The following is a 288,358-nucleotide window of genomic DNA, read 5'->3' on the forward strand; positions in this document are numbered from 1 at the left end:
TACAGGCTGAAATTGTACCCCAATCTTCCTTTTTCGTAGTTAATAAACGTGGCAGTACCTGTACTAGTAAACCTGGTAGTGCTTTAGTTTTATCCCCAAGTCCTGCTCCTGCAGTTCGGGCCTTCTCTTCTGCTTCTAATACTGACCATTCTATCTTTTGGTCTCCTACCTCCCACTCTTTTTCCCTGAGTTTCTCATAAATGCCAGCAGGCATTAATACCTTTAATATTGTCATAATGTCGGGATAGGTATACTCTCCCATGAGTAACATGTCTTTAATTTCTCGGTGAAAACCCGCTGGATCTTTGTCATGACTAGGCCTGGGCAAAAATTTCGTTCCGTTCGCGGAAATTGCGATAATTTGACATTTTTGCGTTCCGCGGAGAGCGCGAAAATGTCAAAAATTCCGGTTTCCGCAGCTTGGCGATAATTTGTTTCTTGCTCGCGCTGTAAAATGATACATTCTCGCGCGCGCGCGATCGCCTTACCTGAATCCCTGCGTTCGCCGACAAGTTTTCTTGATCCGGTCGCGTTCTCCATGAGATGTTGTATTGTTTTTAGCCATTTGCGCTGTCTCGCGACAGTTCGCGCCCGCAGTGACGTCATGCGTCGCGCGATCACGTCTTTCTTCTCGCGATCATGCATCGCGAGAACAACTCAAAACAAGATGGCCGCGCCCGCAAGCAACCACATGGGTAAGTTGGCGACCCGCAACCATGCAGAAAATCTCGCGAACATGCCGGAAAAAAACTTCCGCATCTTCGCGATATTTCTGCTTGTTTGCGATAATTTTAAACATTCTCGCGATAATTTGCGAAGGTTAATTCCGCAAATTCCGCCCACCCCTAGTCATGACTAGGTACCACTTTCTTCATTTCTAACAATTCTATTTTCGATATGGGCGTGTATACAAATACGCGTTTAAACTCATTGTCCTCGCCCTTTATTGGGTGTACTTCTCGTAAAGGATTCTGTCTGTCCATGTAATACGTGGTTCTTTCCTTAATGGGTAGTGAAACATGTTCTGAACATACAAAAAGAATGTACTGCTTTCTTGATTCTAGTATTTCTTTAATTAATTTAGTACCTGGACCTCTCCATCTATTCATGAGTAATTCAGTCAATATATCAGGTAAGGGACCAGGGTCCGAATGCTGACTCTGATATAGTATAAGGAGTTGTTGAATCATATAAATCCCAGCTAAACGCTGTTCATCTGGGGTGAGATTCAAAAATGTGCGTGCTACTGTATCATCACTATATTTTCCGGGACTGTCAACCCAATGGACAGCTGACCTGGCTAATTCTTGTTCATCCATAGAATCGAGAAAATGATAACCCCTTCGTTCTCGGAGTAATTTGTCAGCTGCTTGGAACGAATGCTCGTTAGACCTTATATGGACTATGGGTGTTGGGAAACTCCTGTTATTGTCTGGATATATCGGACGTATCGGGTCAATAAGACATCTATTACTATTACAAGATCTTCCTCTACCTACATAGGCTATGGTGTCTGACTGTCCTGTGGGCAGTCCTGATCCTTCTTCTTCGTTTTGTTCGAACTGGTCTACCGCTAATCTTTCTTCGTGTAGGCGTTCGATTTCTTTTCGGATCTTTCGGCACATGGCTATTATACAATTCTGCTTATCATGTCTTCCTTCTGATATATTCTGACTCCATCTGGTAAGAATTTGCATTGCTTCCGGGTCTACCCCTGGTCGGTCTTGATTTCTGATCACACAATTTATGAGGAAACGTAACAGTTCCCCCTGTATCTCCACTTTCTGATATTCCATAGCTCTGTTAATACATTCAGAATCTCGCCCTGTTTGAACAAAATGGTATATATTATCTAGATGCGCAGTCATTCCTGGTAGCTTCCCTAAATACACCGCGGCTCGTCTGATGCGTAATGATGCCATGATCATTTCGTCCTCTTTGCCGGGCACAGGGTCATATCTACAATCTACAAGAAGTTCCTTAAGCGTACGGGCATTTATGAGTTTGGGGGTACGTGAATGTGCTGACTCTTGAAAAGTAAGTTTATTTATCCTGGGTGGCGTAGAAAAAATGTTGCTAGTACCTCCCGTAGCCCCATCTGGGGTGTCGGGCGTGAAAGGATTCGTTGAACGCGATACAGCAACTATAGGTGTGGACACAGCTATAGAAGTATCTGCAGGGGCAGATGTAGAAACAGATGTGCTTGCCGGAACTCGTTGCTGTAGAGATACAGATACTGGATCTTGGCGTTGAACCTCCCTGGCAGGCGGTCTATGTGGGGCGGAATTAGCATACTCGGGAGCTGCGTCATCTAAATATGAGGAAAGAAAAACATCTTCTGCGGTTCTAGGATGCCCCTTAGGATGTACCTTTATTGGAAATAATGGGGTTGGCAAGTCTTTCGGTATCTCTGGAGTAGCCTTAGGTAATCCTTCGGCCAGAAGGGGATACATACCATTCATAAGGGCATTTCTTTGTCTGTGTACTTGTTCTGATTTCACTCGGATACCTTCTTCAATTAATAGATTTTCTCGAACTTTATTTGAACTCTCTTTATTCTTCTCTTCCTGTCGGAGTGCTTTTTCTGTACGTCTATGAGATTCTTTACGCCATAACTCAACGGCATCTTTCTGTGACTGTCTGACTTTCCTTTTCCATAACTCTTCCTCGACTTTCATGATGCACTCTGCATCCCAGGTCCCCGCTGCGGGCCACCTCTGACTTTCTGGTAATTCCTTGGTGTAGTCTACCCATAAATCAAGAAATAATATAGCGTCTAAGCCATGTTTATGATACATGAAGTACCCTGGAGTGTCCCTAGGAGGAATAGGAACGGCTTCTTCGAGTACCCCTTTTCTTGTTGTGATCTGTCTTAATTTTGAAAAGAGCGGCATATTGAGAACTGATCTGATACTTGATTTAAAACAAACTTAATACAGTAAACACGATAATGAACAGTCATTCACACCACAATATGCAGAACGTACTTAAAACATTTAACATTTAACATTTACCTGAACAATCAATAATGATGACGATCTAAGGAAAACTTAAGTCACTAAACATAATACTCGACATTAACTGAATTATATACTTGATATACTGCTAAACAGTACAGATACACTGCTGAAACAGTGCAGACCGGATTTGTGTACCCAAACCCGTCTTGACCGGCACAAACTATGTGCACGTCAGAAAGCCTCCCCAGTAATGGTACTCACCGGGTAGCTCGGAAACGGAAGGCCTCGGAAACTGAACTGAACTTGAACCGGACTGGACTCGACTCGAACACTGCGGAGACTGGACTCGACTTGGGACTTCGGAAACTGGTGGGCCTCTGTATACCTCGGATCTTGCTCTCTCAGCTAGGCTCTGGTCGGGATACTTCGCACTTCTCACCGCCTCGTCTGGGTGTTGATCGCAGCCTCAGTCGCCCCCGCTTGACCGGAGGGAGATACAGGAAATCCTGCTGGTACGCGTTATTGTCCGTCCAGCTGTGGCAGCAGACCGGGCCTGCAACTCACTGCCGGCGCGTGAGAAGAGAAAGTGTCCCTGTTCGGGCGCCATTCATGTTGTTAATAATTTAATTACCGGGACTTAATTTGATACGGAAACATAATAAAAACAGCTCAGTAAATAAGAGGCAGAATCCGTGGTATTAGAGGTTCGGAATGGGCTTTATTCCAATGATCGATTATAATCGGTTGCTCCAAGTTCCGTCACCACGAAGGTTCAGGAAGTGAAGTACATACATTATTGACAAGAAATGACTTTTATAGAGCATACATTACAATGAAGCGAATGCGGTAGGCGTAACAATTGATAAGGAAAATGACGATTCACATGCGTAACCGAAAATGGGCGTAATGAGGAGTAAAAAGGAACATAATTGGTTATGATGTCATATATAGGTGGATCTATAAGATTATACTTGGCATAGATGCGTGCGCAGCAGCATGACGTGTGATTGACGTGCAACTAGGGGGTGAAGGGGACTTGACATTTAGCTCTACACGTGGAGACAAGAAGTCTGGAGGGTCAAGTCAACCTAATCCCAAATCATATCTAACATCCTATGTTTAAAGAACTATGTTATCCACAAAGGGAGGACTCTTGGACAAAATCTATTCTATACTGACTGTGTGTGCGTGCACAAGCGTCTAAGTGTCTAAGTGTCTATATGAGATGCAAGGGGCAGAAACCTTCCATGGTAACAGGGCTATGAATTACTTGCATGAGGACAGAGAGGCCGGGCCCTTTGCTCGGTAGCTGAAGGAAATGTTTACCTAAACTACTAGACAGGAATGCATCGGCTGAGGAGCGAAGCAGATAACTCGAAGGTGAAATACAGTTTTTGGCAGGCAGGCAAACCGGCCGAGGCAGGCACCGTTAGCCGCACAGGGAGTAGGACAAAGTTCATGGATACAGATGCGAGCTCAAACTGAAGCTGTCAGAGGCAGAGAGCAGAGAAAAGCTTGATGGCAGAATCGGGCCTACTCGCCTGAACTGCAAAATGGAGTAACTGAGCCATATAAAGTCGGTGGCCTTTTGTACTTAGGAATCGAATATCCAGCCCATTCATGGCGGATCTGACAGAGGACATGTTGACGGTGGACGCACATGTGTTTGCGTCTTCCGAACTAGAACTGGAGGGAACATACATGTACTTGTGATTCATACATGGAACCGTTGGGGTCCAAGATAGGGGACATAACTGATCAGAAAAAATCCATATTTCCACAATTTCATTAATTTTATTTTAAGACCGCTCCTGAATTGCTGCACGTTATCACCTTAATTACGTTTCTTTCTTTGTCCGACTTACTCTTCCAGGCAAGCAATTTTCCACAATTTTCCCCATATTTGAAGTGAGCTATTTTGCTCACTTCCCACCTACTCCTGACTCTGGAGTCCATTGCACCAGTTAGCTTGTCTTTTAAGTCTTGTAGCCTGTCCTGGAGTACTTTTTCTTCATTAATTCCTAACGTTTGATGTGAAAATTTCCCTTCTACATTCCTCAATTCAGACTCCACTTTATTGACATCCTTATTTTATGCCTTCCTAGTAAAGGATGATATAGTTGTGATTTTCCCCTTCAGAAAGGCTTTAAAGGAGTCCCACACTATACTCATTGGGGCAGTACCAATGTTAATTTGAAAGAATTCCTCCGTCTCTGTACGAAGTGCATTCACTGCCTCTTTATCTAACAAGATTGTGCGGTCTAATGTCCATGTCCTTGATTCAGTTAAGACAACTGGTTCAAGCTCTAGCGATATTGCAGAATGGATGGCAAGTGCACCCCATGTGCTTAATCTCTTGGTTCTCCCCTCTTATACTTCAATTTATTAAAAAGTAGTCAATACTCTATTTATGCTCATATGTTTTGTTGTGCAATGTATAACCTTGTCTTGACCTAGCCTATCTAAGACATTGTCTAGTACAATGTTGATATCTAGAGCCATTATAACAAGGGAGGTGAAATCCAGGAGAAACACAATTAGGGGCTCAGTGTTGTCTATGTTTGGACCATAGTGACCTACTAAAGTATAATTTGGATTGTATACCATTAGCTTGGTTATAATTCATCTTCCTGCTTTATCTGTGGTGCTATCTTTGATTGCTATATCTGGGTGTTTTTTTAAAATCAAAATAGCTACCCTCTCAGTACTAATATTCTGATTAGTGCAAAGCATTTGTTGGGCTCATTTCCTAGACTTAAACAGGTCCATACACTCCTCCCAGGTCAAATGCTTTTCTTGTAAAATAATGATATGGGCGGCACTGTCCCTTAGATATTGTAGCAATCTTTCTCACCTCCCTTTCACCCACAGCCCATTTATGTTCAATGTTCATATTTTATTGGGACTTCTCTACTACTGCCTTCCATATCCATGTAAAAAGGAAATTTGCTGTGATGCACAGCATAGACTGAGGTACCTGAGGACATTTTGATCTGTTAATTCCCCCACATGCTCCTCTACCTGTGCCCACCTCTCTAACCTTGCCCTCCAACCCACCATACCTCGGAGAACTCTCACTGATTTCCTCATGGCCTACTGCCCTTTGGATATGGCCCAACCCGGTTTGTTAAGTCATGCGCAAAATACAGAGCAAAAAAGAAACAACTATAGCTTAACAGCACAAGATTAAAAGGAACATTCACTGGAGGTTATTGTTTGACCCACTTCATTTAGGCTATTCCATCTGCCCTCCTAATTCTTTGGAGCAAGGATTCTTGCTGATAGCATCTATCAGATCATTGGCCTCCTTGTGTTCCATAAAGCCATACATTTTGTTGTTGTGCATGACTCTGAGGGTGGCAGGAAATTTTAATTGAGATCTGGCCCCTAATTTTCTAAGAGGATCTAGCCTCTTTCCCAACTTCCACTGTCTATTTTGGGTAGCCATTGAGATGTCTGATCCGATCTCAGAAGAAACTCCCAGGGGTGGCTCCTCCACCATGGCGGAGGAGCGTCGCCCCACTGCTTTCAGAAATATAAAATGGTAATAACTTTCAGTAATTACTATTTTATGTTTGGTTGCAGGCGGGCGTGTGGGTGGGTGGGGCTGCTCTGAGAGCAGGGTATGGGAGGAGTGGTGTGCCGGCCCACTCCTGAGTGCGCAAAGACTGTTTGGTCGGCCCCCTGTGGACGCCCAAATCAGACATGCGCACTCTGCCCTTCTCTATGCAGGCTTCAATGCAGCCTGCATAGAGAAAATGTCCTCCCCATAAACCCCTGGCTGGGCAGCGTTGTAATTGATTTAGGGGAGGCAGCCTGGCTTCCTGCTTCTGTTTGCTGTTCCTGCCGCAGGCAGGAGAGCAGGAGCAGAGAAGATGTGGGTCCCGGCCGGCGAACCAAGCCGGCCGCGACTGGAATCTCCATCCACTTTCAATACTTTTACTCTAGGGGCATTAGATAGAATTTGCTCCTTTATTGCATCTGTGTGGAAATGTATAAGAATCTTTCTGTTCTTGGTTCTATTGGCTTTTTTTCTCAAGAGGTCTCGATGCACCCTTTGGATGTCCCTGAAAATGTCCTGATCTGCGTCCTCTGTCTGAACCCCTGTTTTAATTAGCTTCACCACATATGTTTTCAAATCATCTTTTTGCACTCTTTCCTGGACGTTTAGTATTTTCAGATTATTCCTTCTTATATTGTTCTCAAAAGCCCCTGGTTTCTCCTGGCAGAACCCTTCACTTGCCCTCAAGAGGCAAATTTCATCTTAGTGTTTTTTTCACTGAATCTTTTTGTTCCTTCACCGTATCCTCAAGAATAGATGCTCAAAAATCTAGTTTCTTTTCCAGGTTATCACATGCCCCTTATATTTCTTTTTAGTTTGTATCGGAAACCTCACATCTTTTTCTGATTTCTGTGGTCAGGACAGATAACATGCGTTCTGCTGAGGTATTCGAGGGCCCCTCTGATATGGCCACAGCTTCTGCGAGACCTGCAAATAGGCTTGTGTATTTCCTTTAGGTATCTCATTGGTGGTTATCTGTGGCTCCCCCTCAACCAATATGTCCTGGTACACCATCTCATCTGCCTCTCTTCCTTCCATATCCTCTGAAAATTGATACTTATTGTGGTCAGCCATATTTATACTTCCTCCGTTTGCCATGGCTCCTGAACTAAGGTAGTTTCTTGGGTCTTAGCCCGCTTGCCACTGTTCTGGTATGACCACTTGTGCTGCTTTCTCAACCTCTCTTTGTCCCTCACTAAGGGTAAGTGTCCTAGGCAGAACTTTAAAGTAAGTTTGTAGAGAGGGGGTGATTTTAAATTTTTGCTGGTTAGTAATCAAGGGGCATATTATCAAGCACGGCGTCAACATTATCGCCGCTTTAGCGGCAGAAAACTGCCGCTAAAGCGGCGATAATGGGCTTGATAATATGCCGCAGAGAATTCCAATATAAGCCCATGTTGACACCAGAACATGGCCTTCTATGAGAATTCTCAAGGGCAAAAACGCTGTTTCTTGATAATATGCCCCCAAGTCTTTAGTCTTGGAAGATCTACCTTTCCCAAAGCAAGTTTTATCTGGAGTCACACTTTTATCAGCAACAGGTTCCGTGGCTGACTCCTCCTTATTTCCGTTCCCTCTACTATATGCAGCAGCAATTTTTTTTGCTGGTTGTGTACCTTTTTGTTTTTACAGTTTTATATAGCGTGAACTAGAGCCGAAGATTTAGGTATCAGAGAGCTTTACATGAGCATCAGTTTCGTTACAGATGGACACATTCATTCATTTTTGTTAGGAATGGGGAGAATAAGTGATTTGCCCAGAATCACAGGATGTTGAGCGTCATTGACGAGACTAGAACTCGGTTCCGTGGCTTCAAGGTCGACGACTCTAGCCATAAGGCTACATCCTTTCCCCACCTGCTTTTGACACTTTACATGCTAATTTGCGAGCACTCCTTAGCATGTACCTAACCCTCTTCCCAGAGACTCTCTCACTATCTCTGTGATCTGCCCTCTTAATTTCTGCCTCAGGCCCCCAAGCAGCACTCTGCCTCCTTACCCCTGAATCTTCCACTCTTCTCTGCCCGAGTATCGAGTCTGTGTCTGCTTCTGGCCCCAAAGTTCGACCGGCCTCTGCCTGTCTCTCTCCTGCGCTGCAAGTGTGCTCCGTGTTGCTTGAGCGTGCAATGCCGCTGCTTCTGCCTCCTTTCCCCCAGAAGGTGATCCTTGCTGGGGCTTTGCGCCCCCTTTGCAACTCAAGTGTGGCTCTATCCCAGTGCTCTGTATTCAACTCCTGGGCTGTCGCGTCCACTGTGATTGCGCTTTATACAGATGACATGACAGCAGACACCGTAGTGGGCCGGTCACCAAAAAACAGCCTTTGGTGTGTTATGTCAGACTATTCCTATGTGGCCAAACATGTTTCTCTCTTCCTCTCTTTAAAAAAGGACTTTAAGGCTAATAGTATCCACACGTGTCTCTGAAGCTACAGTGTTCCGCGACCTGCCACTAGCCCACCGCCATGTTGTCCCCCCGTTGAGGGTGTAGTTTTGATATATAGGCCATCAGAGTGGGGGTAAATCCCAATGTCCTTTCACTTGCAGTGCTGAATGGTTGCAGTATTTGGTCATGAGGTTCGCTGTCAACTAGGGAAGTCTACTAAACGCAGACATTTCTGAAATCTAGACACCCAGGCAAGTCCAGGATGTTGTAACTTGCATGGATCCCACTATGTTTTCTTACCCAGAAGGCCCTGCAAACCTCAAACTTTGACTAAAATCATGCATTTTCCTTACATTGCAGTGAGAGAAACTTCTGGTATCTGCAGAGATTCAGATAACAATCTGCCAGTGTTTCCACACTTCCTATAGAAACAATTCCACACGATGTGAGTCTCTTACAACGTGTGCATTCAAGCACACCAATTTCTAAATTTAGATTTGCTCCATGTCTTACAATGGAGAAAACTCTATTATAGAAAAATGCAGCCTTCATTAAATCTTTAGTTGAAACTGTGCATCGTCTTTGGGGGTGAGTAGTTGAAAGGACCTTTGTATACATTTATTAATTGATATTTGTTCAGCTTCCACAAGTGTTTACTGTCTGTTGTAAACGTACCCCATAATGTTTGACACGTTTAGCAGCGCGCATAAACGTAGGCAGCCTTCGGACCCTAAATCAATTTAAAAAAACAAACAAAAAAAACACTCAAATACCTGGTTCAACTTAGTCCACTGTTTAAAATTGTATTGGTTTTCCATCCTTCAGAATTATGTCATCCTTCGACCTGAGGTTGAACCGGTGCACTGATTAATGCTGCTGTAAAAACAGGTGGAGGCTGGAGTCGTGGTCAGCACTGTGGGAAAGCAGCTTCACGAGGTGGTAATTTATATAATGTATTTAAATAATCTGTGGTCTGCTGTTGGTGGGATAATGCTAGTCCAAAGGGCATGCAAACCTATTAAACCCAGTCACGGTCTGCAGAAGACACAGCCATTCGCAGACATCATTTATGTAGCGGTTGTCTCTCGGTGCTAGGTCACATTAGCTCATGGCGGCCTGCTCACCATTGTAAAACATGCTTACTCATGTACCTTAACTCGAAAGCATGCAGGCGCCAGCTTTAACTGTTATCTGGTCAACTTGTTTACAAAGAGGATTTCAAGTTTTCACAATCAGGTTTCTTGCAGAATTTTAAGAGTTAACGGGAGGAAACTATTTAACAATATTTCTTCATTGGTGCACTTTTTAAATGCTTTATGACAACTTTTGAGTATTCCTTTGCACTGTAAACTTGGGTGTTATTTTACACATTGTTCATTGATTAAAGCGAAGAAGGGAACTTGCCCAGGAAAGTAAAGAGGAGAAGTTTCTCGGATATTTCATGGAACCAGGACCTGTCTATTTGAACCTGTATCCCTCTGCGCATGTTTATGGTATATATTTATGGTAAATTGGCAACTCAATGAAAAAGTGCCCACTAGCTCTGAGAAACCTGTGGGGTTTTGTTAGGCGCTCTCGCTTGTTTCCTGACAGTGTTTTCTTCTGTTTTTTCTTTCGGTGTATTAAGCATCAACACTGTCATTTCAGTTTTTGCCAGTCTTTCCCACTCATATCAATGATGCTTTTGATTTGTTGTATCTCTTGGCAGTGGCGGCTGGTATGGCTCGTGGGTGGTGAGGCGGGCGGGTCGTGCATACTACAAAAACAATAAAAAAAATAAACGTACCTTTGCGCCAGGTCTCGCTTCTCTGCTCCTGCTCTCCTCGTGGAACTCGAGGAACAGGAAGCAGGCCCCACTGACCAATTACAATGCTGCGATGCAGTGTTGTGATTGGTAAGCACCCAGGCTCCCCTGACCAATCACAATGCTGCAGTGCAGTGTTGTGATTGGTTTTGAGTGTCCTGGATTGACTCTCAACCTGGGAATGGGGACCTGGGCTTGATCTCCACGCAGGCTGTAATGCAGCCTGCATGAAGAACGGGGAAAGTGCGCATGACTGGTTTGGGCAGCCTAAGAGGGCTGACCAAAAAGTCATTGAGCACTTAGGAGTGAGCAAACCACTTTCCCCCTGCCCTGCTCTGAGAGCAAAGCAGCACCACCCACACGCCAGCCAAGAAGCACAAAGCATAAAATGACAATAACATAAAGGTATTATCCTTTTATGTTTCCTCTTCACACTGCTTAAAAGCAGTGGAGCACCGCCGCCAATGCTCTTTGGTCCACTGAGCTCAAACTTTGTCAAAAAAAGAGAGTCGTTTTTCATGTTCAAGCATCAGCAGCAAGTTAACGTATGTCACCGCCTTCCCCTAGCCTTTTGTCTGTGTATAGGGTACATCAATTTTGTGTTTGGTTGTGGTGCCTCAGGAACGGCACAGCATCAGGGGGGCACGTGCAGACTGATTTATGTGTTCAGGAACATTAAGGATTAACAGGACATTTCTCTCAGCCGTGATCCCAATGGCATCGAGAGTTGGACACCTGGGATAGATTTGTTATCAGTTGCCGGAGTAAAAAGCAGCAAGATACTAAGATATGGCACATCGCTGCTCCCTCTCTGCGCTGATGCACTTAACATTTGTGGCTGCCAATTGCAAATGCAGCCAACCTTGCACCATAGTGCAAGAGTGCCAGCATTACAGGCAGCATCGTTTTTGTGCAAGAAGCGACACCTTCATGTCAATAAACCTTACTCTGATTTTTTCCTCTTTCTACGAATGCAGCACACATAGAAAGAGGAACAAAGAGGGAAAAAACATATTTCTCCTTGTTACGCCTCCCCTGAGAAGGCGTGGCATTTTGACTCCTTCCCAGGTTTACTAGTCTTAGTAAATCTGGGAATGCACCAAAAGCCAAAGGGGGATGAATGGGAACAACCACGCTCCACACATGGAACACCTTTCCAGTGCAGAGTAATGCAATGCAGCAACTTGAGCTGCCTTGCGTCACTTCGGATTCCCTAGGCTACGAAGAGCCATGCACGGTGGCTCTGCGTGCTCGGCAAATCTCACTTAAGGGCTTTCCACACTCTTGCGTCGTCTTGCGTGAGGCAAGGGAAGTGCAAGCCCTTAGTAAATCTGGGCCAAAGAGCCCATGCCGTTGCCACACTTACCCCTGGTGAGCAGTTCCTACTCCCATCTGTGGTGTCCAATTTCTTACTGGTCTGCTTACCTGTTTGTTGGCCACCTACATTTTGTTCCTCTATGGTTATCATTACACTCTCCTTCCACCCCTGCTGGAAAATTAGCAAATAGTGAATTCGTGGTGAAAAAGAATGAGTAACTACAATTCCTTCAAGAATTTCGTGCCGACCCTCTGAGGTTGTTGCAGTGAATTTCTGTTGTTCTCTTTGAATGAGCAGCTTGATTCGACTGCCTTGATGTCCTCATCTATTTTCGGTTCCTTTAAGCGTTTTGAAACATATTGGGTGCGTTGATGGTACACCCTGATGGGGGAGATGTTCTGCATCGGTTCTCGCCCATTGACTCTCGCTGTTTGCATCACAGTCTGACTGGGACCGCAAACCAGCCCTTTCAATTATGTCGGGCCGACCTCCGAGGCGGCGGGGAGGATGCTTGTGGGAAACACTGCTTCTGCGTGTTTGTTACAGGGGGGTGATTTTGCAGCATTGCTGCAAATCCGTCCCCCAGTAACAAAAACAGTCCCCACTGGGAAAACACTCGGTGCCCACTACGGCCAGTCCGACCCTGGTTCCCATTGATCCGGGTTGGTATTTGCATCAGCCCAGGAGCATATCTTTGATCAGTCATCTTAGTCTGTTTCTGCCTTACTTATACCTAAGCTCCTTTCTGGATATCAGATGAACGTTCTTGTGCTTATCTTCTTCTGTGCACATATTTTTTATTTTCTCCTTGGATTTCTCATCCCTACTGCAGAAGGCTTCTTTTCTGATGGTCACCAGAGAGCTTGGTACCATCAAGTTTGGCATTCAAGTGTTGCTCTTTTGTCTCCCCACATCATGTTGCAGAATGATTGAAGAATTGTGTTGAGTGCTCTGTTGAACAGACTTGTAGTTTAGTTCATCTTCTTGGAGTACTAAAACTTGACAACTGGAATCATTTGCACCCACATTGTGGTGATTCACTAGTGTTTGAAATTTAAGTGTATTGCAAATTGGGTGAACCCTAGGCTGAACAGTGGTCCAGTATCAGTTTAATGACCTTCAGCATTCCCTAAGTGGCAAGTATTTCATCCAGAGAATACATTACTGCCTTTGAACTGGTTGAAGATGGTGATTTGACCAATGGTTATATTTATTCATTATGAGTATCTATTTCCCAGATTGCAAATTATTAAAGACGTCAGCTGTCACTTTTTGCCGTACCCTTTCGGGGAGTGGTGACATCCGCAGTGGTGGTGGGCAAGTACTGTTGCTGACCACTTGACATTGTTCGCAAGTCGGTGATATCTCTTCTACTAATTTGACTAGGTTGGGGAACTGCACCCTCTCTTGTTGTGCTTGCTTGCTTGGTGACTAAGATGTCCCTGTGATCTTCCTATACCAAATATAAATTGTGTTTTCCTAGAGTGGCTGGAATCACAAGTCTTTTATCTCAGAGTATGCTAACACTCGTTTTGACTGACAGTTCATCTTTCACATGCCGGAAGATAGTCAGTTCTTGTTTGCCAGCCTCTGCCACTGCATCATTAAGGTGTTGAAATACATTTTGTTTGTCTCTCCTCTTCCCCTCCTTTAAAGTTGAGTCATACTGCATGCTTTCTCTGATGGTTTGGATAGAGCTGGAATGTGGTGTTTCCTGATTGATAACAAAATGTATTCCACTGCTGTAGATCCCCTGGTTCTTCCTTGCTGGCAATGTGTATCCAGACATGTAGTCAAATGGGTTTTTGGCTTCTCCTAGTTTTTGTATTATTGAGTAAAAGTACTTTTGCAGGCAAAGTCCCACTTTCTCAATGAGTGGCGATATCCAGGCTTTTGGGTTTCCAAAGAGTATTAATGCCTGACGATCTGTTATTTTGGTGAAAGGTTGGTCTATTCATTTAGACTTGATTATGTTCACCACTGACATGCTCTCTTTTTCCAGTTGAGAAAATGCCTTTGTCGCTTCTGTGAGACTCTGGCTGGCATATGACATTACGTGCCTGGGTCTGCTTCTCTCTTTTGTTGGGTCAGGGTGGCCCCCAGCCCTATGGGGCCGGTATCCATTGTGACTTCAGTACACAATGCAGGGTCAAAATAGTTCATGTGTGTGTCAGTGTCATTTTTTTATGGTTTCAAAAGCTGATTCAGACTTCTGCGTCCACTTGAATGGAAATCCTTGTTTCGTGACTTCATCATTACAGTCCTATGCAAGAGCCTTGGTCCAGCAATGCTAACCTCCTTGCAATCCCAAGAGTTAAAAATCAGGATGGGTGGTTGACAATATTGTTCAAGACTGCAAAAGTTTGAAACTCACTGCCTCCAAAGCTGTGCTCCATATTGCAATTCCTCCTGGTTCGAAAGCTTTGAAAATGTGACTTTTCACCAACAATGGTAATTTAGATTTTTAGAATTAGGGCCTCATTACGATGCAGTGCAGACCGACCGTCTGCGAGCCCTTTCCGAATGCTGAGGCTGGGAAGCATCCCCCTGCCGTATTACGATGCATCCGCTGCTACCGCGGCGTTTCAGCAACGGCAGAGCACATATCGCTGAATATGTCGCTGCAAATGTGTACAAAACTCACAGTAAACATGTGATATGTACACACATGTATAACATATGTGGGGATATGCCTTGCGCACCCTGTACCCCTTTGCTGGAGTGTTGCAGAAGGTCCCCAGTTCAGTCAATGGGGTTATATACCACTGAAGGACTTACCTGGATTCTGACAGCCACAGGATTGTTATCATTGCAGTTCACCCTTTGAGGTGAAGAGGGGACCTGGAGGAAAGGATCCACGGTGGAGACTGCTGGAGAAGTGCGGATTGGGGTGAGTGTGCACCCCAAATCCTTACTTTCGGACAAGTTGAGGCAGCCGGTTTGACTGCTACGGTCGGGTCGTCAGAAACCCACATCATAATCCGGACTGTGGTTTTAGATCCCTATACAGCTCTCTGGATGCAGTTGTCAGATTCTGCGGTCTTTAAGAGGTTGGTCAGAGCACACAACTCATGTATCATAATCCAGTGGTCAAACCTTCCGCTTCCGAAGAGACCTCCGACGGTCCAGCTGCCTCCAACAGGACCGGGGAAGCTGGTTAACTGGCATCATAATCAGCCCTTTATTTGACAATCCACTTCCAGGTAGACACTAGTACCAGAGCTCTATAAGTATATATTACTACACAATATATTATATATACAAAATGAGAGTTGATCAGTTGTTGGGAGGTGCAGCAAGGAATCTGAACATGTTTCACCTTCCAGAACATGAAGGAGAGCCGCTACAGAGCAATCTTTATTTGTCAGCATTATCTTGAATGTCCCCAGAAACTGCAGAGGTTTGCTCCCCATAGAAGTGTAGACTCTCCGGTCTAGACTCTCATTTTTGCTTTCTCTAGGGGAAGTCTGTGCTTCATTCATCAATATTTTGCAGCGCAAATGTATTTCAGTGATGCATTGCTGTTCAGCATTAATGCTGTGGCATAATTTCCCATGTTGAAAGTTAATAGGGGTTATTTCCCACTGGTAGGTTGCTCTTAGTTATCATGAATAGACATTTGTCATGTGACAGTAGCATAAGCATGAGGAGAATGCACTGGTTTGAGATTCTTGCTGCAAAGCTCTTTGTGACCTTGTGTGTCATCTTGATTAGTTGATGTTCTTGCCTCTTGCTGCCTTCATGTGAAGGTGAGCTCCGTCATTTCTTAATTTCCAGTTCTCTCTTTTCTTCATTTCTTTACACATCCACTCATAGTTCTTTTCTGAACCATAGGTGTCAGGGTCAAGAAAACGTTGGCCTGAAGTGCTTGCACAGGAACAGAGATGCTAGTTCCCAACTCCCGCTACAAGGCAACCAGAGTTCCAGTAATATTCACCTGGACTCCGCACTACCCTGCAGGGGGAAGGGGGGAGTGGATAAAATAATAAACCAAGAAGAGACTGGTCCTGAAACTCCGGCTCTTCACTATTCTTCTCCGCATCTTCTTAGCGTTATTGTCAGCTCTTGTAAGTGAGAACCTTAAACAAGAAGACGACACAATGACTTTCTTGCTCCCTTCTGCTTCTAAACTCTCTCTCTCTCTCTTCGTGTTAATACCTACCCTGAGTTTCAAGCTCTGTGCCCCTCTTCTGTATGTCTGTCTTGTTGTGTGGTGTAATTTCTTTCCATTCCTTTTCTGCGATTCTGGATGCTTCCTTCCCACTCTTTTCTCTACAAAACAACCTTCTATTAATTCTTTCTCATAATCTTTTTCTCTTTTTAAATATAATTTTAACTAGAAATTTATTATTTGGGGCTTACTTCTAGGGCTTACTTCTAGAGTGGTTATTTCTAGCTGTCCTCTTCTTCCATGTATTCTTCTTGTAGTGTCATTCTTTACTCTATACTGTTCTTGCGCTAAACTTGTATATCTCTTGCTTTTCCTTCTCTCTAGTTTCCTAGTTCAAGAGAACTGAGGTGAGTATATTTATTATATTGTTTATTTCTACTCTCTGTATTAACACGTCTGTTTATTTCCTCAGGGCGTCTTACGGATGACTTGGATAATCAGGTACGTCGTCTATGCATTCTCTTCTGTCATATACTTTTACATTCTGTCTCCCATGCCCCTCAGAAGTACTTAGCTTCGGTCTTCTTTGTTCGGTCACAGGATGGCGCCAAAGACCTCCGACTATCTGCTCGAGGACCACGAAGATGCTTCGGAAAATCTCACGAAGGTAGGAGTGAATTCTTCGTCTTTTCTGTCTCTGTGAAACTTCGGAATTCTCTTCCGTAATTCTCTCGGAATCGTGTAGGGTTCTGACTTTGGAAAACTATTTAGTTGCTCTGACGCTACTAACTAACTCTTCTGGTGCTCTCTCTATTTTTACTCAGGAACTCTAACTTCGAACTGCTCTCTCTCTGAATTACCTCAGTGAAGTGCGCATTCCTCTTGGAGCGCGCGCCTCACCTAACCTCGGAACACCTGTGGGGAGAAAGACTAGACTGCCGCTATGCTTCCAGCGCGGCCGCCATCTTGGAGTTCCTCTTTCTATTTAATTCTGTCCATGAATTGTTCTTTGCCCATTGGTTCAGTCTTGGGCGGCAGAAAGACTCCAACGTTGCCCCAATTATCGCCTCTTTGTCCTCCGGAGGCCTGACAGTACCCCCCAACAAAGGAGGTCCTCTCATTCCTGGTTTGGTTGGGAATCTTTGATGAAATGATTTCACCAATCTAGGAGCATGAACATCTGATTCTAGTTCCCAAGACCGCTCCTCAGGCCCATAGCCCCTCCAGTCTATCAAGTAGTATAGCTTTCCCTTTACCACTTTGGAATCCAGAATTTCTTTCACTTCATACTCTACCCCTGGTTCTAACTGAATGGGTTTTGGTGACAATTCACTGCGTAAGCCTGCTGATGCCTTTTTTAACAAAGAAACATGAAAAACAGGATGAATTTTCAACTTAGGAGGTAATTTTAACTGGTAGTTAACTGGTGAGGTTTTCTCTTCAATCAGATATGGTCCTATGAATCTGGGCTGAAATTTCCTGTTTCCTTTCAGTCTAAGGTTCTTTGTGCTTAACCAGACTCTATCTCCTTTTTCTAGGGAAGGACCCTCTCGTCTCTTTTTATCTGCATGTTGTTTGTATTTCTGTTTTGCCTGTTCTAAATTTTGTTTAGCAGTTTGATGGACTTGATCCAGATGGGACACCAAATCTTTTACTGCTGGAACTGAAATATCCGTTTGCCTAATAGTTGCATTTGGGTGTCTTCCATAATTTAAATAAAATGGGGAATAGCCTGTCGAGACATTTTTGGCGTTGTTATGTGCGAACTCTGCCGCCCATAACAACTCTAACCACTCTCCTTCTTGCTTCAGAAGGAACAACCTCAAATACTGATCTAACTCCTGATTCGCTCTCTCTGTTTGCCCGTCTGTCTCTGGATGATAGCTAGTTGAATACTTGGCTTCCATTCCCAAACCACCCACAAAGGCCTTCCAAAAATGAGATACAAATTGTCTTCCCCTATCTGAAATAATGACTTTAGGGACCCCATGTATTTTTACAATTTGTATACTAAAGTGGTGGGCTAACTGTTTGGCTGTAGGAATTCCCTTCAGGGCCATAAAGTGCGCCATCTTAGAAAATGCATCTACGAACACTAGAATAGTGTTATAACCTAAACTTGAAGGTAAATCCACTATTAAATCTAATGTAACCGTATGCCATGTATATGGTGGAGTGGGTAGAGGTTGCAACAACCCCTTGGGGGCCTGCCGTTCCGATTTTCCCTGTGCGCAGATCTCACAAGTTCTAACGTACTCCTCAATGTCTCTGGTCATATGTGGCCACCAATAATGTCTCTTGATTAACTCTTCTGTCTTTGTTTCTCCTTTGTGTCCTGCCAAAAGATTGTCGTGACATTCAGTCATCACCTGATTCCGTAACTCCGGAGTTGGCAAGTACAGAGCTTCCTTAAAATAAAGCAACTGTTGCTGAACTTTTCTTCCTTCGTCTTCCTCAACCCATTCCTGTATTTCCTCTGGGCTAATTTGTTTGAGGATCTGCTCCTTTAAATCAGAAGATATCGTAGCTCCAATAATTTTTTCACCCGGGATTATAGTTTGATCTTTGATTTGATTCTTCTGGTCATTTGTTCCCAATCTGGATAGAGCGTCAGCTTTCCCATTCTGGGCTCCTGTCCTATAGGTAATCACGAAATCGTAGTCCGCGAAGTACAATGACCAACGGAGTTGTCTTGGTGTTAGTGTTCGGGCAGACTTCAAAAACTTCAAATTTCTGTGGTCGGTGAAGACTGTCACTTGATGCTGAGCCCCCATGAGATAGTGTCGCCACTCTTTAAACGCATCCTTGATTGCCAGTAACTCTTTCTCTGTTATGGTGTAATTTATCTCTGCAGATGTTAGTTTTCGTGATCTGTAGGCGACTGGATGTAATTGACCTGTTACCTTATGCCATTGGGATAATACCCCTCCAACTGCCAGATCTGAAGCGTCCGTTTCCACGTAAAAAGGTTCAGTAGGGTCAGCGTGTAGGAGTATCGGTGCGGTAGTGAAGTCTTTTTTTAGGAGTTGAAAGGCCCTTTCTGTTTCTTCCGTCCATTCAAAACGCACTCCTTTTCTCAGTAGGTGCGTCAGGGGTAATATTTTTCGTGAAAATTCGCTTATAAATCTTCGATAGAAGTTCGCGAACCAGATGAAACTCTGGACTTCCTTGACACACTCCGGTGATTTCCAATCTACCACAGCCTTCACCTTCTGCTCGTCCATTTTCATTCCAGCCGGAGATAGAACAAAACCCAAAAATTCCACTTGGGAAACCCCGAATGCACATTTCTCCAATTTTACAAATAGTTTGTTTTCTCTAAGCTTCTGTAGCACTCCTCTTACTTGTTCTTGGTGTCGACTAGTGTCTGACGAGTAGATAAAAATATCGTTGATGTACACTATTGCACATTGATCAATATACTCACTAAGAACATCGTTGATGAAATGCTGGAAGGCAGCCGGGGCGTTGCACAGACCGTAAGGCATAACTTGATATTCAAACAGCCCAAATTGAGTCCTGAAGGCCGTCTTCCATTCATCCCCCTCGCGTATCCTCACAAGATGGTAGGCTCCTCTGAGATCTAGTTTTGTATAGATCCGCGCACCCTTCAGCTGATCCAATAAAACAGAAATTAGTGGTAGTGGGTTTCGGTTCTTTTTGGTGATCTTATTGATTGCACGATAGTCTATACAGGTTCTGAGATCTCCCTCCTGCTTCTTTGGCACAAAGAAAAGAGGCGAAGATACGGGTGACTGGGATGGACGGATGAATCCATTCGCCAGATATTTATCCAAGTATTCCTTCAAGTGATGATGTTCTTTTTCTGTCAAGGCGTATACCCGGCTGCAGGGGAGATTAGAACCTGGCTCCAAATCTATCTTACAATCATAAACCCGGTGGGGTGGCAATTGTTCTGCTTCTGTTTCGTTAAAAACTTCGGCAAAATCTTCATATTCCGATGGAATCTCCTGGGAGTCTATCGCACAGACAGACATTTCCGTCATCTCCGCTGCGCACAAGGCCTGAGCTGGATTACACTCTCTGGTTCCCTCTCTTTTTTCAAAACAATTTTTTCGACAATATTCTGAATCCATCACTATGGTTCTTGTGCTCCAGTTTGTTGTTGGATTGTGTTCCGTGAGCCATGGAAGGCCCAGGATAAGTTGAAACTGTGGTGCGTCAATTAGATTGAATTGAATGGCTTCTTCGTGTCCATCACAGTAGATCAATTGTACCTGTTCGGTATGACTCACAATTGGTCCAGATGAGAGATTCGTCCCGTCTACTGCCCGAACCGGTTCACTTTTGGGTTTCAAGATAGCTCGTAACCCCACCTTGGCAGCAAATTTTATATCACAAAAGTTTCCAGTGGCTCCGGAATCTATCATTACGGAAACTTCTGTCAACGTTTCTTGCCGGAACTTGAGTACCATGGATAAAATTAGATGTGGGGCTGACGACTGTAGAGTGTTAGCCACTTGATGTTCTTTTGGAGTTGACTTCTGATTAGCATCCACCGGTCCAACTCCCGCTACAGGTGGTGCTGCGAGTTTTCCTTCGGCTTAAAGGGGGTCTTCGGTTTTCTTGGACAACCCCTAACAAAATGCCCACTGGAGCCACAATACATACATAGATTTCCTGCCCTTCTTTTGTCTTTCTCTTCTTTGGATAAGAGACCTCTTATCGTTCCAATTTGCATGGGTTCCGAATTCATTTGTCCCTCCACAGCCTTGTTCCCTTCTGGCCTGACCCGGTCAAATCTTGGAGCTATTGGCCTGAAGTCCTTCCTTTTTTCTCCTCTTCTCTCTCCTTGACGAAAGTCTATTTCCAAGACCAGGTCCACTAATTCTGAGATTCCTGTGGGCCCATTTGGTATTTGTGCCAACACATCTTTAAGTTCGTCTCTTAAGCCTCTATAGAAAACTGCAGCTCTTTTACTTTCTGGCCAGTCTGTTTCCACGACTAATTTATTGAATTGGGCCAGATAAGCTACTAGATCTCTATTTCCCTGTCTCAGGTCCAATAATTCATTGTCTACTGCTTGAGATATTCTTCGTCTGTCGAAAATTCGAAGAAATTCTTGCTTGAAGTTTTCATAGTTTTGTAACAGAGGATCATCCCGGGAGACCAGAGGCATTGACCAGGACGCTGCATCTCCACTCAAGTACGATAAAACAAAGGCCACCCTAGACTGCGCATCAGGGAAAATGGACGGGTGGCACATGAAATGCAAAGAGCACTACGTGATGAATAGCTGTGCCTTTTGTGGGTCCCCACTAAAACGCTCAGGAGGAGCCAATGGTATCACTGGGGACAATGAATGGATGACTTGTGTAGTTATTCTATTTGGGTCTTCAGTAGATGGACCTGACGCGTTCCTCCCTGAGCCGAATGGTTGCTTGACTCGTTGAACTAACTCTGCAGTCTCTTTTCTCGAGTTCATCACCTCCTGCCTCAAGTTTTGGTTTTCCTCTCTTACTGCCACTAACTCCTTTTGAATGGTCTCTAACACTACCCCCAAAGTCTGTAAGTTTATTCCTTCTGCCATCTCTGTCCGGGTGCAAGTATACCACTTGGGCACTTCACTCTGTCAGGGTCAAGAAAACGTTGGCCTGAAGTGCTTGCACAGGAACAGAGATGCTAGTTCCCAACTCCCGCTACAAGGCAACCAGAGTTCCAGTAATATTCACCTGGACTCCGCACTACCCTGCAGGGGGAAGGGGGGAGTGGATAAAATAATAAACCAAGAAGAGACTGATCCTGAAACTCCGGCTCTTCACTCTTCTTCTCCACTTCTTCTTAGCGTTGTTGTCAGCTCTTGTAAGTGAGAACCTTAAACAAGAAGACGACACAATGACTTTCTTGCTCCCTTCTGCTTCTAAACTCTCTCTCTCTCTCTTCGTGTTAACACCTACCCTGGGTTTCAAGCTCTGTGCCCCTCTTCTGTATGTCTGTCTTGTTGTGTGGTGTAATTTCTTTCCATTCCTTTTCTGCGATTCTGGATGCTTCCTTCCCACTCTTTTCTCTACAAAACAACCTTCTATTCTTTCTCATAATCTTTTTCTCTTTTTAAATATAATTTTAACTAGAAATTTATTATTTGGGGCTTACTTCTAGAGTGGTTATTTCTAGCTGTCCTCTTCTTCCATGTATTCTTCTTGTAGTGTCATTCTTTACTCTATACTGTTCTTGCGCTAAACTTGTATATCTCTTGCTTTTCCTTCTCTCTAGTTTCCTAGTTCAAGAGAACTGAGGTGAGTATATTTATTATATTGTTTATTTCTACTCTCTGTATTAACACGTCTGTTTATTTCCTCAGGGCGTCTTATGGATGACTTGGATAATCAGGTACGTCGTCTATGCATTCTCTTCTGTCATATACTTTTACATTCTGTCTCCCATGCCCCTCAAAAGTACTTAGCTTCGGTCTTCTTTGTTCGGTCACAGGATGGCGCAAAAGACCTCCGACTATCTGCTCGAGGACCACGAAGATGCTTCGGAAAATCTCACGAAGGTAGGAGTGAATTCTTCGTCTTTTCTGTCTCTGTGAAACTTCGGAATTCTCTTCCGTAATTCTCTCGGAATCGTGTAGGGTTCTGACTTTGGAAAACTATTTAGTTGCTCTGACGCTACTAACTAACTCTTCTGGTGCTCTCTCTATTTGTACTCAGGAACTCTAACTTTGAACTGCTCTCTCTCTGAATTACCTCAGTGAAGTGCGCATTCCTCTTGGAGCGCGCGCCTCACCTAACCTCGGAACACCTGTGGGGAGAAAGACTAGACTGCCGCTATGCTTCCAGCGCGGCCGCCATCTTGGAGTTCCTCTTTCTATTTAATTCTGTCCATGAATTGTTCTTTGCCCATTGGTTCAGTCTTGGGTGGCAGAAAGACCCCAACGTTGCCCCCATTATCGCCTCTTTGTCCTCCGGAGGCCTGACAATAGGTCTTTGGAGAAAATATTGAGTTGCAAATATCAGGAGACAGAAATATCAGAAATAAAAAAAGATGATACATAAATATTGTGATGCAAGAATATTGTTGACAAGAATATTGTTAGATAACAGGTGGTCTGTGTGGAAGGTACCATCTTGATGACTCAGATGATATCTTTGGCTCCTGGATTCTTTAAGGTAAATAAGGTTTGTTTTTCATATTTTTTTCCTGCACACTTCAATAAAACCATAAAACTTATCTAGCCATTGAGCCTATTTGAGGCCCTTGGCCTTTCCTGGGTTTGTTGCAAGTTGATCTTAGAATCTTAGGAATGACACTGAGCCTTTGTTTGGTTGTTTTCAGTTAACATTTGTGTGTATGTTTTAGTAGATATTCCTCCAACTTATTGTGGAAAAACTACTGTGATACAAGAATACCATGTAAAAAATATAATCAACTCAAAAATATAATTGGACAGAATGTTGAATGTAAGACTAATATATATCATATTATATACTGTAGGTATATAATATGATATATATTGTTTTAATATTGTTGTATAATGTCATTTGCTTTAATGTAATTACGCAAACAATAAATTCTATTAATTACATGTATATTGGATATTGTATTATTTCATTGTGTTAGTATTAAAATAATATTTATACATTTTCTAAATATATTTTGTCAAGGTGAAAATTATATATTTTTTAATGTAATTTGTATTTTTTTTATTCCAAAGCAGATTGCTGGGTTTATAGGGGTTTCGGATGGGAAGTCATGAAATACAAATGATTGTTTTTAACTATTGATTAATTTGTTATGTTAGTTACATTATTAATTGCCAGTAAACTATGTAATTACATTTAAATAGCATGTAATTCATTTGATTTTTTAATTAATTGTGAATTGGTTGATCAGGGTATTTAATTATAACATCTTGTAAATTAATTTTAAATTGTATTAATTGTTTTCATTTTAATAGATTTTTATAATTAATTTCATATTAACAATGTTTCATTCTTTTACTTCATTTGAATTGTTTGTAGGTGTTTTTAAGGTACTAGGGAAGGAATTGTATTCATTTTAACCCCTTCGACGCGCATGACGGAACGGTTCCGTCATGCACGTCGGTTGGGCTGTGCTTATGACGGAACCGTTCCGTCATGGCCCCGCCCGCGCTCAGAACCTTCAGCGTGGCGCGGAAATCCGCGCCTCGCTGAAGGGGTTAAATAGTAATAATTGTTATTATTTGTTTTATTTGTATTTTGGGAATTTCAATATTGTTTTTCTTTAATTAATATTTGTTATTTCAAATATCTAATGATTGGATTCATTTTACATAAAATAAATGTTTATAATTTTTATTTGATTTATAATATATATAATTTGTATTTTTGGCATTTCAATATTATTTATCTTCAATTAATCTTTTTTTCACATATCTTAATATGTTTTCATTTTGTTTTAGACTGAACTTTTTTTTTAAAGTTTAGAAATTGGAATAGTAAACCCTACCCCTCCAAAGTGTAAAACGTTCCCTGCTTTTGCTTACTTAGGAAATTGAGTAGTAAACCTGACCCCTACAAAGTTCAACACTTTTGTACTGTTGCTCACATTGGGGTGGGAATCATATATCTCACCTCTCTAAAGTCTAACACTTTTCCTACTGCTGATAAGTTTGGAGTGGTAATAGTAAATATAATTCCTTCAAAGTTTAACACCTTAGCTGCTTTTGCTTAGGTTGCAGTGGAAATACTACATTTGACTATACTAAAGTCCAACACTTTCTGTAATGTTGCTCAGATTGGAGTTGGAATAGTGAATTTAACCCCTCCAAAGTCCACAACTTTCCCTGCTTTGCTTACGTTTGAGTGGAAATAGTAAAATCAAACCCTTCCAAAGTCCAAACCTTTCCTTACTGTGGCTCAGGTTGGAATGGAATAGTAATTACAACCACTCCAAAATCCAACTCTTTCTCTGCTTTTGCTTACATTGGAGTGTGAATATCAAATCAAAGCCCTCAGTTGTCCAGCACGGTCCCTACTTTTGCTCAGATTGGCGTAGTAATCATAAATCTCATCCTTCCAAAATCCAACACGTACCTTGCTATTGCTCAGATGGGAGTAAGATTGTAAATCTAACCCCTCCAAACTCCAACACTTCTCCTGCATTTTAGTTCACTAGAGTGGGGATAGTACATTTGACCCCTCCAATTGTTAGCACTTTCCCTACTTTATTTTTTTACATTGGAGTGGGAATAGTAAGTCTGACGGTCTCCAAAGTCAAAAACTTTTCCCTCCAGTTAAAGGACAAAGTTTGAGGTCTATGGTGAAATATTAAATGTCGTTGTGTATGAATCAACTCAGAATTTTCAGACTGTTGTGATGAAAGTCATGGACCATTTTTTTATACAAAGGGCCTTATTTCAAGTTTGGCGCACTGTCCGCTGTAGGACCGCCGAAGTTGTGGTGCTGCCGCCCACCAGATTAGCAGTTAAATTCTGGTCTGGAGGCAGTGCTGCGGAGGTCTAAGGCAGAGGTCTGTCAGGTTTATTGAAGAGCCTGACATGCAGACCGCCATTCTCAGAGCGCTGACTGCACCTTCCTGCTAGGCGAGGCATGTATGCAGGTATTTGGGGCACAGAACCAGCGGGCCACTACATGTGCCCCCCACATGCACCGTCAGGCCCATGAGCAGCAGGGGACCTAGTTAGGACCCCCTTTGTTTCTACTCCTCCACCCTATTCATGGTGGTATCACCGCCATGAAAAGGCAGTGGACAGGCAGCTCCTAATATGCATGGCAGTGGTACAGCAGCACCGCAGCATATTAATGCTCCTGACCATTGTTCGACTACCTCTGGATCCTTGATCCCTGGTGGTCGCAGTGATCCTGTGGCGGTCCTACTACCACACTCATAATACTGCAAGGGGGTCCGTAGTGTGGAGGTGGATGAACCGCTGAACTCGTAATAAGGCCCAACGTCTTTACAGTTCTATAAAAATAGGCCAACACATGTTTTGCGAATATTTATCATCTATTGTCGATTTATCAGGGACAAACTCAAAAATTAAAATTGACCATTAATTACCCAGTAAATATTCCAACTCATTAATAACATATCTTCTCAAAAAGAATATTTGAAATTCCGGTTCAATGTATTAAATATGTGCAGAATTAGCATTAAAAAACCTGATGCCTACGATGAAGGCCAATACTCAATTCACCTGAAGCATCTATGTTTTTGAAGTGAAAAAAATTACAATGATGCTGATAATGAAACCCAATGACACAGCATTAGTGAGGTGCATGTAGCTGACTTCATTTATTCAGGCACTTTTAGGATAATCCAACTTTCCTCTTCCCCTGCGATCCAAAGAGTAATATGAGTAGGACCTCTAGGGTTCAGCCCTTATTCACAAATATTTCTGTCGCCTCTCGTGCTCCCAAATGTGGAGTCCAATTTCCAAGTGATCTGCTGACCAGTTTTTTGGCCACTCGCTCATCTTCGGACACAATAACAATCCACTCTTATCATGTTTAAAAACGGAGAGGTGAGTTCTCAGTCACATAGAAGCCCTCGACCACCTTGGTTTTGCTCACCCTTCCCCCCCTTGCATTTCCTATAGTGCAGAGGCACCATCCCGGTCTTCCAGCTACCTGTACCGTAGTTCAAGCACCAGTCCCCCCTTGTGCCCTGATAAGTTTTCAGTGCATCGAGTGTTCTCTTTTTGAATTTTCTATTTACCACTGTAAATACGCTATGTTAGTATAGTTCACCACTGTAATCCGTTGTGATAGTATTGTTTTTCCTTTGTTTTCCACTGCTTTCTTTTTAATACGCCTGTGATTGTACACTCTGGGACATATTTACAAGACCCTTGTGCCTCTGGTGTGTCACTTTTATTGACACACCAGTGGTGCAGTGTGGTGCTCCATATTTACAGGGCCATGTGAAGCCACCCCACGTGGCTTTTCATGGCCATGTAAATACGGCCCCTTTTCACACAGCACTTCGTGTGAAAGTGGCGTGCCATGGGTGTTGCTGTGGGTGTTCCCACGCAACACACATGGATTCTGCTGTATTCCCAAATTTTCATTTCGTAAACCTGGGAATACTTCAGAATCCTACACCTTCCCAGGTGAGGCAAAGGGAGGTGAAACAATGAGAAATACTTATATTTCTCCCCGTTTTTCCTCTTTCTATGCATGCTGCATTCTGCAGCACACATAGAAAGAAGATAACACCTCATGTGATTGATTTTGCACAGGAAGGTGTCACTTCCTGCACAAGAACAATCTCTGCTAAACGGCAGACACCCTTGCACCACGGCTCAAGGGTGCCTGTGTTGGCGCATGGCAGCCAATTTTGTGCCAGCGCAGGGCAAAGCACAGGAATGCAACATATTGTTGTAATGTGATGTATCCCTGTGCTTTGAAAGTGACACCGTGCGGCACAGCCGAATGGCTTGTGATGCCCCGCTGCTTCACTTTCTTGTAAGTAAGGCCCTCTGTTTTCCCTGCATTTGTTGTTTCTCTGTTGTTTTCTGTATCCGGTTCACTCCAGTTTTGCTATGCTGTCTTTTCCCGCTACCCAAGCCCCCTGCCCTCCGGCCTCCCGGGCAGCCTTTCCCACCTCCCAAGGCTACTTCATGGAGGTGCAGCCCAGCCATTCTACCAGTGCACCAAATATGTGTGAAAGGCAAGCCTGTCGCGCCCGTTTGACCCTGGACCACTTCCAGTGCCAATAACTCTGGCCTGCTGTGCCCCACATGTACACCCCCGTAGAACTCTGTGCCCTGGATCCTGCACACAACACCAACTGCTGCCGTTCATCACCAAGCTCCAGGGCGGGACCATTCTCTTGCATCCACTGCCATTTCACTGCCACCTCATCACCGATCAACACTTTATCGAACAATGCTATCCAACCCCAGATACTGACACCCCACAGGATTAACTCAACTGCTTCCTGATCAACACCAGATCTCTCTGTAAACATGCCACCGAAATTTAGGGCACCATCTCCACCATTGTCATGACCTTCATCACGGTGACCTGGCTCACCCCCACATCTGCCCTAGACATCACCACGGCAGCTCCCAGCAGCTACAAGGTGAAACACAGAGACCGCACCAACAGACACAGTTGGGGCATTGCAATCATACACAAGGAATCAATCACCTGCACCATCGCCAACGACGACACCATGCCGACTATAGAACACATGAATTTACAGCTCTAAGCCAATCCTAAAACTACCATCAACGGCACACTCGAATACAGACCGCCAGGATCGCCGAATTTATCACTGTGCTCTCTGTCTAATTCGAACACTACGTCTTCCTGGATGACCTCAACTTCCACCTGGACGACCCCACTGACACCAACACCACTGACCTCTTGGAAAGACTAGACAACATCGGCCTCAAAGAAATTATCACTTGTCCCACACACCGAGCAGGACACAAGCTGGGTCCCATATTCACGTCCCCAATCAACACTGTGCTCCCTACCGCATCTGGACCAAGGTAAGACTGGAGCAACAGACAACCGCCCTTAGCACCGCTAAGCCCAACATCACCACCAACCTGGACTGGACAGTAGAGAATTTCAATGCATGGATAATCAGCGCTATCAACCAAGTCGCCCCCACCAAACCAGCCGAAACGCACAGTCCCACCAAGCGAGCCAGCTGGTACACGCCACAAATAAGTGTATCAAAACACAGGTGTAAACAACTGGAAAGAAGATGGCCACCCAGCAGGAATGGCACCGTCGAAGCCGTATCAAAATCAGCCCTCAATGACTACCACCACCAGCTCAAAGCCATAAAAAAGGAGGCCCTGATACACTGGATCGAAACCAGTGCCAACCAAGTATGTCTTCACCATTGTGAGAGTTCACAAGCCCATCAGCCACAGATCCCTCTCTCACAGGAACTCTGCGTCTCCCTCTCTGACCACTTTCACAACAAGATAGCGACCATCTACAGAAACTTTGATAAAAACCCTCCGACCTCTTCTGCAACCCATAAGCTTTAACCACCAACCACCAGCTCACTGCATGGGAACATCTTAGCACACCTGCAATGACCACCCTGAGGAACTCCATCCACTCTGAAGAACTCACCAACCCATGCCCCCATCGACTCTTTAACCTCAGAAGCAACGAGATTAGTCACCAGCTCACCACCATCCTCAATGCCTCCATAACTACAGCCACCATTCCCGACCCATGGAAACATGCAGAGGTTAGACCCCTTGTAGTAACGAGGTCCACGTATGTTGATGTAGTTCAAGATGTTTTATTGAAGTTAGTGACAAGATATGTAGATCAGCCCCACCAGGAGCAGCCAGCATCTCAACAGTGACTTCTCCTCACAGGCTCCCAACATTCCCAAACACATCATCACTGCAACATTCCACTGGCTGAGTAGATGGTGAAAATGGTTTAACATTCCCTTTACAGAATACTAGGATACTACTTATCCCCCTTTCTTATATAACAAAAGCAAATAAGATAAGAAACTGAAAAAGGAGAACCGAGAATGAGGAACAAGAAATAGAAATACAGAAACAGCATAAATGATGCAAAGAAGTGAGCAACAAGGAGGGAACAGAAAGAAAGGTGGGAGTAGACAAAGAGGAAGTGACAGATAAAAAAACAGATAAATATAACCCATCCTCCCTTCTATAAATAACAACAAAAAGAGAAGAAAGACCCAGCGAAAAAAACAACGAGAAAAATAAAAACATGGAAGCACCAATGACTACCCCTCAGACACACCTACTGGCCAGGCAGGCAAGCGAGAAAGCAAGGCATAGCACAACACAGGAAAACACTGGACTACAACCAGACACACACACATCTGAGAAGGAAGAGTAACCTCAAACGGAAGGAAGAACAAATACAAACGCACTACGATAAGAGAAAGGCAGAGGACAAAGAAAGACTGACAACAAGAATCAAGAATCCACAGATGACAAGAAGAAAAGACTTCACAAGAAGAACAGAAAAAGCGAGAAAACAGAGAAGAAGAGGAAAAAATACAATAAGATCACTCATATTTCCCCGTTATAAAAAAACATTGTAATATAATATAAACATAAAATTGCATTGCAAAATTGTCAATGTAAAATAATGAACGTTGGGCAGAATAACAGAAATGAGACTGAAACCCATGAAACACACCCTATGGAAGATGTACCCAACGTATGTGAGAATGGGAGGACTAAAATCCATGAACAACCCCTACTACGAGGAAAATGGGTCAGAAGATATATGAACAGGACTAAAATCCTTGAAAAGATAGCTCTTGTAAAGACGACACCATGTAGAGGTCATATAGTGTGGAGTGAAGTAATGGGTCTTAAACCCATACAAACAAGTGAAAGAACATGGGACTGAAACCCCTGAACAAAAGGATGGTTAACTAATGTAAAAAGGACTAACACCCAAGCATAAATGCTCTGAAAGAGGGTAGGAACCATAAGTAGCTCATGAAAGCAAATGTATTGTGAGCGCATCCGACGTACAGTAAGACATGGGACTGAAACCAATTTGTAGCGTGACACGTAAAGTGAGGACATGGGACTGAAACCCATTAGTAGAGTGACACGTACAGTGAGGACATGGGACTGAAAACCCATTTGTAGCGTTACACGTACATTGAAGACAAGGGACTAGGACCAAGTCGTAGCGTGACACGTAAAGTGAGGACATGGGACTAAAACCCATTATTAACATGAAAGGGAATAAACCCCTTAAGCCTACCCTAAAGTAAGTGTCACTGCCACCTACAAAAACACATGGGCACTCTAATGTATGAAACAAAATAATGTGTAACATCACAAAATATAAAAATTACTTCCGTAAGTATGCAAAAACATTACCAAATTTTAGTATAATTATACACTGAGTCCCACGCCGGTGAGCGACCACTCATCCGAGTTCAAAAGGAGGGAAAAAAACACTCTTGCGTAAGAGAACAAATTGTACACATGCCAAATCATAAAAACATGAAGATACTGTAAATAGTAAGCAAGATGCATAGGTGCACAAGTGAAAACATTTGCAGTAAACCAACTAGAAAAACTTTCACAAAGCATGTACTTATAAACTGCCCCAGACACTGTAGCACCAGACACAGTACATTGGAAATAGGAGCTTACAACCTCCGACTTGCTAACTTGAAATGCACAGGTAGTCCAAGAACATGGTGTGCCTGTCACCGGGATCGTGTAGGGAAACTTCACACTGAAGAAAAGTGTGTGTATAAGTAAACGTTGAGCTTCTCACTTGAATACAGATTAAGATTTGAGACGAGTAATGAAGCTACTAGTCGACTGTCACAAGCAGCTAAATGAAAATGTTCAAAATGTAAATGCTACGATGATCATGTTCCATTGACTATTCTTCAATCATGGAGTGAAGCTTCCACTCCAAGACACCCTTTTTCAGTCAGGTACATGCACAATAACAAGAGAAAAAAAAATACCTGTACTACACAAAACCATCTGCTGACAAGCAAGAAGAACATACAAACTTCACACAGCTGTAACTCTGCTCAGCAGAAAACAAACCGTCAATAAACTTTATTAACAGGAAATTAATGTCGTTGGCACATTAGGAAGACACGAGGAATCTCTGCACCCTCCAATCTAAAAATGGCGGCACGCTATCACGCAAGCACCGGGTGGCTCACGGTGTGTGCGTGCGCCCAATGTTGCTGCGCTGGGTGGCTGAATCGTATCAAGTGTTCCAAGGGCATGTTCGTCAGAGAAGAAGATTCCAAGAATGACGAGAAGGTAAATACGGGAGCAAAGAGCACAGCATGCGCTAGTTTTTCAAATTGCAGCATTACAGTTGAACTGCCAGTAGTTTAGGGTCGCAAAGTTGAAAATGGATATTATTTTAGGAAGATGAAATTAAGTCACCCCAAAGATAACAACTAGTGTAAACAAGGCTCTTTACCGCAATAGTCAGGCACATCTCGAGTAGCGAACAAGGGCCAAAGTAACTTGTGAAAGTTACGCAGATACAGAATGCAGGTGATGATCATACAAGATCATGGTGAAATCCCACAACAAAGTACTACTCACATGTGGATTGCCAGAACAAAACCCCAAAACACACCAGGAATGTGTGCCATTCTTTCTTGAGCTGTAGAAATACTTGTGAATGAAATACAAATAGGTGCAGCATAATATACAAATGAAATCCCTTGAAGGCTCAGATCTAGATAACATGTATGTGAAGAAGAGAACACAGCATGCTTGAGCTGGGGCTGTCCGATGTAATGGACACTGGTGGGGCTTGAGGGTGTGCTTTTTCCAGTTTACTTAGCTTCCTTTGTGGCATCTTTAGCTTCCGTGTGGCGTCTTGTGAGCCAGACTTGTTGCGTACTTTTCAGTGTGTTGTTTGATTTTGTACATCTTGATCCTTCTCCCCAATATGTTGACCAATAGCAGAAGTCATTTTAAGGTAGCTTGAGACTAACTTCAAAGTGTGAGAAAGACTCCAATTCATCGCCAATTAATTGTAGTAACGAGGTCCATGTAGGTTGATGTAGTTCAAGATGTTTTATTGAAGTTAGTTACAGGATATGTAGATCAGCCATACCAGGAACAGCCAGCATTCTGCTCAGCCCACTCTCAACTGTGACTTCTCCTCACAGGCTCCCAACATTCCCAAACGCATCATCACTGCAACATTCCACTGGCTGAGAAGATGGTGAAAATGGTATAACATTACCATGAACAGAATTCTAGGATACTACACCCCTCCTAACGAAACCTTCAGCAGACCCCAGAGAACTCCAGAACTACTATCCCATCTCCCTCCTCTCATCCCACCAAGGTCCTGGAGAAGGCCATCTACCTCCAACTCAACAATCATCTGGAAAGAAACAAACTGCTGGACCATCCCAATTAGGCTTCAGAGCCAACCACAGCACTGAGACATCCCTGATCGCTGAAACACATGACATCTGAGCCCTACTGCACAGAGGAGAATCCGCCGCCCTCGTCCTCCTGGATCTCTGCTGCTTTCAACGCCATCTCCCACCACGCACTCATAGATCGACTACGCCAGATTAGAATCTCTGACAATGTGCTCATATGGATGACATTCTTCCTCACGGTACTCACCCCGAGACTCTGCCTCCCTCCCGTCTCTGTGAAACCCAAGCACACGACCTGCGGGGTACCACAAGGCTCATCCCTCAGCTCCACCCTTTTCAACATTTATATGACATGACTCACAGACATCGTGAGATCCCACGACATCAACATCACCTCCTACGCCAACAACACTCAGCTCGTCCTCTCACTCTCGGCGATCCCCACCCCAATGAAAACCAACTTTCACAACTGCATGAAGAACATTGCGACATGGATGAAAGACAACTGCCTGAAACTCGACACGGACAAAGCTGAACTTCTGATCTTTGGCAGACACACCGCCCTCTGGAATGACTTCATGGTGGCAAGCGAAGCTCTGACCCACCCCCACACTGAAAGACCACTCCCACAACCTCTGCTTCATACTGAACAGCAAACTCTCCATGAAACATCAGGAACTCGCCATCGCTTCAGCCTGCCTCCATATGATCCGCATGCTTCGCAAAATATTCGGATGGCTCTCCATCAGCACAAGGAAAATGGTCACGCAGGACCGCCTCACAAGCCAACTCAATTACGTCAACGCACAGTATACCTGCACCTCCACCAAACTTATGCAGAGATTCCAAACAATCCAGAACACAGCAGGCAGACTAATCCTCAACCTGCCCAAGAGGACATACATCACCCAGCACTGAAGGACCTCCACTGTCTCCCCATCCAGAAGAGATGGCAGTTCAAGCTCCTGATCATAAATCTACAAAGCCCTCCACAACCAAGGACCAAACTACATGAACCATATCATGATCTTCCACCAACCCACCAGAAGCCTCCACGTCACACACTTCACCCTCGCTCAGACACCACGTATCCACTGTATCTTCTCAAGAGAATGCTTCTTCTCCCATCTCCCTACCAAAGCCTGGGACACCCTCCACTTTTGCACTTCAACCTCCCTAAACCACTTGAAGAAGGAACTCAAAGGCTGGCTCTTCAACTGACACCTGCAGCACAGCACCTGGATACCCCCTGGGGGGGATTAGCCATGATATACAAACATTAATTGATAGATAAAATGCTAGTAAGACCCAGGTGTGTATAGCTACTCTCCAGTTGATTATCATTCTATTCATTGAGTGCTGCCATCGTGAGATTTACTTTGCCTGCTTGGTCATCAAATGTGAAACACACCAACAACAAGTGTAATTGCCTAGTGCAATGAGAATCTTTCATTATGCGACTATCATTGCCTGATTTTTCAACCAGCTTCTACTTGGTCGTGTGATCACCTATCAATTTTAATTGTTATCTAATGAATTATTCATTCTTCATACAACCGGTTTCTTTCTTGAAAAATACTAATATTGTTTGGTAAACACCCCAGTGGTAACTGCGCCCCTATGACTAGTAATACCTTTCTAGCGACTCACTCTGAGGACACCACCTCTGCTACAATGGCTTCTTGTTCTTGTAATTATAGCATTTTGGCAGATGAGGGAACTTTTAAGAAATACAAAACTTTCTCAAGATTTGCAGTGACCTCTACAAAAGCACACCACATGGTAGTCTACATGATCACCAAAGTGTATATGTTGCGTTCATGTGTATAAGCAGGAGCTAGTGAGCTAGAGCTTACTGACTGTCTCACCCCTATTACTGAAAAAGCATTGTCAACGCCAATAGCTCTAGCTATAGCAAGCACACAACAGTGTTTTCTTATTTGTTTGTTGTAAACTTATGTAATATGTCAAATAAATTTGGCGCATTTATAGAAATAGAAACCTTTTTACAAAGTGGCCCAATACCCTAGACAAATCATCCCTGGCATTAAATTGTACTCCTTTTCAGGTGGCTGTACATTTGTGTTGAGGAAACACCCTCTCACTCACAGTGCAAGCCAGCGAGTGGATGAATTGATTTGACTTATTGGCCATTGTTGTATGCTGTGGGGATCAGTGGAAAAATGTGAAGCACATATGATGATGGAAGAAGTGGTTTCACTGAAAACTGCTGCACAGACAATCAGATCTACTTATTTTTATAATGAATTGCTTGGATAACATGAGGATGTTGTGATAGCTAGAGCTGCCTCTGGGCCAGGAAAACATGAGGATGGTGAGACAGCTAAAGCTGTCTCTGGGGCAGACCTAAAAAGATGGACTGCACCAAGGGCATTTCACAATACTCATTGAACAGATATTGTGGACTTTCACTCTGCATGCCCAGATTTGAAGGACCGAAGAGTATATAACCCTTGTAAGTTTCTGTAACTATTTGCACATTCTAACAAGCCGAAGAGGTAGTTCTACAATCAGAGTTTGCTAGTTGGTCTGCCATGTGTGTTAAAGAAGAATTTAAACAGTGATCACTAAAGGACCTATTGTAAAGGTAAATTTACACTTCTACATTTACTCACATAGAAATCTAATCCTAAACTTAGGTGTTAATGTACAATTTCTGAGACTAATCTTACACTGTAGACTTAAATGTCTTCTCCCTCTTGGTTCAGGGGGTGGAGAAATCTATTACTGAATTTACAAGTGTATGATTACTATCAGTAACTTTTCTCACATGGGTGGCAATCTCTACCACTGTGGCAAAGATCTCTGTGTAGGAAAAATTATTAAAGTTTATTCATCTTTAAAATAACGAATAAAAATATATTAATATAAAACCTAAACCTAAAAAAGTCAAAAATATGTATTAATAACATAGAGCTAATGAAATATGCTACAGCATATTATTAATTAAAATGAATGTGCTTTAAATAAATATTTGTTTGAACATATTTAAACCTTACAGCAATGCTACATAGAACTAAGGATAAATACTTGCTAGAAGTTGTACAAAATTGATGCAAGCTCAGATTTTGGAGTTCTTAGCCCATCATTCTACCATGGAGTACAATAACTTTTTTCCTGAACAGCCAGTCAGCAAATTCTGAGACACTAAAAATCAATGAGACATATTTCTGATATTATCTAGTAAAGAATCAAGGCCCAACACTAACATTTCAGTTCATATTGAACCACAAACAAAGAGGTAAAATAAGAGAAATACAGGATATTTTCTCTCTCCCAAATGTATTCTAAATTGCAGCAGGGCATGGGATGTACAGTATTGTTCTGCGTGATGCATATTTTAGTATCCCAATCATCACGAAACAAGGAACTATTCTCTGTTTTCAAATAATAAATTGGTACAAATATCTTCCTTTCATTTTGACATTTGTCCTATGTGGATCTACCCATTGTGTTCAGATTAAAACATCTTCCCTTACCCTGTTTGCTAAGGGTCGTAATATGAACATGAAAAGTAACTGTGACAGGGACATCTTTTCCCTCTTGCCCTTTGTAGGGCAAAGGATTTTGACAGAAGCTCATTTACTTGCACTCAATCCCATTCATATATATGAATTAAAGGCAGAAGATTTCAAACTTTTTTGCTCTGAGCCCCCTAAGCAAAATAATAACTTTATGGCAAGGATTAGGGGAGCGGGAGGGGCAGGGCTGAGAGCAGAGGGCGGTTTATGAGATAACTTTTTATGTAGCTCTTAATCCACTCTAATTGTGAGACTTAAAAAAGACCAAATACATTAAACCAAAACAGAAATTGATCAACAAACACTGTTCCCCATAACTGGGGTATTGTGATCCTCTGTATGGTATTCCATGCCTAGAATGGTGACTATGGCTAGGCAAAGTAGAATGTTGATGTTCAGTTGATGCGAAGACTATTGGAGAAGTTGCTGCCCTGATGGGTTGGGTCATAGATGCATCTTAAAATAAAGATGTTTGAAGACTACTCAATTGGGTTTGTGCTACAAATTCAATACTGGCTACCAATTGGTGAGGTGTGTCCTAACTGGGTGAATGAGAAGTGTGTGGGTGTTTGAAACACTCTAATTTGAGAGCAAATCAAAAAAGAGATAGAGGAGGAGAAATTGTTGAAGATTAAAGTAAATTTTGTCAGACACAAAGCAGTTAAAGAACAAAAGGTGAACATAGGCGATTGGGTTAAAATAAAAAAATCCAAGAAAAGGAGGGGTCTCCAAGTTCAGTCAACCACTTAAAGTAAAAAAATAAATAAGAATGCTTTACAAACTCAAGATCACAGAATTTGAATCCTGGAAAGAGGGGCAAAATGTAATTCTGGTGTAGGATTACCAGGGAGTTATGAGACTCTCATTAAGAACACACAGAAGTATTCACGAAAAAGTGGTCACAATGTAAAGAAACCTGCATATCGCCACGATTATGTTTAAGTTACAGTATGCTGTGGTGTTAGCATTTGTTATTTATTTTATTCCTGTATTTTGTGTAAAAAATATATATCTATGTATGGAAACATTTGTTTAGTGAAGGGGAGGTGTGTGGTATCCATGCCTGAAAAGTTGACTGTAGCTAGGCAAAGAAAATGTTGATGTTCAGTTGACGTGAAGACTGCTGGAGGAGCTGCTGCCCTGATGGGTGGGGTCACAGATGCATCTTAAAGAAAATGTTTGTAGACAACTTAATTGGATTTGTGCTATAATTCAACACCTTCACACTCCGGGGCTCCAATACAATAGTAGCTTCTGCGCTAATGTTAGATGTGGTCCAGAGTAGCAGACTGTCTTCTTTGCTGTTTCAGCCCTTACCCACCACACCTGGCCATCTCTCCAGTTTTGAAAAGATTCTCTGTCCCATTCATACAAAATAAACTCCTCCATTTTGCCACTCTATGTAGTTATAATGCTAACAAAGAATGTGAGCCCCAATGCCCATTTTGTAAGGTAAGACAATCATAATTGTGATGCACCCGGAGGCCCCAGTGCCACTGCACCTGTTGCACTAATGATGACTAATGCCTTGCAAAGTGGCCTGTCCCCCCTGCCCTTTTTTAAAAACATGGAACCCATTTTGCCCCACTCTTCTCCCAGTTATTTGTCTGAGGCCCAAATGAAGGTTTCTCCTCTGCTTCAATTTTTCCCTCCCTTGGGCCATTGCTCTGAGGCCCAAAGCAACTGTGGCAAAGCAAGGGTTCGCTGAGCTCTAATGCAAGCAGGAAAGGATAGTAAAACAGCCACAATCGGGTCGGGTTAGTCCCTTACACCTCCAGAGCCCTGGACCCACTGCACCAATGATACCTACAGGCTGTCTCCTATGCCCACTCCACTGGGACATAACTCCTGGGCCTAAACCCAAAGGAGGCTGTCTGCCCTCTGTGTTAAAATAAAAAGGATAAAGACCCCGATATCACCTCGCTTTTGCTAGGGACTTGCACAACAAGGTTGACATGACCCTTAATGCTACCAAGGAAAAACTTCATACTGAAAGTGAAGAGAGGGAGGTAGGTCTACCATGCTATGAAGGCTAAGGAGGAACAGAGAGCCAGAAATGAAGCAGGCCATCTCACAAGGGTGCCTGCTATCTGAAAGAAATCTAAATGTGTTCAATTGGTTAATCATCAAATAAAAGGTCGTCTTAGGAGCCAGTATGGACTTTAACTGGATAGAGTCACTTAAAGCTTCAGGGTAACAAAGACATATGCCTTCTGAAAAGTAATGCAAGGGTAATTTCAGCTGAGTTCCGTGTTGCATCTTTTTAATGATCACATACAAATGTTAGTACCAGGTCGGTCTGTTTACATATTTCTTAAATATATACTTTGACAGCACTTGTTTTTATCTTAAACATTAAATCATTTTGCTGCAGCCTGTAATACAATTTAAAAATAATGACAGGTATTCAAAGTGCTTTCTGTCACAGATTGGGACCTCAAAGCACTATAAATGCATAAGTCGCTATTCCTCACTCCACCAACCAGGATTTAATAGTGTGCCTCTATGATTAAACACACAGACATTTGCAGTGATTGCTTTAACCAACTGAGGTTTGAAGCAAATAAAATAGTTCATTTCTCACTGATTAGTTTAGTTTGCATTTCTTCTTTTATATCAGATGTGTGTATTATTTTACATGCAAGTTACATTAAGGTGAAAAAAGGAACAACATAGCTAGGGAATATGTTTATTTTAATACTATCTCTATTGGTTTTCACAACTTTAAGAAAAGTGCCACTGCCAATGTAAGTACAGGCATACAATACTCGCTCATTTAGCAAAGCTCCCACTCACATGCACCGTTCAGACACAGCCAAGTTCATAAGGATGCATATAAGTGTACTGCATGTTTAGGATGCCCAGTGGCATATAATCTGAACTATCTGTAGCATAACCTAGTAAATTGTGCACTAGAGTGTGGAAAGGTTTCCAGTATTGTCTGCATGAACGTCCTATATTTGGGTGACAGAAATGCTAAATCTAAGGCCCAATAGTGCATTCCATTTACCAACTGGCGCCGGGGGAGGCAGTTTCCGTCAACTGCCATGGAATGACCAAAGGGTTGGGATTGGGGTCCTACCATAAGTGTCACGGCCTAGCTCATCAAGTTACAGCACCTAAGGTTCAGTAAAGTAAAGCTGGCCACTTTCTCCAACCAAGGGCTTTACCCGAAAGCCTCTGTGTTTCTCTATGCACAGTGCAGCTCCCTTAGGCAGTGCCCAGCTCTCAACCTTTGCCTTCCACCCACAATGCGGAGGGCCATCTTGGGATTTATAGCGCAATGCAATGTCTCTGGATGCTACGCACAGGACTAAGGGCCTTATTACAAGCTGTATCAGCGGTGGCAGTCCGTGCATGGAGAGGTCGGTGGTCTGACCGCCGTATAATGAGTTGGGCCGATTGGCTTTGTGAAGACCACCACTGGACCGCCAAGACCGCCAAGAGACCATCAACTGCCGGGTTTGCGATCGGGTGAGGCAGGCACCATAGGGAGGTATAGGAGAGCAGCACGGCCGTCCGTATTACAAGTGGTCCATGGCTCTCCGACCGCCTGCTCCAAGGTGGCAGTGATGAAGGATTTAGGGTGTGTACTCACCCCTTTCTTCTTCTTCCAGGCAGATTCCAATGTGGGTCCCTTACTCCAGGGCCGACCTTCTCAGCAGGATCTTCACCCCAAGGATTATGACCCTGTGTGCGGTGATCTGTAGTTGAGTCTTTTTCATACTATGTACCCATTGCCAGGACTTCCCACATATGGACCGAACCCCGGTAATCGTTATATGGTATTGTTCAGCATATATCATGCATATGTGTGAATCCGACACATATTCGGTCGAAATGCACACCCAGGCATCAATACATTTGATAATAGTACTCACCACTGCTGCAAGATCCCCACCTCCACACCGCCAGCCCCATGGTCAACTTGTAATACGGCGGTCTTCAGACTGCCAGCGCCATGGGCTGCTTGCAACGGCAGACTGTGTTGGACCGCCAAACTTGTAACAAGACCCTAAGTCTAGAAACCTATTTCCAGACCTATTTTCAGCTCTTTTGCCATAGAAGCCAAGCAAACAGATCTCCATTGTGGGAAACAATTGTCTATTCAGTGTTCTCCCCAGCTCCACAGTCACCTGGAGCCAAAAGTGAGCTATCACAGGGCAATTCCACACCATGTGAACAAAATCTGCATCAACAAGAGCACATCTAGGGCAGCACAAGTCAGAAACTTGTAGCTTGGTGCTCAGCCTAGGAGGCATGAGATAAAATATGTGAGAGTAATTAAACTGCATGAATTTAAATTGTGTATTTTGTGGGATGGTGCATGTGCGCTCTAGGGTCTGCTCCCACTCCTTCCCCATGGAATGGGCTACCCAGCATAGTCTCCCCTCTAGTACGCAATGGTGGGCAGGGTGTCAGAGGTCATGTCAATCATCATTTTGTGGATCCAAGATATCAGACGACAGCCATGTCCGAAAGTTAGTAAAGTCTGCAACAGGTCATGTGTAAGAGGCACTGGGTCTAACATCCCCTTAAATTGACGGACTGCCAGCACCAGCGTCCAATGGCCTAGGAATTGGGTATGTAGTAAAATGCTTTCAACAGACAATGGCTCTAGTCTCTGGAAGAAGCCCTCTGAATAGCAGCCCCCTCTGCACTACTATCTCCACATCTGTCCATACCCTCATACAGTGTGCAGTGAAAAAAAAACCTTGATTGTCAGACTGCCCAGAGGTGTTGCTGGGGCATACAGGGAGACATACCACATTCGGGAGAGTGCCTCCTCAGCATCAGAGGCCAATCAGCTGCAGAATATGTTGTTCTTTTTATGCATGCCTTTGACCCTGCCACCACATTCACTGACCTTCACCCCCGTTGCACTCAGGAACACAGTTTCCACACATTTTGTATACACTTTAACTGCTATATGTTAACAAAGACAGGCTGTTAACACTCCAAATAAACAAGGTTGCGCTTTCAGACAATGTCCATTTAGAAGTACTTGCTGAGGCATTTGCGCCCTCCTAGGAAGACATCCATGCCCCCCCCCCCCAAGACTCACACCCCAACAGTTCAAAGACCTCTGATTTAAGGGACTGTCTCCTATTATCTCCTACAATATTCATTATTTTGAAGATGAGCCTAGAAGATTTCAGAAAGTTTTTCAACTGTGGGCACATTTCCCAAATGTTTAATTTAAGGAGACCATGGGGTTTGGCCCAACAAGCACCGCAAACTCCCCTCCCATACAACCATGCCTTGGGTCTAAAACTACCCACATTCCAATTCACTGAGTGTCTGTCAACTGATTGCAAGAAAAATAAAATATTAAATATCTCCTGAACTGATTCAAAAGCTACTATATGGCCAATCATCTTCCTAACTCAAGTCTGTTGATATACATAGAGCTGTGATTGTCTTCCACCAACTCTTCGCCAACCCTCCAGTCAGTCCCATTCACCATTAGCTTTCACAAAGTACCAGGGTTTCCCCTTCACCAGCACAGACAGCTGGGAAGAGAATAGTATCATTTATCTATTTTAGCTTTAGATTTTATACTGCCTGGATGAAATCTCAGAAAAAGAGGACAGTGGCACCCTTATATCACAGGGGTCCTCTCACTCTTGCCATTTATAGATTTGACTTCTGCCACTGAAAATGAGATTATGGACAATGAGTGCCCTAGGTCTGCCCAGCCTTAGGAATGTCAGACCAGAGCCTTGTGTGCTCCGTCTACAGAAAATGAGAATAGTTGACTATACTATTTTGCTGCAGTTTGTCCAATATGAGTGATCTAATCTCCACAACATGTCTGTCAGCCTAGTCGAGCATGCCTACTATAGGTAAACTGTTCCTGTGAGAACATCCCCCACATCCCATGCACCTTTATCCACATCTTCATGTTCATGATGTCTGTGTCTTTTTAACAATCTTCAGTTTGTCAGTTATTTTGCAGTAGTGTCTGGTATCAGGGCAGAGAGACTGGGCGGGAGAGATTGGGTGTTGACGGACAACGAGAAAAAAAAAGAAAAATGAAACCCACTTCTGTTGCATTCACCACATCGCCGACTCGGTGCTCTTCCACTGCACTGCACAAGCCCAGACTACCCTGCGGCCAATCCTGATGCTGCGCTCAAGCATGAGAGCAGCATCAGGATGGGCCTGACCACCATCGACTGGCGCTCCCAGTGTGACTGGGAGCATGTGTCTGCATGTCTCCAACCCGGCAATGAAGCTCACGTTGAAAACATGCAGTGCGCATGTCGGTTTGGCCTTCCTGAGACGGACGGCTAAACCGACATGCTCACTCACTCACACTCCCCCTCCGGCCTGTCATCGTTAACCACGCCCCAATACTCGTTTTAAAAATAAAACGATGAGAAATCCGTGTTATTATCATTTTATTTTTTGAGTTTTGCGGCTGTCGGCAGGGGAGGGAAACGCTCCTCCGCCATATCGGAGGAGCTGCGCTGGGATTTTGGATAAAATCAAGTGCACTTTTTATTCCTGCTGCTACCTTTACAGCTAGGTGAATCAAGGTAGTATCAGTGGCACCAAAGGGCTAGCCCGTAGCAGTAGCTGTTCCACCTTGTATTCCTTAATTGATCTTCATGTGTTCAGACCTCATCTCTAAAGAGGTAATGCAAGCACATGTGCACTAATGAGAAATGCTCTGATCATTGACATCTCCCAAGCAACTAATTGCAGATCTGTCAACACATTTTCCAAGCACTATTGCATTGATTCTAATCCTAAAGCAGACACTTTCTTGGGTCCCGTATGTTTCTTCTATTTGGTTGCATGTTATAAGATACATCAAGTTAATTTCTGTATAGTTACAATGCTTGACTTGGAAAGACAATGTTTGCAAAAATCGGCAGAGTTTATAGTGACCATTTTGTGGGGAATTGTATATTGTGCCAAGTTCTGTCTCGTTGCAGTATCTGCTACACCAACAGATTAATTAAGTGAGGCTCTTGGTCACAACTCAAATACACAACAAATGTACTGAGCTACAAAATATTAATGCTATGTATATTTTTAACATCATTTTAGCTAGCAAACATTCCCTTCACGCGGTTTTATTATGCCCACCTAAAAAGCATTGCTTATGCCACAGTAATGCGGTTTGATTTCCCAAGGTTAACCATTTTGTAATTCAAAGTGTAATAAATCCAAAAGCAAACACATTCCTATCAACACTGGCAAGGGTAAACAGCCATTGAAAGCTACTTACTGCCTAACCTTTCACGAAGGATATCGAGTGCATGTTTATCCAGTTATATAGCCTTTTTGCATGCAGTGCTTCATTACTCCTGTGGCTTTACAAGGTCGAACAAATGTTCCCCATATTCCTGAAAGAATTAACTTGGTGTAAGGCAATTTAGACATTAAGTGGAAGGTGTACTTTTTAAGCAAAATCGAAATGATAATCAACAACAACAAAGCTTAATTCGATTTCTTTTTAGAAAATCATAATCATAAAAGCACACAATATCACATATCATAGCACAAAATATTTCAAAGACATCGGGCCATATTATCAAGAACGGGCGATAACATTATCGCCGCTTTAGCCGCTAAAGCGGCGATACGGGGCTCGATAATATGCCCTATAGAATTCCAATAGAAGCCCAGGTTTGATGTCCTTCACACCAGAACCTGGGCTTCTATTGGAATTCTATAGGGCATATTATCAAGCCCCTTATCGAGTTTACTGCCGCTAAAGCGGCGATAATGTTATCGCCCGTTCTTGATAATATGGCCCATCTTGTGTAGAGTCTATTCATATAGCTTCAGATACAATCTCTTCCTAATTTCATATTCATTAATATAAAAAGGATAAGAAGTTCACAGCAAGATAGTTTTTCTACATTTGAGAACATTTTTTAAAAACCTTTGATAAAATCCATATTAGATATTCAAAATGTCCTGTTTTGGTAAATCTGCTGGTGAAATGTATGCCTGCATGTTTTTTTTAACTAGACATTCGAATTGAAGTGCATTTGGTACAGAAAACGGATACATTCTAAAACAGAAAACATTAACAGTGTACTCTCGAAGAGACACAACAATTTCAAACCCACTGAAGTGCAATTAAATCCTCATCCTCGAAAAAGTGCAACCACAAATATGACTGCTGAGTGAAGACACTCTTACTATAACGTTTTACACAAATAAATAAAACATATTGATTTATTTATGATTAGTGACCTTCAAGAGATGCTTTAGAGATTGTTGGACATTTCACAAAAGTCTGTTAACTGTGGTACCACAACTGATAGACGTGACAACACTGCAAAGGAAGCATGCAATAGAAATAATACGTTGAAACTGAGTAGGGTAAAGCACGTTTTTCTGCATTTAAAAGTGAGAAGTTAACATCACGTTTTAGCGGGAACCATGAGTTATGGCTTCTGTGTTCTGTTTCTCTGAATGACTTTGAATTAAAAAAAATCATGGTCATTTTGCGAGAACCTTTTAACTGCCGATTTAGCATTCATTTTAACATGCTTTGACCTTCTCTAAATGAAGTCCTTGGTGGTCTCCTTGTGTGTGACCCTCTATGGAAGGTTGAGTTCCAATGAAGATACTTCATTTTTCATAATGACAGAAGTCCTTGACTAGGTTAATTACTTCTCACTCTCTATAGATTATGGACCTAATGAGAAGCCCAGTGCACGAATCCCAACACTTTCCTTGAAGAACTAAAGATAAAAATGAGCACAAACCATCGTATTTATACGAACTAAGGGGCATATTATCAAGAATGGCGTTAAAATTATCACTGCTTTAGAGGCAGATAATGGGCTTGATAATATGCCCTTGAGAATTCCATAGAAGCCCATGTTCTGGTGTCAACATGGGCTTCTATTGGAATTCTCAAGGGCATATTATCAAGCCCATTATCGCCACTTTAGCTGCAGTTTTCTGCGGTGATAATTTTAACGCCGTTCTTGATAATATGCCCCCCACATTGGTGCACACTGAAATGGCTAATGAAGAGGAAAATATTGTAACATTGTTAAGTGATTGGCCAAATCAATCCCTCAAATCTCTATGTGAAAATTAGAATATTTACTGTAGGTATATTTAGGTAGAAAATGTATATTTCAAATTCTGATATTTTGAACTATTAGTACAATGGAAATTCTACCAATGGCAAAAGGCAACAAAATAACTTGATAATCACAAAAAATGTTTGTGTTACTCAAGTTACCAGTAATCTTCAAAACACTGACTCCTAATAGTGTGTGTTGCAGTCATTTTTCTCGCAGACGCCTTGTAACATCCTGTAATTGTTAATCAAAATATCTCTTGCCCCTCTTACTCATCACAGACATTATTCCATGAGGACACATATATCAGAGCAATTGAATTTGGCAACGTCTTAGAGGAACATAGCATCATTAATCCTTGCAAGCTTTATTATGACTAAACTCAAGACAAAAACACACTTCTCAATTTAGGGCCTTATTACGACTACAGCGGTCCTTGGGAGTGCTGTAGTCGTGGCCGCAGTCCCACCACCGCCACACCGCGGGATCACCTGCAGTAATATAAGTGTGGTGGTCGTACCGTCACTGAACTGATGCTACCGCCACGGATCAAGGATCTGGTGGCGTTCTGGCAGCGGGTTAAGGCCAAAATGTGCTGGTCATGCCACAACTGCACCGCTAAGCATATTTTTAGCTGTCTCACTGCCACCCTTTTCATGGTGCTCTCACTGCCATGAAAATGGTGGTGGCACGGCAACAAAGGAAGCCCTACAAGGCCCCCTTGTACCTCTGTGGACGCAGGTGCATGCAGGTGGGCACATGTAGTGCCCCTCTGTAGTTTTGCACCCCTAGTTCCTGCAAGGTAAGGAATGCACGACATGGTGCATTCTGTCCCGTGCAGGAATGTGCACTGGTAGTCCTGCGGCAGTGCTGTTTAAGGTTCACAATGAGCCTTTAAACAGCCACGCGGCGAGACCGCCATGCCGCCCATCCGCCAAACCACAAAATTACTTGTAATTTGGCGGGCGGGCAGCGGTGAGTTTCGGCGGTCGTGGATACCACACTGCCTCCAAAATGCTGCTATGTCTCCACAGGGGCAACTATAGACCGTAGCCAGGTGAGGTAGTTGGTGCTGCTTATAAGCCATTATATTTATAAAGTGTATTCACTTATTCAAAGTTACTGTGAAATGTTTCTTACCCCAGTGACCCTACTCAAACAATGAAAAGAGAGTATTATTCATGGGGATGGGGATAGTATTTGAAAGACATCAGCTTGCACTGTAGTAATAGATGTAAGAGCTCGTGTTACCTCTTCGTAACGCTCAGAAAAACGTGGCTTTACTCCAACTAGTCACCTGACCCACTCTAGTTGTTCTTACTACCTATCCCCAGTTCACCATTTCTGGTAGCAGTGAGCTATATTAGTCTACTTTATATAACAATAAATAACATTTACATTGCATAGATATTATCCAATACTCTAATCAAATATAGTAGCTGGCCATGTGCATCATAATGTTGTAACTATTGTTTCAGAAGAACATATCAGACACTGTAAGCCAAGGTGTAGTTTTCAATAAAATGTTTGTGGGAACAGCACCTCTGTCATGCACTCATTCGAAAACTCTGCCTTTCTGAGAGGTGCAACTATACCTTGAGCTCTGATATTTGCTTACCTTCACCGGTCTCTTTACTTTTTTCTGATCTTAGTATGAATGTCTGCAACACAGGTGCATTACCATCTTTGGAAAATGAATATTGACTATTTTTTGTGATTTATGCCCTGAAAAACTCCTATATGTTCAGGGATGATATGCACTGGCTCTTGTACACTGACCAGATTACAATTAAAAAGAATTTTGCAGCTGCTTTATGCTTGAATGCATTAAGAAAACATTGTGAAACATAAGCCCTTAGACCTTATATTGGCCATATTTGTATTACTAAGCTATTGTTCGAATTATGTGAATATGAGGGCATCCTAAAATGTTTTGCTACATTGTATTATTCATCGGACCTACCAATTTGGGTTTTTAGTTGTAGAGACCTTTTAGTCCTTTTGGGTCGACCCTGCGAGAGCAAGCGCTAACTCATTCATCTTGTTTGCGAGACACTGTTGTATACATAAAAGGGCTTGGAGCCTGCCCGTTGCTTACCATTTGCTGGCTTGCATGGCACTTTTCTTTCCAGCCCCATAAGTCATCAAGGCAGGCCTAGCTTAATTTATGTTCCTCTCTGTGGAGCAGGGACCAAGCACTGATTGATTCAACGTAATCAGTCCCCGTCTTCTGCTCTAGACTGAATTGAGGTACCCTTTTGTTCTCATTAACTTTTAGTGCCCTGCAAACAGAGGGTGCGTGACTGGCCAAACGTGTCCAGCAGGATAAAAAAAATGTTTTAACAATTTATTTTCTATAGTTAACTTTATTTTATTTTGCCATGTCTTTTTTTCTAGGTTTGCACTCATGTTTTTCTTTGTTTTTGCATGTTGACGCTGTTCTCAAAAGAAGAGGATTATTTTATTGCAAAGCGGCATTGTTGAAATGATGCTTAAACACATAATCGTGCAGTGCTCACCAATCCACCACACTCCAATCTGAGCCATTCCAATCCATGCCATCTCACCCCACACCAATCCACCCCACTCAATCCAATTTCCCCATACCAATACTATCCACCCCCACTTCAAACCAAACCACTCACCCCAACTCAATCCACTCCAATCCACCACACTACAATCCTCCCAACCCACCTCACTCCAATCTGCCGCACGCCAATTCGTCCCACTCCAATCCAAAACAATCTACCCACTCAATCCAAAACAATCTGCCTTACTCAAATTTTCTGCACTCCAATCGCCCCACTCCAACCCATAAAAATCTGCCCCACTCCAAAACAATCTGCCCACTCCAATCCAAAACTATCTGTCCCACTCCAATACAAACAATCTGCATCACTCCAATCAAAACAATCTGCCCCACTTCAATCTGCCCCACTTCAATCTGCCTCACTCCAACCTTCCCCACTCCAATCCAGAACAAACTGTCCCACTTCAGTCTGCCCCACCCCAATCCAAAACAATCTGCTCTACTCCAATCCAAAACAATCTGTCTCACTCCAATCTGCCCCACTCCAATCCAAAACAATCTGCCCCACTCAATCCAAATCATTCTGCCCTACTCCAATCTGCCCCACTCCAATCCAAAACAATCTGCTCCACTCCAAACTGCCCCAATCCAATTATCGTCACAATACTTTATTCCGGTTACAAACCATAAAAGTTCAAAACTAATTTCATCCGTATAAAACATTTTTAAAAAAACATGCACTGGCACACCATAAATACATAAAATCAACATGAAACACCATCATACAATCTAGATTATCAACCAATTTTTCTGACTCCATGTAAAAAACACAAGGGTAGACTAAACAATCTTAGTCCATGTGTGCATAGAGAACTGTGCATGTGGGAACGGACAAGCAGGCCCTAATCTTTCCCTATATATGCAAATGAGGCATGAATTGTGTCCACTCTACTAATTTTGGGTAATTATATTCTTGAGCTGTAGCGTCACAAGTTTCTCATGGTGGTCGGATAACAGAATCATTGAAAGCCCCCGATGCTATCAATGTGACGGGCCCTATATTTGCTTTAAGGATCAAGCCCCTGGTCCTCTCCATTACCACGAGATAGCGAGATACGTCAAAGACTAGACGCAGTTTTGTGTCGTATCTTAAGATACGAAGGGCCTCTACATGCTTTCTCACCCCAAGTATTTGACATACTGGGCGAATCCATTTTTTTCTCCAATTGGCATAGACATTACAGAGGAATACGACATGCTCTACAGATTCCTTGCTAACACCACAAGCGGGGCAGTCCCATCTACCCTGGGAGAGAGTAGAGGAAGATTCCCATAACGGAACTGCAGATATAGTTTCCTGGCTCCCGGCGGTTCGATCTCATCAAGGAACAATCCAAAACAATCTGCACCATTCAATCCAAAACAATCTGCAGTACTCCAAACTGCCCCTCTCCAATCCATACCAATCTGCCCTACTCCAATCCGCCCCACTCTAGTCTGCCCCACTCTAGTCTGCCCCACTCGAATCCAAAACAATTTGCCCCACTCTAATCCAAAACAATCTTCCCCACTTCAATCCACCTCACCCCAATCCAATCCACCCCACTCAAATCCAATCCACCTCACCCCAATCCAATCCACACCACCCCATTCCAATCCAATCCACTCCACTACAATTCAATCCCCTGAATCCAGGCAAATCCAGTCTACCCCACTCCAATCTACTCCACCCCTCCCCACCCAAACCAACCTAGTAAATCCATCCACCCCACCCCAATCCAGTTTACCCTAATCCAATCCACTTCAATCCAGTCCTCCCCAATCAATCCACCCCACTCAATCCAATCCACCTCACTCCAATACAATCCAGCCTACTGTAACCCAATCTACTCCCCTCCAATCCACCCTACCCCATTCCGGTCCAATCCACCCCACTCTACTCCAATCCACCCCACTCTACACCACTCCACCCACTCTACCCCAATCCAATCCGACCCACCCCACCCCAGTTCAGTCCACCCCATTCAATCCAATCCATCCAGCCGACCACACTCCAATCCACCGGACTTCACTCAATCCACCCCACCCATCTCCATTCCAGTGCACCCCACTACAATACAATCCACCCTACTCTAATCCACTCCAACCCAACCCACCCCACCCCACTCCAATCCACACCTCCAATCCAGTCCAATCCACCCCCTCCACTCCACTCTACTTCACCCCACTCTATCCACCCTTCTCCATTTCATCCCACTCCAGTCCACCCCATTCCAGTGCACCCTATTCCAATCCACCCCAATCCACTGTAGTCCAATCCACCCCACTCTACACCAATGCAATCCAATCCACCCCACTCTACTCCATTCCACCCCACTCTATCCCAATTCAATCCACCCCTCTAAAGTTCAGTCCACCCTACTCAATCAAATCCATCCAGCCCACCACACTTCAATCTACCCCACTCCAATCCACCCCACATCTCTCCAAGCCCATCCAGTCCACTCCAATCTACCCCACTCCACTCAATCCAACCCACTCTACCCCAATCTCATCCACCCTAATTTGCTCCAATCCACCCACTACCTCAATCCACTCCAACCCACTCAGCCCTCCTATTCCACCCCACCCCACTCCACTCTACTCCATTCAACACCACTCTACTCTATGCCACTCCACTGTACGACACAGCACTCTATGACACTATGGTCTACGACACCCTCTGCCACTGAACCACTGAACTCTAATCCCTTCTACCCAACTCTACGACCCATCTATTGCCCCTACACCACTCTACCACACTCTACTCCAACAAACCCAGTCTATGACACTCTACTTTCCCAACTCTACTCCAGGACACTTCGCACCATTAACTTTCAGCCTTGTACAACAGCAGCCACACTGGCTTTCAACATGTTAAAAACACATTGCCAAAGCCAATAGCTCTAGTATAGGGGAGACATATTGGCTTTGCCAATGCTTGTTTACATAGGAGATCATAGAACTTGAGGACTGATAAGAGTGCAGGGAATATGACACAGCTGTCAACTTTTGTACAGCTAGGAGAGAGCTGACATACATGTTTTAATTTGCTTATTACATTTATTCTAGCCTTTCGTTTAAAATCTGAACCATTCTCGTTTTCAACTGCTTCTGGAGGAAAGACCTGGGGAAAACATGGTATGTGCATAAGTGAATAAGGGATCTCTGATGATTATGGGGAATTCATGGCTGACTTGAACAAGGGCATCCTTTATAATATATCAGTCTCTTCGGATACAGGGCACGTTTTCCTTATTAATGCTCTCTTCGCCTTGTCAAATCTTAGGTACTTGGTATGACTATCACAGTCATTCAGTTTGCCGTCTTTTATGACATCATGACTTTACCAAAGTAAACTCATATTCTCCCCTTTTTGTCCCCATTTTTCACACCCCTCAGTGCGCTGCAGAACTCCCCTGAAGTCAGGTGCCGCTAACTGTTCCCCTCTTTCTGTGGATTTGTTTTCCACAGCATGAAAATCGACATTTTGTAAAAACAATTGATCTACAAGATGGCAGAAAAAAACGGATTCCCTTCGTCAGGAAATCACATGTTAAAGAACGAAATTGTGATTGTGGAAATTACGATTTTGAACTGGCAAAATATACAAACAAGGTAAAAAAAATTAATTACACCCATCACATCTTTCAAATGCTAATGTATCGAAAACTACTGACCAGGTTTATATCAAACACAAAAAGCACACTTTCTGAGTAAATTTCTACTTTCATGCCAAGTTTGGTGTTAATCCTTCGGCGGTTTTTGATGTTGCTGTTAGCAAAATGTTCCAGGGTTAGCTAAAATGCGAAAACACATCCATGTTGACGTCTCATATCTTGTTTTTCCCTCCAAGGACCCCACGAGAATTAGCATGAAAGACATTGGTAGCACATGCTAACAGAGTGTTATATTTGGCATAGCTTTGTTCGGGGGAACCAAAGTTACAGACATGTCAAAAATCCCTTTTCAAAAGAAGTGCTGTAGAACCGAATAGGGCACGTTACAACGCAAACTTTTACAACGCATGCCTTTACAACGCCGTTTGTACATCGCAACATCCATTACAACACATGATTTTACAACGCATGCCATCACAACGCATGTTTAGAAACTACACTTACAACGCATTCCATTACAACGCATACCATTACAACGCATACCATTACAACGCATAATACTTTTAGGGCAACAGTAGTGTAAGTGTTGGATACTGTAAGGGTAAAAATGACTAATCCAACTCCAGTGAGTGCAACAGTAGGGTAAGTGTTGGATAGTGTAGGGGTAAAAATTACTATTCCCACTCCAGTGAGTGCAACAGTAGGGTAAGTGTTAGATAGTGTAGAGGTAAAAATTACTATTCTCACTCCAGTGAGTGCAACAGTAGGGTAAGTGTTGGATAGTGTAGGGGTATAAATTACAATTCCCCATGACTTACCTTATAATGCGTTGTAATGGCATGCATTGTAGTGGCATGTGTCGTAATTGCATGCATTGTAGTGACATGCGTTGTAATGGCTGCGTTGTAATGGCATGCGATGTAAAGGATGTTGCGTTGTAATGAATGCGTTGTAAAGGTAGTGCATTGTAATGACTGCATTGTAATGGTTATTTCCCATAGAACCACAACTACACAGTGGCTAACTTTTGTCTGTTAGACGGCAGCGCCGGACGGGGACCCCAAAGCAGCTCTTGCAATTTTATCCAACCAGCCCCTGGGGAAGCACTGCCTGGACCCGGGAGACTGGAAACGCTTGCATGCTGCTTTTGTTGCTGGAGAGTGATATTGCAGCAACACTGCAAAACTGGCCCCCAGTAACAAAACTGGCCCCAACTGCTGCAAACCCGCCCACCACCCTTCCAGCCTCTTGTGAAAACTTTCAGTGGCCTAGCTAGACCTTTAGCCACCCATGGCAGCCCCTGTGTTTGCCCTCTTGTGATGGCCGCAGGTAAGAGCGGGGGGTGCTGGCGATCCCTCTTGACGGCCGCAGTTAGGGGGTTTGCTGGTGATCCCTGCGTTTGCCGCCGCTCCCGAAACTCGTGCTTCCAGGGGCGGACCACCCCACCCCCACCTTGCCTTGCCACTGAAAACACCCAATTCCTGGTACTGCCAGTCCGGCCCTGCTAGATAGGCTTACCCAGAAAGACACTGCTTTGGATCCAGCAATGGATGCACAGTGCCTCTGTGTAGAAATGCTAAATGGATGGCATTGGGTGCACCATAAAGAACTGCCGCAGATCTGTGACAAAATACAACAAGCATTGGCATAGCCAATAGGTCTCGCTTTGGGACCTTAAGTGTTTAGCCATGCAACAGTTGATGTTGTAGCACCAACGATATTGTGCTGCATAACTAAATACTTATAAGGTCCCAAAAGCGATACCTATTGGCTATGCCAATGCTTGTTTTGTAGTGCGCTCTATAGCTCCATTTCTAATACCATTTACAAGAGACCGAAGCCAGATCAGGCAGGCAGTTGCCGGAATCAGAGAATGGAAGTCTCACCACTAATGTGCCGCTGCCATGAGCGAAGTGCCCCAGACAGGCCCTACTGCTACTGGGAGTAGGGCAGGCGGGGTCTGGACAGCAGGGCATGCACTGCTCCTGTGGCACAGGACAAAGTCGTACGTAAGGAATGGCGTGGCTGCCGAATGGAGGTTTTCCCTGCTTGTTTAATCCTCCTTTTTGGTGCGTAGATGTGGAATACGAGTTTATTGATGCATTCCAGCATAGAACTCGCATTCAACCTGTGGTGAGGTCGCCTATTTATATGGGACGCAAACTTTACAAATCACTTTCATGGTAAACTTTGACGCTGGGCTTTTGGCTGCAGATGTTATTTAATTAAGCTGGCCAGTAACACAGCGCACTCGATAAACTAGATTTTCCCAAAGAGCCGTGTGGTGGACTTTGCTCATGCTATCAACCTAGGAAGGACGAAGCCTTGATCGGTCCCACCTACGCTTCTAGCAGCAAGTTTTTCAAAGGGCTTCTCAGTAAATATAGCTCTGTTGACCAGCTGTCAAAAATCATTAAAAACAAGCATTGGCCGGGTGCGAGAAGGGGAGTTGTGTGCGCGCACGGCCAGTCATCGCGATCACGATCGCTGTGAAAGCGAAAGTGATCGCGATGACACGCTAAAGGCGTTCCTGAGTGCTGCTGGCTGGCCTAGCTCATGGCGGCTGCGCGCGTGCACGCTCACGTGCACGCAAGCGCTAGGCCAGCCAGCAGCACTTTAAAAACTCACTTACAAAATGTCTCTCCGAGCCAGCGCATGTGCTGGGCTCAGCGAGACCTAAAAAGTAGGGAGTGGAGCGGAGGAACACCTAGCACACCAGTAAGAAGCACAGTGCACCGGGGAAGAATTTTTAAATGGAGGACATAGAGAGGAACTCTTAGCACACCAGTAAAAAGTAAGAAATATCCAAAAGTAATGATCTTCGGAAAGAATTAACTAAATGAGACAGTGACAGATAGATAGAGTGACTTTGAGTGACAGAAAGAGAGTGGCTAACAGTGACAGAGAGTGAGGAAGAGTGACAGAAAGTGACAGAGTGATGGAGCAAAAGTGACTGAGAGAGCGAATGAGAGATAGAGATCGAGTGACACAAATAGTCACTCAGAGACAGATAGAATGACAGAGGAAATACTGAGAGAAGGACTTCTAAATAGAGTGGGAATGAGAGAGTGATTGAATGGGATAGAGTGACAGGGGCATTGACTAAAAGTGACTGAGTCACTCTCTGAGAGTGAGAATGCACTCCCATTAAATAATCAGCAATGCATGTCTTGGTATTCTGCTTAAGACTTCTTGAATGCCAATTAGACCCTGGCTGGAGGTTTGGCATCCAGCCAGTTTTGGGATCCTTGCCTGCCCTTTGGTGATATAAGTGACTATATTGGATCCGCTGGGGAAGCAGAAGCACTGTAGTCGTATCTGAACGGTGTGCGTGCAACGTGTGTTTTTAGCCCACTCTGAATGTTGTTGTTTTTTTTTTTTACTTTCTCAATCAAACTTTCAAAGTGGGGTTATGTGTAAGAAAAATATAAAAATTGATGGCCTGGGAATGCATTAATTTCCCCCCTGTGTTTAGAGGGCATTGCTTGTATTTTCCTGCCCTAGACCACCATGTTCCGCACAGGGTATCTGGGCAGGGAAAAAACAGTGAGGGTGGGCGTGCCACCACTCTGCCATCCTCTAAATAAGACCCAGAGTTCTGGTTCAGGTATTGGGTTCTAGCATGTAACGGTATAAATGTGACCATGTAATAATCATTCAGTAGATTAATCTCTTACTGTGTTTGTACCTTGTGTTTGAAGGTAGGAGGAACCTTCCAGTTAGATGAAACCGAGGAATTTACAAGACTGCTGAGTTTGTAAATTGTGACATTGGACATTTTGAAGCGAGTCATTGCATGTATTTGTTGAGTTTCTTAAGCTTCAATTTCCAAGCCTTAGCATCACACGTCTTAATAACAATGTGGATCTGCAGCAAAGTGTTGAAATATCTTTGCACCAGGAGCTCTTTAAATTGCTTCTCACTGGAGATGGTGTTGGACATTTGCTGAAGATCAGTCATTTTATTCTTCTACATTTCCTGACGTTTGATTGATTCGTCTGGAGGTAGGAAAGTGAATTGCAAGTTTTGTTCCAGAGGAGTTGACTCTAGAGGTTGCAGCAAGGAATTCTGGGGGTGTTAGTTGAATTGAGACTCAGGTGGAAAAGCAACTGGAAGTAGTTGAAAGGCTGAGCATGCTGTTGACTGGGCTCCTCCTCCTTGTGCACTTCTACCTATTACAATGCAACCTGACGTTTCTGTTTTGTGCCTCCCATGACGGTCTACTACATCACACTCGAGTGCCTACTTTTCTCATCAAAACTGTTACAGTTCATATCACTTTACCTGTTGCTGCTAACTTGCAACATACTTTCTCTGGTCACAGACCGAAGCAGTCTTGGATTTTTGTGAAAATTAATTTCTGAACTGATGTATTTGCATGTGTTTGAGTGAAATAAATGTGCCTGTGCACGTTGTGGTATATCCCTTTAATTTCCAATGTTGTTTTCAATGAAGCTGAAGATGTAATTACCAAAAGTCTTACATTATCTCATATTCATTTATTAACTGTATTTTGGGAATTTATATTGCGTGAACATGACCCTGGTGTGCAGCTAAGGACTTTAAACAGTACATGTCTGCACGTGGCCTTAAATATAAAAACAAAGAGGGAGTCACAAACAAAGTTAAGGAAGCCGCGGCGTAGTATATTACTACAGGTATACAGAATCCAATCTGGTTATTGGCTGTTTGTGAAGTATCTAATGTTTTTTTTGGATATATAGTCATCAGGTCTTATTGCCCCAGTAATTTATTTTTTAGAGCGGTTTTACCCAAAGCTACCAAACCATACACAAACGGTACACTATTCTTGAAAAGGAAATCCTAGCAATTGTCACATTAATTCTAATGACATGTTTTGTAAGAACCTTGAGTGAAGCCAAAGAACAAGCACATTTGACAAAAAAGAGAGCCGATTCCAAAGTCAAGGAGCCCGTGGTTGGAAAGAACGAAAACGGTATGGCGCACATGAAGGACGGGGTGTAGACATTGGACAAACAAGCATTGGCAATGTTATTAGTTCTGGCATATGAATGCACTGTCTATCCAGACCTAAAAAGCCATGTAGGTTAATGGATGACTGCCCTCCTCCCATTTGTGGTGCTGCCAGAGAAAAACACCATAATTTATCTAGTCACCTAAGACACTTTAATAGTATTATGGCAGGTGTGTGCCCCTGAAAGTTCAACCTCAGGCAGCTGAATAAATAAACATATGATCACAGCTGTGTGGATTGCAGGCACTTTTTGTGGAAGCACAAACTTCTGTCCCAAAAAAACACAGATACTATTATACAGTACATAAACATGTATGAGTCGTGGTTACTGCAATGCATAAAACGCTGCAATATCTGTTATCAGGCACCCTGCATTATAGACTACCTGTGTATCTAGGTGGATTGATTCTTGACATTCCTGTACAGCATTTCTGTTGCAGGAGGGGGCAGACCTGAGTATGTGTCACCCCTACCTAAAATATTACCATAGAGAAATGTGTGTGCAGTTCTCAAAAAATGTACCTTGGTGTCCTGCAATACCTGTGGGGTGTTAGGCTGGACTTTGTGGGTATTTCTGATACTCAACATTGCATCCATAAAACTATGAAGTGAATTAGACCATTCACTGTGAAACACACCAAGTGCCTCAGCTCCAATTACTTGATATTCATGTGAATGCAGTAGGCGCAGTGAGCATATTATCTGTACCTGAATTCTTGTAGGAGCGCAAGTATAACTCACCTGCAAAGCTTGGACTTGCCACAGATCTCAGTCTACTAAAAAAGTGCACTGCAAATAAATATCCTCTCCTGTTTCCTCCTACTCCTATGTGGTGCACCTAAAATATTTATTCTCCCCACCTTTGCATACAAGGCTGTAATTTTGAGAAGAACTGGTGCATTTTGGAACCATTTTGATAGTTTGTACCCTAACTGGTTGCCACATGGTTCCACTTAAGGATAATTTGCAAGTGCAAAATGAAAAATTTGAGGCATTCACAATTTTCGATTTGTCTGTGCATATCATTCACAAATCACTATTTGGTCATCACAATTAGGAAATATTTCAAAATTACCAGTTTAGTGCTTTTACCGTTTTCTGTGCAATATTAGAGAGGTCATCAATTTTAGAGTTTAGTAAATTTAATGTGGAGTTTTTGCATTCTCTCACCAATTTGCAACTGATTTAAGAATAGCAAAAGGCTGGCACATCAGGAACTTAATTTCACGGGATTTTGTTCCCAGATTTTTGACTTAGATATTTATTGTAAAAGCACATTGCTGTAAACCATTATTGCCCTCTGTACAGTGTGATGCCCAGCCACTTTCTGCAAATAATGTCAACCAGGTCTGTGGCCTTTCTCGAAGTTTGGTTTGATGCACTGTCATTTTCTGAAACAGATTTGACTTTTAACTCTAATATCCGGAGAACATTGAAGGCATATTCAACTGTATTCCATTTTTAGGTCTTGCCTAGGCGACGCAGCTCATGCGCTGCACGCTCCTGGCGAGATCTATTGTCGTCGCTTTTCTTCCAAAGCGAGGGTGGAAGCTCCACCCACGCTTCTTACTGGCGTGCTAGCCAAATCCCTGCTTTCTATTGGGAGGGAAGCCTGTTTGGTTCCCTGCCTGTCTTCCTTCGGCATGCCTGCCCAGACAGGGCATGTGCAAAGACTTCTCTTTGCCGTGTCTCCACGTGGGCAGTTGCGATTTTTCAGCGCTGTGTAGATTGTGAACTTGGCTGAGCGGGCTCGCTCTCGGAATGCTGAACAGCAACTGCAACCTGCACCTATGAATAAAGGTACTGTGCCGGTAGAAGTGATTGCGATCTGCCTTTGTCCAAGAGGGCAGTGAGGGGGTACATTAGTTTTGCCTTTCCGGTCTCGGTGTGGCAGATTGGAGTATCCCCTTCCTCGGAGGCAAAGACGGCCGTGGTGTGCCAAACAACAGTACGGTAATTCCATTAAAGGGAGTGCCCACCATTATCTGAAGGCTCCAACCGCATTGAGAGTCATTACCTATTTGCTTGGGACACCTCATGTTGGGGATAAAAACACTTCCTTATGCACTAGCGCTGCTAGCTTATATTCCCTCATACCATTCCAAACATGATTTTGGTTTGCCTTACTTTGAACCCGAGAGGTTCCAACAGTTCTGCATTCTGCACTCTCGCAGCTAGGGAGATATGCTTACTGGACAGTTCTGGAAATTGTGTGTAGGCTAAGAGTGTATCACTTGTAGTAGGCGCGCTGGGGGCTCCTGTGACCTGCATTGTATGACAGTAACCAATCTTTCCCAGCCAGACTCACAAGAATTACCGTAACTCAACTAACAGGAGTGCAAGGGTTCTGTGTTTATTGTTTGTTACTGGTGTGCAGGGTGGGGGGATGGGACCCAGATAGCTGGATGGGCCAGCTGATCAGGATGTGGGGAGGGAGCACGCACAAGAAAGACGGGGAGGCGGGTGACTGAGGTTGCGAATGGAGCCGCAGCGGAGGGGGCGAGCACACATGCGTGAAGCCAAGGAGTCCAACGGGGTGGGAGCTTGAATACCTGCTTGTCTCATATTCTGAGCAGGAGCCTGAGAGGGCCTCTAGGGTCACAGAGAAGGGTGGGAGGAAAGCTTCTCAGCATTAGCAATGTTTCCGAAATGGAGTTAACTGTATTTATCTTGTAAATGCTTCTTTCACCTGCCCCACCTTCAGAGCACTAAGTCCGGGCTGTGACCTGCCACACCTGCCCCGTAGGTGTGTGGTATACAGGCTGACAGCAGCGTCTTCGTACCATATTCTGGGATTTTGCAGGGGTTTGTGGATGGGTGTGCAAAATTACAGAAACTCACATGTTCAATTCTTCAAAAAACTTCACAGTTTCATGAATTTTTCAAACTTTATCAGCAGTGAGGGTAAAAATTAAAAAAGCTTTGTAAAACTGTTTAAAACAAATGCTGATGATGTATTTCGCATAAGAGCTGTAGCTTCATGCAATCCTAGATTTTGATATTCCTTTTTATGACGGGCACAGGCCAATGAGCTTGGCGGGGGTCAGCAGGGGGTAAAAGACATTGGGGCATATTATCAAGACAGGCGATACAATTATCGCCGGTTTAGCGGCAGAAAACTGCCGCTAAAACGACGATAATGGGCTTGAAAATATGCTCTATGGAATTCCAATTGAAGCTCAGGTTAGATGTCCTTCACATCTAACATGGACTTCAATTGGAATTCCATAGAGCATATTATCAAGCTCATTATCGCCGTTTTAAAAACTGCAGCTAAAGCGGCGATAATTTTGTCGCCTGTCTTGATAATATGCCCCATTGTCATTTACAACACCATTTACAACGGCAATAGCTCTAAATTAAGCAAATGCAAGACCTATTGCATTTTCAATGCTTGTTCCACATTATCATCCAGGAGGAGAAGCAGCTATATATCTTCATTCAATACTGAGGAATCTACATCTGTCCCCTCCTACTAAGCTAGCCACCAATTTTAGTTGTCCACTTCTGGTGGCTCATTAGTCCAGGAAACAGGGCAAATATAATTTCCTTTTGACTCTGTTGTGGGACAGATGCGCTCTGAAGAGGTAAAGTATTAGTTCTTAGAGCCCTGTGTTGATGTCTACTTTTGTTGATCCATGTTTAATCATAGCCAGGTCTCTTTGCACTTGATACACAACACGATGAACCTGATAAAAAAGGATTAAAGCTATATGAACAAAATGCTGTAACTGGGGGAGGGGATGTAACCTTTCTTTTCAGATTTAAAGTATTTGGGAGAAAAGGGTTCAATGAGGAATTTGCATAGTTGCTTTAAGTCACAAGAGCTTTAAGCACAGTGAAGGGGTCAGCTGGGAGATGACTGTTAGTCAATTGTTTTGTTTATTAAAACACTACTATTAGCTGCAAGAAAGAGATGAATGGTTTTGATTTTATTACTAAATTACAGGGCTCATGTGAACAAATCTGGTATATGAGCAAGAAGCAGAGTCCAGAAAAGGGGAAGTGAATCTGGATACGTAAAGGGGACAAACAATGGCACATTTAGTAGGCTACGGGACATATGTACAAGCCCCTATCTCCACCACAACGTCACTTTTTCCGACGTTGTGGGGGCGATAAGGGCTTAGCCTTATTTACAAGGCAGAATTAATCCACCTAACGTGGCTTAACGCTGCTTTGTAAATAAGGCCCCCTTTCAAGCTATGGTTAGCGTGAAAGAGGTGGGCAGTGGGTGTTGCGGTGGGCGTTCCAATGCAACACCCATTGATTTTGATGCTGCTCCCTATGTACAAGGGTGGCATACATAGGAGGCAGCACCAAAATTAAGACCAGGAAAATCCTGGTCTTAAGTTGGCGAAACGAGGAGAAATGCATTATTTCTCCTCGTTTTTGCTTTTTCCATGTGTGCTGCCTTGTGCAGCACACATGGAAAAAGCAAACTGCCAAGGATTGTTTATATACAGGAAGGTTCCCCTTCCTGTACATAAACAATCTGCAAAATGCAATTTTGTGACTTTCATGTCTGCTGCATGAAGCAGCACACACAAGTGACAAAATGGCATTTTAGGATTGTTTATGTACAGGAAGGTTCCCCTTCCTGTACATAAACAATTTGTAAAGAAAATGCAATTTTGTGACTTTCATGTGTGCTGCATGAAGCAGCACACAGAAAAGTGACAAAATGGTATTTTAGGATTGTTTATGTGCAGGAAGGGACACCTTCCTAAAAATAAACAATCCTCCCCTGTATGCAGACACTCTTGCACTATGGTGCAAGGGTGCCTGTGTTAGCGTTACACTGCTAAGTGTAGCGCCAGCGCAGGGGGAAACACAAGGCTGCACCATATCCTTGTAAATATGGTGCAGCCTTGCGTTTCTGAAGTGGCGGAGTGAGGTGTTAAGCCATGACGGCTAATCTCTGCCACTTCCTCCTACATATGCCCCTAAGTTTCTTCAAGATTCCATGAGTAGGTTATACTTTTGTAGAGTGCCGGTACACAAGAATAGCAAATGACAGTGAGAGAAATCGGGAATGCTATGAAGAAGGCAAAGTTTCAGGTTACTATATGACAAGAACCTGATGGAAAAGCTTAGATATGTCGTCATACATATGGTCAATGCACAAACACCTATGTGAGTCAAATAGATTTTAATCATAACTTTACGGGAAGAAAGGTTGTAGATGCAGACACAATGTTGTGGCTTGGTGCCAAGCTGTCTAATAGGCATTCAGTGGTTCTGTTGGGTGTTCAGGGTGACGTTAAATATGTTTATGTCTACCACATACCTTATTAAATGCCACCTACTTGAAGTAGGTGTAAGGAAATTGTGTACTAGTGTCAGGTGGCCTATAGTTTCTCTACAAGAGAGGGGCGTGTGTTTCATACAGACTCCTCAGCTTTACATTCCTGCTGTAAAGCAGCCAGTCTAATGTGCACAGCAACATACCATACACATTATAAGTGATGTGTCAGTGGCCTCCTAAATTAAAAATTCTGGAAAGAATATATGTTAGCAATGTGAGTCTCATTTCCAATGTCCTGGTTTTTGCTAGCTGTGCCAGCACCACCCCTATAGGCCTGTACGGGCGCACTGTTTTTCGCATCAATCAATCAATCAGGGACTTGTAAAGCACTGCTACTCACTCGTGAGGGTCTCAAGGCACTAGGGGAGGGAGGGTGCTGGTCCGACTGGGTGTAGGATCATTTGAAGAGCCAGGTCTTGAGGTCCTTCCTGAATTGTGTCAGCGACACGGATTGCCTGAGGTGAAGTGGCAGGGTGTTCCTGATCTTGACGGCGAGGTAGGAAAACAACCTTCCCCCTGTTCTGGTCTTGTGGATCCTGGGGACGGAGGGGAGGGCGAGTTGGGAGGATCGGAGTTGTCTGGCGGGTATGTGGAATGTGAGGCGGTGGTTCAGGTGTGCTGGTCCCTGGTCGTTTAATGCTTTGTAGGCGTGAGTGAGGAGCTTGAAAGTGACTCTTTTGTTGACTGGGAGCCAGTGGAGTTGTTAGAGGTGTTGCGTGATGAGGCTGAGGCAGGGGTTTGTCGAGGACCAGTCTTGCTGTGGCATTTTGGATGTTCGGTAGTTTCTTAAGCTGTTTCTGGGTGACACCCTCATAGAGTGCGTAGTCGTAGTCGAGTCTGCTGGTGATGAGTGTGTGGGTGACCGTCTTTCCAGATTCTATGATGATCCAATATATTCTAAAGATTTGGAGCAGGCACTCACATTTTGCAATGTGACACAAAGCATTGTGTTGATTTGACCAGCATTGTAAAAATTAGGAGATGTGACAAAAAATGTGAATTGCAATGTCATTATCCACACAAAAAACAATTGTCGAATCATATTCTTCTTAAATACCAGATTTGCGCGTGTTTAGAAAAATGTAGCTTGAAGATGCATTTAAGCCATTTTGATTTTTGTGCAAGCTAATGTCAGGCTGCAAGACTAAACATTGACTTTTGGCTTTCGTACATTCCTGTGGCAACTGCACCCCTCTTACTCTTACAAGAAATTCAAATATATTTTCATCACAGCCATGAAACATCCATCAATAAAAATGAATGCACTAAATTAATAAATGCTTCTTCATTATTGTACATGTATTTTTACTCCATTTAAATGATGCTAGGTTTGCATGACTTTCGAGCTGCACTTGCTGTGTTGAAATTTGTGCCTAATCCATCTCTCATCTTGACTAGGGATTCTGTGTCGTTACATGAACGCTCAGCAAGACTCTGCGGAGTTCTGCGAATGGGTGGAAATCAGCACACCTCGCTGTTTGCGCTGATTTTTATCACTGGGAGCTTGTTCCATGCTGAAAGATCAATGTGAGCTGCACCAGAGGGTGCTGATGCTCAAGTTGGTTTTGCTGCCCTTCATGTAGATTTTCTACTCGAGAGGAAACATTCTCACAGCAAATGGTCATGACTGCCCACGATTGCCCACGTTGGGAAAATCTCACCAAATTCCCTCTTAGCATCCAAAAATCACACTACGGGACACCACTTCTCACTCACTAAAAGCTGCACATGAGAAGAATCTCCACCATGCGGCATTTGGCATGGTTTGGCAGTAACTCAGCAGTAGAAGCGTAACACGGAGTGGCCAAAATTCAGCCAATTGATGGGAGTGCAGAATATTTTTTCACCCACCTCAAATTTGGACTATGATCTTTTGATTAGACCGAAAAATAGTATTTCTGAAAATATTGACTTTGAAAGAAGACTGGATGGAGGAGGTGCATTGAAATTGATATTGGATAATCAACACGACCCAAAATAGAATCACACTTGGCACAGAGATCTACAAATTTTCAGGGGAAGCATGAGTTGCTTGAGTCAATGTTAATCGTATTTACATGTATGGGTGTGCTAAATCACTCAATTCACAACTTTGCAACTTTTTTTTGTAAATTTGCAATTAAAATTTTCGAAGCTTGCAAATTTACCAAGCATTAGCACAGTCAATAGGTTTTGCCTTTAAAAGTCAAATGCTGACCTATTGGCCATGGCAATGCTTGTTTCCATCGGCATTTCCACAAGCGGTGCACATGCTCACATGCCTGCTAGCATTTTACAGCTGCTGGGACTCCCAAACAACAAGGGATGGTCAAATAAGCCCTGGAGCAGGACAGGGGTGGCAGGGAGCACCAAAGTACAATGGTCAAACGTAGGGGACAGCTCAGCAGTGTGTATGTGTTAGAAATTGAAGAGGCACACTTTCTAGGATGCTCACAACAGTGAAAATACCATGAGCTGAGACCAAAGGTGATGTACAGCCCTTTAAGGCATTGCCTAAAGCTAGCTGAACCACAGGAGCCAATCGCTGAAAGGGCAAGGGCCCGTCCAAAAGCCCTTTTTTTATATGTACCTTTAAGTATGGGTATATTGTGAATGGTCTAGTGTGCACTGTATGTTTGCATGATGGAAATAGCTCTCTCTGGATAGCTCCACACCTCCATGGCTTCGCAGGCCAACCTTAATATGTGACTGACCGCACACTCCTAGTCGATGAGTTGGCTCATCCTACTTTCCCTAATACACCCCACGCCATCCCCTTACGCCCTACCTGGCGATTTTTGTTAGTACAGGAAGGTCCAGGCAGAGGTGACCTCCGATGGTCTTGAGCTCCAGGATATTCCTCCCACAAGAGATCTTGAAGCAGAAAATCATCATAGAGGAGGCTGGTTGGACATTTTACTATGATTCAACGAACTGGGTGAGGCCTCAGGAGATAGGGGCCCTGTAAATGGTTGTGAACCGCAGGAAATGCCGGGGCCTGCATTACGTCCATGTAGCTGTTGTCTGTGGGCCTCATTCTTACAGAAGTACCTGCACATTTAGAAAGTGCGAACAATTCCTCTGCAAGCGTATATGCCCCAAGCTACTTTCCTGACATTGAATTTTTGGGACATCCTTCCTTGTGTATTAAAGCACCAGAGTCTCTAGCATGCATTGATGCCCATTACATTTGATGCCCTGTGCAAGGTGGCCGACTGTTAGGAGCTCCCTCCCGGAACCTCCCAGGTTGGGAATCGCAATATGGCGTAAATCCTGGGAGAAGGCTCCCTTGACTAGACCCCACCCATTGGGTTAACTCGGAATTTATGTTGGGACCCCATGTGGCTGTTGCAACGCAATGAAACCAGCAACAAGTAAGGAACCCGGGAAGACTCCCCAGAACAGGGATCGCCGTCACAACAAATCCTGCTGGGTGCTTCTAGGATCCTGCCACTGCTTCTTTCTTGGAACTCCCTGTCCATGGCTGGAGGTGCGGGAACAGGAGATTGACCTGTCTTTGAGGACTTGCTGCCTCTACCAGATCTCCTGAGCCCAATTGGAGTGTGGGAAGGAGAGTATGAAATTATCATGCAGAGGTAGGGAGAGTCCTTCTGCCACCCTCCCCTGGTGCCCCCCTGCTCACCCTTGAGGAGGAGGGAATTCCGATCGTGTCTTACTGCAGTTGTTCATGGAAACAGTCTCCCCAGTCTCCTGGATGCCTGCTGCTTGCTGGACCGGGGGAGATTGAGGCGGCCATGTCTGTGTGGAAGATGCAGGTGAGCGGCTGTCGAGTGGAGTGTATTTATAGGGCAGAGCCGCTGTCACTGGGAGATTTGCGACCTGGAGTTTGTGCCAGAGAAGTGTCTATGCAGGAGCGAGCTGCGAGGTCACACGGATGCTGCCTGTCCAGTCACCAAAATGCCTGTGACCTGCCAGAGCAGGGGATGCAAGGATTGGGGTAGTCATGTTGGGGCTGAGTGGGAATGGATGGCTCCAGTGAAGGGGCTGGCCTCCAGCGTTGAAGCAGCAAGAGCATGGTAGCAACATGCATTGGCATAGCCAATAGGTCTCGCTTTTGGGACCTTCTAAGTATTTAGTTATGCAGCCCAATATTCTTGGTGCAACAACAACTGTTGCATGGCTAAACACTTAAAAGGTCCCAAAGGCGAGACCTATTGGCTATGCCAATGCTTGTTTTATTAGCTCATGCAATGAAACACCGCATGTTGCAGGGCTTCTCCGAGCAGTTTGGAAACTGACTAAGTCTGGATATGATTTCAAAGCTGATGAGTTAAGGTACATGTCACTCCACTGCCAGACAACACTTTGAGCGAAGTTAGTGGTGTAGTTATCCCTGGAACTCTGGCACGCTCCTGACATTGTCGCTGAGCTCTCTCGTGCGGTCCCGCAGAGTCCCGCACTTGCAGATCCTTGGACCGGCTCTGGCTCGGCTCTCCCACTAAATCTGTTCACTCCCCCAGCTCTATAGAGAAGTACAGGGGGAGCGGGGAGGTGCAGACGGTTTGCGTGAGAGTTGACAGGGTAATATCAGGGGGAAAATGTGTGAAAGACAAAGTTAGGCTGGAGGCAAAGGACTTCACAGAAACAAGGCAGTGATATCGAGGAGGGCAGGGAAAAGTAGACAGAATGAGAGCAGCAAGTTAGAGGACAGGAAAAGTCACTACAGAAGAGGAATGAGGGCATGAGATTGCACAGGGTAGGAAAGAGAGAGCTCGCCAAAGAACAGTAGAGAATGTGTGAAAGTAAAGAGAGACAACAGGAAAAGTTGGACAAATGGATTCCCAAAGGCAAACCAGTGAGGCGGGGAGGTGGAGTGGGCGAGAAAATTGAGGTAGGGTGAGTAAACGAAATGGTGGAAGATAAGTGTGACTGGGATGGCAAAGTTCATAGAGGCTGCCGTAGGGTGGTGGTTGTAGGGAGGGGGGGAGGGATTAGAACGGTGACACCACACAAGTGAAATATGGGGCATGGGCGTTAAAAGCGTAACTTGAGAAAACAGGGGATCCCAGAGACAAGTAAGGGAACGTGGGGTGGAAAGAACAAAAAGAAAGCGAGGCGGAGCAAATTTTAACAAAAACGTTTACTATATGAAAGTATCCTATTTCTCTTTTTGATGGGGAATTGAACTGAAAAAAATAAAGCAGGCCGATAAAATATCTTTAAAACGTTAGATCCAGAGGCGACGAGCACTCTACAATGTTGCACTTTAACCACTGTTAAATAAGCAGTGAACTGGAGTAAAACTGCAGTGTTGCGCACCAGCAAGCTAATGTGAAACCGAAGGTGAGAGGTCACACGTTGAAGAGAAGACTGGTGCGGCCTTCCTGACTGTGGAAGTTGATAACGTTCCCTCTCTGCGGGGAGCGCACACAACAGTGTTACACGCGTTCCTGTGAGAACAACAAGCATTCGGAAAAAGGGAAGCTCTCTCATCACTGCTTGAGGCGAAGCACCCAAAGCAAAGCGCAAATAAGACTGACCTCGTTAATGTTAATGAGAATGGAAACACAGAGCATTCAACAGATCATTAATACTTTTGCAAAATGTTATATATAAAATACTATTAGTATAATAAGCACTCAGAAATTAAAAAAAAGCCTTGAGGCTTAAAGTCCGCGAGCGATGCGAGTGGCAAAAGTGAAAGTGATCGCGCGTGAGGTTTGAAGTCCGCGAGCGATGCCAGCGGCTAAAGTGAAAGTGATCGCACGCGCACCATGGCGCGAGAGGAAAGCCAGATGGCGGCTCCACTTGTGCCTGTGCGCGTAACCGCACACTCCATGCCACCGAAAAAGCTGTGGTTGGACTTTTAAAAGCCCACTCACTAAATGTCTCGCCAGAGCAGCGCATACGCTGGCTCAGGCGAGACCCAAAAAGGACAATGCAGTGAGCAATCATGACACAGGCCCGCGTTAACCAGTACTCTGGTTTATTATAATATTGTTGGTATCATAATGCTACACTATATAAAATCATTATGCTATTTCTTTATTCTTTGTGATCACTTCCCACCTATGTTGGCAGATTATATCCAAGATGTTCGTTTAAATTGCACATCTCTTGTACACACCTCTGTAAAGTTCTCTTTCAGTGTTTAGACGCATGTATCTGTTTTTTGTCTGATATGTAATTCATGTACTCTGAAGTCCTTATGTAATGTAACTGGTGCTATTGTAAAGCTCTCTGACACCTTCGGGTAAAGTACTCACTACATAAAAACACATACAAAAATAACTTAGCAAAGTGGGTCAAGGGGCCCACTGTTGTCAGCTTGCACCGGCTCCCACACCCAGCTGGACCATAAGCGAGCTTTTTTATGTAAAGACCTTCAAGCGCACATGCGGGCTTCATAAGTCATATACATGCCAATGCTCTGATTACATTTGTAACTCTATATTAGAAGTGAAAATGTAGTATATTACGGCAATTCTCAATGTCTTTCTGTCATATGTCAGCATTTGTGGTAGCCCTATGCCAGGACTAAAGGGTGCACAGACATGCATGTGCTACAGCCACAAGCCCGTATCAAGTACACACCTTGCGCCAATGACAAAATGCAAGTGTTGGTGCAAATTGTATTCCCATCCTGTATTTTGTGCATGTGCAAATTCGGGTTGATAATTATTTAGCACATCTAAAAAATACCGGACTTATCTTCAGTTTAGTGCAGATCAGGGGAAAAGCTGTGTGTCTGGTTTTATTTCTACAAAAATATTTTGGGCATGCTTTGTCAGCTTAGTTTTTAAAATCTATTTATTGCAGGCAATGCTGAGAAATGCACCTTGCTGTATGACCTTGCATTTCTCAGTATGAGTTAATGTTTTTGTCTTGGCATGAAAGAAATGTATTTATTTTCCTCATGGCAAAAAGTGTTCCTTGATAACATAAATCAACAGAAAAGAGGAAATGTTAACCTTGAGAAGGTTTTTACAACATTTAGTTTGTGGGGCACGTTCCTTGCTCCACAGAGGAGTCAGACCATATTTTTAAATGTAATGGGAAATAACAGACTGTGTGCTTGTTTTGAGTTCACACTGCCTGTTGGGACGAGACTGTCCCGCGCATGGTAGAACCAGTGCTTGAAATGGAATAATAGAAGTGCAGGTACTCTGTACCAGAGTGCCTGCTTGTTTCTGAGAAGTGCTAGTACTCTTCAATCAAAAGTAGTACCTCTTTCTTGCCGGTAATCCCCCTCTCAAAATAAAAAAGTGCTGGTACTTAGTACCGGGCAGTACCAGCCCATTTAAAGCACTGGGTAGAACAAATGTAAACCCTGCCCTGAGAGACCCAGCTGTAAGTTATCCCACATCCTGATATTTTGGCCTTTCACATGGAGGAGGAGGAACTTTATTGTTTGATTAATATAAAATCATTACAACGGTAAACATGCATCAATAATAATAATAAAAACATGAATCGATATTTTCCTTCTTATTTAAGAATCTTCCCAGGAGCGGCCAATTAGTCCGTTTGCATCGTCACAGTGAATTGAAAGATAGAGTTCATCTATAAATAAAAAAAATATCTAAAAATCTATGTTTGTTGATATAATAAAATATTGACTTCATCTAGGCGATACAACTTCATTGGGAACAATAGTAGACAGTTAGGGGCCGTAGTTGGCCCTTCTGGTTTAACGTCTACTAAGGCCACAGAACAGGACCCTAGTCGTTAAGAGTTAGTGATTAATACCACTGGTGGCGCAGTTCCATTAATATGATAAAATCCCTACATGTAGTGATTTGAATGATCCTGGGGCGTGCAAGAGGGCAAGAAGTGATCCGTATGAAGACGGCCATGGTCAACTGCTGTTTAGTGGAGCAGAGGACTTAATCCTCCCTTTTGTGGTTGACCGTTATTTGCTTGCTGGCTCTCTCTGATTGTGAATCTTCTTAATGCTCTTGTCAAAAACTTTGTGAACCGGATGTTGAGCAGTGAATTATCCGGGTTCATTGATGCAAGGATAGCTTGTTGGCATGTGCGAATGCCAAGTTTAATCCATTCGCTCTTTAACAAGATCTTCTGGTCGTTGAGTAATGTGGGACAGAGACATGCCACATGCTCAATTGTTTCCTTGCTACTCCCGCACCCTCTGCACATTACATTGGTGTTTACGCGTTGCCAGCTCGGCAGATGGTGCAAGAATGGCCATTCTCACATTCTGAGGGCCATGAATCTTTTTTTCCACAGCACGGAGTAGGTGCTTGCCAGATATGGGGCCATAGTCCCTGGCTTGAACCATGATACAATTGTCCATGCATGCTTACGTTGGGCCAGTTGGGCTCTATCCGAGTGGAAGAACCAAAGGCGGACATTCCTTTTGATGTGGATTTTGAGTGCCTGCTGCGATGGATTCGAGCTCCAGATTTCTTCTGAATCCAGGAGTTTTATGGAGCCTCGCAGATAACGCCAGTATGATCTTCTAAGTTGACCGGCTGAGATTTCCTGCCACAGGAAGGCCTCCAGGCTTCCATTTCTGGAGGTACGCAACTTATTGCACAGCCTGATGAAAGCTCCAGCTCCTTTTTATTTATTTTTTTATTTAAATTTTTTAATTTGCCAGTACAAAGAAAAAAAAGAAAAAGAAAAATTACAATAAACATTACAAAATGGCACCCATCCCCCCACCCCACAAAGAAGAAGGAACTTGCGTATGGTTACGAGAAAAGAAAAGACACAGTAAACCAGAAGAAGTAGAGAAAAGAAAAAAGAAAATGAAAAAAAAAAACGAAAGAAGGAGAGAAGCGCATACATTATCCTGTCTGTGCAAGCCATAGGCTCATTTTTTCCCAAAGCTCTAATCCCTTCTTCCGTCCCTTTCTTCCTTTCTTTGCATATATGGCAATTTCTAGATAATATGTGGCAATAAAACGGGCTAGCCAGTGTGAGAACGATGGAGGCTCCGGATCTAGCCAGGAGGAAGCCACACAGAGCCTCCAGAAAATTAAACCATCTCTTTTCAGCTGGGAAGTCTCGGTCTGCGTTCCTAGCAGAATAATAGTAGGGTTCAATATGATGGGCTGAGTTGTAACTTCCCTTAAGAATTCCTGTATTCTGTTTAAAGTGATGAAGAGTTTTAAACATGTAGAGAAAATATGGATAGAGTTGACCCCGTATTCCGCACATCTTGGACAAAGGGTGCCTTGGCCAGACCTCCACTTAGCAATTTTACTAGGGGTGAGATATAAAAAGAAAACAGTTTTTAAATGTTGCACCTGTAGTTTGGCTGAGATTAGGATGTTCTGTGAAAGGGAGAGTGAGTTAAAAAAAGTGGTGTTAGAAGTGTCAGTTTTGCTGGACCATTTATCAGCTATGTTCTGTAGGTCGTCGGGGGTCTGTCTATTTAATATGTTGTATAATAAGCCAATTCGTGGCGCAACCGGCTTACGTAAGAAGTTAAGCATATATATTTCTCTGAAGCCAGAGGGCCCCCCTACCTTCCTAGACAAAAAGTCAGATACACAGTAATATTTAAAATCATCTTCATTTTTGAGTTTAAACTTAACCAGTAGCTCCGAAAAAGGGACCACCCCTTCACAGGTAACAAGGTCTCCTAATTTCAGTATGTCAGCCTTGTGCCAGTCCGAAAAATAAACCCTACCGAATATAGCAGGCAAGCTGCCATTATTCAGCGTGGGAGTGTAGAAGTTAAATCTACCCAATCCAAGAATTTTACGGATGCTGCGAAAGGTTTTAAAAGAGTTTAGTAGAGTCTTAAACCTCACCCTTTTGTAGTATCCGTAGGTGGTCTCCCGAAGTAGGCAGCCCCAGGACTGTTCACCCAGCAGAAGCTGAAAAGGCATGGGGAGCCCTATGGTCTGAAGGGGTGGAGCCTCTTTTAGCAGTTCTGTGCTATATTGTAAAACCGAAGCCCAGTAGTAAAGTGTGATATTGGGGAAGGACCTGCCCCCTCGCTCTTTTGGTAGACAAAGCTGCCTTAGTGCCCTCCTGGGTTGGGAGTAAGACCAGATGAACTGTGTGAAAATTTGTTGAAATTTTAGCAAATTGGCTTTACTGAACTCCAAGGGTATTGTGCGGAAGAAATACAAGAGTTTGGGAAAGTATGTCATTTTTATGACATTGCATCTGCCTACAAGGATTAAATGTAAGTTGTTAATTTGTTTCAGGGTCTTTTTTGTGTGTAGTGCCAGAGGGGCTAGGTTGTCTGTGACAATTTCATCCAAATTTGATGATATAGAAACTCCCAAGTATTTGGCTTTAGAGACAACTCGAAAGTCAGTCCATAAAACTTGTCTATTTGTTATTATTTGGGTTTTGTTTTGGTTCAGAGCATAGCCAGAAAGCCTCCCAAATTGTAGCGCCTCATTTTCTAGAGCCACTATGGTGTTTGAGGGATCAGGTGAGGTGATGGCCAGGTCATCGGCATAAGCCATGATCTTAGTACAGCTGCCTTGGAGGTTAACTGGGAGGATCTCATTATTTCTCTCTATTTGCTTGATGAAGGGGTCAAGATAAAGGGCAAACAGCAAAGGGGATCATGGACAGCCTTGCCTGGTGCCCCGGGAGATCTTAAACTGACTAGTTAGTTGCCCATTAACTGAGACACAAGCTGTTGGTTTAACGTAGAGGGCTTGTACTGCCTGCGTGATCTTTGGTCCAAATCCAATTCTCTTTATGACCGCCCACAGAAATTGCCAGGAGACCCGATCAAAGGCTTTCTCAGCGTCCAAGAGTGTAAGTGACATCGGGTCTCCGGTAACCTGTGCAGCGTCAAAAAGAGTAATGGCCCTTCTGACATGTTCGGTTGTTCCTTTTTTCGGGATAAACCCGTGCTGCCACTCTGAAACCAACGATTCAACTACAGAAGAGATTCTATTGGCTAGTACTTTGGAAAAGATTTTTGAGTCGCAGTTAATGAGCGTTATTGGTCGATATGAGCTCATCTCTGTTGGAGATTTGTCTTTCTTTGGGAAGATAGCTATTCTAGCCATGGACCAGGATGCTGGTGGTAAAGTTCCATTGAAAGTAGAGGTTATTACTTCTGTAAAGATTGTCTTAATCTGTGGAGCAAAGGACTTGTAAAATTCTACTGGAATACCGTCTGGCCCAGTGGCTTTCCCGTCAGGCAGACTGTTAAGGGACTCCAATATCTCATCCCATGTGGGAGTTATATCTTATCTATTCATGTCTTCTAAGGAAAGAGATCTGAGGTTGACCTCGCTAAGATAATTAGTGGTCTCAAGAGCGATTAGGTCGCTAGGGCCACAAATCTCTTCAGGATAAAGCTTGGAATAAAAATCCTGGAATCCATTTCGTATATGATCTGTGTTGTTAGTCTCAACCCCTGATGGGAGTTTGATTGTGCGAATCTTGTTGTAGGAGACCTGTTGCCTAGTCCTGACAGCCAGATGATGTCCAATGTTGTCACTACACTCATAATTTTTCTCCCGGGTGCTTGCCCATTTTGCGGCGGTCTTTTCCGCAAAGATTGCCCCAATTTCGGCTCTGGCCAGCATTACCTCCTTCTGGACTGTCTCGATGTTTTGACCGGTCTGAATGTGGTGAGTCAGCTTAGTTTCAGCCACCCTGAGCTTTCCTTGTAGATTATTTATCACGGCTTTCTCTTTTTTATTTTTGCATACTGAAAAACCCAGGGTTTCGCCCCTGACCCCCGCTTTTAATGCTTCCCAGACTGTCATAAGAGGGGCAGAGCCAACATTGAATTCCAGAAATTCCTCTAGCCATCCTTGCATGTTTGTTTTATATAGCCGATCCTGTAGTAGAGCTTTTTCAAAGCTCCAGGTGGAGACCGCTTTGACTTTCCCTAGGCCAGTAATATTGATGATAAGGGGATTATGATCGGACATAAAATGTGGGGCCTTTTCAATAGGTCAATTATTAATGATCGAGGATGAAAGGAAGAAATTATCTAGTCTAACAAGGGTGTGGTGCGGAGCAGAGTAAAAAGTATACCCTGGCAAGGAAGGGTTTAGGCTTGCCCAGCAGTCTCTAAGACCATGTACCTGTGCAAGGTCTATCAAGGCCCGATATACCAGCGGTTTTCTACCCTTGTATTTCCAGTGACTGACACTATCCCAGTTAGAGGGTAAATGCAAGTTCAGATCGCCACAGAGGACAATGGGGGTGGGCCAGTGTGCTAGCTCCCCGGAAACCAAATTTATAACTCCTGGGTCATCTAAATTGCTCCCGTAAATTGAGCAGAGGGTAAAAGGGGGGTTATTAGAGACATGGCACTCAGGAATCACCCATCTGCCTAAGGGATCAGCCGTGACCCTGGGTGAGAAGATAGAGAATTTTCTTTCTGCCAAAATACCCACCCCCTTATTTTTTTAACCCTGTGTGGTGGCCCCTAAGACTTGAAAGCCCAAGGAGTCTAATAAATATCTCTGAGAGCCCTCGATATGAGTTTCCTGTATACAATTAATGTCCCCCCAAAGAGCGAAGCCCAAGCGCCACGTTCTGTCTTTTTGAGCGATCGTTTAGCCCACAGATGTTGACAGAGACGATTCTTAGAGAGTTTAACTTAGCCATTTTTAAAGAAAAAAAAGAAGCCAAAGGTTAATAGTAACACTACAAGCTCCTGAAGTCTTATCTTATGCCATGGCAAGTGTGTCTTAAGTATGCATATGTATGTGTAGAAAAAATTGTGAAAAATTGGTGCTGGATTTATCTGTGCAAAACTTTTCTCTTGTAGTGCCGATCCCACCCCACCCCCCTGCCCCCCCTTCTTCGAGCAATCAGGCAGAGCCTGAATGATGAAAATCAGCTTGAGCCCCAACTGCTAGCCACGCCGGATTGATATATTCTATGACTCTAGTTTATAAGTTCAGCCGCGTGCCCCTTACTCTTAGCTGTGTTCAATAATAACGTAATAGAGTGAAGTGATGTAGTAACAGCTTAAAAAGAAAAGAAAAAAACCCACACAGTGGAGAATGAGGTGAGTAGCTAAATAGGGTCACAGAGAAAAGGAGAAAAAATGATGCCAAAGTCGAAAAAAAAAAAAGTTCGATTTGAGTCTTACTTAATTTGTAAGCCCTAATGAGCGAGTATCATTTGTTCTTGCCTTTCAATTCCTCCAGATACTCCCCTGCCTTAATCTTGGAGAGAAAAACCTTAGTACTCCCGTTTAGTATTACTTTGAGCCTTGAGGGGACCATGAGAAATACTTCTGCCCCCAGCTGTTGAAAAGGGGAGATTAGTTGACTCATACGCCATCTTCGTTCAACGGTCTGGTGGCAAAAGTCTGGTTTGGCAAAAAATGTTACACCATTTGCTCCCTTCTTGGAGTTAAAGCGGGCCTGGTCATATATCATCTGTCTAAGACAAAAGTTTCCAAAGTAAACAAGGAATACTCTAGGCTGCCCTCCTGACGTATTGGCACCGCTGTGGTGTTGCTTTTGATAAAAGGGGAATCGGTGTGCCCTCTGGACTTCATAGTCCCAATCCCAACCTGGATGACCTGGAAAGGAATCTTTTATTAGTTGAACTATGAAGCGCCTGGGGTCATCCCCCTCCTTCCCCTCCGGAATACCAAGTAAGCGGAGGTTGTTCCGGCGCTGGCGATTTTCCTGATCCTCCATTTTTGTCATCAGGTCCCTCATGCAGGCAGTGTTAGACTCTCCCTGCTCTTTGGTAGTCAGAGCGTCGGTTTCCAAGTGGTCAATTCATGTTTCTACCATAGAAACCCGCTCACTAATGTCTGCACAGGTTTTGTTCAGACGCCTTAACCCACCCTGAAATTTTTTGGCAGCATTCTTGGCGATTCGGTTGTCTGCCCGAACTTCTTCGTGGAACTCCTTAATGGAGGTCAAGATAGAAGCTACAGAGGGTTCAGCCATTTCAGCATGTAGGCTCTTGGAACTACCCCACTGAGTAGAGTTTAAATCATCTTCATCTAGGGGGTATGATACCTGAGAGTCGGAGTAATCCCATTTTAGATGACTGCGGCGCCTGTTTTTGCTGGTGGACTTTTTCTGTCGCTGTACTGTGCCTGTGTTTTGAAGTGAGGTCTCACTGTCCCCTTCGCTGGCTTCTCCGGAGACATCTTCGTCAGAAGAATTTGGAGTACTGTCTGATACAGAGTAGAAATCTTCCCCTCCTGCTCCAGGAATCCAGGGAGTCTGGGAACCAGGGGGCACCGACAGGTTTTGGATTACTTTGTGAGTCCCTACTCCGGAGTCGGGGTCAAAAATGAGCCGAGGGGCCTCTGAAGTATTCTTGCTGAGCATATTTTCGGGTTCCTATTCCTGTTGAGAGGGCTGTGACAAAGACATTTTATTGTCTATGGGTGGTAGTACTGGTGCCAGAACAGGGGAAGACCCATCCTGGATCCCTGTGGGCTCTCTTAGTTCGGCCAGGTTATTTTCTGATAAAGTGGATGGGGCAACAAGGTCCATTCCATTCCCTGTTTGGGATGTCCCAGCCTTTGCGAGATCTACTGGTGAGTGGGTAGTGAGAGAGGATAGAGGTTTCATGCTGGGGTTTGAGATGGTTTTTTTGACTCCCAGAAAGATTTTTGCAGGGGGGGAGAGAGATGTCAGCGTTTTTTATGTCTCGAGGCAGAACACCCCCCCCTGACTTACCCCCATGTTTTCCCTGCATTTTCTTGTCCCCACTGACCTCGTTTTTAGATTTTGGAGCTCCCTCAGTGGCTCCCTCAGTGGCGGCGGCGGCGGCATCTTGGGCAGCTTTTGTGTCTTTGAAGTCCAAAACAGTAACAGGAGTCTTTTGTTTGGAGCCTCTTCGGGCCCCACGCGTACTCATGATGATCCTACTGTGTTCCAGCAACTTCGCCTCGCAGGGATCTTTAAGAAAGGCAGTCCAAGGGTCTTGGAGATAACCCCGCTGAAGGCTACAAGGAGTGCCAGAAGAAAAGAGCGCAAAGTCGGGTGTTTAACAGCGTGCAGCGTGGCAAATGCTTTTCGCACCAGCTTCTTGCGTATAATGAAAACAGGCCAATTAGCCCTTAACCGGAGCGCAATCTCCAGTACAAGCCCCCCTTCCAAGAGGAGCAGTCCCAGTACTCGCGTTGCAGAGCAGTAAACGCGGCGCTCAGGCATCTCAGGTGGCGGCGCAGGGCAGCTGGCCGAGCGTTACGCGTCCGGCGTGAGCAGCCGAGCAGCGTGAGCTCAGGTCGATTCCATCTTGCTCCTCGGGTCTCCTGAAAGCTCCAGCTCCTACTGCTTGGTGGTCTTGAAGGCCAAACGCAAGACGTATTTGAGCAGGAGATAAAGATTTCAGAAGGCTCAACACTTGTTTGAATATTCTTGTTGATATTTTATTCACAAAGGTGTTGTCCTTCCCTTGCATGATCTCCTGGCTGTAGGTAAGGGAGTTGATAATTTTTGCCTTCATAACTGTTATGAGTGGATTCAGGCTGGGCCCAGACAGTTGCCTGGCAAGGGTCTTAAATGCCACCTGGATTTTCAAGGCTTTGGCTTCTACCTCATCTCTATGTTTGCAGAATGAGCCCCTTCTGTCTATGTGGACCCCCAGGTACTTATATGAGACAGCTCTATCAACACTTTTACCATTCTATAACCAACCACCGCCTCGGTATTTCCTTGACCCAAAAGTGATTGCCCTTGTCTTTGTTAAGTTCAATTCCAGTTTGTTTCCGGTGGTATAAATGGACAATCGATCAAGAAGTCTCTGCAATCTGACCCTGGTGTGGCTTAGCAGGACTAAACCATCTGCGTACAACAGATTACTAACTCTTACCCCGGCGAGCTTTGGTGGATGAGAATTAACTTCATCGAGTGACTCCGACATGTCGTAAATAAAGAGATTGAAAAGAAGGGGCGCCAACACACAACCTTGTTTCACTCCGTGTGATGTTTGTATTTTTCTTGAGGTATATGATCCATCCCCAAGTTTTATGCGGGTCCATGTGTTGGTGTGAAGCGCGATTATGGCTCGAAGAAGCATTGGTGGAATCCCCCATTTCTGCAACTTGAGCCATAATAGGCTTCAGGGTACATGGTCAAAGGCGGCCTTAAAGTCCACAAAGCAGCCATGCATTAGCGATCCTGATGAAGCCACTTTGTCCAACAGAACAGATATGGCAAGCAAATTTGTTATAGTGCCTGATTTTTGCACAAATCCTGTCTGGTTAAAAGGTATTAGATGATCTTTTATTGCCCAGGACACCAGGTCTTGAAGGAGTAGTTTGGCATAGTATTTTGATTCTACGTCCAGTAGAGTAATCATCCTATAATTTTTTGGGTCTGATCTCTTGCCTCCTTTATAAATTGGGTGTATGATGGCACCGCACCATGATTCTGGTAATACCATGTTGGGCCAGCAGTAGGAAAAAAGGGGTGCCAGTTGATGGGCCTAAAATTCTGTGTCTTGTTTAAACAAAGACTGGGGTAGGCCATTTGGCCCTGGGCTCCATCTGAGCAGCCCTCAGTTATAGTTTGAACAATTTTTTCCGTAGTAATTGCCAATGTTGTGAATGAATATTGGAATGGTTCTGCGGGTTGAAACAAGGCTTTAGTATTAGTTGCCAGTAGCGTCCTTGTGTTTGATTCGACTTTTTTCTTTGTTCATTGTACCTGACAGTACTTTCACATGGGATAATCTTGAGTGCGCACTGATTCCTGAGCCTTGTACTGACATAAGGCTCTGGGATCTGGAGCAGCCCACCAAGCGCACTTTCTGGTTAACATGGGCCTACGATCCATGTTCTGAGTCATGTATATTGAGCAGTGATGGAAATATATGGTTAAATAGCCCTTTATTCCTGTTCAGGTACTACCGTTGTGCCTGTAAGCCCCACTCGAGACAATTTCCATTTTAATGTAATGACTAAACCCTGCAGTGACATCTCTAGGTGCATGTCATAATCAATCAAGGGATTTCAATTAATTAAGGGATTTTTAATGTGCAGCAAATCACCCATGAGGGTCTTGCGGCACCGGATTTGCTAGCTGCTTCATGGTGATCTGTTCATTCGAACAGCCTGGCCTTGAGTCCTTTCCTGATTTGCTGGAGTGATGAGGCGGTCTTCAGGTGTGGGGGAGGTCGTTCCAAGCTTTGGCCGCCAGGTGTGAGAATGAGCACCCTCTGCTGTTGCTTAGGCAGATCCGTGGGATGTCAGTGAGGAAGGAGGAGGTGGATCGTAGGTGTCTGGTCGATTAGTGGAAGGTCATGCATTTGTTGATGTATGCTGATCCTTCATCGTGGGTCAACATCTTGAACTAGCATCTCTTTTGGATCGGGAGCCAGTGTAGGTTCTAGATGTGGGTTCGTCTTGGAAGGTTGAAGATTAGTCTACCCCCTGAGTTCTGTATTGTCTGTAGTCACTTCAGAAGGCGTGCTGTGATTCCCACGTAGAGTGTATTCCTGTAGTCTAGCCTGCTGGTGAAGATGGCCTGTGTGACATGTCTTCTGGTGTTGACTGGGAGCCACCTGAAGATATTGCGAAGCATGCGTAACATGTGGAAGCAGGCAGATGAGACTGTGTTGACCTGTTTTTTCATAGATAGCTTGCTGTCCAAGATGATGCAGAGGTTGCTGGTATGGTGTGTCAGGATGGGGGATGTGCCAAGTTGAGTAGGTCACCATGCGTCAATCTATGGAGAGGTGTTGTTCCTAAAGATGTGTATTTCTGACTTGTCCGTCTTGAGATTGAGACAGTTGTCCATCATCCAGTTGCGATGTTCATCATGCTTCTGTGAAAGTTAGCTCTGGTGGTGGAGGGGTCTTCTGACAGCGAGAGGATGAGCTGGGTTTCATCGGCATAGGAGATTATGTTGAGTGTTTGTGATCTGATTGTGTTGGCCATGCTGGTCATGTATGTGTTGAAGATGGTGAGGCTGAGAGAGGATCCTTGGGGGCCAACGCAGATGATTTTCTTGAGTTCCGAGGTGAACAATGGGAGGCTGATTCTGTGGGCTCTTCTGGTGAGGTATGAGGTGATCCATGTGAGGGTGTCTCCTTGGATCCTGATGTGGTGGAGTCAGTTGATGAAGATGTGATGGGAGACCAAGTCAAAGGCAGATGACAGGTCCAGCAGGACGAGGACTGCCATTTTGCTGTTGTCCAGGAGGGCCCTTACGTAATTGGTGGCAGTGATCAGGGCTGTCTCGGTGCTTTGGGTGGTTTGGAATATAGATTAAGAGGGGTCCAGGAGGTTGTTGTGTTCCAGGTGTTTGGTGAGTTGCTGGTTGATTGCCTTCTTGAGAACCTTTGCTGAAAAGAGGAGCAGGGACATGGCCTGGGATTTCTTCGGTTCTGCTGGGTAGACAGATGGTTCCTTCAGGAGGTCCCTCCTTTCAATGTGTTTCCAGTCCACAGGGAAAGAGGCCCAGGTGATGTTAGTGTTCAGGACTTTCTTAAGCACATCGCCAATGGTCTTGCTCCCGAGGTTGAAGACATGGGGGGGACAGTGGTTTGTGGGTGCTTCCAAGTGCACGGAGGTCATGATGGAGATTGTGACTTGAGGAGTGAGAGGGTTCAAATGGTGAGCAGGTGTTCGGGGTTTGGGTATTTGGGTTCGTGGGTGTGAGCAGGCTGATGCTGTTGGTGATGCAGGGTTGGGGTTTGAAGTTTTTGTAGATGGTTGGGATCTTGTTGTGGAAAAAGCCTGCTAGGTTGTTGCATAGTTCCTGAGAGGGGGTGATGTCATTCTCGGCAGCTGCGTGGTTGGAGAACTCCTTCTCATTGGTGAAGAACTCCTTGCTGCAGTTTGCACTGGCATCCAGTGGTCTGCTAGTGTGTTCTTCTTGGTTTCTTTCTAGGAGGCGGTGGTACTCTTTGAGTTCTGTCTTAAAAGTGCTATGATCTCCTTTCCCTTTGCTGGTGTACCACTTTCTTTATAGTTGCTTTCTTGCGAGAGTCCCTCGAGCTCAACCGTCCAGATATACAAATATATTTGGAGCTTAATATCTCCAAAACAGATGAACACTAAATCACAAAAGGAACACTTTCGGTGCCAAGATCTATCTTCTTGCCAAATTGGGTATAATTCAGCTCTGTTGTAGGTTTTTCTGATTAGAGCTGGCTTAAAATGTCTATGGAAAATGCATGGGGACCCCCTCCCCCTATTTACTCGGCTCCAGTGTTAGACCTGGCATCCTTGACGTGGGTATCTCCTAATGTTTTGCCTCCTGTTTTACTGAATTTGTTTTTGCTGGCAATAGGACTCTGCACGCATTAATACGGCTAACCAGTGCTAAAGTGCTTGTGCTCTCTTCTTATAAAATAATTACATTGTATTAAACCAACTGGCCTATTTATTTATTTGTAAGTCCCCATTAAAATGCTACTACATTTGCCCAGGGCCTGTAAATTAAATTTTGATCATGGGCCTGCAGCACTGATTGTTCCACCTACTTAAGTAGCATTTTAGACTTGTCTCAGGCCTGCCATTGCAACCTCTGCGATCAGTTTTATAACTGCCATTTCGATCTAGCAATATAAACATTTTGCCAGGCCAAACATTCATTTTTAATACACATAAGTTACCCCTAGTTGGGCCCTGATCAGCCCTGATGGGATGTAACAGTGCATCTAAGAAGTAGGACATGTAAGATTAAGTTTTACATGTCCTGGTAGTTAAAACCTCCTAAATTAATTTTTCACTACTGCAAGACCTACCTCTTCCATAGGATAAAATTGGAGTTACCTTAATATATTTCATAATCTGTAACTTCCACTTGGGAACAAGTTGACAGTTTAAGTTTGGTGTCTAAAGAAGTGTAATTAAAAGCCCTCTTTAATGGCAAAATCGGATTTCTAGTCACAATTCTGAAAATGCCACTTTTGGGTCATATGTCTTGGAGTAGCTGGCAGTTGGTCTTTGTGTAACGCTCTCAAACAGTGAGACAAAGAGAAGCTAGGTGTTGGCAGGATGGGCCACAGGATGTTAATGAAGGGAAGGAGCTGTCAACCAGCTCACTTGCACATCCCAGCACTCCTACAACGGGTTTGTCACTGGTGTTTTGTGACCCACAGAAGCTGGGGCCAGGACTGGGATGAAAAGAATGGCGAACAACTCCGGGAGTGGAAACATCTAGAAGCTTCCTCCACTTCAAAGTGGGCACCAGAAACACTTCTGAACTGTGGACTCTGTCAGGGTGAAGGACTGCTGGGCTGATGAAAGGACTGCCACTCCCCTGGCCTGCTACTCCAAAGGACTGCTGCTCTGCTGTGTTGACCTGCTGTCCTACTGCCCTCTTTCCTGAGTGAGAAGGACTGGAATTGCATCTCTAAACTCAGACCCCCGAGTGACTCCAAGGGCTAGTTGACTGGCTTTCTGATCAGATGCCTCAGGGACATAACAGACTTCAAACAACCATGAAACCAGCACCTGGACTCTGCCATCTGTGAATCCTGTCCTCCCAAGTGGTGCCACTCCAGTCCTGGACCCTTGGAAGTGTGCTATGCCAGCCATTTATGGATCCAGCAGAGCTGAAGCATCTCCTCCGTGGCGCAGCGCATCTACCGCAGGACTGGCACATCGCCTTTGCTGCTCAGCAGTTCACACTCAGAACCGGCACATCATTACTACTGTGCAGACTTCACTGATGCAAGGACAATCGCATCGCAGCCCATCAGATCCGAAGTATCTCCATGTAAGGACATCGCCTTGCCCAACGCACCCCTTGGAACCACTGCTGTGCAACACATCTCCATGCCAAGACATCACATTGCACTTCACAGTCCCTCCCCCCCAGAACCACTGCTGGCTGTAGGCTAAAGATGCAACATTTTGTACTATTTCACTTGTGGCCAGATAAATAACCATTTTCTATTTGTCCTGTCATCCTTAGGTTAGTCTTCCCCCAAATGTTTTTACAGCAATACCGATTCCTGAGGGAATAGTATGGGATAGGATTTCATATGACATATTTGGTCCCACTGATCTTTTAAAAATACCATATGTATTTAAAATGTCTTTGAATTATATCATCAAATTCAGTGCATCATCTGATGATTGGCATTTTGAAACTGTTAATAGTATGCTGACTAATTTAGAACAATCTGCTGCATTCTCTAAAAATGAAATGAATGATGATACATCTGATTTTGATACCATGTATTGTTCCCAACATTATGGTCATAATTTCTTGCACAAAACGAGTATCCCACATAATGTTTTTACTTACCCTCAATGGGAACCACATTTTTGATCGAAGAACTATCTCTCAGACCCCCTATAACAAACTTTTAGATTTAAAACAAGGAAATCGTAAACTGGTTGCTTACTTGGCACAATTTAATAAATTAATTGTGGAAACAAACTGGCCGGAAGCCAAGCGAGCAGGGTTGAAAGATGAGTTACAGGATGGCTTAGCGCAAATTCCGAAAATACCTACAGAGTTATCAGAATTGATTGGCCTGGTGTTGCAGATTGATCTGACAATTTGAAAGAAGAAATGAACGTCGAAAAGAAGTCAGACATATTCCGCCTTGATATGATCGGATCAAATCAGAAGCAGTTAACCCTATTAGTGCCCATTGAAAAGCCTTCAGTGCAAAGCCATTTCATGACTTTTTGGAGTGCTTTGCTTTAACCTGCTGTAGTTTGTGTAATTACGGTTATAATGCTGGTAAACTATATATTTTTGGTTTCAGTGCTTCTTGTTCGATCAATTTATATATAAAACATACATTTATAAAACAGCCTGAAGTCACATGGCACAATTCAAGATGGCCTACAGGTGACAGTGAAAATGATAAGTGTATATGACCGCGTTTGTAGGGTAATAAAAAAATTGTGTTTTCCAAATGCAGATACACAGAAATATTTACTATTCTGTTACCAGGTAAAAAGGCAGGTTTTGATTCTCTTTAACTTTTTTGTATTTTTATTGGCTATCTATCATACTATGAAATAGATATAAGGCACATACATTTTTAATGTGTATCTATTGTTGTGCAGAATCTAAAGTTATAAGCCTAGCATAATTGGTTCATAGTAGTAAAATTGATGATTTGGAGATGCCTGTTAGTAAAGACATGAAAATTCATATTTTTGCTGCTTTGGACAGCACTTTACGTACTACAAAATGGCCGACATGCTGTTTCGTCTGTTGTTGTTTTTCATATAATGGTCTCAATCTTGTTATTGGAGATGTGTTCAACATCTCAAAATGTACTTTCTGACTTTTATGCAAAGCAGTGATGCATATTTTGTGAATAGGAGGCATATGATTTCATGCATAGTCTTTTGAAGGTCACAGTCCTTGATCTTTGACCCCAAATGGTAGCTCCTGGAAGTGTGCAAAGCATGTATGTTTGTAACAGTGAAATTGTTTATGAGAGGTGAGGTATCATTGGAAAAGTCATTGTCTGTTCTCAAAGGTCAACTAGTCAAACTTTGTAACAGTTAAAAAAAAATGTGACCTTTGACCCCTAAATAATTTTTTTTTAGCCTCTTTTAGCTTTTATTATGTTACCCCTGGATTAATTTCAGCAAGTGTGGTATTATCGGACTTGTCAAGAAAAGCTAAAAAACAAATTGTTCAAATTGTTGGAGAGCTCATAATATTTGACCTTTGACCTCTATTTGCACTTATTGTAAGTCTTTCAAAGTGTTTATTCCATTATTGCTAGATACTATTTTGCAAGTATTGCAGTGTTTGAATTGTCATGATAAGGACTTACATTTTTCTTGGTTAAATTGGTATGGGGGGTCATGTGGTTTGACCATTGACCTCTATTTTCACTGCTCTAAGTGTCTCGTGGTCATTAATCCAATACTGTTAGATCATTTGTTTACAAGTGAGTCATTTTAGGAATTGTCATGACAAGTACTTAATTCCTATTTAGTTACTGTGTTGGAGGAGGTTATGCTTTTTGACCTTTGATACTTGTTTAGGTGTTTCAAGGTCGTTATCGCACTACCCTTGGATCATTTGTTACTAGTGTTGCATTAAAATTGTCTTGAAAACTACTTGCAATTAATTTGTGTTGGGGGATCATGTCTGTTGACCTTTAATTTCACTATTCTAAGTCTTTCAAGGTCAATAATCCATTACGGAGGGATCTTTTCTGCCCCTACGCCCCTCAACACCTCTACTTACCTCTGCTGTCATTGGTCTCCCTCCTGCAACCTCCGGAACGATTCCTGCAGCCGGTTTTTCAAAAGAAGAAACTCCATTGTGAAGCATTAGGTGTCCGACGCTGAAGTGGTACCCTGCACCCCGCACCGCTGTGCTGCTCGGGGTGTATGTTTGGTGCTGCTCCCCCCCTTGCTAACCCCCAAAGTTAGGCTCCTGAAACTGATATACTTACTTGCACGCAGTGTGGCTCCAGGCACCCCCAGTCTCCATTGAAACGCACTGGGGCGAACTCCAACTTTGACCTCTGCACCCGCTGGGAACCCACTTTACGACCCAAAATTACCACTGATAGGATTGTTTGTTGTTATAAGTTTACCATTTGTTTTTCGGTTTTGTTGAATGTCCACTCCAATTGCTCCTATCTTAGACACATGTGGAGCACTGCAAAATGGCAAAACATCTTATACAGTTTCCTGGTGTTCTTGAAACTCCCTTAGAGGCAGTAGTGGCTCGTTGAGGGAGTGCTGCGGGACGGTGGGGCGGGGGAGGGGCAGGGTGGGGGGTAGTAAACTCTGGCATACGGCGCAACGGAGTTAAGTAAATAAATAAATAAATAAAACAATTTACATTGCACGCGCTGTAACGCCAACTCGGCGATGCAGCGTGCGCAATGTACATTTTTTATTTATTTACTTAACTCCGTTGCACCGTATGCCAGAGTTTACTACCCCCACCCCGGCCCACCGCCCCGCAGCACTCCCTTGGCGAGCCACCACTGTTTAGAGGTATTTTACACACAGTGATAATAAATGACTGACATTAAGGTATCTGGATAAATACGTCAGACAGGCAGAATCTGTAACCCATTGACACATGTTGAAATCCTATGGTACTACTAGCCGGGGATGCATGTGGGGTCATAACTCATACTGGAGATAACAGTTAAGGTGATTGATTGCATCCATGTTTAGTGCTATGAATATATGATTGGAATATATTTTGTAAAATGCCAATAAAGATATGTTAAAAAAATAACATTCTTGGCAGAGCCAGGAGAGACAAAACAGGAGCGAGTTTGCCTTGAACCAACTGTACAAAGTGGTGCTGAAGCTCTGCTGGCAGAAAACACACCTCAGTGAGGGCATTAGCACAAGGCAAGCTGCAAAGCATGTACCTACAAACGTTCCCTCCTCTAAACATGTGTTGTTGATGCTTGTCGAAGTTCCTGGTCCACCTAGAAGGGGAAAAAGAGAGAGTGTGCCTACAATCTGACCCTTTACTAAACATTGCTATTACAGCCAAAAGAAACAATTGGAGAGTGAGGTTGCACTTAACCAACTGTACAAAGTGGTGCTGTGGGTCTCCTGCCACCAAAAACAGCTCAGTGAGGGCATTAGCGCAACGCAAGCTGCCATAAACCTACACGCTGTCCCTAGGCTAAACATGTGTAGTTGCCGGTTGTTGAAGACCCGGTCCACCTAGAGAGAAAAAAGAGAGAGAGTGTGCCTACAACCTGTCCCTGTACTAAACATTCATGTTATAGCGAGGAGATACAAAACGAGAGGCAGGTTGCCTTGAGCAAACTGTACAAAGTGGTGCTGTGGCTCTGCTGGCAGCAAAGACACCTCAGTGAGGGCATTAGCTCAAGGCAAGATGCTATAAACCTACATACTGTCCCTAGGCTAAACATGTGTAGTTGACGGTTGTTGAAGTTCCTGGTCCACCTAGGAGGTGAAAAAGAGAGAGTGTGCCTACAATATAACCCTTTACTAAACATTGTTAGTACAGCCAAGAGAAACAATTGGAGAGTGAGGTTGCCTTTATCCAACTGTACAAAGTGGTGCTGTGGGTCTCCTGCCACCCAAAACAGCTCAGTGAGGGCATTAGCTCAAGGCAAGCTGCCATAAACCTACAAGCTGTCCCTAGGCTAAACATGTGTAGTTGACGGTTGTTGAAGACCCGGTCCACCTAGAGGGAAAAAAGAGAGAGAGTGTGCCTACAACCTGTCCCTGTACTACACATTCATGTTAGAGCGAGGAGATTCAAAACGAGAGACAGTTTGCCTTGAACAAACTGTACAAAGTGGTGCAGTGGGTCTCCTGCCACCCAAAACAGCTCAGTGATGGCATAAGCTCAAGGCAAGCTGCCATAAACCTACAAGCTGTCCCTAGGCTAAACATGTGTAGATGACGGTTGTTGAAGTTCCTGGTCCACCTAGGAGGGAAAAAGAGTATGTCTATAACCTGACCCTGTGCTCCTCTTGTTGTAAGAATAAGAACTAAATCCGGATTCCTAGAACGTATACCAAGATGCTTCCGAGGAGGCCCACAGATTTGGTATACCTTCTAGTCACCGACTTACCTGAATGATGTTTCTTTGGTAAGATCCAACAGTCTTGTCAGCGTGACGTGATTGTTCATCTTCTTCACCTTCATCACGGACACCATGAAAGTGTTTCCACCGTATGAAGAAAAAACATTATTTAATGATTAAGCACTACTAGTCACACGTCTCCAATTCACACCCATTCATTTCTTTCATACTCACTCTCTTACCACGCAGAGTTGGATATTAAGTAGCGCTTTCAGAGGCAAAGCATCTCATTAGAAACTCTCATGGAGAACATGGTTGATATTAGTGAAACCATGTAATGCTAAACCAAGGGCAATCAAATCACTACCAAAAAAACATAGGTCACCCTCTCTCACCCCCACATCAAACGTGACTGACTTGCCACTGGTTTCTACCCACAGACAGACTTAGCCCAGAGGCAATGTGTGAAGCGTTTACGCAACACACACACAGCAGTAACACACTAGGCACACCACAAAAGAAACTCCACACAAGGTTATATAGAAAATAGCCTTTGTATTATCCAAAGCACATTAGAACCATATTCACACATATACACTGTGCCAACTGGCACTAGGTCATAATTTATAGGGGATTATATACATGACAGGGTCAATCAGGCCACTGTCAGAACCTTTAGAAACCACTAGTAACATATATAAAACTCAATCAGTAAAGACTGGTCAAATACTGTACTTAGCATTATCACATTCAACAAACCCATTATGTCTGCATCATATTAGGCATAAAACACATTACGCATAAATCACATTATCCATAAATCTCATAAGGATAAACACATTATGCACTAGGCATCAAAAGCATAAACCCTTTATGCATAAATCACAATCAGGAGGGCAACTTAGTGACACTCCCTAGGTGCATACATCACCTTCTTCTAGGGCCTTGCGCCCTGCTGGTACACACAGGTACCAATCCTGACCCCAGGCCAACTGGCCTTCCACTGGGGCTCAAATGCCCTCTGTCCAGAATGTCAGGGCGTAATTGTAGGGCCTCTCAAGTAGCCCTCTGGCTGCCAATGCAGCGGAAACACTGCGCAATGCGTTGGGGTCGTGGGCTGCAACTCACCCTTTCCTCATAATGAAGCAAAAAAAAATGTTCCCGTGTTGTAGCTGCCCACGCTCTCATGGTGCAGCTGTGAGAAGCGGCCTTGGCACCACTGTGCCTCCTGAGTCCCAACTGGGACTCTACAACAATTTTGCCCAACGTTGCAGCTGCCCGCAACCTTGCGGTGCAGCTGGGAAGATCGCCACCAAAAAGTGCCTTGGGAGCCCCACCTTCTCGGGGCTCCTCTCTTTCCAAAAATGCACCCTTTATCAAATGAGGCCTCCCATTGGCCAAGAAAGAAATCAGCCATCCATTGCAGCTGCCCGCGCTCAGGTGGTGCAGCTGTGACCCAAAGAGCTCAGCGCTGGCTCTCACAATGCCCAACTTGAGCCCCCACTCACTGGGGTCTTCGTCCTCGCGCCACTAGGGGGGAGGGCACCGACAATGTGCCTCGGCAGGCCTCCACTCACCGGGGGTCTACTTTGCTGGCTGAATCCATGAGACACCGTCCTGTGTGGGACACCGGTCTCGCTCCTGCATAAGGCTGGGCCCAGGCTGGCCAGCTCACAGGGCCCTCCAGCAGGGAGGCAGTCCCTTGTGGCAGTTCCTCCTGGGGCCCAGTAGCAGCAAGTCCCCAAGTAGCAAGGAAGCACGCTGACATGGGGCTCACAGCCCCAATATTTATAGTACATTTTCTTTGTCTGCCCTGGCACAGGGCTTGGGGAAATCCAGCCTCAACTGGTTCTGGGGGGTGTGGAGCACTTTCTTTACAGGGCTCCCACCCTCCTTTGTCACGTTGGGGCTCTGTCATCAGACACACCACAGGGGGGTGGAGCCAGCATTCACCTAGGAAGGCACAGACCTATTCAGGGTCAGGGGACTACTCCTCCCACTACCTCAAATGCAGATCTCCCATTCAGCCTAGCGCTGACTCACCCTGCCCTCCCTGGAGCCACACACACCTCACCAGCCCTTGTCACTCCAGAGCTAGACATGCAATCCACATCAGGCAGGCAGACACATAGCACACAGAAATGCCAACTTCTAAAATTGGCATTTCTAAAATAGTGATAATAAATCTGCGCACACCATTGCGCTGCATTTATTATTACTATTCCAACCACACCAAACTTGACCACGCTGCTCCTCTCATATCAGGAATTACCACTGATACACTTATCAGGGAACCCCAATGCACCCTACCCATAGGCCTAGCTAGGGCCTACCTTAGGGGTGACTGACATGCAATAAAAGGGGGGACACTGACATGGCACACACTTTAGGTGCCACGTCACAGCGGCAGTAACACTGCGTGCACAGGCCCTGCAGTGGCAGAGGCCTAAGACAGGTTTGAAAGGCTACTTTGGTTGGTGGATCAATCAGCGCTGCAAGCCCACCAGTAGCATTTAATTTACTGGCCCCAGGTATCTGAGATACCACTTTACAAGGGACTTACAGGTAAATTAAATATGCCAAACAGGTGTAGACCAATCTTAACATGTTTACCACAGAGAGCACACACTTTACAATGGATAGCAGTGCTAAAGTGCCCAGAGTCCTAGAACCACCAACACCATGTCAGAAAAAAGGCTAGGAGGAAATAAAAAAGTTCAGGGATGACCCTGCAAAAAGGGCCAAATCCAACAGTCACCTTTTGCGGTCATAAGCTGAGGTGGGTTGCATTTGAATAGTAGCAGTATAGACTGGTAGATGTCAATATCAAGGTTCCTTTCCACCAAGGGGCTTCAAGTGGAATCATAGACAACAAGAGTGGAGCGAGAGTTGTTTATATCAATTGGAAAACCAAAGTTAAATACAGGACTTTATTGACAGATACCCATCTAAAATTGTATGTGGCGTTTGACAACCCCAAGTCCCTTTAACGCTGAATAGTGGAGACCATGGATCAGGTGCACAGTAGTAGATGAATCATGAGATAGACTTTGACACATAGCGCCACTACCCCAATTCAGTAGATTGCACATTTATTTCCCTTGTATTCTGCGGTCTACCTTTGCCAAACTCTAGCCGTTCCTCCCACCCTAAAAACATGAGAATCATACCGAGCACCTGACCACCATTGGCAACAACCTTCCCTTACACCATAAATATTTTTTTTTTATTTAAAAACACTTTTTGTCCTGCCAGTCTTCACTGCTAATCGTCTATTTACATCCTTCCATCTTCCTCACCAAATATATTTTCAAATATATCCTCCACATTACCTTCTTGTGGGAGGTGAGGGGTTCAGTCTCCCCACCTGACTGTCCTATTATCTCTTTTTAATGTACATGTAAAAAAGCCTGTGCCAGGCTGACAGCAGTTTTGACCGAGCTGCTGTCAGCACAGAGAGTAATTCCCTACTAGGTCTGGGTTCATACAGAACTGTGGCTCAATGGGAAGACCGTCACACAAGCACTCACCACTAGCAGGCTGGACTACGGCAACACTCTCTATGCCAGATTCTCCAAACAACTCTTACACAGTCTCCAGACCATCCACGACACTGCTGCAATACTCATACTCGACCTTCCCCATCACACACACCTAAGGAAGCTTCAATGACTCCCCATTCACAAACGCAGTCAGTTCAAACTTCTCAAACACACATACAAAGCCCTACACAATGCAGGACCAGAATACCAGAATACCTGAACAGCCACATACACTTTCACCAACCCACCAGACACCTACGCTCTGCCTCACTCACACACATTCCCTGTATCTGCTAAAGCAAAACTGGAGGTCACTCAATCTCCTACATTGCACGCAAGACCTGGAACGACCTCCCGCAACACATCAGAGCCTCCTCCTCACTTCATAATTTCCGCAAGAAGCTGAAGATATGGCTCTTTGTATAAGCACTTTGGGGCCCACAAACCTACACACCTGCCCAAGCACCTGGGTACCCTCTCAGGGGATAAGTACATTATACAAATCAATATGACATACCATAACATGATACTTGAGTGTGTGCTGGGTTACATGTGCATTCCTGTGAACGGTACATAACATGAAGACATAGGCTTGTGGGTTTTATTTTGGAAGCCCATAGCCTGGAGAGGACTACAACCCTCAGATTGGAGATGAGTACTGCTGAAATTCTTGAGAGCAGGGATGGGGGACACATGCGCACACACACACACTGAAGAAAGAGGAGCAGGACATACTCTGTCCACATCAAGGGGCTGTTTGATTCAGGAAGAGATACCGGGCAGTGGTGTCTGGGCTTATTGTCATGGAGATGGTGGGACTAAGAAAGCTGGTATTACCAGGGAATATGGTAGAGAAGGCAGCTTAGTCCTTTGAACTTTTAGGGGGCATATTTCATTTAAGGCTGGCATCCAGGGGTGATCCCTGGTTACTCCATTGGCCTGTGTTGTGGGTCACTCAGAATTAGAGCCACGTCTCCTGTGGCAGATTGTCCTTTAGACAAAGGCAGTGCAGAGGTTGAAGCAATTCAAAGGAGTCAACTCCCCCAAAAAGAACTCCAAAGGTGAGACACAAAATCACATGTGTGTCTGTGTATAAAGTTGGGGGCCCGTGCCCCAAACTTGGTTTAACAGCACCACCTCATGAGGGAAAGGGAAGATCACCAAGACTTCTTGCTACTGAAATCAGGACCAAGGTGTGTCAGTCTCCCATACGGGTGAGGGGCCATCGCCCATGAACCAAGAATACGTGCGCTGTGCCTGGAACACCAGCAGCCGGCCTGCCAAGACCCGAGGATACTGTGAGGAAAAGGAGAGAGCCTGGAGGGAGCGATGCCCAGTTGGCACCCTGGCAAGTGGATCCAAGTCAACAGAGCGTGAGACACCTGTTGCAGTCAAGACTGGTATTGTGAGATAGTCTTCTGTTGTCTTGTGGAAGTCAGCAACCACACCATCGCTGGTGCAGTGAAGTAGCGGGCAGTCACCTGGTAACACTCATCTTGTTGAGGTCATTGTCTGCGTCTGTGACCCTGTGTGGTGGGCCATCGCCAATACAACTGAGATTTTGGCTGTTGTCCATTCAACTGAGACTATGGGCCATCACCTGTGTCTGTGACCTCTTGTATACGAGGAGGGGCAACAGGCTGTTGGGACAGTCACCCTTAGGATGTGGTCTGATTGGGACGGCCATCATTATCCGTGACCCATGTACACCAGGAAGGGGCCATGAGCACCATTAGGGCCATTGCCATGTCAGAGTAGTCCCCACGGCCAGCAGTGGTGTTCGGGAACAAGTCCAAAAGGCACTGATTCACTGACTTACAAGCAGAAATTGTGAAGGTGGTAGAGCCTTTGCACTTTGACGCCATTGCCATTTGCTTCCGCCCCAGGACACTGATCCAGCTGATGACGGGAAGGAAACAGTGAGAGCTGCTCAGTGTGGTGCATAGAGTAGAGAAGCGCCTTAGCTCCTGGAGTCGTCTGAAGACCGCGGTTGGTGTAAGATGGAAGCAGGGCCATAGTGAGAGACTTGTTAGAGCTCGCTGAAGATCTGGAAACATTCCAGGCCAAAGCCAGCCTTTGATGTACATCACTAGTGTGGGCAGAACCTGTGGTCACCTCCTACAATCTGCCAGAATATAGAAAGAAGGCATAGTGAGAATACCTCAAATGTTCAAACAAATAACCCTCATAAGCCAAGACTCCAGGTACCCTAAAATCCTAACACTCCAAATACATCAAAGGCACTATTACCACATCCCTGGACACCCACAACGCTCCCTAGATACCCTCATAATGTACCCACATAACCTTCTAATGCCACTCAAGAACCTGCTTTGCATGTGTACATCCTCAAAGCACCCAGAGACCCTCAAAAAGCACTCAATCACCCTCAAAATATCCACAGGAACTCTACCAACAACACCAAAAATCCTCAAAGCTACTCCGCCAAACAATTAATTTGCTTCAGCAAATAACATTCCAGAGCCTCTTACAATTCCCTCCAAACACCAACAATCACACCCAACAGCCCGGTAAAAACATTCCCAACACACTCCCTAAACAGCTAAATAGCGTACCAATCGCCCTGAAGACACTAAGATGTCAGTCACCTTCTCACACTCGATATACAGTGTACTACTTCCTCTTCAGAATCCAAACTGACACACAGCCACAGTTAGCTATACAAACACCCAGAGACACCCTCATACATCCAAAAGAACAAAGACCAATACCTCAGACATGACCAACATCACAGACACCTAATATCCATATGCATACCCACAGGGAGCAACACAGTCTAACATATCACCAATCAGTACATATAAAGCAACACATATAAATACTCAAATGCTCTCACAATGCCTCATTTATGAAAAGTGGCACATCGCTGTTTAAAAACAGCGATGCGTCACTTTTAATTACGAAATCTTTGCTACACTATGGATGTGATGTATTTACACTACAGAGCTCCATGTATCAAGGATTCAACAGATACGTCAGGAATCCTGTCGTACTATTTGGCGCAATAATGACAATTTGCTGGAGTGTCGGATACCTAACGCAACTCCATCAATGTGTCATTACACGAGTCCCATGTGAAAAGCCCTGCATCACTCCATAAGCCTGCTTGACGCAGGCGTAAGGATTTTTACGCAGTCAAGTCATAGGAGTGGTATGTTTAAATCACATAGATTTCACTACGCCACTTCTACAAGGTTTTTTGCAGTGGAACGCCCACCCTCCATACATTATACCTGACTCAGGTATAATGTAGCGCAGGCATTTACAAAATGACGCATCTGCCTAGATACGTCACTTTACAAATAGGGTGCAGTGTGACGCATTGTTTACACCGCCGCAGTGTCACAAAAAAGTGATGCAACGGTGGTGGAAGCCCGCATAAATAAGGGCCACAATGTATATACCATGCTATGCGTAATAAGAATCACCTCCGTCCCTCTGCTATTCTCAGCATAAGGGGAGAAAGAGGTTGATGGGAAGAGATACAGGATCACAAAAACTCACCTGAGTGATAAAACCAGCTTACCTTTCATCAGACTATCATTGCATACCACAGCCTTATGATTACACAGTTCCCTCCAACAAGGAGGTCTGCACACTTTAGCCTGTGAAGTGGTAGCTAAGGATGTTTTTCATTTTTGCAAAATGCTCAACTTCAACAATGATACATTTTCAGAGCAAGAGAATAATGCAGGTCCAGCGTGATGCTTTCTCTTCAAGTAATAAAATAATATGCAAAATCCAAATATGCATCAGGAAATTCAGGCTGTCCTTTTGTTTTTTTACTAATTTTCAAAGTGTATTCCCTGCACTAAAATTTGGCATGTATCTATTTTTGCAAATGGATAGAAAATCAAGCTTCTCAAGAGTAAATGGAGGCTGATTGATTTTGTGGTCTGCAGTTGGGCCTCGATCTGTAAATACTAGTGTGTCTTTGCATGCTAGTCAGCAAAAAATTCAATTTTGAATGATTGGGATAGCAAGCAATAAAATCTAACAGTCACACAAACAATACTTACATACGTTTACCTATGCCCTATATCTGCTAAATGGTAGGTAATATGACAAGGTGTCTCCAGCCACACTGGTCTCTTCATGATGTTTTTTACAAGCAGATTTGTTGGATCTGCTAAATGGTAAGGGCTTGTGATGACAGTGAGATGAACATTTGAAGCGCTAACTCAGAAATTGGATGAGCATTCTGTGGCCTTTTTGTCCCTCAATGAGTGTTAGGGACATTGCACTCTGCCTGTGACTGGGTGCAAGACTCTTTACAAGTCTGTGTATATTTCATTGCTGCTGGTGAATGTCAGTCCACCTCCAAGCTTGTCACTGTGCCTGCCCCTTCCATCCCCCTCAACTCAACTCCCCCAAAAAGTACAGGTCTGTTTTTTAACAAATGCAATCTGAAGCCTATCAATAAAGATGGCCACAGCATTGAAAACACTACATTCGTCAATCCATCCATCCTAAAGCAAATAATCCAATTATTTGCCTTCCGACATAGTGTTTATGTTGCATACGGTTGAAAGCTATGGCAGTATGTACATGCTATAACTTAGAAAAGTGAGCTGCTTCTCAAAACACGGACGAAACACACAAACACAGCTTTCAAACCATAGGCTTTCTTTGCCAAAGCTGTTAGATAGTAAAGACAGTTACAAATCAGTAACTTGTGTTTTCATTTCAAGGCAATACATTTTCCAGTGCATGAGTGATCTTTATCACATAAATCGTTCTTATTGCAGCTTGTGAGGGCACTGTGAGAACTGAGGAGGAAGACAGGCCGAAATTATTGCAAAACCTTTACAAAACCTTTACAAAAACATTACAATATAGTCAAGTTTAATTTCAGTTAGAAGAGTTCTGATTTCAAAGGCACCGTCCACGAAATTCACCCATTGTGCATGATAAAATCACATGAACCACTGCCCTCCTTATGGCCACTGTTACATGCTCCCTTCCTTTATTTGTTAGATGTTCCCTGCACGCTTGAATGCTCGAATTTTAAAATATTGGCCTACACATGTGTGATACTTCCCCCAATCCATGTAAACGGCCTACTTGCGTTATTTTCATCGTGGCCATGCTCCGAAGGCCTGCTTTCAAGGCCTTCCGCCACTGCTACGAGAGGAGAGAACGACATTTAGTAACTGACCCTGTCCAATACAAGTGGAAATAAGTGTGGGAGTATTTAGATGGATTGGTTAAAAAGAGGAATGCAATACAAAAAAGTAGAATAGAAAAAATGAAAAGTTAATTTAGAAAACGAGTCGGAGAGTCACCCGAGATTTAAAAGTGACGTGCAATTTCGCCCCATATGAATACTTTTGATTTGAGATAAATTCATCACTGTAACCAATTAATTGGTACTGTTTAATGAGCCGTACCTGTGCTGGTTTGTGGATGTTGTCAGCCCGATTGCCAGAAGCTTCTGCAGTGAAACCCTCTCCAGCTCGGACACTTGCAGCACTGTCTCTGGGGCTGCTGGCAGATTACATCCATCTACTGGTGACCAAGGGCTTGTGCAGCTTCACGCAAACGCTCGTCTCCATTTCCTGAACCCGATTACTGCCTTACTTTTAGGTGAAGAAATGTCTGTGAGTGAGACTGAATATGGGCAAATGCAGCTTTCAAAAGAAAGAGGTAAGTGTTTCAGATAGGTATTAGAAGACATTTTTGATTTTCAAGCAGCATAACTTGAAAATGAGTGTCAGCACTTGGGCTGATCAGATCGGCCAGAGCACTTTCACTCTTAACACAGGGCCGATTAGATCGGCCCGTGGCACTACTTAGGTTAAGACCAGTGAAGCAGGGACTCATGAAGAGCCCGTGCAAATAGGCACAGTGCGTGGTCCATTGACCAAGGAAGAGAGAGAGAAGAGAAGGAGCAGCAAGCTGTGCATGTATTGTGGAAATCCGGGTCATTTTGTCAGGGAGTGTCCCAAGAAACCAAAGAACAATACTTGGATAAAGACAGGTTCCAGCAGTAGAAGGAGGTCCTCTGGTGGGAGCAGTTGACGAGACAGCTCCAAATTCTCAACAAATAATGAATACCCTGCAGTCTTTTTTTCATTTCAAAAGAATTTTATTATTTTAAAAGCGCAATATGAAACATAAGATACAGGCCAAAGTGATACAATTGATATCGGACAATAAGGTAATAAATACATTATGATAAAACTAATTAATAGGGAAACAAATCAATGTCATTCATTAATCTGCAGATATCAGATAAATAAGTTACTTAAGGAGGGAAGACCCAAAATGATATCTGGCAAAGAAATATATCAAAAGTATCACCCACAGATGGCAAATTAGGGAAAAGAGGGAAGAGAAGAAAGGAAGAAAGCAAAGGCGGAAAGAGTAGGAAAGAGAAGAAGAAAGAGAAAGAGAGACAGAGAGGAGAAACGGAAGAGGAGAGGATTTCCAAAGGAATCACCCAACACAAGACAACACTAACCAGACAAATCAAAGGGAAATTGCGCCACCAACCCTTCAGAGGCCAACTCCATGTATGAATCTAAGGCTTTCCAAACACCAGAGGAAATAGAAGGAGAAAGATGAGCATGGTCCACTGACGTATGAGCACTACGTAGAAAGGAAACCCAAGCCCACCAAGTATGATAAGAGACGGATGAAAAGGATTTCCACTCCATGAGAATTACTTTGACTGCAATAGTTAATAAAAGGTCCAACAACTGTAACTCCATGGGATCTAAAGGCAGAGGGACTGGGGATGCCAACGGACCCAAAAGAATTAATGGAAAAGACAGCTGGAATTTGATGTTAAAGATGAGCATGAGGTGTTTGTGAACTAAATCCCAAAAGGAATGGAGAAGGGAACAATCAAGGAACATATGTTGAAAATCACCTGGTAAAAGCCCGCAGCTCCAGCACAAATTGTCTTCTTTAAGATTAAGTGAATGCAGACGAATGGGAGTCCAGTGAAGAAGATTAATAGAGAAAAACTTAGACTGCGTTAGGGAAGGGGCAATTTTGTTACGAAGAGAAAATTTACCAATATTTTGCCAGGTATCAGGAGAGATATGAGCAGTAACACTCTGATCAAAATGATGTACCCATTTTTGCTGTGTGACAGTTTGGGAGGGGAGTGAAGAGGACGATAAAAATTTGTAAATCCGAGACGCAACGTGACCAGTCCTAATCCAAAGCTGAAAAAGCGTAATCGTAGGGGAAGAAGGATGAAGGTGTAATTTAGCAAGTGCAACCTTAATCTTAAGAAAAGTATAAAAATCTAAATTAGATAAAGAGAAATGTTGAGCAAGGGATGAGAAAGGGGAAGGATCGTTATTAGAATCATAGAGATGTTTAACAAGTGAAACACCCTTCCCAGCCCAGTAAGACATCAACTCAGGGTCAATATTAATTTTGATTTTAGAATTGCGCCAAATAGACGACCATCTAGTTTTATGTAATGGAATTGCTACTCTCTTATCAACCTTACGAACCGCAGCAATAGTGTCTAAAATAATAGAGCGAGAGAATGGAATAGAAAGGGTGTTTGTGGTTAAAAAGGATGCAGTCGGCAGTGGGGAGGCCAATTCCTGTTCTATTGTCAACCATGCTGGAGCATGAATAGATGTAGAAGAAAACCAAAGGGCACCCTGGGACGCCAGAAAAGCAGTTTGATACTTCCCCCAATCAGGAAAATTACAGCCGCCCATATCATAAGATTTCCGTAAAAATTTATAAGCAATCCTAGCCCTTCTATCATTCCATAAAAATTTAGAAGTAAGCAAATCAAGTTCATGAAAGAAGGAATCAGAAAGCCTTACTGGAAGCATAGAGGAAACAAAATTAATAATAGGAGTGATCATCATTTTAAGGGTCTGCATACGGCCCCACCAAGAAATATGCTTCGGAGACCAATTTTCTAAGAGACGTCTCACCTTAAGAATAGTTTGGGATTCATTGTAAATAGCCGTAGCATATAGGGTGGAACAGAAATGGATACCCAGATATTTTAGCTGTTTAGATTGCCATTTAAAGCCCGCCGAACCCATATGAGAGGAGAAGCAATAAGCATTTAAAGGAAACATCTCTGTCTTATCTTTGTTCAGAGTGTATCCTGAGACTTTTGAAAAAAGAGCAATCGTATCCGAAATAGCAGGAATGGCCAGTGCAATATCATCAGAAAAAATGAGAACATCATCTGCGTATGCAGCTGTTTTTAATTGATGAGACCCAAAAGAGAACCCCTTAATATCTGGATGCGAGTCAATCATTCTGAGGAGAGGATCAATGGATAACAAAAATAAGAGAGGGGACAAAGGACACCCTTGTCTAGTGCCCTGACACAGGTTAAAAAAGGAAGACATAGCACCATTCACCCGTATATTAGCCCTAGGACGGGAGTAAAGAGACATAACCATACGAATAAAGGACTCACCAAGATTATGTGCACATAGAACAGCTCTTAAAAAAGGCCAAGAGACCTTATCAAAGGCCTTTTCAGCGTCAAGGGCCAAGGCTGCCGCCGGAAGATTAGATCGCTTAGCGGCACCAAGAATATGACAAAAAGTACGAATATTATCCCGTGCAAGACGCCCCTTTACGAAACCTGTTTGTGAAGGATGAACCAATTGGGGAATAAAGGACTCTAAACGTTTAGCTAGAATTTTAGCAAAAATCTTGGCTTCCATGTTAAGAAGGGAAATGGGACGAAAATTTTTGGGATCTGCGTGATCCTTCCCTTCTTTGGGGATAACTACAATAGTAGCATCAGCCGCGGAACCAGACACAGAACCATCCTTAATAAAAGCATCAAAAACGGATTGGAGTTTCGGGACAAGCACAGGAATAAAGGTTTTATAAAACGCAATAGGATAACCATCAGGACCAGGAGCTTTACCAGACCGAGTAGCTTTGATCGCGGAAATGATTTCATCAGAAGTAATCGGGCAATTTAATGATTGATTATCTTCCTCCGAAACAACTTTCAAAGGAACCGACTTCAAGAACTCCTGACATTGTTCAAAAGAAGCTTGAGCCGACGGGGTATATAAGTTATTATAAAAATCGCGGAAAACATCAAGGATTTCTGCAGTTTGAAATTTTTTCTTACCAAGCTGGTCAGTAATAGAAGGAATTTGGAAAGTATTACAAGAAGATTCCTGAAACTTTAAAGTGGCTGCAAGAATCTTGCCCGCACGATTTTTTAACAACAGTCTCTTAGATTTCTGAGCCTGCAGGCCAATATGAGCTCTCTTAGTGACTATAGTATTGTACGAATACTTTAAATTCTTAATAGATTGGAGGCAGGTCTTGTCCTGAGAATGTCGAAAAAGGGATTCCTGACGTTTGATCTCATCTGCTAAGTCCGTGAGTTCCTTTTTAATGGCTGCATTTCTCCTTGACATACATTTAATGACCTGACCACGGAACGTACATTTGAAAGAGTCCCAAAGAACAACAGGGGAACTGACCGACCCAACATTCTCAATAAAAAAAGTCTCAATGTCATTAGAAAACACTCGCACCAAGGACTCATCATGTAAGATTTCTGTGTTGAGTCTCCACGAACGAGCTCGTGCCCTAGGGACAAAGGACGTAAGAGTAAGTGTCACTGCGGCGTGATCAGAAACTAAAATAGGGTGGATAAGCGGAGAAGAAGAAGATTGAACCAAAGAAGAGTGAACCAAAAGATAGTCAATGCGTGAAAAGGACGAATGAGGGGAAGAAAAAAAGGAGAAGTCACTACCAGTGGGATTATGAAGACGCCAAACATCCTGAAGATGGGTAAGAGAACACATATTAGTCATTTGTTTGTGTGCTTTAGGGGGACGAAAGTTAAAGGCAGAATTCCTATCCAAGATAGGGTCCATTGGCAAGTTAAAGTCACCACCTACAATAAGATTGCCAGAGTGAGGGGTATCCTCGAGCTTTTTGGTGATAGCATTCCAAAAGGACGGGTCATCCTTGTTGGGGGCATAAATATTCATGACAAATAAGTCAGCATTACCATTGGACACCTTAGATGGTAACCAACGTCCCTCTGAATCCTGTTCAGAGGAAACGATAGATAACCCAGAGTGTTTAGAAACTAAGGTAATTACCCCATTCCTTTTACCACAAGCATCCGAACAAGCAACATCAGAGACCCACTCTTTCTTCAGAAACAACGCCTCCTTGGCAGAGAGCTTTGTCTCCTGAAAAAGGACGAGATCCGAAGAAAGAGACTTACAGTAGTCCAAAATCTTTGACCTTTTTACTGGATGATTTAACCCTTTAACATTAAGGGAAAGTATATTTAGTCCAGACATAGAACCAATATTAGGAAAAAAAGATATTCCATATGTGACATATGAAGCGCAACAACCAGGAGAGCTAACCAGCAGACATCAACAGCCAACACACAACAGGGTGAGACCAAAGAGGAAATCCGAAGAGAAAAAAGGAAAGAAGAGGAAAAGGACAGTAAGAGAATACGCAGAAAGAGAGAGAGAAGGGCCCATCCGGCAGGTCTGGAAGAGACCAAAATCATACAAGGGGGGACATGGGAAAAAGAGCGAGGGCCAACAGGAGGAGTAACAACAATGGCATAAAAAGCCCCAGAACAGTGCATAACTGATTATACATTAAAAGGGAAGACTATCTAAAAGCTAAGAACTGGAATTAATGATAGCTACTTAGAAAACAAAGCTAAATGAGAGACTATAAAGGCAACACGTTTGACCAAATTAATGTATACATAACAACTAAAATGAATCATAAAGAACGGTAAGAGCAGGAAAGATAGAGAAAGAAAGCACTTTCAGGCAATAAGAGCTGATGGAAAGTGAACTAAAAAATAACAATATTATAGGTAGAACCATACCAAAGCAGACTCTATCAAGAGAAAAAGGAACATAATGAAGAAAAAGAAGAAATACAATCTAAAGCATACTATATGATACAATATGAGAAAAATAAGTGAAACATAGTAAAAAACGGTATATAACCTTCTATCAATATTACAGTCAATGAATCCCTATGGCAGTTAAATAAGAGACCTAATACTATATATAAATGTATAAAATCTATATGCAATCTTATAAATAACTGATCATGAGTAAATAAAGCCATATACACACAAATTAGCAGAATACATATGCTTGCCTAAGTAAGAGAACATGTAGATAAGAGAGGCATAAATCTATCAAGTACAAGGCATCTATAAAAAACTAATCTACTCGAAAAAGACAATTAATAACACAATGTAATCAAAACACTCAATGAAAAAATCAATAAAGTAGGTATAACTAGCAACTATATGAACATCACATATTAACTCTAAATATAGCCATAAATAAACACCTAGTAAACATATATGCTTAAAACACCTAGACACACCATACAACAACACGTTGATAACGCAACGGAAAACACAATGACCTACTCCGTAAAATACGGAATAACAGGAAACAAACATGAAGCAAAAAGACCGACCACAAAGGGATAAGATAAACCAACTTTACCACAAAAATCGACGCACCTAACGAAGACATGCAACGGGAGAGGAAAAGGACCATGACCTAATACGTCGAGAGACAAACCGGGGAGGCAAGGAGTAACAAGACGACACGCGAACAGGAGTGAAGTCAAGCCAACAAGAAAAGCTACCACAAAAAATTAAAAGGTTTATACAGTAAAACTAACAACACTAAAGACCAACACATCATACCGATAATAGGGAAACACCAAGAGACGACAAAAATACGTCAAACCCAATGAGCATAAAGACCACCGCGCAGATCTAAAAGCAGCTAGACTTAATAGATCTGACAAAGACAAAAAACAACGCAATATATATAGCCACATCAGGTGCCAGAAGAACCAGGAACATGTGAAGCCCCTGTTTGAAGATCCATCTGCAACTCCATCTGATTATCCAAAAACGAGGCCAAATCCGCAGGTTCGTCAAAAATCCTGACACGACCTTTGAAAGTAATGCGGAATTTTGAGGGATCAGCAAAAGAGAAGGGGATATTCATCTCAGACAAACGCTTCCGGAGATTAAGAAAACCCTTTCTCCTTATCACCGTGTCCCTGGCAAAGTCTTGAGAAACTGAGATACGATGGCCATTCCAAGAGACAGCTCTAACCTTCCGCATATGGGCCAAAATCTGCTCTGTATGTTGATGACGCAGCGGTTTAAAAATTATCGCCCTTGGTTGCGTAGCAGACTTGGGGCGAAAGGAGGGGACACGGTGTGCCCGTTCCAGTTCAAAATCTTTATTGAAAGAAATTTGTAGTGTAGATGGAATCCATTGATAAAGAAACTCAATCATGGAAGATGAATCTTTCTCAACCTCCTCTGGAAGACCAAAAATACGCAGGTTGGATCTACGATTACGATCCTCTTGTTCAGTGAGGTCTTTCCTCAATGCTGCCATGGAACGCTCTATCTGCGTGAGAGATCTAGAGTGCTTTTGCATGGTATCCTCTGCGCCACTAATCCGTGCTTCTGTACCTGAGACACGAAGGGAAAGGGCCTTGAAATCATTCCTGATGGCTAATACCTCCACCTGCAGTAAATCTGTATTTGTCTTAGTAGACTGCGCAATTTCATAGACCTCATTAAGGCGCATCAGGATGGACTCAAGAGTCGAATTAGTGTCTTTAGGAGCAGACTCAGGAGTTGGGGATACCTGTTTGGACCTCTTAAGAGATGCTTTAGAGTCCTTAACGTCTTTAGCATTCGGTGAAGGGGCCATATTCTCAGCCATAGGGCAAACCACCTCCACAGGAACAAAATACACCTCCACAGATAGAGCGAGAGCAAGAAATGTCAGGGGCTGTAAAACACTCAATGTGCGAGAGGAAAAATGAACAGGAAGGAATAATGTACTTGCATCAAAAGAGCCGAGTAGAGATTATGGCAGGCGATCCCCGTCAGAAAAAAACACTACACAAAAAAAAAAAAACTCACGTGCTGCAGGCGCCAGTAGGCACACACCGACACCTGAAAACAACCAAAATCAGGCCAAGAGCAAGGAAGTCTCACATAGGGAAGTGGCAGTGCGTCTGATGAAAAATAAAGTAGCAGAACCCACAAAAAAAAACACGCAGTGGGCAGCACTACAATAGGCGGCAGAAAAAAACAAAATAAACTGAAGAAAAGTGAAAAAACGTCACCAGCTCCTGTATGCCTCCATTCCTGACAGGACAGACCAGTAGCGTCGTCGTGAAGAGGTGATAGTACAAACTCCCTCACAGAAGAAACAAAATGGCGGCCGCTCGTGCAGACATGAAGCGCCACCTCAAAATGCCGAAATATGGAGTCTGGCCACTCTTCATCACCAGAAAAGACCCTCGTGGCGTACACGGCAGTTTCCCAGGCAGGATGTCATCCTCTGCGCTGAACAGGGCATTCCTCAGTGGCAGAAATGTCTCCGTCGGCCCCTGCTCTTTACGGAGCTCAAGCGCGATCCGCCATCTCGCAGCGGCGCGCAAGCCACGCCCCCCGAATACCCTGCAGTCTTAAGCCCCACATTTAATAATTTCTTGTGTGATAAAATGTCGAGATGTTAATGTGAAAAAGGTTTCGGTGATGATCGACTCTGGGGCCACCAGAAATTTTTGTGACATTAAATTTGCGGAGATGTTAGGAATTCATTTTGTCAAGAAAGAAAAAGCAGAACCTGTTCGAGCAGTTTATGGCACCAACTTATCTTCAGGTCCCATTACTTATGACACTGAAGAGATCATGTTGATTGGACCCGAAAGACATCATAGTTTCTTGAGTTTTAGCCTTATCGATGCCCCCCAGTTTCGATGTATTTTGGGGTTGCCATGGCTTACCGAACATAGTCCAAGGATTGATTGGGCTAAGAGAACTACTGAATTGAATTCAGATTATTGTCTGGGGCATTGTTTCGACTCGAGTGCACCTCGTCATCAGCCATCCTCATCGTCCTTTTCGGCAGAAGTAACGCGTATGATTTGCCCAGTGGAATTACAAGACATACCTGTAGAATACAATGACTTGAAATCAGTCTTTGACGAGAAAGAAGCAACTAAATTACCCCCACATCGGGAGTACGATTGCAAGATCGAATTAGAACCTGATGGATCCTTGCCATGCAGTCGGATATACGCTCTGTCGGAAGCTGAGAATGGATACTTGAAAGAATATTTAGACAAATATCTGGCCAACTGGTTCATTCGACCCTCTCAGTCTCCGGTCTCGTCTTCATTGTTCTTTATCCCAAAGAAAGATGGAAAACGTAGGTCTTGCATAGACTATCGCGCTCTGAATCAAGTCACTAAAAAGAACCGTTACCCCTTGCCTTTAATTTCTGAACTTTTGGGTCAGGTCAAGGAAGCCCACATTTATACGAAATTGCATCTGAGAGGGGCTTTCCATTTGGTACGCATGGCTGAAGGTGACGAGTGGAAGACTGCCTTTAGAACTCGTTTTGGTTTTTCTGAGTACCAGGTAATTCCATTCAGCCTGTGCAATGCTCCGGCAGCATTCCAGCATTTTGTCAACTACATACTACTAGAATTTCTGGTTAGTTTTGCCGTTGTTTACATTGACGACATTCTCATTTTTTCCGCAAACCTGGAGGAGCACGTCAAGCACGTTCGTGTGATTTTGCAAAGATTGCTGGAAAACCAACTTCTTGTCAAGTTGAAGAAATGTGTATTTCATGCAAGTCGATTGTAATTCTTGGGTTTCGTTCTATCTTCTGAAGGTGTGTCTATGGATAATTCCAAAGTAAGAGCAATAAAGGGTTGTCCTTCCCCTCGAACCGTGAAAGAAGTGCAAAGTTTTCTTGGCTTTGACAATTTTTACCAGCGCTTCATCAAAATATTTTTGGAGAAGGTTGGTCCCATCACTCGTTTGCTCAGAAAGAAGGAAAAATGTGCTTGGAGTTCAAAAACGGACGAGACATTCCAAGTATTAAAAGAAACCTTCACCACCACGCTGGTCCTCCTGCACCCAAATCAAGGAGAACCTTTCTTTGTAGAAGCAGATGCATCAAACCTGGCCATAGGTGGAGTCTTATCACAAAGGCATAAGGAGACGGGCCAGCTTCATCCAGTCGTGTACCAATCTCGTAAATGAACTGCAGCAGAAATCAATTATCCAATTGCAGACAAAGAACTGTTAGCTGTAAAGGACGCATTTCAAGAATGGCGGCATTATTTATGGGGAGCGAGACATGAAATCACTGTTTTTACTGATCATCGAAATTTACAGTTCCTGAAGTCAGCAAGAACTATCACCCCTCGGCAATTGAGATGGACCGTTTCTTTGCAGATTATAACTTTGTCTTGACCTACAAGCCGGGTTCAGCCAATGGCAAGGCAGATGCCTTATCCTGTTTGCATACTGGAGAAGAAAGAGAGTTTTCTAAGGAAGGCCATATCATTCCTAAAGAAAAGATTGTTGGAACAATTTTGTATTCAGAATTGGGGGACAAAATAAAAGAGCGTCTTTCAGAATCTGAAAAGTTGAATTGGGTTTTAGAAATGGCCCGATAAAGAAAATAAGGATGACAACCTTTATTACCTAAGAAAACTCTATGCACCCAATGAAGAATTACAGAGTGAAGTCATTCTGTTGTTCCACGATAATCCATTGGCAGGTCATAAAGGAGTTAAGAAGATGCTAGAACTTGTGAAACTATACTTTTGGTGACCAAGCATGGAAGCTCAGGTGACACAGTATGTAGCCTCTTGCAAACAATGCGTCAAGGGAAATATCATCAGACAATCACCACAAGGATTGCTCATGCCTTTAGCTGTTTCCCCTTATCCGTGGCATACTCTTTCCATGAATTTTATCATTGATTTGCCCTCAAGTCAGGGTTATTCAACTATTTGGGTGGTGGTTGACCATTTTTCCAAGATGAGCCATTTCATTCCATCCCAAATGCAACTCAGTTAGCTACCTTATTCACACAACATGTAGTTAAGAATCACTGAATTCCAAAGGCAGTGATTTCAGACCGGGACCCACAGTTTGTATGCCATTTTTGGGGATCTTTCTTAGAGTGCTTAGGGGTGGATTCCCGTCTGTCTACTAGTTTTCATCCAGAGACTGATGGACAGACAGAGAGAGTGAATCAGGATTTGGAGCAATATTTGTGTTTGTATTTGATGGATCAGGAGGGAGATTGGCCAGCCTTGATTTGGCCAGCAGAATTTGCCTATAATAACTCTGTACACTCTTCCACAGGTTATTCTCCGTTCTTTTTTAATTCTGGTAGACACTCCAACATGTTAATTGGCAAAATTGATAGTGAGGTACCGGCAGTGGAGGTAGTAGTACATGAATTACAGAAGGCCTACAAGGTAGCTACTGAAAATTTAACAAAAGCTAAAGATTCCTATAAGAAACAGGCAGACAAGAGTAAGAGAGAGAATCCAGTTTTTGAGCCTGAGATAAAGTTTGGATTTCCACTTGAAACATGCGATTATAGGGAAACAGGAAATTTCAACCTCGATTTGTAGGTCCTTATGCAGTGGACAGAATGATAAACCCAGTCAGTTTTAGGGTCAAACTTCCTCCTAAACTCAGATTACACCCAGTATTCCATGTTTCCTTGATTAAGAAAACCTGCCAGATTTAAGAAAATATTTTCCTCCAGCTCCTGTTCAAGTGCAGTCTGAAGAGGAATTCGAAGTAAAGCGAATAATTGATTCAAAGCTCAAGAAAGCGAGTTTGTTTTACCTGGTGGACTGGAAGGGGTTTGGTCCTGAGGAAAGATCTTGGGAGCCTCGTTCTAATGTCCATGCCCCTAGATTGCTTAAGGAATTTCACAAAACCCACCCACAGAAGCCCAGGGAGAGAGGAGGAAGGTTCTTGGTGGGGGGTACTGTCAGGACTGGGCGATTCAATTCAAGGTTTAGCTATTCTCTCACCAGTTCCAGCGTTAGGCAGAGAACACTATGCAGGAAATCGCCGCCTAATTGGAGCCAATTGCTTGCCAGATGGTTCCAGTCAAGAAAGGTTTACTAGATGGTGCCGATTTATTTTGGCGGAATTCCGAGATGGCGGCTGTCCTTGGAATTCAGGTTAGTGTTATATTGATTGAGTTGTCAGTACAGCATTGAGTATATCGCGCGCTTGCACCTGTGGTGCAGAGCACTTCAACCGTCAGTTTTTGAAGGAGAAGGAGCGTTCTGTGAAGCTCCTCGGTTCTGAAAGAAAGAAAAGGTTTCCAGCAAGGAAAAGTCTCTCTGCTTGCTTATCAGTTTGTATTCGTTATGTTTGTATTCGTTATGTTCAGAAGACGTCAGGTCTGTAATATTTCATTTATCTGTGGAGCTCCTGCGTTGCAGTATCCAGTTACTCCCAAGTTGGCTGAGGGAGTGTTTTTCTTTGTATTTTGGGAAGTTCTCTCTGCCGTTCCAGTTACAGAATCTTCCCCTTAAAAGTCTGTGTTGTTACAATTAAGGACCAGCAGCAGTGAGAGTGTTAGGCGCTAAACTCACCTCAATATTCTGCAGTGATTTCTTCTCACTAGAGACTTTATTCAGTGTGCAAGTTTTTGGCAACATAATTTATTCTTGTTTCCAGTTAACTCAACAACTTGCTAATTTTAACCTGAAGGAACTTAACAGCGCTCTCACTACTCTCTTTATTTTGCTGCGCACTAATACAATCACATCAAGAGTAAGTCTTTCTTCATTCTAGTAGATATGTATATATATATATATATATATATATATATATATATATATTACCGACTGGCAGTCGCCAGTAGGTAGTTATAGTTAGGCCCTATTATCCATAGGAAAATCGTAACATTCTATTCCCAATAACTTTGGCGCCGGTTGACGAATCTTCGCAAAATTTTGGCCCGTTCTAATGGCCCGTTCCGGTCAGCTCCTACTCTGAAAGTTTGGGGGTGATTCGTCAAGCGGGGGTTGAGTATATACAGGTGACATTTAAGCATTTGGTGGGGGATACAGGAAATGCTTCACCATCCATGCATCTCAAAGGAATCACTGTTTGAGATCCAATAAACAGACTCATGAAGTAAGAATGCACTTTATTGTGTATACATTTTGGCACACTTGATTCAGAATAATGAGGATTTGGGTTTCTGGTGAAATAGTCTTAATCGCGTGTGATATAGTATACATGGAGTGCAGTAATGATATATATGGAGATGAGGATTTAAATATCTTTTGTTCTAGAAACTTCGATCCTGAATCTATGGGCCATTTATTGACATTTGGTACATATAAATTACTTAGAAATACAAATGCAGCTTAATTTGAACTCTAGTAATTTTACCAGAATGGCAGCAATCGAGGAATGGCGGATTCTGATTTGCAGATTTCTGACAAAATTAATATGTAGCAGGCAGTCTCCATACCCCAACTGCGGCAGTAATGGGGAATTTGGGGTATTATGACCTATGATCTGGGATTTCGTTCAAACAACTTCTCTACAGAAGCTTTGAATGTTTGGATAGAACCCTGCTATATGAATAAAATGAGCCTATTTACATCTGTGACGTGCGATCCGCGTACTAGTCAAATTTATGGAGCAAAACTGGTATGAAGTGCAGTCTATAGAGGAACTCAAAGTGTAACAATATGTTCCTGTTGTTTAAAGAGATTGAGGGTGTTTGGGAGCAGTTATATGCCCCTTTTTAGCAGAACACTTGTCCCCCATATCTGACTTGATGTGTCTCATAGTTGTGATAACACTGATGTTGATGTGCGCAATAATACAAATATGTATAAAAAGGAAATCAAATCACTGATGTTGTAATCACAGATATGACCTCTCCATCAACCCCGAGTCAGAAATACGTGGTCAGGTAGTCCCTGTGACCTAGGTCTAAGGCAACTGATTGACAGATCACAGGTGGGGTGACCAATGTTCCCTCTCATTTTTTTTCTCTATGTGCGGCAGTGTAAAGTGTCTGTGCATTGCAACTGAAGATATGTGCACCAAGAAACTAACCATGTATGTGATAGGTACATGGGGTTCTAGTTTAGGCCTAAGAGGTATGTGCTCACATGTTCTCTTATTAGCAGTCATTACAGGTTTATAAACGTACACAGCACGCCTGTCTCCAATCAAGAAAGTCTACCCACTTGACCTGTATTTCTTCCTGTGCGCCTAACAAGAGCTATCGGTTACGATCCCCAAATGAAATCATGCCACATACACAATATCTTTTTACAAACCATATTTATTCTGTGTTCTCAAATTTTCCCATATTAATTAATCATAAAGGACACATCTCATAAGATAGTCTACATGTACATTTTAACAATTCCTTTCCAAGTATTGCGACAAAACCTATTTTTCACAATAAGAAAATATTGTGCACACAATGGTCTGGGGAGATGGGCCCCAATAAAGTGCGTGTTCCCGAAATACCATAAAGTTAGATTCCACATGAAGTTAAGAACACTCAGCTAATCTGTACACAGCGCACACAGTGATCATGCACTCTCCATGCCGGACATCTGGACAAATTTCCCACTGTCCCTCTTTCTTTCCACACAAGGTCGAGACCCACCTGCATTTGTTTTCAGGTGGGAGTAATTTATGACTCAATGACTAAGCCCACAATCCTCTTCCTATTAAAGATCTATGAATTGGGGGGATAGAACTGCTCCCACGGCTAGGACGTGGCTTACGGCTATGGCTTTCTGCAGCACGAACAGCGAGATTTACTCCAGTCTCCTCCCCACCGTGGCACGGCCCGGGGACATCTGGGGCCCGTATAAAACATATATTGCAAACCTACCGAGCTCCTCCCAAACACACTCCAGTTCGGGGATAGTGCCCACGGGGGTGGGTTAGGCTGTACAGTAGCGGGGTTACGCATTCGGGGAGGTCATGGGGCGGATATAGCGCTGTGGACATCATCACTTTGGGTCTTGAGTTGTGAGTTGCGCATGACTTGGCCATTGCACACACGACAATCGGGGATAGGGATAGCGTGGGGGAGCGCATGATGGGTACTTGCTCTGAGATATTCCTGTTTGGGTTTGGGCGGGGGGGACTGATGCGATGGTTGATGGGGAACTGATGCCTGGAGCCTTGTTTAGATGTTATCTATGGTCTAGGAGGCGGAATTGGTGTACTGTATCTCTCCACTGGCTATCTATTGAACACACAACCGAGATCTCTGTATTGTTTTGTTTTTCGAACATAAATAAAGCTTTAAAAAAAAATAAAAAAAAAGATCTATGAATTGTTTTATGATGTTCCAAGCAATGTATATAACAAGTGTACTTTAAGTCAGTCCTCAGACCTGTATCTGTGTGCTGTACTCCCAGCCACAGTGTTTAATTAGACCAGATGTTCCTGTTTTGCCAAAGACTCTTGTCTTTGTTTTTTCTTGATAAATTCAAATTCGAGCAATTTCTATGTCTACCCTTGTGGTATTAAACCTATACCATTTAGCTATATAATCTCTGCTGTATTAAATTGTACCACTCTATTTACTGGTACACGTTCAGAGATTCTTCTGGAAAGGAGTGACACTGTAACGTAATAGTAAGTGAAAGTCTGAAGTACATAAAGAACCACATAGTATAACCAGTGGCCATCACACCACTTATTCATTCAGCATTTGATCCACTTGCGAATTCAACTACCATTCAACCATACATCCATGTACTCCTTCGTCCATCCAAATACTGAAATATCTCACAGTACCTCTTGCACACAAAAACCTCACAATCAATGAAAAACGCTTTAACATGCAACATAGCGACACCTGTTAGCTTTTCCAGAGCTTGTTCTGCCGGATTTCATTTAAGGCAGAGGAGTTGACCTAATGGCTATGGCGGTAGACGTCGAATCTGGAGAACTGAGTTCGAGTCCCGGCAATGACGCTGAACATCCTGTGATTCTGGGCGAATCACTTAATCTCCCCGTGCCAACAAAAAATAAACTGTGTTCTTCTGTAACGAAAGTGGTGCTGTGTAAAGCGCTCTGATACCCGATTAGGGTCAAGTTTGCGCCATATAAAACTCTAATGCCATTTATTTCAGTGCATTTTGCTTTCTTCCCTCTCATTGGATTGTGAAATCATATTTACCTCTTGCAAACAACACTGCAGTACAAGAGGCCGAAATCAGCTCAAAGTGCTCCACAGCTGCAAAAATAGCAGATGTTTCATAATATGAAGGCTTTACCACAGAAAAATAAAATAATAAGCATATCACATGGATCCTCTGCTGGTACATGGCAGATGGGCCCACAGTAATCTGAGACAATATTGTGCTTCAAAGTCCATTTAAGGCAAAGGATCTCAAGTAGAAAATCAGAGAGATGGCTTCTTGCATCATCGAGCTGGACCGATCTTCATGAGGTAAAATCAGGAAAGAGCTGCTGGCACTTCTGCAAATTTCACTGGATATTTTTTCAACAGCCACAAGCGGCCTACCGCAATACACTAGCCCCAGCGGAGCAGAAGTCACGCATTTTTATGAAAAAAACACACACAAGCTTAACTTGGACACAGATAATTATATGCTTGCATGATTCCAATGTTGGCGTAATGTCATATGCACTTATTTATAACAGATAATGTTATACCCAAAAGAAAATGGTCGAACCACAGACATGTTGCTTTTATACCAAGATAAACATTTGTAACTTCATTTCAACACTGGGGGATCATTATTGCAAAGTAAAATGCTAAACACTTGAAAAGGTGCGTTAATATGGCATTCAGCAAATTCGAAAGAAAGTGCTTCAAGGCACTACATTGTCTCCTTTACAGTATTTTAAGGGAGGCATGGATTTCGAATTCTTGTTTAAGCGCGGCAAAACCCTCGGCACTATTACAACCTGTGCCTTTACTACAGCGCTGAGACCCACAGGCCTCCAAGCGCTAACGCAAGACGACAAATTGAGAGCAACTGGGGGCATATTATCAAGGACGGCGTTAAAAATTATCGCCGGTTTAGCGGCAGAAAACTGCAGCTAAAGCGGCGATAATGGGCTTGATAATATGCTCTATGGAATTCCCATAGAAGCCCAGGTTCTGGTGTGAACATGGGCTTCTATGGGAATTCTCCAGGGCATATTATCAAGCCCATTATCGCCGCTTTAGCGGCAGTTAACCGGCGATAATGTTAACGCCGTCCTTGATAATATGCCCCATGGACTTTTATCATTCTATGGAAGCATAACAATTCCTCTGAGGCCTGAAGCGTTTTTGATCTAGTGCCCAAGAGTGAACTAGAGTGGGAGTGGAAAGTTCACACTCGAGCACGAGGGAGGCAGGCCAGGGCAGGAGGCAGGCCAGGGCACCACCAGCCTGTGCTTGATGTTGCAGGTGGGCAGGTGTACTTTAAATGTAAACATCAAGGCCCTTATTTACTAAGGTTCTGCAGGCGTTGCTTGAGTGACGCGACACAACGCTAAAGAGAACATCAATTTACTTACCATATTGAAGACCCGGTTGTGCAGCACTAAATTGTGGCGAGTCACATGAGCATTTGAGTACATTGGTAAATCGCGAGATACCAGTTTTTGGGCTGTGACTACCACTTTAACTTTAACCCCTACTAAAACTGGCAATTAATTCTGTGCAGCAGATTTGTATTCTGTTGTTTTACATTTGTCACCCTTCGAGCTGCGAAGTCCTGCTGGTCCTGCATTTTTTGAATGTCTGTTTTTCTAAAATTGATACAAAGAATATTTACTAAGGCCTATTTGGAAGCCAATGAAATTGTTCGCTATTGTTGCCAAGTAGTTTCTTCAAGAAACAAACTAATTTTGCACAGAAGAGTCATACAATAGTGAGAACAAGTTACCACAACATTAATATGTTTGCCCATGGACAAGATTACATCACAAATGTCTGCCAGCATTTTAGCTTTGTCCTGAAGTGCAAAAGAGTGATTTGCTGCTAACTGGCTCGAATCTCCTCTAACCTAAATACCGAGTCCATTAGAATTACGTCTTGGAATCAATTTGCCTCACCTAATTGTGACATATTTACGTCTAAATAGATAGACTGCATTACATATCCATCCATTGTCTGAACTGACCAATGTGCTCTGTATCTATGTTATGCCTAAACAATAAAGAAGCAAATATCCCCACTCATCCTTAATTATTGATTGATTAGATGGGCATCTAACAATTGTCTTGAGTCTAAAATAAGATGAACCGAATAAGCCCAGGACCGATCCAAGGAGAGGAAGACAGGCTTAAAATGTAACATATATGTTATTGACATTCTTCTGAAATGACACACCAAGGCCTCCAAACTTTCTGCAGAGGTTGATTATAGATGTTGAAGAATGATTGGGATTAATGTAGATTCAGGGGAACCTCAAAGGCTACTTGGGTTGGATCGGGTACACAATTACCTATACAGAATTTAAGTGTTCAGATGGACATACATCAGGGAAACCAATCTGTGATCCTGCTTATTACCCTTAGGGCTTCCTCAATTTGTACCAACAAAAGGGGAATTGAACTGAGTGCTGCAGAAGCATCAATATTGGTCTACAAGGTAGTATATTGGTTGTCCAAAACTAAGGGGCATATGTTCAAGCCCCTATCGGGACGGGAACGCCACTTTTTGTGACATTCCCGTGGCGATAGGTGCCTTGCCTTATGTACAAGGCAGCCTTAAGCCACTTAACTTGGCTTAACGATGCCTTGTACATAAGGCACCCTTTCACGCTATGGTTAGCGTGAAAGGGGCTTGCAGTGGGTGTTGCGGTGGGCGTTCCACCGCAACACCCATTGTATTTGACACTGCCCCCTATGTACAAGGGTGGTGTACATAGGAAATAGCGCCAAAATTAAGAATAGGAAAACCCTGGTCTTAAGTTGGATAACTGCATTATTACTCCTCGTTTTTGCTTTTTCCATGTGTGCTGCCTTGTGCATCACACATAGAAAAAGCAAAATGCCATGGTTTGTTTATGTATAGGAAGGTGTACCTTCCTGTACATAAACAAACCTTTAAAAACATGCAATTATGTCCCTTTCATATGTGCTGCATAAAGCAGCACACATGAAAGGGACAGAATTGCATTTTAGGATTTCTTATATGCAGGATGGAACACCATCCTACACATGAACAATCCTGCCCTGCACGCAGATACCCATGCACTCTGGTGCAAGGGAGCCTACATTGGCACTAAGGGCCAGATGTAGGTAATCCTGAAATACCGAGTCCTTAATAGCGAATTTTACCGATTCGTTATTAAGAACTCGGTATACCAGATGTACGTATTGAATCGGTAAAAATTACAGATTCGGTAAAAATCGTTAATAAATAGCGATTCGGAATGAATCGGTAAAAAAATAAATACCGATTCCCCATTACCGATTCGTTATCACCGAATCCTTAATACCGATTCGGTAATTAGCGATTCGGTAATTTAAAAAATCGGTAATTGTCGAATCAGCCAATCCTGTGCATCCTCATTACCTCCCAAACAGGAAGTGGCCACACCCATTCATCTGCACTGAACCTGGAGCTGATTGTGAGTCAGGGAGCAGAGCAGAGAAGCCAGGAGCAACTCAACTGAATCTTGCAAACAAAATTGAGAAAAATGGACAAGCAGGAGAGGGAGAAGGAGGCAGCTGAAAGAAAAAGGAAACACAAATTCAGTGAGAGGGAGCTGGAGGTCCTTATTGAGGATGTGACCAAGGACCACGAGAAATTATTTGGAAAACAGTCCCTGCACGTGCCTGAGTCACAGAAAGGGCAGATTTGCCTTGCAATTCAAGGAAAAATAAATGCCATCGGAGTCGCCCAGCGCTCCATTGAGGACCTAAAATAAAGATGGTTTGATCTGAGGAAGTTTGCTAAGGCGAGGCTGGCAGAGAGGCAGAAGTAGGCTAACCGTACAGGTGGAGGGAGGAACACAGCACCTGCACCAACTGCCCTGGATCTCCTGGTCGAGTCCACCCTCCAGTTAGAGAGTGTGAGTGGGATTGGGGATGCAGACAGTTCAGTCAGAGCTGCCAACAAACAAGGTTAGATGCATTCACAGCATGCTGTGCCCCCCACTCCCTACCCCCAATCCCCAAAGAGGCATAGGGACTCCCAATCCAGTACATGTTTTACTTAAAACCCGCAATGCATTATGGGAGATGTAGTCAGAAGTAACACATGTCAGAACAGTCAGTCCACTGAACCCAAAGGCATGTGACATCAATTAGCAATTAGCAAGCAGAGGACAGTCAGTGTGATTGGCAGGCATGACATTTATTACAATGCAAATGCTGCCAGTTAAGTGAGCAAATGTACATTCTGTCTTCACAGGTGAGCCATCTCGCAGGGCAGCAGAGGGGAGCAAAGGAAAGGTACCTAGGACAGAGAGGAGACAAGAGGAGGAGGTCCAGTTACCTGCAGGGCACACCACCCCACCACCACCACCACCATCACCACCACCACCACCACCACCAGCACCACCATCACCTCCACCACCATCAAAGCCACCAGCACCGAGAGGCAGGAGGCATTCAGTGGCCACCCTCCAGCAGATGGAGGTGTCTGAGGAGGACAGCACAGGAGGACAACAGTCCACGGTGGGGGAGGATGCCAATGGGGTAGGCTCACAGTCCCCCACAGAGCACGCCCGCACACGTTCCAGACGCTGCAGGGCTAGGGCAGCCAGTCCTCCTTCTCAGGGCGAAGATGAGAGTGTGTTCGCTGGCCTGAAGGGAACATGTTGAAGGTCCAGCGCCTGCAAGGAAAAGCAATTAGGTCAGTGCAGCGGCAGATGGCACAGATGAATTGCCGGGAAGGGCATCTGTTCCATGAACACTACTGTGGCTGAGGGCATGAGGGACATGTCCGAGGCTGTGAGGCTGCTGTGCAGCAAATTAGATGAGGACCGTTTGTCAAGGCGCAGGGAGAGGCAGAAACTTGACAATTACACCAAGGCGGTGAACCGCCTCTACACTGCCACCTCTCTGCTGTGCAGGCGCTCGGTGGCCATGCAGGAGGAGATGGCCCACTGCAGCCGTGATGTGGCAAGGGGGCTGGTCACAGTGACCAGTGCACTAGAAGTGCTACAAACTGACAAGGTAGCCACTACAGGTAGTGGGGGTGAAAGTGAAGAGGCTACTAGCCGCAGTAGCATCACACCCCCTCCCACAGAATCCAGGAGGCGCAGCGGACGCCACAGCGCTGCCACAGGACAGACTGGCAGTGAGGACAGTGTGGCCAAGGAACGCAGCAGTACAGCGCGTGGGCCCAGGAAGTAGAGCCAGCCTTAACATGGTTTTCCTCAAATGGGTGATGTAACCCATTTTTTGTATGGACACTGCATTTGATTTAGGCCTAACATGTGACACACTTCAAGTTGTGGTGGTGTGTTATGATCATTAAACACCATCACTCACATACAGTAAATGGCTATGTCTCCTTACTTACTCAGAAATAGTTGCGTGTTATCTCAGCCCGCCTGTGTGTCCCATCCGGTGCTGCAGCCACACCTGCTGCGCTGTGCTCTGGTTGTGGACAGTCCTCACCCTCGTCCTCAGAGTCAGTTAGTTCCACTGCTGATCCTTTCTTAGTGGCAAAGTTATGCAGCATTGCACATGTTGCTATTATTTTGCAGCAGATGTTGGGGCGGTACTGACGTGCACCTCCACTTTTGTGGAGGCAACGGAACCTGCTTTTTAGTAGTCCAAAGGTGCGCTCCACAACATTACGCGTGCTTTTATGTGCCACATTGCATCTCCTCTCACTTGGGGTGGAAGGGTTGAGGTATGGAGTTAGTATAAATGACCGCACGGCATATGCACTCTCACCTAAATGGGAAAGGAAGTGCCATTAATTGAAGTCACCAATACATTCATCCAAGGTATACATCAGGGTGTGTCACATTGATTTACCTAGCAGGTATCCTTCTCCAAATTCACCACCAGCCAGACGTGTGTAGATCCCACTGTTCCTGAATATGTAGGAGTCATGGGTACTCCCTGGAAATTTGGCCACAATGTCAGTGATGATGTTGTCTGCATCACATATCACCTGCATGTTGATGGAATGTGTGGATTTGCGGTTGCGGTATATGTATTCTGTAGCAGCAGGTGGGCAGATTGGTATGTGGGTCCCATCAATGCACCCTATTACATGTGGGAACTGTGCCTTTTGGAAGAAATCTAGCTTTGCCTTCTGCAGTTCCACCTGTGTGCTGGGGAAGCGTATGTAGTGATGCATTCTCTGCATCGTGGCATCCAAGAAGGAGTTGAAGAAATGGGAAAGGCAACTCTGTGACACACCACCTGCCACAGCTATCACACCCTGGTAACTTCCTGATGCAAGTAGATGCAGGCTACAGAGCACCTGCAAATGTGTTGGTATGGCATGCGTCCTTGGTGTCTGATGCTCCAGGAATGGGTGCAGGTCCCGTATCAGGTCTAGGATGGTTTGTGGGTGTAACCTGTACCTCTCATGTAATTCTGCCTCAGTCATTTGGAACAGTGTGACACGCAGTCTGTACACACGCTCCTCCCGTCTCCAGACCCTCAGCCCTGCTGCTCGCAAACATAGCCGCCTTGCTATAACGTAGAGGGCCGCCATTGTGTTCACACTTTTTCATTTTGGAGCTGTTTTTATGCAGTGCACCTGATTACCACCTGCTTGGAGTCAGTGGTAATTACCGATTCTTAAATACCGATTTTTGGCAAATTCGGTATTACCGATTTTTGGTATAACGCATTTGCGATTATTTACCGATTCGGTGTCTGCCAATCGCTAAATAAGGAATCGGTACCTGGTTTCCCTTATTTTTACCCATTCCTTATTAGCGATGGCGTTCGGTAATACCTACATCGCACATGGGTAAATACCGGTCGGTAACGCAGAAATTTAACGAATTTCTGCGTTACCGACCGGTATTTAGCCACCTACATCTGGCCCTAAGTTGTTAAACTTAGCGCCATCGCAGGGGGAAACACAAGGCTGCACCACATTCCTATAAATATGGTGCAGTCTTGCGTTTCTGAAGTGGCGGAGCGTGTCATTACGCCAAGGAGGCTAACGACATGCTCTGACACTTCATTGTACATATCCCCCTAAGTTCTTCTGTTTGGCCTGATGACTGATTGCCTATCCCCAAACATTATTAAACTTCATATATGTGTCAGGAGATGATTAGTAAGGGTGCACCAGACACAACAGGCCAGCAAGAAGAAGAAGGACTCGCTCATAACCCCCCCCCCCCAAAACAGCACAAAAGATAAGTTATAGAAAAAGACTTTGGCTGGGTAGAAAGAGGTGGAGGACAGGCCTATGGAGGCTAGGTATAAGATGGAAAGTTAGTAGTATGACCTAATTCAAATGACCAATCGGACTCCCACTCAGGCAACAGGATATGATGGGTACATCCAGGTGACCATAAGTAGAGGGAGTGAGAATCTATCTCTGCATTATAACTTTCTGTGTTGTAAGTTTCCTGCTCCACTCACTTTTAGCGCTGCTGCACCTTTGTTCTTTTCTCCCCTTCCCTATTTGTGTTTCCTAAGTGTAAGTCTTGTAACTTTGTTGGTGTTCCTAAAAAGATATCTATCTTTCCTTTTCGACTGCTGCCTCCTCTTCTCCTGAACTCAGAGACGGTCTGCTGGTACAGTCCGGGTTTTGTCAATGGCCCAACATCTGGAGCTTGGGGTACGTTTATACATGGCGTAAGATCACTTCGCTTGCCTAGGCTGAAGTATCAAATACTGAACTATGTATACTCTGTTTCATCTAAGGTTCCACCCTACTAAGTAGAACAGTGCACCAATTGTCTGTTAATAACTAATTGTCATCCTCAAACCAGCAGACTAGGGGCCACAGTAGTATTGACTTCTTTCTGTTGCCAATCCCATGCCTCCAATTTTTCCCTGCCATCGTCCTGAAAATTAGCTTCTATATCCAAGTTCACTGACCTGCCCTCCCAAGGAGGAGATGGATGGATTATCACCAGACCTTGTCTTCAGCTAATCCACCTTGGTGAAATCCTGACCGAAGTTCTGCATTTGAACCACCAACATGTTGTCTAGAATTAGGCGAATATATGAAATTGAATGGTAGTTGTTCTTATTTGAATGACTCAAGATGGCTGTATTCTGCAGGGTTGCCATGCACAGTGAATCTGAAAAACACCCAGAGAGTACCAGAGCATCGATGAAGTGGCTGATAAAAGAAAATAGATATCCAGTACACTTTTTAATCAGCAGCTAGAGCATGGGTCACTGGCACACTGTCAAATCTAAAGCCATGGTCTCCCGTATCAGAATTTTGCATAACTTAGAAAGCTTTCCTCTATCAGAAAGAGTTTACAGCGAGCTATCTTCCATTGGACAGTCTTTTTGGAGATTCCTAATGCTCTGCCAAATTCTAAATGAAATCATGAAATCCAATAAAGACAATTCTAAAGAAAATCCAGACTGCCGTATGAGCAGCCTGTTTTCATTCCACCGGTCAAGCATTGAAATACAATCAGATTAAAGGACTAAGCTTGTACTTTTCTCAAAATCTTAACTGTTACTTAACATGCATTTTTTGACATTCGCATCAAGATGTACATATAAATATTTTTAGCTTGTATCATGCATATTTATATTGATTTTTTTTAATTTTTAGTACTTTTGATGGTACAATTTCTTGTGCTTGCATGCAACCTAGGGTCGAGGTGATGGATTTGGTGAGAAGAGTGTCTAGAGGTGTAGTCATCATGGGAATACTGTCCTGTTAGCCAGTGCCTTTGTTGTATGGGACTAATGTTTTAGCCATACCAGCTTTGCATGGGCCTTAAGTTTATTGCTAGTCGACAGAATAGTAGGGAAATGTATTGATTTGTAGTGTTTGGAGGAGAAGAGGAGGTTGAAAGAGTTCAGAAGGATGAGGTTAATGGTTAGCAGTAGCTGGCAAGTAGGTTGATGATATCGATTTGAGGTAGATCAGGTATGCATCTCTTGGGGTGGGGTAGGTGATTGCTTCTTGGTATTGAGTGCCTTGGATTGTGTTCTCTCAGTTGGGGGAGTAAGGAGTCTAGGAGAGAAGAAAGCCTGGGACTTAGATGGGATATCCTGGCATCTAGCATGGAGTAATTCGAGTGGAGAAGATCTAATTTATTTTCCTAGGGATGTGGATTAAATTGCAATTTAGACCGAAGAGGATACTTGATTGTGATTTCTTCAGATTAGCATCCTCGATACAAAGTGCATCCCTTCACACCGACTTTGGTTTTGATATGACTCAGTCATAGTGATTTCCAATGAGTTGCAGGCAGCAAAGATGATTCCAAAGTATGTGAAATGTGTGGCCCTTTCCGGAATATCTTTCACAAGGATGAAGAGACTTCTTTGCTTTCATATGTTAAGCTCCCTCGAACACCAAGCAGCATTATTGTCACGGTAATTAGTATATGTGAGGAGTTTCTGTATTATGCTCTAGGTGTGGGTAAATAGGATGGAATTATTAGCATGCCAATTGGTCACTTTCCCCATGGCTTTCTCCTCCTCAGTCTTTTTAGTGCAACAAGTGCCAACATAATTTGTGCTTGTATGTTCAGAGACTCTATCTCATGCACCCCAGTTCCTTACGCTCTAACTCTTTTTTTTATCCCCAATGAAATCAGAACATGATGCAATGTTTGCTTCATCATCATGTCATCTTTATTTCGGCCACGAGGACCATAAAAGAATAAAACAGTATAAACAAACAGTAAAAAAATACATGTTGCTCGCAGCATATTGAAATACACAAATTAAACATTATGTCATAGCTATGAGTGGGCGTGTTCAAGCACAAAGTTTGTTTTTATATAACGGTTGCGACTAATCCACATAGCTGTTAAAAATTTCGCAACTGCAAATACTGTAGGAGCTGATAAATCAGTTTTTAAAATTCTATAAGCTGGGATGTGCTATTTGAAACCCAGGTTTTTTAAAAGTGGGAGAAGCCAATATCTCCTTGATCTTTGGTATGCCCGGCAAAAGAATATAATGTGCAAGTCTGACTCAGAGGGATGGCCACATGCTGGGCATTGTGATGCTAATTGTGGTTGTGACCAACTGGCAGTGTAAGCACCTAGGGGAAGGGTACCATAACGCCATTGTAAATAAAGTTTTCTAGTTAACGTTGGTTCGATAGCATCTAAGACTATTTCTCGGTTATACGTGTCTTTGAATCCCAGAAAGTGCTCGGTTAAGGACCCGGCCCTAGCCTTCATAGATTGAACACGTAGATTGTGCTCATAATAGGCCAGTGAAATAGTTTTGCGTGAAATCATGCGACATGCATTGGCTGGGTCAGACCACAGATCGGGTCTACCGATTGATTCACAGGATTTTTTGACATACAATAACCATGGTACTTGGTCAACTCTTACAAGGCGCAAAATTTCTTGTAGCTCCACTCTGTAGTTCTCGAGCTCTGGAGTACACCATAGTTTGCGCCAGAAAATTAAAGGTTTGAGACCAAGCTCCGCCACTATGGGTCTTAAGCCCATATCTAGTCTTAAAGGTAACAAGGGTGTGCTAGACGGTAGAGCTGTCAGCTGCCTCAAGAAATTATTCTCGATGGTCTGTAATTTCTGATTAGATGTGTGTCCCCAAATTTCACCCCCGTATAACCCAGCCGCCCTGGCCTGTGTTTTATAAATGTGGAGGCGTGGGCCTAATGGTTTATAATTCAGCCCACTCGTCATCCAGGAAATGGCGCCCGTCATCTGCGTTAACTTCAGATTTACTTTTATCTGGTGTGAGTCCCACTTCATTGATTGGTTAAAAATGACCCCCAAGTATTCAAAGGTGTATACCCTCTCAAGGCTGAAGGCCCCTATCCGAGGGTTCGGTCGGGTTGATGCGGGCGGGTTGAAGATCATGTATTTAGTTTTTGTAGTGTTGATCTCCAAACCATGCGATTTACAGAAGTCAACGAATCCATCAAGGACCCTTTGTATGCCCATAGGAGATTTGGAGAGCAGCAGGGTGTCATCTGCAAACATAATTGCTGACACCCTGCTGCCCGCCAACCTAGGGGCATCGATATTACTTAACTCAATTGGGTGGCTAAAAACCCCGTTGACAAAGAGGCAGAAAAGGGTCGGTGCAAGCACACAGGCCTGTCTGACCCCCCTGTCAACGGGAAAGCCTTTCGAGAGGGTACCTCCTCTGCCACACCTTACCCTTGCAAAGTTGCCCTGGTGTAATTTTTTCAAGATTATAAGAAGGTCAGCGGGAGTCCCTAGAGCCGTAATGACGGCCCATAATTTGTCCCTAGGGACTAAGTCGAATGCCGCTCGCAGGTCTACGAATATCGTGTATAGACTACCCCCCTCAATTGTTACTGTCTTCCAATAGAGAAGGTTCAGACGGAAGATTTGGTCCACCGTTGAAATACCCCTCCTAAAGCCCGCTTGAAAGGGGCTCAATATGTTGTGATCATCAATCCAGACCTGAAGTCGGTCCAGGATCAGTCTACCAAAGATTTTTTGTGGGACGTCTATAAGACTGATAGGTCTGTAGTTGGCTGGGAGCAGAGGTGAACCCTTTTTGTAGATGGGGACAATCTCTGCGCCCAGCCAAGTATCAGGGACCTTCATGCCTCTTAAGATGGAATTAAATAGTAGGGCTAGGTAGGGAGTCCAGACATCCGGCTCCTGCTTAAAAAGGTCACCCGGAAGACCATCCAGACCGGGAGCCTTACCTGATGCCAATCCAACGATAACCGCTCTAACCTCCTTGGTTGTGAACAAGGGCATTTCTATAGTGCCATCAATCAGTATTGAGGGAGGAGCAACCGCTTTCCCATCCGGTGATTGGTATAGCGATTGGAAATGGTCTGACCATACCCTAGCTGAAATGTTCGGCTCCAATGCTGTGGCCAGTTCCATCGAACCGGTATTCACAGTTCGCCAGAATTTACGTGAGTCGCCCCTAGCAAGCGATGCTGTGAGTGTTTCCCATTTTAGGTGTTCCCATTCTTTTTTTGCGTTGCTAGTTATGATTATATAAGCAGATCTCTTGGCCCTAATTACCTCACTTCCCATACCCGCATTGATGGAGGACAATAGGCTTGTTTTGGCGTTGCGGCAGGTCTTATTATACCAAGTTGGCCCAGCAACGCGACCATTAGCCCTCATTGGTGCGCGGGTGAGGATTACGGATATTGTTTTAGAGAGATCTCTATGAATCTGCCCCAAATGTTCTAGTACACTCTGGGTAGTGTCGTGGGCCATGAGTACCTGTACCTTTTCAAGTATAGGAACTACCCTCGCATAAAGCATGGGTATCTTCTCTGGGTTAGAGATTAATCTCTCCCACTTTACTCTGCGTCTCTTTTGTGTGAGGCCGAGGTCAGCCTCAAGAGACACCCACTGACTCAACTTAGGGTCTAGGCCGGGATGGTCATATTCCAATTCCAGCGCATTATGGTCGCTGTCTTCCCTGGGTAGCACCCGGAAGTCAATGATGCGCGGCCACAGTGCAAGGGGCACAAGTATATAATCCAATCTTGACTCCCTACCCTTACTGTTAAAGGGGTAAATAGACATAATATCGAAAAAAAAAATATTCAGTGGACAGAATATCGAGTTTTAAATATGGAATGGACAGAATATCGAATTGCCAAAATATAGTGGTGAAGAATATCGAAAAACAGGTAAGAAATATCGATTGCAATAATATAGAAGTAAGTAATATCGACAGTCATAATATAGTTGTTAAAAATATCGAATTTTTTATAGTGTTTTAAGTGTTAGTATATGTGTTAAAAGTATGTATTAATATTGTAATGTATGTTAGTATATTTTTAAAGTAATGAATTTGATGTTATTTTATTTTTGTGTAATTTAATTCCGTAGCGGGTTGTGGGTTTATAGGGGAGTAGGGTGGTAAGTAATTTAATTATAGTACATTAAATAATAATTTATAGGAATTATTAATTATTTTTAATTTAATTTTGCGTTTTACTTCTGTAGCGGGTTGTGGGTTTATAGGGGAATAGGGTGGGAAGTAATTTAATTGTTATTAGTTAATTATTAATTGGTATTGAAAATTAATTGGTTGTTGATTAATTATGAATTGGTAAATAAATTGTATTAATTGGTAATTAATTTGTATTAATTGTTTAATTGATAATTATGTTAATTGTATTCATTTAATATTTGTAGCGGGTAGTGTGTTTATAGGGGAATATGGTGGGAAGTAATATAATTGTAAATAATTAATTATTTAATTGATGTGTGGATATTGTTAATTAATATATCTTTAATTTAATTTAGCGTTTTACTTCTGTAGTGGGTTGTGGGTTTATAGGGGAATAGGGTGGGAAGTAATTTAATTGTTATTAGTTAATTATTAATTGGTATTGAAAATTAATTGGTTGTTGATTAATTATTAATTGGTAAATAATTTGTATTAATTGGTAATTAATTTGTATTAATTGTTTAATTGATAATTATGTTAATTGTATTCATTTAATATTTGTAGCGGGTAGTGTGTTTATAGGGGAATATGGTGGGAAGTAATATAATTGTAAAAAATTAATTATTTAAATAATTTGTGTATATCGTTAATCAATATATTCTTAATTAATGATTAATTGGTATTATTAGCATTTATTAATGTTTGTTATTGAAAAACAATTGGTTGTTAATTAATTATTAATAGGTAATTAATTAAGCAAAAATATATTGGTATTTATAAATAATCAATTATTAAATCTTGTGTGATTAGTAATTAATTGTAATACTTGTTTTGGTATTAATAATTAATTAATTTTTAACAAAATATTAATTTATTATTTTCCCTACTTTTGCACTTACTTGAGTGGGAATAGTAATTTTTACCCCTACGCTATCCAATGCTTTCCCTATTATTGCACTCTCTGGAGTGGGAATAGTAATTTTTACCCTACCGCTATCCAACGCTTTCCCTACTGTTGCACTCTCTGGAGTGGGAATAGTAATTTTTACCCTACCGCTATCCAACGCTTTCCCTACTGTTGCACTCTCTGGAGTGGGAATAGTAATTTTTATCCCTACGCTATCCAATGCTTTCCCTACTGTTGCACTCTCTGGAGTGGGAATAGTAAATTTTACCCTCCCGCTATCCAACGCTTTCTCTACTGTTGCACTCTCTGGAGTGGGAATAGTAATTTTTATCCCTACGCTATCCAACTCTTTCCCTACTGTTGCACTCTTTGGAGTGGGAATAGTAATTTTTACCCCTACGCCATTAGACGTTTTCTCTACTGTTGTAATCACTGGAGTGGGAATAGTAAATTTTGAACTCCCGCTATCCAACGCTTTCCCTACTGTTGCACTCTCTGGAGTGGGAATAGTAATTTTTATCCCTACGCTATCCAACGCTTTCCCTACTGTTGCACTCTCTGGAGTGGGAATAGTAATTTTTACCCCTACGCTCTCCAACGCTTTCCCTACTGTTGCACTCACTGGAGTGGGAATAGTAAATTTTACTCTCCCGCTATCCAACACTTTCCCTACTGTTGCACTCTCTGGAGTGGGAATAGTAATTTTTACCCCTACGCTATCCAATACTTTCCCTATTATTGCACTCTCTGGAGTGGGAATAGTAATTCTTTCCCTCCCGCTATCCAACGCTTTCCGTACTGTTGCATTCTCTGGAGTGGGAATAGTAATTTTTACCCTCCCGCTATCCAACGCTTTCCCTACTGTTGCATTCTCTGGAGTGGGAATAGTAAATTTTTACCCTACCGCTATGCAACGCTTTCCCTACTGTTGCACTCACTGGAGTGGGAATAGTAAATTTGACACTCCCGCTATCCAACGCTTTCCCTACTGTTGCACTCTCTGGAGTGGGAATAGTAATTTTTATCCCTACGCTATCCAATGCTTTCCCTACTGTTGCACTCTCTGGAGTGGGAATAGTAATTTTTACCCCTACGCTATCCAACGCTTTCCCTACTGTTGCACTCACTGGAGTGGGAATAGTAAATTTTACCCTCCTGCTATCCAACGCTTTCCCTACTGTTGCACTCTCTGGAGTGGGAATAGTAAATTTTACCCTCCCGCTATCCAACGCTTTCCCTACTATTGCACTTACTGGAGTGGTAATAGTAAATTTTACCCGCCCGCTATCCTACGCAGAAAATATTGAATATTTTTAATAAATATTACGTTAATATATGTATTAATTTGTTTTTTACTTACATTAATTATTTATTAATTTTAATGTTATTTCAGTATTTTTAAGTAAGTGTCAGTTAATTATATGTATTATTTCATTAATTTTACATTACTTTTAAAACATTTAAAAAATTCGATATTTTGACTAACTATATTATTTACAACGATATTTTGGATTCTATATTTTTGTACTTTCCTGTTTGGAGATAGGGAGTCGATATTTTGGTATTCTATATTTTAGCATCGATATTTTTGTAAGTCTATATTTTTGTAGTCGATATTATGTCAGTGATCCGTTAAAGGTGTAACTAGCTGGTTTGTCGGAGATTGCCCTGCCGTTACATTCCCGCAGACCATATTTTATGGTTAGAGCGGTGATTTGTGTGGCAAGAGGGGTCCAAGCTCTAGGAACCGATGCTTGTGAGGGAGGTATAGACCACTCCATATCCTCTTCCTCAGCCAGGTCCACCAATAAACCCGGGAGGGGCTCATAGTGAGAATTGAGGTCTCCCCCGATCAAGATGGGAATACCCTGAGGGGTTTCATCTAAGACAGCTGCCAACTCCTCTATCGTGTGCGATATCTGCGAGCTCTTAGTTGGTCTGGAATATACGTTGATCAGCAGAAGGCTGTTAGCGTTCGGCCAATCGAGCCGGACCACAAGGATATCCGCCGACTTTTGTGGATAAACATCAGCCCTGCATCCCAGGTCGCTAGATACCCAGATAGCCAAACCTCCCGAGGGACGTCCTATACCAGCCCATTTTGCTTGCACAGCAAATGTAGCAAACCCCGCGTGAGGAAGATGTTCTCTCGCCCAGGTTTCTTGGAAGAGACAGATATCTTGGGCCTGGATATATGCACACCAGTCCGGACAATTTACTTTATTAGCCAAGCCCGCCACATTCCAGGATAAGATCTTGAGGCGGGGGCAATTGAGTCTCTCCCTAGGAAAAATTGCAGATACAGCCTCCCCCATATCCTGCCCTATGGTTGGAACATCCCGTATACTGGCCATTTGCAATGAAGATTCCTCCGATGAACTAGGCATTAGTAGGGGGATTCTGGGGTCTATCTCCATGACTTGTTGTTCCCCATTAAATTTGATCTTTTCAGGTGGGACAGCTATCCTAGCTTGTGTGATATTAGACTGTTTAGGCTCTAGGATTTCCTCCCCGGCTATCTTTGTTGGTCAGTCCACCATGTCAAGATTACTAAATCTATTGTGGGTGGGAAAATAGTCGAGGCATGATTGTCTGGAGTGGGGAATTACACTTGGGACTCTGGGGACCTGGTTTCTTGCCCTTCTGGACACTAATTCCCATCAATCCTCTCCCAATTCACAATTAGGAATTGGATAGAAAAAGGTTAGAGGGAGAGAGTGTATTGATGACCCTTGTGCCCGGTGTAACCAGCTACATATGTGAGAGACAGTGAGGGGATCTCTAAAGTTGATCAAAGCACAATCACCTTGGATTGACTTCCTAGTGTTTCCTATCCAAGGGATTCACCTCACCATCAACACCTCACTGTGTACTCCTTCTGGTGAAGGCCTGTTTGTAGAGAGCCAGTGAATTACCTTGTTCTTCAGGGCCCCCGGTGATTCTCGAGTAGAGGGATTTCATTCTGGGATGCCAGCTAAAATTACAGTATATGGTATTGCTTCTGGTGGCAAGTCAATGGTTCTATAATTTGGGTCTTTCCCATTGGTGCCCATAGGGGATGCTACTGACTGCGCTTGATAACTTGAGCCATTAGCCTTCTTTGTGAGATTAAGATTTGAAAGCTCAGGGGAGACAATAGTAGTTGGCTGTTGCGGTTGTGTAGGTTGGGAAGTCAAACAGGCAGCCTCACCTAGGGACTCAGATGTAAGAGTATTTACAATACCAAGTGGTTTATTGCATGGGATCTGGGTGGATATGTTAGAACCCTCAGCTACTTGTATAATATCCTTCTGGTGATACACTAGAGCTTTTTCTATCTTTGCTAAACAACTTACAATGGAATTGAGTAAATCCCTCAGGAGTGCACCAATATTCAATAATGTGAGACCCTCCTCTCTTGGTGCGGCATTTGGACTCGGGTTTTCTTGGGGCAGGATGTTAGAAAGTGAAAACCCTTGTTTTTGGGATCTACTCTTGGTCTTTTTTGCCGTTCCAGCTGGGTTGGTCTCCCGAATGGGGGTACGTTTGGTACTCTTAACTTTACGCCCTCCTGTAATTTGTGCCCCCCTTTCTGTTTTTGGAATTGCTCGCTCCCTAGCATATACAGGTGTTAAGTCATACTGGGCGGTAGGATTGGTAATTAGCTCACTATTAGGTATACAAGATTCAACATTTGTGGCTGGTAAAGATACAATAGGTGGAGGGAGGGGTAATAAACTGGGATCAGTATGAGAGAAATCGCATTCAGTTGATGAAATACTAGAATTACCAAGTACCACATGCTCAGGTGTTTTACTCAGTATTGCATTTGACCCCTCCCCTTCCATCAATATGCCACTAGGTGGAGGGTCAGGGGATATAACATGTTGGAGGGGGCCCAAAGAAGATCTTCTAACCCATTCCAGTTCTTGGGAGATGCGCCTTTCTAGTGTGGTAATTTCATCTATAAGAAGGGACCCCGCCTTGACAAAGTATGTGTCCAATGTACCTTTAGAGGCCCCCAGGCCTCTAAAGGTACATTGTTTTACTCCTAGTTGTCCTTGCAGACATCCTCGTCTAATCAATTTCGTGGTTGATGCTGGTAGACCGGTAAGCACTGGTATGACATGTCTTCCTTATTAAAGGTTTGGTGAGCCCTACGGTTAATCGGCATTGATACCGTTTGCACTTCAACTTTCGAATATATTGGACAAGGGCCTTTTCTTTTCTCTGTACTGGTTCTGAAATGCACTTGCACTTTTATTAGTACTTTTCTTAGCCTGACCTTGTTCTTTACCTGCTGCTAGTATGAATGAATGTTTGTATTTAATTATGTGATAATGTATGGTATAGTCTCTTCAGACTGTCGTTATTTATTGTCTTCCTAAATTGTAATGTTTGCAATGATTTAAATTAATTGTGCAATCAGAATAAACTTTGAAACTTTAGAACATATGTGTCTAATGTGTCTGGAAGCCAGAGGTTGTCAGTCAGTTATTCTAGTCACATGCCTATAGCAAATCTTACAGATGTTTGCACATACTACAAGGATAATTGAGAGACCAATCTCCAAATGACCGGCCAGGGTGAGGGGATAGTGCACCTGACGTTAATAAACATAATGGGCAAACTCATATTTGGGATCCAAAGCTATCTCCTGAAGCTGGAAATGATCCAACAAGAAATGAAGAAGGTGGGGATGTGAATAACAAAGGAATACAGGAGTAACGCATGAAGACACAGCCAAAGCGTTTCATCCCACAACATAGGGACTTCTTCAGGCTAAAGGCACCATATATGGTGTCAGGAAAAAAAGATGTCTTTTTTCAAAAGGAGATGTCGGGTACTCTTACGGTCCAACGCAACATAAATCAATGGAGACTACCTCATAAACAATGTGATCCTAAGGAATCTGATTTCAGACATCACGACGAACCTTTGTGAAATATAGAGCTTGAAAACATACATGGTGTCTCTGGCCTTGACCGCAGATGTACAAATATGATACTGAAAAGACTTGCAGTAATGAATAATGAAGATTCTTTGTATTTTACTACCTAGCAACTAATGCTGTGCGTAAGAAACACGTTTTTTGCCCTGAAGAAGTCCTTATGTTGTGGAATGAAACGCATTGGCTATGTCTTCACGTGCTATATATATGAAAAAAAGTAATAAAAGAAAGAATCTAAAGAACATATATGACAATCTGATGCTCTTCTTTGGGATATTTTTCTTCTATTTAACCATGGCACTTTGCTGAGTGTGTTTACAGCTGTCGACCTCTCTGCTGATAACCCTAATTCCTGTTAAATGCCCGCTCTATAAATATAGCTTGAAGCAGGGATAGCAACGGAAACAGCTATCAATAAGTGTTAACACATGGCTACTTGAGTGAGATACAGCCTATTAGTACCTGCCTGCCAAATTTCACCCTCTACATGCAGGTAATAGGACCAAGCTAAACACTCACTGTGAGCATTGTGATTGGTCAATCTAGGAACTTAGGGGCATATCAACAACAACCGGCGATAATTATCTCTAAGCGCACTTAGCGCTAGGATAATTATCGCCGGCTAGCGTTGATTTCTATCGCTGAGATAGCGTGCTATTAGCAACGCTTATCTCAATAGCGATAAAAATCCTCACGCTAACAGGCTAACGTGAGATTATCGCTGGAAACCCAGCGATAATCTCACGTTACCTTGTTGATAGGGACAGGCAAACTTAGCCATGATATCCTCCTACCATAGGATATCATGGCTAAGTCAGAAAAATACCAGATGTAAAAAAGCAGCGTTAACCGCGGTTAGCGCTGCTTTTTTTGTCTCTTTCTAATTCTTGATAATAGGAGAAATGTCGCTTAGCAACATTTCTCCTATTATTTTACTCTGGAACGCCCCCTTTGCATCTCATTAGAGATGCAAGGGGAAGCGTAGAGTAAAAGGGTGCTAACATGCAAATTTGCATTTTAGCACCCTGTTGTTGATAGGGTGCTAGTTTTATCTCTGCTTTTTTGGCTTTTAAACTAAAAAAGCAGAGATAAAGCCCTTGTTGATATGCCCCTAAATATTCTAATTAACTGTTATTCTCCTCTGTTCAGGGCAATAACAGTGACTGAAGATTTGTGCAAAGGTTAAATGCTGATAAATACCTACTCTACAAATGTCAGTCAGCCGCTTATAGGTGACGTGCCATTAAGAACTTTTCTTTAAAATGATTTCATGCATTCTCAAAAGGTGAGGACAAAATGTGAATGTGCCCATGAATGCAACAATTTATGTCAAAGATTTGTGAATGCTTTATTTGCGTCGTCTGTTTTTCGAGTAAATATGCTATTGTGAGACATAAACGACAAACCGAATCAGGCATGCTATTCCTTGAGTGACAGTCAATTAATTTATTATTTAATAGCAGCAAGCTTTTGCCTCGCGATTATATTTAAAATGAGAACTTGTCTTTTGATAAATCCACATGCTAGTCTCTGAAGCATTATAACAATGGGGCACATCCCGCGTCTTTAAATTCATGGCTCCCCACTTCCCAACAAGCTAGTGAAGTAACATAAATTCACAAAGAACGAAGAATGTGTCACTGTACATAGGCATGAAATAAACGGATTACTCCTTTTACAAGGAGCAAAGCCCTTTGTCACAGGAAGTAAATGTTTCTTCGGGTAGTCACCGACCTGAAATGAGTCTACCAAAGGAATGTGCATTTTTTTCTTTCTGGAATGCGTTGCGACATTTAGCAATGCGAACCAGATGTTCACCAAGTTGTTGTTTGAAAGTTTTTCTGGGAGTTCCACAATCACCTTACAGCACTTGGCATTTTGTTACGTGCCAGCGGTACAATAAACATTGCTCTATACTGAGTTTTAAGAATCATATGACATCACTGCGCCGTTCAGCTAAACACATCTTGTATTTTTGAAGTACACAGTTGTTTCTCATCAATGAATATTTATTGCCACCACCTGCAGTGATGCACCGTAAACGGCCTAGTCAGTTCCATTTTTTGTTTTCAATATATTAACCCCACTGCAGGAAGTGATGCATAGAACAGTTGGCTGCAGCCCACCCACGAATTACCTAGACAGGAATACATCGATTATGTTACTGGTTGACAGGTTCAGAGAATCACCCTGTCTGTTTCTAATTCTGCTTAAAAAATAGCCCTTACCTCTCTGAGGAGGTTTCTGTGTGCTTACAAAAACACAGAGAAGCCATTTTATTAAGTTTGGCTTACACACAAATAGTATTTTGAGTGTAAAACCACTTATGGGACTCTGAAAAGTTGGTTTGCAGTTGTGAAATGATTTAGCTAAACAAAGAAGCTTGTGTGAGTAAATGTGCTTGCAGATGGGAGAGCGGGTTGGCAGTGTACCTTCCAGGGCTGGAATACCACGTGCGTTTGAGCATGCTCACAAACCTACATGTATGAGGTATTGAAAAACTCATCTCCAATCCCTTCCCACCCGCGACAATTTTGGAAAATTATTCTTGACTATGGGAGTACTAAGTCTCTTTCCAGGACAGGGAAGGAAGCAGAAGGGAACCCCCAAAATTGGGAAGTACGTAAAGGAAGGGGATTCTCCATGGGGAAAATAGTTTTCCTATTGAGAAAAAACAAATAATTTGTGGAAACGTAATTGCTTATTTCTATGGTTAAGCCTACAATATTTACAATTGCTCATGTGGAATTGCCTCTTGATTGTAGGAAATAGCAGTTCACAAATATTTTTCAAAAGTGGTCCTGGAAATGTGTAACTTTTGTTAACTCCTGATAGTTATGTATTTACACCCATAGAAGGTCATAGACTTTCAAGGACGGATTTATGACATTATATGAGATTTTGGTTAAAATAGGCTATTACAATAATGGCCAAATTGCGGAAAACTCCCATGGTCATGCTAGATTTAGGTTATAAAGATCAATTAATTCAACAACAGAAGGTGATTTACACATCCAACATACAGGCTATGAATTGAGAATTACATAAATAATATTTTCTAGAACTAAATGGAGATCAAGTATGATGATAAGAATATCATTTTCTTGAGGGTGATCAGCCAAGAAAGCAATCAAAGAACAGAAGTCTCACAAAATACTGGAAATATTCAACCACACATTCACAAAGACGCATGCACAATCTAAAGCATACCCAACCCCCAAAAATACCCAGACTGCAATGCACAGAGACAAATGGAGAACCCACACAGACACTTGGGTGAAAATCTTGCTTTCATTCAGAGCAAAGTCAGAACAAGGCAACAAGAGCACAAAGGGGCACGTGTTTGAAAAATGTAGGAATCTATGGCATGACAATCAGTGCACAATAGGCAATGACATGGAGCTGATGACACCCACCTGCTGTGACACACATGAATGGCACAAGTGCAAGCTTCACCAATACAGCAAGTGCTCAAAGATGCATGGTCAAAGCTGTAAGTTACAGACTACAGTAATGTAGACAAAATGCAGGACCTAACACTCAGACATGTCTGAGGTGACAGGGTGTTGCCAACTAGGCTAAAAATATGCCAGAGTTATTCAAATAACATTTTTATTGGATTGAGAGGTTCTGCACATAGGTTTCAAAACAAGGCATGTATTTAGCTAATTTTATCAAAGGTCAACATATTTCTCTACCACTGAAAGCTTGGCAGATTTATCAGTACTAGAGTGAAGGGTCGCTACTTACAGAAATGTCCTCTGAGTCAAGGTTTGATTGGCCGATGGCTGGTGCTGTGTGTTGTTTACTCCACCAAATGTCACTTTGTTCTACAACATTTTGAGCTATATAGTCAACATGCAGAAAATGTTTTGTATTCTTAGGCAGGTGGAATTTAAGGACATTACATTTCCCAAATTAAAAATACACCATATCATGATTAGAAGAGGTCTACCATGTGTGTAGTCTGAAATGTTCAAAATCAAATACCAAATTCTGTGGCTGGTGATCATCCATAACCTGTTTTTGCCGTCTATGAACTCAGTTATATTCCATGTGTGCTACTCATGAAGGGGAAATTAATTATCATTCCTGTAACTATTGAAATATAGAACGAGTCAGCAGTTCTGAATTGAGTAGGGGAGCAAGAAGGATTTGATAAAAAATTGGAAAGGTAAGTGAAGTAGTGTGGTGCTCTTATCTTGTGTGTCTGACCCGCTGTTGTAAACAAGACAAACTGTGGTGAGGTTGGGTGCTGCAATTTGACAATATGAGTCAGAAGGGTGGAAAAGCTGGCCCATGTGCTAACATTGTTATGTATGCAGGATCATGTATAGGTTTTCATCTTGGCATTACACAAGGCACATGTAGAGGCACATTGCAACTGATCTGGGTTTCGTGTTATGCAGGCACCATGTTGTTATTCAAAGAAAAAAATAGAATCCTTGGGTCTATTGTGAGAGACGGAGAAGACACTGTCTATATCACACAGACCTAACGGTGTTGTGGTCAATTGCTGGGTGGATAACTTCACCTCAACCTGGCAACAGCTCACGGAAGGGGGCACCGCTCTCTCCATCGGTACCCCACACTGAAAGAACTTGTGACCGGGTACAGTCACCTTTCCAAGAAGATGAACCAACAGCAGTAATGGTACCGTATTTGTTTTTCAATTTATGTTATTTCACATACCACTCAAGCAGCAGCATCGTTTAGGTCCTGATGAAAGCCTTGCCTAATTTTAGGTTATTATGGCTGGAACATGTTGACCACGACATTCCATCACACACATGCGGTTTAAATCCATAACCCAGGTGAACTGTTTTTAATCCTGGCAGCGAGAACATACTATTAAAACATTTACTGTGTCCTCTCTAGCTAGTTTTATTATCACTTCCTTCACATTTATTCTTTTTTTGCGCTGCGCCCTCACTCACCCTATGTGTCTCATTTGGTGGATTTAGAATATCCTTGTAGAATAGACATCAAAACATCCCTGTGCTCCTCCCTCTCAGAGAGGGGGTTGTAGCCCTAAGAGGAACTAGGTTTTTCCTCTGAGAGGAGAATCCCAAATGATAAAGCATGCCACCTTTGGTGGGTGAGGGATTTCGTCCTTAAAAGGGATCCTCCCACAGTTAGGTCTGTGTGATATAGACACTGTCTTCTCCTTCTCTTACAATAGACCCAAGGATTCTATTTTGTTCTTTGATGTATAAGATTGGAGATGTAAGCCTTTGCAGGTCTTAAAAATCTTCCCTAGGACCCCTTTGCTAAAATCTTTTTTGTATGTAGCATCATGTTGTTATTCTCAGGGATGCATATGTGGTAGATCTTCAGACATTTCAGGCTATGACCATTGTCTCCTTATTGGTCGATTGATCACTTGGCAGTACATTCCACTCACTGTTGTCATTCAGGCCATTATGATGTTCTTCTTCTGCCCATACCCATTGCTGTTTTTGCACATCAACATTATGGAGGCTGTATGTGTTAGAAATCAGTGGGTGTTTGTTCCAGGATTATTCTCTCAACTTGGTCATAAGTGTGGGTCAACATCTAGAAGTGAGAACCTTTCTTGCTGTATTCTGAACATCATGGAATGCATGCCGACACTTTCTCCATTGTGAGCTGCTACCAGAGCGGGCTGGGAATAATGCTTGTGCGGGGACTTATAGTTCCTGTTATCTCTTTTGTTCTGCCTTGCTCCACACTCGGATCCATCCATCCTGCTAATTCCTCCTTCGCATCAGATGTGCATAAAGTGAAACTTATCAATGTCTGTAGGGCGCAACAGCACATTAGTAGCCCTCTAAGTGCCCAGAGTGTAATGGCAAATGGTCAGCAAGCCAATCAATGGGTCAGGGGTCAATATCTTGGTCGGTTCTAATCATCCTTGTTTTAGATAGTGTTACAACTTCGACAATGATTCTTTTAAAAGGCCAATTAGTCTGCCTTACTGTAATTAAGGCTTTGGACAATTATGCTTCCTATTTTGGGACTAAATGACAATAAAACCAGTTCACTGATATCACATAGAATTGCAGACAGTAAATCATTTGATATTGTTCACCCTTTCTGTTTTCTATTCTGCTAAAAAAAATAGACCTTAGCTCTCAAGGGCAGAGAAGCCATTTCACAAAGTTTAGCTTACATGCAAACAGATTTTGTGAGTGTAAAACCACTTATGGGATTCTGAAAAGTTAGTTTGCAATTGTAAAAGGATTCACCTGAACAAAAGGGCTTGTGTGAGTAAATATGCTGGCAGTTTTGGAGAGTGGGTCGGCAGTGTACCTTACAGGACAGGAATGCCATGTGCTTTTGAGTACACTCACAAACCTGTAAGGGGCATACACAAACTCATCTGCAATTCCTGCCCACCCTGAAAATATTTGAAATTATTCTAGACTATGGGAATAGTAAATCTCTTTTCAGGGTAGGGAGGAAAGCAGAAGGGAACACCCAAAACTGGTTAGGATGTAGAGGAAGGGGTTTCTGCATGGGGAATACATTTTCCCTTTTGAGAAAAAAATTATCTATCTATCTATCTATCTATCTATCTATCTATCTATCTATCTATCTATCTATCTATCTATCTATCTATCTATCTATCTATCTATCTATCTATTTATCTATCTATCTATTATAGTCTTATGTCTAGTTATATAAATATTTATATGCATTTTAAAAGTTTATACATTTGTTAATAAATGTATATTGTCCCCTTACAATTATGTAATCACATAATTTTTGTTTTTAATTGATATTAATGTTACATTAATTTAAATTATTTTTACAGATCACATTTTTACATTTAAATAATTTTCATCTAATTTGCTAATTAATTATTTTCTAAAAATAATGTTCAAAATCAAAGCTTTTATTTTAACATATTACATATTAACTTCTGTTTAATGTAATCTTTTTTAAACTATTACATTTCTTAAGTTTAGCTCTAAAAACTCTCATCCTCTAGCCCACAATAGCAGCAAGCATTGGCAAACCCAATAGACATGGCATTGGCTGCCAAATTCCGGCAATTCTTCGTTTGTTTTGTCATGGTTCTTGCACAACTTTATTGCTTGGGGATATGCCAGACCTTCAACAATCTAAAATAATATAATCTGGTCTAAAATAAACACACATGACCATAGTACTTCCTGACACTGAAAGGTGCTTCTTTATTTGAGGATGTGTTCCTTGTTAAAGGATAGCATGCCATAACTCATAGTGAAGTCGGCCAGTGGCTGAAGTGGGCATATACATTTCCCCTTAATGCATGTTGTCGTGGATAGAAGAAAAATGGGAATGACACCAACCACAGATCAGACTAATGAATGAAGTCTTACTGAAACTCCATAACTATGTCATTCACATAAATTTGGTAAAATCAAAAGGTCTTGGCTGACGCAGACTTAAAAAAGTCAATCAGTCTTGCATTGGCTGCAAACCTCTTGCCTTTGAGAAGGAAAGAAAGAAACAGAAAAAGAAAGAAAGAAAGAAAGAAAGAAAGAAAGAAAGAAAGAAAGAAAGAAAGAAAGAAAGAAAGAAAGAAAGAAAGAAAGAAAGAAAGAAAGAAATAGGATAATAACTTAGGGCCTGATTACGATGATGGTGGGACCACCACCGACAATGGTGGGACCACCACCGACAGCCTGTCGGTGGTGGTCCCACCGCCATCATAATGCTGGTTCCCGCCCGCCACATTAGGATGGCAAGCGGGTGGCTGCTGGTTGGAGAGACTGACCGCCACGGATCTGATGGGCCCAAGGAGCCCGTCAGTCCGTCGAAGAGACTTGTATTCCCTACAATAGTGGTGGTGACTGCCCGGCACCACCATAGGGATTACAATGTCCCTTCCCGCAGTCCATTTCATGAAGGGTCACCCAGCATGAAAAGGCAGGCGGAAAGCAGCATTGGGAGCCCGTAGCGGGCCCCCTTCCTCCCTGGCCCTCCGATGTAGCCCCTGGGGGGAACCTATGGTGCCCCCAAAATATCCCTGCACCATGTGGCAGGCACCTCATGGTGCCTGCTTCATAGTGCAGGAATATTTTAAAAGTGCATTCTTCGTACTGCGGCGTGTGCTGCAGCCCGGAGCACCGCAGCAATAAAAAAAATACATTTTGCGACCGCCTTGAAGGCGGTCGCATTTTAATTCCAATGGTGTGACCACTGACAGCAAACATTCACAATATGATGGCAGTCGGATGAAAATCATATTGAGGCCCTATGTACAGATCATTTACAAATGGACACAATCTAGTATACTGTGAAATAGCAGCAGTTAGAAAAGCAAACTACTCTAAAAGGAATTTACAACAGCATTGCCAGGAGATGGGATCTGATAAAATGGAATGTGCATCAAATGTGTCCTACTATCACATACGGCTCTTAACACAAAGGCAATGCTATAGTAATTATAAAGTAAAAACAAAAACACTGGCACTGAAGGGAAACTAGCTTGTGTGTGAATGTTTTCTTTGTGAGAGAGCAAAATGCAGTCGCTCAAATTGAAGTTAACAAATGGCGTAAGTAGGCTAACCCACTGCCCTATCCTGTAAGTTGTAGTGAGAGGAAGCAAAATGTGAATAATAAAACAGACCAAATTGATGAGAGGCGGCTGAAGGCCCCTGTGTGTTAGTATATTAAACATATTTTATTAAAATCAAAAGTTTTGGCTCAGGCCAGACCTAAAAAGGTGGCTGATGAAATTTACTAAGTGTTGCAAAGGTGTTCCTGCCACACTGCACAATTATGAGCTAAGCTCACAGGCTTTTAGATTGGTTAGTAAATTGACACAATGATTTACGTCGCTTTGCTTTATGTCTGCACACCTGTAAAATCTAAGCAAACAAATTCCCAAAGAGTCAAACTCGAGATGTCATTGACATTTAAGGGTTCTTCTAGTCACTTCCGCACAACCTGGCCTTGTAACAAATCGGACATCCATGAATTGCTTTAATTTTAAAGTAGTTGTTTTTAACGTAACATTATAAACAACTATTTGCAAACAGTGTATAGTTGTGGCAGTCTTGTGGAAATAAGTCTGATTTGGCTATTTTATAAAGAGTTATTTATTGGTTTCAATAGATCTCCCTTATGACAACATAGTCAAGAACGACAGTCAGAAACAAAGGCCATTCAACTCAAACGAGACATTAGGGGGTATATGTAAATGTAAATGTAAATGTATGTGTCTTGTAAAGCGCACTGCTGCCCTGAGGCGTCCTGGCGCTGTAGACCGCTGGGGAACCCGTCCTGGCTATCCCTGTGAGATGGTACCTCCAGGGTATCTCCAAGGTGAAACCAGGCATCCCCGGCGAATGTGGGGGGCCGTTGTGGAGATGAGGCAAGCTAATGCCCAGAGTTGCCGAGTGTGTTCCTGGTTAGAGTAGGTACCGAGGCGAGAATTATCGAGTCCGTTTTGACCCTGGTCCACGACCCTGCCGCGTCGGGAATTGAACCCTGGTCCCTGGCCGATTCTCTGCTTGCGGGTCTGCCGCCTCTAACCAGTGAGCCACACCTCTCCAATTTATTTATAAGAAAAGGTCAAAGTGCGGAGCAACACCAAAGTTGGCAGTGACACGATCCAACTTTTTCAAAATGCAGGGATGCGCAGTATTCCCTAGTGCTGATGATAAATTTTGCTGCCTAGCACCAATGCAGGCACCCTTGCACCATATTGCACTGGTGCCTGCGTTGCAGGGAATGATTGTTTATGTGCAGGAAGGTGTCCTTTCTTGCAAATAAACAATCACTAAGGGTGATTTGTTACAACTATGCGTGCCGCAAAATGCAGCACACATAGAAAATGCAAAAATGAGGAGAAATAAAAGTATTTATCCTCATTTTGCCATTCTAACTCTGCTCTTGCATGGCATTAGTTTTTGGCTTGCCTTAGATTTACACCTCGTTGTAAATATGGGGCAGCGTCAAAAGCAATGGGTGTTGCTGTGAAACGCCCACTGCAACAACCATTGCATGCCCCTTTCACGCTAAGTGATGCGTGTAAAGGGGCCTTATTTACAAGATACGTTAAAACACAAAAAGTGGCTTAAAGCCACTTTGTACAAAAGGAGAAGGGAATATCGCCACCAGAACGCTGCTAAAGGTGAAGTTCTGGTGGCGGCATCCCCTTGTAAATTTGCCCCTGGCTAAGATGAATTGCAGTACAACATAAGAAATGCACTCTGCTAGAGCACTCCCTGTGCAAGCCATAGTCCTGAAGCCAAAAAAAGGTTTGACTGCTTTGTTGGTATTTTGTTATCTGGCTATCGTAGTACATCTGTGATTCATTAAACTTCGTGTGACTGCATTAAATAGGAACAACAAAACTTTATAAAAATGTACAGCCTTTCAGAAAAACAAGACCAAACCCCATTAAAAAAAAAAAGATACTTTCTCTTATCATTATGTGCTATATTTATAGCTTGTAAGTATACCATTTTTTTCTGGATCGGTTTCAACCAAGTACGAATTATTCTTTTTATAGTCGCTGTAATGCAGGCACTAGAAAGTGGTTGTTAAAAAGGAATTCTAGTGGTTACTGTCCAGTGCTGTTTTTGAGCCTGTAGTGAGAAGCAAACCTTAGCTGGTGAAAAAGAAAGAAATATTTTCAGCATCAACCATGGCTGTTACGCAAACGGGATGTTTCTAATCAAATATTTGTTTTATTGCCAAAGGATCATTTTATGAATGAATTTGTTGTGCGTGTATTTTAGTGCTATTCTGAGTGCTTCACCAAGTTTCTTTCAAACTGAACGGGAATGTTTGGAATGAGATGCCTTCGTTTTCAGTAAAACATCTGTTCCCTTCAAAATCATCTCCAACTTCCCTGTAAATTCGAATTCCAAATTCTGATAATAGCTAATCCTTTTGAAAACTGTTTCAGAAAATAATATTTTAAATTCATTGGTATTTTATAAAGTGATTAGTGTATGTTCGGGTAATAGGTTTGCTGAAACTATGGGGCATGTTTAAATGGGGTGTCACCACCAGAACTTCACCTTTAGCGACATTCTGGTGGCGATATCCCCTTCTCTTTATTAAAAAGCAGCATTAAGCCACTTAGGGCCATATGTAGGAAGCCCAATACCGGTCGGTAACGGCCGATTTTCGGTAAATATACCGTTACCGACCGGTATTTGGGCTTTTGCTATGTAGGGGGATCATTTCTGGATTCGGTAATTTACCGAATCGGTAAAATTACCGAATCGGTAATTTTACCGATTCGGTAAATACCGAATCCAGAAATGAGATGTAGGGGGAGTGTGTCGTGGGTGTGGGGATTCGTTATTTACCACCAACTGAAAGTTGGTGGTAAATGACGAATAGGTGTAAAAATGCATTTTTGTGCACTGTGAAGTGTGCAATGTGGCAGACATACATGCCCTTAGGGCATGTATGTGCGCCACATGTGCACACATCGACGATTCAGGGGTGCAACAGGGTGTCAATGTGACACCCTGCCACCCATGATACGGCCTCCAGGCCCATAGGAATGAATGGGAAGCCAGTTGCCATTACCGAATCGGTAAATACCGACTCTAAAATACCGACACTTACCGATTCGGTATTTTTTTACCTACATTACATTTACCGATTCATAAATACCGAATCGGTAAAATTCGGTATTTAAGAATCGGTAAATGTAATTTACCTACATATGGCCCTTAATGTGGTTTAACACCGCCTTGTAAATAAGGTCCCTTTCACGCTTCACTTAGCGTGAAAGGGGTATGCAAAGGATGTTGCAGTGGGCGTTCTGCCGCAACACCCATTGCTTTTTGACGCAGCCCCATATTTGCAAGTCTGGAGCAGTGCCAAAAACTAAGACCAGGAAATACTTGGTCTTAGACTGGCGATATGAGGAGAAATAAATGATTTTTCCTCGTTTTTTGCTCTTTCCATATGTACTGCATTCTGCAGGCCACATGGAAAGAGCAAATTGCCTTTCAAGATTGTTTATGTGCAAGAAGGTATCTCTTCCTGTACATAATCAATCGGCCCTGCTGTGCATGCACCCTTGCAACATAGCATAAGGGAGCCTGCACTGGCGCTAAGCAGCTTTATTAGCGCCAGCCCTAGGTGCGCTGTGTGTTTTGTCAATACGCTGCATCCCTGCGTTTAAAAATCTCAGAGCACGGCGTTACCTATTTTGGCAAAACACCTCACTCCGACATTTTGTTGTAAAAATCCCCCTTTGTGTACCTAAACAGCAAACACAAAGAGCCAGATTTATGAGATTTCTACGCAGTGCAGCGAGTCACCTTGCTGTACTGCACTGCGTGACAGGGAAAGTGCAAGAAAGCTCAGTATTTAAAAGAATACGGTGCATTCCTGCCTTTTCACCTTTGCAGGTGCCATTTTGGCTGCCTAGCGCAAATGCAGGCACTCTCGCGCAATGGGACAAGGGTGCTTGCATTGTAAGGTGGATTGTTTTTGTGCAGGAAGGGCCTTTCTGCACTGAGAACAATCACCTGAGGCATTTTCCTCTTTCTATGTGTGCTTGAGAATGCAGCACATGCACAGAGGAAAAAAAGAGGAGAAATACAAATATTTCTCCTTGTGGCACCTTTTTTGGGGAGGCATAGGATTTTAGTGCATTCCCAGGTCTACCACTTCTGGTAAATCTAGGAATGCGTTAAAATCCATGGATGTATTTACCTAAAAACATTGGTTAAAAAGCACAGGTTTTGCAGGTACTTATGAAGGCAGTGTTTAGCTTTTTCTACTTTAGGTGTCACTCAGCAACTTACTGTTTAAGGGGTTACCTATAGTGTCAGGACTATGGTTGTTAAATAGGGCTACTACACAATATGACAAAGGAGCCATTTGATTTGTTCGGGCCTCTGCTTAGTCCTCTTAGTCTGCTCATGTAACATGGACTGCTACCAGCAGCGGCCCGAGCGGTGGGGCCTAGTGGTGGGGGAGTTTGACAGATGAAGACGAGGGAAAATGCATTATTTATTTAATTACCCCTCGTGGTCGACTGTCGTATGCCCTCCAACCCCGCCCACGGCTCCTACCTGCACGGGCCACTCCTGACTGCCACACATCCACATCACACAAGCATGTAACTATTCAGTCAGGGCTGCCACTCATTGTCCGGGGCTGACTCTAACGTGACTGACACAGAGCTAACTGGGCCCGGGATGCTGCTCCTGCTCATGCTTACTTGCCAGGATTGCTACTCCTAAGCAAGGGACTTTGCTTGTTTCCCGAGGTGGTGCTATATACCATAGCTATGGACCATGAGGTAGTGTTGGTGCCTATTGTACTGTTAACTCTGCTTTGGGTGCTAGGACTAACTCATGCTAAAGTTAGTACTCCGTCGCCAATGTTTGTTGACAGTGTCCCTGGGCTGGTGCTTCATGTTACAGGAATGATGCCCTATGAGTGAGTGCTGGTACTCAATGCGCAAGTGCTGGAGCTCACGTTCTTCGGCAGGTACTCAGGTTGTCAGGCCTCGTACTCAGAGTCTTAGGATTGGTGTTCAGTGTGTGAGTTGGTGGTAGACCGGTAATTATTATTCCCATGCATGTACTCATAGTGCACATACTAGTGTTCACTGTACTAGGATTAGCACTTATTCAAGATACCAATAGCGTCAGGTCGGGTGTTCAAAAATGCAGGTCTCGTGCGCACTGTGTATGGATTGAAGATAAGCATGTATATGCTGTTCCTGTTTTTGTGCCTGGACTGGTCTTCCTTCGAGTATTGTTGGTGCTCAGTTTGCAAAGGTTGTTGTTCTGTGTGACTGATCAGTGGTGCTAGGTCCCACCCCAGGTGCTCATGGAGCAAAGCAAGTGTGCAGACTATCAGACCAGGAGCCCATGCTGATTTGTCAGTTGTTTTGGTGTGGGTGGACAGGATCCCAAGACTCTGAATTTTTGCAAATGTTGATGTCTAAGGGAACCAGGGCTGGTGCCAAGGCCGGTAAATAAGTGCCTGAAATAATATTCATAGGCTCTCACTCAGTCTGCAAGGCACACTTACAGTCTTATGACTGGTTTTCAGTTTGCCAGGGTTGGCATTGACAGTGCCTGTAGTAATGGCCACAGCATTATGAATGTGCTTCTGGTGCAATACGTGCGGCTCGTGGTGCAATGGTTAATGCTGAGTTGAACACTACTGGTCCTCACTGTGCCAGGACTAATTCTCTGTGTACCATGGCTGTTTGCCAGTGTGCCAGGGCTCGTGCCAGTTGTAAAAGCTAGTGGTCAGTGTGAAAGGGCTGGTGCTCAGGTCATATTGCTTTTTTTTAAAGTTTATAGTGCTTTATTGAACAAATTATGAATACAGAAAGATATCTGCAATTAACAGCAATTAAATTAAGTAAAAAAATTGAAACAAAGGTAAGGCTAGAGAAAAACAAAAGCATTTTGTGGAATTTTATAAATGAGAGGAAAGGAAAAGAGAGAAAAAGAGAGACAGGGAAAGGAATAAATAAAGAGGAAGGAGAGAGAGCATTAACAGTACAATATAAAATATGAATAAAATATGAATAAGATAAGGCATATTAGCAAACATCTGCGAGTAAGTCAAAGCTGAGTATTTGGTAAAAAGTTGACATAATAAAGAAGCATGAAAAGAGAGAGGAAAGGAGGACAGAGCTGATATCCTTCAAGGGGGTTTAAAATTTTCGGAAGTGATATGTAAGTTTTTCTTCAAGGCCATTCGATCCAAATACATGGTAAGAGGTAACCAGAAGAGATCTCTGTTAAGAGTGGGAGTGCAAGAGGAGGCAAATGCAACATCAAGTCTATGAAAATGACAGAGAGAATTCCACCAACATTGTATAGAAAGATTAGTGAGAGTTTTCCAGTTAAAAGATATGTGTTGGAATGCAAGAGCAAGCATGAGGTCAAATAAACCTCAACAGTGTGCGGGAATGTCTAAAGATTCAGAAAGGCTGCCGGCAAAGAGAAGAGATAAAGAGTGAGGAATAGAGATTGTAAAGAGACGAGAGATATATGACCAAACCTTATCCCAGAATTGAGCAACAGGAGGACAGAGAAAGAAGAGATGAAGAAGATCAGCATTAGGAGAGCGACAGGTCCAACAATTCGAATCAAGAGAAATAGAGGAACGAGATAAAGAAACTACAGAAAGGTAAATTCTGTGATATAGAAAGAACAAAGATTGGGTAAGAGAGGCGGAGCGGGAAATTTTTAGGGTTCTGGACCAAATTTTATCCCAAAAAGCAACAGACCAATCACACCCCAAATCCAATTCCCAAGAGAGTTCTAGTTTAGACTTAACGCGATCCGGATTGGGGGACGAGAAAAATGTATAGATAAGAGAAGCTTTAGGAAGGGTAAAAAGAATTTTAAGAAGGGGAGAATGAGAAATAGCTGAAGATGAGGAAGGAAGAGAATAATAAACGTCAAGAAAAATTGTCATAAGAATGGTGAATTTGTGTAAAAAGGAATACGGGCAATGAAATAGAAGTTGAAATTGGGGAAAGGAACAAGGTGAGACACCATCAAAGAGCTGATTAACCCATCTGAGACCCCTTGATCTCCAAGAATGCCCAAAAATGGGTCTGTTGTTTAGGAGAATCAACGAATTATGCCAAATGGGGGTGTCTAAAAAGGGTTCACGGGTAATAGGGGTAGAAAGGATCAAGGGTTTCAAGAGAGAAGAGGTATGTCTAAATAAAGGAAGGGAAGTATAGGAATTTTTGGCAGAGAAACGTATAACTTCGTGGAGAGAGAAGGGCAACAATAGTGTTTGCTCTATGGAGAGCCAAAGTGGAGTAAAAGGAGAAGGTTCTGATGTAAGCCATATAGAGGCCTGACGTAACGAGAAGGACTTATGATAGAGACGAAAATCTGGGAAGTTAATTCCACCATTCGATTTTGGTTTACGAAGAGAGGCTAAAGCAATTCTGGATCTTTTATTTTTCCATAGAAATTTTGAAAGACAGGAGTCTAGACGTTTAAAATGAATATTGGGGATATGAACGGGAAGCATGGAAAAAATATATATTAGAATAGGGGCTGTCATCATCTTAATCGAGTCCAATCGCCCCCACCAAGAAAGAAAAAGAGGGTTCGAAGAAGAAAGTAACTTGTCAATACGAGAGAGGACCGCAGACATATTTAGTTGAATTGAAGACGCGATGGAATTAGAGAACCATATACCCAGATATTTGATTTTCGAAGAATTCCAGGCAAACCAGTGGAGGAGAAGAAATGAGGAAGGCAACATTTTGTAAGAGGGAGAATTTGAGTCTTGTCGGAATTAATTTTATAACCGGAAACCTGTGAAAAAGAGTTACATTCAAGTAATAAAGCAGGGATAGACGTTTCAGGAGAAGAAATAAAGAGGAGAATATCATCGGCATATGCAGAAAGTTTCAGCTGACTATTACCATAAGGAAAACCAGAAATGGAATCATTGTTGCGAATAGAGGTCAAAAAGGGTTCAAGGGCAAGAACAAAGAGAAGTTGGGATAAAGGACAGCCTTGACGGACACCACGAAGAAGAGAAAAATAAGACGAAAGGTGACCATTAACTACGACTGAAGCTTTAGGAGCAGAATATAGCAGAGAAATAAGAGATATGAATTTAGGGCCAAAACCATGCCTGTGTAGTGAAGCAAACAAAAAAGACCAATCTACTCTGTCAAAAGCTTTGTCTGCATCAACAGAGATAGCAGATAGAAGAATAGAGAGGGAAGAAGCTTTATTTAACACATTGAGGAAAAGACGAGAATTATCAGAGGTAAGTCTACCTTTAACAAAGCCACACTTCTCTGTATCTATAAGATGGGGCATAAAGGGGTCCAGGCGCAGAGCAAGCAATTAGCAAATAATTTATAATCCACATTGACTAGGGAAATCGGACGATAATTTTCACAAAATTGAGGATCACGGCCTTCCTTGGGAATGAGGCAAATGGTGGCTTCTTGGAAAGTTCCCGCTGCCTTACCAGATAAATAAAATGATTGAAAGAGCTATAAAAGCCTAGGGAGTAAGAGGTCAGAAAAGTGCATGTAAAATTCAACAGAAAGTCCATCAGGCCCAGAAGATTTCCCTTTAGTGAGGGTATTAAAGGCATTGGAGAGTTCAGCAAGTGAAAGATCGTGTTCAAGATCAAGAAAATTAAGATGAGAGGTAGAGGGAGTAGGAATCTTCTCAAAATAGGATTGAATAAGAGAGGAAGTAGGAGGAGATTCTGGCGTGTAAAGAGACTGATAAAAAAGTTGAAATTGGTCAAGTATTTCTTGGTCTTTGTGTAAAAGGGAATTATCAGAAGAGTAGTTAGAATCTATAAAAGTACGCTCTTTACGCGATTTGAGATAATTAGCCAAGGCTTGCCGGATTTTTTACGGCCGCCATAATAATGAGCGCTACTACGAAGGAGTATTGAGGAAGCGTTATCAGTAGTAGATTTGTTGAATTCAAGTTTAGCTCGTATGAGGTCCGGTGAAATGGAATTAGTGAAAGAAGTGTAAAATTTATGTTCTAATCACTTAATACGAGCCAGTAGAGTTTTCCGTTTGAGAAGAAAGTATTTATTTTTCTTAGAAACAAAATTAATAATGAATCCTCTTGCAGTAGCGTTAAAGGAATCCCAAAGAAGATGAGGGGACAAGGCAGGGTCACAATTGAGTAAAAAGAATTCATTAGTAAAAGAGCGAAAAGAAGAAGAGAAAAGAGGATCAGTAAGAAGGGAGTTATTAAATCGCCAGCGTGAAGACTTAGGATGTGGGGGAAGTAGATCAAGGTCTGTTACAATTGGAGCATGATCCGAAATAACTATGGGTTCAATAGAAGAGGATAAGAGATTCTGGGATAGAGATTGAGAGAGAAAGATGTAATCAAGATGAGAGAGAGATGTATGAGGGGGAGAGAAAAAGGAGTAATCAAGGGTATCAGGATGTGAGAGGCTCCAAGAATCAATAAGATGTGATTGAGAAATGGTGTCAAGGAATTGTTTGTGTGTCTTATGAGGTATGAAACGAACAGACGATATGCGATCGAGAAACGGATCAACAATCTGGTTACAGTCACCACTTAAAATAAACAAGGTATCTCGGTGTTGAATATATTTTGTTGTGTTTAAAGGCCAAAAAGAACAATCTGGTTGTGTAGGACCATAAACATTGAAAACAGTTAAAGGTACAGAATTAATTAAAAGTTTAGCTAAGACCCATCTACCGTCAGTATCATTATCATGGGACACAACCTTACACTTTAGTTTCTTGTGACATAGCATAGCAACACCGTTTTTTTTATTGGTAGACGGAGAGAATAAAACCGTACCCACCCAGCTTCTCTTCAACTTAAGCAACTCAGCTTCCGTAAGGTGAGTCTCTTGTAAAGGGACTAAATCTGGGTTATAAGAAGCTAGGTGAGAAAGGACTCTCTGTCGTTTAATAGGATTAATAAAACCTTTTACGTTCCAGGAAATAACTTTGAATGTAAAAACAACAAAAATGTAAAAGAAACAAAAATTACAATGACAAAAGGAAAGAGAAGAATGCCAATAAGTAAAAGAAAAAAAAAAGATGAGAAAAACGACGAAGTTTAGAGAAAGAAATAGAAAAGAGAAGAGCAAAAAGAGCATATATAAAGAAGGAAAGAACAAATAGGGACAACGAAAAAGAAAAAATGCAACCAATAGGTGACAGGGAAAGAGAAGGAAAAAAGGGGAGGGAAAAGAAAGAGAAAATACAAGAAAAGACAGTACATATCCAAAAAGGATGACTCAGGGGAACATACCTGAGGGGGAGAAAAACGAATTAAACAGCGGGGCAATGGCGACACTCAACAAGATGAGCCTCCCATGAATGGGAGTCCAAACCGCACCAGGACGGAAGAACGCAGAAGGGGAGCCACATGAATTGGAGAAAAATAAACCAACCAATTTATATGGATCAACAAAGGTAAGAATTAACATCAGGAAAATATAAAGGAGAGAAACAACCAGCTAACATGCAACACGAAAGAAGATAAATCTTAAGAACAATAATATCTAAATAGCAAACATGAGAAGAAATAAACATGAAGGAAGAACTACACTAAAGCTGCATAAGAAACATCAAGAATACAAAACCGCAGTGTAACAAGAAACCATAAGTGCGAGTATAGGAACACAAAACCTGTAAGGAAAAAGAAGGTTAAATGTTCAACCAATAGAAGAGATGGAAGTATCCATGCCAGTGGAAGTTTGAGTATGAATAAGGTTTTTAAGTTCCGCAGGATTTTGAAAAGTCCATGTTTGGTTTTGGTATGTGACTTTGAAGATACATGGGTGAAACAAGCCATATCTAGCACCAAGAGTTCGCAGAGGAGCACGAAGGTTCAGGAATTCTTTTCTTCTAGTCGCAGTAGCATTAGAGACATCCTGTGAAAGATAGAATTTATGACCCACCCAGGAGAGTTGATGTTTAGATCTAGCTGCAGAGAGAACTGAAAGAAGGTCAGTAAATTTCAGGAACAGAATGATGACACCTCGTGGTTTAGTTGAAGTAGATGTGCGAGGACCAAGCCTGTGAGCTATTTGAATACTGAGAGAAGTGGTAGTTGGCATATCTAAAAGTTTCGGAAGAAAGGAGGTGAAAAATGAGACAGGGTCGTCTCCTTCCAGGGATTCCGGCAGACCATAGACGCGTAGGTTATTCCTTCTGTTTCTATTTTCTAAATCCTCAGTGTGTTGCTGTAGGGCAAGAACCGACTGTTCCAGAGAGGAAATTCGTTTTGAATGAATTGGCATCTCTGATGCTTGTTGCTCCACTGACAATACTCTGCTATCCATAGTAGACCACTTCTCCTCAAGAAATTGCATCTTGTTATTGGTTTCCTCTACAAACGGCCTCAAAGCGCGTATCTCCTCCAGAAGAAGTTCCATAGAGATGGGAGAGGGAACTTTATCAGGGGAAGGAGGATCCTGCTTCAGGCGCTTAGAGGACGCAGCAGGTGTAGATGATTTACCTACAGAGGGCTGCGTTGAAAAAGAACAAGTAGAGGCAACTCCAGCCATTTGGCCTATGTGAGAAGATGAATCCGATGTTGAGGAGAATGAAGATGTCTCCAAAGGAACGCGCTTAGAAGGAACGGAAACACATTTTGGACTACGCAGCTTCCCCATAAATATCTGACCTTCAGGGCGTAGAGAGCATCGAAAGTTCCAGGGAGAACCAGTTAAAGTAGTTGATGAAGAAGTGCGCTGAAGGAAGAATAGGCAGACGAGGGAATAAACCACTCACAGGGAATACTGGAACTTCTATGTAGGATATGTGAGCCAGGGAGTCAAATGAAGTAAAAAAAAAAGTTACAAAAATTAAAAAGTCCAGCAGAAGGTGCTCATATAACTCTCTGCAATAAAATGTAAAAATATAAAGTCACCTGAAATTACAAAGAATTAAAGGCAGCAGACCTATCTAAATGCCAAGACTCACATACAAAATGGCAGGCAGCGTGAGGAGACAGTTGCAGCAGTGAGGCAGCATAGCACCACATGAGGAGGAGTCATTCTCCAAGGAAAAATGCATCTAAACTGTCCATAGAAGAAAAACCAGTAAATTGTTGGAGAAGTCAGTCAGTGAGCAATGGGGACATCAGCGGTATCAGTGGTCTCTGACGGAGCGCGCATAATCAAAATGGCGGGCGCTCTCAGGGAATAAGTCCGTCGGTGAAAGCAGCATGAAGCATAACGTGGCAAAATCCAAAAATATGCTCACCAGGGGCACGGAGCAGTCCGGAGCACAATGCGGGCAGAAGAAGACAGTAGGCAAAGCGAGAACCACGTCGGCATTTTAGAGACGCTTCCCGGTATACGGAGCGGAGACCCTAAGTGGCCATCATGCGCGGCACCTTAGCAACGCCCCCAGGTCCTATTGCTTTTGCTCAGTGGGCCAGAGACGGTGTATGGATTGGCAGACCTGGAGCCACATTATATATGCAGCGCATTTTCTTTCATAGCGCTTGGCACACCTTTTCAAAGGTGCTCCCAGCGCACTGAAGGAAAATGCGCTGTATGCACAGCCCTCAGGTCAGTTGCGAACCTGCGCTGCCCCCAGGGCAGCGCCTTCATGTAAAAAAGAGTGGCTGCTTTGAAGCTGCTCCGTATTTTCACAGTGCAGACAGCAACCATCCTGCACTTTTAAAGAGAATTAGAGATCTCCTTGCAGGAGCGGAAATTCAGTGACAAGTACAACGTAGCTGCTTCAGGAAAAAGGAAGAAAGAAAAGGGGAAGGTTTAGTAGAGATGAGAGAATACCAAAAGAGAAATGTAGAATAGAAACAGGAGTGGAAGAAAGCAGGGGCTGGATTAATATCCTCTGCATTTCGCTGACTAAGAAGTCTGTTCATTTCTTTTTTCCATCTACAGTGCATACATTAACTTGAAATCAGTGTTGCTTCCTGCGTTAAGGAGGAGCAGCGTGGCCCCCCTGATGAGATCCAGCAGAAGGAAACGTGAAAAATAAAATGATAATAAAACCATTTTATTATCATTTTATTTTTCTAACAGTGCTAGAGCCAGCAGAGTCTGGGGCACGGTCATGATGACAACAGATGGAAGAGGAGCAGTGCACACTGTAATTGTACATGTCGGTTTGGCCGGCATTCTAAGGACGGCCACACCGACATGCGCACTTGGGGGCACATGCATCAAGACTTTTTCTGTTCGCAAACGGGCCGATTTCCAGAATTGACCCATGTGCGAATGGAAAAAGGCCTTTTCAGATGCATGTAACTTTTGTCATTCGCTATTTAGGTAATTGCAATTTTTTGCGAATACCGAAATTGCAAATGCATTTAGGAAATCGCAATTTGCGAATCCCTATTTGCTGATGCATGTAGCCTTTCCTAAATGCGAACTGTGCATTTAGGAAACTCTAATTACCATCAATTTCAAGTTGATGGGAATTTGTGCATGCTTTGAAAAATGCACAAAAATGCATTTTTCAAAGTGCCACGTAGCGCACACATGCCCTTAGCTTTTTTGGGGGGTGCTTCAGGGGGGCCGTAGGCCCCCAGGCACCTTTGAATTTGCATTCGCAATTTGCGATTACCAATTTGGTAATCACAATTTGCCAATGCATTGCCATTCATTCCTATGGGCCTTAGGCCCATAGGAATGATTGGAGTCACATTGGCTAATAGTGATTCGCAATTTCAGAATCGCTATTAGCTAATGTTGAGGTATCGCAAATTTTATTGCGATTCCTACATGCATAGGCATTTGAGATTACAAAATAGCGATTCCTTAAAAATCGCTATTTGGTATTCGCAAATGAGGAGTTTGATGCATGTGCACCTTAGATCACTCCACCGGAGCTGTGCTACACAGCCAGTTGAAGAAGAGGCACAGGCTCCCAGGCCCTGGGCGTGCGTTAAACCAGCCTGCTCAGACCAATCACGGTGCTGCTCTCATGCTGGTAAATATTATTACCAGTATGAAATCAGTGTCTTGATTGCCATCTAGAAACCTGCGCAGTGTGCACCAGCCCATGAGAGATGAGGAGGCGGGACCGGAGCAGAAGAACACTGAGACAGCAGCCAGTGGCAGGCAAGTTTTTTTTTGGGGGGGTATTTATCCCCACAACCCCCGACTCACCACTTGTGTCATTAATAGAAGCTGCCATTGCTTGAAATATGTCCGAATTAGTGTATGGCCTGCTGTCAGCACGACATGCATTAACTGGAAGATTTCTCACGTTAATGTATGTGAGAAAAGCGCACAGTGCAGTGCAGGGAATGGGATCATGATAGACCTCAGTTCGGGAGAGAAGCGGAAGGCAAAGAGTGAGTGGGTAAAATGTAAAGAAAAAAGGGGAAGGGATAAGTAAACAGAGAAAATGCAAAAAACAATCGAGAAACAGGTGAAAGAGAAATTCGAGCTCAGGCATATGTTCATCCTAAGGATAGCTTAAACGTATTAAAGTGTTGGCATGTTTCCATATAAATTGGCAGGGCTGTTTCTAGGTGTTTTGCCGCCCTAGGTGAGGATTGAAATATGCACCCCCTCCCTTTTACTACCATCACTCTCTCCCCCTGTCATCCAGGCTAGAAGAATTAATGCATTAGATATTCCCAAACTCATGTTTTTTGCCTCCCTCCCCAGTGGCGTAGCAGGGGGGGGCGGTGGGGGCGGTCCGCCCCTGGCGGCACTATTTTGAGGGCGGACAAAGGCATTCAGATAAGGCTCGGCCTCCGCTTGCTTTCGTGGATGTTCGGGGGCGGGCAGAGAAGGAATAGGACTCGGGCAATGTCCTCTTCTTTTTTGTGCTAGCAGCTGTCCCCACCTCTCTTCCTATTATTCCATCTCTTTCTGTCTTGCTCCTCACTTACTGAAAACCGTAACTTGAAGAAACGGTTCACAACCTCTTTCCTTCTTTCATTTAGTTGCTTCCCTGTGAAATGGATCCAAAAAACGAAAAACACTCTTGCGGGACATTTTTCTATTTCAAAGTGCAGCGGGATGGAGAGAAATAGGTTTTAAATATGAAAAATAAAGACATAACTAAATAAAGCAAGACAGAGTGGTTGCAAAGTGGCCAGATTGGTTTTATTCACATCGAAAACACATCAGCCTCACTTTACAGACTTTGCAGATTTTGCAGTGAAGCGCTACTTTTGTTTTCTCGTCTTTCTTTGAACACCATTGTTGTCCCCAGGTGGGGAAATGCACCATTCCTGGAGGTACTGCAATACCTGGTTGATGGGTGTATTGGAAAACAAAATGTGTACCATTGCTCTGTGTTTATGGATATGGTCTTTTTAAACCATACTGCTTACGTTTATTAAAGTTATAAGCAATGGACATTGAAACGGTTCCCTTCAGGGCCCTGTAGTCATGTTCTTAACTTTTCAGGTAAAACCACTCGCTGATTTCTGAATAGTGTGTGAGAGATCGTTAAGGTAACCATGTTGTTTCTGCTTATATTTCACATGCTTTACTTAATCTTGCATTCCCTATGAGTGTTTGCTTTTTTTTTTTTTAGGCAGCATATTACTCTTATCAAGTGCATAATTTGAATTGAGCCACATCCAAGTGTTTATAGCGGGCACAATTAGGTTGTAGCTGAAGGCAGTGAGAGTTTCTCTCAGTGGGGCAGTATGGTGTTCAGTGGGGGAGAGGATGTGGCACTATGGCAAGAGCTGTCGAATTTGGAACTGGTTCAGCCTTCATGACCAGTCCACTCTACTGAGGGAGCATATTCCCATGCTAGACCTTACAAGGCCCGACTAGACCTTAGAAGGCTTGATGTCTTAGCACAAGCAGGTGTTCCCTAGTGGTGTCAATTGTGAGTTAACCTTGAAGGCCTGTCCATCACAATCCATACTGAAGTTCATCTCCAGTCTTGCGGGCTGGCCTACGAAGCAGCACACCCTAGAGCAACAGTGATCCAGTCACTGTGAATCTGTCACTGAGGTCACATGAACCTTGAGCAGGTTAGGGCGGTGTGACCGCACTGGGTACCTATTTCAGGTGGGTGCGTAGTGTTTGCAAGTATATTATGGTTTAAAAAAAACTTGCTGCCTCCTTCCTGGCCTCCAGCAATTTTCAGAAACAATAAAAATGTCATGATAACTTCGGTGATTAATGTTCTTCCTAGAGAGAGATCCCAGTTTTGTCTAGTGGAAGGGTTGACTCCTGGAAAGGTAGCACCGAGGGTTAATGTGCCTGCTGCAAAGAACATGTACCATGCAGATCACAAAGTGCACTGCTTTAATGGGGGGACCGTGATGAATGGTCATTTAATGTCAGCTGTAGATGATCGATCCCTGAACAGTGTCATGTATGTGCATGTTTGCATTGTGCTGAGGGGATTACCAGGTAATTGTTCACGCAGCTCTCTGATGGATGTCACATGCGGTTTTTCTGAGTCCCCAGATAGATCATGCAGTCTGTGTGTTCTCTTTTGTACTGCCAGTCACCGGTGTATCCAACTGTGTAGCCTTGGACCGTGTCATGTATGTGCATGTAACTTGCATGATCGAGGTAACTATTAGCGGCGATACTACGTGTCTCTCGGTCCTCTTTCAAGTGCTTGCCGGCCTTTTTCCCCAGCAATTCCCGCCCCCCCCATCCCCCCCAGGGGCGGCAATCTGAGGGATAGCCCCGGGCGCCACAAGCTCTAGCTACGCCTCTGTCCCTCCCCCTTTTGCTGCCATAGGCGGTAGCCTAGTCTTGCCTAATGGTAGAAACGGCCCTGTAAATTGGAGAACACTGTAGTGAGCAACCACGGGTTGCAGACTCAGAAATGCTGGCTTTCAATATGTGGGAGTAGGTGGGGACACACTCTTGCACCCTGCTCAGGTAACACTAATTTGACATGGAAACCACAATTTAACTTCACCTCTAATTGCATCCTTCCAATAACAGGTCACATTGTAATAGCACAAATAAACGACATAGAACATTTTCTTGTAAACACAATGTCTGCCAAGAACATTTAAATTGTTCACTCCAGTGTGTTTATTTTGCTTGAAGCGGGAGTCTTTTCCCTCATTGAGTCTGAAACATTCTACAATTAGAAGGACTTTAATGACAGGATGTGGTGGACTGACAATATATGACCTCAGCTATTTGATGATTAGAATGGCATGTTCCAGTCTTCGCAGAGGAACTTCAGATGAGCTATCTTATCTGGTGTTTGTAAGTTTGCGAAGCTGAAACGCTTGACATCATGTCCGACCAAGCCCTGTCAATAAACTAGTGCAGCACAATGAGTTTTGACAAGATATGTTGATTTGTTACAACAAAATCAGATAAAGAACAGATTAACAAGCATTCTAAAGTCCAAGGGTCAGATCTACAAGAAACTAACGCAGCGCGGTGCTGCAAGTCATTTTGCTGCGCCGTGCTGCGTTAGTTTCGAAGCACAGGGATGTGACATATTTACAACAATATGTCGCATCTCTGTGCTTACCTCTGCGCTGTCGCCCAAACTGCAGCCATGCGCTGGCACAGGCACCCTTGCACCATGGTGCAAGGATGCTTGCGTCGTGGGGAGATTGTTTTTGTGCAGGAAGGGGCACCTTCCTGCACAAAAACAATCAATTGAGGAGATTTCCTCTTCCAATGTGTGCTGTAGAATGCAGCACGCATTGAAAGAGGAAAAAACTAGGAGAAATGAAAACATTTCTCCTCGTTGCACACCATTCTGACGCATTTCCAGATTTACGGTTTCTCGTAAATCTGGAAATGCATCAGTGGACATGGGTGTTGCATGGGAACACCCACAGCAACACCCATGTCACGCCCCTAACATGCAAAGTGTTGCGTGAACAGGGGCGATATTTACAAGCACAGGTTAAGTCACGCAGGGTGACTTTACCTGTTCTTGTAAATATCACTCAGCAGGCTGCGCCACCAGTGCGTCACGCAACGTGATGCACCGGCGGCACAAGGGGCTTGTAAATCTGCCCCCAAATGTCCCATTCTTGCTTGTCTCAAATCTGTTTCAAAAGTAGTGTCTGGAAAACCATTTGACCGACTTTGAGTGTAAAGCGCTAATTTGGTGAGCTCAAAAACATTTCATAAGTAGAGAAAGCCGAATGTGTAAAATTGTGTCCTTCGGAAAGACAAGAAGATTGGAAACACAGGGTTACAGAGTACTGTATGTTATGCACTCACTAGACTCTCTTACACTCTTTCCAGTTTCACCACATCTGAAATCTCTGCAAGTAGCCCCTGAAGAGAAGCCTTCGGATACCTGCATCCTCTCTTGTCTGCTTCTCCTTGTCTAATGCCTTGGACCCAAGCATTATTTGCCACATGATCACTCAACAGCAGAAATGTGGAATATTTGTTCTTCCCAGGGGTGTGGGGAGTCATAAATGGAAGCAGGCCAATGCTCAAAGCCACCAACACAATCAAAGGAGAGTGAGAGGTAAACAGGTCAATGCACAGCCTCCCAATATAGTCCAAGCACACACCAAAAGTGCAACAGCCTCAAATTTCTTGCCTATATATTGAATGCCGTTTTTCATAGGGTTATTAAAATGTTAAGAAAAACACGACTCACCCATCAAATGGTGGCATGCTTCATTATTGGAGTTTTTCTCACCCTAATAGTAGATATCGCCAGGTTGGGCTCAACCACATACAGGGAGATCGGATATATTTTTAAGTTCTTGACTATTTACGGAGGTCTAGTTTCAGGTTAAAAAATGGTCATGGATTTACACAAATATTTTATGGATGGCTTCTGGGAATATAATGATTCCAGCATCTCTAATTTGCAAACACGTTTCTGCCAAAATCCATACACCCTTAAGCATCTCTCGGCCTTCTTCAAGGCACTTCGTCATCCCTAACTACCCTAAAGTACGTGTAGGGAAATAGTGAAAATAAGGAGGAATAAGGCTCTCCTACCTGTGATCTTCGTGAACCTGTATGGCATTCATAAATAGAAAAACTTTGTTAAATATAGAAGATGCTTGAAAAAAGTATAGCAATTATTGTGGGCACACCATCTCACTTGTGCTAATACTCAAATGTGCACACACTTGTGTACAATACTGTGAAACCATCTCCATTTCAAACAGCACACTGTATGCTAAGAAATCCACTGATATTACATATATTCACGCTCACACATGGGAGATACCCATGAGGGTGAAATATATGATTCCTATAGTCCTTGGGTTATCTCTCTTACCCAATTTAGGTATCTATGGGCCCCATTCGCTCTGAGGGGGTAGACGCTTCCATGTAGTAACACTCTTGGGGATGATATAGGAAAAGAAAAATTAAAACCTCTCTACCCATTATCTAATTCCCCCTACTTGAAGTGTGATCTTGGAAGTTATTTGAAAAGGCATCCTTGTCTAAGTAAGTGACAACCAAGGATTGCAATAGCATATGTTGTGTGAGACAACAAGCAATGGATTCTCTGAGAAAACTAGTACAATAAGTATTTCTCTTATTATATATAGTGCATTCTAATTGCAAGTCAAAAGACAGCATACATATATATAGTATCATCCATCTCGGTACCACAGAATCACTGAAAGAAAACTGCTGGTGGTGGTACGCCAATGACATGTATACAGACGGACTTGCAACAAACATTTAGTCTTATTGTGCCAAACTTTAAGTGCTCTACAGTAGCAGTCATCATGGTATATAACATGTAGATTACATTCACTCCCTCTGTTTACTCTCCATTTTATTGCTTTAATGTACTTCCTGGCAATGGTAGTTGACCCTATTTCTCACAAGAAAGTAAATAAATTGACAGGGTATTTGGGACCACCATGATACCAGAGTGGCAGAATACATGCCTCCATATTACTCACTTCTCCAAGGGTACATCATCTCTGCTCACACCTATCTTCTCCGCCTCAGCTATGTTGGACTAGTTTAGAGGGGCCGGTCACCATTTTGTCGGCCCGGGCCAACATACACATGATATGCTTCTGTGGTCACGCGCTGCCTATGTCCTGCAGATGCCTGGGAACTGTGCTCCTTTCCGTTTTTTCCCCATAGCGTTCTTGGTAAATGCATATGGGGCCACTATTTATCATGTAATGTTGTTTTGTGCGAGGCTCTTTCTACATTGCAGATTTTCTAAAAGTTATAGCGCTAATAAAGTCCTTTCTTTATCCATGGCGGTAAGTGTGCAATTAGTTGAAATTCCTACAGAGACCTCCTATTACATAGGTCATTCAATGCATTATATCTACCTTTGAAATATATTCACCCTCATGTTTTCCAGTAGTACTGCGCTTTTGAAATCTTACACGTTTGCCCGAAAGATGTAATTTAGGTCAGATATATAGAGTGCTGATGTTACTTAAACAAAACAGTGATGCTGAAGGCTCTTTCGATTTGTGCCGGAAAGTATTTTATTAGGAGTAAAGTCCCCTCTATAGATAATAACTCCCTCTTCACTTCCTATCAATACCAAGGCTAAGTTTCCTTTGGATCAAGTATATGCTGCGTGTCTGATGTCAGGCGAAAAAACGCCTTGATCTCAGATAATCGATTCATGTGATGTCAAACTTTCTGCTGCCTTTATCTCATATACTGCGAGTGATGTGATTGATCATTCAATAACTGAGACAGTAGTGTGGCAAATGCTCTTCTCACTGGTGTTTGTTGTCCTCTATTATTGACCTTCACTTGATGATTTCTCAGTCTGATATTTGTCAGAAGGATATACTCTAATTAACTTCCATTACTTCCACCTGGGATTCTAGAAAAATATCTCTGGAATTCTAGAAAAAGTCATAGTAAGTGTGGTGACCTCAGGACAAAGGGTAATGAATGTAATATTGTATTAACTAACTCGTAATTGATTCCAAACTATTCCATCTTTGAGGCCTTAAGTGATTATCCTTAACCTGTAAACCTATCACTAAACATAATCATATAGTATGTACTACCTTTACAGTTGAATCTAAATTATGTCATCATTGAGGCCTTGAGTGTCTGTTCTTAATCTATAAATCCAGTGCTGTTTGTAATAAAGAGGTTTAGTTGTAGTTGGACACTACTACCCGAGATCTTTTCCAAGATTGCCCATCTCAAATCATTGTCAGTATGGCCCATTTCCAAAAAATGCCTGGTGAGCATGGTATTGTTTATCCCACATCTTTTGGTACTATGATGTTCATTGATTCTCACTCTGGCTTTCCTAGTGGTCATACCTACATATCTCAGGTTGCATGGCAAGTGAAACTGTAGACCATATTAGTTTGTGTGGGTTTTAACAATCCAGGGGGTCTTTAGACCTAAATCCACAGCCATCCCTTTTAGAGATAGGGCACACACATTACAACCTCTGCATGGGAAATTACCCTTGGCCACGGGGATCTTTCCTAATTAATGAATGGTAGTATCTTTCTTTTTCTCTTGTTGTCTCAGTCTTGTGTGTACAACCATATCCTTAATGGACTTATTTCTTCTAAAGGCAAACAGGGAGTGTTAAACTCAATGATACTGAAGTTAGTAACTTCCAATTTATTTTTACTACTTTCTTTATTATGTTGGACAAGGGATCATAAGTAGTCACACAGATAAGCTTGTTTGATTCCTTCTTAAGGTTTGTCTGCAGTAGCACTTCTCGTGGGATGATCTGCACCCTTGTTTCCTGACTTGTGTTATATATCTCTTTGGATACCTCCTGTGTTCCAACTTTTCAGATAGTTTATCTGCATTCTTTTGAAAGTTTATATTCCTGGTGTGAAACCTTAAAATCTGAATCTCTCGTTTTCTAATTTAGCTGTGCTTCATTCATGCCCACCTTTGACCTGTTTTCAGCCTGATCGATCCTTGACACCACACTTTCATAAACATTAGTTCACAAATCTAAGTTGAGACATTGCAGGCTGAGTAAACATGCAAATTCAGCACAAAAGAACAGCTGATGTCTACACTGTGGGTTTTGTGTGTATTTTAAACAATGATAAAGCCTTAGACAAAGTTTGTTCAGATAAGCCAATCTTGTTATGCAGCTTCAAGACGCAACGGTTACACAAGGCACCAAGGTTGTTGATTCTTACCGATGGTCTCATTTGTGTGTTCTTCCCAAAGCTCTATTTACCTCTGGGTGTTCCTAGTCTGTGATTTTCCCTATATAAACCCATGTAACCATTGTTCAGTGTGTTCTATCCTTGGGTATCTTGATGGTACTTGTTGGATGGCAACCCATTCATGAATGATTGAATAAACTATCCATGGTTTGACTTTGCTCTCCTGTCGATTCCTCCTTACTTGATAAGAACCCGTGGCGAAGTGGTGATCCCTGCACCAGCAGGTTATAAATTAATCTGCTCTAGATGTAGAAATTGACGGAAAGGGACATTCTCTCTCAACGCTCGAGGATGGAAGCTATCGAACCATAATAAATTATTCTGGTCCATCTGTTTATAAAAGACCTTAGATTCAAGTGTGCTATTCCGGTTCTTTATTCTTAAGTTGAGAAAAGATTGTTCCATATGACTGGAAGATACAGTAAACTTCAAGCAATGCATTGAGATTAGTTATCAACTGTTGGAACAACAAAAGAGTTTGTTCATCTCCTCTCCAAATCATAAAGATATCATCAATCTACCTTTTCCACATGTTTATAAGCAATCTATACGAGTTGTCTTCATCAAAAATAAACATGGTCCCAAAGAGATGTACATAGAGACAAGATATACTTGGTGCGAATGCACTACCCATGGCCGTGGGTTTGAAGATAGAATTACTGTTCATGTTGGAAATAGCTCCTTGAAAGAGCTATGTGGAACAGTCAAAGCCAAATTCCTTATGAGTAATGTACTCCCAAATCTCATAATCTAGTAGAGATTATAGAACACTTGGAAATTCTTCTTGAGAGATAATTGTGTATAGGGATTCCACATCCATGATGACCAAGGGGCCCAGGAGGTCTAGGTGCCCCGAAAAAGGCTGAGTGAACTATACGGGTGTATGGAATTCAGCCAAAATATGTTGGCAAATTAGAGATACCGGAATCATTGTATTCCCAAAAGGCATCCATACTCTCGGTTGTAACTGTGGTATGGGTTCACACTGTTAAATTGTTTGGGTAAATCCATGAACACTTTTTAACCTGGAACTGGACCTCTGTAATTTGCTCAGAAGTTATACATACATAGGAGCTCCCAGGATGTGGCTGAGACCACCCGAGCGGTATTTACCTACTAGGGTGAGATTTAAAAAACGCCAATGATGAAGCATGCCACCCTTAGGTGGGTGAATTGTTTTTTCTTAATATTATAATATCCCTGTGAGACACTGCATTCAAATATATCTAGGCAAGAATTTGGCGTGTGTTTCAGCACTCAAAGCCAGTCATGTTTGATCAGACATGCCCAAGATGAAGCCCTAAGATATACCCAATTCAAAGGAGTTTATATATACTATAATCCACTAACGGTGCCCCAAAAATCAGACTCAGAGATGCATGCCTGCCTTCATAGAATCATCTACCACATGTTTCATTCTAATAAGTACACTGATCTCAGAACCTGGGGGGTGGGCTTTGGAAATCAATACACTCTTGGGGTCTGCACCAGACTCCACAGGAAGCAAGAATAGTCCATCCAATTAAGGCCTACTGTTCAGGGCTGTCACCTGCTTAATGCACACTCAAACAGGAGTTCTGCCTCCAGCATCGATCCCAAACTCACCCTACAAAAAGTCCAATACCTTCTGCACTCCAGACCCTTGGCTTTGAGTAAGTCAACTAGTTTTTCAACACCGGGAATGTGATGAGTCTTGTTTTGATGTACTTTCACACAGGAGGCCAAGTTAAATTAGCAAGGCCTAGTATGTAATAATTATGCTACACATATAAAATAAATAAATTCATCTCTGGTAGTGTTTCCTAAGCATTTATTGTATTTCCTCACAGCAGCTCTTAGAATCAGATGAAGTATGAATGACATGCCACATCAGCTTAATAGGTTTATATATAGTAGTACTTATGTTTTATGTAGGACACTATTCTATTACACAAGAAGAAGAATGTCATAGTTTGTGCTCAGCTTGATTGTTTCTTCTCACTGTGGTGCTCTCTAGTTTAAGAAAGACACACCTACATACTTCCCTCAGAGAGATGATGTAGTCTGAGCAGGCTCTCTGATATGATGAGACGATCCCTCTGCCTCAATGAAAGTATAATCCAGATGTCATTATGCCATTTGGAAGCCCAAGAATGGAAATCTCTCTGTGACATTACCTGCACACCCTTATTATGAAATATACATCAAACAAACAAGCTACATTCAGCCCAGCCTGTGTTTTGAGAGTGAGCTTGCTACCCAAACACACATGCTTTAAAGGGCCGGCATTGCTTCAAAGCTTCTAAGACAATACTTCTTAAAATAACACTTTACAATTATTCGAAATAAACATAAATACTTAAAAACAAAAAGAATGGAGCTATGGGTTTCAGAAGCGTTTACCCCCTAAAATATATTGAAATAAAGATAAAGCGAAACTGGTTAAGGGTTAGAGTTTAAGATTGTAGAATTAAAGGCATATATAAGGGTTTAAGGGTTAATGGTATAAGGTTTAGAATGTATGGTTAATGGTTAAGGGGTTGTGTTATAAGGTAAAGGGCTTCGGGAATAGACATAGCAGTTAACCGTCTAAATAGTAAATATGTTAAGGATTAGAAGTGAAAAATAAAATGATAAAACATGTTAAGGATTGGATGTTAAGGTGAGTGGGTTAAAGGTATAATATAAAAACTAAGGGTGTAGGGTTAAAGGCATAGGGCTTGGGGAATAGGATTAAGGATTTGATGTATATGGTTGAGGGTTTAAGGAATAGGGATAGATGTCTGATAAATAGTATTAACGTTTAAGGGTTTGGGGTATAGGATTAAGGGAGACATGGTTATTGGAATTGGTAAGGTTAAAAATATAGGAGAAGGGTTAAGGATTTGGAGAATAAGGTTATAGGTTTGTGGAATAGAGTTAAGAGTTACAGGCTTAGGAAATAGTGTTTAGAGATTAAATGGGTAAGGAGATTAAGGGTATGGGGTTAAGGTTACATGGTACAGGGATTAAGGCTATTTGGTCAGTTTAACAGTATATTTTAAAGAGTACAGTGTTAAAGGTTTGGATACACAGTAAGGGCTTGGGGTACGAGGTTAATGGAATAAAGTATAGAGTTAAGGGTTTGCAGTATAGGGTTACATGCTTGGGGTATGGCAGCTGGAGGCTAAAGGTTTAGTAGTTAAGGGGTTCAGGGTATAGGATTTACCACTATGATTATGTTTGTTTAGTGTTAAAGTTGTAAATGTGTTTAAGGTGCGGTGATGATAGTCATTCTTAGTCTGTAAGTAGGAGATAAACATACAAAGTTTTGTTTTTTACAGTAAGACTGCACGTAATTAGTTTCAGTACAAAGTACATCAAATTCAAGTGATGCAATTAGACGTTTTAAAAATAATTGATGCTAGTTTTCAGTAAAACGCATAAGAATGAACAATGCACAATCCATGTCCACAAACTCAGTTATAGGTTTTGAAAAGCTATAATGCCCTTGTTTGTGTCTATGTTGTGTAAGGATAAACAATAACATGCAATTTACGGTCACAACTAGTAGAATAATTTACATAAAATTTACTGTCACATTTAACAAAACAATTCTAGCTACTCTGAGAAAATATACACTCCATTCACTATAAAGATATAACATATTATTGCATTAAATTAAAATAGTATGAATCTGATAAAATATTAATTAATTTGTACACATTATTCTATAATGTTTATGATTTATTACTTTTATATAAGTAACTATTTTAAAACAAACTACCTCCCTTATAGATTTCAGCATACCCATAGCAACAACTAATCTAAACTGTGCTGCTTCTAAAAAAAAAAATGGGAAAAAAGAGGTGGGGGAAATGCTCAAAATCGAATTAATCCAAGTCATTGCAAATTACTCTGTCCAAGCTCCAGACGATTGTATTTGTTTTACCACTTTGACACTCCAGACAAGTGCCAGTTATTTGAAAATCGATCTTGAATCTGCTCAATATGAACAGCCTATCTGAACCCCAAGGAAAAGTCACCGCTAGATAGGAATAAAAACAACCAGTCTTGTTCCTCGCTAGTGAGATCCAGCTTCAGTTCTACGACAGTGAGCCCAAGGCCCAGTTCTGGATTACCCATCATACTTAGGGCACATTTTTAAAAAAACACAAGGATTTTCAAAGCCAGTAGTTCTGAGTTCTAAAACACAGAGCTACTGACTTTGCAATGGATGCATAGCTGGCAATATTAAAATTAGTTTTCTACTTTCGAGAACCAATTCCAAGATTGCTTCCGTTATGTACACATGCGTAGTGGTGCATATGCATGCATACATCATGAAGGTTGACAAGTCTCCACAATGCAAAAATACCAGAAGAAAGTAGTACAATAGCACTTTACAGATGTCGGACTCTAAAAATACAAAAAATAAGCATTGGTAGTGCATCGGTTTCGCCTATGTAATGAATAAAGAGCTGTTTTCATCAATCATCGTCTGTGAGAAGGAAAGGGCTCCCTGACAGATCACACAGGAGTGGGGAGGATGTGATGCAGGGGTGAGAGCTTCTGACTTGAGATCTGGGGATCCTGGTTCGAGTCTCGGTTGCACCGCAGCAACATCCTGTGAATCTATGCAAATCACTTAGGGCCAGATGTACGACTGCATGAATTTGCGACTCTCAATTTGCGCAAAACAGCAAGTCACAAAAAAATATGTACGTGCACAACTGTTCCCCAAATTGCGACTCGCATTTGACTCATATTGCAATTTAGTGAGTATGCAAATTGAGACTCGCTAAACACATGCAGATAGCGTACGCTGCTGAAAACATGCATTTTGCATGCGCAAATAGCGTACGCTGCTGAAAATATGCATTTTGCATGTGCAAATAGTGTACGCGGACGAAAACAGGTATTTTGTATGCGCAAATAGAGCAGAGAGTAGAGCAGAAGGACCCTAAACCAGGAAGTGGTATCCCTGGAGAATCCTGAACAAAATTGGAAGCACAAGGCAACTAAATCAGTTCATCAAGGATTCCAACTGTTTAAACCCCACTCAATTCGGATTCAGATATGAACATAGTACAGAGACTGCTGTGATCAAGGCCACCGACAAGCTTAAATTCATCTTAGACAATGGGGGATCAGCAGCCCTTATCCTGCTGGACTTATCCGCGGCATTTGACACGGTGGATTATTCCACCCTGATACACCGTCTGGAAGCAAAAGACATAAAAAACCTTGCATTGAAATTACTTTCATCCTTCCTGTCAAACAGGGAAAACACAATAAATGTTGATGCCTTTTCATTAAGCTCATTTCGCCTGCCCTGCGGGGTTCCACAGGGATCCTCACTCAGCCCGACTATTTTCAACTTATAAGTCTCAGACCTTGCCCCTCTGGTCGAATCCTTCGGGTTTTCCCTCACCTCCTATGCGGACGACATGCAAATCATGTTATCAACATCCCACGATTCCAACGGCACTGGTGCTCGTATACATGACTGCATGAAAGGTATCAATAGTTGGATGAATAGACACCATCTTAAGCTTAATGCGGGAAAGACGTAGGTGACCTTTGGTCTGCCCCGTGTTGGCCTAGGTAGAGGGGCCCCCTTCCTGTACCCACCAGGAAACCCAAGAGTCTGGGCGTCATAATTGATGACCACTTACTCAAGGGAAACCAAATCAACGCAGTGGTCTCCTCCTCATATAACATCTTCAGCATGCTTAAAAAAATCTTAATATTTTTGCCTATCTCAGTCAGGAAGTTAGCTATTTCCACATTTGTATTATCTAAAATTGATTATTGTAACAGCCTGTACATCAGCCTACAAGCTCAATATCTGAATAAGTTGCAGATTCTTCAGAATTCGGCTGCCAAACTCCTTCTTGACTTGCCTAGGCACCATTCGGTTTCCGCTGCTCTCGAGGATCTCCATTGGTTGAGAGTCAAAAACAGGATACAATTTAAAGCCCTTTGCCTGACCTACAAGGCTCTCTATGATTCAGGACCCTGGTTTCTCAAGAAAGCCCTATCATAGTATACTCCCTCAAGAAATGTAAGATCAGCAGGCTCTTTCAGAGCAAATACCATCAGATTTAAAAAAAAATCTAAATGGGGTGTCAACAGCTTTGTGGTTAGAGCAGTGACAGCCTGGAATCTCCTTCCACTCAATCTTAGATCAGCTCCCTCCCTATCTCATTTGCTGCACCAAGAAACCCTCGGGTATTCGCTGCACTTTATAAATAATTTAACATAACATAACATAACAATATAACATAGCATAACATATCAAGGAGCAGCAGCACAGTACAACACTGAAAGCCAAACAGAGAGCAGTAAAGCAAGATGTCCAGCAAGGCCATTGAGAAGGCAGAGAAAGAGAGGCTGCGCAAACAAAACATTTCGGTGAAGGAACTGGACATAATAATCTAAGAATGCTGCAACAACCAAGAGCAGCTTTTGGTAGGGCTTCACATACTGTTCCTGAATCTGAGAAAAGGAGAATCAGGCGAGACATCCAGCTGCGCGTAAATGCCCTTGGTGTGGCTGACCGGTCCCTGGACCAGGGCCAAGGAGAGGGTGGCAGCACGACTGCGTGAAGCACAAGGAACAGGAGGTGACCCATCCAATGACCCAGAAGCCTCAGCAGCAGAGGCAATGCTGGAAGGTACCCTTGAGTGAGAGGCAGTAGTGGGGTTTGGGACCCTGGACACATCTCAATCTCCACCACCCCCAGGTAAGTGAGAAATGTATGCCATATTATGTCAAACTAAAATAGCTCCCCACATGCATGCTCAACACCCAGACCCAACATAATCTACATCCTCCATCTACATGATCCAAAAGTCACAGTTTGTGCATTATCGGAAATGTAGTACGTGACACAAACAGTGCAGTTAGGTACTGACATAAGTTGTAAACATAGTACCACCACTAAGATAGTGAGTCAGAACATTTTCTTTATTTTCCCTTTTGTAACATAGACACGCCTCTGGGAGGAGAGCTAAGGGGAGTTGTGATTGATGCACAGCTGGAGCAGGTCCAGATGGAGGAAGGGCAGGATGAGCCAGATTGCTCACATGTCTTGGGGAGTGCTCCAGTGCTTGAAACACCAGCAACACAGCAGCAAGCATCATTCCATTGCACTCTGGGCACAAGGGTCCTAGTTCACCGTCTAGCACAGCAGTCCAAAGGCCGCTTCAAGCTCTGATGAACGCTCCCACCCACACTAGAGCAGGCAGTCAGTCGGCATTTGGTGGCCTGGAGGAATCCATGTTGAAGGTTCAGCGCCTGCAACAAAAACAGATCAGACTGATCAATACAAAGTTGAGCCAGGGATTCCTCAACATCACTTGACAAATGACTGACAACCAGGCACACATTGAGGGGAAATTTGATGCCCTGACAGGAGCTATTGGGAAGCTGTGAACTGAGTTGAAAGTGGAGAGAGTGCAGCACAGGAGAATGGAGCGCAGCAGGGCACATGGTATGCACTCCATGACAGGGCAATTGGCCGACTGGCAATGGCTACAGCACAATACACAAAGTGCACCCTGGCTCTGCAGATTGAAATGGGCCACTACAGTGGTGACGTTGCAAGGGGGCTGAAACAAATTACAGCTGCAGTTGAAGCAATACAGACCAACATGGTCGCTACTGGAGGAGCCACAGAGACAGCTGACAGCGAGGTGTCCAGCCGCAGCAGTGTCTCTACTGCAGATGCACCGATGCTGCGGCGTAGCAGCAGTCGGTGTGCAATGATCCTATGTGCCAGATCCCCACATACTGGACATAGAGGCAATAGATAAGTTGTTTGGTAGTAAAGTGCCTTTTTTGTGTGGTGCAGTAACCACATGACATTTCCAGTTACATTTATGTATGTTGATTAAGATGGACAGGTTGTCCAGTAATGTCCATTGACATGCCCTTCAAATAAAGGGACATTCTAATACACAGATTAACTGTTTGTGGTGTAATTTGTTGTGTATAGATAATGATGTACCTTGAAAAGTAATGTCTGGCTATGTGGTCCCTGCGCCTTCTCCCCTCTGCAGAGCAGCCAGTATCACCGTCCTCCTTGCTATCACATACAGGGCAGCCACTTTGGGAAGGTTTCTGGTGCATTCTGGGGCTGTTTTTATAGGTTGCGCCTGGTTACCACCTGTTTCAGGTTTGTGGTAAATTGCATGCTCAAATGGACTGAATTGCGCATACTCGCAATTGCAACTGCTCCGTATGTTGTATTTTGCAACTCGCAATTTGCAAGTCGCAATTTAGATAACGCAATTAGCGGTGGTATTTTCTGTGAGTCAGTATTCACTTGCAGTGCAATATTTTGATGTGTGAGTGCATTTTGTACATTTGTGCGGTCATTTTTGCATGCGCAAATCCTTTTGCAAAATGGTTATAAGTCTGCCCCTTAATCTCTCTGGGTGATAAATTATTATATAAATATGCTGCAATTCTAAAAGGTAACACTTTAGGAAAAATATAGTTCCACCAAAGCGGATGTTAACAGTATTTTGGCAGGGGGAACAGATAAGCGATGCAGACGAGGAACAAGTATTGGTAATTGCAGGAAAATATGCTACAGCCAATAGAAATGGAGGAAAGGTAAGTGGCACGCACAGAAAATAATAGACACCAGGAGCTTTGGGAAGCGGCCCAGTTTTGGATACACTGTTTTATTTCCTGCCTTGCCAGCTTTTTATTAATCTAATTTTCATCAGACGAAGGATCAACCTTCGTCCGAAATGCATTGGTGTTTCACAAACATTGCAAGCAAGTAGACGTCTGTTTTTAACTTTTCATCAATGCAATTGATTAACTAAAATGAACTTTGTTACATAGAAAGTTAAAGGTCATTGATTTCATAAAAAACTATTATTTTCACAGCAATGGTTTAAAGAACAAGGCAATTGTTGCTAGCATCCAGCTATGCACAAGGTGATACTCTATGCTATAGAGGTTGACCTATTATGGTTCTACACAAAGTATCAAAGGTCAGATGATAGTCCAGTGCAGTACACTTTATGTATGATCAATGATCCAAAATCCATAATAGGTGTGCAAAAATCTGCGATCACAGTCTTGAACTCAGTCATAAAGTCAAACGTAAACCAATGTGACTTTGCTTACAGGTATTTTCCTGAGTTGGACATCCAGTCACTTAAGGCCGCTACATCCGTAACCTTTGAAATTGCAATAGATGTCTATTCCAGAGTCTACCCCTTCCACATAACTTATCTAAGGAGTTGTAAGATTCTCCAGTAAAGCAAATAGTAGAAGAAACTGTCAGTAAACAAATCATTATCAGCTTTTTAATCAATTTTTTGCCCTCAAATTTAACAAATGGTATATCTGTCATTGCTTGCCTTCCCAGGGAAGCTACCCATAATCAAAGATAAGAAACATGCAGCATCAACCACAATAATATGAAATGTCATCGTTTACATTTTGTTACCCATCCGCCACCTTGGCCACTATGCGGGGGGGGGGGGGGCATGCCTTGCTTGTTACAGTTAGTAATAAAAGCTTCATTACGCACACACCCCTAGATTTACTATTGTTTCAAATGTGACATCGCACAATACTAAATAAAGTTTGCAATGGAAAGCAGCGCAAACAGCATCGCTCGCCAGAATTTTGCGCTGAAATGTTGACACTAGCACAGTGCAAAATGGCTTTGAGTCTTGGAAATCCACCGACCACCCTCTCAGGCCCCAGAAACCCACTGCTCCTATTATTTATGCAAGGCAGGCATCATTGGAAGGGAACTGCGCAAACACCCATTGGTTTTCATGCAAAGCCTTATCTACTAAAATATGCGTGGCCTGGCTTGGCTTGAAATCTTTGTTCTAAATGAAAACATGGGGAAACAATGGGAACAAATCCACATAAAAAAATAAATACTTGTTTTGCGCTGGAAAGCTGCCAGAAAGTAACACAGAAAGTGTGCAGCGCTGCTTTGCATTACTCTGTGTCAAGGGGGAATTCATTCCATGGGTGGTACAGGGGAGTTCTTTCGCAACCACCCATGATTTTTTATGTAAAACTCTACTTACACATTGGACACGGCTTTGTGCCAAAAAATAATGCCACTTGAAAGCAGGCATTAAAAAAGGAGAAATGCTTATATTTCTTTTAACTTTTTCCACTTTGTATGTGTACTGCACTGTACAGCACATGTCCAAGGTGAGAAGATATTTTAAGTTTTCCTGGGCATAGCATTTTGTACCGGAAGGGTACCTTTCCAGTACAAAAACCGCCGCTAGACTGAGTCAATCGCCTTTGCATCATAGTGCAAAGCAGTAGCAGCTCCTGGGCGGTGAGGTGGGGTGGGGGAGGGACAGGGTGGGATTTAGTATACTCCGGCTCACGGCCGACCGGAGTAATGCATCGTCATTTGGCGTTTCAGCACACGCAATGAAATTAGTTTTATTTATTTATTTACATTACTCCGGTTGGCCGTGAGCCGGAGTTTACTACCCTCCACCCTGCCCCGCCCCGCCCCGCAGCTCTCCCTCCAGGAGCTGCTGCTGGTGCAAAGGTGTATGTGCGTGCACTCGGCAGCCTGATTGTGCACGGAAGCAGGATAACGCTATATTTCTGTAGACTTGGAGCTTGCCTGCTCTTTCCATGTTACACAATTCAGTGAAGCAACTTTGGTTACTAAGCTGCTGCGTTATGTGACAGGTTTGTAAATCTGGGCCTTTATTCTGGGTATCCTCACATTGCTTTTTACACTGGAGGCTGTACTGCAGGTACACATTTCACATAAGTCAGCACGTGGTCGTTTGTGCGCCATCGAGCAATGCTTGGCATTGTGCTAAAATTGCATTTTGAGTGCATGCTCAGAAAATGCCATCATCATCCTGTGACTCTTAATAAATGTAGCGTTGCTCATTTTTAGGTCTCGCTGAGCCAGCGCTTGCGCTGCTCTGCGAGAAATGTATTGAGTGGCTTTTGAAAGTGCTACCACAGGCTTTTCCTAGCCTCAAGCTTGCGTTCACGCGAGCGTGCACGCGCGCAGCCACCATGTGGGTTTCTGTCAAGGCTCATTAAGCCTTGCGTGTCTCTCTCCGCCTTGCTTGCTTGCGCTTCGATACCCTCCCTCTCCCCCACCACAGATCGCGTCACTCTGCTGGCCTCCACACCTCCCCCACCCCCCGCCTCTCTATACTACAGCATGCCACTCTCTCCTTTTCCCTGTTAAACTTTTTGCTTCTTTATTCTTCTTTCTATCTTTATTTCTGTTTTTTCTTTCATACACTTTCTCTCATACAGCTTTTCCTTCTCTCTAATGACACACGTTCTTTCTCTTCCACAAATCGATAAACCAGTCAAATAGATACTGTTTTTCTAATTTATAAACATGATATTCATATCCGGTTCCATTAAACAATGCGGGGAGAAATTCTAATTTCATATTTTGTGAGATGTAAGCTTAAGAGCAAACGTGTTTAACTCACGTGCAGGAAAATTATAGTTTCATCGATATTCACTCCAAATACATTTCCCGTTTTTTGCCACTGACTCAAATTCGTACTCCTTCCCACTACTCTCACCCATTTGTAGCAGCGTCGAAAGGCACTTTAGGAGCTGGAAGCTGCGCCAGGGGCTTGCAGCCAGAACATGATTCCCAGCGCCTTCCAATACCACGCTGCATTCCCAGCAGTGACACTGACCTTGTCCCAAAACGATCGAGACATTTCAATCTCTCTGTTCACTGAGTCGACACGCTGCGCATTGTGTTTACTGATGCACAGCATTTAATGCAACGGATGGAAGGCTGCTCGGTGACGGCTTGAGAGCCACCGAGATTAACAAACTCACTTTTTTTTTATTCAATATTTACATTTCATATAATTTGAAGTGTGTGCTGTGTGCACCTTTATTAAACACTGTAGGTAAAATAATTGCACATTTTCATAAAAGAGCGACGAGTGATTCAATAGAAACTTGCCTTTCGCCCCTCACATTATGATTTCCTAAAGTGACAGCTGAGACATTAGTCATCTTTCAAATCCTTGAATCTGACTGAATAGTCACATCTGAGAAGGGGACAGGCTTCTGTCCCAGGCCTTTGATGGCTTCAGATTACTGTTCAGAGGCTCGGAATATGCTTCATGCTAAGACTCCTATATCCATAGAGAATGCCACGGTATCAACATTAAGCGATACTGTTTAAAGATAGGCTTGTCACTTTAATTGATCTTGAGTCACTGCTTCCACGTCAGAGCTGTCGGTCTACTTACCCATAATCCTCATCACTTTGATTGACTCTCTGAATCAGGGGGTTGGCCTGGCTACGCCTTCCCAAAGTCGCACTGGGAAATTGGAAGGGACACGTTCAGTGGTGCTAATCTTGATGAGAGATCGAAGCCTCGGGCCCAGGGGCTTGGTTTCTTGAGAGCTAAACTGTGACCGTCCACCAGGATGCTGGTCCTGCACAATACTTTCTATAGTGAAGAATATGTTGTATTGATTTATCCAATTATTCGCCTCACAACCGACTGTTGGTGGTGCACGGTGCCCTTAGACGATTTCAAACTACCTGTGTCTTAAGGTTACCTTTTATCCTCTGAGTACGCTTTTGACTAATGGTACCTCATGCAAGTGTTGCTTTACTCTGTCGTCATACACATCTTGTGTGCTTGTACGCTGGTTATTTCTAAACGCCCATTGGGCTCAAAGGGCTTCAGCCACCCCCCCTTCCCGTCGTGTGGCAGCCCGGGCTGAGTCAGCTTCCCGGGCACACACACAGCCGCACCCGAGTACTTCACAGGTCTTTAAGACCATTGGCCTGTTAACGAGGCTTTGTTGTGTTTTTCACGCCTTCCTAGAGCACCTCCATCCCCATTCGGCCTATTTTTTTTATTTTTTTTAATTTCTTTATTAGATAGAGATCACGGGTACAAAAGGGAAAAAAAAAAAAAAAAGAAAACATAACCCAACATTCCATTAGTTATACAATGCAGGTAAATTTGAATTACAATAATATTCGGCAGATTACAGTTGTGAGACGGCTGATACATCTAATACCCAAAAGAAAAGGAAGTAATTCCATTATATCGTCCATTGCAAAGAAAAAGAAAACAGTTAGTTAATAAAAGACACCAAATAATTCAAGACCATCCTACTTGTCCATATATGTACATACAGCACCCCAAATTAACTGTCCCAAAGCCATTTTCCGCTTCCCCTTAACACTATATAGGTTATATTCAATATTATACGTAAACAAGAAGCGAGTTCTCCACATCTCAAATGGGGGGGCTTCACTTTGTAACCACACTGAGGCAATACAGATCCTTAACACTGCGGCTGCCATAAATATCAGGTACCTGACTTCCTTACCAGAGTCTGTACGTACTCCATCTACATCTATACCCAGTAAGATCTCACTGATTGACACTTGTATAGTGACACCTAGAATCTCGGATAAGAATCCATTTATATGTCTGAGCAATTCCGATAGTTTAACACAAGTGGCAAAGATATGTACTACATCAGCGTGTAAAGTATTACACCTAAAACACTTTCCATCAGGATCTCCTCCCCACTTTGCGATTTTATCGGGCGTTCGATAAAGATAGAACAGAGTCTTATAGTGTTGTGCCTTAAGATTAGCCGACATAAATAGACGGCACGCCAGTTCAATCGATAGTTCCAACGGTATTTCAGAGCACTCCAGTCTTTCTTCCCACCTCATGCGATGAGTTTCCAGGTCGTTAGGCATTGTCTCGATAATTATATTATATAATACTCCTATACGGGAACACTTTTTATTTGCCTCAATAAGGGGGTTAGACACAATCACAGTTTTCAATTTAGCAAGATACTCACGCAACTGTAAATACTTAAAAAAATGCGCAGTGGGTAACAGGTATTGTTTCTTCAATTGGGAGAAAGATTTTAGCCCATCTGCTGTATAAACATCCCCCACTTTTGTTAAGCCTCTTAAACGCCAGTTAACTACTATATAATCCCAACATATATTGGGATGCAATACCGATGCAATTAAAGGGGTATAGAAAGACACATTTTGAATATTATATAGCTTCCTTATTGCTTTCCAAACCTTATATGCGGCAGCTATCACCTTAAACCTTGTACGTTTGTAGTAGTTCCAGTCTATGTTAATAAAAAGACAGTTCTTAGCATCAGTCCCTAGAAGCAAAGAGTATATAGAAGGTTGTAGTGCATACTCCACCGGTCCCTGGCCAATTAATAAAATATTCATTCGCTGCAACATACAAACATAATAATACAAATGGAAATCAGGGACTGCCCAACCACCCACTGCTCTAGGCAGCATCATATATTTCTTAGCCCGTCGCTCTTTCCCCTGAGACCACATAAATCTCATACATATTGCTTGCAGTTGTGAAATACGTACAGAACTAATCTCTAATGGTAGACATCTATAAAGATACAACACCTTAGGTAATACCATCATTTTCAAAATATTACATCTGCCGACAAGAGTCAAATGTAAACATTCAAACTGGTCCAATTGTTTACGAACCCCCTGCGTCAGCTTCTGCCAGTTGGCCTCAACCGTAGCCAAAGCCCCAGCACAAATCTGTACTCCCAAATAAGAAACCTCTTCTAAGACTCGTGGATCAGCAAAAGACTTGATATTTATACACAGTATTTGAGTCTTGGCAGCATTTAATTTATATCCCGATACCGATCCATATCTCTTTGCAAGCTTTTCGATTTCATTCATAGCCATAGACGGTCTTGGTGAGAGCACAGCGACATCATCAGCATACGCCAATACACGGTACTGCTGTGTTTGTATCCTAACTGGAGGTACCCTACTGCTCAGCTCAATCATTCTTAAAAAAGGATCTATATACAAAGCAAACAGTAGTGGAGAGCATGGACATCCCTGCCTAGTTCCTCGTTGTATTAATACCGCAGCAGATTGATGACCCATTACATTAATCCGTGCACTAGGTTGTTGATAAAGTACCTGTATTGATTTAATAAAGTTTGGCCCGAATCCCTGTAATTTCAGCAAGTCCCATAAGAAGGCCCACGATACTTGGTCGAAGGCCTTCTCTGCGTCCAATAATATAAGACTAAGTGGGTCCCCCGACACCTTTGCATGATCAATTATAGTGATCACCCGATTAACATGATCGGTTGTACCACGCTTTGGGATAAACCCGTGCTGATAAATAGAAACCAGAGGGGTGATCACTTCTGATAATCTGGTAGCTAAGATCTTAGAATATAGTTTCCCGTCTGTGTTTAATAATGAAATTGGTCGGTATGAGCCTGGTAAGTCTGCCGGTTTTTCTTTTTTCCTAAACACTGCTATACTCGCCTCCCCCCATGTTATAGGATACTCCCCTTGCTGAGCCATTCGGCCTATTGCTGGGAGAATTAGCCCCCCCCGACATTTTTTCTTAGCTGCATTCTTCCCTTGGATCATGTTACTAATGACAGCGCAGTTGCTTGGCTTTCACTTTTGCGGTCGCGTTTTTTTGTTTGTTTTTGTTTCTAAGTTTTAAGTTGCATTCCTAGTGGGCTATTTCAAGTTGCATATAACAGCGCCACCTACCGGCCGCATGTCTCTGGTCGCTCCTAGCTGATTCACTCACTCAAGGGCAACTTTCAGGAAACAACAGTGAATATAGTTGGAAAAAAGTGTCAGTTTTCAAGACTGTAATACACCTTTCGAGTCAACATTCCTGTAGAATATACCTGCCAAGGACTCCTTTCACAAGCTGGAAAGAGAAACTGACGGACAAAATCTACAACGAGGTGGAAGCTCAAATTCCTTCTCCAGCTGGTAACAAGCACTTTAAGTTCTCTATTTTTATTTATTTGCGATGCAGCCTCTTGGTTTTTGTTGCAATTTAGATGGATTTACACAGCGCAATTAAAATACTAGGAAATCTAGTTGTTTTGTATCTGTAACCACCTCTTTGTGCGCGTGCTTTGTATGTGCTCGTATATGGCAATTGTTAACACGTAGTTGAAAATACCACCATTAGGACACACTCATTGTTTGCTGGCTAAGCCTTCTTTCCTCATCTAACTCCTTACAAAACAAGCATCTGCAATGCACTAGGTCTCACATTTACGCAAGTTTGACCTATTGACATTGCAAATTACAATGCCTTTTATTTTTGTTTTTAAAACATAAATAAGCAAGCATTGGCATACTTATAAGGTCCCAAAGGGGAGACCTATTAACTATGCCAATGCTTGTTTTTTTCCCCCCAGTTGAGCAAAGCTTCACTGCTGATTTTCACGCAGCCCTGCGCTACGCAAAATTTTGTAAAACTGGGCCAGGCCATTAATTTTAGTTATATAATACCTAAAAACACGTAAATTAAAAATATTAAAGAAAGACTAATGATTTGCATACCCGGAGAGCTGTGCCTTCGATATAAAAAAAAATCCGACGAACGCAGCAAACTTCAAAGGAATGGTGTTATGTTCCTCCTGGCTATTTACAAATAAGCACAGCGATGTCCAGTGATTGGGCAGACGCGGTGGAGCCCACTTTTCCAGTAATTGTAAATTACAGTGAGAGAACTTCACAGACATTCCTGTGCTAAAAAATGCGAAATATCGACGTTGCTAAAAAGGGCAAATGCAATTTTGCAGAGCCATAAGGCTCTAAAAGTAGCTACCTGGTTTATCTCACAACAATGCAGAGCGAAGGCCATGTGTTGCTGTTGTGCAAAACACTGTCCTGTTACGAGGGAGTCTGCATTACTGGAAGGAGGGGGAGATGGAGCAATCCAAAAATGACGAAACCGTGGGGTGAGCAGCCTAGTGAAATTAACAGTTAGTATACTACGCCTAATTTTTCACATTTTTCAGTGTTTGTAGGTCAGGGTTTTCATCTCATTTTTTCTAAATTGACTGATACTGGCCTAAAGGAAACCGTGATTCAGAGATAAGCTCCTTAACTAGATTCGGACTACAGACCGTGGCCATTTCAGTGTGAGGTTGTACATAACAAACACTCTATTTTATTTCAGGGCCTCTTCATAGCCGTACACACAGATGGCTATCTACCAATGGTGTGGTAGGCTCAATGGCACCATTGCTGGGCAGGAAGGAGGGCAGAGCACCTCAATGATAGCTGTGTCTCCTGTCAAACCAATGGATGGTAGTGCATATTAATCTTTGGCGAAAACTAAGGAAATGATTATTAGACAACAGAGCCTGTGCCCCCTTTTCATTTGTTCTCAGCACTACAAGGTGGTAATACCTTACAAGCTGGCTCATTACAAAGCCCCATAAATAAATACATACATTCATCCAGAAACAAAGTCATTAATTTTCATTTCCCTAACTCTTACACTATATGCTGTCAAAAGAAAAGTATAATTGTTTGTATAATAATGAAACCAATTTAGATTACATTAAACCCTTATGTTAAAGCTAATGCTAACCCTAAGTAAAGGTAAATATTGTTTATGGAGTTGGAACAAGAAAAAGCTACTACAATATATGAGTAATTAAATGTAGCAAAGATTTTGACAGTAATAAAAATATTAACAATAATAATAATACCATATTATTATTTTTCAAGTGACTAACAATTCAAGTTAATTGGAGTAAATTCTGACACACTTATTTTAACCCGAATGCTAGTACTAACACTAATGCGAACTAATTGTTACTATGTAAGTTTGTTTTGATTGAATTTTTAAACAAAGGGAAACCTCTGCCATCTCTAATAACAACTATCCCCAATTCCTAATCCTTGCACTAAACAATAGTATTTATTTAAACAATTGTATTTAATTTATTTAAAATTAAGAGCAATGAATTAAAATATTTATAAACAATGAAAATTCTGATCTTAACTTTAACGCTAACTTAAGCATTAAGGTCAAGCATTGGTAAATATTTTATTGTATTCTTTTAAGTATGTTACATTGCTTTATTTTAAGTACAGTACATCAATTTGCATGTCAATGCATTAAGCTAGAATAACTGATCATTTAATATGAAATTACCTTTCATAAGTAAATGATACAAAATATAATGGCAAACCAGGTAATACTATTGCAAGGGTCATTTTGTTGAGGTAATAGTCAGTAGCGATTAAGGGCCTGATTCACAAACGTAAACTTACACGTTATTTTTTGGTATTTACTCACTACGAGTTAATAGTAATTTCAGGGCTGCAGAGACTCCTCAATCCGGGTGGAGCATTCTGCACATAAAATATGGGCCTGTCCTATCTCTGTATGTGCGTAGATCTCCGCCCTGACTTTGGAGTCTCCACAATCATAAAATTACTATTAACTTATAGTTTGTGAATACCAAATAAATAGTAAACTTACACAAAAGTGAATGTTTACCTCTTTGAATCAGGCCTAATGCTGTTAAGATAATAAATAGGTAATAAATAGTATGTTCTCAACAGTTACGGACATCTATTCTAATGGCTGAGGCCATCTTGGTCACCTAAAATGAGCCATGCAGACCAATTCTGCATAAGGATGCTCCAGCTTTCCAATTGTCATGACGTGATCAACCTCCTTGGATGCCCTTCTTGCCCACATTTGAGAATGTGGTCAAATGATATGGACCATTGATTGAAGAGTCAGCATTCTTAGTTCATCCAGAGAGGCGTTTTGCTCTGACATACGTTTTTTTAAATGTATAGGTTCTAGGACAACTGAGAATTATATCATTCCACAGGGAATGTCGTCAAGCAAATGAGGAACTTCCTTATTAAATGTGTCTCAAAAGGATGCCTTATGAAAGTTGCTATGATACTTAAGGAGCTCTTAGTTACCTTGCATAACGTTAGCCTGCACAAGTGGTACTAAATTGACCATTTATGTGCGTTTTGTTAATTGCACCCCTGAACAGTTCATGTAATGATGCCAAAGTAGAGCTGGAATGCAGTACCTCCTAGTAACCGCAAATCGTTCTTCAAATAACAGGAAGTACCATTAATTTTCTATGTGTAACACAAGAGATGCTTCATAAAAAACAATGTTGAGTGCATAGAGGCCTTGGTGATTGGTGAGTGACATCATGTGCTCACTTGCGATAAAGAATGTTGAACACCAAGTGGAATGCACATTAATTTACAGTTGAAGTGACAGTTGAAATACAAGTGTTGTAAATAAACTTACATATGAAATTCAATATCCCATTACCCGTAACACTATAAAAGAGATGACTATGACTACAGTATTAGTTATTAGTTTGAGTGCAGGTTGTTTTTCAATTACATTTTGCTTTTTGGTATTGTTATTTATTGATATTGATGTAAATATTGTGAGGTCATAAGCACTACATTTGGTGTGTTATGCTTGCAGAGCTGCTGCATGACCTAAAGATTGTGGTCTCAAGTAGTGACCTTAACTATTCTTTAATTGTGTTTTTTTCTGTGAATGTCTGAGTTTTTCTGATACATAAGTTAAGGTTTTATAACTAAAGCTAACCAACACTTCAAATGAAAACGGTATTTTTTTCAATGAGTATTCTTTTTATCATATTCCACATTCAACAGTTCCCTGATCCCAACCTGCAAATTGTAATCAACCTTCACTGCTCACAGCCTTTAGCTAGGCACCACACCCATCAAATCTTGAGTGGTCAACTGTCTCTGCACTGCAAAGCAGCAGTTGTCCATTGGGCCTGGCCCATGACCAAATCCTTACCCAACCCGCTGCAGGTGGATAACCACAGATGCACACAGCTTTCAGCCATGTTGAGCGGACATTGGCCACAGGACCTAGCATATAGACAATCAATGTTTTTTTAACATGTTTTGAGGAATTTGCATACCCTGGATTTTTTTTTACGGTTTGTTGCCCCTTTCTTGGGGTGCAGGCCCTGTCTAGGGGACTCATGTACACTTGTTGAACACCCAGCTGAGTTTACTACCCAGTAGCCAACAAAGACCAATACCCCTTACTGTTGGTTCTTGGACCCAGGGGCTGGGTTTTCAGACCTTGGGCACCTTGCTGTGTACCTCAAGCCCAGCTCAAGGTCTGTGAACCTGAAGGCAATATCTTTTTATTTTTACATTTTGAAACCAGGGGGTCTCTTGATGGCCTCTAACCTGACCTAGGTGGTTTGAGAATACTATTCCTGCCTCCTTATAGCTGCTTCACGTTTTGTTTCTGGATGTAGAGACCAAGTTTGCACATGCTGCAATGGTGACTGTGGATTATCTTTTGGGGTAGGTGACTGCCCACTTCAGCAAATAATAACATTACTGGTCAGTGTGAACACTCAAAGTCACTAAATTAGCCTGACCTCAACCCCCTGTTAGATATGTCACACAGCGGACAGACTTAACTTAGGAGAATGCGTACATTATTTCTACAGCACCAAAACAGTAAAAAAGCCAAAACACCAAACAATAAAAAACTTAAACTGAATTAGCAAACTAGTGCAAAGGTATGCTTTGCACATTTAAGTTTGGTAGCTGCCAGTTGGTGGGGGTGATTACTGGCTATTCCCTAACCAATGGGGTACGCCTTCCAAGAAGCAACTCTACCAACTTTTGCAGCATCTACTGCTTTTCCTAATGCAAACAATACCACTTCCCTTGTGCAGCGTCTGTGTGCCCACCCAGAGGTGTGGCCAAGGTAATGAGCATTCCCCTGTTATGTAGTCACTCAAAGCCAGTTCTGGGAGTATATTTCTCCCACTGGATTTGCGCCAGCCTGACTATGATGACAAAGGTTTGGCCTCTTCATGTGATAACTGACAGTTACTTGTGATAGGGCAAACACCTATTAAGTTAATTAGGTTTGTGGGCTCACCCTAACTGGTTTTCCTGCCACTTCCAAGCAATTGTCTCTGCTCTGGGAGCAGTGCTCACACTTCATTAAGGTCAAATACTTGATTGACAGATGCTGGAGAGAAACTGTAAACTATACTTCATGTGCTTCAGGTATGGAAAGGCTACTTCCTAAAAGTTACTTTTTCCAAATATTTATAAAAAATCCAAGTACACCATTGAATTATGCTTTTAATAATTTTAAAAAAAGTAGTTGAAAAAGTTTCTAGGTGACTCCAACCCCGAGGTACAGAATTAATATTGTAATCTGTACTCTCTATTCTGTATAGGATAGACAGGCCTGCCCCAGTGGCAATAGCATTTAGGTCCTTGTCACTGTAGGGACATTGTGACATCCGTTTTCTACATGTTCCACTTTTATATACTAGGACCCTACCTTGTGGGCTACAAGACATACATAGGGCTGACATTAATATTTAAAAAGGAGGTCATTGACCATCAAAAGGGTTATTTTGACAGGTTGCACTGCAGGTTGTATTCATGGAAGGTCTTAGGCAAAGTTTTTAGAGGCCAGCCCTGCAAAGGGCACCATGGATGCTGCAGTCCAGAGGTGACCTTTAACTTTCAGAACATGGGTGTATTTTTCACTGTGGCAAAGGCTACTGCCATTGCCGATACATCAGTTTGGTGGTTTAAAATAAACATATAATTACTAGCCTTAATTTTATAATTACTGTTTTTAGATAAAATTCAATGCGATTATTGCATATACGGTATAGTCTCTATTCTATTGCTGAAATGCACGGATGAATCCGTACTTATATGTTTTAGCAATATCATGAGGAGGTACCAATAGTATTAAAACATAATGTTCATCCGATTTCAACAATTGATTCCCACAAATGAATATATTATTAGATAAATAAATAATATAAATATTATTATAAATTAATTCCAACTGCATAAAATCAGATAAAATTTGCTTAATTGTGATTGGTAAAACATTATCAGGTATAATCAAACATTATGGACCTACAGGTATGTATGCATGTCCTCACTCATGTTTAATCCCCCTGGATGCTTAGTGTCTAGTTCCAGTATGTATCTAGTCTCAAGGCGTCTAAGTTTGGCCTCCCTGTTGCCACCTCTTTTCTGTGGCGGTATTGCATCTAAAACAACATTTTTAAAATGTTTAAGACTACTGTTGTGTGTTTCTTTAAAATGCCTGGCAACAGGGTAACTAGGGTCATTATTTGCAATGGCCCTGATTTGTTGTAGAATCATTTTATGAACAGCCAACTTAGTACTGCCTACATAATACAGATTGCAACTGCATATTAGAACATATACTGCATATTCTGTCTTATAGGACAGGTGCTGGTTGATCACATGTGTATGGTCACTAAAGGCCGTCAAATGACAAGCCTTGCAGCTAGAACATTTGTAGAAACCCTTTCTGGCTGTCAACCATGTACCAGCTTCTTGATCCTCTGGGCTATTCCTGACCAATGCATTGCCCATTGACACAGTTTTTCTATATGTTATAGCAGGCTTCTTTGAAAGGAGACCTCCTATAATTGGATCACCCAATATTATAGGCCGTTTGCATCTTATAATGGACCTAATCTGTCCTTCTTGCCTTGAATATGACAGAATCAATCTTGTCGGCTCATCTGATCTTTTATCATTAGCACCCTGGGGTTTAGATTTGGACTTGTACAGGAGTGAATCTTGTCTAGCTCGCCTCTTTGAATTCACAATTGCTGCATCAATGGTTTTAGTACTATATCCCCTCTCCAGAAATCTTGTTTTACATTCGGATTGTTTACCAAACGTATCACTGTCCTCACTACAGTTTCGCCTTATCCTTAGCATATCCCCGTAGGGGACGCTTTGTACAAGGTGAGGGGGATGCGAGCTAGATGCATGCAATACTGCATTGCCAGCAGTTTGTTTACGAAACAACGATGTTGACAATCTATTGTTCGCTATATATACCTGCACATCCAAAAATTATATGCTCTCATTACTGATAGATGAAGTGAAGCTCAAATTAACATTGTTATAATTGATTTGTCTGATAAAGTCATTTGCACTTTGCTTTGAACCATTCCACACAAAAAATAATTCATCGATAAATCTCAGCCAAGATATTACCCTTTCATTGTACGTGTGCTCATTTTGCTTCATGAGGACCAGCTCCTCCCACCAGCCCATGAAAAGACATGCATAGCTGGAGAGAAGCTGGCCCCCATGGCCACACCCTGTATCTGCTGGTAGATTTGGTTTTTACACAGGAACAAATTGTTCTCTAAGCAAAATAACATTTTGTTATTCTGGGCAAATTTCATTGGTCTATTCGCCAGGAAGTACTTCACTGCTTTAATGCCATCTTGATTCTTAATGCATGTATAAAGTGCAGATACATCTAAAGCTATCAATTGGTATTGCCATTCTATAGTTTCTATATTCTGAAAAAAACACTTGTATCCTGCACATATGATTTAACATTTTTTTACATGTTCTTATAAGAAAAAATCGATATAAATAGACATATTCTCCATTGGCCCATCACACCCTGCTATGATAGGTCTACCTGGTGGCTTGTTTAGGCACTTATGAATTTTAGGAACAAAATATATTACAGGTATAGTGGGATGTTCCTTTTTTAAGTACTTATATTCCTCTCAATTCAAGAGGCCCAAGCTCTTCCATGCCAATAATTTCGTGAAGAACAGGTCCTGTTTACTTTTAAATTGTTGCAATGAACTTTTCCTATAGCAGTCAGGATTATTCAACTGAGAAGCTGCTTCCTCCATATAACCACTCAGTGGCCATAACACATTGTTCCCCCCTTATCAGAACTCCTGACCACTACTTCTTTTTCGAGTTTCTTTATCAGTTGATAGTATTTTCTTTCTTGATTGGAGATTTTTCTACTAAGTTTTTTAGTTTCAATATTCAATTTCTTCACTTGCGCCACCACTTGTTCATTAAATAAATCCAGCGAGTCTCTTGGCATGATGAGAACAAATTTAGATCGCACCTTGAACGGTGTACCAGGCTTTGCGCAAGTTTCATGTGATGGGGACATAAAACTTTGGGAAATTCCTTCAAACTCTTGACCCCTAGTAGCTTTTTCATGTTCCAACTCTATAAACAATATTTAACTTTAATTAGGGTTAGCATTAGCTTTAATATTAGGGTTCCGCAATTACTCTAATTTAATGTAATCCAAATGGATTTCATGGGTCAATGCCTTAGTATTCTGCACACTTTACCACTACTAACCAGTGCTAAAGTGCTTGTGCTCCTTCCCTTCAAAATGATAACATTGGCTTATGCTCAATTGGCATATTTAATATCCCTAGTAAAGTGGCTATACATGTGCCCAGGGCCTGTAAAATAAATGCTTCTAGTGAGCCTGTTGCACCCACTTAAGCAGCCGTTTAAACATGCCTCAGGCCTGTCATTGCAGAGCCTGTGTATGCAGTTTCAACTGGCATTTTGACCTAGCAAAAAAGATTTTGCCAGGCCAAATCCTTCCTTTTTACTACATATAAGTCTCCACAGGGTAGACCCTGTACAGCCCAGAGGGTAGGGTGCAGTTTTTAAAATACGTTTGACATGTACATTTACGTTTTAAATGTCCTGATGTTGAAAAACTCCTAAATGTGTTATTCACTACTCTGAGGCCTACCTTTCACATAGGATAAATTTGGGTCCTCCTATTTTATTTGATGAAGTTGTGCTTTCCATTGGGAGCAGATAGGACTGTCATGTTTGGTGTCTATGGAATTGTAATTTAAAACCCTCTTAAATGGTAAAGTTGGATTTTAAGTCACACTCCTGACAAAATTCACTTTTAGAAAATTGTCATTTTCTTTTCCTAACCATTTGGTGCCTGCAGCCTGTAGCCTTTACCCTGGGTCACGTGACTAGGTGTAGCTGGTAGTTGGTCTTTGTGTATTGCTATCAGACAGTAGGACACAGAGGTAATCTGTTTTAGGAGGATCGACCATCGCTGAGCTGATGAGGGGGAGGAGCTGTCACCTACCACACGTGTACATTACAAAGGCTCTGCCTGAGCAAACGCACAAAGGGTTTTGACACTAGACTTTTGTGACCCCAGACAAGCTGCAGTCAGAGCAGGGAGGCCGGAAATTGCAGACACCTCTGAGGGGGACCTCCAGAGCCTTCTCCTACTTCAAAGTGGGCTAAAGGTATAAATATTGGACACTTAGACCTAACTCTTCAGTACACCTCTGGACCTGTGGAAGACTCAGAAGGACTGTTGTGCTGCTGTGCAAGAACTACTACTTTTCTGCCCTGCTGTCTTGTTGCCCTGCACCATGAGTGAAAAGGAATGGACTCACAACATGAACAGAAAAGGATACAGCCACCTGAACCCAGCACTTGGACACTGTCTGCTGTGAGCCTTAGCTCTAAGTAGTGCCACCCCAATCCTGGACCACAGGAAGTGGGCCTGAAGGTGCTCTGCCAGCCCAACCTGTGGTCTAAGCACAACACATTGCCTTACAGCGTCCATTGGAACTGCCACAGCCCAACGCATACCCTGACACACGACCCCGCAGCTCCCCGGAACCGCCACTGCCAGCCAGGCATCTTCAATGCAGGACTTGGCATCACAGCCCTGTAGCTTCTCTGAAATGCCCCTGCATGATGCTAGCCCTCGCTGTCACTGCTGCATGATGCATCCTTGACTCAGGACTTTTCAACACTCCGCAACCTGGATTTAAGGTACTTTGTTCAAGGGGGCTACCCTGGCCCCTTCATCCAGCCTGTGCTCCATCGCGAACAGCCTGAACTTGTGACTTTGTCCCGGTTTGACAAGACCAGATAACCACAGTTAGCGCTTTGTACTTCTAAGCTCTATTTTCACTTCAATCATTAAATTGCATATCTCTGGTTTTACTGGTTGGATTTTTGTAGTTTTGATTTAATACATTCTAATCTATTTTTCTAAATTGGTGTGGCATTTTTATTGTGTTGCGTTTTCACTTTATTTCTGTTTAAAGTGCCCGCATGAGTACTTTCCACATTTCCTCTAAGCTAAGCCTGCCTGCTTTTTGCCACTTTACCAGAGAGCTAAGCACAGTTAATTTGGAGTTTGCTTGTGTTTCACCCTGACAGGAATTGTGGTTGCTTCTTGAGTAGGGCTTCATCCTCCACAACCAGTATCCCAATTTCCAACAACAAGGCACTTGTACAGGTCTGATGGCACATCAGGTGTCTTATTGGGGTCATTCTTTGAGTGACTTGGCACTTTCACAAGTTCTTGGAAAGACAAGGGCAGACAACATCTGTGTCAAAGTCAGACACGTTGATGATAGTGCAAAAATAAAGAAAATTGAATCTCAGCCTGCTCAAGATGGAGTCAGGCCTTATGGTAGTCAGTGTCAGAAATGTCCAGGGTACCGAGGTATCTTATTGGCTGATGGGGAAAATAGCTTCCCAAGCCAATTGGAATAGAGTATGGTTTAAAATGTTGGTGCTTTCTGATAAATTCCATAATTAAGCTCATCAGTTTTTTCTGTAACAAAGAGCAAAGTTTCCTATGGGAATTAAAATGGGAAATCAATTTCTGCTCCCACTTCCTTTTTCGTGGACCCCACTTGATGGATTGGTGCAAAGCTTTGGATAAAGAAGCCAAAGTGAGTGACATTTTTTGTTTGGGGAGTTTTTCACAGCTTGGTCAAATGGCACCAAAGTTATTAAAGGAACAAAAAAAATCCGATTTTTTTTATTTATGTGAGATTAGTGCTGTCTTTAGGTCAGACCTAAAAATAGTAATCTGCCAATTGTGCTGCAGATTTCAGAAAAGATGTCAATAGTTTGGTTCAGCAATGAAACTCAGATAAAAAGTTACCTTTACAACCTTTACTAAAAGTTGATACAACGAAGTGAAGCAAATAAAGTTGCTGAGCTGCACTGAGTTGTGTTAAATGGAGAGAGCCAAACAGTGCCATATCTACTAAGATTTGATGCTGTTTTTCTCTCTCTCCCCTGAGCTGGCCAATGCACAAACCTTTGATCTATAGTGCAAGGGTATGTGCCTTCTTTAAGGGATTGTTTTTGTACTGGAATATGTCCGCCTCCATGCAAAAACCTTTCCGGCTTTGTATATGTTCTGTAAAATGCAGCACACATGTAAAGGCTCGAGGAGGCATTACATTTTGATGCAAATCCCTGTTTATGAATGTTTGTAGATAGGGGTTTGCCTCAAAACATGTGTGGATGCATGGGAACGTCCATGTACTACTTGTGGAACGCTCCTTTAATGCAAAGTAATGTAAAGCATCACATAGTGCAACTTTGCTTTGGGAAATGATTCAATGCAAATTCGAATTAATTTATGCAGTAAATACCAGCAAAGCACTTTGCGCTGGGTTTGCGTTACAAAAATAGTGCAATCCCAACCCGATGCAAAGCACTGGCAAATTGTATTGTTAATGATGTTTCTGTTCACTTCTGACCTCCTTTTGAGCATCCAACCCATAAACATAAAATATATTCTGTTACATAAAGTGCTAGCATTTAGCCCAGTGGATTAACTTTTGTAAGGACGGATATAGATTGTAAAACATCCAGCTTGTCATCACAGTTTAGGAGAATACATTTGTTGATCACGTCTTCCCCAAATGGCTGCTAAGTGTCCCTTCCGAATGTTTTATATTTCCTGAGGCATCGTTTTCCCCAGTGGTTTCTGCTGAACAAGGAAGTACTTATCATCTCACCTCCTAAATTACACTCAGAGCCTCACAGCCATTACTTATGAGAAGTATGCAGTAACCAGGGCTTTCTTGAAGTACCCTTCAGGGGATTAATTACATCCTGATTTATTTTGGCTTTAACAAGCATTTGTCTTTTTTCAGAATCATGCTAAAGGTAAGGGGGAGAACCACAAAAGAAAAGAACTATGTACGAACATATTTTCCCATAGACACAGAATGGGTAAAACCCTTTGATACATCTGGCCCTAAGCCATAGGTTTGCAACCGGTTGAGTGACACGCAAAGGGGACTGCTGGCGTTACATAGGGATAACAATACATTCCTATAAGGAATCTATTCAGGGCTTGGTCATACTTAGCTATGTGTGAATGGGCAATGAGACCAGAGAGAAGATGCGGTGCAAAAGGAATTTATTCAAAGTCTCTTTGAGGCGATTGTACAACCCGGCTTGGTTTCTCTCCCGTTTCTACGTCAGAGGAAGGGGGCAGCGCAGGACCTCGTCACCGTCCAAGCAGGTTGTTTTCCAGAGGCATGAAACCAAAACAAAATAATAAAACACAATTTAGGGTGGGCAATCAGGTTTACGCGCGTTAAATAGGAGGGGGGGAGTGAGGGATGAACACCTACACACACTACCGTCACCAAGTGGTTGTCGGTAGCGTTTTGTGAGAATACGCTGTAAAGGTGTGCCCTGTACGACTATCTCTCCCCTGCCCTGGCTACGGGCTCCTTTGCCCCTGAGCCCCCTTTGCCAACCCACCCCCGGATGCGATCTCGTACCTCTGGTAGCCACGCTCCTCCGGGAGCGTGGCTGGCGTGCGGGTGGTACCGGATAGGGTCTGGATCCCTCCTCCTGGCATCCTGGCTCCGTAGTCCTGGGGCTGTCGATGACGCCCTCCATCTGACCCTCACAGGTGATTTGCCGTCGTGCTCTTGGGTGTCGCAGCTGTTCCGGTTTACGCTCTCTGTCCTCGGTTCCCCGTCCCCTTGATGTTCCTGGGCTCTGTCTTCTTTCCATGTATTTCTGGCTCTAAAATCTTCCTTCTCGCTGTCCTCATTTTTCACTGGAGCATTTGACGGTGTCACATGGATCGGCCCGGACTTCCGGAAGTAGGGGAAGTTAAAGGGACCGCTATCGTCCTCCGATGAGTGTTCCAATGGCGACTGAAAACAAAGTACAGGAGATACATAAGGGCACTTGGACACTGTCTGCTGTGAGTCTTAGCTCTAAGTAGTGCCACCCCAATCCTGGACCACTGGAAGTGGGCCTGAAGGTGCTCTGCCAGCCCAACCTGTAGTCTAAGCGCAACACATTGCCTTACAGCGTTCATTGGAACTGCCACAGCCCAACGCATCCCCGACACAGGACCCCGCAGCTCCCCGGAACTGCCACTGCCAGGCATCTTCAATGCAGGACTTGGCATCACAGCTCTGTAGCTTCTCTGAAATGCCCCTACATGATGCTAGCCCTCGCAGTTGTATGATGCATCCTTGACTCAGGACTTAGCAACACTCCGCAATCTGGATTTAAGGTACTTTGCTCAAGGGGGCTACCCTGGCCCCTTTATCCAGCCTGTGCTCCATCGCGAACAGCCTGAACTTGTGACTTTGTCCCGGTTTGACAAGACTAGATAACCACAGATAGCGCTTTGTACTTCTAAGCTCTATTTTCACTTCAATCATTAAAATTGCATATCTCTGGTTTTACTGATTGGATTTTTGTAGTTTTGATCTGAATTGATTTATTACATTCTAATCTATTTTTCTAAATTGGTGAGGCATTTTTATTGTGTTGCGTTTTCACTTTATTTCTGTTTAAAGTGCCCTCATGAGTACTTTACACATTGACAAAGGTCATAATTTTCCTCCTACCAGTCCCGTCCAGGTACATTGGGGCACAATGTTTGGACTTTGAGAGCATGAACAGCACTTAAAGCTATGATGATACTTTTAGTAACCGAGCTCAATTATGGACTTGTTTACTTTCCACAAAGCAAGGCCCTGAGCCTTAACCGTTAAACTCCAAAAATCGCGCACCCACAGATCACTGAATGAGATGTAGCCACCCAGTCAAAACCAGTCCAGAACTCTAGATTTAGATTTAGATTTAGAACACGATGTCAGTAAGACATCTCGAGGTGCAGGAAGTTACAACGTTTTGCTTCTTGCAAACATCAAACATTTCTATGGAAAACGTTGCTAACATCTGGAGTTATAAACTGTTTTTTTATATAAATCTGTTTATTTGGAATTTTTTAGGTAACAAGAGGATGGAGTAGACATAGCAACATACAGTAAATTAACAGTAAATTTGTGAGTTGCACTTGTATGTGTGATTTTGTATGGGAAAAGGGACAATGGAAAGGAAATCACACAGTCAAGGCAGATAGCAAAGTCAGGGAGACGTTAATGCACTGAACAGTACCATATTACTTTAAAGCTGTGAATAATCCCACCACTGGCTGCATATCTTGGAGTGCATCCTTGAGGTGCCATGGGCATTGTAGACCAGCTCTTTGGCCGTGGAGCAGTAGCCCATGCCATTGGTCCATTAATGAATCACTGTGAGGTCCTTGGCATCGATCCATTGTCGTGCTAAGTCTCTCTTAGCCATTAGAGAGCCAATAGCCACAAAAGAACATGTGTTACGTGGACAACCAGTTCCTCAAAAACGTTCAAGTAAACTTATTTTAGGGTCTGGTGTGATAACTCGACCTATGACACTGCTGAGAAATGAACACATTTTATACCCGTATTTGGCCACGACTGGACACATCCAAATCATGTGAAATCACTCTCCCTCCAGGGAGCTGCATCTGATACAGTTAGGGTGATTGGTCCTCCCCATGTGCCAACGTCATGTCGGTGAATTGTAATACCTATGGAGATACTTACATTGAACGAGAAGTAGGCAAAAGGATATAGCCAGGTATCGCTGGGTCAACAGGGCCTCAATCCACTCATGTAATGTGTAATGTAATGTGTACTTATAAAGCGCACTGCAACCCATCGGGCATCCTGGCGCTAAAAGAGACGGAAAAGATACCTATAACAGATACAGGTAGGTATTAAACTAAACTCTGGGATAGAGCCAGGTTTTTATTTTTTTTCGAAACGGCAAAAGATCTTTCATCTGCCGCAGCTCTGTGGGCAGCTTATTCCAGAGTCTTGCAGCAGCAACACTGAAAGCTTGCCCCCAATTTAGCTCTTCTGACCAAGTGTACTTTCACCCAATTAGCTGAGGAGGACCGAAGGCAACGGGTGGGGACATACCAGCTAAATTTGTTCTGCAATGGTATAGGCCCCAGACCGTGCAGTGCCTTGAACACGACACAGAGGGATTTGAAGTGGATCCTCTGCAAAATAGGGAGTCAATGTAGCTCCGCGAGGGCCTGAGAGGAGGATGATTGGCGAGGGCGCATCAAAGCCAACTTGGCTGCCATATTCTGAATTCTCTGTAGTCTCCCAATTAAATACTTAGGAGACTCCAGCAACAAAGAGTTGCAGTAATCCAGCCCGCTCATAATCACACTCCTTACTACCAAAGAGCGTGTATGTGCAGGGAACAGGGGAAGGATTTTCCTAAGGGTCCTGATAAGGGAGAAGCAACTCCCCATGGTCTTATTAACTTGAGTTTCCAAGGTCAGCTTCTCATTAAAGCAGATTCCTAGATTGCGAACCGACTTAGATGGTACCATTGTCTGCCAACTCCCCAAAATCTCGTTCCCCCTTGAGCCTTTCATGTAGCAGGGGGCCAGAGGATGATTGGCGAGGGCGCATCAAAGCCAACTTGGCTGCCATATTCTGAATTCTCTGTAGTCTCCCAATTAAATACTTAGGAGACTCCAGCAACAAAGAGTTGCAGTAATCCAGCCCGCTCATAATCACACTCCTTACTACCAAAGAGCGTGTATGTGCAGGGAACAGGGGAAGGATTTTCCTAAGGGTCCTGATAAGGGAGAAGCAACTCCCCATGGTCTTATTAACTTGAGTTTCCAAGGTCAGCTTCTCATTAAAGCAGATTCCTAGATTGCGAACCGACTTAGATGGTACCATTGTCTGCCAACTCCCCAAAATCTCGTTCCCCCTTGAGCCTTTCATGTAGCAGGGGGCCAGAGACTTTGCTCACCAGCACTGTATAAAGTCTGGAAATACCCTTTTTCAATGTTGTTCCGTCAGTGGTTTTATCGTCAGTTAGTTATATTTCTGGGCGCCTGTTAATTTATCCCCATGGTACGAGAGAGCATGTCCCAGTTGAGGATAATGAAAGAACGGGGATCCATGAAGTGAGAATTCCACCTTGAGGTCATCAAATGATTTTATATGATTATGGGACCAGACATCACCCAGGATAGATATTCTAATAAAATCCCAGCCCGTACACCGCTTGTGTCATGCCACTTAAGGAAGCCATTGGCTGTGCCACAGTGGGATGACCACTGTGGGGACACCAAGGTATTTAATACATGTTAGCACTTCATGTTAGCACAGGAGCAGCATTCTGGAGATGGGAGAGGGTGTGTGAGAATGATTTACCATACAGCAAATGCATTAGCTCGTGTTTCTCAATAGTAAGGAATTATTTTTTGCAAAATATTATGCTTTTATGTCATGTTATGTAAAAATGCAGAGAAACAAATCTGTACACACTTGACATTCGCATAGAAAAACTATTAAAAAAAATGTAAAGTTGCCAATTACTCAGCATACATTTTCTGTCTTGTGTGATTCGGTGATTAAAGTGAATATTATCAAGCAATGTAGTGAAACCTATTTCACAAAACACAGAAAACGTTTGCACGTGAGAAGGCAACTGTGAAAGCTGTAAACTTCAATAAAACAGGCAAAAAGAAAACTTTGCATACCTCTCGAAACATCTTCAGAATTAAAATCAGACCCAGTTCTGCACTGGTAACACCAGATCCAGGTATTATGTTGCCTGCATGCAAATACCAAAGGAGCTACAAGGTAATACCCACGGCAGAATGCAAGCTTTAAAAGTGTCCGAGAAGATAATATAGGGCATATGTATGAACTACACTACCAGCAGTAGACAGGGTTTTGCATCAAACAATAATGCCTCCTAACAGCCAACACTAACAAGGTGACCTTTTTAATTTCTCCTAAATTTTCACGCATGATGCACTACACAGCACACGTGCAGCGTAGCAATATTTTTTGCGTATGTTTAAGTATAAAAAGCTTTGGTACTGGAAGGAGTGTGCAGAAAGACCACCAGCGCTGGAGAAGAGGGCAGGAGAGAAATATTATAGTAAATACAGCACTTCCCCGCTCTCTCCACCTACTGCAACGCAGCAGAGCAGATTTGGTTGCTGCACTGCGTTGAGCTATAAATTAGTAAACTTTCTCCCTTTGGACTTTATGCACAAATCATCTTTGTATTTGCAGACCTAGTCCTGTATGCAATTCATTTGGTCACATACCACTGAGTGGTCGCTTTTGGCTACGATAAGACATACACCGTGTGACAGATGATATTTGCTTTGCAGGGAGATGCTGAAGGCACTGTCAGTGGAGGAAGCCGTCCCTAGTGACCTCTGCCATGGCCACAATGTTGACTTCAGAACAGTGGCGGCAGGTAAGTTCAGGAGGGACTGGACACACACGCACACATACACACTCACAGCCATACAGTCACACACGCGCACGCACACGCACACACCAACACATCCATTCACAACACTCATTACTAAACATTCATACATACACGCACGCACCAAACATTAATTTAAAAAAACACACACACACACACACACACACTTACCTACAGCTCTGCCTCGGAAGTCTGAGGAGTCTTGGGACTGCTTGGGTCAGCCAACGAGGGAAGGCAACAGTTCCAACGTCATCATAAAGTGGGATGGGGTAAGTGAGACTGCTGACCCCACCCCACTCTGTGATGAAGTGCCACTGATTGACACTCGACCCTGGGCGCTTCAAGGCTTAAAATTGAAGTGCCTGGTTGCGAGGCAATCAGTGACGCTACCCCTCGTCACTGAGGGCAGTGCCTTAGAGACCCTTGCTGAGCTGAGGAGGTCACACACACAGGAGCTGTGACTTCCTCACCCCAGCAAAGTTCAGCTCAGGCAGCCAGGAGCTTGTGCATTTAGTGCATGTGTGGCTCCTGGCTGTCTGACCTAAAAATGAACAGTGTCTATCAGGCTGACCTTTGTGCAGTCTCATAGACACTGTTCGTGAGGGGCAAAAGGTGGGGGGTGGACCCTCAGCCCCAATGGACCGGCTGCGGCTGCTTCACAGGGCACCCCACACGCTTACTTTGTCAGCCTTGTCTTTCCAAGAGTCAGGGGTTGCAACATAGTCACACTGTGACAATGAAAACGAGGCTAGAGCGCCAATAAGCCTCACCCCTTTTCATATTGCTGTGTTTAGCATGGTGTGTACATACATCCTAGCTCAATAATAGCATTAAAACAGACATGGTTTAGCAGGGATGGAGCTCAGCTGGATTGCATGATCTCTTAAGGAAGGTCACAATGACTCCCAGGTGTGAAGTCCATTTAAGAAGAGATATATTGTATTTTAGGCCAATGGAAATGTATGCAACAGCATTCATATTCTTCGAGCTAGATAAAATTCTAGTAGGCAGTTTAGGAAATAACTGACACAAAAACGACAACTTTTTGAAAAGACAATATGAGCAGAAGATTAGTTTCTTGCTAAAATTCAGAGTCAAGCAGATGATTGTGTCTATTGATATAGCTGTATTTTAAGACATTCGTTGGCATCCAGGCATCAATTTACAAACTTGCTGAAAGGAATAGTTTGAAGAGGTTGGGAGGGCACCTCATACACAGAAGAATTGGTAACCTACACATGCGCATACAAAAATGTGCAATATGAGAATGGGCATTCAAATTGTAATGTGACCCATGTACAAATAGGTTGCATCACAAATTATCCATTGGCAGAGGGGTCACAAAACAGCATGCCCAGTGAATATTAGTAAGGCAGGTGCAATATTTGACCACCTGCCATTGACTGGAAATAGAGGGATGGAGGCCTGCAAGGGACAGCAGACCTCTGTTACCTGCACTCACATTTCCAAATGGGAAACTTTGTTTGTAAAGGTGCCCATGTCCATTAAATGGACAGGTGCTGCTTTCAATAAAATATATTTTGCCCACTTGCTAAGACATTATTGGGAGAAGGCGGTAATCTCTGGGCTACAGCTTTCTCCCTCTGAGAGGAACACCGCCTGCTTCACCAGAGGCTACATTCGACAATGTCTAAAAGGAAAGCTGTCCCATATGGAGAGCTTGCCCATTTGCAAATCTGTTAAAAAAAACCTGCTCAGGGGTTTGGTATCCGACCAATGGTTTGTGACAGCAATTACAGACACAATGTATTGCTACATAACTTTGCAACTCACAAATAAGAGGGGAAGCCCCTTCCATGACCCCTCCTATTTGCAGTTTGAAAATGGTTGCTAAATCCCTTGTCGAGACAGAAGACTTTTGTGACTTGTAAAAGGGCTTTTATACTTTTTTTTTGTTTTTAAGTATTCGGCAGAGGTTTTGTGAATCATAGGCTTTGCAACTGCAGAATACCTTGGTACATCAGGCTCATAGTTATTGTACACTGTAGAGACAATGAGGGATATGGGAGACTCATTAGGGCCTTAACATCGCAGCAGAGAGGTTTAGGAGAAATTGCGATAGTTGTATTTTGCAGCAGGGAAAGAGCGCCTTTGTATTGTACAATGGTAGTCAGTGTTTTTCATTCTCGCCATTCTATTGGTCTCTCAAGAAAACCTACAGATCTGATTACTCGTGGTCCTGCAGTGAGCTCACAGTGCTCTGTTATGACAAAATTGTTTGGCAGGCATGCTTTCAAGTTATCATATCAGAATAGGAACAACCAGATATGCCTTTAAGCTATTAGTTTCAAATGTTTTCAGTAGCTCTTTGTGTTTTATCTGCAGTGCTAGGAAATTAAGTCGAACATTGACGAATGAGGAAAATGGCCTGGGCCCAGGTTTCCCCTCCCACAGCTTTGTTGTGTTACTCAAAAACAATAAAAAGGGACACATGACAAATAAGATGCAACCGCAGTTTCAGATGTTATTTCCCCTCCCACAGCTTTGTTGTGTTACTCAAAAACAATAAAAAAGGGACACATGCCAAATAGGATGCAACAGCAATTTCAGATGTTAGAGTGCAACAGGCCTGATTACTGAAAATTAATTTGAAAGGCCTTCCCGAAAGTGTTCATTTAAGCAGCTAAGTCACACTGACACATTTCACCTAGTTTACAGATACTTCTGAAAAACAGGGTGAACAAGCGTCCTGACAAATTTACTTCCCAGGACCTGCAGAATCTACTTTAGGGATACCTACGGCCTCTTTCATTGTGTTCAATACCTCTGTCCAGAAAAGTGATAATATTGGACGTTTCCACCAACTCCACATCAATGGGGTGAAGGTGTTTGTATAATTTGGACAATACTTCTTTTGAACCCTCTATGGTTGACACCAAGGCTTCAGATTCCATCGGCTGTCTATTGGCTTCTAGTCTATTGTGGTTGTGTGTTGCCCAATGTCACAAATAACAAAACAATGGTTCTTGTAGGTACGTTTTGATGTATCATGGTACAGACAGTTAATGTTAAACACAAATAATGTAATAATTACTACGCAGCACCATGACAGACTATGCGGAACATTCAGTCGGTTAATTGATTAAATTATACAAAGTACTTATAATTGTTAATTAATTAATTCTCTTAATCCAAAACAAATCAATGATGTGATGTGGAAAGTGCAGGGGTGCTCGGTGTTCAAAGTGTTTCACATGGTGTGATAGTGAATGAAAAAGTAGAAGACATATGACCATGTACAAAATGTCTTCTTTCGTATAAAAAACTTCATTTCTTGTTATAAGAAAGAGCAAAATACAGATGTCATTTTGACCTGGATAGATAGGAGTGTCACAATCAGGACAAATAAAGTATAATTTCTAAGCAGTAGTTGGAGAGGTGGTTTCAAGTACCAATTTAGGGCTGAAGAAGACAATACTTAATGCCAAAGCAATATCAGAGCAGCAAAGGAGGATGGGAATTAGGTCATTGCGGCAGGTAGGTGTCCGCATAGAAGAAACCCACCGGAAACCAATGAGGCAGCAGGCAGGGTAATGTTTGGATGCATGTAAAGGTCTGGGCTACTGGTATTAGATTAGTATCACTTGTCTGTCTGCCAAAGTTTGAAATATCTGTTAGAAGCATATGTGATTGCTGATCAATGTTCCAGTCAAACCATAACTGCTCACAAGTGTTCACCTCTGGGATGCAAGACAGTGGTTTGAGTTGTTGGTCATTATTTCAATCACATTCCATATTAACTTAATGGATTCTCTAGAAAGAATATCAAACTGGGACAAGTCTCTCCTCCGAATGCGTCCAAAACCATCTGCATGCTCTCTGTCACAGGTATCTGTACATTGGCAATTGTAATGGCTTCTAGCTCACCTCCCTGTCCAGGACAATACCCACTTGAGGTGGGAGTAGTATGCCCATAACACACAGATTCATAATGCAGCAGTCACTTTGAGAAAAGCAGAAGATGACCACACTAGTTGTGTGAAGTAATGTGGAACACTTTTGTGGGCCTCACTCTTCCCACTTTGTGTCCTGGCCATAGTGGTGAAAAGCTGCTGACCAACTACCACTGCTGGTCTGCACATGCAGCGATGGATATCCCATCCACATTAATACACATTAATACAATTGCATTATATCCTTTGGCACTTGTAATAGCGCAGACGGGATACCCTTAATGTTTGTGATGGAGTAAGCTGTCTGCCAAACCCTATATCAGGCCCTAAATCTTAAAACTAATAATCCACAAACTGTAGGGATCCTAGAGGTGAACTACTTAGGCCGGTAATCACAATCTTGTTCCAAAATGTCCCTATCTTTCCTTTGCTCACCATTCTGCTTCCTTATTAAATACAATGCTCCATTCACTTTCAGATCTGACATCCTCTTCTGTCAATAGCACTGGATCGCAATTCTTCACTCTTATGTTACGCTTGCCCCCGTAGGTCTTTTCTGACTGTGGCTGAGGGCAGTGGTGGCTCATCCGCTAAGGCGGAAGAGCGTCGAATCACTGCTTTATGCAGTGTAAAAATGTAAAAATAAAATGATAATAACTCGAGGCACTTATGATTTTAATTTTCTCATTGCGGCATCTTAATGGGCAGGGCTGCTCTCAGAGCAGGGAGAGGAGTGGTTTGCCCACCTATGCGAGCATGAGTTATTGGCCGGCCCTCTCGGGCCGGCCAAACAGTCATGCATGCATAGCATGATCTCCATGCAGGCTGCATTATAGCCTGCGTGGAGAACATGCCTACCTCTCCAGCCCCTGGCTGAGGGCCGTGTCATGGTGCTCAGACCAATCACAACGCTGCAGCGTTGTGATTGGCTGCGTGAAGCGTGGGTGCCCCGGTGCTTCCTGCTTCCTGTTTTGCCCAAGAAGCCAGGAGGTAAGTGATTTTTTTAACCCGATCTCTGCCTCTTCCCCTCCACCCGACCCCACTGCTGCTTCCAGGTAGCAGCCGCTACTGGATGAGGGTAAATGGCTCCATCCTAAGACAATAGGAAGATACTGATTGCTGCAGAGAATTCACTGTGAGCGGTTTGAACTAGCAATTTTGCTGTGGACCAGAAACTGTGGTAGTGAAAAGGCTTCTGAAATGTATACTGAATCTGAAGAACCAATCCTTGAGCTATGACCAATATTCATTAAGAAAGCAGGACTACAAGATCATTTTTTGAAATGTAATAACGTACTAATATTTCAGCATTGGAGGACCAGAACTAGGAGCCGCCCCTATCTGAAAAAGACAAGTATTTGGTAGCTTTTTATCATCAGGTTTTTTTTGCATAAAATTTCTGGTGGGACATTCAAGGCTACAATGGGGTTAATAGGGTTGGGACAGTAAGTTAGACACAGTTTGACGTGTGCCTCAGCCATTCTGCCTTTTTACAAGCACAGGCCTAATCACAGATACCTTGATTTACCGTAGCCCATCCCACTTCTGGGCTTGTGTGGTCAGTATTCACTCTGTATGGACATGTGCCCACTTTCTACACTGTGTGAGCATGAATATCCAACTGTAGAGATGAACTTGCCTCGTGGCAAATACCTGCATTTCATGGTAGGCCGCTGCTCTTGAAAAACTAGTACGGTTGATAAAGCTAGTCATTCATGTCTCTGAAGTGATACTCATTTAAAGTCTGATTTCATTGCACACCTTAATTTATATTAGAAAAGATCATTTATTTACAGATGCTTCAAATTCCACCGTCTCTTCATTAGAATCAAAAGTTCAAGTTGCACTAGCACTTTATGATTAATTAGAAAAAATGCCTCCAGCACCCCATTCAGTGGCTGTAAAGTGTTCAATAGCACAGGGAATTAAATTGCTCTACTATGTAAATACTTAGGACCATATTTATGAAGATGTGATGCATTGCAGGGCAGCAAGTCACTTTGATTCACTGCGCTGCTCTGCGTATTTAACATAATATGGCTCATTCCTGCCTTTACCCAGTACTGGCTCACAATGTGCTGCCTGGTGCCAACGCAGGCACACTCGCACAGAGTGCATGGGTGGCTGCGTTGCAGGCAGGATTGTTTTTGTGCAGGAAGGCGCACCTTCCTCCACAAAAATAGTACCCTGAGGCAGTTTCCTCTTTCTATATATGCTGCAGAATGCAGTACACATAGAAAAGGAAGTAAAAAAGCGAAATAAATATTTTTCTCCTGGTTACTCCTAACATGGGAAGGCTTAGCAGTTGTGGCACATTCCCAGGCCTACCACTTAGTGTAAACCTGGGAATGCTTCAAAATCCATGGATTTTGCATGGGAACTCCCATGCACCACCCACGGAATCCCTCCCTGAGGCAGAGTAATGCAACTCACAATTTGCGCTGCGTTATATTACTCTAGATTTATCAGGCCACTCGGGGCCACGCAAGCAGGCCTTGCATTGCTTGATAAATCACATCTTGACAGTTGCATCGCTATTTAACCCAGGCGAGGCACAAAAGTGACACAACCCCTTGATAAATATGGCCCTCATTTTTTATTTACATTGACCTAGACATATATTTATAATGCGCCATCCAGGAGTGGAGCTCACAGCGCACATTCTCCCTCTAATGGACAGTACGGGAAGTGAAGTCACCACTTGGTAATCTTCAGCACGCCACTATGATAATCTGTATAAACTTCCCCACAAGCTGGCTGTATTCCATGCACCAGCACATGCAACATGACAACTTCACAAGCCTCAGTTACCATGACTTCCACCTCCTTCCCCTTAACAATATGTTAAGATTGCAATGATGCATTATAGAAGTCAAGCAATCCCAAGCATCATCTGCTTTCCCCTACATTTCCCTTCTCTATAAAATAAATAAATATAGGATAGGTAATTCAAGTGTATTACCAAATCTCCTTCCTGAAAACAAATCATAATTGGGTTCAGTTCAGATTCAGCTACATGTTACCTGTAGTTTTCCATTCTTATAAAATTATAGCTTCAGATTGGATGACGACATGCTTTTGAATTATTTGGTGCATGAAAATAGTATGGGAAATAAGTTCCTGTGTGTGTCTTGTGAATGTTGGTTTAAAGTGATTTCTTGCATGTCTGATTTAGCAGTCGGAGACTCTTGTGTCATTCGCACATGCAGACACACTTTTATATTCAAGCAACATACATAAAGAATCACATGCAAACTCAGACAACACATACACAGGCACACATACCATCACAGACTACATCAGCACAGCACCCATGCCCACACAGTAGGGTGGGTTGTGAATATGAGGGTGACTAATCAAATCATTACTGATTTTGAGGGGTGTATGTATCACTACATGAGTGTGAATGTTTAAATGTATGCTTAGTTAGATGTCGTGGTGGTATCCATGGTGGAAGGTTGATAGATGAATGAGTGTTTGGGGTTAATAGAGGAATCAGTATATGTGTGAGTGTGTGTGAGTTGGATGGATAGTCAGGTCAAGAGATGGGTGTTTAGACGTTAGCGGATGCATAGGTCATTTATTCATCCATCCCTATACTCATTTATCAAAATAACCAATCATCCAGCCATGCACTCCCTCAACAAACGCTCACCCATTTGTCCACCCATGCACTCAGTCACCAATTCATTTATCAATCCATGCACTTTTCTGCCTTCACCTAAGTCATGCACCCAACCATTCACGTTCTCATCCATTCATTCATCCATGCATTGGCTTATTTCAGCCTTCACCCATTCACCTAGTATTAACACCTACACACACTCACCAATTAAGAAGAACTTTCCTTATGTAAAAACACGACCTATTGATTTTGTCAATGTTTGTTCTGCTTCTCTGCAACAAAGAGTAGAGGAGATCAGAAAAGGGAAGCCTCTTCTTTTAGTGATCATCTCTGTGGACTCACTCCTAAGAAAGGAATTCTACCAGCCCTTAGTGGCGTCGATCTGAGCGTTTTTATTAAGCTTGGGAAGCTCATTCCGCACTGTTTTTTTTCCTTCGAATCCTGGTACTCTAGCTTTGTTTTGCCCACTATGGGTATATGTCTGCAAGAAGCAAAATTAATCAAAAGATGAACTATCTATTCCAGAATAATGTTCAACTTCATAGTGGACTCTGTAGATGGTTCTAGACCTGTGGTACTCATACGGCCCGCGGGCCGCCAGGGGCCAGGCAGAACTTGCTTGGCGGCCCGCGGTAAATTTTTATGGCCCTGTTCTTGCTTGGGCATGTGCAGCACAGCTGCCCCCTAGCAGGATCCCCTGAGGGTTTCAGAAAACACAAAAGAGGGCTGCTGAAGCATCGCAATATTAACTTTACTGCGCATGCTCCAGTGGCCCTCTTTGTGTTTACTGAAAGCATCAGGGAGTACACGCGCTCGGCACAGGTGGGCCCTTCAAAAGTCAGCTGTTATGCATTTACAGCCGACTTTTAAGGAGCCTTTCAGCAAGCTACCTGCTACCTTTGAGAGGAAGTCACCGCCCGCTTTCTCCACGCCGCCCACACCCTGCTCTCTCCCGTCTGCCAAAATGACTGCACACGCAGCAGGGGGGCTCCCATGGATTGTGCCAGACCACCCTGCTTGTTTCACTTCTTTGGCAGCCCACGTGCCATCAGCCAGCCTGCCCTCCTCCTCAGGAAGCCTGCCTGCCCTGTGAAATCTGCCTGCTGGTCAGTAAAGTTGGCTGTTTTAAAAATGTTGTGGGCCTGTTAAACAGTCGGCTGGGTCAGGTTTTACTGTTACTTTCCCTCATATTAAAAATAACCTTGTGTGCAGCAAGCTCAAATCAATGCAGTCTTTCATACCTTGCAAAAAACATATCCAGCATGTCTTTACTAAATGAAAACTGTCTCAATTTGTTGTAATGGGACTTGTTTCTAGTTTTCAAATTTACTAAAGGGGACACTTTTACTTTGGTACTGGGGCCTATTTTGTGTCCCCGTTTAACCCTGTCCATAATGCTCCCATGTCGCTCCATGTCTCTTTTTAAAGTGTAAAATCAGCCTCCCAATACAGAAAACAGGAACCCATTCCCCCCACTGACAATATATGTAGGCAATATGTCCATAAATTAAACTGTGTCCACAGACCCAACAAAGAAAAAATTATTTTTTAAAATTATTTTTCACATTTCGATTTATTTTTCTAAAATGATGCTGTACATACTACCATCAATGTGGTAGCAAAATGGCTGCTGGTATTCATTTAGTACATATACATCAGATACATTATAAAATAGACTTTGACACATTGGATTTTATAAAAGGAATACCATCATGTATGCAAACCCAACTGTAATTAGACGACCTAACAATGTTTAAAGTTGATTCAAACCAATCAAAACATCTACACAAAATACAAAATAATTGAAAAAATACGACATAACCAAGACAGTGAAGCGCCGATGCGCGTTTCGGAGATCCCAAGCTTGAAAATGAGCTCCTTCTTCAGGGCCTAGAATACGTTTGGCAGTCTCAGTAAGGTGAACCAAATAATTTCTTTCAAAACTGAATAAAGATTTACATGTCGGGTATGAAGCAACAAATTATGTTGAGGGTTTAGAAAACGGGGAGTCTTCTACTCCAAGCGTGTAAGTCCAAAATCTAAGCGTAACTTAAGTGACTGGCGTGTTCCTCAAAACAGAGATAATGGTCGAGGAATCAATTATTGACTAGGGAGCACACCAAGTGTAACCTCAGATATTGGTCATGAGTAAGTCGTCAGAGGAGTAATCAAGATGAAGAATGAGTCCTCCAAAGTCTCTATGTTTCAAGAGATACTGATTATAAGACCTCAGATATGGGACAGGACCCGCACCCGTAGTGGCTCCGCACAGATGGAAGATACCAGATACTATAGCATAAAGAGATATGTCCTTCTTAATCTCAAGTTTGAAGTAAGGATCAAATGGATCGTGGCGGTACGGAAAATTACAGAGTCCTTTAAGAGTATCCAAGACCACATGTATCACCATCCAGACATCAGAAAGCGGGGTCCCTCAAAACGGAAACGGCGGCATGACTCCCTACTCAGTATCCAATTAATGTTTTAAAATGGTGGTGATTATGTGTGTGCTTTTTTACTCTAGTAGCCCCGCCCCCACCTGCAGGCCCATTGGTGTGGCCCTCGACCACAAACCTGACTGTACTTTTGGCCCCCTAGAAAAAGTTTGTGAGTACCCATGTTTTACACTGTGGTGTTCAAACTTGTGCGTACAAAAGTTCTACCATGTGCACACAGGTAAGACATGTAAAATGCGTGCTGTTGAGTGCAGCAGACCCCTTGAGGTAAAAGCAATAATGACTAATTACTTACCGGTAATATTCATTACTCCGAGTCTTAGACCTCCCTGTCACAGTCCTGGTTCCCATCCCTCCCTCTGTGTTCGGCTTCTTGTGCTTGGTGGTACAGGATGTGATGCAGTAGGTCAGGGGTTATGTGCCACAGAATGTGGGAGTGGCCTGGAGGGCAGGGATGGGACCAAGGGAGTTTTTTGCTTGGAATTTCAGTGGGGAGGAGCTATCGCTCATATGGTAAGGACTGTGATGGGGAGGTCTGATGAGGAGGTAATACTAGCAACACACCCTGGATGAGAGTGGCGGGGTCCTGTGACGTGTGCACCGGTTAGGACACCAGACCAGCCCCTTTACGAACAGACATTGCGGAGGCAAAACCTACACTCTTATTACAATAACAAGCTTGTCTCTATGGTGAGTAAATACAGTTTTGTTTTTACATTTTTGCACATGGAACATTTACAGAACTTTAATTTCGTTCATGTAAAAGCACAAATACACATTTTCGAACAGGAGCTTTTGTACAATTTTTGGATTTATTAAATGCGTGGCTTCTTTTTTTTTTTTTTGTGGCGAGCATTCGTTCTTTTATAACCACAATGAGAATACAATGGTGTGCGTGAATATTTGCAAATCAAATATACATCTGTGCTGATTACCAAACACTAATTTGCTGTCAAAAGAGCATTACTACCATATCTCATGCAAACATAGTTAACACATTCTGCAAAATCAGTCCTCCGTCCCTCCCACGCCTAATGCAAAAATGTAATTTACCCTAAAACTAAATTGGGATATTTGATGTCTATTTCTGTTTTTCATCTGTGAGAATGCGATGCAGTGTAAGGCTGGAAGGCTGATGTGTCTGGGTTAGTGTTATTACAGACTCTTACGGTAAAGTCCCTTAATTTCCTCTAGTGCGGCAGAGAGATCAAAGCCAGCCACGGTGAGAACGCGCTCAATGTGTGGCTGAACATCTTCACCTGCCTTTCAAATTTCCGAGGACCACATCCCCATTCATCTGGTGATCCCGCCAAATCCTTTGAGCAAGCGGTTCCAAATCTTCTATCAACAAAGACAAAGCCCAAAGATGCTGGTAATTACATTGTATGGCTCTTAAGATCTCTTCCTTTAGACGTACAACGCCTTTCTCTTTTAGCTACAAAGAAGGGCCTGGGAAGCTATGACTTAGCTCGAGTTGCACAAAGCCGGGAGGGTGTGTTTATTTTTCATTAGTGGTAATTGCATTCGCTTTATGAATGCGTTGGATTTTGAATATTTCGCGGGCAAGAATTTCCGAAGAATGTGCACAGGCTAGAAAAATTCCTTGCTTCAAATTTGAATGGATTCTCACGTGAAACTTTTTTGGGCTTCTTTCTAGTAATCCGTGTAAGGTTTTGCTTGGAGCTTGTCTGTTTTTTCTTTGACCTTTTCCATTGACAGATGCTGAAGAGGTGCTTGCAGTCACCCCAAGGACACATTTTTGAAAAATTGAAAAACGATATCTATATACATATATTTTTTTTATACGTTGGATCTGAAGAGATTAGCTGGGAATAAACTGAATCCACTTTAGGGGGTATGAATTTCAGACGTAATGAGGGTAGCAAGTGAAGTGTAGCATAGGATCATAGATAGAGGCGTTTTGGATTCATTCTTACCCCCCAGGGGTTTATGAGTGATAGCTCATGAGTGTGCTTAGCATCTGTATTCAAATAAAAAGTGGATAGCATGCCACTTTAATTCAGTGTGTCAAGAAAGAATCACGATTAAATGAAATAGAATTGTTATTTGAAATTTAGGAACCAAGGTGGCTGTTTGGAGTTTGGTGAATAGGTAGGGTGGCTAGATTCTCAAAATAAAAAAACCATGACAGGTCATAGACATTAAAGCAGGACTACAGTTTACAGTAACGGTCAACATAAAAGTAGGACTATTTGATAGCTGTCATAGAGATAGAAAAAAGGACTACAATGACAGTCGCCTCTACAGACACAGATGAAGAATTACCGACAACGAATAACATGTGTGACACAGATAGCATTGGATTTTTAGGCTAACAGCCTGTGCCTTTTAGGATCTGGGGTTTTCATTTTAACAATGCCAAGAACGGCCTAAAAACTACTAACTTGCAAAAATGGCTAACAAGCTTGCCTCATGACAGAAGCCTAAAAGGGGAAGAGAAAGAAGGAAGAGAAAGGGAGACAAAAGGCACTGTGATGCGGGAAGGGCTGAGGAGGTAGGCCTGTTTATGCCTCTGAGATGAGGGGAGGGATGAGAGAAGGTGTGTCTGTGCCTCTGAGATGAGGGGAGGGATGAGGGGAGGCCTGTCTGTGCCTCTGAGATGAGGGGGGGGGTGAGATAAGACCAGTCTGTGCCTCTGAGATGTGGAATGGGTTGTGGCTATAGACCTGTCTGTGCCTCAGAGATGAGGGATAAAAGAAGACCTGTTTGTGCCTCTGAGATGAGGGGAGTGATGAGAGAAGTCCTGCTGTGCCTGTGGGATGAGCGGAGGGATGAGAGATGAGAGATGTCCTGTCTGTGCCTCTGTGATGAAGGAAGGGATGAGAGTAGGCCTGTCTGTGCCTCTGAGGTGTGGGATGGGCTGTGACTATGGGCCTGTCTTTGCCTCTGAGATGACGGAGGGATGAGAGAAGGCCTGTCTGAGCCTCTGAGATGAGGGAGGGATGATAGAAGACCTGTCTGTGCCTCTGAGATGGAGCGGGAGGGCTATGGCATTTCTCATGTACAAAGCTAACTCTAGAATAGATGCAGTATGTTACTGGTGATGTCTGCTCTGTGCATGCTGCTGTTGTACACAAGTGTTTCCTGTTGATCAGCTTTATAAACACCTCTAGGCACTGCATATGCATCTATTCTTTCTTGTAATAACACCCATGACATCATAGTGCTTAAAAACATTTCCTCAAATGCATTTTGGGGAGTGCCTTTCTTCCGGGCCAGTTATTGTCCAATTACAAGCCAGCATTTCTGGTCATCTGGTAGAACCGTCAGCATCCAGCTGCCTCCCAGGTAGGTGGTTTGAGTAGTGTATAGAAGGGTACTACAGCACGGACGTGTTGTAGGTTGCAGCAAGCAGAGCTCGCCTCTGACCTTGTGTGTCTCACCCAAGCATGTCCCATGAGACAACTGCACCCGCAGACATATCGCCGCTTCTGCGTCTCACAGGGCCTTCAGATGTAGTAGAAATACTACCAGAGCAGGCTTGGAGGCTGCAGTAACTTGATCACATCACCACTCATCATGCACGACACCCGACACTTCCCCCACACTCCCTTCAACCGCTCATGCAGCCTGTGCCCTCCCAGCGCTGCCATACAAGGCAGGGTGCTGAAGTTCCACACAGCGGTCTACAAAGACCAGGTGACATGACCAAAGTACCTCTAGCTAGAGTGGAACACTGGCAAAATTAGGTAAACGCCATCACCTTTCCAGTTTGTTCATAACATAAGGTGTATTGCAAAAATGGCTAGAAAGCTTGGCCCTCCACTCCACGCCAGAAGCTGAGAAGGCGAACAAAAAGACGGAAGTGAAAGGGAGACAACAAGGATGAATATTACATTGAGAAACAGTACAATATGGCCATTAAAATATTCACATTGAGAGTCATGTGCTGGCTTGTAGGCTGGGAGGGCAGGACTCGTGTGGCTTCAGAGGGATCCTGGCTGGGGCAGCTCTGTTGCGGAGGCAGGGTCCTGATGGTGCTGGTAAGGCTGGGGCAGGCAGCATCATGCAGGTTGGTTTCACTTTTTGCTGCTGCAGTGCTGCTTGATTCTGTTGCAGTCCCATGCTCGCTCACTTTAAAGGGCAGATCAGGGTCACACTGGTGGCTGGCTAGCTGCATCTTGCTGCAGGCAGTGAGAGCAGGGTTGTGTTGGTCACAGGTGGTTCAAACCACCTGTTGTCCCAATGGCTGGCATGATGATGACATCGTTGGTACTGCGTTGTAGAAAGATAAGGAAAATCCGGAGATGAAATGGCTCTTTTTAAAGGATTTCCCTTCCCACTACAATGTTCACCTAAGTGACGTCACGCCATAACAAGCAGTGTGAAGTGAGCATGCGCACCAAGACACTATTAAAAAACTGGGCCATTTCTTCGTTTAACCCGGGCACTGCACAAACAAAAGGATATTTCTTTAATTTGGAGCAAAGTGTCAGGATTCCGGGACTTCTGGTCACCCTACGAATAGTGCACATGGGTCAAAAATGGGCACATGCACTTTCCACTCCTTTTAGAGCATGTACCTTGATATAGTTTTAAGAATGATGGACCAGACTTCTGGCAATTATTCATGGATGTCCCTCTTCTGCCAAACTCTAAATACACCCCTAATATATGATTGAAATGCGAAATGCCTCTATGACAAAAACGATTCGCTCATGCGATATTTGGGCTAGAGAAAGCTGCAGCTACAATTTCAAAACCCTAACAACTACCCAAAATCCATTGTTATGAAGACATCTTCCATGTTTCAAATGTATTCATGTATGCTGACATGCATAATCCATTCACTGCTGAGAAGTTTGTAACCTCTGGAGATGTTTTTTTTTTTAAAGAATTAGCATTAGATTATTTACATTTACACATCTCTTTGGTCCTTTGTTCACCCATACAAACTATGCATTTTCCCCCCACATTTAGGGCTTTGTTTTGGTGTAAACCTCACATCACAATATCTTTGCAACCTTAAGATATTGTTTTAGCAAATTTGCTCAATATTTTGTTGCATTTCTCAAATGGAGAAACATAAGACTGGACTGCTAACTAAGGAAATGTTGAACTAGTTGCCTTAAGTCTGGCAATATGAAATATGTGTGGCTGTTTCTACAGAATGTAGGGCCAGATGTACCACCATTGATGTTTGCGACTCGCAAATTGGATTAACTTGCGAGTCGCAATTTGTGAGTCGCAAACATCAATGTACAACAGTGTCAGAGACACTGTTAGCGAATCCTAATGGGGTCGCAAATTGCATGCCTCATGCATATTAATGAGGCACTCGCAATTTGCAACCCCATTAGGATTGGCTAGCCCTCCCAGGTATGGTGGCCTGCTGGGCTCACCAGACCTCCATGTCTGGGACTGCTTTTATATAAAGCAGTATTTTTTAATTTTTTTAAATGCAGCCCGTTTTCCTTAAAGGAAAACGGGATGCATTTAAAAAACAGAAAAATTAACCAATTTTGTTTCATTGTTTAAGGGCAGATAGTAGTCCCTGGGACCACCGCCTGACCCTAAAAAATATTTTCCCCTGCATTCACAAAGGGGAAGGAGTCCCCTGGGGACCCCTTCTCATTTGCAAGTGCTTTACCACCCTTCTCATAAGGGTGGTAAACTGCAACTGTTTTGCGACCGCAAGTGCACTCGCAAAACAGTCTTACATAGGGCTCAGACTCACTATTAGGAAGGGACGCCCATGGAACGCCCCTTCCTAATAGCGAGTCACTAATCCTATTTAGTGAGTCGCAAATAATTTGCGACTAGCTAAATTGGGTTAGTACATAGCCTATTTGTATTTTGCATGTGCGAACGGGTCGTACATCTGGCCCCAGGTCTATAGAATTGATAATGTAATATTGACATAGATCACAACATTGTGGCAGAATCACTGTCTATGTCACACTGTTCATTTGATGACAGATATCAAACTCAGAACTATATGGGTACTAGACATGTATGGATATTTTATGGGTTTAGCGTACTCCGCCCAACTGGCCCTGACCACAATCCCACGGATATGCAAGACCTAGGCTAGAGGAAGATTCTTCTTCTATCTCACTGCAAAGCCCTGGAACGCCCTGCTTCTACATATCAGGCAATCATCGTCGCTACTTCAGTTCAGGAAGGACCTCAAGACCGATCTCTTTGACTGATCTACAGATCCTCCCCCAGGCGCCTTGAGACCCAAATGTGTGAGTAGTTTGCATGACCCAAATGGGTTATTAGTTTGCGCTTTACAAGAAACCTGAGTGACTACCTACAGGTGTATAACCTAGGTGCAATGCATTTTGGAAATTTGGAAAGCAAATGCAAGGTAAATTCTTGCATGGGCTACCTGTTTTTAGGTAACAGGTATTACCCCTGAACTCTATCAAAATGTACAACAACCAGATTCATTTAACATCTATACATCCTAAAGCTTCTATTCCTGTATGTCGACCTCCCTCAGCTGGGTTGACTATCCGAGAGATTGTAATGAACTGGAATTTTTAAGACTTTTTTGCATTTTTTCCAAATCATGTCAATTTCCTCCAGTTTCCCTCACATAGCAACATGTCCCTGCTAGAATTTGACCCTTAGCTTTGTTCTTCCTGGGTCCATGTTACAGATATAGTGCACCTTCCATGTTTGACCACGGCGCACCTTGACACAGATGCGCTGGATGCAAACATGGAAAGGGCACCCTATCAGGAAGAATGCGCTGCCGTCGGGCAACAAAGAACTCGCGTTGCCCCCAGGGCAGCACATTCAAGAGAAATACAGAGTAGCTGTTTAAAAGCTGCTCCATATTTCTCTGTGCAGGCGCAACCCACTTGCACTTTTGAAAAGGATTAGAGATCCCCTTGCAGTGACTACACCAACCTGTAAAGGGATGTCTGGTGGGTTCATGCGGACCCCTTTCATCCCTTTACAGGGCTGCATTTAGAAGGTGCACTTTCAGTGCAGCACCTTTTTGTGGTGCACTTTCAGTGCGCCTTCTAAAGGCATGTTTGCCTCTGCGTTCATGTCGGTAATATGGCGCGGGTGCAGAGACAAAGTGATTCCCTCATTTGCATGGGCCACGCCCCCATGAAAATGAGTGTACACCCTCTAATGATAGCACTAGCGCTATATGTACACCAGCACTATCTGTATTGCAGAACGGGCCACACAAGTATTTGAGGACCCTTCTGTAATAACAAAGTGCCCCTCCAGGGCACTAGTATAATACAGCCCCTGATCTCATGAGCATGAGAGTTCTAAACATGCATGGGTTTTCTATATGTTCCGGGTGGCCATAGGCGATAAACTGGATGCAGTGCTTTTGGGAAATCTAGGAAGATACCTAAAGCAAAATGTCAGTTTAGACTGTCTTTCTTTTGATTCCTGGTATCACCCATGGCTATAGGGAAATCTATCACAGCCATTTCCTTTCAACATCTGCACATTATAACATTTCTATAACTGGGTGCCAGACTACCTCACCATGCTAGCTGGCCAGGTAAAACATTTGCCAGAATTTCATGTTTGGTTTCTTCAGCTTTTCTCACACAGAAACATATCTCTGCCAAGGCTTGAAGCAAATCTGTATTCTCCTAAGTCTTAGATTATAAGACTTGTTGGTTTTCCATGGGCTTGAGCAGGGCTCCACGCACTAGACGCCAAGGGATATTTTCTGTGGGGAGTAGTTCTATACAGAATATCTTCAATATTTAGTCATGGTGTCAGATGGCCCCCAAGGAAGTCTACCAACCACAGACATTTCTGAAAAGTAAGGACACAGCAGAACCAACAGTGATGTGGCTTGCATGACTTTCCATACATTATTGCCCGCAATTGACTACAAATTTGAACATATACGTACAAAATAACAATTTCACCAATGCTCTCACACTTTTCCTAATAACTAAAGGAGCCCACATGTGTGGGTGAGTCTACTGCTCAGTATCATAATAGTACAAATAAGTAACTGTGAAGACTACATTGAAACAGTATTGCCTCCACACAGACACAGATTCGGCCAGGGGCTTTCTGTTACAATAGCCTCATTCACATATGTAAGTTATTATTATTATTATTGGTAAAAGTATGGGAACATTTCTTCAGAGTTCAAAGTCACTCACAAATTTCAGAACTTTTGTCACACAAATGTGAGTAAATTTCAGTTTTTTAAACGAACATATGAATGACATGGACAGGGAATTCTGGGAAAGAAAAAGTAGCGGCATTCACACAAGCCTTCCCACCCAGGAATTCCCCTGTGTCTAGTGTTCAGAAATGCCTTGGGTTGGTGGGTTTCTCTAGGTGCTGGACAGACCTAGGCCCTGATGTGTGTTCCCATGACCCAGGAAGGAGAAAGATGCTGAAAGGATTTTTTTATCAGCTATGAAGACTCCAAACAGAGTCTGACTCCTCTCTGGGGCATAGACATATGTTTCTGTGCCTGAGCAACGAGCCAGATACTTTGTGGAATTTACTCGTAGCAAACAATATTTGTCTCCTTGCTGGGCACAGAAAGAGGTACTTTAAGTAGGAGTGCTGGGGTGCTGCAGCACCCCAACATAAGGATCCTGGGGCCTTATTTATTAGCACCTGTTTCACTTTTGCACCACCGTTGCGTCCCTTTTTGTGACGCAGTGGCGGCGTAAATAATGCGCCATATTGCGCCATATTTACGAAGTGAAGCATCTAGGCAGATGTGTCACTTCGTAAACCCCTGCGCTACATTATACCTGAGTCAGGTATCATGTATACAGGGAGGGAGTTCCCCCATAAGAAAGGGTTGTAGGAGTGGTGCAGTGAAATCTGTAAGATTTCACAGCCCCACTTCTAGGACTCCAATGCGTCAAAATCGTAGCCTGCCTCATGGCAGGTGTAAGGGTTATGCAGGCCCTTTCACATGGGGCTTGCCCCATGTGAAAGGACACATTGCTGGAGTTGGGTCCGTTTTCAGACATACCTCAGCAATGCGCCACTTTTGAGTTTGTGGTTGTATACAGCAATACTCCCTGGATGATTGAATGAATACGTAGGTAGTGCCTAGCTGATTATGTGAGGATACAAGTAGTGTCTAGATGATTTCCTGACTATGTCATAACTCCATGGGTCATTCCATATCCGCATTCTTACTGCCTGCGTGTTTGCATGTGTATACCACTATTATCTGGGTGTTTGGATGAGTGCATGAGTAGAGCCTGAATGATTCAACAAGTGTGTGACTAATGCTTCAATAATTCAATACCTGCATATATTCTGGTAGGATGATTAAATGAGTGCAACTCTAGTACCTGATAATTGCAAGAGTGCATACATACTGTATGGGTGAATTACGCAATGCATGGATAGTGCATACATGATTGTTTAAGCCGGTAAACATCGTATACCACAAAAAAGGGACACCGCATGACATTACAATGCGGCCGATACACCTTCCCTACTGTTGCACAGACTGGAGTTGGAATAGTTAATTATACTATTCCAACATCCAGCGCCCCCACTAGAGCAAGTCATTGTTTCAATTTGCGGAGTAATGTCATGCATTGTTACAACGCGGTTGTTGTAATGGCATGTGGTAAAAAACAAGCGGGGTAACGTGGCATGTTCGTTTAAGCCTATGAATAGCACCTAACCTATTGGATGAGTGGATCAATAGTGTTGCAGGGATTGGATACTGCCCATGTCTTTTTGAGTGACTGAAAAGGTAGTGCTTGGATGCTTACATTACTACATAGGTAGTGCTCGAGAATTGAAAAAGTGCATTAGTGCCTACCTTATTAGATGAGCGTGTGACTAGTGTTTGAGTGACTGCATGATTCCATTGTTAAAGCTTGAGTGATTGGATGAAAGTAAGTTTACTGCTGGGGTGATGGTATTAGTGCAAGACTATTGGCCCAGTAATTAAATGACTGCATAGGTACTGGATGGGTGATAGATTTACTACAATGGTACTCTCCACGTAATTATATGAGTGCATGTGTAGAGCCTGAGTATTTCATCAGTGCACGCGTGTACCTCAGTATTTCAATGACTGCATGGGTTGTAAGTAGGTGTTTAGATGACTGCATAGGTTCTGTGCAAATGTTATAATGATTGCATAGTTACAGCCTTGTTAATTGCATAACTCAATAGATAGTATCTAGGTGATTAGATGAATGTATATGTGGTGCCTGCTTCAATGACTACATAATTTCAGCCTGCCTGATTGCAAGAGTACATGTATAGTTTCTGGATAATTGAATAACTCCATGGATACTGACTCACTGATTTGGTAACTGCGTGAGTAGTGGTTTGGAGATTCTATGAGTGCCTGAGTACCTCCTGACTGACTGAGAAAGTACCTTCATTGCTGTTAGATACATGACAGTTGTCACTATATCTCTGAATCATTGATTATCTCCTTCTGTCAGTATCAAACTACCTGTTTTAATGTATACATGCTTTTCTTCCGAGCTATGTGTGAGTGACATCTAGGTATCTATCACACTTGATATCTAATTGCATACATAGCCCTCTAGAAACATACATTGCTTTGTTACTGAGCGTGCACATGCATCAGTACGTTTCTAAAAAGGAAAACAACATATTGAAATTTTTCGAAGCACAAAACCTTTTGCAAATTGTCTACCTACATCATTTCTCAAATACTTCTCCTGCTTCTAAAACATATATTCAGCATATCTCAAACACAATTTACACTCAAAATGAAGCTAGCAGAAGAACTCACAAGGCATTCTGCACTATTAATCCTTATCGATTTAAATGAAAAAACATTTATAAAGTAAAACACTACCCCTACCATATACACAAAGTTTTCATCAGCTTTACTGACCATTGATCACCAGGTAAACATATATGCGATTTCTTAATAGATGTACACCATCAATCCATCTTTCCCAAAATATACACCTCTCTCCAACTTTAAGGAAACTCAAAATCCCACCGTATATAGAGCTATGTGCAAGCACAAAAACCATATCTCACCACCTAAGCATATCCAAAGGAGCCATATAAGTTAAAAAACACATTGACAAACACTTCCCAATACATACCTAACAAGTATTACTTCTTTCTAATTCATATACAGACGGACAACATGTTCTTATCTTTTATTTCTCACTACAATATTCCTGATTAATAATGTTAATAATAGTTATACAACTCCCAGAATGCAAATAACATATTTATCTATTCTGCACACGATGTTTAGGCATTTAAAACATTCTTAGTTGCTCATTCCAACTTTCCACAAAACTATACTGTTATTTTTCAACAAAAAACCTAATGTAATAAACAAGCACTAATTCATTTTTCTCTTACTTCCCAAAACATTCACCACTAACCTCTTAAACTCATACCCTCTAATAGATACATTTTATCTCATATCTGTTTTCATATCACTGTGAAACTCTTTTTTTTATCAAAATCCCATATACAGCTTCATTTCTAATGTACATTTTTAAATTAATTACAGAGCTTTATACATACCACTGAATTCAGTTTGCAGATTATATTGTTGTTTTAGCTCTTTCTGCATAGTTTTGACACAGTTAAGATTTGTAAAAACTAAGCACAAAACTGGTACACCACTCTCATACAAATCAAATCCAAAATGGCAACCACTTTGATTTTCCAATCTCTCATCATGAGAAAGGTAGCACATGAAATCATGTCTTTCATTTTAGACCACTGCATCTCCACTTGTGAATGGTTAGCATCTGTTAACCTTCTCTTTCAAAACGTGGTTCCTGCCAGCACGTTTTCACAATGCTTTCGCGATCATCGGAGAGAAATCATTAAAAAAAAAAGAAAACGGGCGTTCAAACCGATATCTAGCTTCATTTTTCTGAAATTTAAATACTACACAAGTTTATTACATAGTCCCAGGTTGGAAATAAAAATTGACATTACTTACATTGTGTCATCATGCCTCAACTTTAAAAAAAAAATTCTGTCTCTTTAACACCCTTCCCCCAATACAGTCTTAGCTCAGTGTACCTAGCAATCTAGTGGAACCAGTAGGTCACAAGTTCACAGCACATTCAAGAAGGAACATGCTACTTGCAAATGAGATCCAGCAGGTGGGGTTTACTCCACAGATTCAAAAACAAATCAATGTCTGTATTACATTTCTTTCAACAGCCAATAATAAGACTTCTTCCTGAATCGTCCACCACACTACCTAATTTCATTCACTTTCATGCTGACAGCATCTAGCATCTGATGAAATATATATATATATCAATATATCTATATTACCGACTGGCGGTACCCAGTAGGTAGTAATAGTTAGGACCCAGTTTCCATAAGAAAAGTGTTTTTTGATTTGCCAATATCTTTGGCGCCGTTTGACGAATCTTCGTGAAATTTTCCAAAAAATAGGGATTGACCGCTCAGTTTGTGTGTTGAAAGTTTTGGGGTGATTCGTCAAGTGGGGACTGTGAAAAAAGGGGGGTCCCAAAGCACGTTTTCTCAAAGTAATTTTCCATTGGAACTTTATTACAGGCTACAGCCCGACCTGCTGAATGGAATTACACCAAATTTGGCAAAAAGGTAGGTCTTGGTTTAGAGTGCGCCCCTCTTGTTAAATGGTGTAAATCCGTTAAGTAGAGCCTGAGAAAAGAAAAATATTGATATCTGAGCACCGGGCACGAGCTTCACTCTAATTGGCTGGAACTGTTGGCAGCCATCTTGTGACTCGGTGACCGAGTCACAAGAAAAAGGGTGAAACAAAGATAAAACACATGAAAAGGGTGCAGGGAACAAGCACCCTGACACCCTAGGCCTGCTCAGGGGGTCCCACAAGGACCCCCAGGGCCAAAAACAGCCTCTTCTTAAAAAGAAAAAGAAATCGGCCGAATTCGCGCTGGGGTCGCGAATGCGGCCGAGAAAATAAAAACAAACAAAACGCGGGCTCCCGCACTTTGTTGTTTTTAAGCCCCCGGGTGAGCCTGGTCCCGGGGGCATGCTTCATTATGTGGTGGGGGCCCGCGGGTGCCCCTGCAGCCCTGGGGACCACCATCTCCTCGTGGCTTTATTTATGATGTACGAGAGGCACGCGGCTACCCCGCAGCCCCAGGGACCGCCACCTCTCCGTGGCTTTATTTATGATGTGTGGGGGGCACGTGGCCTCCCCACAGCCCCAGGGACTGCCACCTCCCCGTGGCTTTTTATACAATGAGGGTGGGGGGCCTCACGGGCCCCTCCAAGCCCCAGGAACCACCACCTCCCCGGGGCTCTTTTTTAAAAATATCAATAAATGTGTGGGGGGGCTCAAGCCACACGCCTCGTGGACCACCACCATGAGCACCATGAGCATCAGGAGCCATTCATGTATTGCTCATTGCTCTGTGCAAGGAGTGTCCATTCATGCCCTGCTAGATCTATTTAAAAAATATTTGTAGATCTTGGTGGTACCCCTAAAAGAGGCAAGGGCCCCACCAAGCATTTCTTTAATGTTATGGAGGGCTGCTGGGTGCACAGCACCCCCAGCAACATTAAAAAACACAGTGGGCAATTTTTGAGCACTCTGAGCTGGAGCAGTATGCTCTTCAGCTGGAGTGCGGGGTCCTCTTGCAGTTGGCTCTATGGCCAAACAATCAATTTATGAAATATTAATTTTGATTATAGTTTTTGTTGAGTTTTTGGCAAAGCCAATAGGTTTGTTTCCTATATGTTGATATACTGGCCCCTAGATAAAGCCAATAAGCCTGTTGAACCTTTGACAACGTTAATAGGTCTGTCTTACTTAAAATTACACCCTTTATATTGTTATAGGACCTAGTAGGCGGTGTGCAGTGGGGGGTTGAGCGCAACCCCATGCCATGCACAGCCAAAGGGTGTAGGCCCTGTCTCCGGGCAGCAGTAGGTTGGACGGCCACAGGGGGCTTGGTTTAAAGTGATATTATAGTTAGGAATTGTAATAGTATGTTACTTTCAATTGGAAAAAAGCCTCAGAAATTCACTGAAAAAACAAGAGGTTAAAGAGACTTTACAGTTAGATGAAATTGTCAGTTACAACATGCAGTATTAAATTAACAAAACCACTGAAATTCACCATTTAGAGCTATCTCAAGTAACTATAACTCGTGGCTCACTGACACAATATCAAAACCATAAATATTGTGATACTAAAATATTGTGTCAAAAATATCTATACATATGTTGGTAAGTACAAAAATATAGAAAAAATAGAGGCAGTGTCTGCGCAGGCACCACCATAGGTATTACGATGTCCCTTTCAGACAGCCTTTCCTTGGCAGTCCGATTCAATGGAAAGGCTGTCAGAAAGGGACTTTTGGGGACCCTAGCAGGGCCCACGTGGACCTCCGCTATGAGGCCTTGGGGGCCCCCTAGGTGCCTCCTTAAACGACCATGCCCCGTGTGCCATGCACCAAAGGGTGCCTGACACATGGTGCAAAGATGTTTCAAAACATCCTCTTTTCCACTGCGGCTTGTGCTGTGACCCTGTTCTGGGCTGCAGCACAAGCCGCAATGGAAATGGAATGTTTCTGACTGCCTATACAGAGGTCGCATCCTAATTTGTTGGGGGGAACCTCCGACTACATGCCGGTCGGTTTCCAACCTGCTGTAATGGCAGTTGGACCCTCATCCATCGTAATTAGGCCCTATATTACAATACCAGAGTTCCAGATTTATTGTATTGTATTGTATTGTAATGTAATTGCATTTAAATAGCGCTTACAACCCCTGACGAGGTGTCAAAGTGCTTTTTCGGCGAGTAGCACCCTACTCCAGAACCCATAATGGATTAATGGTTAGTTAGTATAGTGAAATATGAAAGTAATTTGAGTGGTGGATAATAATCAGTTATTTGGATTGAGAAGGATAGCGGAGGGATAGAGGAGGGAAAAGGTTTGCATTATATATAGTAGTTGCTACCCCTGTTGGGGTGTTGAAGTGCTTTTAGACCATGCTAAATATTTATCTATAAACTGACTTTCTTCATATACTTTCTGTTGGTAGGCCTTACTCCCCGTGATAACTTCTTATGTAAAAAAGTTTCTTATTTGGTCCTTCGCTTTTCCCAATTCTTGGTGTAATGCCTTTTTCTCATCCTCTCTTCTACACCCCGAACTCAGCTCATTCCTAGCCTGCTCCACATTTTTTTGTACATCATCTATTTTTTGTGTCCTCTGCTTATAGGTGTTACCTTTATATGAGATAACCTGTCCTCGAAAAGAAGCCTTAAAAGCCTCCCATATCATAAAGCAGAGGGCTGTATAAACTTCCGTGTCTCTGCGATCCATACTAGATCCGTAAGCAAAGCTTTATCAAACTGCCATCTGGCATTAATAGTACGCAACCTTCGCAATGATATGTCCAAGGAGACTATTGAGTATTCCGAGAAAGAGTTGGTAATAATCTCCGTACCACTTCTTTGTGGTTGCTTATTTATTAAAAAAGAAGCCTAGTCGTGAAGCCATTTTAAACCTTGCTGAATAACATGTCAACTGTGAAAGGCCTGGAAGATCTGCGCGCCAAGGATCTATAAGGGCATTGTGAGAAGTTGGCCTGGTATATGCTGTCCACTAATTAAAGTGGGAACCTTGTACCAGTCCCAACAACCCTTATGGTGATTAGGTCAAAGATAACCTTTATAGAAAGCTATCCTAGTGGTAGCTATGGAGAGCAGCCTTCAGGCTAAGTCTTGAAGGAATGTTTAGCAGCTTGTTTTACCAGAATGCAACCTTATAGTATTGGTTAAATGAAAGGGAAACCACACAGTAGTTATAAAAATATGTATTTATTATATATAACACTCTCTAGTATCCTCTACCCGAGGATAGAACACAAATCAAATAATACAGTTGCAAAGAATCAAACGTGAGTAGCACAATACACAGTGGGCTCCCGGGGGAGACCAAACCATATACTAAATAAGTAGTATAAGAACCACGACTCTGGACTAGACCTAGTCTAGAAGGTGAATAATTGCTGGGACCCCAGGGAACCACCCAAGGTGAGTAAGTAGGAACCCCACGGAGGATGGGTGCAGAGTGAGAACACGACCGCGTGCTTCGTACAATTCAATGGAAAAGTTGCAGTTCGAAAATTTGAGATTAAGGACCCTTCCCAGCAGATTACTAAAACAACCCTTGGAATTTAGGAGGTTGGAGAGCCACCCCACCTGTGGATACCTTTGTACCAGAGTTACTTATCCCAGAGCGGCCAGGTGCATAGGCACGAAGTGGCATCGGAAACCCTTGTCGTTCTCTATGGATGTCGACAAAGGAATGCTGCTGCTGGAAGTAAGAAAAGTGTCCAGTGGAATCCAAATGTGGATTCTAGATGAGGAGAACCTGAAAGCAGAGGGGACAGAGTCTGGGTCACTTTGGAGTGACTAGGGGCTCGGTAGACGAATGCCCACCGATGTCGGGTGCTTCAGGTGTGATGACTGTGATCTTGACTCTTCAGCTGTGTGGACCAGGAGACATCTAGGACAACCAGGAGCTGGATACGAGCTGTCCCACAAGGGATGTTGAGTGCTGAGGGGTCGGTGTGCGGCGGGAGCACCAACAAGCCTTGGCAGTGGCAAGCTACGCAGAAGTCAAATTCGGTGTCGATCTGGCCCAGCAAGGACCAGGAGACTCACCACGGCAAGGGGAGTCAGGGCAGGCCTGAAGCAACCAGGGGGGCCCAAATAAAGCAAAGTTGACCCTCAAGTGGACCCACAGGCCAGAGGCAGAGGAGTCGCAAGGGGACCTCAGGCGGTTTCACAGGATACCAGCTAGCAGGGCACATAGTGCAAGGATGCCATAGTCCTTCTAAGAAAAAGTGCGCTGGGGTCAGGGCTACAAATAGCCTAATGCACAGAATTGTTGCATGACAACAAGCATGTGCAGCTACAAATGGACGTGTTGCACAGGGGTATGGGTTATGCGGTCCTCACAAGCGATAGCTGCCTCAAACTCGGTAAGAGGGCAGCTCAACCTTGGAGACCTTCAGAAACCTACCTCTTGTGTTGCTGAAGTCTTCAGAGTCTGCAGGAGCTCAGGATCAGAAAACCAGTCAGATGCGTTATGGTGCCTGAGTTTGCAGGGGAGTGACTCCTTCACTCCATGGGAAATTCTTCTGTTGCCTTGGAGGTCCACAGGGTCCTGCATGGAGCCTGTATGGATCACAGACAGTGGCACGACTGGAGACGGCAAGGGAAGACGAAGTCGAGCCCAAGGAAGGTCCAGTGAAGTCCAGCGTGTCCAGACGGTCGAAGTGTAGTGGTATCTTCTTGCAGAATCTGGTCTACATGGAATCTAATGTTCTGTAGTCAGGTAGCCCATTTTATACCCACAGCAGAGGGTTGGACAGATTCTAGGGACCCTCCTCTGGTAGGGACAGGACAGGGGGGAGGTTACACCCATGTCCTTTGTCCTGTTTCGCACCAGAGCAGGAGCAAATGGCTCATAGGACTGGTTTGAGGTGGACTATGCACAGCGCCACCAAATGTGGATGCCTATTGTGCTGCCGTCCCCTGCTCGAGCTTGGCTCAGCAGCAGGTGGGCAGACTCGTGTCTGGGGCTGGCAGCATCCATTTTGTGCTGTAAGACTTGAGAAAGTTGGTACCGGTAGACTTAGGTACCCCCAGAACCTCGGTTCTGTGGGGAGGAATCATACCTCCCACACCAGTTACTATTGTGGAGGTATGATTTTAAGGTGTTTGACACCAAACTACTTTGTTGCAGTCATTTTCAAGACAGCATTTTCTGCTAGGTTATAATGCACCTCTACCTATATGTCTGGTAGTATCACGTACAGACCGGGAGAATGGTCTCCGAAGACTGCAGAGGGGCCCTGCTCATGCAGGAGCACCCACTCACATAAAACCCAGCACCCTGCCTCCAGGATTGTTAAGGCCTGCTATAGGGGTGATTTATAAAGTTTTAAGTGTAGTGATATTTGTAGATATAGTGAACCTATATCTAAGGTAAGGGCTGCAAGCACCCTCTTACACAGGCTGCAGTAGCAGACCTGGGGTTCCATTTTGCATGGCATAATACATGCTTCAGCCCATGGGAGGCCTCTGGGGTACCTATGTCCTGGGTACATGTGTACCATATACTAGCGACAGATAAGGGTACCCCAGAATCCAATCTGGAGTTGTACCAACCTACATACATATCAATTTTAAAGGAGAAAGCAGGTAGGCTGGGGTCCTGAATAGCAGGATCCCAGCCAGACTAGTCAAAACAGTGGGTGCAAAAAGCAAAAAGTGGGGGTAACCATAAGAAGCAGATCCTACTTTCCTACAGGCATAATCTTCCTTCAGAATATTTATCAGTGTTGAGGTCTTTGGTTTTAACTGTTGCTTGGCCATAGTTGAGGTATCTAATCGTAGGTCTTGTATAAAGTTAAAATCCCCTCACATAACTATGGGGCCCTGTGCATTACCTCCGGAGAGAAGGAACCCAACCAGTTTAGCAATGCCCCACTTTTACGGACATTTAAAGGGCCATTTATATTGCATGAAATTATCTTTATCCTTTTTCGACATTCCTTAAGTTTAATCATACTACCTACACTGGGAAAAATACTCTCTCACCCGTAGCTTTGCTTTTTTTTTCCTTAGTATGTCCTTGACATACTTTTCTGGATAAAGTTGACCCGTATCCCTGTACTTCTAATTTAGCACAACTACCACCTCGTCCCCTTCTCTTGTTTTGGTATTAAACGTTACCTGTTTCTTCCCTGCTCCAACCTTGCTCCTTTTTATCTGCATTCCCTCCTCCCGACCATCCACCCCTTCCCCCACCAAAGACGGGAATAGCCCTTAACTCCCCTCTTTATCCCACCCAAACCATGTTGGAACAAGAAATTTTAGAGGAAAGAAAATTATAATCAGAAATATTATGCAATACTGCAAGTACCAATATCCTTTCGAATTTTATACCTGCAGACCCGCTTAGACAATCAAATATTGGTAATGAGGGTATTCGTTGCTATGGGTGAGGTAGAAATTGCAATGGGCGAAATGCATAAGGATGGTGAAAGCTTTCAGTACCTTATATCATAATTAAGCACTCAACAACGTGAAATATTTGACCAGATTCAAACAGCTGTCGATGAGGTCTTCAAAAGTGAACATGGTTTATGTTTAGATTTTCAGCCTATATTAAAATATATATCTTGCAAGGCTGGTACATCCCCCTTTCCATTGCGAATTGTGCTGCTGCCCTTTACCAGGCCACAGCACAAACCGCAATGGAAAAGGAGATGGTTCAGAGCGCCTAGACGGCAGTTGCATCTTTATTTAGTGGGTGGAACCGCCGGCCACATGTTGGTCGGTTTCCAACCTGCAGCGATGGCTGTCAGAGGAGCATCCGACCGCCATCGTAATTCGGCCAACAATTAGGACGTAATTGAAATTAAAAATCACAACACAATTGATATATCACAAAAAACACCAATTCTAATAAATGAATAAATAATTTTTAATGTATTATTACTCAAATAGCTTCCCAACCTATACCTCTAGAAACTAAACAACACACACCTACAATGAAACTTAACAAATATGACACTTTCACAATTTACATAATTAACAACAAATTAATAATTAGTTATCAAAAATTATTTCTTAATTAACTTCCCAACCTGTACCCCTAAAACCCACCAACCCACTCCTAAAATATATCACAATTTAGATACTTATTTATCAATTAAATAATTATTATTAATTAACATCGAATCCAGCACACTGCAGTATACATTCACTCTGTTTAGAGGACCGATACCTCTCTCACCTCTCGTCTTGCTCCGGTGCTCCCCCTCACCGATCTGGAGTTGTCTCGAATCATGGAGTCTATTGGTTACTCTTTATGTTTGAACTGTTCACGTCACGGATCATTACATCCGATTTGCTATTCTGTGTATTTGAACTTTATTCGTCACGAATCACTATGCTCTACTATGGTCACTTCTTATCTTTGATTGCTTCTTTGTTACATGTTCTAAAGCGCTCTGATACCCTCGAGTCTTGCCAGCGCTATATAAAACTCCAAAATAAATAAATAAATAAACATAACGTATTAAATAAATTATATTTAATTAACTTCCCTCCCTGTACCCCTACAAACCCCATAACCTGCACCTAAATCATAGCTTGTGAGATACATTAATTACAAAATGTACATAATCAATTATCAAATAAATAATTAATTATTACAATTAATTCATTATAATTAATTTGTTCCCATCCTGTACCTCATCAAACCCCACAAACCACTCTGACACAAAAAATTAGAATAACGTTTTTAATTACATTTAAAAACGACTAACAAAGTACAAACTGTATTAAAAATCATTAACAATAAATATACAAACAATGTATAACATATGAAAATAAAACATATACTAAAATTTAGAAAAATTATTAAAAAATTATATTATTAATGATGTTTTTGTTAATGATATTAACAACATAATTATTTTTAATATCGATATTAACAACATAGATATTTTTGTAAATGATATTAATAACATTTTTGACATAGATATTACTTACCTTAGAAAACTGATATTTTGTCAACAATATTTCTGCATCACAATATTTTTGCATCACAATATAAAAAAATTGATATTTCTGTATCTTGATATTTTTTACTCAATATTTTGTCCAAATACCAGAAATCGTGACCTGAAGTTACTAAAACTCACAACCTCGCCATGCACTGCTAATTACCACCTATATTACATCACTAATAACATGTTATATGAAATCGTTGATAACATTACTGCAACATTTGAAATTACATTATTGATGACAACACTGTGCATGGTGGGGCGTGAGTTATAGTTCCTTCAAGGAACGAGTTATAGGCCTTCATTACAATGGCAGTTGGTTGGACCACCAGCTGCAATTGTGGTGGTCAGGAGACCACCGGCAAGCATGAGGGTGGTCAGACTGCCGCATTCTGATGTGCCTCCCGGGCTGACAGTTGGAAAAGTATCTGAACCATGGTGGGGCCATGCTGCGGTCTTGGTAATGGGCAGCACCACATGCCTTCACAGTGCAGCACCTCCTGCACGTTTGTGGACTATGTGCCATGCACAATGTGGTGCATGGCATATGGTGCAGGGAGGTGAGTGGAGTCACTATGTGTGCCTCCACGCACTACAGACGGGGGCCCTCTTTGGTGCCCCCAATATCCTTTTCTGAAATCCTTTTCATGGCAGGCATGTGCCATACTAAAATGGCCCTGGAAACTAAGATAGACACTGTGGTCCAGAATATATACTTCCTTGGGATCGACTACCGAAATCTGACGGATGGGTTGGTGGACGTGGAATCCACCCTCCCCTACCTGGGCCCCTTGTTATCTGAATGTAACAGTAGTGTATGAACACTGGAAGGGGAGTTGGCCGCCTTCGCAGATAAACTGAACGATGATGACAGATGATCGTGTCGCAACAATATATGCTTGGTGGGCATCTACGAGCTGTCCTAGGACCCCAATATGGAAGTGGTTGCAGAGGAGTGGCTGGCCTCAATAGTATTGAAAGGTAAAACCTCCAAGTGGTTCAAGGTTGAACGTGCCATAGGGTCCTTGGTTGGCCGCCGCCACCATGATCCCAACCGAGGGCAGTGGTGGTCCGACTGCTAAATTTCCACGATTGAGACGTAATCCAGCACAAGGCCCGGATGCCCAGCACGTGGAACATCGAGGGTTGTGCAATGAATATCTACAGGGACTACACAGTTGTGGTGCAGCGCCAGCGAGAAACCTTCTTGGGAATGAAACATCACCTACAGAAACTGAATATCCGCTACGCTTTGCTGTTCCTGGTGATAGTATGGGTCATAGACCAAGGGGAATCACACTTTTTGCCTCAGTAGAAAAGGCATGGTAATGGCTGGATGTGCTAGGGCACCCTTGAACAGTAGACCAAGAGACGGCTTGGGCACCAAGGTGGCGAGAGAACAAAAGGCGCAGGCGGGCACGTCGCAGGGACCAGGCTGAATCAGAGGGTGAATGTGGTGGTGAACATTTACCAGTGATATACACTTTTGGAACAAAACATATGATCAGCTCTTGTGGATGCCTCAGAGAACTCAGAGAAAGAAGACAACAAAGGAGAGGGAAGCCAGAGGGACCCCTCCTCACCAAGGGTTATCCTGATGACAGCCAAGTTGATCATTTGATGAGGGAGTATCCCCCTCTCTTTTCCCGTGAACAGGACTTTGACCTGATAAGACTTATGGGGCAGATGCACTGGGCCCGGACAGGGAGACACTTGCAACTTAAGTGGATTACTCCATGGATCCAGACCAACCTCAGTTACTGTTAGAAACTGTTTTTCCATGTTCTCACCTCGACTGTTTGAGGAGAAGGGCCAACAGGCACCTATGGCATTGGGGAGGTGGGTCAAGTTAAATTAGCAGTGCGAGGATGTGGGAAAGGAGGAATTAGGAGGTGAATTGGGGGGAAAGGTAGTAATTCGGTCCTCAGATTGGTAAACATAAACACAGCAGTACATGCACCAACTATATGCACACAGGAACAGATCCATGTGGGAACCCAAAGCACACCACCACACAGAGTGTCTGACACTTAAACTGCAATACGGGAACATAAAGGGCCTGAGCAGCAGGCTAAAGAGAGGAGTAGTGACAATATACTTGAACAGACATGACCAAGCCATTATGCTACTGCAAGAGACACACCCAACTGGGACAAATGCAGCTTTTTCGGGCAAGGCCAATAACGCATGCTGGCTAAAGCAGGGTTTACAACAGGGTCTAGGGGGATAGGAATTCTGGCCGGTAGATCCCTACCACTACAAGTAACAAAAAGATTGGAGGACCCACAGGGATGCCATACATCAGTAAGGGAATAGTGAAAGGGGATGAACCTTGATTTGGCCTAATGGTATATCCCCCCAGGCTTGCAGATGTCCAGACTGGAACAGTTGGGATGGTGGGCCCTGGAAGTGCCCGTTATAGTCCTTGTGGTGGCCAGAGATCTCATTCTCACATTAAAAAGGGATCTAGACAGAGTTACAAAGCCTGGCAAATCACCCAAACCAGACAAACATTTACACACCTTCTTGGACCCAACAAGTATAGTAGACATCTGGAGGGAGACTCACCCAACACCACATCAATTCTCATATTTTTCCAATTTGATGTCTTCTCTGTCCCGACTGGACCGTCTTTTAGTGCCCAACCATCAGCTGGGACAGTTTGAAGGCACACATTACCTACCAAGGGGCATATTGTATCACTCTCCCATTATGACCATTCTACGATTGTCCCTGACGAGACAGAATGTAGGGTGGAAACTCGACCTGTGGGATATGACAAACAGGTGCACACAAAAATGTATAAACCTTGAAACAGATAATTATCGCGGAGAAAACACAGAGTTGGTCATTTGTGACACAACCCTGTTAGAAGCATATAAATCAGTCATGAGAGGACACCTGACACCCCTTATCACGGGGAAGCAAAGGGAACAGACAGGGGATTCGAAAAATAACTGGTGTGAGAGGAAACCAATTACATAGCTACTCCCACTGAACAGTGGGCATGACACTGAGAAGTAATTTGAGAGGGATGTAGGGTCCAAGTTACATAGGAGTCGAAAGCACTCTTTCGGAATAAACAGACATATCTCTACGATGTGGGCAATAAAGCCCAAAACCTCCTAGCCTGGCTAGCCCACAGAGATGGAGGACAGAGATAAATCAACAGGGTGTACAGACACAATGGGACCCTGGTGGAAATGGTGAATGACATTGCCCAAGCCTTTTCTGATCAACTGAGTAGAGCATATAAATCTAAGACTAAGTTGGAATATGGGGACCTCTCTAGTTTTGTGGGTGATCTTCCAGTTCCATGACTGGGAACAGATGCTATGACCATCCTAGATGCAAGGATCCCAGAAATTAAGGTATCTGAGGCGGTGACCCAAATATATAGCAGGAAAGTTCCAGGTGCCAATGGGTTCCCGGTTGAATATCATAAATGTATGAAATACAAAAGAGCAGGCCCCCTTAAATCAATCTCTTTGTCAAAAGTGGAAGGGGACTGACAACAATCTACTATAGTGCTTAGCCACAAAGAAGAGAAGCCTCTAGACAAATGTGCCTCATACAGGCTGATCTTGCAATGGAAACATTGAAACCAAGGTCCTTGCTAATATATCAACTTACAGCATCTTACAAGTGACTGGCACACTGATTGCTCCAGACCAATCTAGCTTTATGTCATACAGGGTAACGAGGCACAACCTGAGGAGGCTCTTTGTATGCCTTGTGCACAGAGGATACATATGGTAACCGGCCGTACTCCTAACCCTAGATGCAGAGTAGTCTTTTGACGTTTTTCAAGTTTCAAGTTAATTTAATAGTTTGATATCATGCCAATAAGGCAATACAATCAATATATATTCTACAATTTACCTAAAATGTATAATACTTCATAATACTTAAAACCCTCATTTATGGATAAATAGATTTTTCCTCAACTATGGGCAAGTCATAGTGACTAGCCATTCTAAAACCACAAACAGAAACTTACCTACAGTATGACACAATCTCATATTATTACAGTTAGACGTACCTATGGGCAATCATGCACGAGATGACCATCGGCCCATCTGTCATGGCCTGAATAGCTCTTATAGAGAGAACCGCTGATGAGGGTTCAAACCAATAGAGTGATCCCACGTGAATTCAAACTAGGTAGAGGCACTCATCCGGGCTGCTCACTGTCCTCACTGCTTTTCACAGGGGCAATTGAAACTCTGGCCAAGAGGAAACGGGCAGATGCCATGGTATGAGGAATAAGATGGGACCGGGAGTGGGAGGAAGTGATATTGTGCTATGTGGATGACATACTCCTATATCTGGTGGGCCCCCGAGAACTCAATCCCATGGGTACTCAGAATCATTGAGGGGTTTGGCGCTCATGTTGGATTCCGCATAAATTGGAATACATTTGCGGCCTACCCCCTGATGAAGTGGAAACCAAGAAAAAGATGGGAATGTCCACTGAACTGGGAAATCACAGGGTTTACGTACATTGTGGCTTTAATGACAATTGACTGGGACAGATTCTACAGCAGGGACCCCTGGTGGGTACTAGAGAACTACAGCAATGATGCTAAACTCTGCAGAAGGTAGCCCCTATCAACAAAATTCTGCCGAATACCCATTCAAGGTCCCTGACAGGTTCGTTCAGGATGTGGACGTGGTGACAAGAGAGCTGCTCTAGTAAGTGGGACCACCTACAATAACCCTTGCAGCCCTTGCATGGCCCTTCCCAACTTAAAATTTTACTTCTGGGAGTCCCATTTACTGATGGTCAATGACTGGCTATATGTGACCCAGCAAGACCCAGCCTTACTGGCATACAGGGGGCCATGAACCAGAACGGCTACCTCAGCTGCCTATATAATAATGCCTCAATGCTCTTACTGGCTTACCGAACAGAGTCAGTAGTACAAATCTGGAGAAAAGCAACAATGATCACGGGTTGGGGAGGGAAACTGACACTGTAGTCGCAGCTCTGGGAACCTGAGGCACTAAAAGACTTGCAAATGAAATAAGACTAGAAGAAGTGGGACCTGTTGGGCATATCTTATTTAGAGGATGTGTGGAGAAATGGGACAGTAATTCCCTTTCAGGAGATTCAGGCACAATTTGAGATGGCAGACAGCCAATTCCTTTGGTACATGCAGATGAAAAACATACTAACAAAACATGTGGACAGTATGGGTGAGTTACCTGAAGAGACACTGCTAGAAATGAGAGTATGGTGGGCAACCCTACACAAGCATGTGGTGTCGCAGATCTACGTCATGCTACTTAAATGCAGCCTTCCACATCTCACAGCACTTAGGGACAAATGGGAACGAGACCTAGGGAGACTTGAGGATGATGTCTGGGGAGAATCATTTAGCTACCCTAGAGAGGTGGCTATACATCCAGGATTCCAGTTGGTACAACTAAAGATATTATACAGAGCTTTCATGACCAATGCCTTAGAGGGTGCAACAAACATGGTACTCTAGTACATACACTGTGAGACTTCCTGCACCTACGTCAGTACTCAGACATGATCTGTCAAAGATGATCAAGGGGGCTGAGACACACCTTGAGCCTTTCTCCACCGCCTATAAAATTAGGCATCTGGAGGGAACAGTCTCTGGACAAATATGCACAACTATTCTGGAATGTGGTGCTATAGGTGGCCAGACATGACATAATCCATTGCATTCGAACGGAGACACCTCCAAAGATGACCGATTGGAGTTGAAACCTAGTTTGGATTATGCAACTGGAGGAGGTGGTATATCAGTCCTGTGGTGTAAGTGGATTTTCAGTATGTGTGCATGCTGGAGCGGGTTTTATTTAAAACATTTTGTATACCCTCTCCATTTTGCATGTTTCTATTAATAAGAATAATTAACTAATCGTAATTGTATTAATTGGATTGCTGTGGAGTTTAACCAACCTTACTAATAAGAATACACGTGGGAATTGCATTTGTATGGCCTAATTAATACGTAAACTAATTTTCTTATGCATATTAATCATAGACAATTAGAAATTGCATGATTATATGTGGCTTTCGTGATGTATTTGTGATTTGTGCTTTATAAAATAAGTTTAACCTGCATTAAGTGTTGCTTTCTGCTAGATAAATACACACACATAAAGGGTTTAGTGAGGGAATAACATTTTATTAGTCATTTCTATATATTAATTACGTTTTTGTGTTTCTTTGCTTAAGTTGACCATATGAAGTGGCCACAAAATGGCCGACATCCCTATCAGACGAATTGACTCCATTTGTGAATGTCTCTGTATGAAGTGCGCATGCGTCACCATCAGCAGCAGTGGCCTCTGACCGACCCTAAACTCGACTGTACCCACCAAGGACACTCTGGGCTAACAGCCAGCTGCCCCGAAAAGAAACAATAAAAGTTACTTCAACATGAAATTATGAACTATATCTAAAGAAACATTTTCCGTGTGAGAACTTGGTGAAACTGATCTCATCAACCAATCACGAATATTCAAAATATTGGTCGTTACTTTTTGGAATGTAATTTTACTATAAAAGATGGTAGAATAGAGAGGTTGAGAGCGAGACCCTTCAGAAGATTTTGATTTCCTGACGTTATGCTGACGGAGTGGACGGTGACACTGCAGGACAGCTGTTTCCTAAGACTCTGATAGTATGAACTGATGACCAAGATTTTGACTTAGAGGACGACTTTTAGCCAGAATAGGTAAATATGATGGTCTACTGCTTGATTAAACCAAAGACTCGATTTTCAATTATTTAGATAAAAATTTAAGATTTATTACAAGAACTGTGTTGGGTCGTTATTATGAAAAATGTATTTGTGTAAATAGATGATAGATTTAGTTGTCATTTTAACCAGCAGCTAGCTGATTCATGGCCTATCCATGGGAGGAGTACTAAAAGGTGAAGTTTTAGGCCTTAATAAATAGAGAAAAGTAGAGAAATCTATTGTTCATTAGGGATAAAAGAGTACTTCTTTCCATTACAGCGAGTGGAACAATCTCCTCCTTGGAAACAGGTTAATAGAGGATGAATGTTGGTGTTATGGGCCCCACCAGCGAATGTAGTGATTGAGTGTGTCTGTGCGATCTATGATCTGTGACGAAGGGAGGGATTTTGCATTCCGCGCTGCATCAGTTTTCTTGGTAGCAGAGATATGGTTAGCTACTGTTTTGGTCTAGTAATCATTGCTTGTAAATAGCTTATTGCTTATTGATTGGTATTGATTTATGTACTAACATTATATGTTGAGTTACGTTGAGTTATATGTTGTTAGCACAGCTTCTGGGATGTAGGAAGTGGGAAGTTTGTAACAATTCCGTAGCAGAGCAGAGGTAAGCGCTGCTCTCGGGAAAGACGGAATTGTTGTTGCCATGTAGGTACACAGGGGAAACGTGTGACAAGTGAAGTTGCACGGCGCATTGTCTGGGTTCGATTCGGCAGCATCGTCGTGTGTTGCCATTAGAAATATTCTCTGTGTGAAAGAAGTGTGTATGATAGCGAAGGTTACCTGTGAAATTTTGGTCTTTAAGTACCAGGAAACCAAATGGCATACCGATAACGCTTATCACTGAAAAGGTAGCAGGTGTTCTCTGAGCTTGTTAGAAGGACAAAGTAGAGGGAAGCGCTGCTTTGTTAACGAATGTCATAAGTCTGTAGTAGGGCAGAGGTAAGCGCTACTCTCGGAAAAGACAGAAGTCTGTGTGAATGATCTACATTTTTCCCTGTATGACAGTGTGTGTATGAAAAAGGCATTCCGATTAATGGTGAAACTCTAGAGACCTAATGCCATCTCTAGTTCGGTGTCTTAATTATAGAGAAGCGATTAGTTGATGCTTGTTAGAAGGGTAAGGTAGAGGGATGTGCTACTTTATCAACGGAAGTAACGATTCCGTAGTAGGGCAGAGGTAAGCGCTGCTCTCGGGAAAGACAGAATTCTCGTGAGAAAGGTCTATTGCTGTTCTTTGGTTAGCGAAGCGGACAATGGAGATGTTTTAGTGTTGTTACTAATAGAATTGTAAAAGTTGCAATAAGAGTTCACGGAGCGGACTTGTAAAGGAGGGGTAGACAGGAGCAGAGCTGCCGCAGCGGCTGCTGACGTCAAAACGACCGCGCTGGGATTGGACAGTCGGTCGGAAGTGTAAAACGCCCCGGATTGGTGCGTTAGTGTAAAGCCGCGCTAGGATTGGAGAAGTACAGGGTGACGTAAACGCTCCCCATTGGTGCGTTAGTGTAAGTTGCGCTGGGATTAGAGGACTGTGACAGTGACGTAGACGCTCTTGATTGGTGCGTTAGCGTGAAGTCGCGCTGTGAGTGGACAGAATAGCGGTACAGTTGTAAAAGACTAGCGATACATAGAAACCAAGAAAATGTATTACCAGCCACCAGATAGGGAAAAGAAATCCTGGTTTGGTAAAGTTAAGAAGTGGTTTAAGAAAGATAAACAGGTCAAAACTAGGGAAGGACAGTTACTTCCTCCACGAAAACTCCTGCATCTTTAATGATTGCGAAATATGGATATCATACTTGTATTTGGTTAGATAATTGGGTAAAATATACCAAGGACGATAGAGTCCTGGCATTTCCAGAACATGGTTCCTTTAATTTGGCTGTTTTAAGGAATTTACGCGAGAAGATGATGTATCTAGAACCAAGACCTAGACCGACGCAGTTTGAGGCATTGACGGAGTGGGAAGACGAAATGCATGAGCGAGAAAAGCAAAGAAATGGTAGAAGTTACAGATATTTGTTTGGCAGGTCATATGGACATGAAACACATGATGATCGAATGAAAAGATGGCGGAATGCAAGTATGACTGAGGGTATGTTTCCTGTAAGAGCGGTAGGAGAGAATGAAGGAAGAAAATGTGTGGAAAAAAAGAATAATATGGAATCAAGAGGTTACGGAGCAAATGAATCAGATGATGATGTGTTGGATGATGTGTTTTATAAAAATCCACCACCGTACCAACCAGAACCAGAAATGTTGACACCAAATGCCCAAATGAGAGAAACATTACGAATTATCAAGACTGAGACTATGTCACCAGATTTAGAAAAGAGAAACTCCACTAGAGAAGTAGAAAAGAAGTCGGAGAATAGAATAAATAGTGAAAATTCAGCGGAATTGGCCAAAACAACTCTAGAATTAACAGAGAAAATAAGAGAATTAACTAAGAATCTAGAAGCTGTAACAGTTCCAGTGACCATAGGTCCAGTAATGCCCATTTTTGAGAGGAAAAAGGATAGTGAACATTGCTTGACGGTACCATACCGGAACAACAATTTGGTTGAGAGTCCAGAACGGAGTCAAATTGAGAATCCATGGGGACCAACAATAAATATGTTTGAACCAAATGTTTCAAATAATCCCTTTATAAATCAGAATTATGCTGAAAGGAGTAGAACGACAGTAGAAACTTTGTTGGAACCCCAGAGAAATCCAGAACAGAGTAGCGTTGAAAACCCGGTAGGACATTCTGTGGAAGAACTAAGGGGCATATTATCAAGGACCGGCGTTAAAATTATCGCCGCTTTAGCGGCAGAAAACTGCTGCTAAAGCGGCGATGATGGGCTTGATAATATGCCGCAGAGAATTCCCATAGAAGCCCTTGTTCACACCAGAACAGGGGCTTCTATTGGAATTCTCAAGGGCATATTATCAAGCCCATTATCGCCACTTTAGCGACAGTTTTCTGCAGATAAAGCGGCGATAATTTTAACACCGGACCTTGAAATATGCCCTTAAGTGAATGGTTAAGAGGGTTACAGAGACAGGATAAAGAATCCCAGTCAATAGATGTGGCTAAATTACGGATGGTATTGGAAGAATTAATTGTAGGGACTATACCCGTAGAAAAATTTAAAATTTATCAGGATGAAGAGTTGTTATTCCTATGCAAAAGTGTGACATGGAGAGCGAAACTTTTTACACGAAAGACTAGGAGAAGTTGCGAATGAAATGGGTATAGATATTGATAAGGTAAAAGTCTTACAGAAACCCTATCGAGTTGATTTTACTGAAAGAGACATTGAAAATCTGAACACCACAGGACAGATAGGTCAGATTAAGGACATAATAATTTTATTGAGAAAATGGGGAGACGTGGATAAATGGAGAAGTAAATGGTATAGAAAACGTAATGATGCCTCAGATAAGACAGTTTTGGCTTTCCCTGTTAGGGAGAAAGAAAAGGCAGTAATTGAATACCCCATGAGGGAGATTCCAGGAGGAGGATAGGTACACGTCCCATGGACAAGACAGGACATTTTGTCATTTACAAATGATTTCCCTCGACTACGCGAAAAGCCCGTCGAGTGGTACCGGCAGGTAGACAGTTTTGTAAAATTGTCAAAAGTACTATGGATAGATTTGAACAGTCTATTTGATATAATAGTACCGGCAGATTTGTGGACAGAGTGCAAGCTGATGATCAACTGGCCAACTCAAGAGTACCCTAGGGATCCTAAGACAGGAGCTCCCGACCCTGAGGTAATGAAGAAGTATGAACAGGTTATGGTATTTTTGAAAAACAAAGTGCCCCCTAAAGAGACAGGTTGGTTAAAAATTGATCGAACACATCAGGAAGGAAAAGAGTCAGTACATGCATACTATAAGAGGTTAATTCAAGCCTTTAAGCAGTTCAGTGGAGATGATAACCTGAGTGATAAGGATTTGAGTCATTTCGTACACAGATTTGTATATGGTTTACGCCCTTAAATTGGTGACATGATAAAACAGCATACGGTTGATTGGCAGAATAAGAAAATAGATGAAGTATTGAGACATGGTAAATATTTCAGTGACGAAATTGAGGCCAAACAGCGAAAATTAAAAGAAAAGGCAATGTGGGCACAAGTAAAAGTAGCTGAAAGGCAGGAAGCTCAGTTGGTCGAACAAGCAAATAACCCAGGAACTAGACCGAGATTTGGCCCAGGAAAAGGGAAAGGTAATATAGAAGAAGCTAAAAAGAAGTCCCCATGCCATAATTGCAGTAGGTTAGGGCATTGGAAATCCAAGTGTAAATTTCCTCCAAGTACTAATAATGAAAATGCATCATTGAATCCGCAGGTGCAGAATGAGGTAAGTGGTCAATTGCAGCAACAGCAGCAGATGGTTACCTCACAGAATCAGGTGCCAAAACCACCTTTCCCGCAGTGCAGAAACACTCAGAAGTATAGTAATGAATCAGGATTCTACAATGAAGAACAGGTAAATAAACCGCCACGCGCTCGCGCTGTTTCACAGTATTGGTTGCAACGCGATGAGAGTGACTCAGAGGAAAGCTATTGACAGTGCCGAAAGGAGGAAGAAGAGTGCGTACTTGGCGCAACTCTAGAAGTAGACCAGACAGGACCATTTGTAGATGGGAAGGTTAATGATGAAAATATTACTTTCCTAGTGGACACTGGTGCTACTCGATCAACTGTTAGATCAGCTGATGTTAAGAATCTTCCTCTTTCCGATTAAACAATCCAAGTGGTTGGTGTGTCCAACAGACAGATAAAGACATTTCTGACAGAACCAGTGAAAGTTAGTATAGGGAAATTTTCAGAGATGCACCGCTTTGTCATGTGCGACACCAGTCCAGTGAATTTATTAGGTAGGGACCTGTTGTGCAAAATGAATTGCACCATATTCTGTACTCCAGATGGAATAGCATTTGAAATACCAGATGAGGATGTACTGTATAAAATGACCATAGCTAACAGAGAAAATGAGGTTACTGAGACTTATGCAATATTCAACCCTGATGAACTACCTAAAGAACTAAAGCAGTCTGTGAAGGCAGAAGTTTGGGATTTTACTGGAGAAGATGTAGGGTTAATGAGAAACGTAGATCCAGTCAAAATAACTGTGAAGGAAGGAATAAGCTATCCAAATGTTCCACAGTACAGATTGACACCTGAGATAATTCAAGGAGTAACCCCAATAATTGAGAAAATGATCAAGCAAGGAATTTTAATGAGTAGTCCATGTAATTCACCGATAATGGGACTGAAAAAGCCTAATGGGAAATTCAGGATAGTGCAAGATTTGAGAAAGGTAAACAAAATTGTGGTATCATGCTGTCCCATTGTGCCAAACCCATCAGTAATTCTGTACCAGATTCCCCATGATGCAGAATGGTATACAGTGATTGATCTATGCCATGCTTTCTTTTCTATCCCATTGCATCATGACAGTCAGCAAATTTTTGCATTTCGTTTTGGAGAGCGGATTTTGGCATGGTGCCGAATCCCACAGGGGTATACAGAGAGCCCCTCAATATTCAATCAATTGTTGAAGAAATCTTTGGAAAGTCTGCAAATGCCTGAAAGTTCATTACTAGTGCAATATATCAACAACCTTTTGGTGGCGTCGAAAACACGTGAAGCTTGCGAGGTAGACACAATAGCACTACTGAATCATTTGGCAGACGGAGGGTTGAAAGTGTCACCAGCAAAATTGCAGTATTGTAAGAAAGAAGTACAGTATTTGGGACATAAAATCGAGAAAGGACTGAGAAAAATAACAATAGACAGAATCAGAATTATAAAAGGAATGAGAGCCCCCATGACCCAAAGAGAGGTGAGAATGTTTCTGGGAATGGTGGGGTACTGCCGTAAGTGGATTAGCAATTTCTCCCTGATTGCAAAACCCTTGGTACGACTAACAAGGAGTGATGTAAAAGATCCCCTTGAATTGAACAAGGAAGAATTGGCAGCATTCAAACGATTGAAAGAGGGTTTATGTGAAGCACCAGCACTAGGCATGCCTGATTACGAGAAAGAGTTTGAGTTATATTGTAGTGAGAGAAATGGATGTGCACTCTGTGTTGATCCAGAAACATGGAAGGTTGAGGAGCCCAATTGCATATTTTTCATCAATGCTTGACCCAGTGGCTGCAGCTTTACCTGGGTGTCTGAAAGCAGTGGCTGCAACATGTCAAAATTTGGAGCAGAGTGAAGGTATTGTGATGGGATATCCGTTGAAAGTGTTTGTACCTCATGACGTGGCAATACTCTTGACAAGGAGTCGTACTCAGTATATGACACATAGTCGGCTGACTAAGTATGAAAAGGTCATATTAGGTGCAACAAATGTAAGCCTTGCGAGATGTTTGAATGTGAATCCTGCAACTTTGTTACCTGATGCTGAAAATGTGGAAGTGAGAGATGAAGTAGATCATGATTGTTTGGACGTGCTTGAGTACTGCACAAAGCCAAGACCACATATAAAAGATGTACCTTTGCCAGAAAGTGATTTTGTGTTGTTTGTTGATGGGTCATGTTTGAGAATAGATGAATGAGTGCAAAGCGCAGCATATGCAGTATGCACGGTTGCAGCAGTGATGGAAGCATCTTATTTGAAAGGAGTAAGTTCAGCCCAAGTAGCTGAACTTGTTGCTTTGACCAGAGCTTGCAAAATCGGGAAAAGTGTGAGAGTGACTGTGATAACTGACAGCCAGTATGGCTTCGGGGTTGTCCATGATTTTGCCCAGCTTTGGCTACAAAGAGGTTTCCTGACCTCAAGTGGAACCCCTAGTAAGAATGCTGAAGTGGTTGGAAAATTGATTGAGGCGATACAGCTGCCTAAACAATTGGCTGTGGTGAAATGTGCTGCCCATAGTCAAGGTAGTGATTACATCACTACTGGAAACAGGTATGCGAACGATATGGCACAGTATTGTGCACGAAATCAGAATTCGGTCAATCGGGCCAAGGAAAGAGAAATGTCTTCTTGCTCAGTAATGTTTACTAACACTGTGGGAACTTGGGAAGAAGTGAGACAATTGCAGGAAGAGTCAGGAGATGAGGAAATGAAACAGTGGATAAAAGCAGGGTGTGCACCAAGAGAAAAGGACCGTGTGTGGGTCTATCGAGATGGAAGACCAGTGATGCCTGATAGCATGATGTCTACCATGGCACGGATGTATCATGGCAAGGGACACATAGGGAGAGACGCCATGATTAGGTCTTTTAAGCAGACCTGGTACAATCCAAAATTCAGACTTGTAGCAGAAAGTCTATGTCAGAGATGCCTAATATGTCAGCAATACAATCCTGGGAGAAAGACAGTGGTGAGTCTAGGAACCATAGGCCGAGAAGGAGGGCCTTTTACCAGAATGCAGGTTGACTTCATTGAAATGCCTCCATGTAACAGACCGAGGTATGTTCTGGTTATAGTCTGCCTATTTTCCAGGTGGGTGGAAGCCTTCCCAACAAGAAGAAATGATGAGATGACAGTGGCAAAGCTACTTTTGAGAGAATTCATCCTCAGGTTTGCGTTCCCAGTGACTCTTGAATCAGACAGAGGAGGACATTTTCATAATGAGATTGTAAAATTGATTTGTGAAGCATTGAATGTACAACAGAAACTACATTGTGCCTACCGACCAGAGGCATCTGGTGTGGTTGAACAGATGAATGGTACAGTCAAAAACAGAATTGGGAAAATGTGTTTAGCCACTGGTATGAAATGGCCTGATGTCTTGCCTCTAGTTTTAATGACAATTCGAGCAATACCAGACAGAACCACAGGGTTAAGTCCTCATGAAATAGTCATGGGACGAGTGATGAGGCATGTGTACATTCCAGTCAACAAGCTGATGACAATAACTGATGACATGGTGTTGGAATACTGTAAAGGCCTGGCTGACGCAGTTCATTCTGTGTTTCATCAGGTTGGAGCGGATGCCACCACTCTTGAAAGGAAGCCAGCCCATGATCTGAGCCCAGGAGACTGGGTAAGGATAAAAGTCCACAGAAGAAGAAATTGTTTGGTTCCAAGGTGGGGAAAACCAAGACAAGTCATTCTGACCACAACAACAGCTGTGAAGTGTGCTGGAGTGAAAAACTGGATCCGTGCCAGCCATACTTTGAGGATACCAAATCCAGTTGACAGCAAAGGAAAAGAGTACTATGACGAATCAAGTACTGAATCAGATAACGAAGAGCCAAAAACACAAGAAAATCCTGAAAGGGGGGAAAAAGAATCTGATCAAATATTAGTCCCCAGAAGTATCTCTCTGAGAAGACGATTGCAGATTTCTGATACCAGTTCAGATTCTGAAGACGAACAAGGGAGACAAGGTCCTAGAAAAGAACACAGAAAGAAAAAAGGAAAAGACAACGAAGAAGCAGTAAAAGAAATTCGAGAGAAGGAAGTTTCAGATGAAAGACCAAGAGAAATTCCACCTGAAATAATAGATCAAAGTGAAAAAGGGACAGTTACAGAGAGAGAGGGACAGATTGCGGACGACTCCCGAGGAGGTGTAGGGAACTGCAACATCCAGCTTGGTGAAGGGACAAGTAGCCAGCAGGAAGATTGCGTGTCAGAGACCCGAGGAGGGACAGAAGTAGGGAAAACAAAACAAGTGGTGGAAAAAGAAGTTGTTGAAAAGAAAAAGCAAGTTGAAACAGAGTCTGAAGAGAGCGAAAATGAGATCCCAGAAGGTCGAGTTCTAAGAAAAAGGGCTTGGAGAGAAGAAAAGAATAATAAAGAAGGTAAACAGAAAAGAATTAAAAAGGACGAAGTGTGGCCAAACAAAATAAAGAGATTGAGATATCGGCTGACACGAGTGAAATCACCAAGGGAATGAAGTGACAAGCCAAGAAAAATCGAAAGAAGAAGAGACGAATCAAGATAAGGAAGAGGGAAAAAGAACAAGGAAACCTAACCAGAAGTATAAGTCACCGGAATGGACCTACGTGGCTCTGCCTGAAAAAGAAGAAGAGGCAGACAGTCAAGGAAATCCAGAGGAGGCTGTACTGAAAGTGGTTGAAGAAGAGTAAGAAGCAGGAATCCTGAGAGTTATCTTATCCGACATCGGAGAAGAAGAAACAGAAGATCAGGAAATTCTGTATTTGGATGAACAGAAAGAAGTGAAAAACGATGAAATGCCAAACTGAGAAAATCTAGAAAACTACTGATGAAGGAATAACAATTGAGTCAGACGATAGATACTGGTAGAACCAAGTAGGGCCTTAGAGCCTAAGGTTAGAAAACTAGTAGTGAAGTGAAAGAGGCTAAGTCAAAAGACACAGTCCAAATTAACAAAGATGGCTAACATAGATAGTAGCAAAAGTAGATGTACATTCATGAAGAGATGGTGTAAAATGTGTTGTTGTTGTACAGGATTATTAATGCTTCTATGGAGCATACTTGCTCTTTTGATTTCTTTTAGGGTCACTATAGATACATTAGAAGGACACACTGAGAACATTACTAACATTAGGAAGATTCAAAAAGTAGTTCCAACTAGAATAGATAATAATTATTTACATAAAGATAGGTCTATTAATGATTTTTCAAATAATGTGTTTTCAAAGTTATTGTATGAATACGTAAAGACCATGGACATAAGGGACTGCTATGTATGCATGCAGTTACCTGCAATCTGTGTCAGAGGGAGTGACTTATCATCACCTTCCAGCAACGTATGGAATAGCATGTAGTGTGATAGCTAGCTTATTTTACGAGACAGGTAAATTAGAATTTTATTTTTCAGATGTAGATAACATTTTTGCGCAAGTACCTGCTAATAACAAAATAAACAAAGTAAGACCTGCTAAGGTATTAGGTGAATTTTTCTTAGAAACTAAGGAGCTAACATTAGAGTATATATTTAAAAATAATTTGACATGCAGTTTGAAGAAAGAAGAAAGGACATTCCTAGACATGGTCGAGGAAAGGAGATTAAAAATGCGAAGAAAGGCATCTGAAGGAAAAGGGGAGAAAACAGTCTGGGATGTAGAAATGGAAAAACATATGAAGGGAGAGTCTAATCCAACTTTGGCTTTAGATTGGCCACAGAAAGGGAAACTGTGTATAAGAAGGAATAAAACGGCGTATGACAATCATTTTCTAGGGAATAGTGAGTGCCATGATACATACCGAATCATGGGTGGATGGGGATTTAAAGGTGGAAGAGATCCAGTTTTCCCTGGACTTTATTTTATCTGTGGGAACAGGGCATATTATCGTTTGCCAGACCATTGGTATGGCACATGTTACGTAGGCCTGGTTTTTCCAAAAATCTTTCACATGGACAAAGGTAAAGATGGTGTACATAGTTTAGATAATCATTTAGTACATAGTAAAAGAGAATCTTAGGCAGAAATTGTAGGTGACATTTTTGGAGCATTGATACCAGCAGTGGGAATATCTCTGAATGCGAACAATTTTAGAAGATTATCAACAGTAGTGGATCGCTTGTCAACAAGCACCGCTGGAGGATTCTTATTGGTTAATACTGAAATGGTTGCCATGCGTGCTATGGTAATGCAAAATCGACTTGCCCTTGATATATTATTGGCAAAAGAGGGTGGAGTCTGTGGAATGCTGAAAGTTCAACATTGTTGCACTTACATTCCAGACGAAAGCAAAGATCTCAAAGTTTACATTAAAAATATTACTGAATTGCATGTCGAAATTGTACCACTGGAGGTTGAAGGTGTTTGGGAAAAGATTGGGAAGAAAATTTCTGCTATTAAAAACTTCTTAGTAAAAATAGGTAGTACATTTATAGGTAAAATATTATTTCCATTAACATGTGTAATTTTCGTGTTATTAATATTAAGATTAGGTTGCATGTGCTGTAAAAACAAGAAAACAAAGAATAAAATAAAAAGAGAAAAACTAAAAAGAAAAGAAAAGGATCCAGATAGAGACTTAACAGAGATAACTTTAGAAGAATGGAAAGAAAGTATGTATAAAAAGGCAAAAAGAGATGAAGAAGAAACTGAATTATGAATAAGAGCAAGAATACATTTCAATTTTCCGTAAAAGGGTGAATTAATTTAGTGTTGTTGTGGTGATAAAATCACCAAAGGGGGGATTGCTGGAGCGGGTTTTATTGAAAAAATGTTGTATACCCTCTCCATTTTGCATGTTTCTATTAATAAGAATAATTAACGAATCGTAATTGTATTAATTGGATTGCTGTGGAATTTAACCAACCTTACTAATAAGAATACACGTGGGAATTGCATTTGCATGGCCTAATTAATACGTAAACTAATTTTCGTATGCATATTAATGATAGACAATTAGAAATTGCATGATTATATGTTGCTTTCTGCTAGATAAATACACACACATAAAGGGTTTAGTGAGGGAATAACATTTTATTAGTCATTTCTATGTATTAATTACGTTTTTGTGTTTCTTTGCTTAAGTTGACTATATGAAGTGGCCACAAAATGGCCGACATCCCTATCAGACGAATTGACTCCATTTGTGAATGTCTCTGGGTGAAGTACGCATGCGTCACCATCAGCAGCAGTGGCCTCTGAACGACCCTAAACTCGACTGTACCCACCAAGGACACTCTGGGCTAACAGCCAGCTGCCCCGAAAAGAAACAATAAAAGTTACTTCAACATGAAATTATGAACTATATCTAAAGAAACATTTTCCGTGTGAGAACTTGGTGGAACTGATCTCATCAACCAATCACGAATATTCAAAATATTGGTCGTTACTTTTTGGAATGTAATTTTACTAAGATGGTAGAATAGAGAGGTTGAGAGCGAGACCCTCCAGAAGATTTCGATTTCCTAACGTTATGCTGACGGAGAGGACGGTGACACTGCAGGACAGCTGTTTCCTAAGACTCTGATAGTATGAACTGATGACCAAGATTTTGACTTAGAGGACGACTTTTAGCCAGAATAGGTAAATATGATGGTCTACTGCTTGATAAAACCAAAGACTCGATTTTCAATTATTTAGATAAAAATGTAAGATTTATTACAAGAACTGTGTTGGGTCGTTATTATGAAAAATGTATTTGTGTAAATAGATGATAGATTTAGTTGTCATTTTAACCAGCAGCTAGCTGATTCATGGCCTATCCATGGGAGGAGTACTAAAAGGTGAAGTTTTAGGCCTTAATAAATAGAGAAAAGTAGAGAAATCTATTGTTCATTAGGGATAAAAGAGTACTTCTTTCCATTACAGCGAGTGGAACAATCGCCTCCTTGGAAACAGATTAATAGAGGATGAATGTTGGTGTTATGGGCCCCACCAGCGAATGTAGTGATTGAGTGTGTCTGTGCGATCTATGATCTGTGACGAAGGGAGAGATTTTGCATTCCGCGCTGCATCATGCAAGCCTAAGTATTTCTTGATATGTGTGCAAGTTTTACTAATCTTAAAAAGTTTATAGAAATTTGGCGTTTGGTGCAATTTTCAACAAAGTTGTCCCATGCATATGCTAAAAGCTGGTTTAGAAGGACCACTCATTAATTTTCCACTACTTTTGTAGTGCGTAAATCAAGCTTATCCGTCCGTGCTGTGTGGACAGGTCACCGTAAGACAATTGTTAACACTTTTTGCTTTTTTTCTATACTACATTTTCCTATAAAATGTCTAAAAGGTCAGTTAAAAAATCTCGGGGCAGATTTACAAGCCCCTTGCGCCTCTTTTACGCCGCCGTTGCGTCACTTTTGTGACGCAGCGGCGGCGCAAAACCAGCGCCATGCTGTGGGGTATTTACAACATGACGCATCTGGGAGATGCGTCACGTTGTAAAGCCCTGCGCCAGAAGTAGGCGTTCCTGTGCAAGGGGGGGCGTTCCGTCGCAGGAACGCCTCCTAAAAGTGGCTGAGTGAAATCTACAAGATTTCACTCAGTCACTTTTGAGCCCATGCTGCGTCAAAACCCTGCACCTGCTTGAAGCAGGCGTAAGGATTGACGCAGCATTGTACCGAAAGGGCACCCCAGAGCCTTGCTGGAGCTGCGTCGCGCTTGCGACGCAACTCCAGCAATGCGCCACCTTTACGGCACAGATGCGTCACGCATCTGTCCGTTTTTGACCCATGGTGCGCCGCATTCTAAATGTGGCGCATCCATGGTGGCGGAGCCGTGATGCACAATAACTGGTGCATCCCTGCTGATATGCAGGGATGCGCCAGTTATTGTAAATCTGCCCCAAAATTTTTACAAAACTGCAAGGAAAATATACATTGTCATTATCTTTCCTTTTATATCTCACCTACTTTCGTTTTTCCATTCAGATTTTTTTTTATATATACTCTCTGTCATATATGATAACTAAATAGCTGCTAACCTACCTGGAACTGATAGGGTGAAAAGATAAAAATTGCACTGTCCCGCAGAGCTAGATGGTTTTTATAGTCTTACTTGGCTACGCTAAAATTGACTGTTTGCAAATGCAAAATAGCCTTTCAAGATGTATGAAATGCTTTGGCCATGCATTTTAGCTAATCGCAATTTTTTGCGATTACTTAAAATTGCGACTACAAATAGGGAATCACAATTTGTGACGCTCCAAGCATATGTACCAATCATTTTCTAAATGCAAACTGTGCTTTAGGAAATGCTATTACCATTGACTCCAATTCGATGGTAACCATGTGCAATTTTTGAAAATGCACAAAAAATGCATTTTTCAAAGTGCTGTGTAGCGCACACAAGCTCCTAGGGCATGTGGTGTGCTTTACTTGTGGGGAAGCTTGATTTTGCATTACCTAATTTGGGATTACCAGTTAGGTAATCGCAAATTAGGGAATGGGAAACCATTCGCATCTACGGGACCTTAGGCCCATAGGAAGAAATGGAGTAGTATTACCTAATAGCGATTACCTAATTGTGATTGTGACTCTGTAGGAATCACTATTAGTTAATCGCTATTTTTATGCGCACCTTTTTGCAGTCTTTAAATAGAGAATACCTAAAAGTCGCGATTTAGGGAATGCAAAATGGATTTTTGTGGCCCTATGTTAGTCTTTCATTAAGTGCTGCACCTGTATTCCAGTTACACTGCCAGTTATTCCATTACAGCTACCCTGCCTGTTGTTTCCTGTCTTCCCTCCATGCAGTACAATTTGGAGGAGCAGAATTGTGTTGAAGACTCCTTCAGTGCCCTGTCATTTTAATTGAAAATGTTTCAGTTATGGGCGCACGGGTAGCAATTGCTCATGATCCCTCAATGAAAAAAACTAGAACTCAAATGTCATTTGAGTGAAGCATTTGAGTATAACTATGGGATCCATAAACTCATTAATTTATACATCAGTCTTGTACTCCTTTGTGTCTCTCAGTTGGGTTTTAAAACAATGCATATTTGCATGTTAATTTATGCAAAAGTGTGAGATAGCATAAATAAATGAATTAATCAGGATTTATAAAGTGATGCGAATCACCTGATAGAGTACCTGGGTGATTGCAGGCCCCGGAGGCTCATTCCAACAGCCAGATCTTCAAGGCCCGTCACAATCCCAGAAGTGAAGTAATTGTCTGGAGATGCAAGGAGGAGCTTTTCCACATCTTGGTTGTGACCCAGACATGTTGCCAGGAAAGAGGACAGAGCAGGGCTGGCCTGCAAAAAAGCAGTGCAGGTGGCCCTCTGTATTTCACACTAGATCTGGGCGAGATTTAAATTACTCCAGCATAATTTGCGTAACTTCTGGAAATTCATGTTACGCCTATAACACTGTGGGGTATATTCACAAGAACGTGTGATAACTACCGCAAGAGTAGCTTAACGCAACTCTCAATATCGCAGCCCATCACGGGAAAATAATCCCTTGTCAACGTGGAATTCACAACAAGGCGGTACCATGCGATAGTCTGCCGAAACCGCGGACATTGTCCGCAATGCAAACACCTCGATGGAGATAAAAACACAAACCACAACACCAAAAAACCTGCGATGGACCAAAGGGCAATGAGGAAATCAGCGATAAACAGCGCCAGGCCTGCAACACACACCAGGCAGGCGGGAAAAATCACCATAAAAGTAGAAAAAAACACCCAAACACAAACTGACCAACACCCAAGCACCATGGAGGCAGCCGGAGCAGGCGCAGAGGACGAGCGCAACCCCACAAGCACCCCGGACGACCAGCCCGGGACCTCGGGGACAGGGAAGGGCAAGGACAAGCAGAAGAAGAAGACGAAGTTCAGTCCGCAGGCGAACAGGATCATAGTCACGGAGGTGATGGCACACCATCAACAAGTGTTCGTCACCTCCAACGTGTCATTGGGCACCAAAACTGGAATATGGTGGGACATCGTGGACAAGGTGAATGCCGTCGAAGACCACAAGAGGACAATGGACAAGGTCAAGAGGCGATGGAATGACATCAAGCAGAAGACCAGGGAGAAACTCGCAGCCAACTAGAAAGCAGCAATGCAGACTAGGGGTGGGGCCCAGCGCGACAGCTCGTGCTGGATGTCATGGAGGAGCTGGTGTCGACAGTCATCAGTGTGGATACTGTGGCCGGCGTCGGGAGACCGGACACTGCTCGACAAGACACAACACAACCGCAACAGGGTGAGTGATCACCAGGTACTGGGGGGACGGGTGGAGATTGCCACGATGGCACACACGCACAATCAAGCAGAGCACAGTGCATACCCTCAATGACTCTGGGTCATCGCCCAGATCCACAGACTGTCACAATGTGCAATTCCATGCTGTCTGAATGTCAACATGTACCATGCTGCTACATACATGTGGACACATTGCAATACACCATCTCCCCATCTCATTGAAGGGCCGCCATCAACACCCCCTCCAGCCACTCTTCACAGATGACGAGGAGGACAACCCCAGCCACGACACCCAAGCCCTCCTAGACATCATTGACATAATCCGCGACTCACCTCCAGGATCAGGGCTGACCAGCTGCATCGAGGAGACCCCACCCACCACCCAAACCACCCAGAAGGAGGCACCCACAGCCACAGCAGTCTCCCAAGACACCCAGGAACAACACATGGCCTTCCAAAGCCGTGTGCTGGAGGCCCAGAGGAAGACGGCTGAGCAGGTGGGGTTTGACCTCATGGCCACCAAACTGGACACCATCCATGGCTGTCTAGGTCCGCTCCATGGCCTCCAACAAGCCCTGACTGACATCACTGGTGCCCTGACACAGAGAGAAGGACACCTGTCCGCTCAGAGGGGCACCAGCGATAGCAGCCGTAAGCTGGCACACATGCGGAGGCTCATGGAGGATATGGTGCAGATGGAGGCGGAAAGGATGGCAGCCACCGCTGCACATCAGCAAAATGTAGCTGGGATCTACCATGCCCTGCAGACCATCATCATGGCATTGCTGCCACAAGGTGTGGCGCTGATGAATGCTGCTGCCCCCACACCATCCATATCTCCGCCCCCTGGTGTGTCAGTGCCTCACAGTGTGGCAGACGTATCCACTCCGGCACCTGATGTGTCACTGCCACACAGTGCGTCCAACAATCCTCCTCTGGCCCCTGATGTGTCAGTGGCACACAGTGCCGTATCCGGTACTGCAACACCCACAGGTATGGCAGAGCACACATCCGGGGACGAGGACATGGATGGGTTTGTGATCAAATGCACTAGCATTCATGTCCGCCACCTGGTCTGCTTCTGCTTGGTGCCGCACATGGCCTCATGACCTTCCACTGACCCCCGATACACTTCAATGTACTCACCTTGGACAGCGACATGGACTGCCATATCCTGTCTGATGACCAATGACACGGCGACCAGACTGCGGACTATACCCTTCCTCTTCCGCAGGACTTGTCATTCCCGGATGGACTCCGGCTGGCCCTCCACGGGCCCATATTGTGAAGTGTGCTTGGCATTACCCTGTACCGCTCCAGCGTCCGAACTGCACTAGATGTGCACTAGATGTGCAATAAACATCCAGTGATACACTGCTGCATCATGTCTGTCATCATTCATGTATGAATGTGTGGATGAATGTAGGGACAGTGATTTCCCTTGCGTCAATGAGGCTCATCCTGTGGGATGCCAGTCAGAGGGTGCTACATTGCATATTGTGTACTGGGTCCTGTGAACACTACAACAGGGACACATGAAGCAGTCACTTCTAAGTCTGCACATGGACTGAACCATGCCCAGAGCCCACGAGTCATTGTTGCAAGCCGTGTGCTGGTCCGGCGTACAACAGGCCAGACCACTCCGCTAACGCTCCGAGGGGGGGCCCTCCTTGCTACCCATCGCAGGCATACTCGCTGGTGGGTTGCAGGACACTGGTCTAGTTGTCAGCGTGTCACATCCACTCCCTGAGGGCAGGTTTGCACGCACACCACACCCATCAGGCCATGTGACTCCACCAACATAAGGGGCCAACGACGTCACATTCCCCTCTGCCGGTGGTGACTGGATGAAGGACGCTCCACGCTTCCCAACCATAAAGGGCCTATGAGTTTTTGCACACAAGGTTAGTGGCACCCGAGGCCTTGCCACCGTCACGGGCCTACCACCACATGGCGCTGACTGGGGTTCCACAGGGTTAGTGGCACCCGAGGCCTTGCGGTCGCCACGGGCCGACCACCATGTGGTGCTGACTGCAGTTGCACAGGGTTAGTGGCACCCGGAGCATTGCGGCCAGCACAGGCACCACGCGAGGGGTCGGTGACTTTGGGTGCACCTTAAGCTGCTGAGCAGGTGTGCAGCCTGCAATGATGTCCCAGCGGTCCGGACAGCTCAGGTTTCGTGTGCCCTGCTGGACCGCAGTGTAGGCCAGAGCCAGCGGGCAGAGCGGGCCTATTACCACGTGGCATTGCTTCCGGGATCACAGAGTTAGTGGCACCCATTGGGCTGAGCGGGTGTGCAGCCTGCGATGATGCTGGGTGCACTGGTATGTCCCATGCCATGGAGTAATCAAGACCCAGCACCAAACGTGAGACCTGGTGGCCTGCTGAGCGTGGCTGCATGGTGTGGAGGGTGCCATGTCCGCGGGCCACCAGCTTGTGGCTTGCAGCGGCACGTGGTGGGACCTCCTGTCTACACGCTGGTGGCGGAAGGTGAGCAGTGAGGCCTGGGTGTGCTTTGGCGGGCATGCTCCGATGGGCGGCGGGTGGGGCTTGGATGCCTCTGCCTGCGTGTGCAGGGGCGGGCATGCCCAGATGGGTGGCGGAAGGGGCTGGGGTGCCTCTGCATGGGTGTGCATGGGTGGGCAGGCGATGTTGTCTTGTGCAAGTGTGTGTACTGTGCCAATCATGTTTCTGGACTCTGTTTCAGATGACGGCTCTGTCTCAGATGTGTGCCCTGGTGTACTGCTATATGTACCGGCAAGTGGTTGGAGACACACCGGTGGCAGCAGGTGAGCAATGTGGCCTGGGTGCTCAGGGGTGGCACGCTCTCTCTCTCGCCCTCTCTTCTTCTCCCTCTCTCTCTCTCTCCCCCTCTCTTCTTCTCTCTCTCTCTCATCCCCTCTCTTCTTCTGTCTCTCTCTCTTCTTCTCTCCCCCTCTCTGTCCGTCTTTCCCTCTCTCTCCCTCTCTTCCTCTCTCTCTCCTTAGCTCTCTCTCTGCCCTTTGATGTGCGCAAGACACACCTTCTCATCATGATTTTTGTCTTGCAGGCTGTGACCTATGGATTGTCCCGAGGGGAGCCGCCATGTGTCTTCATTTCATTTCAGTGATCCTTTTAATAAAGTTTCATTTGTTGCTTCGAAAGTGATTGTGTGATGCTCATTTATGTAACCACACATGCATGTCACCAGTTGTGATTGTGCGACATCAAGCGGATTATTTTGGACATGTTTAGGTGTAGCTGATGTGGCATGTCTTTGGTCGGGGGTTGCTGGGGAGGGGGGGTCCTGGGGATGGTGGTGGAGGGTGTTGTTGTTCTTTCGGCCCTCCGGGCTGCATGTTCAGTTGTCCGGGTGCATCTGTTGTTCTTCAGGTGTGGCTGTGGGCTGTGCTCCCTTTTGTGGTGCAGGCTGCGGTCCGACTTTGCACCAGGTCAGAGCAGGTTTTATTTTCCTGCTGCTATCGCGCATTATCTCGCAGTTCTGTCTGGTCGTTGTGAATGTTGTGGAGTGATGTTGTCACGGGTTTTGGCACGGGAACGCCTACTCTGCATCTCATTAGTGATAGTTGCGGGGGTCATCTGTGGCAATATTTTTTGCGGCTGCTATCGCAGGGAAACTGTGGGTATCGGCTGTTAGCACCAGCTTGTGAATAGGGCGATAACTTTATCGCCACTTTGGCTGCGATAAAATGTCGCTAACTCGGCGATAAGTCTTTGTGAATATCCCCCTACATTTTAGAAATGATGCCATTACAGCACATCGTGTAATTATGGCACTCTGCGTGTAAAAAAACTAGGGGGCTTATTTATGAGCCCTTGCGTCACTTTTGCGTCGCAGGTGTGTCACTTTTTGTGACGCACCACCAGGGTAAAAAATGCACCATGTTGCGTCATATTTACAAAGTGACGCATCTAGGTAGATGCATCACTTTGTAAACCCCTGCGCCACATTATACCTGCGCCAGGTATAATGTATGCAAGGTGGGCGTTCTGACGCAAGTAAGCCTCGTAGAAGTGACACAGTGAAATCTATGAGATTTTACTGCGTCACTTCTAGGACACAAATGCGTCAATATCTTACACCTGCCTCACAGCAGGCGTAAGACTGACGCTGGCACATTTGAAATGGGACTTGCCCATGTGAAATGACCCATTGGTGGAGTTCCGTCACTTTTGTGACACACTCCAGCCATGCGCCATTTTTGCGCCTACAGATACGTCAGAAATACTGACGTATCTGTAACTCCTTGCGACATGATGCGTCATACTGTAAATATGACGCATCCAGCATGCGGCAAGAGGGCACAATTAAAAGTGACGCATCACTGTTTTCATGCAGCGATGCATCACTTTTCATAAATGAGGCTCCAGAGCTGGACTGCAAGCACACGCTTTTCATGGCAACTGCGTTTTTGTGTGCTTTTTTAGGTGCAAAATGCATCCTCGCATCATAAATTGATGCGAGGACGTCATTTCATGCTAATTCGCTTTACATGAATTTGTGTTTAATTTTCCCACTATTTTGCATAATTATGCAAAAGCAAATTCTGTAAATTTCGCACACCTCGATTTGACAACAAACTGGAATACATTCGCAGCATCAAATGCATGCAAAGAAAAGCAACACTGTTTTCCGCACATAAGAAAAGGTTGGCGCTGATTCCCGTAGTTTGTCTGTGCCAATGTAGTTCATGATTTTCATGGAGACCAAAGGTACCCTGCAACTCCAAATAGGGTTATTTTTGGCCGCATTCGAGGATTTCTGTTTGCTTCTATTTGCAAGGGTTTTTGGCCAATGTGATTAATCTCAGAAGCGTGAAAGGACGAAATAATTAAAGGCAGAATTTGTAATGAATGAACAACGCATGAATGCCGAACAATACAGAACATGAAATGCACAGAAATAAGTAGCTAGAACTAAGAATACTTTTATGCGTTTGGCATTTCATCTGAGCTCCTGTGTTGGCACTGAGAGTTTTCATACAGCTTGGTTACAAAAGGTACTTTGTGTGATACTTGGAAATACAGAGCGCACTTAAATAATACCTTTTATCCTTTCGAATTCATTTTTGTATTCTCTTTTGTTAATCTCTAATCCAAAGACTTTATTTAACGTTTTATGAGACATGAATATTAAATGAGTATGCTTCATAAAGTTGATGGTCTAAGAAATAATAATCACGCACATATAACATTTGAAAAGAATGCGAAATAATACTTTCTTTTCAAAGAAATGAGAAATTAACTCACAGCTAATTATGAAGTAGCAAAGGATAGATTTCAGTCTCTATTTTACAATTCAACAACAATCATCTTTTTGTTAGTATTTTAATGGAAGATTTAAATCATGGTATGCAGCTACAATAGGCCCGATTCACAAGTCACATGTTTGTTTCCAGTGTTAACTGTGAAAATGCCGATGGGTATTTGCACAAAGAACAAAAGAATTCTCAAAGTTGCGATTCCTAACCGTTTTCACGTATTTAATTGTAACATTGGTGTCTGATAAGACTCCTTTGTGATTTAATATTCCACAAATCATGAGTCTCAGAATTTGGATAGGCGGTATTTTAGGATCATAAAGTGGATTTATGACCAAGGAAAATCCACCAGTAAAGTGGATTTTCTACCTTTGTAAGTTAAGAGTTAGCCATGAGAACATGGGAGTTTCCTGATGTATGCCAGATAGGTTTCCTTTGAAAAAGTTTGTAAATATCAATTCATTCTGTACACTATGGTGTTCACAAACATTTGCAATGTTGTTTTCAATCCTGTTTGTACACCTAAACCTGCTTTAACCCCTTCGCCGTGCGGCGAATTCCGCCGCAGTGCGAGGGGTGGCATGGCTGGGCGTGGCGCTCGGGTACCTGGCCATCATAAATCACGGTGAGCATGTGCTCATGACAGCCGGGAGCCGTCCGAACTCCGCCCGCTAATTAATTTGCCCGCACAGGCGGGGAATTAGCCACGTGTGGGCTGAGCAGCAATGGTCGGTCGGCTCCCGGCCGTCATGAGCACACAACTACCGTGACTCATGACGGCCGGGAGCCGTCCTGAGCATCCATGAGGTTAAAAAAAAGTTTAAGTAAGTGTTTACATGGGGTGGAAAAGATCGCCAAAAACCCCAAGCCAGATTTATCTAGGGACTGCAGTGCTTTCGCATCACGCATGGTGTCGCAGGGACAATGCAATACGGAAGTCAGATTTACCAAGCAGCGCAAGGCCACCTAAGCCAAGTCACTGCCTTGCGTTACTCTGCCCGGGAAGGTGTTCCATGGGTGTATACCCCCCCATTCTGCATGTTTATATTAATTTGAATAATTAACTAATAGTAATCATATTAATTGGTTTGCAGTGAAAACATTTACCAATCATAATAACAAAAGAATTACACGTGGGAATTGCACCTTGCATGGCTATATTAATTGTAAACTAATTTAAGTATGCATATTAATAGTAGGAAATTAGAATATTGCATGCTAAATGTTGCTTTGGTGATGTATTTGTGATTTGTGCTTTATTCAGTGAGTATAAACCGCTCTGAGTGTTGCTTCTGCTAGATAAATACACACACATATGGGTATTAGCAAGGGGATATAATTTTATTAGTCATTTCTATGTTTTAATTACGTTTTTGTGTTTCTTTTGCTTAAGTTGACCATTTCGGCCTAAACAAGATGGATGAACGAGACGTTAAACGTGACTTCCCTGACAACACGAGGTTCTGGGTGAAGTGCACATGCGTCACCGCTAGCAGCAGTGGGCTGGACCTGACCCCGGGAGAACATGTACCCTTCAAGGACGCTCCAGGAACCTAGCCAATACCAAAGACAATGCTTGATTTAAAAACCGGAAACAGCAAGTACGATGAGTTCATCGTTTGACACCCTGAGAACTGCACCTCCTAACCCCAAGTCGACCAATCAGGACTTTCTGAATCCCGATCTTGATACTTTTTGACATTATTTTCATTATAAAAGTAGGTAGGGAATTGAACTATTATTGCTTGCTCTTCTTTGACGAACTCGATTTCCTGACGTTATGCTGACGGAGAGGACGGTGACACTGCTGGACAGCTGTTATCCTGTATCTTTGAGAGACTGAATTGCGGCCTATCTTTGCTGAATAAAATTCTTCTTTGACTGACTGACTTAGAGGACGACTTTTAGCCAGAATAGGTAAATATGATGCTCTGAAATGCTGATGATGATTTCTAATGGTTCTTGCAATATTTCTTAGATAAAGAAAACTTGATTAATTGACAAAAGTGTTTTGTCCATCATTTAAAGAAGAAAATTTAGTTGAGTATTTAGAGAGTAGACAAATGATTGTGACACTAAACCTACAAACAACTAAATGATCCATCTCCTTATGAGAGGGATATCTTAGGTTTGAAGTCAATGTGTTTAGGGTAAGGTGAAGGTATTCCTTTCATGTCAGCGTTTGGAAGCTTATTTCCCTAGGAAAACAGATGAACTGAGTGTAAGTATTGGTGTTATGGGCCCCACCACTGAATGTATATGAGTGAATTTGATGTTGAAGTAGTTGATCTGTGACGAAGGGGGAGTTTGATGTTCCACGCTGCAGCAGTTTTTCTGGTAGCAGAGTTATGGTTCTTATTGTTTTGGTTTGGTGATTATTGTTTGTAAATAGCTTATTGATTATTGGTTATTGATATTGATTTATGTACTAACACTCTATGGTGAGTCGTGTTGAGTTTGATGTCGTTTGCACGGCTTCTGGGATGTAGGAAGTCAGAAGTATGTAACGGTTCCGTAGTAGCGCAGAGGTAAGCGCTGTTCTCGGGAAAGACTGAATTGTTGTTATCCTGTAGGTACACAGGAGAAACGTGTGACGATTGAAGTTGCACGACGCATTGTCTGGGTTCGATTCAGTGACATTGCCGTGTGTTGCCATTAGAGACATTTTCTGTGTGAGAGAAGTGTATATGATAGCGAAGGTTACCTGTGAAATTCTGGTCTTAGGTACCAGGGATCCAACTGGCATTCCGATAACGCTTATCACTGGAAAGGTAATAGGTACTCTCTGAGCTTGTTAGAAGGACAAAGGAGAGGTAAGCGCTGCTTTGTTAACGTATGTCATAATTCTGTAGTAGAACAGACTGTTCGCTATTCTTGGGAAAGACAGGATTCTGTGTGAATGTACTACTTTTTCTTGTGTGAATGAAAAGGCATTCGGGTTAATTGTGAAACTCTAGTTTTATTTCTCAGGAGCATTGGGTCTCCAACTATGTGTCTTAATTCTGGAGAAACGGTTAGCTAATGCTTGTTAGAAGGGTGAAGTAGAGGGATGTGCTACTTTATCAAAGGAAGTAACAATTCCGTAGTAGGGCAGAGGTAAGCGCTGCTCTCCGGAAAGACGGAATTCTCGTGAGAAAGGTCTATTGCTATTCCTTGGTTAGCGAAGCGGACAATGGTGGCGTTTTTATGTTGTTACTAACAGAATTGTGGAAATTGAAACAAAAACTTACCGAGCAGATTTGTGAAGGAGGGGTAGACAGGAGCAGGAGCTGCCGCAGCTGACGTCTGAATGACCGCGCTGGGATTGGACAGTCGGTCAGAAACGCAAAACGCTCCAGATTGGTGCGTTAGTGTGTGCCGCGCAAGGAGTGGAGAAATAAAGGGTGACGTAAACGCTCCCTATTGGTGCGTTAGTGTGAGTCGCGCTGCGATTGGATAGAGAAGAGTATAGTTGTAAAGGAGACTAGTGAAACACGAAAGAAGGGAAAATGTATTACGATCCACCAGAAAAGGAGAAAAAGTCTTGGTTTGGTAAAATTAAGAAGTGGTTTAAGAAGGACAAACCGATCATAACTAGGGAAGGACAGTTACTTCCTCCACCGAAAACCCCTGCATCCTTCATGGTTGAGAAATATGGATATCACACCTGTATTTGGTTAGATAACTGGGTAAAATATACCGAGAAAGACGGAGTGTTGGCTTTTCCAGAGCATGTTCATTTAATTTGACTATTTTGAGAAATTTGAGAGAGAAAATTATGAATTTAGAACCAAGACCTAGACCGACTCAATTCGAGGTTTTGACGGAGTGGGAAGACGAGATGCATGACCGAGAAAGACAGAGAAATGGTAGAGGATATAGGTACCTGTTTGGCAGATCATACGGACATGAGACGCATGATGATCGAATGAGAAAGTGGCGGAATGGAAGTATGACGGAGGGTTTATTTCCCGTAAGAACTGCAGGAGAGAATGAAGGACGAAAGTGTGTAGAAAAAAGGCATAATGTGGAATCGAGAGGGTATGGAATGAATGAATCAGAGGATGATGTACTTGAGGATATGTTCTATAAGAATCCACCACCATATCGACCAGAACCAGAAATATTAACTCCAAGTGCCCCAATGAAAGAAACAGTACGAATCATAAAATCAGAACCAGAGTTCCAAGATTTGGGAAGAAACAATGCCATTAGAGAGGTAGAAAAGAAGTCTGGAGGAAAATTGGATGGAGAAAATTCAGCAGAATTAGCAAAAACAACCCTAGAATTAACCGAGAAAATAAGAGAATTGACTAAGAATTTGGAAGCGGTAACTGTACCAGTAACGATAGGTCCAGTAATGCCTATTTTTGACAAGCAGAAAGATAGCGAACATTGTTTGACAGTCCCTTATAAAAGTAATAAACCGGTTGAACAACCAAGAATGAGTCAGAGTGAGAATCCATGGAGACAGACTATGAGTATGATTGAACCGAATTTTTCAAATAACCCGTTTGTAGGTCAAAACTGTGCAGAAAAAAGTATGACCATGATAGAGACAATGTCAGAAACTCAAAAAGATTTTGGACAAGGAAATATAGAGAAGCCAGTAGGACCATCTTCAGAGGAGTTGAGTGAATGGTTGAGGAGCTTGCAAAAGAAAGACAAGGAATCTCAGTCAATAGATGTGGCAAAATTACGAATGGTACTGGAAGAATTAATAGTAGGAACTATCCCGACAGAGAAGTTAAAAACGTATCAAGGTGAGGAGTTGTTATTTCTGTGCAAAAGCGTAACATGGAGAGCGAAGAGTCTTCATGAAAGATTAGAAGAAGTGGCAAATGAAATGGGTATTGATATTGAAAAGGTAAAAGCCCTACAGAAACCCTATCGAGTAGATTTCACTGAAAAAGATATTGAAAACATGAATACCACAGGACGAATAGGTCAGATTAAGGAAATAATTATTTTGTTGAGAAAATGGGGAGATGTGGACAAATGGGAAAGCAGATAGTATCGGAAGCGAGACGAAGTTTAAGACAAAACGTTTTCAGCTTATCCTGTGAGGGAAAAAGAGAAGATTGTGACAGAATGCCCTATGAGAGAGATTCCAGGAGGAGGATATGTACATGTCCCATGGACCAGACAGGATATTTTGTCATTTACGAATGACTTCCCTCGACTGCGTGAAAAACCCGTCGAGTGGTATAGACAGGTGGACAGATTTGTGAAACTATCCAAAGTATTGTGGATTGATCTGAATAGCTTGTTTGACATAATAGTACCAGCAGATCTATGGATATAATGCAAAATAGTAATAGATTGGCCGACACAGGAATACCCAAGGGATCCAAAGACAGCAGCTCCAAACCCCGAGGTAATGAAGAAATACGAACAGGTTATAGCATTCTTGAAGAACAAGGTACCCCCTAAAGAGACAGATTGGGTGAAAATTGACAGGACACATCAGGAAAGCAGAGAATCAGTACACGCCTATTATGAGAGGTTAATTTTAGCCTTTATTCAATTCAGTGGAGATGAAAGTTTGAGTGACAAGGATTTGAGTCATTTCGTATACACGTTTGTATATGGTCTTCGTCCAGAAATTAGTGAAATGATAAAACAGCATACGGTAGATTGGCAAAATAGGAAAATAGACGAAGTATTCTGACATGCTAAATATTTCATTGATGAAATTGAAGTAAAACAGCGAAAACTAAAAGAGAAGGCTATGTGGGCACAAGTAAAAGTAGCAGAGAGACAGGAAGCACAATTAGCAGAACAAGCTGGGTCAAAACAAAGATTTAATCCTGGGAAAAATAAAGGGAATATTGAGGAAGCTAAGAAGAAATTTCCGTGTCATAATTGCGGTAGGATAGGGCATTGGAAATTCAAGTGTAAGAATCCACCAAGTACTAACGATGAAAATCCATCCTTGAATCCACAGGTGCAGAATGAGGTGAGTGGTCAACAGCAACGACAACAGCAGGGTGTAACACAACAGAATCAGGTACCAAAACCACCTTTTCCACAGAACAAAAATTGCCAGAAGTATAGTAAGGAGAATGGATTCTACAACGAAGAACAGGTAAATAAGCCGCAACGCGCTAGCGCTGCTTCGCAGTATTGGCTGCAACGCGATGAAAGCGATTCAGAAGAGGGTTATTGACGGTGCTGAGGGGAGGAAAAAGAGTGCGTACTTGGCGCAACTCTAGAAGTAGACCTGACAGGCCCATTTGTAGATGGAAAAGTTAATAATGAAAATATTACTTTCCTAGTTGATACTGGTGCTACTCGATCAACAGTTAGATCAGCTGATGTCAAGAATCTTCCTCTCTCGGATGAAACGATCCAAGTAGTTGGTGTGTCCAACAGACAGATTAAAACTTACCTGACAGAACCAGTGAAAGTTAGTATAGGGAAATTTTCTGAAATGCACAGATTTGTACTGTGCGACACCAGTCCTGTGAACTTGTTAGGTAGAGATATATTGTGCAAGATGAATTGCATTATATTTTGTACTCCAGATGGAATAGCCTTTGAAACACCAGATGATGATATGTTGTATAAAATGACAATGGCAAACAGAGAGAAAGAGGAACTTATGCTGTATTTAACCCTGACGAATTACCAAAAGAATTAAAACAATCAGTAAAAGCAGAGGATTGGAACTTTACAGGAGAAGACGTAGGATTGATGAGGAATGTAGATCCAGTAAAAATAACTGTAAAAGAAGGAGTATGTTACCCAAAAGTCCCACGATATAAATTGACCCCTGAAATAATCGAAGGAGTTACTCCTGTGATTGAGAAAATGATCAAACAAGGAATTTTGAGAGAAATAATGAGTAGCTGTCAAGAATTCCTGTCATACAAGGGAAACACGCCCTTATGTAAACAGGAGAGCTGTTACATAACTCAAGGAAAACACGCCCTTATGTAAACAGGAGAGCTGTTACATAACTCAAGGGAAACACGCCCTTATGTAAACAGGAGAGCTGTTACATAACTCAAGGGAAACACGCCCTTATGTAAACAGGAGAGCTGTTACATAACTCAAGGAAACACGCCCTTATGTAAACAGGAGAGCTGTTACATAACTCAAGGACAACACGCCCTATAAAGGGAGGAACCGGGAGGTACAACGCTGTCGGATATTGTGTTCACACCGACGTACCTGCTTCGTGAAGAGCAGTGTTCCGGAGTGGTGCTCCAGTAAGGCAAGAACGGAGGTAGGTCGAGTCGTTACTCCCTGGGCCGTGTCTTGCCCCATCGTCACCTGTGAAGGACCCGGAAGCTCTACCGGTCAACCATTGAGCTTCGCTTTTTGACTCGGCTGAGTCCAAGCGCAGTGGCGCTTTTGCTGGTTGGAGTCGTAACTCCCAGCCCGACCAGAGACACAGGGACTGCCAGCTGTAACGCACACCAGGAGGTGTTTGCCGCGTTACAGACTCGGAAGTCCACAGGATCGATCGAGCGGCTGCTCTCGGTTCAGTCTTCTTGCTTGTGATTGGGGTATCGGTGACGCATCACCAGGAGGTGACTCCGCGTCCCGGTGCAGTCTGAGGAAGAGGTTGAGCGGCTGCTCCCTTCAGGTAGAGACCCCGGCTGGGTGTTTCCCTGACTCCTCGATTCTCCCCAACACTCTTCGTGCCCCTCACAGCCTACCGATTGGCATTGTCGGCCATTTAATTTCTGCCCTCTGTTGGCATACGCCGGGACCGGCGTATATGCAGAGGACGGTTAGGACCATCCGTGCTGTGGGCTGGTAACGTACTTAGCCTGGAGGATTCCAGTGACTATAACTTGTTTATTCTTTGTATTATATTTGCCTTCATTAAAACAACTAACCCTTCACTAGTGGTTGCGTCCTCATTGTCGTGTCTGTTAAACGATCCTGAGACGTTCAGGGCGTTACAGTAGCCCATGCAATTCACCAATAATGGGACTGAAAAAGCCTAGTGGGAAGTTCAGGATAGTGCAAGATCTGAGAAAGATAAACAAAATTGTTGTACCATGTTGTCCCATTGTACCAAATCCATCTGTGATTTTATTTCAGATCCCTCATGACGCAGAATGGTACACAGTGATTGATTTGTGCCATGCTTTCTTTTCCATCCCATTGCACCATGACAGTCAGCAAATTTTTGCATTTCGTTTCGGCGAGCGTATTTTGGCGTGGTGCCGAATTCCACAGGGGTATACGGAAAGCCCCTCTATATTTAATCAGCTATTGAAAAAGTCTTTGGAGAGTTTAGAAATGCCTGAAAATTCAGTACTAGTCCAATATATCGATGACCTACTTGTGGCATCGAAAACTCATGAAGCTTGTGAGGTAGACACGGTAGCCTTGCTGAACCATTTGGCAGATGGAGGATTAAAAGTGTCACCATCGAAATTACAATTTTGTAAGAAAGTAGACAGAATCAGCATCATAAAAAGAATGAGTCCACCAATGACTCAAAGAGAAGTGAGAATGTTTCTGGGAATGGTTGGATATTGTCGTCAGTGGATAGGCAATTTTTCATTGATTGCAAAACCTTTGGTACGATTGACAAGAAGTGATGTGAGAGATCCAATTGATTTGAACAAAGAGGAGTTGACAGCATTCAAGAAGTTGAGAGAAGAATTGTGTGAAGCACCTGCATTAGGTATGCCTGATTATGATAAGGAGTTTGAGTTGTATTGCAGTGAGAGAAATTGATGTGCACTCTCTGTTCTAGTACAGAAGCATGGAAAACTGAGGAAATCAATTGCGTATTTTTCATCCATGTTGGACCCAGTAGCTGTAGCCCTTCCTGGGTGTCTGGAAGCAGTAGCTGCTACATGTCGAAGTTTGGAACAGAGTGAAGGAATTGTGATGGGATACCCTGTGAAAGTGTTTGTACCTCATGATGTGGCGATTCTTTTAACAAGGAGTCGTACTCAGTATATGACGCACAGCCGACTGACTAAGTATGAAAAGGTCATTTTGGGTGCAACAAATGTGAGTCTTGTGAGATGTGTGAATGTGAATCCTTCAACATTGTTGCCTGATGTAGAGCATATGGAGGTAAGAGATGAAGCAGATCATGATTGTTTGGATGTACTTGATTACTGTACAAAACCAAGACCTGACATAAAAGATGAACCTTTGCCAGAAAGTGATTATGTCATGTTTGTTGATTGATCTTGTTTGAGAACAGATGAAGGAGTGCTGAGTGCAGCATATGCGGTATGTACAGTTGCAGCAGTGATGGAAGCATCCTATTTGAAAGGAGTAAGGTTGGCCCAAGTAGCTCAACTTGTTGCCCTGACCAGAGCATGTAAGATTGGGAAAAATGTGAGAGTGACTGTGATAACTGATAGCCAGTATGGCTACGGCGTGGTCCATGATTTTGGCCAAATTTGGCTGCAAAGAGGTTTCCTAACCTCAAGTGGAACTCCCATTAAGAATGGTGAAGTGGTTGGAAAGTTGCTTGAGGCGATACAGCTGCCTAGGCAATTGGCTGTGGTGAAATGTGCTGCTCATAGTCGCAGTGGTGATTATATTGCCACTGGAAACAAATTTGCCAATGATATGGCGCAATATTGTGCACGAAATCAGAATTCAATCAATCGGGCAAAGGAAAGGGAGTTGATTTCTTGTTTCCGAATGTTTACTAACACTGTGGGAACTTGGGAAAAGGTAAGACAATTGCAGGAAGAAGCAGGAGAGGAAGAAGTAAAACAGTGGGTAAAAGCAGGATGTGCACTAAGAGAGAAAGATCATGTGTGGGTCTATCGAGATGGAAGACCAGTTATGCCTGATAGCATGATGTCTGCCATGGCACGGATGTATCATGGACAGGGACATATAGGGAGAGACGCCATGATTAGGTCCTTTAAACAAACTTGGTATAATGCCAAGTTCAGGCTTGTGGCAGAAAGTATTTGTCAAAGATGTCTAATTTGTCAGCAATATAATCCAGGAAGAAAGACAGTGGTGAGTCTAGGAACAATAGGTCGAGAGGGAGGACCTTTTACTAGAATGCAAGTGGACTTCATTGAAATGCCTCCTTGTAACAGGTTGAGGTATGTTTTGGTAATGGTTTGCCTATTCTCTAGGTGGGTAGAGGCGTTCCCAACAAGAAGAAATGATGGAATGACAGTGGCAAAATTATTGTTGAGGGAATTTATACCTAGATTTGGATTCCCAGTAACAATTGAATCAGACAGAGGAGGACATTTTCATAATGAGATCATAAAACTGATTTGTGAAGCATTGAATGTACGACAAAAACTGCATTGTGCCTACCGACCAGAGGCTTCTGGTGTAGTAGAACAAATGAATGGTACTATCAAAAACAGAATAGGGAAAATGTGTTTAGCCACAGGTATGAAATGGCCCGATGTCTTGCCTCTGGTACTCATGACTATTAGATCAATATACCAGACAGAACTACTGGTTTGAGTCCGCATGAGATCCTCATGGGACGCGCCATGAGACATGTATTTATACCAGTCAACAAGCTGATGACAATAAGTGATGACATTGTATTGGAATACTGTAAAAGCCTGGCTGACGCAGTTCATTCTGTGTTTCATCAGGTTGGAGCGGATGCCACCACTCTTGAAAAGAAGCCAGCTCATGATCTAAGCCCAGGGGACTGGGTAAGGATAAAAGTACACAGAAGAAGAAACTGTTTGGTTCCTAGGTGGGGAAAACCAAAGCAAGTCATCTTGACTACAACAACAGCTGTGAAGTGTGCTGGATTGAAGAACTGGATCCATGCAAGTTATACTTTGAGAATTCCAAATCCAGTTGACTGTAAAGAAAAAGAGTACTTTGATGAGTCAGAATCCAGTACTGAGTCAGATGACGGAGAGCCAAAAGACAAAGAAAGAGAAAACCCTGAAAGGGGGGAGACAGAGCCAAGGTTAACTTTGGTCCCCAAAAGTAATTCTCTGAGGAAAAGGTTACAGATTTCTGATACCAGTTCAGACTCAGAGACAGAACAAAGAGCACATTCGTCCAAGAAAGAACAAAGGAAGAACAAAGAAAAGGACAGTGGAGAGACAATAAAAGAAATCCATGAGAAGGAAGTGCCAGATGAAAGATTGAGAGAAATTCCACCCCAAATAACACCTTTAGATGGACAGATGCCAGATACAGAGAGAGATGGAAAGATTATTTCGGAAGACCCCCGAGGAGGTGTAGGGAACTCCAACATCCAGTTAGAAGCAGGGACAAGTAGTCAGCAGGAAGATTGCGTGCTGAAGATTCGAGGAGGGACAGAAGTAGGGAAAACAAAAGAAGAGGTGGAAAAAGAACTCGTTGAAGGTAAAAAGCAAGTTGGAACAGAGTTTGAGGAAAGCGAAGATGAAATACCAGAAGGCCGAGTTCTGAGAAAGAGAGCTTGGAGAACTGAAAAGAATGATAAAGGGAGTAAATTGAAAAGAGCGGCAAAAGACGAGGTGTGGCCAAACAAAATAAAAAGACTAAGATATCGATTGACACGTGTAAATTCGCCAAGAGCTGAACAGGTGAATGAAGTAACGAGTCAGGAGAAATCGAAAGAAGAACAATTAGTAGTCAAAGAAAACAAACGAACAAGAAAACCTAACCAGAAGTATAAATCACCGGAATGGACTTATGTGGCCTTGCCTGAAGTGAAAGAAGAGGCGGATAGCCAAGGAGATCCAGAGGTGGTTGTACCGAAAGTGGTTGAGGAAGACGAAGAATCAGAAATCCTGAGAGTTATCTTGTCCGATATTGGAGAAGAAGCGGATGTTCAGGACAACCTGTATGCAGAAAACAAAGGGAAGGTGAAAGATGATGAGATGCCAAACTGAATGAGACAAGAAAATTACTGATGGAAAGACAATAAAATACTGAAAAAGACACAAACTGGTAGAACCACGTAGGTGCTTAGAAGCCTTGGGTTAGAAACTAGTTGTGAAGCAGAAGAGGCTAAGTCAAAAGACATGGATCATTTTAGAAAAGATGGCAAACATAGAAAGTAGCAAAAGTAGATGTACCTTCCTTAGAAGATGGTGCAAAATGTGTTGTTGTTGTACACGATTATTAATGCTTCTTTGGAGTATTCTTGCTCTACTAACTTCATTTAAAGTCACTGTAGATACATTAGAAGGACATAGTGATAACATAACTAATATAGGGAAAGTTCATAAGGTAGTTCCAACTAGAATAGATAAAAATTATTTATATAAAGACAGGTCAATAACAGATTTTTCTAACAATGTGTTTTCAAAGTTTTTGTATGAATATGTAAAAACTATGGACGTAAGGGATTGCTACCTTTGTATGCAATTACCTGCATCTGTATCTGAAGGAGTGACTTATCATCACCTTCCTGTAATATATGGAATAACATGCAATGTAATAGCTAGTTTATTTTATCAAACAGGTAAATTAGAGTATTATTTTTCAGATGTAGATACTATATTTTCACAAGTACCAGCAATTAACAAACTAAACAACGTAAAACCTGCAAATGTATTAGGTGAATTTTTCTTAGAGACTAAAGAACTAACCTTAGAATATATATTTTAAAATAACTTGACTTGCAGTTTAAAGAAAGAAGAGAAGACATTTTTGGATATGGTTGAAGAAAGGAGATTGAAAATGCAAAGAAAGGCTTCAGAAGGGAAAGTGGAGAAAACAGTTAGGGATGTAGAAACGGAGAAGCACTAGAGAGGGGAAAAGAGTCCAACTATGGCTTTAGATTGGCCTCAGAAAGGGAAATTGTGTATAAGAAGGAATCAGACGGCGTATGACAATTATTTTCTAGGGAATAGTGAGTGCCATGATACGTACCGAATCATGGGAGGATGGGGATTTAAAGGTGGAAAACATCCAGTCTTTCCAGGACTGTATTTCATTTGTGGGAACAGGGCATATTATCGTTTGCCAGACCATTGGTATGGCACATGTTATGTTGGCATGGTTTTTCCAAAGATTTTTCACATGGATAGAGGAGAAGATGGTGTACATAGTTTAGGTAGTTATTTAGCACGTAGTAAGAGAGAATCTTGGACTGAAATTGTGGGTGACATTTTTGGAGCACTGATACCCGCAGTGGGACTATCTCTGAATGCAAACAAAATTAGAAAACTTTCAGCAGTAGTGGATCGCTTATCAACAAGCACCGCTGGAGGATTCTTATTGGTGAATACAGAAATGGTTGCCATGCGTGCTATGGTGATGCAAAATCGACTTGCCCTTGATATTTTATTGGCAAAAGAGGGTGGAGTCTGTGGAATGCTAAAAGTTCAACATTGTTGTACTTACATTCCTGATGAAAGTAGAGATTTAAAAATGTATATTAAGAATATTACAGAATTGCATGACGAAATTGTACCACTGGAGGTTGAAGGTGTCTGGGAGAAGATTGGTAAGAAAATATCAGCTATTAAAGACTTTGTAGTAAAATTAGGTAGTACATTCATAGGTAAGATATTATTTCCATTAACATGTGTGATTACCCTAGTATTAATAATTAGACTAGGTTGTATTTGTTGTAGAAAGAATAAAAATCAGAAAAGAATAAAAAGAGAAAACTTAAAGAGAAGGGATAAGAAACAAGAAAGAAAATTTGAAGAAATAGAACTAGAAGAGTTAAAGAATAGTATGTATAAAAAGCAAAAAGAGAAGAAACAGGGGAAACTGAAATATGAACGAAACAAGAAATCAATTTAAATTTCCGTAGAAGGGCTACAAAATTTTTGATTAGTGTGGTGATATAATCACCAAAGGGGGGATTGCTGGAGCGGGTGGTACATCATTTTGTATACCCCCCATTCTGCATGTTTATATTAATTTGAATAATTAACTAATAGTAATCATATTAATTGGTTTGCAGTGAAAACATTTACCAATCATTCTATCAAAAGTATTACACGTGGGAATTGCACCTTGCATGGCTATATTAATTGTAAACTAATTTAAGTATGCATATTAATAGTAGGAAATTAGAATATTGCATGCTAAATGTTGCTTTGGTGATGTATTTGTGCTTTATTCAAAGAGTATAAACCGCTCTGAGTGTTGCTTCTGCCAGATAAATACACACACATATGGGTATTAGCAAGGGGATAACATTTTATTAGTCAACTCTATGTTTTAATTACATTTTTGTGTTTCTTTTGCTCAAGTTGACCATTTCGGCCTAAACAAGATGGCTGAACGAGACATTAAACGTGACTGCCCTGACAACACGAGGTTCTGGGTGAAGTGCGCATGCGTCACCACTAGCAGCAGTGGCCTGGACTTGACCCCGGGAGAACATGTACCCTTCAAGGACGCTCCGGGAACCTAGCCAATACCAAAGACAATGCTTGATTTAAAAACCGGAACCAGCAAGTACGATGAGTTCATCGTTTGACACCCTGAGAACTGCACCTCCTAACCCCAAGTCAACCAATCAGGACTTTCTGAATCCCGATCTTGATACTTTTTGACATTATTTTCATTATAAAAGTAGGTAGGGAATTGAACTATTATCGCTGGCTCTTCTTTGACGAAAACATTTCCTGACGTTATGCTGACGGAGAGGACGGTGACACTGCTGGACAGCTGTTATCCTGAATCTTTGAGAGACTGAATTGCGGCCTAACTTTTTGCTGAATAAAATTCTTCTTTGACTGACTTAGAGGACGACTTTTAGCCAGAATAGGTAAATATGATGCTCTGAAATGCTGATGATGATTTCTAATGTTTCTTGCAATATTTCTTAGATAAAGAATACTTGATTAATTGACAAATGTGTTGTGTCGATTATTTGAAGAAGAAAATTTAGTTGAGTATTTAGAGAGTAGACAAATGATTGTGACACTAAACCTACAAACAACTAAATGATCCATCTCCTTATGAGAGGGATATCTTAGGTTTGAAGTCAATGTGTTTAGGGTAAGGTAAAGGTATTCCTTTCATGTCAGCGTTTGGAAGCTTATTTCCCTAGGAAAACATATCAACTGAGTGTAAGTATTGGTGTTATGGGCCCCACCATTGAATATATATGAGTGAATTTGATGTTGAAGTAGTTGGTCTGTGACGAAGGGGGAATTTGATGTTCCACGCTGCAGCAGGAGCATGGGTGTACTCGCGCATTTACCCATGAATTTTGGAGGATTACCAGATTTACCAACACTGGTAGCCTGAGAATGGGTCAAAAGGCTATGCCATCTCAGGGGAAGAACAACAAGGGAAAAGATCTTTATATTTCCTCGTTGTTTCCTTTTTCTATGTGTGTTACATTCTGCAGCACTCTTAGAAAGAGGAAAAAGCCTTAAAGGATTGTTTTTGTGCATAAACCCTGCCTGCAACGGTGCTAGGAAGCCGATTGTGCGATAATGCAGACTGAAAGTGGGAATGTGCTATATATAGGTAAATATATAGCACATTCCTGCCCTGTTTCTTTCAGTCAGCACAGTGCAGCAAGTCCTCTTGCTCCGTTACATGAAGGAATGAAAAATCTGGCCCCATATTTTTTTTTAAAGTGAGGGATTTCTCTACAAGAAATATGCTGGAAATCTACATCTGTGCACATAAAAAAGGGCAACCATTTACTTCACTGGGAACATGTAAAGTACTTTACTAACACAAGACAAAAGGTGTTCCCATTGACAGTAATGGATATAAAGAATGTATGACATAACAACGCATACATTTACAGTGCATGCCGTTACAACGCAGTTTTTACATCGCAACATCCTTTACAATGCATACATACCACTACAACAAATTTTTTAAACCTACATTTATAACGCATTCCATTACATCGCATTATACCTTTACAACGCATACCATTACAACGCATACCATTACATTGCATTTAAGGTAAGTGTTGGAAAGTGTAGGGGTAAAAATTACTATTCTAACTCCATGGGGTGCAACAGTAGGGTAAGTGTTGGATAGTGTAGGGGTAGAAATTACTATTCTAACTCCAGGAGGTGTAACAGTAGGGTAGGTGTTGGATAATGTAGGGGTAAAAATTACTGTTCTAACTCCAGGGGATGCAACATTAGGGGAAGTGTTGGATAGTGTAGGGGTACTATGCGTTGTAATGGTATGCGTTGTAATGACATGCGATGTAATGCCTGCGTTATAGTGACATGCGTTGTAATGTCATGCGTTGTAGTGACATGCAATGTAATGGATGCATTGTAGTGACATGCGTTGTAAAGGATGTTGCGATGTAATGACTGCGTTGTAAATGTAGAGCGATGTAATGACTGCGTTGTAAAAGTTGTTTCCCGATATAATCTTTAGGACCTCTTTAAGAGTGACCCCGTTATTAGTGCAATTTTTATTGCACCAATAAATAGTGGTACACTGGGATTGTTGTTTATTAGGTGCAAGAAACAACACTGATTACAAATTTTCCCCAGCAATGGATATGACATATTGTTTCTGATGTGTGCAGCACCAAAATTACCAATGTCTGGTTAATTATCAGGCATTTTTCCTCTTTGGAATTTTGACAATTTTAACTTGTGAAATTAACGCAGGGAAAATTGTGAAATGATTGTCCCATGAATTTTGCTCCACATTGCTCGTACTTACAATATGTGCAGTGAGGGAATTCACTGCGCATATCAGAATTCACTGGATGTGAGAAAATCTCTTTTTGTGCAATTACTCCTCATTTTGTGCTCACTGGTACTATTTGCTTTTGAACACTTTACACTGGGGCGCTGATGACTACTTCCCAGTGCATGTTCATTGACCCGTGGTAAAATTGACTAATTCCCCAATGGTGTATTTAACTTTTCTGTAAGGTGGTAGTATATGGTGCAGGAAAGATACCAGTGGAATAGAAAGTTAAATGTCAGTGTGTACTGCAGCATTTAATGTGCCATCTAAGATCTGAAAAGGAAAACATGTTGTGTAACTGCTGCATCTTTAAATCAGCAGGTAAACCTGCCAAAGAAACACTGTTTATGAAGGAAGTAACCCTACTTTAAAATTTAAGGTAAGTCCCAATTAACTTGCCTTGTAGCCCACAAAAGAGGTAGCTAGTATTTAAAAGTGGATCATGTAAGAATTTTGGGTTGGCATGCTCTTGCAATGACTAGCCCTCAAAAGCAATTTTCACTGTATGGGGCTATTTGTATGAGAAGAACGAAAGTACAATGAAAATGTTATTTTTAGAACTAGCTTTGGAATAAGCTACAGGGCCTATTCAAAAACTATTTTCAATTTTTATTAAAAATCCAACTAAAGGTGATATTGGATTTTCGATAAGTATGCAGGCAAAGCAACCTTTATGTAGTTAGACTTTGCTGACTGAACCTCTAGTTGTCTAATTAGCATTAGCTTACAAGCAGTTGTCCCTCACGTCAGTGCTCTCCCCTTGATGTGAGATGAAAATTGATCCAAGAACAAAAACAAAGGATTTGGCCTTTTCGCAGAAAGGCCTGTGAGTGAGAAATGTGACTGATCCTCTCTCTGGAAGGGCTGTTGGAGACAGTTTAGGAACTTAATCAACTTAAGAGGGACCATGTGAAAACTGCCCATTCATAATTTACTGTGAATTGAGAAGAGGGGTGCTTTAATCTCAGGGCTGTAATCAGCCTCGCCCCATCCTAGTTGAAGGGCATGCTTTTCCCATATCCAGTAGGTGTGGTTGAGTATGAGGGACATGCTCATTTATGTAGAACCACTCTTGATTGGGCCATCAACCTCTTTCAGTGGCACAAACATTCTGCTAACTTTATTTTCCCTGGGAAATGTTCACTGTGAATAGTTTGGAGTAAGGCAAACAGGTTGTGCTGCAAAACGGGGAAAGTTTGCCTATGGGAACTTTTTTCCCATTGGTTCGGGAGTGTTTAGGGAGCCACTCCCTCCAACTGGCTGGTGAATTGTAGTAGAAGCGACACATCACCCCAAGCTCTTTAGAACACATCTGAATCTGCAGAAAAACAGAATATGACTGAACCTGCTGTCTGTGACCTATGTGGAGATCATAAGGGCTGGACCGGCTCCCCTTTGAACCAAGAACTAAAAAGTGGATGCCCAACGGTCAGATGGCTGACCTCCTGTGTGGCTATAGTGACCACCAAAGCTGCAAGAGCCCTATTCCTGGAGTAACCAGTTGATCAGTGACAAGTGGACCTGAATTTGACTGTACTGGTGGCCTCTGCTGATATGTGTCCTGGGCACTTACTGATGTCCCTGAATTCCAGAAAATATGAGTGAAATTACTTCTGACTGAATCAGGCAGTGGATACAAGTAGTTGTTTCCTTGCAAGTATTTGTAGTAAGTATCAGAATTAATGCATGACACATAGTTAATGCAGACTGTCAGTTCTAAGGTCACTTAAGTATGCCACAAACAGACCTGTGAACTGCTAGGGAAACGCTAGTGGTAAAAAGTTCACTTGAAAATATAGGAACAAAAGGTTAGCCATTCTAGGGAAAGATTTTCTACTAGAGTGGATCCAAAAATCAACCAAGATAGCAGCTAATATGAAACACCCACCATTTAATCATGCTACCCTGGTAAGGACTGTATGCATTTATCGGTAAATAGCTAATAAACAGCTCCGGTACTACTATTGTGAGAAATGAATAGCCAAAAACAAAAGCCAATAGATTTGGAAGGTTTCAGAGAAAAAATAATAAAGTATGGCAGCACTGATTCAGGATGCACATTCAAACAGGGGAAGATAGTGATGGCTGCTTTAAGAGCTGTGGACCTTTCATCTCTCCAGGCCATCAGAGCAAGAGCAGGTGTGAACTACACTGCTAACTCTCGATAACTGGAAAGGTGGTGGCCATCAGTTGTGGAAGCCTGAAAATGCTCTTTGCTTATTTGGAAATATTTAGCCCAAGTAAAATATCCAAGAGCCGTCATTATATTTTGGTGGGGAGATATCATTTTGTGTTACGTAAATTTAGTGTATATGTGCTGGTTTAAGTGATCGCATGGTAGTGTCATTATTATTTGAGCAGCACAACCTATTTTCAGTGTTGATCATAGAAGAGGGAGTGTGCTTTCAATAGCGTAACAAACTCCATATACAAAAATATATAAGCTGGAGCACTGTTAACAGCCCTGTTAACATGTTTCTTTACTGGAGGGTTGCTTTAGTAGCTCACACATATTTAGCAATACATAATTTTAGTTTTTGTAATAAAAAGCAAAAAATATCTATTTATAGAAGCCTTCTGACCAACCATTTGAGTAACAGAATTATCTCCCCCACCCTTTATGAGTTTATTATCTGAAAATAACTAGAAGGTCCATAATTCTGCTGCCTAATTATAGTAATAAAAAGCACAAAGTATATTTTCATAGAAGCTCTCTGAATAATCACATGAGAAACCGAATAGTCCTCCCCTCGTATGAGTTTATTATCTGAAATAAATTAGAAGGTGTATAATTCTGTTGCCTGGTTATAGTCCTATTTTGATTTTCCAACACCAGAGAAAGCAAAGCATCAAAATGAGTCCTCTGTAAGATGTGTTGCACAAAAGATGTTAATCAGCATTAGTGACTGCTAATTAGGGGTGGGCGGAATTTGTGAAATTAACTTTCGCAAATTATCGCGAAAATGTTTAAAATTATCGCAAACAAGCGGAAATATCGCGAAGATGCGGAAGTTTTTTTCCGGCATGTTCGCGAGTTTTTCTGCATGGTTGCGGGTCGCCAACTTACCCATGTGGTTGCTTGCGGGCGCGGCCATCTTGTTTTGAGTTGTCTCGCGGTGCATGATCGCGAGAAGAAAGACGTGATCGCGCGACGCATGACGTCACTGTGGGCGCGAACTGTCGCGAGACAGCGCAAATGGCTAAAAACATTACAACATCTCATGGAGAACGCGATCGGATCAAGAAAACTTGTCGGCGAACGCAGGGATTCAGGTAAGGCGATCGCGCGCACGCGAGAATGTATTATTTTACAGCGCGAGCAAGAAACAAATTATCGCCAAGCTGCGGAAACCGGAATTTTTGACAGTTTCGCGCTCTCCGCGGAACGCGAAAATGTCAAATTATCGCAATTTCCGCGAACGGAACAAAGTTTTCGCCCAGGCCTACTGCTAATACCCAATCCCCACCATTTTGGTTAATATATTTTTTGACCTGTTAATATGTTTCTGTTTGAATGTGTGAGGATGTGAGTATCCTTTTTTGCACCCCTGTGGGTAATAATGTGTGACCATATTCCCAAGCCGTCCTGTTCAGCCTATTAGGATGCTGTATATGGGCTAGCCACCTACAGATTTCAACTAATTAAGAATCGTAATTTATGATGTGGTTCTATATTTGATTAGCCTCCTGTGTTTTTGTATGACAAAAGGAGGAGTGATTCCCACTGGTCATTCTGCAATTTGCTCACAGATTAAGATCAAAGTGTCAAAATTCTGCCATCCGGCCACCACGGGTCCTATTACACATAGGGCCACTTTCCCTGTTTGCTAAAACAGGTGCGCCAGACGACATCAGGTAAAGTTCGCCCTATTACATAGAATATGCTGCTCCTAGGGGCAGCCGTGTAGTCATGCTGCTCGGAGGGCAGCACATTCAAGTGAAAAACGGAGCAGCTTTGAAGCAGTCACTCTGTGTTTCACTGTGCAGATGGCAACCCGTGTGCACTTTTAGGAGGGGAGAGAGAGATCCCCTTGTACGTGGGGGCAGTGAGTGACTGCACCTGCCTGCAAAGAGATGTGTGGGGGTCCATAGAACCCCATTTACCCCCTCCGTAGGGCTGCCATCAGGGGTGCACTAACAGTGCTCCTCCTGACAGCTTCTTTGTCTCCGTGCCTACATCTATAATACATCTATAATATGGCACGGGTGCAGGGGCAAAGGGGTTTCCTCATTTACATGGGGCCACGCAACTACTGCTCTCTTGACCGTAGCAATGAATTAGCTAACTATTTTAACGATAAAATCATAAGAATCCTGGCGTCTCTCCCACCCCCCGACCCCACCAGTCACATGGAAAGCCGATTATCCCTCGACCAGGCCAAAAGCAATCCGCGCCCCGTATTGCCGACATTTCGGCTAGTAACTTGCTTAGAGGTGGAAAGAACACTGATGAAAATGAAAAGCGGTTCACCTCTGGACCCAGCACCGATCAGGTTCCTTAAAACCGTAGCCTCGGTCATCGTGCCCACCGTCACAGAACTTATCAACAGTTCGCTCGCCCACGGATCTGTCCCTGATAGCTGGAAGAGTGCTGTTGTAAAAGCACTTCAAAAAAACCCCCAGCTAGATCCAGCAGACTTGGCGAATTATCGACCAATATCACTGCTCCCGGGTATCAGCAAAGTAGTTGAGAAACTGGTAAATGCTCAATTATCTCAGTTCTTTGAGACTAACAAAATACTCAGGCAATCCCAAACTGGATTTCGCCCGGGCCATGGCACAGACACCGCACTCCTCGCCGTCATTGAAGAAGCAAGGCGCATACTAGATTCAGGAGGATCAGTGGCAGTGATCCTCCTGGATCTAAGCGCTGCCTTCGACACAGTCAACCATCGTGTCCTTCTTCATAGACTGGCGGATGCAGGATTAACTGGGATGGCACACAGTTGGATTGAGTCATTCCTGACAGGGCGCACATTCCAAGTATGGGACAACAATCACCACTCATCCATCCTTCCTCTCACAAGCGGTGTCCCTCAGGGCTCCTCCCTGAGTCCGACGCTTTTCAACGCGTATATGGCCCCCCTTGAGGATTTGGTGACACCATTTAATATAAAAATGGTAAGTTATGCTGACGACACTCAGCTGGTCGTCTCCCTGTCCCAACTGATAGACCACCCAGAAAACCTAACCAACTGTCTTACAGGGATTCATAACTGGATGAATAATTCATCATTAAAACTCAATGGGTCAAAGACGGAGGTCATGCTCCTAGGGAAACAATGGACGACCATCCCCCCAGCACTCTGGCCTGACGTATTCGGGGAAATCCCACCCCCAAAGCGTGAAATTAAAACACTCGGCGTGTGGCTCGAACCCGAGTTGTCTATGAAGACACAAGCAGCGAAAACCTCAGGCACCTGCTTCGGGCTCCTACGCACAACCCGCAAGATTCTCCCCCTACTGCCACCTAACTCTAGGAAACTACTCATCCAGGGACTGGTACTGTCCCGCCTGGACTACAGTAATATGGTCTACCTAGGAGCCCCTGAGGCCACCCTAACAAAACTTCAGCGGACACAGAACGTAGCGGCACGCCTTCTCACCAACCTCCCCTCCAGAGTGTCCGCCAAGCCGGCCCTCAAAGCTCTGCACTGGCTCCCTGTGCGCCAAAGGGTGCAATTCAAAGCGATGTGCACAACACATAAGCTGATCAACGGTACTGGCCCCGAGATTCTCAGAAAAATAATTACCCCCTACACAACAACCAGATCTCTACGATCTCAGAATGAGAACCTGGCCAGCATACCTAGATTTAAAAAAACTCGCACAGGAGGACGACAATTCTCCGTACAGGCGGCTGCTGGATGGAACGCCCTTCCACGGACCCTCAGACTTGAACCTAACTACCTGGCTTTCCGCAAGAAACTTAAAACACACCTATTTCCTAAATAGTGTTCCCTTATGAGTACCTCTCCCCCCCCCCTTTCCCCTCAACAGGATTGCAAATTCACAGCGCGGGGATGCCCTTTGGTCACCAGGCGCTTTAGAAATCGTTATTAAATTAAATTAAATTAAAACTTTTTACCCAAATTAGGGAGGGATATTTTATGCTCAGTGAAGGAACTAAGAACTGAGCTTTAAAGAACTGTACAAAACTGAATCTTAGTGGTGCCTATCAGTTGCTTAGAATAAGAAAAGGGTACAAAGGGAAGACTGTTTTATATACACCTTTGGGACATTATGAATACAGGGTAATGCCCTTTGGGGTTATCAAAGCACTATCTGTTTTTCAAACGTTTAAGAATGCAGGTTTTTCATATGCTTAATCAAACAGTCATTAACTGTTTGGATGACTTCTTGATTTTCTTGTAAACTTTAGATGATCATATTCAACATGTAATCAAGGTCCATCAACAATTATAAACCCACAAACTTGCATGTAAACCAGAGAAATGTGTCTTTGAGGTAACTAAAGTTGAATATCTTGGTTACATTCTTTCTGAGGAAAATCTTTCCATGGATCCACGTAATATTTTAGCTTTAATAAATTAGCTGGTTTCTGCTTCTTTAAGGATTTAAGGAAGACCAATGCATATATATATTTAATCCTGGGTCTCTAAATATTCTAGTTGATGAGCTATCAAGGTGCTAATCTGAGATTAATCATCAAGAGGAAGCACCAGTACCCATTGCAGACCAAGAGCATGTATCAAGACAAATCTATTTCAGGACATTGTGGCATGAAAACCATAATAGAATGGGTGTCTTGTCAATTTTTGTTTGCCATCTTTAAAGAAAAACACATGGCATTGTATAGGTTCCTGTCCCACTGGTGCACAAAGAGTTAAAGACAGTCAACAGCAGTTTTTTCTAAGACCTTGAGAACTCTCTTCAGAATCTTTGTCAGTTATTATCACTGATTTCATTACAGATATTCCAGTTTTTGGAGCGTGTTCAGTTATTATGGTAACCGTCAACAATTATACTAAGGTGGCTCATTTAATCTATTACTCAAGTTGCCTTATGCCCCTGAAATGTCTCAGGTTATGTTATGCTATGTCAACATAACTTGCTATAGCACACGAATCACACCCAAAGGTGTATCTTGGTGCTATGCTTAGCTCAGGAGAGTCAGTGGATTTGAATTAAAATAGTGCTGTCTTATAAAGTTTTGCATAATCTGTGCAGGAGCAGATGTGGTATGGTAGGTTGTTCCAGTAAGAGGGCAGTTTTGATTGGACTGTTCCCATTGGGCGCAGGGTCAAGACTGATTTGCATATGGCCGGGTCCAAACTGGAATGGCATGGTAAGCAAACAAAATATGGATTTAGGCCCAGATCCCTGTACTGGGAGAATGTATGACATTGTTCTGCATTCTGTCCATCAATTGTTCTTTTTGCATTTGTCACCCCGAGTCGGACGGGTTTGCCCAGACGTAGGTCCCGTGCTCTCCATGCTACTGGAGTCAAGCTATACTGGCTGATGAGGGCTGAAAGCCCGAAACCGGTCCTAGGATGCTTGTTTCCAGTCCAGGGAGGACCTGGCCTGGCAGTTCGGGCTGCACTGTTACCATTGGGCGCAGGGTCAAGACTGATTTGCATATGGCTGGGTCCAAACTGGAATGGCATGGTTAGCAAAAAAACGATGGATTTGGGCCCAGATCTCTATACTGCGGTGAATGTATGACATTGTTCTGCATTCTGTCCATCAATTGTTCTTTTTGCATTTGTCACCCCGAGTCGGACGGGTTTGCCCAGACGTAGGTCCCGTGCTCTCCATGCTACTGGAGTCAAGCTATACTGGCTGATGAGGGCTGAAAGCCTGAAACCGGTCCTAGGATGCTTGTTTCCAATCCAGGGAGGACCTGGCCTGGCAGTTTGGGATGGACTGTTCCAATTGAGTGCAGGGTCAAGGCTGATTTGCATATGGCTGGGTCCAAACTGGAATGGCATGGTGAGCAGAGAAACAATGGATTTAGGCCCAGATCTCTGTACTGTGGTGAATGTATGACATTGTTCTGCATTCTGTCCACCAATTGTTCTTTTTGGATTTATCAGCCCGAGTGGGACGGGTATGCCCTGATGTGGGTCTTTTTGCATTTGTTCCAGTAAGAGGGAGCAAGGTAGGAAAAGGACCTGCCTCCATATCTAGCCAAATGGATATGGGGGTCAGTATGTAAGGCTTAGTCCTTAGAACTGAGATTCCAAACCGGACAGCATAGCTAAGCTTCTGCTGCAAGAAGGTCAGGCTCTTAATCATTAGGCACTTAAGCTTATGGCAGCAGAGCCAATATAAGGCTCTCAGTGATGGTGCGGATGCAGAGCCTGAAGGGAGGTTGCTAACAAGCTGAACTGCAGTATTTTGGACTACTTGCCTCTTTAACATAAAGGTTTTTTGCTGATGCTATTAGGGCATTTCCATAGTTCAGCCAACTGATGATTAATGCTTGGACTTAAGTTTTCCTAGCAGAGGGGGGGAGAAACAAAAACACTTTCTTCAACAGACGCATCATATTGAAACAATTGCTACAAGTGGTTGCAAACTGTTCTTTCATTGATAGACATTGATCCAGTTTGACCCAAAGTTCTTTACTGACTCCCTGGGAATGGATGTTTGAAGTAGTCCAGGGGGACTCCGATATTTCTCCGATAATATTTTGTCTTCACGGGTTTTCCCAGAAAATCATTTCAGATCGGGCATCTAAATATACCTTCTTATTTTGGTAAATCCTATGTTGAGGGATAAGAATACAACAAGCAATGTCATCAGAATACCACCTACAGACTAGCAGACAGAGAGAATGCATAAATCAAATTTTGGAACGATATCTGCAATGTATTTCCAGCGCCACTCAGCATAACTGGAAAACGTACTACCATCTGCAGAGTTTGCTTCTAATAATACTAAACCATTCCACCACAAGGGTTTCCCCTTCTATGTTCTGTAGGGTATACATCCTTGTGTCTTGCTTTTTGAAATAAAAGATGACGACTCAGTTCCTGTAGCTTGCGTGCTTTTCTACCTTACAGAAACTTCAAAAGGGCATATTTTCTAATTTACAAGCCTCCAAGGTTCCGATGCAAGAGATTATTAATATGAAAACAAGTGCAACAACAAAAAGGTGATGGATTGAATGCTTGAAATAATCTCAGCCACTGTCAATCTCTCACACCTGCATTCCAGTCCATCATTTTTTGCCCACCATGCAACTCTAGACAAAGATCCACACTTTTACAAGATTTGCTGGTGAAGCAAAGGAAGATCTAAAGTGAAACTACAGTAAAAGAATTATCAAGGTCGAGTGTCAGGTGAAGGTGCCATTTACCATCACTTGGCACATTTTCCAAGTGGGTGCTACTTTAGGAGAATTATTTACTAATGCTTTACTGGGTTGTTGTGAATTGGAAAGCAATGCAAATAACTGACTCAATATACTTACCATTATAAACATTCCAGCACCACACGGGTGCCTACACAACCCTTAGTCAAGGTTAATGTAGTTTGTATCACATGGGTAAGCACATGTTCAATTTATCAGTGTGTGCCTGTACTCTGTTTCCAAAAACAGATGTTCCCCTAGAGAATGGATGTATCACGGGCCACTTGTTAAGTGTGTACTTAAGGGCAAACAACCTTTAGGGGGCCGGAGACCCATAGGCTCACACTCCTGAAACATGGGTACATCAGGGACTTGGCACAGTGCTTGTAAGCTCAGTCTTCAGTGTCTGCCTGTCTCTGCATCAGTACACTCAAGACCTGTTAGCATAAAGGTCTCAGGCATCCCCAGGGAGGTGTTGTTCTGCACAGTGCCCCTTGGAGGTTGTACAGAGTGTATGATGGAAAATCCTTACCCTTTCATAAAACCACCCAGTCTGAATGGGAATCAAATGTAGTTAGCCTGCTAGATTCTTAGTATTATGCACCCCCTTTCACAACAGGACATTGATTGTTTCTGCACATGCTTTGCAACAGGAATATGTGTCATTGCAAACACAGGGACCTACAAGATTTTCAATGTACAGCTACGGTACATCTGCTGACGCTTTCAATATCACAGGAATGACAGCTGGACCCTCTCTGTAATGCAATGGGTGTGACAAGAATTAAAATGTGTTTAAATAAGACATTTTGGGAAGATCTGCACCACTTGAGTCTCCTGCATAATTTTAATACTTCTTCTCTGAAGGTGTGATGATTTCCTGATTTCAAAAGGTTGTAACTATAGCAGAGAGCGTTTCTTCCCTAAGTCACTCTTTATTATATTTAGTATTTGCCAGAGAACGATTAGGTTTCAAATAATTCTTACACCTATTTGAAACATTTTAGCATTCAGAGGAGCATGAGGCAAGCCCTGTTAGTATTAAGTACCTTGGGTCTTTCATAGCTCTTCTAGGGTATTTCCCAGCAGAACGTCAATTTTTAGATCATCTGGATGATTGGGGATACCCTGATACCCTGTGACCGTCCTACATGCCATTTTCATTGATACAGGTTAAAATCAATATAATCCTCTAACTGCCTGCCTCAACTATCAAACTTTTACTTGCAGCAATGCAGAAAGGTTCATGTGCATTCTGCAATCAAAATGAAATTTAAAAAAATGTTTTCCAACTCCTGTTGGAGTGTTCAGTGCAAGCATTTGGCAAGTTCTTTCAAGTTCCAACTATTTCTTTAAACTCGTTAACATAAATCCCAAATTATGCACTTACACAAGGTTTACTCCTAGCCTGGACTTCTTGAGTAGAAAAGCTAATAGTGCACCCTAATTCCAAAAAGATTAAGCTATACAAGCTTTGTACAGAATTTGATCCAGAATTGGGTTTGGGATCCGGTCAATCAAACGATTATGGCATATCAGCTTGGTTAGTTCGAGAATAGTGTAGCGATGGGGTCGACACTGGCATTCCAGATAAAGACAAGCGAAAATAAAAATTAAATTGTGAAAATTTAAACTCAAGATAGGGACTTTACAACAGCCCCTGGAGAAATCTGGGACATATTTCGTGATTATTATGCACAGCTATATTCAAACACTGGCAGCCCCCCACAAGTCTAAAACATTGAGAAATTCCTTGAGGTATCCCCCACAGGACAATGGGAAGCTCTCGAAGCTCTAATAACAGCTGGTGATATTGCAAATGCATTAATTCAGTTGGCAGGCGGAAAAGCTGCTTGCCCAGATAAGTTGCCCCTTGAGTTCTATAGAACTGCACCAAATTGTTTACATTTTTTATTGATGAGGCAAAAGTCCCAGTTTCATGGGCAGAAACAAACATTGCATTATTACCTAAAAAAGAGAATGACCTGTACAAACGTAGATCATATTGACCAATTCCATGTATTCATTCAGCTAAAGAAATATACTCCCAAATACTATCCCACAGGCTTGCAAAATTTACCTCATCATTGGTAGTGTCGATGCAGCACGGTTTCATTCCAAGTAGGGATACAACCTTGCATATTAATACGGTTATAACAACACTAGGTATTGAAGGGGTATATGAGAGATAGGTGGGGCTTATATGGGTAGATGCTGAAAAGGCATTTAATTGGGTCTCCTCGAAATATTTATGGCTGGTCATGTCACAGATGGGTTTGGCCCTAATTTTAGTGCCGGGTAAAATCTTTATATAGTGCGTTGGTGGCAGGGATTGTATTTGATGTAGGATTAAGTGATAGCATTTGCATACAATGGGGAACCAGGCAGGGTTGCACTCTCTCACCCCTTTTGTTTGCTTTATGCCTTGATCCTTTTATACAGGCCTGAATCAATCTAAATATCTTAAAGCTCTTGTGCTGCACAGATTTTAGGTCAACGTATTGGCATATGCCAATGACATTGCCATACTCACATCCTCACCCTCCAATTCATTGCAGATATTAGATGAAATAACATGTAGGTTTGGAAACATTTCTGGGTATAAACTAAACATGGATAAAACCGTAATACTGACAAATGATGTCCATATGAAAACAGACTCCCATATGGTTGCATGGACAGAGTATTTAGGGATACAGGTAACATTTAATATGGAAGAAATCATTGATATTAATTATAATACACTCTACGCCAAATCACTTTAGATATGTGAGAAATGGGACAGACTTCATCTTAGTCTTATAGGGAGATGCAATGCTTTGAAAATGGTAATGAATGGATGAATTAATTTTGCACTTGTAGAGTGTACTGTCACTCATAATTGAATATCCTGGAGCTATGCTGGGGATCAACAGGGATCCTTACATGAGGGGAATGCTAGGTTGAATGAGGGAGTGACACAGTGCATCGTGGCATGAAAGATCCATGTCTTTAAGGATTTTTTGATTATTTCTCAAGTTTCAATGAACCAGATAGAGCTGGGGAGTAGGTTCCAGGCATTGGACCGCTGCACTATAAAGGTTTTTCTGCCTCAGGATTTCAATCTGAAAGTGGGGGGGCTCAAAAGGTTAGCGTTGGAAGATCTTAATGTTCTTTGCCTTGTGTAGTGGCAGAACCGGACTGTAAGGTATTTGGGTCCAATGGCCTTGAAGGCTCTGAAGACCTGTAGTAGGACTTTGAAAAGGATTATTTTATGGATGGGTAACCAGTGAAGTTTCTTTATGGAGACTGATGCGGAGTTCCTTTTTGGAAGTTGTAACACTAGTCTAGCTGCTTCATGTTGTACTATCTGGAGCTAGTGAATTAGGATTTTGGAACATCCTGCATACAGACGGTTGCAATAATCGAGTCTTGATGTTATAAGGGCGAAGGCTATGATTTGCCCGGTGGCAAGAGGGGGGAAGGGAAAGATTTGTTTCAGAGATTTGACCAGATTGAAACCAGATTGAAACACATGCCTGCCAAGGCTTGTGGGTGGAAAGAGAGATTGGTGTTCAATTTGACCCCAAAGTTGGTGGCAAATTTGACCCCAAGGTTTTCTGCCACCTTCACTGTTGCGGAGGTGGAGTTGGGCCACCAATTTGTGTGGGAGAAAAGATTCAATTTGCCCAAAAGTAGAGTTCCGGTCTTGTCTGTTTTGCATTTGAGGTGATTGTTTTGCATCCACAGTTTTTGAAGTTGAGCTCTGAATCAATTACCCTTCTCTAGAGAAAGAAGCAGCTGAGTATCATCAGCGTATCATGTGGTGGCGACTCCATATGAGGTGATGAGGGAGATGAGGGGACCATATAAATGTTAAAATGGGCAGGACTTAAGGATGACCCGGTGGAGTGTTTAGGTCTGAAACCTGATTGCCTGATATGTAGTGATTTGGAATTTTCAAAGAAAGTGATGAGTTGGCGGTTAACAAGTTTTTCCAACATTTTTGTTAGGACTGGGAGAAGGGAGATTGGCCTAAAGTTGGACAGGATGGTAGGGTCTGCTAGAGGTTTTTTTAAAAAAGGTTTTACAATTGCCAGTTTCCAGGCTGGGCAGACTTCCACTTTGACTAGGAATGCATTAAGAATCTGGTTGATAAGTGTCTAAGTCCGCATGCAGCATGGACGGCAGGCATGGGTGGTGGGGGGAAGCTGCACTTGCACGACAGTATGGCTCGGTGAGATTGAGGTAGGGAGATTTTCTAAAAAGCAGTCAGCCCCACATTTGAATTGCTGCCTCAAATGTCTGGGAGGACATTGGTTGTAGAGTTCAGAGGGGGGGTGATGCTAAATCCCTGTTGTATGATCTTATCTTGCCCTTCATTGCACAGTGCCTGCAATGGAGGGATTTCTCTAGAGAGGGCTTTAGATTGAAGGAACACTTTGAAGATGTTGAAGATGATTTTAGGGTCATAATGGGCCTTTTAAATTTGAGATGTGAAATAAGATTTTTTTGTTTCTTTGATCAACTTATGGCACGATTTTTGTGCTGCTCTAAATTGGGACAAGTCTTCCACTTTGTAGATCCGACACCATTTGTTTTCAAGCTGTTATCAGTGACATTTATGTTCTGCTAGGGTCGGAGAGAACCAAGCTTCATATTGTTTAGGCCGACATTTGTTGGGGCAGATGAGGGGTGCTAGTTCATTGGCTGTGTTGGTAATCCATGTATTAAAGGAATTAAGGTCTTTGGAAAATGTTCCTGCAAGAGACAGGAGCTGTAGAAGAGAGTTTGAATCTGAGGTTGGGACTTGTCTTCATTGCTCCTAGTTTGCAAAGCATGCTGGGGGTGGCATCCGTGGTGTGCGTGATGGAGTCGTGGGTGTTGATTAACAGTTTGAAAGGGACTGAAAGGTGATCCGAACATGAATGAATGATGGAATCTCTTGCTGCTAACTGGAGATGGGTTGTGCAGAATCCATTGAGGCTATGTCCCTTATCAGTTGGGGGAGCCCTATTATCCTTAGGTTGTCTAAAAGATTGACCACTTCTGAGTTGTTAGGATCGTCAAAATGAAGGTTGAAATCTCCAAGGGCGGTGCAGTTGGGATAACGAAGCAAGAGAGTGGCAAGTGCCTCTCTGAATGTAGTTGGAAAGGAGACTGATGGGCCAAGGAGATGATAGAGTAAACAGCCAATGAAGGATTAGGAAGCGTTTATCTTAATGAAGAATCCTAAGCTTTATGCTCCTTTAAGAGAGTCTATGTCGAAGGAGCTGCATTGAAAGCTATCACGGAAGATGATGGCTATTCCACCACCTCTGTTCTGTCTTATCACAGGATCGTGTATCCAGGGGGGAGGGCAGTGACTATATCCAGGTTGCAATAGGGGTTAAGCAATGTTTCAGTTATACAAAGGGTGTCTAGCTGATGGTCTATGATTAGGTAGTTGACTTCTTGCGCGTGTTTACTTAGAGAGCACATGGTGGGTGGGTGCAAGGCAATGGGGGACCAAACTTCCCCCTGCACCTGATGCAAGATGCTGGGCCCCTTAGGGTGTTGGGTCCCAGATATAGCAGTTATTAGGTGCTTTAATCATGAGGCCTGGTACAGATTTAGGAGAGAGAAGTTTACCTGCTCCAAGACGGGCATAGTGTCTGGTGCTTGTCGCTGTAAAGGTGTGGACGGGCAGAGACAGGCATGCCTTTAGTGCGCCAGCGGTGCCTCCATGCCGTGGGCCTGAACATGAAGGAATATTTTGCCTCGCCTCCCGATCCCCTCCTAAGCACACAGCTAGTGTGGCAACCTCGAGGTTGCGAGAGAGGAAGGGAGCAGCCCAATATACGCAGTGGGAATTCTCCATTCAACACATATACCTCAACACTAATTAACAGTTAAAATGTCAGAGCGATTAAAAAACGTTAAGACTTCATTCATCATTGATTTTTTAGAAGTAGTGAAAACAATAGCATTAGCAGCAACAATACCCCCGTGATTTTGCGACCATGCTTTTTCAAAAGTTAAAATTCTGTGGCTGCAGAGTGCCTTGCATGGAGCATGTGTATTCTGTTTAGTGCAAATCTGAGGTGCCCAGGTACTTATATCTTTTTAGAGCCATACCCCTATACCTGACAATTAGCTTCTTTACTAATGTTGACAGGAGCTGGCAAAAATATATCTGGGGATATCGGCATCAAATTCTACAGTACCACGAATAGAGGGTGGCTTGGCTTTGCCGTCACTAAGATTCTATTATCTGGCTGCCTTTACTTCACACTTGTATGGTGTTATAGGAGGTACAGAGTGGCCGCTAGGGACAATCTTTGGAGATTATAAAGGCAATGGTCGGGTCGCGCAATATCTAAATGGTCTATCTGACACAGATTACTTTTAAAGCACAGGATACAGAACTTTGAATGTATACCATTGAATATGCAGCCAAATTAGGAAAATTTCAGGTATTGCTAGATACCACCGATACAACTCTGATTGGCTACAACCCTAATTTTCCACTTGTGTTACACTACGGCTATATAGCTTGTTGGAGACAATGTAATCTTAATAAACTGGGACACATAATGGGGAAGGGGGGTATTCTTCCATTTGAACAGCTATGTCCTGATAAGTGGCTACCTAGGCAGGTTTTCCTCTGATATCTCCAACGTAGTCATTTTCTAACTACTATTGGCCGGGAAGAAGTACATTTAGAATGTAACGCCCTCCTGGAATTTTTTATGAGGATGCCCAGACGAGGATTCATAGGGGTTGCATATAGCATTTTAAATCAAGGTAGGGCGAATCGATTAGAAAGGCTAGCTGAAAAATGGCGTAACTCTTTACCCCCAACAGGTCACCATGCAAGAAATGTAATACAATTACCCAAGCTGGAAGCACGCCGAACTCAGCGCTCTACTAAAGAAACCAACAGCGGACCCCACCGAACTCAAGAATTACCGCCCCATCTCGCTCCTTCCGTTTCCAGCCAAAGTCATCGAGAAGACCGTCAACAAGCAGCTGGCCGCCTTCCTCGAGACGAATGGATCCCTCGACCTCTCACAGTCTGGCTTCCGAGCCAACCACAGCACCGAGACCGCCCTCATCGCTGCCACCGATGACATCCGAGCCCTGCTGGACAACGGAGAAACAGCGGCCCTCATCCTCCTAGACCTCTCCGCAGCATTCGACACTGTCTGCCACCGCACCCTAGTGCAGCGCCTCAGCAACGTCGGAATCCAGGAGAAGGCACTGGAATGGATCATCTCCTTCCTCGACGGAAGGACACAGAGAGTCCGCCTACCACCGTACAAGTCAGAGGCCACCGAAGTCATCTGCGGCGTCCCTCAAGGATCCTCGCTCAGCCCCACCCTCTTCAACGTCTACATGAGCCCCCTTGCGGCCATCGCACGCCAACACAACCTCAACATCATCTCCTACGCCAACGACACCCAGCTGATCCTCTCCCTGACCAACGACCCCGCCGCCGCCAGAGCCAACCTCCACGAAGGGATGAAAGACGTAGCCGAGTGGATGACGACCAGCCGCCTGAAACTGAACTCAGACAAGACGGAAGTCCTCATCCTGGGCTCCTCGCCCTCCGCCTGGGACGACTCCTGGTGGCCCCCCACCCTGGGCACCGGACCCAAACCGACAGACCACGCACGCAACCTGGGCTTCATCCTGGACTCCTCCCTCTCCATGACCAGACAAGTCAACGCCGTCTCCTCGTCCTGTTTCAACATCCTGCGCATGCTACGGAAGATCTTCCGGTGGATCCCCACCGAGACCAGGAAGACGGTCAGCCAGGCCCTCGTCACCAGCCGACTGGACTACGGCAACGCCCTCTATGCCGGAACCACCGCCAAGCTCCAGAAGAGACTCCAGCGGATACAGAACGCCTCAGCCAGACTCATCCTCGACATCCCCCGAAGCAGCCACATCTCCGGACATCTGAGAGACCTGCACTGGCTCCCCGTCAACAAGAGAATCACCTTCCGTCTCCTCACCCGAGCACACAAAGCCCTACACGACCAAGGCCCGAGCTACCTCAACAACCGCCTCAACTTCTACGCTCCCAAACGCCATCTCCGATCAACCAGTCACGCCCTCGCCGCCGTCCCCCGCATCCAAAGAGCGACAACAGGAGGAAGGTCCTTCTCCTACCTGGCCGCCAAGACCTGGAACTCCCTCCCTCCCGACCTGCGCCTGACCCATGACCACCTCTCCTTCAGGAAGAAGCTCAAGACCTGGCTGTTCGAGCAGTAGCGGCCCCCCCCCAAGCGCCTTGAGACCCTCCGGGTGAGTAGTGCGCTTTATAAATGTCTTTGATTGATTGATTGAAACTGATGTTAAAATTTCACAAAAAAAAGTGCATCCATTTAAGGTCTTCAACAATTTTTATTATACATCACTCCGACTTCATAACTGGGGCACGAATGCAAATGTCTTTCATACACTCCTAACTTGTTCTTTGGTTAGACAGAATTGAAACTAGGTATTTTGGAACATCAATCGACTGTTTTGTTTACAAGCCAGGAGGAATGGGACCTGATGATGATCATCCTCGGGCATTCCAAGAAAATTCCCACACAGCTGTCTGGTATTTACTTTGTCGGCAATCGCACTGGCTAGATTAGGTCTGGCCTGACACTGGTTACAGAAAAAACCACACCAACCTTTGTCATGGTGGTTAGAGATTATAAATGTGTGTGCAGGCTTGAAATTCCGATATTACAGCGTGATAGTCGCCGGTCAAAGATCTTTCTCATCTGGGTTCCTATAAAAGCCTGGCTCTATAGATTATCTTCAGGTTACGATCCTACTGACTGATCTTTGCAGTATCGCTCGAAAACCATATTATCCAAATTCCTTTTTTTTCAACAACAAAAAAATCCTTTGTTTTTCACTGGATATCAGCTGTTGCAATGTATGTTCACTCTTCTTAGGAAAATATTATGTATACCAATTGGTCTGACGCGTGAAGTACATTTGTGTACCTAGCCGCTAATCTGTTGTATATTTATTGTGTTTCTTTGGGTTTGATTGATTCTACTTTGCCATATATAACAAGCATTTACAATGCAATGGTCTCTGCTTTGTTAAAGTTAGAGCTATTGGCATTGGTAATGACATTATTTTTGTTTATGTTTTTGTTTTTAAAACATTTAAAAAAACAGCATTGTTATTTACAATGTCTATAGCTTAATCTCTCTCAAATGCGAGACCTATTGCATTTGCACCCACACACAGAGCCACACACACTAAGCCACCCACACACCGAGCCACACACAGAGCCACCTACACAGAGCTATTCACATTGAGCAACCCACACACAAATAGAGCCACCCACACAGAGCCACCTACACACACACAGAGTTACCCACACACAGACAGAGCCACCCACGCATAGACCCACCTACAAAAAAAGCCACCCACACAGCCACACACACACACACACACACACACACACACACACAGTCTCCCACACACACACAGAGCCACCCACACTTACACAGAGCCACACACACACACAGACATGCTGCTGACTTTAAACAGTGCATTCTATTTATGTTCTTACTGTCTCTTCTGTAATTCTCTGCTGAGGAGCACTGTCATTCTGTGTACTCAGGTGAGGTAAAATTGTAGTCCTTCTGCTATTTTTTCAAAATGTCCCAGTTTTTGGCTTTAAAATGCTGGTCACCCTACCATAGGTAGTCTTTCGATCGCAGTTGGGTATGTATTTTTTGGCTAGTTTTATAGCGCGATCTCTCAACACACAAGTTCACGATCCTATTTTTAGGCACGGGCAGATTAAATGATTTGTCCTGAATCAGAGGATGTGGTCCGTCGGCTGCGCTGCCGCCTCTGGTGCAGGAAACCAGGGTTCGAACCTCGAGATTGCTTGTTTAGATTGTCTTGTAGGCTAGGTTTCGACGTTCGCAAAACAAAATAGGTAAAGTACTTGACATAAAACCACTGTTCACCAAAATATACTTAGTTGACAGTTTTTTATTACGCGTTTTCCATACCCTATCTGTTCCACTCCACACACTAAACCAGAGTATTCGGGTTTTTACCTGAAAACATTAAAGCTATTGAAACGTTCTCTGTAACCGTCATTAAAACACTTGTCCCGATTGTTCTACACAGAAGACAGAACAACTCGCTCTCGTTTCCACGAAAGAGCAATGCAACACTT

Source organism: Triturus cristatus, chromosome 1_2 (genome assembly GCF_964204655.1).
Source record: "Triturus cristatus chromosome 1_2, aTriCri1.1, whole genome shotgun sequence".
Lineage (NCBI taxonomy): Eukaryota > Metazoa > Chordata > Amphibia > Caudata > Salamandridae > Triturus > Triturus cristatus.